The sequence below is a fragment of the Micromys minutus genome (assembly GCF_963924665.1).
Source record: "Micromys minutus genome assembly, chromosome: 8".
NCBI classification, from domain to species: Eukaryota; Metazoa; Chordata; class Mammalia; order Rodentia; family Muridae; genus Micromys; species Micromys minutus.
Genome location: NC_137977.1, coordinates 4,821,888 through 5,110,245, shown reverse-complemented (window position 1 = coordinate 5,110,245; position 288,358 = coordinate 4,821,888). Strand labels below are relative to the sequence as shown.

Here is a 288,358-nt window from a genome sequence, read left to right as displayed (position 1 = left end):
TTTTGCTAAATTTCTTGCAGTAGGGTCTCAAGATTTTGATGACTAAAAGATTCCCACCCATGAAAGCACTCAAACTCCAACTAAAAAACTCATTCCTTAATAAAGAATTTTAAACAAAGTGCTTCTGCCCTACTTCCATTCCAGAAAAGCAAGGTTGAGAGAGTTGAGATTCTGTCTCTTGGTACCAAAGCAGTCTCAATCTTTTCTTTTTTCTCCCATTCTTTTATTAGATAATCTGTATTTACATTTGAAATGTTATTAATTTCCCGCACCTAGCTCCTATCCCCCTCCCCCTTCACTTGTCTTTATGAAGGTGCATTCCCTCCTAATCACCCTCTTCACCCATTGCTTTGGCATTCCCCTACATTGGGAAAACATGCCCTCCTGGACCAAAGGCCTCTTCTCACATTAATGCCAGACACTGCTAACTTCAGCTACATATGCAACTGAAGCCAGGGATCTCTCAGTGTGTGCTCAATGGTTGGTATTTTTGTCCATGGGACTTTTGAAGGATGTGGTTGGTTGATAAGGTTGTTATTCCCCTGAGGTTGCAAGCCCTTCCAGCTCCTTCAGACTTTTCTTTAGCTCCTTCATTGGGGTCCCCCTGTTCAGTCTAAATGGTTAGCTGTATCTGTATGACTCTGACAGAGCCCCTTAGAAGGCAGAAAGTACTTCTTGGCATCAGTAATAGTCCTTGGGTTTCCAGGCTTCATATGAGGTGGAACCACAGAAGAGGCAGCCTCTGAATAATCTTTTCCTCTATCCCTGTTCCTCTATTTGACCTTGTTTCTCCTCCAAGAGTATTTTTTTTCTCCCTTCTAAGAAGGACTGAGGCATCCCCATTATGGCATTCCTTCTTTTTGAGCTTCGTAAGGTCTGTGAATTGTTTCTTGGGTATTGAGAGTTTTCTAAGGCTAGTATCCACTTATCAGTGAGTGCATACCATGTGTGTTTTTTTGTGACTGGGTTACCACACTCAGGAGGATAGTCTTTAGTTCCATCTATTTACCTAGGAATTTCATGAAGTAATTCTTTCTAATGGCAGAGTAGTACTTCATTGTGTATATGTACCACAATTTCTGTATCCATTCCTCTATTGAAGGACATCTGGGTTCTTTCCAGCTTCTGGCTATTATAAATAAGGCTGTTATAAACATGGTGGAGTATGTGTCCCTGTTATATGTTGGAGTATCTTTGGGATATGTGCCAAGAAATAGAATAGCTGGGTCTTCGGGTAGTACTATGTCCAATTTTTGTGAGGAACTACCAGACTGATTTCCAGAGTGATTGTACTAAAACAAAAGTGGTGGAGTGTTCCTCTTTCTCCACATCCTCTCCAGTATTGGCTGTCATCTGAGTTTTTGAAATTAGGCATTCTGACAGGTGTGATGTAGAACCTCAGGGTTGTTTTGATTTTCATTTCTCTGATGACTAGGGGTGTTGAGCACTGTCTTAGATGCTTCTCAGCCATTTGATATTCCTCAGCTGAGAAGTCTCAGTGTAGCTCTGCACCCCATTTTTAATAGAATTATTTAAATCTCTAGAGAACTCTATATCAGAGGACCCACGGCTACTGCACTTGTCTAAAATCCAACGAGAGCAACAGTAACAAATAATGAAATACTGACCCATCAGATAAGACCAGACACCAACATCTACAAAAACTTCTATTATCACAACTTAATATGCCTATACTGCAATACAAAAACACAAATAGGAATAGCTGGAACAATATACTTCCACTAGAACCCTCAAACCTTAATACATTAAGCCCTGAGAAATAAAATATAATTGGAATCCCTGAAGAGAATCTTAAAGTAGCAATTATGGATATGTGCAAAGACCTTGAAAACAATATGAATAAATAAATACATAAATACCATAAAAACACAAACAATTCAATGAAATAATGAAAACAATTCAAGACATGAAAGCAGAGTTTAACAAAGAAAGAAAACCCAAACTCAAATATGATGGAACATGAAAAAATGAGGATATCAAAAAAAAAAAAAAAAAAAAAAAAAAAAAAAAAAACTTCAAAGGTGTCCTAACACAGATTACAAAAGAACTGAGACTGAAAATCACTGCTGTGGAAAAAAGTAGAATGAATGGATATCTTAGTCTAGAAAATATTAAATATGAAATCTATAGGTACAAAATACCCAGGAAGTCTGGAACGTTATGCACAGACTAAACCTAAGAATAATAAAAATAAAGGAAGAAGAAAAACCTCACGTCAAAGGCACAAAGAATATTTTTTAAAAAATTGTAGAAGAAAATCTCCCTAAACCATAGAAGGAGTTACCTATAAAGGTACAAGAAGTATACAGAACACAAAATAGACAGGACCAGAAAAGAAAGTCTCTGCAACACTGAATAATCAAGACACCAAACTTACAGAAAAAACAAATCATATCAAAAGCCTAAAAAACCCCACCAAAACCAACTATTATAATAGAAGGCCCTATAGAATAACACCTACATTTACAATGGAGAATCTAAAATGCAAAAGGGCCTGAACTAATTGATGCTCTACATACTCTGAGAGGCCTCATATTTATATAGCAAAACTATCAATCACAATTGACACACCCCAAGATAAAAACCAAATGTAAGCAGTATCTATCAACCAATAAAAGGTAAGTAGTAGGAAAATTTTAACTTGAAGAAGTTAACAATATCAGAAGGGCTTTTTAGAATTAAACAAAAATGAAGGAACAATATACCCAAACTTATAGAATACAATGAAACTAGTGCTATGAGGAAAACTCATAGATCTGAGTGCCTCCTTAAAGAAACTGGAGAGAGCATACACTGACAGCTTGACAGCACAACTGAAAGCTCTAGAAGAAAAAGAAGCAGATGCAACCAAAAGATGTAAACTGCATAAAATAATCACACTCACAGCTGAAATCAACCAACTAGAAACAAAAAGAACCATACAAAGAATCAACAAAACTAGGAGCTGGTTCTTTGAGAAAATCAACAAGATTGATAAACCCTTACCCAGACTAACTAGAGGGCAAAAAGAGATAATCCAATGTGACAAATATCAGAAATGAAACAGGAGACATAACAACAGAAACTGAGGAAATCCAAGAAATCATCAGATCCTACAAAAAGCTGAAAAATCTAAAGAAATAGATAATATTTTAGACAGATACTTGGCACCAAAGTTAAATCAGGATCAGATAAATCATCTATAGAGTCCCATCATCAAAAGCCTTAAAAGTAAAGGCCTAGGACCACATGGGTTTAGTGTAGAATTCTATCAGACCTTCATAGAAGACCTAATACTAGTACTCTACAAACTATTTCTCAAAATAGAAACAGAAGAAACACTACACACATCATTCTTCAAAGCCACAATTATGTTCATACCTAAACCATACAAAGAGCCTATAGAGAAAGAGAACTTCAGACTAATTTTCCTCATGAACATTGATGCGAAAATACTCAATAAAATTCTAGCAATCTGAATCCAAGAACACATCAAGTGATCATACGCCATGATCAAGTAGGCTTCATCCCAGGGAAGCAGGGATGGTTCAATATATGGAAATCCATCAACATAATGCAATATATAAACAAACTCAAAGGACAAAAACCACATAATTATCTCATTAAATGTCAAGAAAGCATTTGACAAAACTGAACAACCTTTCACATAAAAAGTCTTGGAAAGATCAGGAATTCAAGGCCCATTCCTAAATGTAATAAAAGCAATATATAGCAAACCAGTAGCCAACATCAAAGCAAATGGTGAGAAACCTGAAGCAATCCCACTAAAATCAGGGGCTGAACAAGGCTGCATAAGAAGAAGCAGAAGCAAAAGCACTGGTTGTGGTGGTGGTGATTGTGGTGGTGGTGGTTGATTGCTTCTTGGCTGCTTGGTTCAGAAATCTTTAAAGGAAACATAATTTTCCAGAATATTTTGAATTTTTCAACATGACTTTAGTAGCCCCCCAGTACATGTTTCTAAAAATGTTGACATCACTATAAACCCCTTCTGTCCTAACAAAACAGATTTATGCTTGATTCCAGCAATAACAATAAGAGAGGGAACAATTGGCTGTTCAGTCACATTGCTCCAATTAACAACTAAGATAAAATTATGGCTCATTTTGAGGCTAGAGCAATACTTAGCTCATAAGAGTCGAGGGAAGATGGGAGCAGGGTTGGGGAAAAGGATGACATTTCATATTTAAATACAAAGAGCATCTAAAAATTAAAAAAAGAGTTTTCTGCTCTTTCAGAGAACTGAACTCAGCTTACATCACCCATATCCAGAAATCCACAACTGCTTGTAACTCCAGTTTTAAGGAGTGTGATGTGCATTTCTGACCTCCAAACTACTAGCATACATACAGAGACATAAATAAAATCTAAAATAAATCTTCTTAAATGGCACATCACTCTTCAATTAAAATATAATGTGACCACACCCAAACATTAGGCAGAGCTTTCGGCAGGATCTTCATAGAATAGGGAAGGAAAATTGTAGTAACCAGAGGGACCAAGGACACCACAAGAACATGGCCCACAAAATCACCTAAGTGGGGCTCATAGGGGCTCACAGAGACTGAAGTGACAATCAGAGAGCCAGATGGGTCTGAGCTAGACTTTCTGTGTACACATTGCAGTTGTTTGGCTTTGGGATTCTTGTGGAACTCCTAACAGTGGAAACAGGAGAATCTCTGACTTTTTTTCTGCTCATGAGACTCTGTTCCTCCTAATGAATTGCCTCACGAAATCTTGATATGAAGGTTTATGTCTGGTCTCATTATATCCTGTTGTATTGAGTTGGTATCATTGGAAGGCCTGTTCTTTTTTGAAGGGAAATAGAAAATAAATGGATCTGTGGAAGGTGGGGGCGGTAGGAGTGGAGTGTGAGAAACTGCAGTTGAGGTGCATTTTGTGAGATAATAATTAAAAATAATGAAGAAAGTATAATCTGAGAGTATGCAGTAGTCACTGGTGCAAAATTGAAGCTTCTACCTTAACAGAACAGTACAAGTAACATCTACAAACCATTCCCAGTGGTTAGTAGCTTCATAGACTTAAAGGTCCAGTATGGAACTAACCATTCTCATCACCGGGGCCTCTGTGACTGTAATTATGAGTATGTGGCTTCCTACCCATCACAATAATGCACTAGCATGACCCAGAGTTGACTCAGGGTCCAAAACTAATTAATAAGACCATTTTATAATCAGCAGTTCAAACAATTTTCCAAAAGAAGCAATGTAATAAAGAAGTCTTTATTCTGTATAAAGTATTTTGTGGTTTCCCCATATCCATCACCAAAGTGTCACAAACACATTTCTTACATATGACATGAGCATCAGAATCTTGGAACTAGCTCTGTGGCTGGTTTTCCTCAAGCACTGGTCCAAATCCTCTGCTGACCCGGGGGAGCAGAGTGAACAGGGACCAGTGAGATGTCTTCTAAACTCTGAAATGCAAAGGAGATTTGATATTTATGTAAGAACACAACACTTCTCTGTCTCCACTCAGCCCTGCTCTCCCCTCAGTGTGAAAGTTGTTGAAGTTGTTGGTTTTCACTACACCAAAAGTCTTATGTTGTTGCCTTACTGCACGTTTCCACGTGTATGCTGCAATGCATCTGTCAATACTCACACAACTGCTTGTTGTGTTTTTTAGAACACATGTCTAGGATAATGAACCAATAAAGGAAATATGTAAAATCTGTATTGGATAGAAATGTAACCAAGAGGTTATTACCTGTAAGCTGGAGACAAATGAGTGAAATAAAAAAAAAAAAAAAAAAAAAAAAAAAAAAAAAAAAAAAAAAAAAAAAACAAGGAGAGAAGGAAATACACAATGAAGAATTGGATGCTGAAGATCAATACCCAAAGTGCATGCAGCAAGTCTTCTGGAACATTTAGCCATCTGCAACTCCTGATTCTTCTCTCAAATGTCTTCCATTCAGCTTATGATGCGATGTGATACAGTGCAGAGGTCAAAGATTCCAATGAGACATATGTGGATTAAAATCCTCCCTTTTGCTTTCCTATAACAAGGCCTTAGGTATTCCTTCCAGGGGCAAGAGCTGGGGCTAACCGGTCCCTACAGAGAACAGCTCAGCTTTCCAACAATACATAGGACTGCCCACTGTAGTCATATCTTCCCTTGCCTTATAGCTTAAGGCATCTCCAAGAACTTGGTTTTTATTTGTTCTTGATGTATTAATATCCTCAGGCATTGCTGAATCTGTCTAGGAAATAGCTATGCTCCTTCTTTTCTGACCAGTCTTCTTCTTTTGAGTATAAAGATTCTACTTGCCTTCTTGAATATTTAGTCTAGAAGATCTTTGACAAATATTTATGTGCCCTTGAGAAAGGCTACTTAATCTCTCAGAGTGCCTTTATCTCACCTAAATTATATGTATAATAGAATAAAATATATTCCACCATTAAAATTATTATATTAATGTATGTCTTTTATAAAATGTAGCACCTTAGGAAAGATAAGAAAATTGTGTATGGTATATATTACAATAACTGGAAGTCTCTTACTTCCATGTGACTTCACAGAAATTATTAGAGAGATCTTATTGAAAATTATGTTAGAAATTTTATCATCTCTTCAAAGTACTTTTTTAAAATTTTCTTTCCTGCAACTGCTTGAATTCATTTTTTTAAAAAAACAGATTGATTTTTTTACACATAATTTACACATTATTGCTTCTGTATGTCCATATGGTTTATTCATGAATGTCAATCACCAGGCTAATACTGTGCTCATGTAACTGACACCAAACATTGAAATTAAGCAGGGAGTTTTACGGCTCACCAAGTGGAACACAGGGAGAGAAAAGAGGATTAATAAATACACGAAGAAATCCTTGCATCTCACCATGAGGAAACTGCTCTGTGCTTCAGAGTATTAAGCTTCCTCAATACACATGCATAAGAAAATTCTTGCTTCTTGGAGCAATTAAGGGCCCAGGAGCAAACCCCAAAGAGCTACAAAGTCATGTCAGCAGAAAAGCCATTGAAGATAATAAGCAATTAGGGCTGGCATTTTACAGAGCATAATTGAGAGATGATACCTTCTTAAAAGCCCCCACTGATTAAAACTCATTTTCTAAAGTGAACTACATGAACTGAAACAAACACTAACAATTTTCCTATAAACAGTGAAAATGACCTTCCTTAAGAAATGCAGTGCCGGCAAGATGGCTCAGCAGGTAAAAGCAATTGTAACCACCCCTAACCAACTGAGTTCAGTCCCTATCACTCTCAGGATCCTCTCAGGGCCCTCTCAGGACAAAATGGGTGGTACAAGAGAGTTCTTATATGTGGCCAACACCGTGATGGAAGAAGTTAAAAGATGGGGTATGGGATATGAGATGGGGAATAGTCACTGGGCAAACGGGAGGGATATGAAATCTGGACTATTAAAAAAAGGACTGATGAGTAAAGATGAATAAATAAATTCTATAAAAGAAGGTAAGATGCTGGAGGACACCCACCTATAGACAATAAGGTACAGAGAAGAAAAACGCTGATTGGTTTTCAAGAAACACAGACACCAATGACAAGTACTTGGCCAGATAACTATGCTCAAATGTGCCCAAGGAGATTTGAAAAGTACAAAGAGATGAAACGACCTTGAAAGTGGTAAAAGAAGAAAGAAGGAATCATTCTGCTTGTCAGTGCAAGAGAGTTTTATGTTAAGCTTATTTGCTACGAGCCACATGCAGCTGTTCATCTTTGAGAGATGATCATTGTCAGAGCATGAATTTGAAAGGGGACTTGGATAAAACTAAGCCATGAAGGACAGAAGTAAGGTTGGACTGAATGAAGTCACTGGCAGAGAAAAGGGAAGTGGACCAATTATGAAAATATTTAAGAGAAACCTGGTGATTGATTTGGTGTGAACCTAATGGATGCAAATGGGAAGTTGAGTAAAGATACAGTCAAATTTATAACCTGAGAAAAGTGCATGGTGTATAATGTTCCACAGGGTTAGCCACAAAGAAGTGTACCTAAGAAAAAGATAGGTATAAAGGTCAAAATGGATGGATTTTCAAAGTTGTACAGCTTCATATCTGTAAGCATTTATTGCCTTAAAATCTTCCATCTTTCCTATTCCTAATTACTGGTCCACATTATGTACTTCTGTATAAGCTTCTCGATCCATCACTACTTACTGCTACATATCTTCATCTCATTCTTCCTCCCTGCCTCATTTCTAATGTAACTTTTATAGGCTGATGTTCCTCTTGTCTTTAACAAGTAATTAGTCAAGCAACTCTCCCCCAAATTTACTGACCATAGTCCTCTTCTTACAGAACTGCATAACCATTTTTGGAGAAAAGACATCCTAAAAATTCACTTGTCTTTCACCTTTGTTTCTATTGCCATAATTTCATAACCATCAATCAAATTTTCCATAATACTTATTGTGCTTCTTGATGAGCCAAAGTTAGTAGGTCTTCATAATGCTCACCTTTGAGAGCTGTGAGGACCATGGGTTACTGGTTCTCTCATTCTAAGAAGCCTCAGTGGACTCTGTACCTATTCATTCTTCCAATACTGCCCCTAGCTTTCCATTGCAGTTTGGCATCTATCTTTGAGTGACTTGATATCCTTTCTTATTCTGCATGTATTTTCATGGGATGGCATCTACTCCCATTGGGTATTACTTTGTTTCGGTGAATCCTAGGTCTTGCTCTTTGACACAGAAGTCTCTAAAGGAGACCACACAGGAACAAGATGAAATTGCATCTCATTAGATAGATATTCTTTATTTTTGTAAATCTTTGTAATGCTGTGGTTTTAATTTGTTTAATAAGTATTGACTGTCAGGTCAACAGGGAGAGCATCTGTGTTCCCTGTTTGCATCTGTTTCCTGGTTTAGAAAGCCGTGCTTCCTTCTTCTATGACTATGTGCCATATCATTCTTTTAAGGACTAGTACACAACTTCTCAAACAAACAGACAAAAACCAGTTCATTAACCACTCCCTCCCCTGAACTCCAAACATGTCACTGTACAACCCTCCAGAGCACAACAGGAGTAGAAGTTTGCACTCCTAGATGCAACTGTTGGGTTGCAGGTGAAATTGTTTTATTGTTCATTGTCCAAAAAGTTCACCCTTTCCTGTATCTGGTCGCAGAAGGAGAGTGTGTTGGATCATTATCAATGTCTGCCTTATACACAGGAGGGAGAAGGAGCAACTTCTGGTCACTAATCTCTGTGCATGCAATAGCTCTAAAGTTGTGCTAATGTGAATTGTTGCTCATCTATATTTCAAATGGTCTATACCCAAAGCCAGAATTTAAATTACTGCACATCAAGAACTGGTCTCTATTCATTGTATTCTCATGATATTACACACACACACACATTTAATGAGTAGTAGAGGCATTGCCAGTGGAATACATTTTAAGAGTGGAAACAAAAGTACTGTGCAGACAGTTATTTAAGGAAGGGACTCAGAGTCTTATTATCTGTCCCCTGATGATGCATTCCTAAATTAAATCACCTTGCTTTTACAGGCCCAGATGGGAAGACAATATTTTTAGAGAACACGTTTTCTTTTTTGAATCTTATACAATCTACTTTTAAAGTTCTATCACTTTTAAAGTGTATGCCCTGGTTTAAATGACTTCTACATAACAATTAAAACCCAAGTGAGATTTTACTGTTAAATATCTTCATCCATTTCCATTGTCATTAAAATTAAAAGACAGGGTCCATTCATACTTCCGAATAGATTTTAGAAGAAATGATATGTGTGGCACGTGCTGTGCTGAAACACTACTGCAAACATGAAAAAGGCATAGGGAACAAATATCTCAAGGAGGAAGTTTTTTCACACCTCCCTGATCTCCAGTGACTGGCTCTAATGCACACATTCCTCGGGTTGTTGTACAGTTACCATGACACAGAGCATACACAGGTGAATTGTATATAGTAATGAGAATACAATGAATAGAGCCCAGTTCTTGATGTATAGTGATTTAAAATCCAGGTTTAGGTGCCAACATACTGAAAGCTGAGTCTGTAAATCAGACATGTTAATATTTTTAAGTCATTTTTGGTTTAAATCCTCTCTCTCTCTCTCTCTCTCTCTCTCTCTCTGTGTGTGTGTGTGTGTGTGTGTGTGTGTGTGTGTGTGTGTGTGTACATATGTGGAAACCACATAAATATCTTGTTATCCTTTTATATATCTCTTCTTCTTCTTCTGTAGAGGCATTATCCTTTACTGAAACCAAAGCTCACTTTGATAGGCTAGCTGAGCAGTGAGCTCTCACACTTTTCTGTTGCCACCTGTGAACTAGGGGTTATGGACATTCCAGATTTTCTACCTTGGTAGTATGGATCCAAACTTAAGTCCTTAGACTTGCAAGGCAAGCATTCTTTCTCACAAAGCGGGTTCCCTTAGCTAAACCTTAAGTTAAACACTATTGTTTTTAATGGGTTTTGTATGTGTATTTTGCCACTACTAAATGTAAATGACATCACGATTTTTCCTAAATCTTAATGTCTGTAATTACCAAGCTTAATCTCTTAAATTTCCTTCTTTAATCCCTACTATTCTATTTCTCTCATGAAGAAATATGGAAAAGAAAGACTATTGTATAGATAGTTTTATGAATAATAGGGAGAATGTAGCATTGAAAATAGCACTTTTAATGGACTGAATGCTGGAGAGAACATGGCCTTCAGAATCAAGGAGGAGAAAGTTTTCAGTCACCCCCATTATGTTGTTTGTTATTTCAAATTCTTAACATCATTATGACTTTAAACAAGAGTCTCATCTGCAAAATGACAATGCTAATATCTATTGGATAGAAGTGTCTGCCACCAGATGAAATTGTGTAATGAGCACAAAACCTATAACAAAAAAGTGGAACTTGAGAAATTGACCAGTCCAGATATTTTGTTTATACTTACAGATAACAGTTTATCATCAGGGCAGGAACTCGAAGCAGAAACCTGGATGTAGAAGCCATGAAGAAATGGTACTTACTGCCTTGCTTCCAATGACTTCCTTAGCTTGTTTTCTTATAGTACCCAGAACCAGTCCTTCAAGTGTGCCCTCTCCACAGTGAGCTGGACTTCCCACACCAATCATCAATCAAGAAAATGCACTACATACTTGACTACAGGCCAATGATATGAGAGAGTTTTCTCAGTTCAAATGTCCTGCTTGAGGATCACCCTAAGTAGTGTCACAGTGACATAAAAACTACTGTCACACAAGCTCACTCTTTCTGATACCTTGCTCTTTCCTTCCTTCCTTCCTTCCTTCCTTCCTTCCTTCCTGTATTTCTTTCTTTCCTTCCATCCTTCCTTCTTTTCTTTCTTCATTTCTTTCTTTGCTTCTTTCTTCCTTTTCTTCCTTCTTTCCTCTTTGCTTTTTTCTTTTTCTTTCTTTCTTCTTTCTTTCTTTCTTTCTTTCTTTCTTGCTTGCTTGCTTGCTTGCTTGCTTGCTTGCTTGCTTTTTTCTTTCTTCCATATTGACCTTAAGCTAATGCTCTAAAAACCTTAACATTGAATTTGGTAGCTGTTTAAGACCCAAAGCTCAGACAAGAAAAAGTCTAGGAAAATTCAGAACTCTGGGACTTAATGTTAAAATAAACAGTAGTGAGTTGGGGAGGAAGAAAAGAAAGAAGCTGGGTAGAGCTACAAGTTCCTCTTACTTAGCACTGCTTTCATTGTGATTCATACCTAAACAAAAGACCCAATAAAGAAAGAGAACTTCACACCAAATTCCCTTACACTGAGGCAAAAATAATTAATAAAATTCTCACAAACTGATTCCAAGAAAAAAAATCAAACCAATATTCACCATGATCAAATAGGCTTCATTCCAGGGATGCAGTGATGGTTCAATATAAGGAAGCCCACCAATGTAATCCATTATATAAACAAACTAAAAGGGAAAAAAACACATAATCAATTCATTTAGACCCTAAAAAGCCATTTGAAAAATCCAGCACCCCTTCAGGTTAAAAGTCTTAGAAAGATCTGGAATTCAAGGCCAGTACCCTAATATAGTAAAAACAATATACAGCAAACCTGTAGCCAACACCAAACTAAATGGAAGAAAAGGTTGAAGTAATCCCACTAAAATAAGAAACTAGATAAGGATGCCCACTCTCTTTCAACCTATTCAGTATAGTAATTTAAGTCCTAGCCAGAGCAATTAAACCAAAAAAATAATGTCAAAGGGATACAAATTGGAAAAGAAGAAGTCAAAATACAACAATTTGCAGATAATATGATACTATACTGAAGTGACCCCAAAAATTGCACCAGAGAATTCCTCAATCTGATAATAAATGTCAACAAAGTGGTTGGCTATAAAATTAACTCAATGAAATCAGTAGCCTTCCTCTACTCAAAATATAAATAGGTGGACAAAGAAGTTAGAGAAAGCACACCATTCACAAGTCACAAATTTTAAAAAAATCTTGATTTGACTCTCACCAAGCAGGTAAAAGATCTGTATAACAAGAACTTTAAGTCTCTGAAAAAGAAATTAATAAGGATCCCGGGAGATGCAAAGATCTCCCATCCTCATGGATTGGCAGGATTAATATAGTGAAAATAGCCATTTTGCTGTAAGCAATATATAGATTCAATGCAATCCCCATCAAAATTTCAACTCAATTCTGTAAGGAGTTAGAAAAAACAATTAATTTCCAAATTCATTTGGAATAAAAAAAACAGGATAGCATAAATTATTCTCAACAATAAAAAAAATTCTGGGAGAATCACCAACCCCAACCTCAAGCTGGATTACAGTGTCATAGTGATAAAAACTCTATGGTATTTGTACAGAGATAGGCAGGTAGATCAATGGAATAGAATTGAAGATACAGAAATGAACCCACACACCCAAGGTCATTTGATATTTGTCAAAGCAGCTGAAAGCATCTAGTGTAAAAAATACAGCATTTTCAACTATGGTGCTGATTCAACTGGAGGTCAGCATGTAGAAGAATGTAAATAGATTCATTCTTATCTCCTTGTACAAAGTTCGAGTGGATCAAGGACCACACATAAAACCAGACACCCTGAAACTAATAGAATAGGAAATAGGAAAGAGCCTAAAAAATTAGGCACAGGGGACAATTTCTTGAACAAAACACCAATGGCTTAGGCTCTGAGATCAAGACTCAACAAATGATACCTCATAAAATTGCAAAGCTTCTGTAAGGCAAAGGACACTGTCAACAGATTGGGAATCAATAGATTGGGAAAAGATCTCTACCAATCCTACATCTGATATTCAGTATATACAAAGAACTAAAGAAGTTAGTCTCCAGAGTACCAAATAACCCTATTAATAACATGATATGAACTCACTGATTAGTGAATATTATCCCAAAAGTTTGGCACATCCAAGATATAATTCACAGAACATATGAAGCTCAAGAAGAAGAAAGACCAAAATCTAGATGCTTCAGTCCTTCTTAGAATGGAGAACAAAACACTCATGTGAGAAAATATAGTGACAAAGAGTGGAGTAGAGACTGAAGAAAAGGCTATCCAGAGATTGCTCCACCTGGGAATCTATCCCATATGCATTCACCAAACTTAGAAACTATAGCTTATGCCAAAGTGCTTGCTGACAGGAGTCACATATGGATGTCTCCTGAGAGGCACTTCCAGAGACTCACTGATACAGATTAAGATGATTGTGCCTAATAATCATACTGAGCACAGGACCTCAATGGATGAATTACAGAAAGGAATGAATGTGCTAAAGGTCTCTGCAACCTCATAGGAAGACCAACAATTCCAACCAACCAGAACCCCAAGAGCTCCCAGGGATTAAACCACTAACCAAAGAGTACACATGGGAGACCCATGGATCTTGCCAAATATGTAGCAGATAATGGCATTGTCTGATATCAATAGGAAGAGAAGCTCTTGGTACTGTGAAGGCATATTTCCACAGTGCAGGGAAATGCCAGGGTGTTAAAGTGGGAATAGGTGGGTGGGAGAAGAGCTTCTTCATTGAAGCAGAGGGAAGGGGTATGGCAGAAGAGGAAACCATGAAAGGGGATAACATTTGCAATGTAAATACATAAACTATCCAATAAAAAAGATAATAAAGAAAAATGGGGTATAGGGTTAAACACAGAATTCTCAACTGAGGAATATTGAACAGCCAAGAAGCACCTAAAGAAATGATTTACACACTTAGTCTTAAGAGAAATGCAAATCAAAACAACCCTGAGATTTCACATCACACCAGTCAGAATAGTTATGATCAAAAACTCAGGTGATGTCAGAAAATGCTATCCTCTGCTGCGTATGCACCTGTGGCTAGGGGTTCTTTTCATCCGAACCCTTGGGTTGGTGTTTTAGTCCATAGGAGCTGTGGTGGGTTTGGTTAGTTGACCATTTTGTTCTTCCCACCAGGTTGCACACCCTTATAGCCCCTTCAGTTTTTTCTCTAGCTTCTTCATTGATGTCCTCGTGTTCAGTCTGATGGTTAGCTGCAAGCATCCTCCTCTGTACCAATATGCCTTTGGCAGAGCCTCTAAGGAGGCATCCATATCAAGTTCTTGCCAGTAAGCAGCACTACTTGGCATCAGCAATAGTGTTGGGTTTATTGGGTGCATATGGGGTGTATCTCCAGGTGAGGCAGCCTTTGGATGATTTTTTTCTTCAATCCCTGTTTCTCTATTTGTCCCTTTATTTTCTCCCATAAATATTTTGTTCTTCTTTCTATGAAAGACTGGAGCATCCACTTTCTGGCCTTCCTTCTCTTTGAGCTTCCTAAGTTCTGTGAATTGTTTCTTAGGTATTCTGAGCATTTTGGGCTAGTATCCACTTATAAGTGAGTACATTCCATGAGTGCTCTTTTGTAACTTGGTTACCTCACTCAGGATGATAACTTCAAGTTCCATCTATTTGCCTAGGAATGGGAGGAGACGTCATTGGTCCAGTGAAGACTTGTTTTTCCAGTGTAAGGGAATACCAAGGTGCTGAGATGGGAGAGGGTGGTTGGGAGAGGGAGCACCTTCATGGAGGCAATTGGAGGAGGAAGAGGAGGAGAGAATTGTGGGAAATGAATAACATGTGAAATGTAATAGTAGAGGATATCCAATAAAAAAATTTTGGAAAAAATAAACTGGAAAAACATTTTTTGTGAAACCTCCAATAAAAATAACTGTCAAATGGTTAAAAAAGAAAAAAACAGACTCGGGTGACAGCAGATGATGGCAAAGATGTGGAGAAAGAGGAACACTCCTCCATTGGTGGTGGGATTGCAAGCTGGTAAAACCATTATGGAAATCAGTCTGGTGGTTCCTCAGAAAATTGAACATAGGACACAGCTATACTGTTCCTTGGCATGTATCCAAATGATGCTCCAACATATAACAAGAACACATATTCTGCTATATTCATAGCATCCTTATTTATAATAACCAGAAGCTGGAAAGAATACAGATGTTCTTCAACAGAGGAATGGATAAAAAACAAATGTGCTACATTTACACAATGGAGTACTAAACAACTATTAGAAACAATGACTTCATGAAATTCTTAGGCAAATGGATGGAACTAGAAAATATTCTGTGTGAGGTAACTCAGTCTCAAAAGAACATACATAGCATGCACTCACTGACAAGTGGATATTACCACTAAAGCTTGGAAAACACAAGATACAATTCACAGACCATATGAGCTTAAGAACTTAGAAGACCAAAGTGTGGATGTTTTATTCCTTCTTAGAAGGGGGAACAAAAAGTGTGGAGCAGAGACTGAAGGAAAGGTCATCCAGAGACTGCCCCACTTGGTGATTCATTCCACATACAGACACCAAATCCAGACACTATTGAGGATTCTAAGCAGTGCTTGCTGACAAAAGCCTGATATACCTGTCTTTTGTGAGGCCCCAACAGAGCTTGACCAATACAGAGGAGGATCCTTGCAGTCATACACCAGACTGAGCAGGTGGTGACAGAGTTGGTTGATATTGTTCTTTCGACTGAGGTTGCAAATCCCTTGAACTCCTTCATTCCCACCCCTAACTCCTTCATTGGTGACCTAGTGCCCAATCCAGTGGCAAACCAACAGAAGAAACAGAGCACTGGAGAAGGCAGAAGAATGAGTAACAAATTTTTAATTCAGCTAGGGTGGCAAAGAAAGGTAGATGCCTGGGCCAACTTGACTAAGTCTAAATTATCTGGTAATTTCCCAGTCACTGAGAAGCCCTGTCTCCACCAGCACTAAAGAAAGATACTTAAGTTGACCTGTGTCCAACAAATGCACATTCTTCTGCACTCATGCAAACATGTGCAGATCCATTAAAAAAAAACAAGCAAACACAACAAAGAAGCCTACATATAATAACTAAATGCTAATTATGACTATTGACCATCTACTATCAAAATAATTCCATAAGCTTCATTCTTATGCTTTATAAGTGTTGCAGCTACAGAGGATTCCTGCTTCTGAAATCTGACTAATATCCTTATATATACTGCACTAACTACATCAGCCTCATTCACAGGATAGTTTGCATGATGCCCGGATCTGTAAGTAGCCTGGGTAATATGAGCCACTTTTGCACATTATCACGTATAGGTCAGAATACAAATTTGATAGCTATGTCCACCCTCAATACTCATGATGCAGCTACTAACAACATTCATAGAACAATTATCTTTGAAGGAAATGTGTGGAAACTCCTCATGAAGTCTTAAGCATAGAATAGCAAGAGAGAGTAGGTGTTGCAATAAGAAGAATCTCAAGAAAATGAAAATCACAAGGAAAGAAACAGAAAGGAAAACTTAGTACTGTACAAATTGTGTAGTTTAATGATTAACACAATTGGTAAACTACCAGAATAACATATTTGGGAAGCTTTCATATCTTTTGGAAGTCCAAAACAATAACATGGTTTTATTAATAATGTGGCAGCAAATACTTTGGTTTTTAGTCTATAACTAATCCATTATCTTAGGTCCTATTAATTATATTTCTATCTCTTTTATAGTTCTGGAGGAAAATACATTGTTTTATTTGGTCAATGGTAGATTTGGAAAACGGAGTGTTTCAATTAATAATCAGTCACCACATACCATCAAATTTGGTTATTTGCTGAACATTAATTATCAAAAAAAATCCCCACAAGTATCTTGTGAATTGTGGCTGCTGACATACCAATGACTCATCAATACTACAAGGTGGATTAATGTAGCAACACAGTGAAAACCCTCAAATAATTGGTTTTATGTAAGTATCACTACAGAAACAATCTGTTAACAACCAAAAAGACCCTCCTGAGAGTCCAAACCAGGACATCCTATATAAGAATAAGACTGGTATACTCACCGGAGCTGCAGATTTTTTCTCACATATTCCAATGACACGAAATTCCATGAAAAAAAAATTAGATTGCAATATGAAGTTGAGGACACCTGCAGTCAGATGAATTGGAAAGCTAAATTTGAAATGAACCTTGAGCTAAATGCATAAAAATTATGCATTTAACTGCCTTCTCTGGGCACCCCTTGTTAATTTTGTTTGTTTCCTCTGACTGCACATGCTGCCACAATATTTTTAATACTAAAGCTGGAGGTATGAAGAATGAGGCCTGTTAGTTTAATTGTTACATTTGCTGATTTAATTCAACATTGGAAAGATTTTGAAATACTGATGAGTCTCTTGATGGCTGAAAAATTCTTGTAAAATTGAGAAAAAAAATGATTGAAAATTAACTGATAATCTAGGTGAGTCTTCCTTCCCTGCCCCTAATGTCTTTTAGAGAAATATGGCTCTCAGACATGGTTTACCACATCTGTAATAGTCACTTGTGGATTTATTATCAATTTCAACCTTCAGTGCCATGGGGTCTTTACATCTTAAGTAACATGAAAGAAAAGAAAACAATCCTATGCCATGACTAGATACTGCAAACCTGTAATTTTTTATAGTGATATATTTTATATTATCCCCAAGAAGAGATTTAGACAAAAATAAAATTATCAGGAAACTGAATCTTAGGATAACTCAGCGTCTTACTTGAGATTAATCATAATGCTGTTTCTCTTCCCATCTGTATGGTTGACAGTTATAACATGGTCTATGTAACCATTTCCATCAGAGCCAATGATCCGTAGTGTTTATGTGGAAGCAAGAATGGAGATTGCATTGATGTTAGGTCTATGGGAAAGTTTGCAAAATGAACACCTGCTTTAATGTACATTTTTATGTCTTTATCCTCAAAAGTTTGTAAGAGGCAAATATGTTTATTTAGGAAAAAGATGAAAAAATAATCTATTTTAGTTTGAATATTATTATAGCAAAATTTTAACTGACATTATAATATTTGTGTCATTTTCAATTAGGACAAATGTGATAATTATGTCTGCACAGAATATAACATACATTCATATAACATTTTCACATGAGCTCAGTGAAGCAGGAATCAATATGGTATTCTAATAACCCTAACAAGAGAGCCCACCTTTACAGAAGGACCCACGTCTTTCTCAAATGTTTCCATAACAGAGAACAGGAAATTCTGAGTGATGCATAATTTGATAGCTCTTTTCATCATTTATATTTTTGGAGAATTTGCATGTTTAATTACTTGTACACCTTCATGTCTGAATGTGCACATAATACTCATGAGGGTTGGTGGCTATCAAGGGCAGTGTTATCAGATGCCTCAGGAGGTGGCCGTACGGGTGGTTGAGAGCCAGTGAATACATGAATTAGTGTTTCCTCACATCAATAACACTGTGCTACTTTGTTATCTGGGAGTCCTACATTTTAGCATGAAACATGAGCATAAATGCTATAAAGCTTTGAACTACAATTATATTAATTTTTTACATATTAAAAAATACAAAAGGATGCTTTTCAGATCAAAGATCACAGTACTCTGCATACAGGAAATAATCTTCATTCACAGGTTTGTGAAGATATTCAAAACGTGAACTAATATCTCTCATAACATGTTTTCTGAGGTTGAAAATATATAGTTCCTTTGTATTAGCATTGATTTGTTTATATTAATATTAATGTTTTAATAGTATTACAAAACTCGTCATACTCAGATCACATATCAACAGTAAGTGCATAGTGAGCAATCCACCATTTTCAACATGCTATCAGATAAATTACTCTAAAATATATGGTGATAAATACATCTGAATACAATTGTGTCCTCAGTTAAACTTAGTTTTGTAGACTCAATTTAGTAATTTTTTAAATAAATTCATCTGAGTGAAATATGTTCACACTGGGAGAGATACAGCAGGAAACAGAAACGATGCTCCCAAATCCCACTGAGGCATTTTCAAGGGAATTGTCTCTTGTAGTGCAACAGTGTTAAATGTTGAAAAAAAAATACTGGACTCAAATTTGCTATAGTAAAAAATGATTGCTCTTGGGACATAAAGCTCAAAACAGGTGAATTTCAAAATGTTGGGAAGAAAAAAGAGCATCTCAAGGGACAATTTGGTCTGTGAAACAGGGTTACAAATTACTGGGCAGAGAGGGAACCACAGAGTAAAATTTTTTTAATTTCTTTTTTCTACTATTGGATATTCTCTGCATTTACATTTAAGATGATATTTCCTTCCCCCAAACCTCTCTCCCTGTCCCTCCCATTGCCTCTATGAAAGTGCTCCCTCTCCCAACCTCCCTCGCCCACCTCAGTGCCTTGGCAAATTCCCCTACACTGGGAAAACAAGCCTTTCCTGGACCAAAGGCCTCTCCTCCCATTGATGCCAATGAGTGCATATTCACTTGTGGTCATGGGTCTCTCCCTGTGAACTCATTGGTTGTTGTTTTAGTCCCTGGGAGCTGTAGTAGGTTTGGTTAGTTGATACTTTTGTTATTCTCATGGGGTTGTAGACCCTTTCAGCTCCTTCAGTCCTTTCTTTAGCTCCTTCATTGGGGTTCTTGTGTTAAATCCGATGATTAGCTGCAAGCATCCTCCTCTGTATCAGTATGGTTCTGGCAGAGCCTATGACAAGGCATCCATATCATGTTTCTACCAGTAAGCACTATTTGGCATCAGCAATAGCACTTGGGTTTACTGACTGCATGTGGGGAAGATCCCCTAGTGAGGCAGTCTCTGGAGGATCTTTTCTCTAATCCCTACTCTTCTATTTGTCCCTTTGCTTCTTCCAATTAGTGTTTTGTTCTCCCTTCAAAGAATGCCATCCACCTTCTGTCATTCCTTCTCATTGAGCTTCATAAGTTGTGTAAGTTGTTTCTTGGGTATTCAAGATTTTGGGAGTAATATCTGCTTATACGTGACTACATACCAGGTGTATTCTTTTGCGACTGGGTTACCTCACTCAGGATGATAGCTTCAAGTTCCATCTAATTGTGTAGGAATTTCATGAACTCACTGTTTTTAATAGCTGAGTAGTATTCCATTGTGTACATGTACCACAATTTCTGTATCCATTCCTCTGTTGACGGACATCTGGGTTCTTTCCAGCTTCTGGCTATTATAAATATAAGGCTGCTATGAACATGGTAGAGCATGTGTTTTTGTTTAATGTTGGAGTGTCTTTTGGGTATATACCCAAGAGTGGTATAGCTGAGCCCTCAGGTAGTACTATATCCAGTATTCTGAAGAACCACCAGACTGATTTCCAGAGTGGTTGTACCAGTTTAAAATCTTACCAAGAGTGGAGGAGTGTTTTTCTTTCTCCACTTCCTTGCCAGCATCTGTTGTCACCTGAGATTTGATTTTAGCTATTCTGACTGGTATTAGGTGGAATCTTAGGGTTGTTTTGATTTGCATTTTCTGATGGCTAGGAATGTTGAGCATTTAGGTGCTCCTCAGCCATTCAGTATTCCTCAGTTGAGAATTTTGTTTTAGCTCTGTACCCATTTTTTAATAGGATTGTGTGATTTTCTAGTGTTTAACTTTTTGAGTTCTTTTTATATATTAAATACTAGTAGTCTATCAGATATATAATTGGAAAAAATATTTTCCCAATCTATTGGTTTTCAGTTTGTCCTTTTGACCACATCCTTAGTCTTTACAGAAGCTTTGCAATTTTATAAGGTAGTATTTTTTGATTCTTGATCTTAAAGCATATTCCATTGGTTTTCTGTTCAGGAAAATTTCCCCTGTGTCTATGTGTTCTAAGCTCTTCACCATTTTCTTTTCTATTAGTTTCAGTGTACCTGGTTTTATGTGGAGGTCTTTGATCCACTTAGTCTTGAGTTTTTACAAGGAAATAAGAAAGGATCAATTTGCATTCTTCTGCATGCAGACTGCCTGGTGAATCAGCAATGTTTGTTGTAGAGGCTGTCCTTTTTCCATTGAATGTTTTACCTGGTTTGTCAAAGATCAAATGACCTTAGGTGTGTGGGTTCATTTTTGAAATTTTGATTCTATTCCATTGATCTTCCTGCCAGTCTCTGTACCAATACCATGCAGTTTTTAATCACAATTTATCTTTAATACAGATTGGCATCAGGGATGTTGATCTTCCAGTAAGTTTTTTTATTGTTGAGAAGAGTTTTTGCTATCTTGCGTTTTGTGGTATTCCAAATGAATCTGCAAGTTGTTCTTTCCAACTCTATGAAGAAATGAGTTGGTATCTTAATGGGATTGCTTTTGGCAAGATGGCCATTTTTACTATGTTGATCTTTCCAATCCATGAGCATGGGAAAGCTTTTCACCTTCAGAGTTTTTCATCAATTTGCTTCTTCAGAGACTTGAAGTTCTTGTCATACAGATCTTTCACTTGTTTGGTAGGGTCTCCCCAAGGTATTTTATATTCTTTTTTACTATTGTGAATGATGTTGATTCTCTAATTTTCTTTTCATCTTGTTTATCCTTTAAGTAGAAGAAGGTTACTGGTTTGTTTAAGTTAAATTTATATCCAGCCACCTTGCTGCAGTTGTTTAGGAGTTGTAAAAGTTCTCTGGTAGAACTTTTGGAATAACTTAAGTATACTATCTTATCATTTGCAAATAGTGATATTCTGACTTCTTCCTCTCCAATATGTATCCCTTTGACCTCTTTTTGCTGTCTGAGTGATCTAACTAGTACTTCCTGTACTATGCAAATAGGTAGGCAGAGAGAATGCAGCCTTGTCTAGTCCCTGATTTTATTGGGGTTGCTTCAGTTTCTCTCCATTGAGTTTGATGTTGACTGCTAGTTTTCTGTATATTGCTTTTACTATGTTTAGGTATGGGCAATGAATTCCTAATCTTTATAAGACTTTTAACATGAAGTGGTATTAAATTTTGTCAAACACTTTCTGAGCATCTAAAGAGATGATTGTGGGTTTTTTTCCTTTGAGTTTGTTTATATAGTAGATTACATTGAAGGATTTCCATATATTGAACTATCCTTTCAATCCTGGGATGAAGCCTACGTGATCATGGTGAATAACTGTTTTGATGTGTTCTTGGATTCAGGCTGCAAGAATTTTATTGAGTATTTTTGCATCTATGTCAAGGAGGGAAATTAGTCTAAATTCTATTTTTGGAGGGTCTTTGTGTATTTTAGCAATGAGTGTATTTGTGGCTTTGAAAATTAGTTGAGCAGTACTCCCTCTGTTTCTATTTTGTGGAATAGTTTGGAGAGTATTGGTATTTGGTCTTCTATGAAGATCTAATAGAATTCTGCACTAAACCCATCTGGTCCTGGGCTTTTATTTGGTTGGGATTCTTTTGATGACTGTTGCTATTTCTTTACAGGTTATAGGGCTGTTAAGATGGTTTATCTGATCCTGATTTAACTTTGGTATCTGGTATCTGTATAGAGAATTGTCCATTTCCTCTATATTTTCTGGTTTGTTTAGTATAGGCGTTTGTAGTAGGATCTGAGAATTTCTTTAAGTTCTTCAGTTTCTGTTGTTATGTCTCCTGTTTCATTTCTGATTTTGTTAATGTGGATACTCTCTGTGTGTCCTCTAGTTAGTCTGGCTACGGGTTTATCGATCTTACTGATTTTCTCAAAGTGAGTCCCACACTAACTGTTTACCATTATTCACAAGCATGAACCCTTGTGTGAATGAAGAATTCTGTCTTTTATTTTTCTTTCTGCAACCATCTATGACACTACATACCCGAAGATACCTGACTTGAATGATATATCTGGAATTTTCCTGATCCACTCTAATTTTCTAACTCATGTGTCTCAGCGCTGCTATCGTACCTTGCCCAGGTTCCTTTCTTTGCGTGCTCTGACCAAGGCACCTCTCCTTCTCTCTTGCTTATGTCCCCTGTACCTCGTTTTCTAACTGATCTTCATGTAACACATTATTAATTCTTCAGTCAGACCACACAGTTCTTTAAATAAACAGTTCTTACTTTTAACATTCTATAACATCTCATTATTGCTAAATTCAAATCTATCCCATTCCATTAAGGATCAAGGCTATTTCCTTTATTCCTTCATAGTAACATATACTTAGTCTGTGTTTTATTTGCCGAAAATGTTATCGAGGGGTAAATGTCTGGATCAGTAAAATGCTTGCTACACAAATGTAAGGACCTAGATTTGAATTCCCTGAACCAATGTAAGAGTCCAAGGATGGTAGTAGGAATGTGTCATTGGAACACTATAGAGACAGAGACAGGAGAATACATGGAACTCTTTACTCTCAGGTTTAGTGAAAAACCCTGTTTCAAAAAATAAAGGGAGAGAACAGTGAAGAAGACATTCAAGGTGGATCTTTGGCCTTCAAAAGCATGTATGCGCGTGCTTACCTGTGCATAAGTATACATTCACATGGATATGTACATATAGCATACACACACACTCCACAAAAGTCATCTAAAATAGATTATTAAAATATTTTAGATTCATTAAATTAGTAGTTTAAATAGAGACTCTGAAAAGAATTGTGAAGTAGTTTGTGCAGTTTACATGAATACTTTCATAGTGGAATGCTGTATGGTTTTGTTTTGTTTGTTCCTGTTGTTGTTGTTTTATCTCAGTTCGTTTTAAGGTTGCTCCGAAGAAATAAAGTTAGGATTCTGAGTTCTTTCCCCTTTTATTATTTAACATTTTATCTCTTTTTATTCTTTTTACATTTTTTGTCTTTATTTTTGTTTTTAGGGGTTTTTTGTTTACTTTGTTTGGTTGTTTAGTTGGTTTTGTTGTTGGTTTTATTGGGGGGGTTGTTGTTGTTGTTTTTGTTTTTGAGAAAGGATGTTTCTGTGTAGACCTGGCTGGCCTGGAACTGGCTCGGTAGACTAGGCAGACCTTGAACTCAGAGATTCTGCCTCTGCCTTCAGAGTGCTGGGAATAAAGGCCAAAACTACCCCCTGGTTGTATCCAGATTTTCATCATAATATATGACCAGCTTTGTGCTTTCTTTGAGTCCCTCACATTGTTCCTTGTATCACTAGACACATACAGACTTTTGGTATTGAATGCAGCTTGACTATACAGACACTTTCTTATAGGTATAATGTTATGTTTAAATCATTAAAGTATTGTGTCTTTAAACTGTTTTTAAATATCTATGGTATTTATTATGAGAGGGTCATGGTCATGCCAAGATCTTCTCAGCAAAGCTCAAATTCAGATGGACAGTTTCCTGTGTCTGCTGTCCCTCTAGGAAAGACTCGTTTATTTTCTAAGGATGAGAGAAGTTGCCTAATGAAAACAGTGGCTAGAGTGAACAGTTCCACCACATGCCTCTCTCTACATCAGACTGTTATTACAAATTTCACAGGCATTTCTTCATTTTTTTCACATTTCAGTGTGTTTACATGCAAATGCAAGGTTAATTTCAGTACTGTAAAATATAAGAAAGAGAAGAGCCACACAAATGTAAGTTTAAAATGATTGGGATCCTTCCCCTTCATTCTTCTCTCTCTTGCCTCTACCACATTTAAAAAAAAACAAAAAACAAAAGAAACTAACAATACACTTAGACACTGTCGTACAGAAACTTATTCTACTTAGATTAACTTAATGTATTTCAAAACCAAGTTGAAGTTTTAATTGTTTTCTCTTTTTAGAACATCCATGGTCTTTCTTAAGGGTTTTGTATGACATATTCAAGCAATATTTTAAGGCACTGAATTAGGTCACTAATTTTATTATATTACAATTATGATGCAGGTTCAGTGATGATTATCATTTATCCCATCTACAATTTAAATATACAAATATGTAAATTCTGTCTTTACTTTTCTGGATTTGAAAAATAATTTTCACACGCAGTTTGAAGGGTCTTTATTTACATGTGTTTGTGTGTGTGTGTGGGTGTATGTGTGTGTGTAAGCTTGTGGAATACAGGGAAAACTCTATCTCTCCTCACAATCTACTAACCTTTTCACTTTTGTTTTAGCAGGAGGCACTATGGAAGACAGAGTCACAAAGTAATCGGACATGGTTGACCACTGGTTATTGGGAATCAACCAAAGTTAATGATTGTTTAACCCTAGAACACTGGGATTATAAGTGCATATCATGCACACTATTTTTTTCAATTTTTAATTGGATATATTTTATTTACATTTCAAATATTATCCCCTTCCCTAGTTTCCCCTCCATAAGCCCCTTATCCCTTCCTCCTGCTTCAATAAGGGTACTAGTTCACAAACCCACTCACCCATCCACTCCTGCCTCCCCGCCCTGAATTTCCTCTACTCTGGGCATTCAGCCTTGGCAGGACCAAGTGCTTCTCTTTCATTTGATGCCCAACAAGGCTATCCTCTGCTACATATGGAGCTGGAACCATGGGTCCATCCATGTGTACTCTTTGGATAGTGGTTTAGTCCCTGGGAGCTCTGGTTGGTTAGTATTGTTGTCCTTATGTGGTTGTAAACCCCTTTAGATCCTTTAATCCTTTCTGTAACTCCACCACTGGGGACCCAGTTCAAAGTTTAATGGTTGGCTGCAAGCGTCCTCCTCCATTTATGTCATGTACTAGGAGATCCTCTCAGGATGCAACTGTATCAGGCTCCTGTCTGCATGCACTTCTTGGCACTAGCAATATATCCTGGGTTGGGTGGCTGTATATTAAATGAATTTCCAGGTAGGGCAGTCTCTGGATAGTCATTTTTTAAGTCTCTGCTCCAAACTTTGTCTCTGACTTTCTTCCTGTGAATATTTTTTCCCCCTTCTAAGAAGGACTGAAGCAACTTTCATCTTCTTGTGTTTCATATGGTCTTTGAATTCTCTCTTGGGTAATCCAAACATTGGGGCTAATATCCACTTATCAGTGAGTGCATACAGTGCATAGTTTTGTGACCACGTTACCTCACTCAGGATGATAATTTCTAGTTCCATCCATTTACCTAAGAATTTTATGAAGTCATTGTTTTTAATAGCTGAGTAGTACTCCATTCTGTAAACTTACCACAATTTCCGTATCCATTCCTCTGTTGAAAGACATCTGGGTTCTTTTCAGCCTTTGGCTATTATAATTAAGGTTGTTATGAACATAGTGAAGGATGTGTCCTTGTTATATGTTGGAGCATCTTTTGGGTATATGCACAGGAGTAGGAAAGCTGGGTCCTCAGGAATTACTATGTTTAATTTTCTGAGGAACTGCCAGACTAATTTCCAGAGTGGTTGTAGTAGCTTGCAATCCAATCAACAATGGAGGAGTGTTCCTTTTCTCCATATCCTTGTCAGCATCTGCTGTCACCTGAGTTATTGATCTTAGTCATTCTGACTGGTGTGAGGTTAAACTCAGGGTTGTTTTGATTTGCATTTCCCCAATGGCTAAGGATGTTGAACATTTCTTTAGGTGTTTCTCGGCCATTTGATATTCTTCAGTAGAGAATTTTTTGTTTAGTTCTATATTCAATTTTTAAAAGAGTTATTTAATTCTCTGGAGTCTACCTTCTTGAATTCTTTGTTGAAATTGGATATTAGCCCTCTATTAGATGTAGGATTGATATCAGATGTAAGATCTTTTCCCAATCTCTTGGTTGCTGTTTTGTCCTAAGGACAGTGCCCTTTGCCTTACAGAAGCTTTGCCATTTTATGAGGTACTATTTGTTAATTCTTGATCTTAGAGCATAAGCCATTGGTGTTCTGTTCAGAAAAATTTTCCCACTACCCATGTGCTCAAGGCTTTTCCCCACTTTCTTTTCAATTAGTTTGAGTGTATCTGGTTTTATCCACTTAGACTTGAACTTTTTATATGGTAATAAGAATAAATTGATTTGCATTCTTCTACATGCTGACCTCCAGTTGAACCAGCATCATGGTTGAAAATGCTGTATTTTTCCCACTGTATAGTTTTAGCTTCTTTTTGAAGATCAAGTGACCTTAGGTATGTGGGTTCATTTATGGGTCTTCAATTTTATTCTTTTGATCTATCTGTCTGTCTCTGTACCAATTCCATACAGTTTTTATCACTATTGCTGTGTAATACAGCTTGAGTTCAGGAATGGTTATTCCTCCAGAATTTCTTTTGTTGTTGTAAATAGTTTTTGCTCTTCTCAGTTTTTTTGTTATTCCAAATTAATTTGCAAATTGCTCTATTTAACTCTATGAATAATCGAATTGGAATTTTAATAAGGATTTTATTAACACTGTTTGGCAAGATGGCCATTTACTATATTAATCCTGCCAATCCACGAGCGATAAAGATCTTTCCATCTTCTGAGATCTTCTTCGACTTCAGCAAAGACTTGAAGTTCTTGTCAAACAGATCTTTTACTTGATTGTTTAGAGTAACACCAAGGTATTTATATTCTTTATGGTTATTATGAAAGGTGTCATTTCCCTAAATTCTTTCTCACTCTGTTTATCCTTTGAGTAGAGGAATGTTACTGATTTATTTGAGTTAACTTTATATCCAGCCACATTGCTGAAGCTGTTTATCAGGTTAAGGAATCCTCTGGTTAAATTTTCATAAATAGACTTTCATATCATCTGCAAATAGTGATATTTTGACGTCTTCCTTTCCAGTTTGTATCCCTTTGACCTATTTTTTCACTGTCTGGTTGCTCTAGCTAGGACTTCGAATACTATATTGAATAGGTAGGGAGAGACGGGCCATCCATGTCTAGTCCCTTATTTTAGTGGTGCCTTTAGTTTCTCTCCATTTAGTTTGATATTGGATGCTGGTTTGCTGTATATTGTCTTTACTATGTTTAGGTATGGCCTTGCATTTCTTATCTTTCCAAGACTTTTAACTTAAAGAGGTGTTGCATTCTGTCAAATGCTTGCTCAAATCTAATGAGATGGTTATGTGATTATTTTTTCTTTGACGTTATTTAGATAGTGGATTATGTTGACGGATTTCCATTTATTGAACCATCCCTGTATTCCTGGGATGAAAACGACTTGATCATGCTGGATAATTGTTTTGATTTGTTCTTGCATTCTGTATGCTAGAATTTCATCGAGTAGTTTTGCATTGATATTCATAAGGGAAATTGGTTAGAAGTTTTCTTTCTTTGTTGGGTCTTGTGTGGTTTAGGTATAAGCTTAATTGTGGCTTCATGGAAAGAATTGGGAAGTGTTTCTTCTGTTTCTAATTTGTGGAATAGTTTGATGAGTATTATTATTAGGTCTTCTATGACGCTCTGATAGTATTCTGCACTAGACCCATCTGGTCTTAAGCTTTTTGTTTGTTTGTTTGTTTTGGGAGATTTTTGATGACTGCTTTTCTTTCTTCAGGGGTTTGGGGACTATTCAGATGGTTTATCTGATTCTGGTTTAACTTTAGTTCCTGGTATCTGTCTAAAAAATTGTCCATTTCCTCTAGATTTTCAAGTTTTTTGAGTATAGGCTTTTGTAGTAGGATCTGATGATTTTTTGAATTTCCTTAGTTTCTGTTGTTGTGTTTCCCCTTTCTTATATGTGTACTAGGAGTTGAACACAGGCTATCAACTTTGCAAGGTAAGGAAAGTACCCAGAGAATCATCTCTGTAGCCAAAAAATTGTTTGTTGGTTTGTTTGTTTGTTTTCATTAAAATAATTTACGGAGAAATTGGTAAAAGTGACAGTTTTAAAATTCAAAGAAATAAAATATCCAATAAAAACAGAAGAGTTTATAAAGGCAAAGTTGTAGCTAATAAAAACATAATACAAATGAGCAATCAAGATCTTATTTAACTCAATAATGAAAAAAGTAGTCAGAGATACTTTAAAACCAGTTCACAGAATTTGTAATGTGTATGCAGGAAACATCAAAATTATGAACTAATTACTCTTTCATGAAATAATTCATTGCTATTTCTATAATCAAGTATATTTTATATTACTAATTTTTCTGTACTTTATATGACCACAAATCTCATAAAAATAGCAAAAGGTAAATATAACCCAAAGAGTACAGGGCAATCTTTAATCTTTCTTTTTTGACATTTTAAGATATTTTATGGTTTTCTTATATTTTAAATATATATAACTTTCACATTTAAATCTATGACAATGTATAAGTACTTTCTTTTGTATTTGCTGTCCTTCTTGAGACTTATATACTTAACAACTTCATTGGATGAGTGTGATGTAAAAAACAAAGTTTTTAGGGGCTCAGATACTTTTCCAAAACACTCCATTCTTAGAATGTGAGACCCTAAAGTCATAGAAAATGTTGAATTCAGACTCAGAGACTTTCCAGTCATCCCAAGGCTATGAGATAACGCCTGTGCCAGACAAATGAAAACAGTGGCCCTGAGTAATTCTCAGATAAAAACCACAGAATATATTGACTGATAGCCACCTGACCTTCTAGAAAGCTCTAGATAGGGTCCTGATGCATATCATAGTTAATTCATGTCCTAATCACCCAATTCTGAGAAACAAAATAAGGACAAAACCCCTGAAAGTTTTGAAATATATAAAGAAGGTTCTGAAAATGTAAAAACATTGTTTTAGTGGACAGGTCAATCTATACTGACCAAGCTGAGTTAAGACAAAACAAAAATGACTGCTTTAGGAACAGCTCCCCTACCCCTCCCTGTACTGAATATCAAGGAGAATGCAAATTGTCAACAACCTTACTACCAAAGTTTCCCCCCCCCCTTTCCTCCTCCCTTCCTCTCCTCTTTCTGAAAAGTATACTGCTGGACAATGGTAAAATAGTAGTTCACCCACACACAAAAAAAGTATAAAAGATATGTACTTTTTGAGTTCGTGGTTGACTCTCCCTGTGAGGAAGAGTAACCCCATGTACATGGAATAAAAACCTCTTGTTATTACAGCGGTCTATTGTCTAATTGTGTTCTGAGGGTCGAGCTCTTTAGCTAAGACTCCTTGGGGTCTTACAACAGGTGCTATATATATAAACCTATTCCAGATGTTTGCATGTCTCATTTTATTGAATCTCCAGCTCAACTTGATCAAGTGTTCAGGGTCACATAAAAAAATAAGATGTGAAATTAAGCACCATACATTTTATGACTGTATAGCTTCTATTGATACTGTTCTACAAACCTGGATATAGTGCTTGAGCTACTTTCTAAGTAGTTCAGCTTGAACACTGAGGTACCTCAATAGGACCTTAATAACATTCTTATTTCCAGACTCTTCCCCTCCCTTCTTTGAGATAGACCTATTCTGAGCATGCTCACTAGGACGTCCAATGACTATCCCATTCTCCTCAGATCCTATTCAATTCATCATAAAATTTCAAACTCCAAAGCTCATGTCACCCTTCCGTGCTGCTTTTTTTCTTTACTGCCAGCCCATCTACTCGATCATCATTTCACTCCAGCAGCCATCAAACTACATCTGGAAGTGGAAAACACATGGACCAGCGTTTTACTGTTTCCAATCTTCTTAGGCTGTCTGTTTACATTGCCAAAACAGTCAAAAGAAAAAGGAATAGCGAAGTAATTCTACAACTGTATTTATATAAGTTCACATAAGGGCTTTCCCATTGATTAATATGATTGTTTTGGAAAACAGATCAAATCAACTAGTTATCTCAAGTGACGGCCCCTATACTTAGAAAATGTCTTACCCTAAGTGCCTTGTTATTACCACTGTCAAACTTCATGCAGAGCATGTAATGAGTACTCAATAAAGGGCATTGATTAAATTAAATGTCATATTAGATGTAACTCTAATCAGTCGCTTGCACTACCACATGGTACATCCAATAACTCTAACGTATAAATCAGACATGATAGCCAATGGAAAAGAAAATCTAAAGGGTAATTCGGCTTTTATAATCAGTCACAGATGTTAAAACCTAAATGGTAAGCAATCTTATATCATTAAAAATAATAACTCACTCTACAAAAAAAAAATGAAAGGCCCAATTTCTAAACCCCTAGGTGGCCTATTTAACTATAGTGTTTCTCTTAAATGATGGATGAACTTCAAGTTTAATGAGGGTTAATACACTTAAGATGGGACTTCAAAAAAATAACACTCTGATCAACAGAACAAATTTCTAGTTTCACAACTAGTTGATTATATCAGGAAAATTTAAGTGACTGTTTTGATTCTTTAACTAGTCTCACTGGCTTTTTAAGAATCATATTTTAGGGTATTTTGCTCTATTTTTAAATATCAAAAACATGAGATATTCAAAAGTTCATACTTACTAATATTATAATGTGGTGAATAATAAATTAAAGACTGCGTGATAATATTCTAGAAAATGATATCAAGATTCAAAGTTTGAGGGGGGTCATCTATAATCCAGAAACAAGTTCATGATTTTAGAGCAAAAAAAAAAAAAAATACAGAAGAACCAAAAGTAAAAGCTCACAAAACATCTAAAGGTCCTTCTTGGGATACAATGAGACAGCACTTTGGTTTTGGATTGTTCTAGAACATCAAGATAAGCACAAATAAAATTTACTCAGCAAATACTCAAATCCTCTGTACTGAAAGAGGTGTCCCCTAATATGAGGAGATTCTCATAATATAAAGAAGTGACAAATTCCAAATGAGATCTTTCACAATTCAAGAAACCTAGAAAGGTCATTCATCCTTTATCTTCTATTACTTAGACTAAAAATATATAACTTGTCAATTAGTCACTGAGATTGTGTCATTGTTTCCAGTAATAAAGATAACTAAATGTTGAAGACAAGAGAAAATTGATCTAAGGGTGCCATATAACTTTGACGGCTGAGATTAAATTTGCATAAAAGATTTCATTACTATGTAAAATGCTGTTCATTATTCTAAATGATATCAACCTGAGTTATAACAATAAATGATACTTACAAGAAATATACCTACATTTATTATAAACCAGTAGCAATATAACATATACTGCTCAATTTATTTTTCAAAGTAACCCATCACTTGAGGACTTTAGTGCTCAAAATGTTAAGTAACTTTTCCAATGTGATACAATTATTAAATGATTAGACATAAGTACTTTCAAGCTATCAGCTACACTGTGCTATATATGATACAATAATCATTCTAGCAAAAAAAGCTTCTGAAAATCAAGATATAGCAATTGGACTTTTTAGTTGCTTACACGTGATAAAAATATTAGAAAACCAATAAATAATTAAAATGGTTAGTATCCTTGATTGAATGTTCAGTCTCTTCCATGGGCACATATATTTGAACATGTGGTCTCTGATTCATAGCATTGTTTTTAAAAGTTGTGAAAATTTCAAGAGTTGGAACTTTACTAGAGTGGGTGAGTAAATTGAGGCGGGCCTGCATTTTTGTAAAAGAAATAAAATCTATCACCTCATGAACCTGCTTCAAGCCTTTCCTAGCTGTGATGAATAGAATCCCCTAAAATTATAAACTCATTACACTTCCCTCCCTTAAGTTGTTTTTTTAATCAGTGTTTTGGTTTCAGGAAAGTAGAATAGGGCAAATAAATTTACTTTTTAATGCAATAAAATCATTTTGAGCAATCACTGAAATGAAACATTTATTCTGCCTTAAATTATAAAGTACAGTTCCATGAAGAGACCATAAAACTCCCCATGTCTGTGGTGCTATCGCAATTTAATCTCTTCTCAAATAATTTTAATACTTGCAAGTTTACCCTCCAGTGCCCTTCAGTCTCCTGCCTCACCTTTTCCCTCAGATATATTTTTCATGTTTTTCTAAATATCATAATACAAATATCAGAGAGAAAGAATGGCATTTAAAATTCCTAATGTAACCATAACTAAGAATGGCAAGAGGCTAATCTTAAAAGTCCCTCAGAAACATTTTTGGCCGAATACCTTTTGTTTTAGTGATTCTAATAGGCTATATCTTCAAATCTTACACAAAGAATGTTGCTGCTACTCTTTTACACAATTTTCCATTTTGGAGAAAAAAACTTAAGTTGTGGCTATTTTGTTTGTGTTCTACCATTCTCTTTGCATTAGATATAGGAGGTCATAATATAATGATTTTTTTAAATAATACTTCCCAAGATCTAGGGCTAAAGGTGTTTGAATTCTTATTTCACAGTGTCTCATTTTAAAAGACTCTTTTCAAGCTAGAAAAAAATTCTACATATTACTAAAAGATAATTTCCAACTCAAATATAAGTATATTTTACAGAGTAGCCCTGACTATCCAAATCACATTGAAATTACTAAAATAACAAAGATCCTTTTTTGAAACCTCTTGGAATAGACAACCTGTCTATCAAATAGATCCTGGACTTGAGTTGGATTAAGTAGTTGGTTGAGACTTAAGTCCTTTCTCTTGAGGTTCAAATAAACTAATCTCTATGGGAAGAAGAGTGTGTGGCAGGCTTAATGACTGGACGTATCAATGGCTTGTTTGAAGCCCAGGGTTTCTATTACATCATCATCTTTCCCTTTTCTTTGGCTTGACATGAGATGTGACTGTCTAGCTACACATTTTGTTATCTATACTAACTTCTACCTGTTTCCCATATCACTATAAATGTTGTGTATTCACTACACTAGAACACATTAAGACAACACTGACATAATAATTTCTGGTGGCTTTGGAAACTCAATCATACCATGTGTTTTTTTTCTTCTGGGAGCTGTCTTGTGAGAGGATGACTTGCTGAGCAGTCACATGAGAGGACATGTGATATTCTGCTGGATAGGACACTTGAGAGACCACGTGATGTTTAGGAAGAGTATTAACAATCCCATAAACACTGAGAAGTCTCTCTTACATTGCTCCATGCAAAGCTTTGTTGTTCTCACTTATTCACTGGGCTTCACAAGGTTTAACTTCATAGAAAGAAATACCAAAAAAGTGATAATGGCCTCTTCCATTGATTTGTGCCAATCTTCTGAAGACTTACAGCTTTTGCTGGATCATACCACTGATACTGTTTGATCTTTGGTGTTTGTTATTGAACTCGACTTCTGGAATCCTGACATCAAAGAGTGAAGTCGCCCTAAGATTCTACTTTTAAACAAGTCCAGAACCCCCTTTTCTTACTAACCTTCCTTTTCCCTTACTTCTAGTTGCGGGGTTAGAAGGGAGGTAACAGTGTTTAAGAAACTAAAGGACAGAAAGCCCACATACCAATGGAAACTGAACAACTTTCTACTTAATGATAACTTAGCCAGGGAAGAAAGAAAGAAGTTCAAAGAATTCCTGGAATTCAACGAAAATGATGATGTAACATATCAAAAGTTATGGGACACAGTGAAAGCAGTGCTAAGAGGAAAAATCATAGCACTAAATGCCCAGGTACAGAAATTTGAGCGATCCTACCCAAGCAACTTCATAGCACATTTGAGAGCTCTAAAACAAAATGAAGCAAAGCAAGACGAGTAGAAGCCAAAACAAAGTCAAACTCAGGCCTGAAATCAACCAAATAGGAACAAAGAAAACAATACAAAGAATCAACAAAACTAAAAGCTGTTTCTCTGAGACAATCTACAAGATAGATAAACCCTTAGCCAAACTAACTAAAGGGCCCAGAGGCAGTATCCAAATTAACAAAATCAGAAATGAGAAGGAAGACATAAAAACGGAAGAGAAGGAAATTCAAAAAAAAATCATCAGATCCTACTACAAAAGCCTATACTCAAAGAATTAAAAAATCTAGATGATATGGATGATTTTCTGGACAGATCCCACATACCAAGTTAAAACAAGAGCAGCTAAACTATCTAAACAAACCATATCCTTTAAGGAAATAGAAGACATCATTAAATACCTCCCAAACAACAACAACAATAACAAAACCCAGGGTTTTAGTATAGAATTCTACCAGACCTTCAAAAAGACCCAATATTAATACTCCTCAAACTATTCCATAAAACAGAGACACAAGGAACACTACATAATTTTTTCTATGAAGATAAAAATTACACTGATACCTAAACCACACAAAGGTGCAGCAAAGAAACAGAACTTCAGACCAATTTCATGTGTGACATCAATGCAAAAAATACTCAATAAAATTCTTGCAAAATGAATACAAAGTCATCATTCACCATGATCAAGTAGGCTTCATCCCAGGGTTGCAAGGTTGGTTCACTATTAGAAAATTTATTAACAAATCCACCATATAAACAAATTCAAATAAAAAAATCACATGATTTTTTCATTAGATGCTGAAAAGGCATTTGACAAAATACAACATCGCTTCATATTAAAGGTATTGGAGAGATCAGGTATTTAAAGTTTATACCTAAATATAATAAAATTAATTTACTGCAAACCAATAGCCAATATCAAATTAAATGGAGAGGTACTTGAAGCAATCCCATTAAATCAGGAACAAGACAAGGATGTACATTTTCCCCATATCTATTTAATATAGTACTTGAAGTGCTAGCTAGAACAATAAGAAAACAAAAATATATCAAGAGGATAGAAATTGGCAAAGAAGAAGTAAAGGTATCACTATTTGCAGACAATATGACAGCATACATACGTCACCTCAAATATTTTACTACAGAACTTCTACACCTGATAAACAATTTCAACACAGTGGTTGAATATATAAGTAACTCAAATAAATCAGTAGCCTTGTTTATACAAATGATAAATGGGTTAAGAGAAAATTATGGAAACAATTCTCTTTACAATAGCCACAAACAATGTAAAATATCTTGAGGTAACTTTAACCAAACAAGCGAAAGATTTGTATGACAATAACTTCAAGTCTCTCAAGAAAGAAATTGAAGATCTCAGAAAATGGAGAGATCTCTCGTGCTCATAGATTAACAGAATTAACAGTAAAAATGGCCATTCTACCAAAGGCAATCTAGAGATTCAGCACAATTCCTATCAACATCCCAACTGACTTCTTTAAAGATATGGAAAGAATAATTCTCAAATTCATCTGGAAAAGCAGAAAGCCCATAATAATGAAAATAATTCTAAACAATATAAGAACACCTGGAGGAACCACCATCCCTGACCTCAAGCTATACAGCAGAGCAATAGTGATAAAAACTGCATAGTATCAGTACAGAGACAGACACATTTATTAATGGAATAGAATTGAAAACTCAGAAATAAAACCACACAGTTATAGACATGTGAATTTTGACAAAGAAGCCAAAATTATACAATGAAAAAAAAAAGATAACACCTTCCATAAATGGTGCTGGTCTAAGTGGCTGTCTGTATGCAGAAAATGAAAATAGATGTATATTTGTCACCTTGCACAAAGCGCAAGTCAAAGTGGATCAAGGACCTCAATAGAAAATAAGTTACACTAAATTCTACAGAAGAGAAAGTGGGAAAGAGCCTGGAAATCACTGGCACAAGGGGAAATTTCCTAAACAGAACTCCAATGGCCCAGGCTCTAAGATCAAGAATTGATAAATAGGACCTTGTGAAACTGGAAAGCTTCAAAGGCAAAGGACATAGTCAATAGGACAAATCAGCAACCTACAAATTGGGAAGCAAATCTTCCCTAACCCCAAATCCAATAGAGGAATAATATCAAAAATATATAAAGAATTCAAGATGCTAACCATCAGAAAACCAAACAAACTGATAAAAAAATGAGTTGTAGAACTAAACAAAGAATTCACAACACAAGAATCTAGAGTGGTTGAGAAGCACTTCAAGAAATGTTCAAAGTCTTTAGTAATCAGAAAACTGTAAATCAAAATGACCCTGAGATTCTACTTTATATCAATCAGAATAACTAAGATCAAATCTACAGCTGACAGCACATGTTGTCAAGGATGTGGAGAAAAAGAAACTCCTCCAATGCTTGTAGAATTGCAAACTGGTACAACCACTCTGAGAATCAATCTGAAGACCCATTTAGATAATGTTTGGCTATATACCCAAAAAAATGTCCCACTATGCCACAGGGCAACATGTTCCACTATGTTCATAGTGGTCTTATTTGTGATAGCCAGAAGCTGAAAATAACCCAAATGTCTCATGACAGAAGAATTGATACAGAAAATGTGGTTCAGGTACAAAATGGAATTCTACTCACCTATCGAGAAAGAGGACATCCTGAGTTTTGCAGGCAAATTAATGGAACTATAAAATATTATTCTGAGTGTGGTAACTCAACTCCAAAAGTACATGCATGTTATCTGCTCACTAAAATTGGATATTAGCAAAAAAAAAAATACAGAATATGCAGAATATAATCTACATAACTAAAAAAGTTTAACAAAATGAAGATCCCAAGTGAGGATGCCTCAAATTATGGGAGAGAGAAGAAAACAGTAGTCAAAGGAGAGGGGAGGGAGGTAGATGGCTGGGTGCAATATCGGACAGGGAGAGGAAGAGGTAAAAGTGATCAATTTTTGGATGTGGGGAACAGAACTGAAGCCCTTAGGGCCAGTAGAAAGAATGGAAACAGGCAACCTCAGGAGGTAGAAGACAGGGACCTTCTAACATGTACTAGAGACCTGGGAGGTGGAAGACTGTCAGGACTCAAAAGGAGGGACCCTAGATGAAATGCCCTACAGTGGGAGGGAACTTGTAGAAGTCAAGTGAGGGGTGGGGTTGGCATCCCACAGTCAAAAGCTGATCCATAATTGTTCCTGCCTGAAAGAACTACGGAGACAAAAATAGAAGACCTGAGAAAAAGGATGTCTAGGGACAGATTCGAATTGGGATCCAACTCAAGGGCAGGCCCCAAGACCTGACACTACTACTAATGCCCTCCAAAGGATGCAGAAAGCAGCTGAAATAGTCAGATGCAGATATTTACACCCAGGCAATGGACAGAAGCTTCTGACCCCTGTGGTTGAATTAAAGAAAAGCTGGAAGAAACTGAGGAAGAGGGTGACCCAGTAGGTGGACCATCAGTCTCAACTAAACTGGATCCCCGAGACCTCTCAGACACTGAGCAAGTAACCAGGCAGCATACACCAACTGATACGAGGCCCCCATCACATATACAGTGGAAGACTGCAGGGTCTAGAATAAGTGAGAGAAGATGCACCTAACCCACAAGAGTTTAGAGGCCCCAGGAAGTAGGGATGTCTAATGGGGGAACAGGAGAGTAGAAAATCTTTGTGGAAATGGTGGGGAAGTGTGTATGGGATGTAGAACAGTCAAAGGGTAGACCAGAAGAGGGATAAAATTTGGACTGTAAAAAAATATTCACTAAAATTAATAATAAAAAAGGATCCTTAAAGGAATTAAGTTTAGAGAAAAATCTAAGCCTACACTATATTTTCAGAAGATCACCAAAGGAAGTGATTCATAATAGAGGCTTTCCATAAGTATGTAACATCAAAATTTATTTATATGACTCAGACTGGAGTAAATTTGATACATATAAAAGAGAATTGTTTTACTGACAACATCTGACAAATTCTCTAGATCATTCTCTACTCAATTTTTCTGCAACCCAATCACAAATTTTTAGTAAAATTATCGTTGAAAAGTGTGAAAATTGGTAAGGTTTGTTTTAGTAATAACCACTAAACAAATGAGTACCTATTAGAAATTAACTTTAAACATCATATGGAAGTATACATCTTTATTTGCAAATTACAGTTGTATATATTAAATATGTAAATTAGATATGTGGATCAATATGTATATATTAGAGTGGGATTTTTTGAAATCTAGTAAAAAATAGTAAGAAAAGTAACATTATCTGGCAATGCTGTTGATTTCTTATTTAAAATAGTTTCTAGAAAATAAATAGTTAAATTGATTAATGAAAACAGGCCCAGCAAATATTGTCAATTGCTTTTATCTTCAGAACACAGTAAGGAAATATTATGTCGCATTTTAATTAAAATACAGCAGTAGTGGAACTAGCAGTTAGTGGAGCTATTAAGAATGCACTATATCAGTTTGGAGAAATGTTGGCATGATGGCACCTCACAGTTAAAACATACTCATGTTTCAAATAACCAGAATCCAATTCAAATAACCAGAATCCAATTCAAATAACCAGAATCCAAGGCAAGATCCAACCAAGCGCTGTAGTCTCCTTCCGGAATGAAACAATACTTTCATTTGAAAGAACTAATATGCCATTTTTATTATATGACAGTTAAGAATTAAAGATTTGGGACTAGAAAGATGGCTCGATGGTTAAGAGCACTTGCTGTTCTTTCAGAGTTTCTGGGTTCACTTCTGAGCACCTCCATGATAGCTCACATTTGTCTTTAAGTCCCGATTCAGGGCTTCTGACATCCTCATACATACATGCAGGCAAAACACTTGTGGATATGAAATAAAAATAAATATTACAAAGATTTAAAGACTCACAAAACTTCAGCTACATAGAATAAACGTTGTTGCAAAGCTATAACCTTCATGAAGAAGCAAAAGTTTCCCATTTTACATATATTTTTGGCACCTTGAACCCATATACAGTGTAGAAGGGTGTGGTGATTTTGATCTGACTAACACACTGTTTCACGATCAAAGAAAATATCTTAGTATTGCTAAAATGGTAAACTTTTACAGTCTGTGATTTGATTTAAGATCCACGTTATTAAATATCATATTATAGTTATTCGTTTAAAGTAACTCTACGTGGGCTATGAAGGACATTTCTAGAACTGATTGTGTGTTAAATAATTCAAAACCCAAGAGTAGTGATCAAACCAATCTTCAGGCATATGTAAGTACCACTGAGGTGAAAGTGACAACCAAGGCAATTAGACTGGAAATTAATGCCTGCAGGTAATCGATGGCTGAGCAGGCTGTGGATTCTCACCTCTGCATCATCTCTATTTATTGCTGTAGTTGGGTATCACAAAACCAACTCATTTCTGAAAGGCATTTATAAATTAAACTAGAACCTATACAATGTGATTCCATACTCAGATGTTAATTTTATTTTTACTAATATTGCTGGCTAGAAATGCAAATTAGTCATAAGGATATTTCACTAAACTCCATAAGCCAAAGTACAGGGTGTAGAGTCAATAGTCTCTCTACAATGGTTAACAGGGAACTGGGGGTCACCTTTTCTTCTAGTAATGTTGTTTTCCAAGACATTAACATCACAGTCTTAGGAAGAGATACTTGACATTCTGCTCACAATCCAGCTGTAGTTTACAAGTACCTAATAAATGTTCTGTGGCAAGCAAACTTGGGCATGTTCTTTTCCTTTTACAGTGCATATAATACTAGTGGATAAACTTTTAAATCTTAACAGAATGTATGTGAGCACTTGTTGTGTACCATCAGGAAAGATCTATTAACTTCTTTTGGATAGAATCCTGCTTATATGAAAAAAACAGAAATACCTAAGTTCAAACTAAGTAGAAAAACAAAAAACAAACAAAGAAAAAAAAACATTGCAAAATGCTTTTGTCCAGTTTGTAACCCTATTAAGCATAGGATTTTAGAGCTGATTTAACATCATTTTTATGATTGATGACTCAGCAACACCATGTAGTCAGTATAGATTGTTGCTAAGGTAACAAGCCACAGTGTATTGAACTCTCAATCTAAACTGACCAGATACTAGCTTATCTCATTATACTTAGCTCTAGCGTTGTATGAGAAAGAATCTCCTGGTGTGTTGATTCTACATAAGAAAAAGACATCATAAACTTCCAATAGCCATACCACATGGTAATTCAAGAACACGTCCCCAACCTTGTTGCAGGTTATGGGAGACCGCTACCAGCCCCAGTCAATTAAAAAGTACCTTGGTGATTTTACATGCTTAAAAATTGCCTTGATTCAAATCAGGAAAGAAATATGCACAAATGTAATTGGACTGTCAGTGTTGCTACAGACTTTGTGGTCAAATTGGCAAGCTTGAAAATTGCAGTCTAAAGGCTGCTCTTTTAATAAAGAGAAACTAATAACAATTACTGTCAAATTGTGCCCTCAATAGAAAACCCTAGTCCTTGTAAGCAGTGTTGTGCAAATGCATCTTATAAGAGAACTTACAAAAGGGAGCATCACAATCTTTACCCAGATCTTCTCCTTCAGACGATCAGGGAAAGGGCCAGAACTCTATATCATGACCCTTTTCCTTTGTACAAACAAAGCAATCACAGCTCAGAAAAATGGGAACCAAATATGGTGACAGTAAACTAGGACAGACCTCTAAGACAAGAACTTCAAACCTCTAAAGAAGGAAATTGAGGAGGATCTCAGAAAATGGAAAGATCTCCCATGCTCATGGATTGGAAGGATCAACATCTTAAAAATGGCCATCTTACCAAAAGCAATATACAAATTCAATGCAATCCCCATCAAAATTCCAACCCAGTTCTTCATTGAGTTGGAAAGAGCAATGTGCAATTTCATATGGAATAACAAAAGACCTGGAATAGTGAAATTCATACTCAACAACAAGAAAACATCTGTGGGAATCACTATCCCTGACCTCAAGCTATATTACAAGGCAATTGTGTTAAAAACTGCATGGTACTGGTACACAGATAGGCACATGGATTAATGGAATAGAATAGAAGATCCAGAAATGAGCCCTCACATATATGGTGACTTGATTTTTGACAAAGGAGATGTAAACATTCAATGGAAAAAGGACAGCCTCTTCAACATATGGTGTTGGTCCAACTGGCACTCAGCATGTAGAAGAATAAAAATAGATCCTTTCTTTTTTTTTTTAATTTTTTTTTAAATAGATCCTTTCTTATCTCCTTGTACAAATCTCAAGTGCAAGTGGATCAAAGATCTCCACATTAAACCAGGTACACTGAAACTATTAGAAGAGAAAGGAGGGAAAATCTTAGAACACATAGGCACAGGAGAAAATTTCCTAAACATGACACAAATGGCTCCTGCTCTAAGGTCAAATATCGACAACTTGGACTTAGAGATGGCAAAATTTCTGTAAGGCTAAACACACTGTCAAAAAAACAAAATGACAGCCAACAGATTGGAGAAAGATTTTTACCAACCCCCCATCTGATAGAGGCCTAATATTCAAGGTAAACAAATAACTCATGAAGTTAGACACCAGAGAATCAAACAACCCATATAAAAAATGGGATACAGAGCTAAACAAAAAGTTCTCAGTTGAGGAATATCGAATGTCTGAGAAGCATCTAAGGAAATGCTCGATACCCTTAGTCATCAGGGAAATGCAAATTGTAACAACGCTGAGATTCCACCCCACACTAGTCAGAATGGCTAAGATGAAAAATTCAGATGACCCCAGATGCTGTCAAGGATGTGGAGAAAGAGGAACACTTCTTCACTGTTGTTGCAGTTTTAAACTGGTACAACCACTCTGGAAATTATTCTGGCAGTTCCTCAGAAAATTGGACATAGTACAACCTTAAGACCCAGTTATTCCACTTCTGGGCATTTACCCCAGAGACTCTCCAACATACAACAAAGACACATGCACCACAATGTTCATAGCAGCTCTATTTACAATAGCCAGAATCTGGAAAAAACCCAGATGTCCTTCAGTAGATGAATGGATACAAAATTGTGGTATATTTACACAATGGAATACGACTCAGCTATCAGAAACGATGACTTTATGAAATTCTTAAGAAAATGAATGCATCTAGAGAATATCATCCTGAGTGAGGTAACTCAGTCACAAAAGAACAGACATAATATGCAGTCACTGATAATTGAATACTAACCCCATAAATCTCTAAACACCCCAGAAACAACTCACAGACTATATAAAGTTCAAGAAAACAAAGGCCAAAATAGAAGACGAGAAATCATTATGCTTAATCGTTACACACCAAGAAAATTTTGACTATTTCCAGATTACATTGTGTTTTACATGTACTTTATGCTCATTGTAACTAGTAAGGTTTTACTGCATACTACCAAACCTTTAATAAAATCAAGTACTTACAAAATTGTATTCATATACTTTTATGCAAATATGCTTTTAAAATTTGTACATTTATCTTTGTTTTTTAACATAAAGTTGTTCATTTAAAAAAAGGAAAGAAAATGATATTATAATTCATTTTGTTTTTAATTACCCAGAGACCTAGATACTAGTAAAGAGTCAAGAAAAACCTCAAACCCTTTAGCTAGAATAATTTTATTCTCAAATAATTTCTGCAGATCTCAAGAGTGAAGCTAAGAAGAATATAGATTAGTGTGTTTTTCCAGAATTTGCGAGTTTCATTGTAGACTGAAGTACTGTATTTTGTTATTCTAAGAAGCCAGTAGCTGAAAATTCATCATTAGTTTAAAAGTCATCAAGAAAAGTGAAGCTACCATCAAACTCTTGTGAATACTACCATATAATTTATTATAAGACAGTTCTGCTTCCAGATGTATTAAAACATATACACAAAGGAGTACATTGTGGTGTAGCTGATCCTCTTCCCCAGCACTGGGGTGATGCCTGAAAGTCTCACTAGGTCTCCTGTGAATACAAGATCACCAAGACCATACCCAACTAATTATTATTTGTTTTAAAAAATACAAACTTGAACACAAGAACAAATGAATATATAAGAATAAATGGACTATTATGCAATCCAATTCCCAACAAACCTTACAGATTTGTGAGACTATGATTCTATGACTAGGATTATTAAATTAAGTCCAAAACATTAAAATCAATAACAATCTTTAAATATAATATAATTAAGGTATTGAAAAAATGGCTCAATGGTAAACATACTGGCTGTGATTTTATAGGACCAGGGATCAATTCTTAGCAGCACATGGTAGCTCTCAAATCTTATAAATTTAGTCCCAGGGGATCTGATGCTCTCTTCTATCTTTTATTAACACGAAGCCGGTGTGTTTATGTGTTCTACACACATATATACAGGCAAAACACACATATACATAAAATAAAATAATCACAAATTTAAATACATTCCACTGTTGGTGGGGTTGCAAGCTAATACAACCACTCTGGAAGTCTGTCTGGCGATACCTCAGAAAATTGGATATAGTACTACCTGAAGACCCAGCTATTCCACTTCTGGGCATATACCCCAGAGACACTTCAATACACAACAAAGATATATGCACCACAATGTTCATAGCGGCTCTATTTATAATAGACAGAAGCTGGAAGGAACCCAGATGTCCTTCAGAAGATGAATGGATACAAAAATTGTGGTACATATACACAATGGAATACTACTCAGCCACCAGAAACAATGACTTAACCAAATTCTTAAGAAAATGGCTGCATCTAGAGAAGATCATCCTGAGTGAGATAACCCAGTCACAAAAGAACAGACATAATATGCAGTCACTGATAGTGGGATGCTAACCCCAGAGGCTTGCACTCCCCCAGAAACAACTTACAGACTGTATGAAGTCCAAGAAATAAAGAAAACAAAAAATATATATACATATATTTACAAAACAAGAAGACTTTGACTATTTCCATGTTCTGTTTTGTTTTACATATACTTTACGCTTATTGTAACTATTAGGTTTTCAATGCATACTGTCAAGCCCTTGAAAAAAAATCAAGTTCTGATGAAAAAAATATATTCACATGGTTTTATGTAAAAATTATTTTAATGTCTGAAAAAACATTACTGACAAAAATGTATAATTTTAAGCAAAAAATGTTTAAAATCTGTACATTTATCTTTGTTTTGTAAAATAAAGTCGTTTAAAAAATTTAAATACATAATTAGAAAAATATTTCAAACTTTCTTGGATAAAGTATAGTGTTATAATTAAACACACTTGAGTTTTAACTGTAGCCCTAAGCCATATAAATACTATGGGCAAACAACACAATGTTTTCATGTTCTATTTCTAACCTCAAAAGAAGGTAGTATCTACTACGTTACAAGAGTTCTTGGGAGGGTTACACAATATTCTGTATGAGTAATTCTGCAATGTGGCATAAGGGCCTACTCAGTACACAAGACTTCACTAGATAAAGGTGGGTCTGTTGACTGCTATGTGATCCATCGCTATAAAACACATTGAGTTTCCTATAGTCCCATCATGAAAAAAAAAACAACTATCTCTCATTTCTTCATTGATAAGAACTATATGTTTCTCCATGAAAATGAGCAAAGGTAAGAAGCACTTTTAAAAAAAAATGAAGTTAATCTGTATGTCACTTTTAAAAATATACTTCTTCTACCATAAATGTGCGCCAACTTGACAGAAGAAATGAGCCCACATTTCACAGATAATTCTTCATGTTACATTCACGGGGAAGAAGGGCTCACAAAATGCTAATATGTTGGCCTTTCTGAAGAACAAACTATTCTAAAACAGGTTGTTTCTTTGGTCTAATTTGTTCATCATGTCTCTTTTTTTTGTAAATATATGTATATTTTTTGTTTTCTTTATTTCTTGGACTTCATACAGTCTGTGAGTTGTTTCTGGGGGAGTGCAAGCCTCTGGGGTTAGCATCCCACTATCAGTGACTGCATATTATGTCTGTTCTTTTGTGACTGGGTTATCTCACTCAGGATGATCTTCTCTAGATGCAGCCATTTTCTTAAGAATTTGGTTAAGTCATTGTTTCTGGTATCATGTCTCTTTTAGTTATAATGATGTTTAGAATTATATTGTTTCCCCTTAAGGATCCAACATTTTATACAGTGGATGATTATATACTCTGTCTGCATTTAAGTTACCATGATTTCCCTTGTACTTGCTTGTAGCTTTGAAACGCTTCAGTGGGTTTAATCTATTCCTTTTTCTTTCAATAATATATGCTCTACTAAAATGATGATAAGAATAGAAGTCTAGGGCCTGGAGGGATGGCTCAGTGTGTAACCTGCTTGCTGCCAGTGTTTGGATTCTAAGGATTCATATTAAGATGATGGAAGGCCAACATTGCTGTCCACTAATTTCCACATATATGCTATGGCATTAGTGCATGTGTGCTCACACACACACACACACACACACACACACACGCACGCACACACAGATAGGTAAAGAATTTTGAAAGAAAACTTTCTATGTGTAATGTGTGTAATGACTGCGTCCCACCTCTACTTTGCTAGGTAGTATCCATGAGGCTTCGTGTGTGTTGGTGTCCTTTTCAGCAGTACAAATGTGTGGGCATGTGACTTATAGCCATATTAAATACATTTTTTCTGGGTCTATGTTCACTCCTTGATGCAAAAAGTGCTATAATATATTGATGTCTACATCAGAACAAAGCCAACCCATGACAGCTGACTCTTCTTTTTCCTTTATTCAGATAAAACAACCATATTCACCACTTAAATCATTGTATCTTAAACAAAAATACTCTATGTGAACGGAAAAGTAGATTTACCTACCTGTTTATCTCAAACTGGCTTTAGTTAGAAGGCAATTCTATTAGTTCTCCAGATAATACAAAAAAAAATCTCTCCCCACAAAGGAGAATTTTGAATTTTTTCCATGAGGAATAAGTGTTTAAAGTGATAAATATGTTTAACTCAATTTGAACATTATACAGAGAACAAATGTAGTATACCACTCTATAAATATGTTCAATTTTATGAATGAGTTAAAAATAAAAAGAAATAGTAAGAAAGCATATTCTGTATATACAGATAGTAATAGACACTTTGGGTTGTCAGACTTGTAGAATATCTTGTCACTAACTACCTGTTTGGGTTTCTCCAACCTCAGTCACTGAGGCTGAAATCAGCTATAATGACAGTGTTATGAAACAGCATGATGTTTGTTCATATCTGAGAAAATAGAGAAGAACATGTATAATTAAGATTACTGACTGGAAGAGGGCCTTCCCAGCATTCCTAACAAAACCCCTTTGACAAAATAATACCGTTAAGTGAGGAGAAGGAGTCTTAAAATATTATTGCATAGCCCAACTCCATTTCAGAACAAATGGGATGTGTGGGGTATGGAATTTCAGTCACTCCTTCCTTGTGATTCAAAAATAACTGGGTTAAACCCATTTTTCAAATAGGAAAAAAAAAAGTAAAGAGATGAATTTTAACCTGGGGAATGGAGAGAGAGAAGGATAAATAGAAGGAGAAAAGGAAATTAGAAAAAAGAGGAGGAAGGGATGGATGGAGGATGGGAGATTAGGAGGGAGGGAGGGAAGGTCTGCTAGGTGATGAATGAAGTCACTGGCACAGGCATTAGAAAACCAATGGAAACAGAAGAGTAGGGGACAGTTGAATAAGCTTGAAAGTATAGTTACTGGTTCCAAAAAGATAATGAACAATAAAAGAAACACGTGACCTGTTCACTTAGAGAGACAAATATAAGAATGCATAAATCTCCTCTTAAAGCATGCAGGTTTTACCTTACTCAACCATATATCAGAAATGTGTAAAAGAGGGGTCTTTTATATGCTGCAAGGAAATCTAACAGCATCTTAAGCTGAAGTTACTTTATGGCATCAACCTGAGAAAGAAAAGGAGTTCTAAACCCAGCTTTCAGAGGGACCTTTTCAGATTCAACTTGTTTCAAACTGAGCATCGGCTGCAGCTACAGCATGAAACATGAGATGGGGCTCAGAACAGTGACACCATGTTATGAGTCCCATTCATCTCCAAGGAGCAATCAGGAACCACATGCCTCTTAGATCCATCTTAGTTAAAAGAGGGCTTCACAAGCCTTGATACAGGGCCCTGCCATTTGGTGGTAAGCTGTGCCTGTCCTTTCTCTTCTAGAGCAGAAAAGCATCTGCTGCTGCACAGGGAAAGATATATGTTGGCTCAAGTAAGTTACACATTAAAGCTAGAGATGGGATTACACGAGGTTTTAACAGCCGAAAGCTAGCTAAAGGTAGGTAACCAATCCAATAGGGCAGAGACATTGAATCAGAGTCCTGGCACCTTCAGAAGAAATGGTGGCCAAAGAAAAGATGAAATTATTACCCAGCGATGCCTGATATAACCTCAGACTAATAAAAATCCAAGTTTACACCTGATAGAGAAGGATCATAGGTATAATCAGCTGTTGACTGTGTCTTCACCAACAACATGTTTCCAGCTGTGTCTGACTCAACAGGAGGACAGCAAAATAAGCTAAACTCTAGGGTTTTAAATTTTCAGTGTCATATGCTATTTTGATATTGAGTTGATAGCTAAGGAGGACTCCAGGATTTTACTTTAACTCTGAGAAACTAGCACAGTTCTGGAAATGACTAATCCGGATGACCAGGACAATTAAAATCAAAGGCCTATTGCACTCAAGTTTTAATATATGGGGGAAATAATTATAAAGTTATACAATAATTTTTAAAGAGTTTAAAATACATTTATGTGAAAAGAAACTTGCGAAGACCCCCTGAAACTATTAATGATACTCCATTATGCCTCCAGATAGGAGCCTAGCATAACTGCCTCCTGAGAGGCTTCATCTAGTAGTGGATAGAGGTAGATGCAGAGACCCACATCTGAACATCAAGCTGAAGCTGGGGAGTCTTGTGGGAAAGTTGTGGATAGAAGTGAGCAAGTCAGAGGATTTAAGGACACTGCTGAAGACCCACTAGGTTCAACTAACCTGGGACCACGGGAATCAGAGAGCCTTAGCTGTCAACCAGAGAACATGCAGGAGCTGGACCTAGAACCCTTACACTTAATTAGCAAATGTGTAGCTTGGTCTTCATTTGGGACACCTAGTAAGTAGAGCTGAGCCTGTCTTAGTCTCTGTTATCTGTCAATGGATCCACTTCCCCCAAGCTGGAGATTTCCTCAAACTCCCACAATGAAATGTATGTGCAGTTAAAATTAGCTGCCTCTATTTGATTTCTAGCCTGATGTTAATAACACTGGCTTGCCTGTTTGGCAACTTCTTGCATATTTTAAATAAGCAGTCTACATTATTATTCATTAGTTCAAGAAAGAGTTGGTACATATAATTTTCAAGCACTATGTTAGAATATGCCACATGATTTTAAAAACTAAAATTTTATTATTAACACACTTTTAAGGTTTCTTGTTCCTTGTTTTAGCATTCCAGTGATCCTCAAGAGGCTGGAAAGAAATGTGAAGCCATCAGAATTTGGTTCACTGTTTGAGGATATCCAAAGAACAGTGACTTCTTTTCAGTAATTACAGATCTCAGAGGTTTGGCCTTATTTTCTGTTTATATGTCAACACTTCTGTCTTTATTCATGTAGTGGCCCTTTCTGAATGGCTATGGAAGGTGATAGCTTCTGAGAGAGGAGCATCACTTCTTTTTCTGGATGTTTCTACTGATAGGAGACTCAAACCCCAGTGTATGGCCCTACACCCACGTACATATGGGCAGCACTAACTGGACGTCATGGGATAAAACTAATTTTGAAAACAAGGCATGGAATTGCATGGCAATATACTCTAAGGAGTGCCAAAGTGGTGATAGGGAAGGTAGATAGAGTTATGTTCCTTTATATACATGTAAACCGTTAAAAAAAATCAGATTTAAAAATTAATAAAATTTTAAAGCTTCGGCTTTATTACACTTAGCTTAGATGTTGTTATTATGCACAAAATTCCATTTTTTAAATCATTATCCTCAATCAAGACATAGATATTAATTGTCTGTTTTTATGGCAAAAATTACACAGGCATAAAAGCAACCTTAATGTTAATGCGAATGTTTTAGGATATAGTGGTTCTTGTGGTAGTTTGAATCAAATTGTTTTGTCAGTATCTACTGTGGATCAAAGAAAGATAAAATACATAAACACCTATAACACCATTTTGTTGTAACAAATTATGACAATATTTCAGACTGTGCTAGAAAGTAATTGGGTTTCCAGTGCCTAACAATCTTTCTGTGGTTCCTGTAACCCAGCATGACTTCCTCACTGTAACCTTCTTTAATCCAAGTGGTTGGAGATTTTGCTGGCTGTACTCCACGTTATCCTTTCCCAATGAGAAGTAGTCATGAGGCATTTGAAAGCCAGAAGGAGAAAGCAGAATTCACATAACTGCACGTATGTCCATGTGCGGGTTAAGGGTTTTGCAGTGACCTATGAATAGTTTTCTTTAAAAATTATTGGTGCTGTAAACAATTTGGCTAGTAGTGATGTTATCTGAGTATAGAAGTATTGTCTAGCTCTCTGTATGCTCTTTCTGGCTCTATGTAACTGGGCTTTAGCTTAGGTAGGGTATTTTGCATCCAGGAAAATATCAAACACTATGTATTAAATTCCATCATGTCTAAATACCTGAAATCATGGCTTTCTTCTATTAAGGATTTCTGAAACAGTAGTTAACACTGAATGTGATCCCAAGAGACAGATTCTGAAATCAAGGATTAATTTTATTTGCTTTGTTAAATTTAGAGATTAAAATTAATAATATTAATGTCAGTAAAGAATGTATCATTTGTCATCTTTACTGTGGAAAAAGTTTGCTTAAGTATTAAGTTTTCAATGTAGTGCCTGAATGAAGTGTCTACTAAGAGATCAGAAATTAAAAGAAAACAAGGATGCTATGATTAAATACTTGGTTGTAGATGATTCTCGTAGAGATACAGTGATGATTCTTTGTCTGAACACTACACACCAAAGTGTTAATATCTTAAATTTGAATATCAAGTCATGACCTCAAAAAAAAGTTTGTCACATTCTTGAAGCTAAATACAGGGACAATGTATTTGAACATTCAACTTCACTGTAATAAGGTGCATTGCAGAATTATGGAGCACATTGAAGTCACCATCTTGTTTAGTATTTTAGATAAAAGTTAAGGCCCCATCTGTGAAAAATGTGGACTTTTCAGTGGATCCCAATGGTTTTGAGACTCCAAACTGTATTTCACTTTACTGGAGACAGAGGATCAGAAAAAACTATACTTGAAGCATTTATCTTACAAGGGGTTCCTAGCTTTCCACGGGATTACTAATAATCTTATTTCTTCCAGGCTCAATACTACAGTAAGATATATAAGGATGGATATAAAGTCTCAAGTGGGAGAGATAAGTCACACAGAAGAAATTGGAAGGTTCTATTAACTTGTGTTATCAGAAATCTGGGAAAGAATTCTATAATTTGGTTAGTGGTTCAGAGTTCTGAGCCAAGGAGAAGATACTAAATGAAGCAACACTCATTCCCATCATTCCACAGTCAAGATATTTGATGGTCAAGAATTCCATCATAGACTGGGCATAGTGGCCATTCAGCTTTAATCTCAGTACTCTACAGGCACAGGCAGGCGGATCTCTGAGTTGAAGACAGGACAGCCAGGCTACACAGAAACCCAGTCACAACCCCCCCACACACAACATAATATAATCCTGACTTACCAGGTTAGTGAGTCATTAAACTCAAATCTGGACTCAATAGTGGTAAAGGGTAATTATAACAGAAGTGCACGACCATCTGTGGTACAATGTCTATGGAAATATTGAATAAATAACTTAATGTTGAAGTAATAAGTGTACCTCATCCCTAATCCCACCACCAGAAAAGACTCAGAAGTCATCCTTTCCCCAAAGTGCTAAGAGTGATTGCAGGAAGTAACTCCACTGAAATGTGCTCCTAAAATCCATTTGGGGTAAGGTGTTCCTGAAGAGAGAGAGGCCATGTGACTGAACTAAGCTTGAAGCTGTCAGAGAAAATATACATGATTCTCAAGGTCAGAGGCAGCTAAGGCAAAGCTCAAAGTGACTAAGGTATAGAGACATTGGATTGGCTAACATATCATGATGTCCATTGAACTAGCTGCATATCATATTAATGGTACAATTAAAAGAAGATAACCTATCATCAATCCCCAGACTCAGGTCCCCCAAAATGAACAGAATACAAGGCTCCCTTTGTCTTTGCCAAAGTAGTAAACCGTAAATATCCCTAGCAGTCTGTCTAAAGGTTTTATAGACAACCCCTCTACTGGAAATTTTATAAAGTGTGGCAATTTAACCTATTTTTAAAGGCATAGTGGGCAAAAGACCCTGATGATACCAGAAATGCCAATAATGATGTTTTGACCCTTGGCATATTAAGAAAAGATGACTCTTCTTTAGCCTTTGAAACTAATTTCCCTGGTCAAATAGTAAATTAAATTGGGGATGGCACAGACTCATTATACCAAGTAAGACTAAATAATAGATATATTCAAATATCGGATCCCAGTCATGTCCACATTTTACTGTGTGGCTATGGCCAAAAATAAATGGCCTTGGAGGAAGATGGGGAATTACTGCAAACATAATCAGGAAATAATTCCAATTGCAGCTGCTGCTCCAGATGTGCTTGATCTCTTTTCAAAGTATATTAACCACTGAGAACTGTTACACAGCTATTGATCAACAAAATATAGTTTCCCCTAACATGGGCAGAAGCACATGTTTTCTTCACCGAAGAACTAGGTCAACAACGTGCCCCTCTGCTGTCATTTTCACGTGGTTAACCACTAAGCCTCCGGGAGACCCATTTCGTGAGTCTCCTCCCTAAGTTGCATTTTTTCAAGATGTCACATGGTTTACTTGGGCACGGCTTATCCTCTGAGGTTTCAAAACACTTGACTCTTTCATTTGAAAAAATAAATTGCTAAGATGGAATTTTTTAAATATAAAGATCTGGGGTAATAAGATAAGACAAAATAAGCTAAATTCCTCTGCTTTTTTAAAAAATCAAATTTCCAAATTTTTTTAAGTTGAATAGAGTAAAATTCCAAGGACAGTCCTGTACTTGGGGGAAAGTTATATCCAAAACAAAAATTCTCTTTAGAAAGAGCAGTGGTTAGCTATAAGGTAGAGGACAGGGTTCTCAGCAAACAAATAATCCCTAGGACAGGAACCTCTATAGATTAAACTTTGTGATATCTGATGCAAATTGGAAGGGTGAGATTTTTATTACTTCCTGCTAACAACCTTCATCCATTGTCATCTCTGACCTGGAAAACTTCCCATAATCATACAAATCATAATAGTAAACTTAATTGTTTTTTAAATTTGGGGTCCCATACAAGAGCTAAAGCATTGCTCAGAACATACCAAAAGTAGTCAGTGGGGTGGGGGATGGAAATGAAATGGATGACAGTTATTTTGCAAATGTCTATGGAGTGTTTGGTCTGCACTTCAGATGACCTGAGAGCAGTAAGGAACGCTGAGAACACAGGGTTAACAATTTTGGATCAGGAAGCAAAAGTCTATGCTTCTGGATTAAGAAACAAAAGTGGGGACCACATCAAATCCCTAGATACATGTGGCATGAGGAAGCCATTGAGTCTGTATTGGTTATCTTCAGTGGAGACTTATTCCACAGAAGGCTGGCTTTCAGATACTGAAAGATACATAGAGGAGGGAACACAGATGACATTCATCTCAGCTAAATCTTATAAATGTATGCTCAGCTTTGTGAGAGTCATACATTATTGACATAGATCTTGTCAGTAGAGGAAAAATGCAAAAGGCCAAGATTCACAGCCTAATTTTGAAGCAAACCAGTACAATATTGAAAGGCAAACTTGACAAGATGCCTAAAAGCAAGTGTCACCAGATTTAAGGTGTGGGATTACATTTTACCTTGTGTCCTTGGAGGAGAGAATCCTGCCTACGAATGCTGCTGTGAATGTTGTGCTTGTGGAGCTCTTGTGATAGCTGGGAAGGGGGAAGAGTTTGCCCGTGTGGAGAACTCGGAACCTGGGAGCAGTGTTCTGCTACACACAGATGTTCTGCATTCTTGTGGCTCTCCGAAGGGCTGTCTACACAGGCACAGTCTTACTCTTCTGTTATTTGGGAAAAGCCAGGGAGCAAGTCACAGACCAGACTCCTAGGCTCCAGACACCTCTTACTTTCACATAGTCTTAGAGGCAAAATGTTGCCCAGTGAAGCTTCACTATAAAAATAGAAACACCCTTTCTGGCTGTTCCCTTGACAGGAATCCTAAACTTATTTTTAATCAAAGTATGGCATTTGCATTAAGCACTGAAGCCTGGGTACCTACTTTCACAGTCATGAAATTTGGTTCTACAAATTTGGTGAACCCTTCTTATTTCTCTTAATCTCTGCTTTCCAATGTTTTGTTTTGTTTTATTTCTTAGAAATCAAAGTTTTCCACACTCAGAAAATTAGGGATGCCTTAATACTTCATTGTGCAAAGTCAGTCTGTCTTTTTCAGTAACTTCTCAGATTCACAAGGTTTGTATACTCTACTTTCATTTCTCTCTAGAATGGTCTACTCTGAACAGATAGATATATAACGTTGCGATAGAAAACAAGTTACAAATACCATCTTTCTCAGTTCACTCTAGAATGAAGTCTCTAAACAACAGCAGTATCATGTAGGGGGCTTCTGGAGACTCACTCTCATGTCTCATTCTCCATCTGCTGATTTAGAAACTCTGAGGCCAGGAATCCATTTTAAGAAAGACACTGTGTGGTTGTGATTGCTTTGAAAGGGGCTGGTCTAAAGCCATCAGAAACTTTCCATTTCGGTATGTGGTAAGAACATGATCATTATTCAGTTTCCACACAATTCTCATGTAGGATTCAGATGTCTTCTGCTCACTGACCACCTTGCCACCATACTTCCTTCATTCACCATATCACTGTCAAGTTTCTCTTTTCTCTGCCTCATTCAGAACTGACAATTCTGGACAATCGTTCTCTGTCTTGAAACCACAGGTCCCATCTAAGTCATAGGAAGGATGAGAAATGTCTCCCTACAGTATTACAACCTGAGAGATACAAGTTTTCCCCTAATTTCATTACAATGAGTGATGTTTCCATCCTCTTAAATTATCAGAAATTGACAGTAGATGCTGGCAGATGGATGGTTCAGCTCTCCCTTGAATATTGCTCATTCTTCCCTTCTCTCTGTTTTATTTTTCTTCTTCTAGATGTTGTGTTGTTTCCATTTGGTGTGTTTATTTTTGTCTCTACATACAGAATATATTTAGGTGCATAGATTTTAGCATACCAATTTTAAAAGAATCCTTGTCTGTTCTCTGTGCATGTGCATGCTTATGTGTGCACACATATACTTCAATGTGTGTGTACCAGTGCACACATTCCATAGTGCTTCATTTTGGAGAGATAAGAGAAAGAAAATCCCTCAGGTGTCTCTCCTTCCCTTCCAGATGGATGACACAACATCTCTGTTGATGCATCTTCTTTGCTAGATACTTCAGCATAATTGGACAACAAACTTTGGAGTCATTCTCCTGTCTCTGTGTCCCATTTTCTTTTATGAGTGTGGGATTATAAATGCATACCACTTTATCTTATAGACCTGACTCAGACAGATATAAACACCCACAGCCAAACAGTGGATGGAGTTTGGAGTCTTTTATGGAAGAATAAGAGGAAGGATTGTGAGACCCCAAAGGGGATACGAACTCCATATGAAAACCAATAGACTAACATAGCCTGGACCCTTGGGTTCTTGGAGTCTGAACCACTAACCAAAGAACATACACGGGCTGGGCCCAGGCCTCCCCACTCATATAGAGCAGACATGTAGCTGGGTCTTCATGTGGGTCTTGAAAAACTGGAGTAGGGGATATCTCAAAAGCTGTACATGGGATATGCTTTTGCATCTGGGCTGCCTTGGCTGCCCTCAGTGGCAGAGAAAGCACATCGCATCGCCTCTAAGAGACCTGAAGTGCCAGGGTGAGAAGATTCCCAAGGGTGGACCCACCCACTCAGAGGAGAAGGGAAGAGGAGGGTGGGGTACGGACTGTGGGAAGGGGTGGCAGGAGGGGAGCAGAATGTAAAGTGAAAAGTTAAAAAGTGTAAAAAGATGTATTATATTTATTATATATATTTATTTAATGTACATTTGTATGTATGTATGTATGTATGTATGTATGTAATTGGGTGGGTGTCATGCCATTGTGTATTCATAGAAGTCATACAATGTCTTTTGGGAGTCTATAATTTTGTTCACTATGTGTGTTCCAGGCATCTGTCACCCAGCTTGGCCAATTTCCTAGACCATCTCCCTCCTCCCCCAACCCAAAGGAACCCATTCTGTATCTGTGCTCTTCTGTATCCAAATCATTGTCTTCTCTATCATCTACTCTGGTCTTTAAAGTCTTAACTTACATTAAAATTGGCACTTTACTAAGTTTCAGTATTTGTTCTTTATCTCAGAAACCTGTCACTCACTGGTTCTTGGTTTTTCCCTTAACTTGCCTCAGGACTTCAGATGGACTATAGTCATTTACTTCTTGTGAGTGTGGACCCCTTTAGGGAACAAATGACTCAATCTTAGAGAACATATATCAAATATCCTGCTCATCATATATCTACATTATGATTTATATTTGTAATCAAGTTACAATTATGAATCAGCAATGAAATAATTTTATGGTTGAGGTCACTCAGTTGAGGAACTGTATTCAAGGGTCACAGAATTAGGAAGGTCAAAAGCCACTGAGCTACAGGAAGAAGTGTAAGGATGTATGGGGAAGTAAACATATTAATTAAAACGCACTCAGAGATAAAATAAAAATAAACCTTAACAACAAGAACTCCAGGCATTCCGAGAAGCCCACTGAAGTTTAGAGGCACAGGATTAGTTTCCTAGTGGTACACGGTGCTTTCAATCTCTTCCCATTCCAAATTAGCTCTTGGAGCATAACTGTCTAGCTTGAACTTTTTCTTCAATTTTATTTTCATGTTTTTACATGAACGGATTTTTGTCCACACGAGCACTTGCAGTGCCTTCCAACAGATAGATGTGCATTTAATTGCCTGGAACTGTAGTTTGTATATGGCTGTGAAACACCATGTCAGTACTGGGAATTGAACCCTTGTCCTCTGGGATAGCAGCAATGGCTTTCAACCACCAAAGAATTTCTCCAGCCCTGAACATTACCTTTGCTTGGTTATTTAATTTTTTTTCTTTTTAACCTCATTTATAGATCATTCCTTATCATAGAATTTGCATATTAAAACCATATAATATGCTTGAAAATAAATTTAAAACATCTGTGTCTTGCTTTTGCAAAATGGATAATGACCATCCAGCTTATCATTTACTATCATTCTATTCAGCCTAACATACACTAAGAGGTTCATGTTTAAAAAGTAGAGATTCTAAAATAGAATTCCAGCTCATAAATGTTTCTCATTAGATCTCTCCTTTTGGCTCATACTGCCTCTGCTCTTGCTGTAGTTTTGCAGTACACAAGGAATATTTACTTAAGCAACATGAGACCAAACATCTAGGCGGTGAAATGAATCCTGTGGGCCATAGGTTGCTGTTAAACAGGGTTCTGCATTTTCCCCAGAATTCTATGTTCATTTGTCTGGCTTTAATCCCTTTGACGAAAAATCAATAATTACACTGAATGACACTCTTTATTGAGACTTTTATTCCCTTTGACTTAACACAATGAAAACATTTTCAATGTCATTTACAGAACCAACACTTCCTCTATTTTTGCACTGTAACTATTCTGGTATGACCCAGAGTGTCTTTCTAGTTGTCAGAATTTCACAGGGATGGAAGATTGAGCTCCTTTTTAAGAATTTATTCCAGGACCTTGGACTCAATTAAATAGTCATATCCTAATTTTGTGTAACTATTCATTTATACACTCATATAATGTTTGTCTAAAAGAATTTTCATTAAATATGATCTATGAGACTGTGATGACAGTTCCTATTTTCATTTCTAATCTTCTGGATTTCAGATTTCATTGGAACGTGAAATTCTCTAATGGGGTGGAAAAGCAAAAATAATGCTTAAAAAATTTCTTTTAGCAGACTTAGTCTGACTTCCATGGGGCCGGGTGCTGTTTTTGATGACAAAAATCATTCCCACCTGTTGCACAAGGCACTCTATTTTTCTGTAAGCGTGTTCTCGGTGCACTGTACCATCATCTCTCGGTGCACCTCTGTGGGGGAGGGGTACAGGACCGTGATGCTTCATGCCTTCTTTGTAGTTCTCTGGACTCCCACTGAAACTCTCTTTTTCTCACTCTCTCTCTCCATCCTGGCAGCCTTTCAGTTTGGAGAAAGGTCCACTTGTTCAAAATTACCCATATACCCATGCATTGAATTAGTTATAGAGAAAGGATCTCTGTTAAATGTGAAGAACTCCACGATAGGGCCTCGTGGTAAGGCAAGAGGAACACTAGCTAAGCTAACACTGTCTTATAATAGAAGTGATGAAATAAAATTCTACCATACTCATGTTGATTCTGATGATGGTGGTTTAAAAAGTCCGAATTAAGAATAGTTGGTTGTCTAAACTTTATACTGATTTTACCACTCTGATTTAATGTCACGGTGTAACCAGTTTGAAGAGTGCATGTAGTTTCTTTAGTCTATATTCAGTAAGTCTGAAAAAGAATCAAGTTATATTTAGGGTATATAAAGACATTCCCTATGGAAAAGTTAATGTGAGTCCATGTTAAATCTACAATGTTTTTTTTTCTTTTAACATGCAAATAATAGGCTGTTGAGTAACAGAGCTATTACAATTAACTCAGTCGTCAAAGACAGTAATTCATCTTAGGCATGTGTTCATATTTTGAAATATTTCTAAGTGTCTAAGATTTTTATTATCTTTATAACTCTATAGAAAAGAATAGCTACCTATACCTGAATCTTTATTTAATCCTCTATTTAGGAAACTATTGTTAATAATTTCTTTGATGTATAGTAAAGCTATAACAACATATAATTAATATTGTGACAAGAACTTTACAAGAAATTTGTTCTTTTTGTTTGCAAAACCAAAAGCATAATTACAAATCTTTTATGTCACTAGAAACCATTTCATTAGCTAAAATTGCTGTCTGCAGTGAGCATGGCCTTCTGACCCCCGAGCTTTTGTATTTATTTAGTATTTCAGCTTCAAGTATAAAAAAAATACTAATGCAGAACTTGCTTCAATTGAAAAGTAGAAACCAACATAGTCAGTAGATTCATCCGTTCCAGAAAAAATTATTTAATGATGTTAATTATAATTTCACTTTACATACAAGTTCATTTACTAAATCCTAGACTAATGGGCTAACTCTTAAATGTTTTCCTCTAATGTAAATGTATCTTTATTCCTTAAGTATAAAGTTAGTACATTTAAGTGATTCATAGGTTTTAAAAATACAGCCAATATATTAATAGCAGTAATGGAAATATAAAAGCACAGAAGTAGATTTTTTAAGAGACTATAGTTAAAACTACATAAACCTTTGAGATGTCAATAAAAGCAAACAGACTGCAGGCCCAGCATAGGCAAAGCCTTTCTTATCCTGTGACAGCTAGAACAATCTGGGGTGTTGTTCCCTTGATTTGTGTGGGAGTGCAGTTTGCACAGGATGGATTAGGAATGAAATTGAAGTAGGGGAGTGTATAAAGGGTATAGCAAAAGTTCCAGCACAGAGCTTGGATCCCTCACATCAAACTCTATATTCCTACACCACTATTCCCATTATAACACTGGCCTCTGGCCACAGCTTCTTGGAGAGTGAGATTGGCTGAGTCTTAACACAGGCATGTCCAGTGGAGGAAGAACTTACCAGGAGGAAGAAGAATGGGTAAATTGGGAGAGCAGAGGAGCAGGAGAGTCAGTCTTCTGGAGAAGGCACAGAAAAGGGTGTTAATGTGGCAGTTCCATGAGCTTTTAATTGAGAAATTAGCATGCAATTCAGGCTTCAAAAATAAATCCTTGCAGGCCCTCTAAAAGAGCAACTCTGTTACATGCATGCAAACATGTCTCATTTCACTGGAATGTTTACCATTCTGTGAAAGTCTGTTGAGCAAAGGGCTAGCATTATTTTTAAATAAATTTTTAAAAAAAAAGCAAAATATCTGAGTTCAGTATGTTCCTGAGAGAAAATGTGGCCAAAATAACTGTAACACACCAAGTTCTATCTTTCCATTTTTTAATGTTGAACACATAGAGCAGACAAATTAATGGTGGGGATAATTAGCCTGGTGATCATTTCTTTATTTCTATATCCTCAAAAGTCATGCCAAATATTTTGATCATATTAGAGTCTAAAATTTATTATTATTTTCCAGCTAAATTTGAGGACCACAGTTCTGTTTCCTCTATTAAAGACCTGCTCATCACCATGAGGCCTGCTTTACTGCAAAGAGATTTTATGAGCAAAGACTGTATATGGAGACAAATATTATTCCCTAAGGATCACCAGCAGCTTTGCTATACCAATCTCTGCTTCTTTATGAAGCATTTGTCCTCTGGGCAACATAGCTGCACAGCACAATGACCCAGACATCAGACTGAAGAATAAAATCTTTTGTGGCAAATTCTTTTCATTTACAAACTGTTTATTTCTGGAAGGTACTTGGGCTGAAATCAACTTGTACGGATTTGAGGCTTTGGCCACCAGGGACACCAAAAGCTTGCTGATCAAGTTGTATGATGAGATGGCCCCTTGCTTTCCTATAATGTCCCGGTCCATCATCCTACATGATTTCTTGGTATTAAGTTCATCCAGCATTATTCATGGGTTCCTTTTGGCTAGATACTGCCCAAGCTACTCAACAGTAGTCATGGAAGTTGAAGCACTTACACTGATCAGAGGCTAGTCAAAGACAAAGAGAACAGATAGCAGAATAATACTGGCTAAATGAGACCACAGGTAACACACCTTATGTGTGTCGCTAATCTGATAGGACTGGTAGTGGCTTTAATAAGAGGAGGTGGAGGAGACCTCTTCCTTCCCTCCCTCCCTCCCTCCCTCCCTCCCTCCCTCTCTCTCCAAATGCCCTTTCTCTCCTATTTCCCCTCCCTGAGTTCCCACGGTGCTCCCCTGCCCTCAATCCTTGGGGCTAGTGAATTAGCCCCAGTTTCACAATAAACCTGTCTTTGGTATACTCTAATCTGGCTTGAATCGACTCATTTCACCCTCAGAGCCATGATTCATCAATGGGGACGCAAAGTCCACCTGTGCCTATACAGGCAGAAAGGTCATGTACGCACACATCTCAGGTGGCGTCCAGCCTTTCTGGATTTGAGCCCTAGTTCATACCTGCAAGTGCTTCCACCTTCATGCCAGAGCTCACGATCCAGCGTTGGGAAAGGAAGCCGTGTCGCAGCGCTGTGCAGTGGCCCTGGCCTGTGATTCCAGCTGGGCAGGACTGAGCAGGAGGCGTGAGCATGGAAGACTTGACTAAGCAGTGAAGCATGACAGTCTCTCAAAAATAAAAAGTAAGCAGGGACCCGAGGTCTGTCAGCGTGCTTATCTAGCATGTGTGAAGCCTTGAACTGAAAAGTTCCCAGCACTGAACCCAAACCCAGAAAATAAATTAATCTAAAAATGAAAAAGAAATTCTGTTCGAGAAGCCAGTAAATCTATCCTACTTTACGTAGGCCATCACAACAGACACAGTGGGTCTCCTGCTTTTATGCTTGGGTTATTTAAAAACTGCATGAACTGGACTACATAGGTGTTAACCAAGAGTGAGCACCTGGTGTGAGGAAGGAATAAAGGGAACAGAGGAGAGCAGGGAACAGAACAGACCCCACTGCAATAAGTACTTAGGGTTGAGGTGAGGACAACCTTAGCCCCAGCACATCTGGGACCATGCCATAAAAGTCAGCATCAACATCGAACATTACCGCCCCTCCTCCATCTTCTGTCTCCTTTCTGCCGGGAGCAGCAGGGTCATTGGCATACTTGAGCTGAGTGCTTAGATCCCCACAAATCTGCTTCATTGCATCTGAATTTCAAGATATAAGAAAATGGACCAAGTTGGGAGTGTTCTCTGTTCTTAGCATAGCACCTGTGATAGAAATATTTCAATATCCTTCTAAAGATATGACTAAAATTTTGCTGAAAATACTAAATATAAAGATAAACTGGTCTTAAATGTATGTAGATGGTTAAAGATTGAAAAAGAGAAAGATAACAGAAGAGAGGCAGAATTAATACACATGAGCCATTACTGCTATTTTATTACTAAAGAAATGATTGTGCATGCATTTCTAAAATTGCAAGTCACCATTAACAACGTTAAAAAAGATCACACTTTCCAGAACAATAAAGTACAAAAGTAAACAAAACTCAGAAGAGCCCAAAGGGAGGGAAACAGAAAAAAATATACAAAAACCCAACAAACTAAACCAGATAAGGCTGAGGGAACGAAATACTTAAATTGAAACTCCTCTGGATCGAATAAAATATAATTTGTGATCTGTATGTGTGCAATATGTGGTGCATGTTCTTGTGGTGTTTGCATGCATGTGGGGTGTGTGCATGAATATGGGGTGTGTGTGTGTGTGTGTGTGTGTGTGTGTGTGTGTGTGTGTGCTCGAGCTGTACAAATATCTTTGCATGCATGTGAAGCCTAATGTCTTCTGGATCACTCTCTACCTAATTCACCTACACACGGACTGCCCACTGAATCCAGAGCGCACTCCGTGTCTAACCTGGCTTGCTCTGCTTGCTCTGAAGATCCCTTCTTTCCAGTTCCCCAATGATGGAACTGCAGCCACAGTGTTCAGCCAATATTTCCATGGAATCTGGGGCACTGAGCTCAGGTCTTCATGCTTGTGATGCAAATGCTTAATCTGCTGAGCTGCATTGCCAGCTCATAATCTAGTGCTTTTAAAAGAACTCTAAATAACAGTAAGAACAGATATGGAACTTACACAAATGGACTGAAAAGAGTTATTACATACTGACAAAAATCACAAGTAGTAAAAGCAGTAACGATGCCCAGTATCTAAAGCAAAATAATTTTAAAAAGTAAACAGTTATTAAATCATAAAGAATAACATTTAAGACACTTTTTATTTACAAATACACTGTGATTATCATCTACTTATTTTTAATGTACTAAAAATATCTAATAAAAATGTCAACTCTGAAAGGAAATTTCAAATGATAAACAAATATAATAATACTTTTAAGCATAAGCCAAGTAAAAACTTTTATCAAGGTGATCTGTTAAAGAAAAATTAACTAACAATTTTCAACCTAATGTGCATTTTTAACAGAAGGTAAATTTTTTTGATATAGAATTTAACATTACATAAGGAAGCAACTGATAGGTGTTATTTTAAGAATCCAGGAGGAATGGCCATTATATAATTGATTAATACACATAATTACTAAGTCAAAAAGAAAATGTAATCACTGTAAATTTTAAGAATACATTCAATAAAATTCACATTATAATTGCTGAGATCATCAACAGAGCACAGACTGTGCAGTCATTGTGATTGACAGTCAGAGGGGGGAGGGGAAAGGGGAAGAGATATAGAAGGGGGAGAGAATGCACATGTGAATGCAAGGTTAATGACTAGGGAGGAGACAGAGAGGAAATGCAGAAGGAAGATGATTAAGATATGCATAAATTCTAATAATTGACAATTTTTAAGAAAATTCCATAATCAAACATGATTATGTCTTATTCAATGTTCTCAGAACTGAGAGATGGGCTGAGGGTCAGTGATCATTTAGTTCAATTGCAAATAGCATTTAAAAAATGAAAAGTGTTACTCTATGGAAAATGTATGACAATTATTCTATGTATTACAAGTGAAAAACAATGGTCTGCCTTTGTATAGTAACCTCAAGAGTAGAAATATAATTATATAAAGAATTATTTTGGTTTTGTTGTACCAAAATTGTAATGTCCCAAGTAGCAATTTCCATATAAACATCCTTGATATACCTTGATTTATCAATGAAATTCCAAATATGTTTGTAACATAAAAAGCACTTACAGGTCAAATGATACTTTACACATCTCAATTTTTAGCAAACTAAATTATTTTAATGGTGATTCAAACAAAAACCCAGTGTGATTTCAGGTGCCTTAACAGAGTGATATTAAACATGTTTGGAAGTAAAGGAAACTGGTGAGAATTAACACAACATGTTCTAATGATAATAATCACAGTAATAGATGTGTTTGCATCTAACAAGTCCATTGCAAAGCTATAGCAAACAAAGAGTAAACACAAAACTCCCTTACAGTGTACAGGGAAAGACATCATCCAGAAATAGGCTCTAAGATATGACAACACTCCAAATGGCTAGGTAGGTGAGCATCCTTTTTATAGTCTACTACTAATTAATGATGGTGTTCCATAATTGATTTAATTTTCATTGTCCCATCTGCAACTAGTCGTGGCCTGCAAGAGTAAAGCCTCTGCTAATTTAAGCCACGTACAGGAATAGCTTTTAAAGATAACATACATTAACTTTTCAGAATCATGGGTATTCTGCAAACCAACTTTGTCAGTAAGATTTAATGTTGTCCTAGGGCATAGATTTGAAATGCAACAGGGAGCACCGGTGTCTTATGGATTTAGGATGCGATTTCCCAGGTTAACGGTAGGTGTCACTCTCTACACTACTCAGTACAGTCTTAATGCCTCATTTGTCCAGGCCCAAGACTTCAGGTTTACTGAGTTGGGTGCAAAAGACATCAAAATGAGGTGAATGTTCCCATTCTCTAGGAATGTACCCTAAGCAATCACATTTTTTTTAAAAAAAAAAATCTAGCCTCCTAATTTTCTCAGTTGTACAATTTTAAAATGTTACGCATATGTTTCTTTGAATATGGAATAAAGTTTCCTTTTAGTTGATGTCAGTCCTTGTCACTTTGAACTTGACACTAGACACAATGTTATTGAAAGGGCCATTGTGTTGGTTAACCAAGCAACATACAACACTTCATAATTGTAGAATTCATATGTAATCTGCAATCCCCAATTTCTCACATAAATAAACAACCTGAAATCCTTTATTTGTCCCTAACATGGCTTTAGGAGCCAATGGAAATCCACAGGCTAAGGTCGAAGGTCCTTTCCTTTCTTCCTTATGTATCCACATCGAGCCAAGCATCAGTGTCTAGACCGAATCTTGTTACAGCAAACAAAATGTGTTGGGAAGAGAAAAAATAATCACCAGTCTTAATGTGTGTGGCAGATAATTGTGAACCTGCCTGGTGAAAGATGGTTGTACCCTGTGGGTATATTCAAAACATAAATAGCCTGTCTATGTAACAAGCTTAGGTACAGCCCTTGGAACAGTCTCTGGAGACCCCTGCTCCACACCCATTAACATCACCATCATCTCTTTCTCTCCCTCTCCTTGGCCCTCTCCCTCTCCCTCTGCCCCCCCCCCCCCCGCTGAGAATAACCAAGAAGCTTTTCGTTCCAATACACATGTTTTTCTCTTAAGCTGGTATGTTTTTCAGAGGGTCTCTTAGTATTCAGTGATGATAGATAGCACAGAAACATTTAGGTGTTTTTGGACTAATTGGGTAGCATCAGTCCAGAGCTGTCAGCTTCCCAATTTTTATAAGTGGAAAACTCAAGTAAAATGAAATTTCTAAAATAAACCCTTATAAGACTAAAACTAGACCACAAGGAGCTAGGATGTCTTAAGGAGTTTGTTCCAAACTATGAGCGCCTCCTAATGGCTGCTCTACCCCACCCCTCAGGGGGGCTTAGAAGCAGAACTTTCAGAAAAGCCATCAGTGTGTGGAATTATCTCTGTGTTCCCTCCTCCTGTGCACTCCCTCTCATTTTTCTTGCTTGTTTTTGAGATATTGCACTATGACTCAGCATAAATAGAAATTTCGTTATTGCTTCTATCACAGAGCATGAATATTCTCTTAGCTCTTGTTAAAAGAGACAGGCAAATATGTATCAATGCAGAATGATGCTAAGTCCTGGTATTTCAAAATGAAAATAAAAGATGGAAAAATACTAGCTAGATATAACCTGTCATTTTCATGCTCAAAACTTTAAAAGCAAGATTAAGAATTTGGCAGGGCCTGGTGGTTATTGGTGTGCAGTCTCTGTGATGAAACCAGGAGTATCATAATTTCAAAACCAGCCCATTCTGCTGGAGGAGTTCTAGGACAGCCTGGGCAACTCAGTGAGACCTTGTATCAATACAAAAGGCTGAACTAGGTCTGGATGTGACCCATGGCTGTCTAGCTTGTTCAGGTCCTAGGGCTGGGTCTCTGGCACCACAGAGAGTTAGGAATTTAAAAAATGAGAAATTGATAACTGTGCTACTTATTACTTAAACATTTAGGGTAACCTTGCTATTTGATTGACGGTAAAGACTATTAATGTCTGATTTTTTAACTGTTCACCTTGAAAAGGTATGAAACAGGAATTATATTACTTGTCCTGTGTTGATAATCTGGTTCTGGTGTATTCATGAGAGCAGATGCTATCCGGAGTCTAAGCCGCAAACCTCAGGGTGCTGAGGGAGTGCCTGCAGGTTTGCAATGTGCGGGTGACTGGATTGATTGTGAAACAAACATAGCACGATCCAAGGTGATACCTTTAAGATTTTAGCCCGAGGTTTAGATTGGATTTCTTAGGTTTCTCTGATGGACCTGAAAGGTTTTTTTCCTTGCTCAGTCTGAGGATGCTTTTTCTAGGCAGAGGCCACCAGAACCCACTATTTCTTCACCACTATCAGGCACATCAAGTTTATAACTCCTACTGAAGCCATCTTATTCTGTAGGTGGTACTATGCTTCCTTCCTCATAATCCCACCAGCTGCTCCCAGGCTTGCCTGTCCTCCAGCTAAGAGTAAAAGAAACAAAGTAAGATACTGGTCTCACAGTTGGTTCTCAATCTCTGCTAAGTATTTCAGCTTGGGGATTCACTTTCAAAAAACAAAAACCCAAACCCTAAAACAGACAGACATAAAAGCCCAGAAAAATCTTTTCTTTAATACATGTATCTCAGTCAGCAGTGGTGGTGCATGCGCATGGGAGTCAGAGACAAGCAGACCAACCTGGTCTACAGAGCAAGTTCCAGGATGGCCAGAACTACAGAGAAACTCTCTTTAGAAAAACTAACCAACCAAACAGCCAACCAGCCAAAGAAACAAACAAACAAAAGAAGAAAGAAAGTAGAAAACAATTCTTATAGAGGTTAAAATTGCCTTTTCTCTCCTGTAAATTACTTGTAAGTAGCCAGATTATCAGTGTAGGCAAAATAGGATGTCCATGAAACATATCTTAAAACTGACTAGAATCCAATGTCTAGTGGAATGTTGGCTAATTCATAAGCTCAGTTCCTAGCAACCACATGGTGGCTCACAATCATTTGTAATGAAATCCAATGCCTGCTACTGGTGTGTCTGAAGACAGCGACAGTAAACTCACACACATAAAATAAATAAATAAATCTTACAGAAAAGAACAGAAACATTCCCTGTGGAGGGTGGGTCCATCTCACAGGTAACCTGGGGCTGTTTTTGAGATGCAGCTTCCCAAATCATCTGGCTCTTACAAAGCAGTTCTCACTCAAGGTCCTCCTGTAAGGAATCCCAATAAACTCCTTGGACAGAAGGATCAGTCAGTGGCCTGCTGTTGTCTCCTCTGGGGTAAACGCAAATAGGATCCCCTGAAGAAGACATACAACAGTTCCCTCCAAAAGATGATTCCTAGGGCATAGGAATAAAATATTGTATAAAATAACAAGAGAAATCTGAAGATCATCACAAGCCACACATTAGTTATTACATATTTTATTCCTTTATACTATGGATTTTGGCGTAGACTACTAGTATTTGAAGTTTCCATCTCTTACTGTCTTCCGGAAACATAAATCTCTTCATGTTATGCAGACAAGTGTTGTCTTCAGGGCTGATTTAGTTAGAAGAAACTCAAGTGGAACACATTAAGGCGAATGTAACTCCTTGGATAGCTTCAACGTAGATAATATTTCAAAAATGGTTTCCATATCTATTATGTTATGTTAAAGAAAGGGCATTTAGAATTCTGTTTCAAAAGATGAAACTTGTAGAGACTGAAACAATAATTTTGGGGAGAAGAGACTCTGTGGTGGTGACAACATTTGTTTTATTAATGAAAATGGGGTTGCCTTTCACTAGCTTGTGTGTGTGTGTGTGTGTGTGTGTGTGTGTGTGTGTACAGCTGCATTCCAATGAGACACCTGCACTATAAAACCACCATGATTTTCCTTCAGAGAAGAGCCTTTGGTACTGCTGATGTGTGTTTCATCTGTGGATAAGGGTATGTGACAATCCTGACACAGGAAAAACTGTCAGTGGTCATGTAGCCTCCCGAATTTCTCACAGGGAACCTGGATCTTTGGTCTTGGGATAATTCACCTTGACAGAGGTAAGAAAAGCCAAACCATTAACGAAGGTTAGTATAGCTTGAGCCAAAGCTGAGAACCTCTTTCTATACTTCGCAGTGCAGAGCTAACCCCGGGTACAGAAAGCCAGGAAACATGAAGTACAGACTAATGTCTTCTACATGAGAATTTGAGATGCCAAGGAAAGGTTGGGAGCAGGCAACTTGAGGAAGCTTGAGTTGTAGGCTCTGGACTCACAATTTCAAGGAACCAAGGCAGGTGTTAGCTTAGAAAACTGGAGCACTAAATGGAATTCTGCCTATTTCTCATCAATAATGTCTTTAACTTTAAAGATGTGTTTGCTTTTACTTTATGTGTATGACTATTTACTTGTGTGTGGGTCTGTTTACCATGCACATGCCTGGGAACCACATAGTTCAGAAGAGGGCATCAGATACCATGGAACGGAAGTTACAGATAGATATGAATTGCCCTATGGGTGCTAGAAATTGAGCATGGGTCCTCTGGAGAACAGTCAGTGCTCTAACTGCTGAGCCATCTCCTCAGCTCCAAGAATGCCTTGAATATAAAAAGTTCAAGTGTGAGGGAAGCATCATAGGAGGCAGCGAAACAAAGGAGAACACAGCTCTTTTCAGTACGATAAAGACTCAAGAAGCTCCTCCGTTAGCATTGCACAAGCAGTGTCTACTAAGAAATCATGAATAAGCTACCTAAGAGTCTTGGGAATAAAGAACCATTCACATATCTTCAAAAAATAAAATAAAATAAAATAAAAGCCCGGAAGACTGAGTGGAAGAAATCTCTGGGGGGGGGGGGGGGCATGTTGAAAGAGAGGGCAAGAGGTGGGGTTGAGAGATAATAAAATTGAGCATCAATAATGTAGACTTTCCAAAGAGAAGAAAAAGGAACCCAAAAGAGAAAAGAAAATATTGGGAAACTAACTTCCATCTGCTTCCATCAATGCATATACCTGTGTCCACTCCAGTAATGAAACAACCACAGGACAAACGCAATTACGAAAGGTCAGGGGTAGACTGCTGAGAGGAGGAGTGGGATCTGTAGCTTGCTGAAGTCGTCGTTCCGGATCAGAGAAGAGTGTACTGCATGTGAAGCAGCAGGCATCTGGTGAGCAACTTCCTTTCTGTTCAGGATTTGCTCTTATCAAGCCATGTGCAAATTCTGGGAAAGGACAGACCGAAATACCCAGATTACATATCAGCGGCCCTGTACTATGGCCCTTTTATCAGCTCTGAAAGGCAGCCCCACGCTGTCGTCCAAATTCCCTGTCCTATTTTCCTTTGTGACTCACTCTGTATACGGGACAAGTATTTTCTGAGCACTCACAAAGATAAGGAGTTTGCCATCATCCTGAGGTTTGCTCATGGGTGTCACGAGCCCCTCTGCTTTGGTGAGCACACTCAAGAACTTTTATTCCCTGTTGGGCAGTTGTACCCGTGTCCTTGACTTTGCCCCTCCTTTCTGTTCATTGATGAGTGACATGAATGACCTGACTCTCCAAAAGCCCCTTCTATAAGCTGACTTCTTGCCTGTTCTCAAGCTTCTCTTAGAAGATTTATATTTCATTTGCTTTTAGTAAATTCACTTTCAATGCAAATGTTTATTATTGGCTGTCAAAACAAGTTTAAAAATGAGAATATTCCCATTTCTTGCAAACATGTTTGTGGGGTAAAAAAAAAGAAATGAGAAAACTCCCAGAAAGATGTTCTTCTCTGTAATAATGACTCAACACTTGCAGCTTCTATATAAAGAATGGATCACATGCAAACATTCTACAATCTGTGATTTGGGGGTATTGTTGAGAGAGGTAGAGCCAGAGAGAGAGAGAGAGAGAGAGAGAGAGAGAGAGAGAGAGACAGACAGACAGACAGACAGACTGACTGACTGACTATACCATGTAGATGGAAAAAAGAGACTGACACTGGGTGTCTTCTTCAGTTACTTCTTCCCCCCTTTGTTTCCAAGCCAGCATACAACATGTTAAATATCACCCTGACTTTTCCCAAGTGTATTTCTGGTTTTCTTATGGTCCTTGTTTACCCCGATCCCTGTTGCATCTGTACTCCCCACACACTTTGGTCTCTTTCATGTCCCACGTGTCCTTTTCCTGTATCTCCACCAACCTTATTTCTGAGACTGTGTGCCTCAACTTAATCTGAAGCTCCCTGATTTGGACTCGGCTGCCTGGCCAGCTACTCATCCTCCTGCCAAGAACAGCCTGTTTCTTGTTCCTAGTGCTGGGATTACTGGTGTGAGTCACCATGCCTGGTGTCTACCTGGTGCTGGAGACTCAGTCTCAGGACCCCTTGCTCATACAGCAAGCACTTTCCCTAGTGAACCATTTCACCAGCTCCTTTTTTTTTCTACCACAGCTACAATAACAACAATATTAGCCCTACCCAGGTTGTTCTACAATATAAACAATAAGAAACATACTACGAGGATTTTACAGTACAATTAATGATGGATTTTCCCTACTATCTCTGAGTGCTGCTGCTTTTATAGTTGGAAAGGCATATATGTTACTTTAAAACATTTGTGGATAAGAGAATGATTTAGCAATCACTCCTCAGCTTGATGATAACCCATCATTAAAGTGTGACTTAAATTTCGATGTGAGAGAATTACTCCTCTTACAGTTAAATCCTCAACCTCAAAGAATACCACAGCCTTATCTAGCCCTTCCCTCTAAAGAACTAAATGGGGTTTCACTGACATTTTCTTACTGCTGTCAGTATTCCCTGAGGGAAGTTAGCATTGTTTCCATTGGGTAGATAAGAAAATGCATAGAAATTAAACGGACTACTTATGATTACTCTTCCAGCCATATTGTTGGAAAGACAATGCTGGTCTCTAGAGCCCATAGCAGGACTTTAACCAACTATCTTCACCAGAAGGAAGGGCACAATATGCCTGACGCTAAATATGTTTTACTACCCTGTACACAATGACAGTTGTATTTCATAACGTTGCTGAAGGCAGACCTTTGCTTTGAAAAGGACACAAGGGCAAACGTTTGGCACAACTAACCCTCACCATGAGTTCAGAATGATTTTTTTTATTTCTTCTGTTCTATCAATCATGAGAAATGGGTCTTCTGGCTGTTAAGTAATCTGAATGCTGGTATGACCCCATAAATAAAGACCCAGGCTTGAGGTACAGAGGTAGAATCTTTTGAGTATCGTAGGAATCATATTATCTTAAATGTAGAATCTATGGATTTTGTTTGCAATCTGCCCTTGAGGGTACATAGGCAAGAACTGGTTCTGGAAATAGATAAGTAAATAAATATGTGATTCAGATTAAAAACAGCCTAAGCGAACCAAGTGTTACTGCTGGTTCTGTTACCAACTCTTGTAATATTTTTAAAATTTATTAATTTCTCAAACTGTAAATCAATAAATACATAGAGAGTGAATAGGCTGTTTCAGAAGAATATTTTGATATGGCCAGACTTGTACTCCTACATGTTTATATAGTCACCAAAGTTTCAATTTTCTCTTAGTCTCTATGTTTTCAGCCTTGCTTCTTATATTACAGGTTTTGTTGTTCAATAAAGCAAGGACAAACTGTGTGGGGGTATACATGTTGTGGGGCTAGTACTATACACATCTGTAGAGGTCAGAGGTCAATTTCTTCTTTCCACTTTGTCTTTGAGACAGGGTGTTGCTAAAATTCTTTCCTTAAAGGAAAGATAAACAATGTGTACCCTTCCTCCTAAGGTGCCAATGACAAAGTTCATCCTGGAGAACCAGTGAGTTTATTAGACCTACTGACAGTGGGTAATGGGACTATGGTCAAGAGCTTTAATGCAGCCACATGGAATGTCCACACCCTAGTGTGGCTGTGTCCCCCATGGCTGCACAGGTGGCCACATAGATGGCCATGTCAATGGGGTCTGCTGTCTTGTGCTTCTCAGCTTAGACACTCCCAGTCCTCCCTGGGACCACGTGCATTTGGAATTTCTGTTGGGGGATGTAGCTAGACATCTGAGTGAGGTGCCTCAGATTCGCGCTGCTCCTGTTTCGGTGGAGGAAAGCTAGTAGTAAGTCTAGCTGCGAGGATCTTCTGCAAATGGGCACCAATGAACTCAGGAAGACAGGCAGCTTTGGCAAACAGACTTGGCCAGCCCATTCCTACTTCAGTCTCCCGTCTCTCCACAGCTGATAGGATATTGCTGCACATGCAGGTTCCTAGCAGCTGATCTGGAATCTGGGGATTTTTACCTCAGTCTCTAGGATTTTGAGGCACATGCTTTACCAACTGAGCCATCTCTCCAGGCTTAGCTTTCTTTTTTAAATCTTAAAAAGAAACACAAACTAGAAAAGCAGTGTAGAGATAACTGGGGGCAGGGAAAGAGTACCCTCTGAGATTCTCCAGTAACCCCAGGGTCTTCTTTGGCCGTCACCATACTTCATATCTGTATACTAAATGCTGCAGCCCAACTGTGATCTTCTGAAATCATATATTTCTAAAGTAATACTGGAATTCTTCTCAGGTTAGGAATACAAAATAAAAGAGCCATTGGACTCTTAGAAAACACACTCAACTTTAGGTGTACCTGAATTAAAATACTGTCTTAACGTGAGTTGTGCCTTTTACTTTCCAGAATGGATTCCTTTTTGGTCAAGCTCACTAAAGTCCAGGGGCTGCTTGCAAGTTACTGTGCTCTGCCCAGCTGCTTGTTACATTTTCACAACTCAAATGACCATGCTGACTTCAAATCACATTATATTTTCATTGTGGATAACTGAGTTTCACGTTCAGATACTGAAAACAGGTAAATGATAAACTTTCACAGGAATGCTCGATACTTTTAAAAGCCAAGTTTCTGCTCTGGTTTGGGAACAGATCACTACTCCTCTGAGATACTGCTTTGTGCTTGGCAGTCAGGTTGTATTGAAGAGATGAATCCTCAAAGTCAAGATGCACAGGGCAAGGGGATCAAGCCAGAGCGCCGAGAAGGGAGCAAGAAATGAGATACAGAGTTCTGTGCCAAAGCTTATACACATTTTGATAAAATAGAATAATTGCCTCCTATAGTGGAACTTTCCAGAGGGGCTCCCCAGAAAAACGCAGAACAGAGGTTAAAAGTCGTACTCTAATAATATGTCTGCCATTCTCAAATCCCCACTTGGACGAGGCAGTCTCCTACACTGTGGTACAAGGTTTCAGTGGCTCCATGAATGGAATACTTACCAAGAAATGCTAGCTTCACTGTAGACTGAAGTTAACTGCAGAGAAACGTATGATATGAGGATACTTGGTAAGGGAGGGGGTTAATCTAGTTTTTCTTAGAGCCTGGGAGGAGAGGAAAAGAGTCTATACAGCCTTTGGAAAGAGCTCTGTTGGGCTGCAATGACCCCTGCCCTAATGGCATGTCTCAGAGGATGTAAGGAGGACAGGAAGCTATGGACTAGACTACCACTGTTTGACATTTGTTTTCAAAATGAGAGCCTTTTACAAACACATGATGCATCTGTACATTTACAGTCTCCTGTCTGAGAAAACACAAAGCAACGTTTGTTGTGATTGTGCTTTGAAATTGGGTTAGCCAATGAATCATGCAGATATCTACATCCTCTGAAGACTGGTTATACGTGAGAGTCATCCCCGATTCAGTCTGTCAGCAGTGCTAGGCACACACATATTTTTTACATCCTCTTGTAATAAATAAGCTATAGATCATTAGTTAGAAGTTAAGGGTTGCAAGGATTTAGTGTACAAACTCAGTCTTCATTTATACAAATTTTGTAATCTTCCTCCATTTTAACAAAATTCATACTGCCTGGTTGTTTCTCTGTGCACTTGCAAGCCCCTTGTATCCTTGAAGTTCAATAAACCAAGGGAGAGAAAACCAGACTTTAGACAGGAAATATTGTAACCAGGGGATGGCTGTCTGAGAATGGGGCCGTCACTGGCATAAGAGGAACTAGACCTGTTGGACAATTGTAAGTACAGTATTATAGATACATATAACAGTTAATACTAGAATGACTTTATTAGCATTATAACATGCATGACATCCTCAGCAACATATTAGACCAGGCTATTCCTTCCTGCAATCAGAGACCAATTAAAATGGCTTACCTGATCAGGTGATCAGATTAAAGTCAGGCAAGAATCCAATGCAATTCACAACTACTAAAAAGTGACAAGCATGCAAATTAGATCTTGAAGTGCTTATTCAAGTGATAAAAAAAAATTAAATGAAACAAAACTGTTGGACCCAGAGAAAGAGACCTACATGGCAGCTTCTCAAAAGCAGATTTGGGAATCTTATAAAAGCTTAATTTATAGGGGCTGTGATGTTTAAAGCAATACTCAAATGATACTACCAAGGTAAAGTTCTTTGTACCTTTCATAAGAATGATAATAAACATTAATCACCACTACTACTAAGGAAAGGATGCAGGAAGATCCCATGGCCAGGATAAAGTTTAATCACTGGGTGTGGAGATGGGAGCTATTTCCCTAACTGACATCTCTTATGAGAGAGAGAGAGACTCCCTGAAAATAAAATGTATAAACATGCTATTGTGAAGATAACAGTACTGCTGTTAGCAATCCTATGGTAATAACATTTAGAAGAAGGGAAAAGAACAAACTGTCCTAATTATTTTTAGCCCAAGCCCTTCATCTCATCTTTGAAATTTAATTAACATAACCTTTCTTATTTTTTTTTTTTTTTGGTAAGAAAAATCCCGAAAAAATTTAGTGTCATAAAATTGATTTGCAATATTATGTTTTAATTAAAATTGAATAAGCCTTCCAATTAATATTAAAAATTTAAAAGCCCAGCTAGCAAACGTACATTATTAAAAGCTTCATCGGTTATGTCAAAGAAATTAGCATCCAATTTTTTTCAGGTTCATTGTCAAATTCTTAAATGATCAGTGTCTTGGAACTCGGATTCAAATGTTAATATTTCAGTTGCCCAAAGCTGAGTAAGAAGTCATGACAGATTAGGTTCATTTCCTGCAAATAAGTTAATTAACCTCAAATGTGTTGATATGCTTATATAAAACAGATTGTTTATTTACCGCTAAGGCAAACAAAAGAAGCCCCCCCCCCCAATACCTCTACAAAACCAACGTTGTAGGAAGAACAACAAAGGTATATGTTTATTACCTTGGGGGAAAAAAATCAAGAGCTCTCCAACCCTAACATTCCACAAAATGCGTGTCACCCAAACTTGTAAAGTTTTACACTTCTAAGTTCCTGTTTCAAAGGAAGCAAAAATCCTTAATCTGGTGTGAATCTGCAGCAGTCATTTTATCTTTCTGATCTTATTTTCACTATACTTCTGTTTATTTTATTTTTAATTGCTGCGGAGTGCGGCAGGAGAGAGTATCAAAGTCCCTGCAAATGTTTGCTTAGAACTACCGCCATGAACCGGTAAAAACACAAATCCAGAGATTTCAAATAAAATCACACACTCTCTCGAATTCCCACGAGGGGGGGGGACAAGGGGGGCGACAAAGAAAACAAAACAAGAATACAGAAACTTGAGCCATTCCAGTACATCCGCAATGACTGGGGGGCTGAAGAGGTGAGAACATCAAAGAGAAGCCCGGCCTGAGCTCCCCTGCCGGCAGGATGCTCAGACAACAATGGCTAGGATGGGCTCTGCTTGTGTTGTTACTTTGCTGTGTCTGGCAGTGCCAGGAAAAATAATCTATCTGTAAAGAATGACAAAACAGAAACGCAAGCTTTAGGCTACCAAGGAAATATCCTTCCCTTCCTCCCTCCTATTCTCAGTCGCCACCGACTCCCCACGGCGGACATAACAGAGGGCCGGGGCGGCCAACAAGCAAGTTCCTGCGCAAGTACTTTTATTTCCCGCAGCCCTCCACCTGCTGGGCGGCGCTCGGCGGAGCCCAGCCGTCCCTCCGGCGACCCCCGTGGGCTGCAGCAGAAGGAAAACCGAGCGCTGGGCAGGGCGGGGGCGGGTGGCTGCCGCGGATCCGGCCCGCTACCTCCGCAGCTCGGTGGCCTCCCATTGGCCGCGACGCGGGCGGGAGGCTAGGGAGGAGGGAGGCGGGAGCGAGGGCGGCGGCGGCGGCGGGAGGGGACCGGGAGGCCCGGGCGGCGCGTGCGGCCAGGCGGGAGAGCGGCTGCAGCTCGCCCGGGGCGCGCCAGTGGAGACCCTTCGCGGTGCGCGCGAGTGGCGAGGAGCAGGCGGCCGGGGCCGAGGCGCGCGGGTGGCGAGAAGCACGGCCACCGCAGCCCCCCCCCCCCCAGCGTCCTCCCGCTTCGTGACACCCCTCCCGCGGCCGCAGACTGAGAACAGTCTCCAAGTGGCCGGGAAACAGGGAAGGGGACGCCGCGGAGGCCTGGCCAGCGGGACCGTCGCCCTTTGTGGGTGCAACGCGCACGGCCGCGAGCGCCCTTCCCCGGAGGCGCTCTATCCCCGGAAGCTTTGTCGCACCGCTCGGCCCCAGCGAGGACGCCCAGGGAAGGGAAAAGCGGGGGCTCGAAAGCTCGCGTGGGGGGAGCAGCTGAGAGCGCCACCCGCCCAGCCGCCACCTCCGTATCCTCCATCCGCCGCATCTCCTGGGCTGCCTCCGCACTCTCGGCCGGAGCCCAGCCGCCTGCGCTGCGGCCCGCACACACGCACACGCGTGCACACACACCACACACACACACACACACACACACACTCACACACACTGCTGGGCGCGCACGCACGCCCGCCCTTCTCCCCGCCCCCTCCCCAGCTCCTTGATCTCCCGTCTCTTTTATTACTCCTGGTGCGAGTCCGGCGGACTCCGAGGCCCGCTATTTGTTACCAGCTCGCTCTCATTGGCGGGGAGCGCAGAGCAGCGGAGAAGGGGGTGGGGAGGGGAGGGGAAGGGAAGGGGTGGCCACTGCCCGGAGCCTTCTCCGCGCTGCTGTTGGTGCTGCTGCCGCCGCTGCCGCCGCCGCCTCCGGCTCCTCGCTCGGCCCCTCTCCGCCTCCATGTGCCGGATAGCGGGAGCGCCGCGGACCCTGCTGCCGCTTCTGGCGGCCTTGCTTCAGGTAAGCGGAGGTCCCGGGTGGGTCGGGCTGCGAGCGGGGTGGGGCGTGCGGCGCCGGGTCCCTTTGTTCCCCGCGCCGCTGCGGGGCCGGGCTGAGCACCCGGGAAGGGAGGTGCCACACGGTGCGGCCGAGAAACTGCACGGGCTTGAAGCTCGGGCCGGACTCCCGGGCCAGGCTCCCTGGCCAGCTGCTCTACCGCGCCTTCTCCGGCGAGCCTCGGTCACAGGGTCTCCTTGGCTTCGCCTTTGGGTCAAGGCGAGCTCGAGGGATGTCCCCAAGCAGCAGAAGGATGAGGCAGAAGAACTCCTAGGTTTTGTAGTTTTCTGTGCTTCTCGCCCCCTCATATTGTACTTTAATCCGATTTTTTTTGTTTGTTTTGTTTTTTCCTTCAGGGAGGGGTCGCGAGTTTGTACTAGGATTCTCACTCTGGTGTCTTAGTTACAGGACTTGCCTCCACCCCACCCCGCTCCAGTACCCGCGCGCCTCCTGGTGCGCAGGGGCGCCGCTGTCCTATTGTCTTCATCCCAGCTCAGAGTAGCCTTCTGGCCTTTGAATTCTCTTGCTCTGGCAATATTCTATTGTCGGTCCCACTTGGAAAGCAAGTCTGGTCCCCTGCCACAAAGAGCGTCGGCCGGCGGGCGCTTCAGCACGCTCATGGTCCCGGATCCTTGGTTAGACCTGGCGAGAAGTCCCCATTACTTGCCCATACACATATGTATATATTCCTTTCCCTGTACGGTAGCCTCTGTCCTACGTGAGTCCTGGGGACGCTGTTGCCTGGAGCCACCCTCACTTTTCCCCATCTCGGGAGAGCGCCAGCGAGCCTTTTCATTTGACTACTTTGGGGCTTGGCGACGGCTGGAAGCACCTGCTCCACGCAGGTCCCGAGTTCTCTTGCCACTCAGCGACGCGGGACCCCAGCCCAACTTTCCCGAGTCTTCCGGGCCAAGCATGTTCCTACCCCAGTCCGGGTCTTCTGCGGCTCTCATTGGCCACACCACACAGCTCTGGATGAGACCCTGGCCCTGGGCGGGGTCTAAGCGGGGTCCCAGGTCTGTCCCCACGTGCGGTGGGGTCCGGTGGAGGCTGCAGGAGAGGGGTGTGTCCGCCCTCGCTGCGTGGCAAGGAAGCCCGCCCCAGAGTCCCGTGCACACCCCCATCCAGAGAAGAGGGTGGCCTTCAGGGTGGTAGCCCCAAGTGCGGGCGAGGCTCCGAAGGGCCACCCGACAGGCAGTGGAAGCGAGAAATGGGCACAGATGGTGCTGTTCACTCCACTCCCCACTCAGGGCCTTGGCACCCGGGCCGCGGGACTGGAGAGTGTTGCGGTCACCAAGGCAGGACGGGAACAGCACGGGGTCTCTTTCTCCCGCCGCCCTCTAGAGGGGTGTGGGCCGCGCCCGCGTCTAGCCCTGTCCATGGTGCGCGGCGCTGCGTCGTGTGGCCCTGCCCTGCTTGCCTCCGTGCTCTGGGGTCGTGCTCTCCCCAACGTCCTAGGCCTCCCGGGTCCTCTGGTTCCCTTCCCCTTTCTTGGATTTCTCCTTTTGTTCTTCTCCTGCTGGTCTTTCTCTCCCCCTTCCCCCACTCACCAGTTCTCCACCCTCCCCCAAGGCTTTCCTGACTCTGGGATTTCAGAACTATTAGACTAGGCGTTTTTGGCCTCTGCAGTGTTGGAGAGTGGATGGAATTCTTTCTAACTTGGAGGAGACCTGCCAGTCACTTGCTAACAAAAGTACCTCCTGTTATAAAACCGTCCTTTATTCTCCCAGCGCACACTCATTCCTTCACCTCCTGTCATTCCATTTATTGTCTCTTCTTTTTTAAAATGGGCTTTTTGAAAGAGGTTAGACCGCAGGGGAAGAAGAAGAGTTCTGCTTCCAGTATTTGAAGTTAAGGGGAAGACAAGACAAACTTAAGAAACCCTGTGTATGTTGTATTTTCTCTCTCCTTTTTTAAACAAAAGAGATGTCATAAATCAAAAGAGCTCACTTTTCAAAGCAGGATTTTTATACATCACTGAATCCTTTTGCTTCAATGCCAGCTATAGATGATTATTTTGTTAATAACTTTGATGTAAGTGTAATTTCTAATCGAATATTGATCAGTGAAGTTGGGGGCATGTGTTGGTCATTAATGCATGGAGAATCTTTTTCCTTTCACTCTTCTGTCTTGTCTGGTGTGAATTTTGGGTGTTCTTTTTTTCTTTAGGCATCAAAATACCACTCATAAACATTGGCTATCTGCTTAATATTTCCAATGCATGTTATTTCGTATTGCCTTTGTGCTGATGCTGACACTGATAAACCACCATAAAATGGGAGGTTATAACTTTACCACGGAGTGTGCAGCAACCTTACCCTCCACTAGTGCGGTCACACTGAGGAGTTCCGAAAGGTCATTAGAGGCAGGCATTCCAGTTTTGCCTCATGGGTTTTAGGGTTAAGTGCGCCATGCAGATTGTACAACAGAGATCAGCAGTGACTTTGAGCTAAAAGTCGGCTTTGCACTCCAGAACGACACAGATCTATCTGCAAGGTGAACGTGGCTCCTCTGCAGTCATCTGCTATTAAAAGTCTCCGGTTGCTTTTTTCCCCTTTCCAGTGCAGACTAAGCAGCAAGGGTTTTAGAACAGAGAAGGGACAGGCTATTAGTGTGACTACAGAGGAACCTTATCTTTTCAGACCAGTTACATAGCAAGGACTGTGGAGAGAAGTCTACCTTTGGTTCCTCACAGAATAGCATGTTTCTCCTGCCTGGGCTTTATGTAGTTAGGCTTCTATCTAGATTTATGTAATTCTGATTAATTTTACATAACAAGATAGTCACCTTACAAGATTTCCTTTTCTCCTTCATTACAATGGAAGGTGTCAAATTTTTTTACATGAAATGAAACAAGAACATGAAACTTCAGTGGCTGAGGGGTAAAGCATTATTTCACAAAGTTATGATTGGCATTCTTTGTAAAGTACGTCAAACATTATGTAGACTGATTGTTAGGGGGCAAATCAATTTTACTGTTATTACCAACCCAGCAATTAATAGATTAGGAACCTGTTTTGTTTTTCTAGTTCACAATTTAATTGCAGGGGCTGTTGTTCTAATTTAAATGCACTTGATTGCCTTATGTAGAATCAAGGCCAGTACCTTAATGTTGTGAACAGAAATCTAGAATCTTCCTTTGATCTCATGTGGTTTCAACCCTGGATGAAGACTTTAAAAGAGCTGCATGCAATGTGAATATTTCTCACCCACCTATTAGGTGCTGATTTTGCAATGGTTAATTCATATTCAGCACTTAAAAGCTAAGCTTTGTTTCAGGAAGTGGGAAATGCAGGAATCAGTGATGACTTTATGTATAAAATGATTTCTTCTCAGTATTTGATTTTTATGTGCCCTGTTAGGCTGAGTTCTTGTGAAAGTGAGACTCGTTTTCATTGGTATTCATGTTAGACTTCGCTCATCTTAACTTTGCCTTTCTTTGCCTTTTCCTGGGGCACATCAGGTTCTAACAGGAGGAGGTGGTCTATTCCAAATGTCCTGATTGTGATTTGAAGGAAGACCTTCTCTCTCCTAAAATATTCATGGCCATAGTTTTAAAAACACACATGACACACATTTAGGCCTTAATTTCAAGCTCAGATTGCACACAGAGAGTGTGATGTTTTCCTGGAATACTTTCGGGAAAGTCTCTTCTAACCCTCCAAAAGTTCAAGAGGAAATGCATTTTCATTAGTTTATATTTTTACAAAATATTCCTGGAACACATCATATTGGTGACAGTATATTGTACTAAACTGTCCTTGATTTTTTTTTTATTAAAAATTTGCAATCCATAAATCTGTTGTGCCTCATTAAGGTTTGGGGTTATTAATCGCAGAATGTGGAGATTTAAGGCAGTGTTTAATCTCATTTTAAAATGCTGCTGCTGCCTTTTCCTAATCTTAAGTGACTCAAAACCCATCCTGTTTTCAATGGGGAGCTTCTCAAGTTAGAAGAGTGATTTTAAGAGGAAATCAGGGCTGTTATTTAAGAAGTGGGGTGTTTATGTACACACTTCACAGTCTTACCCAAGTTAACATTATTCAAATTTGTTCTTTTGGCTCAAATACAAAAAGTAATCAAGTTTAAGAACTGCTCAGATTTGGCAGAGAATTTTATCAACCATTTAAAAATATGATAGATTTGGAATTTGGATTTGTTTGAATAAGTATTTTATATCTGCCATCAGAACATCTAGAACCTAAGTATTTTCCAAGTAAAGAACTATGAGTTGAAATATAATTTGCACCAAGTTATCATCTGTAACATATATCTCTCTGCTTTTCTACTAGAACTTTATTTTTGCTTTAAGTTTTTTGAAGATAATATCTGTTAATTTGGACAAAAGCAGAGCATTATGTTAACTAAATTAATATTGTATGTTTTAACTAAGCCCAGTCTTACTGGGGAAGAGAATTGCATAAGTTAATACTCTGATAAGATTTATATTCTGTAATACAAAATTGATAGCTTTAGGCTAAGTGGAAAAGGTGAATTCAGAAACCAAATGAGATCTTTTGAAAGATACAAGTTTTAAAATGATAATTTTTATTTTAACAGAGTTTTTTAAAAAAAAAAATTAGATTAGACATAAATCCTGTTTAGTTTCATTTTTCTTTTTAAAAATCAAGGAGTTTCTTTAATCTTTTAAGGATTTTAATATCATTTATTCACTTATCAGTTATTTATTATTTATTTATTGGTGTACATTGGTGGTTTGCCTGCATGTGTGTCTGTGTGAGGGTGTCAAATCCCCTAGTCCTGGAGCTACAGACAGTTGCGAGTGCTGGGAAATGAACCCTGGTCCTCTGGAAGAACCACCAATGCTTTTAATCTCTTCAGTCCCTGCTGCTCAGTTTATTCTTTACTATTCAGGATACTTTCTCACGTGATCTTTCAAATGCACCCACGACATTCTAAGTCCTTAGTCCTTGGGTTGTGTATATGCATATACATACGTACAGAGATGCTGATATATAACATGTATGTATATGTACACACATGTATATATATATCACATATAGAGATCTCATATATAGAAGGGCATTTCCTTCTGTGTTAGGTGCAGTTTGACATCAAGTGACAGTGAGTAGTTTTATTACTTTGTATCAATACTGATTTAAACCATCATGAGGATTATTGTGTCATGTACACATAAGCTACTCATGTGTAGTGTCAAAGGCAAGAGCTTGTGTGGAGATCAGGAAGCCTGGGGATCTAATCTGCTAGATGCAGTCTATTCACTATAAGCTCTTGTGATCTTATTTACCTCAACTCTACTGTCCTGGGCCTGGTTGGGTTGATTGGTTGCTAAGGACTTTTCCACTTTTGTGACTCTCGGAATTGCTTAAAAATCACTTCAACCGTGCTCCATTTTTAATTGTTTGGAAATAAATTTAATTTTAAACCTAAAATGTAAAAATGTTTGGATACTCGGGGGCATTTTTGGGAATTTTCGGGGTTCCCTACTAACAGTGGATTATTCTACAAGGTAGTTTAGCAGGCATTCATACTTTATACTCTTGCCTTTTAAGCTTGAATATCTGATAGCGCCATGCTACTTTAAAGGTAGAAGTGAACTATTTATGAGAGGAAAATAGACTTAAGCAGAAATATGACAAATATTACAGCGATTACTTGTATGTCCTCATTTGCTTTGAGAGAACAGTTTGCTTGAAAACCATTGAACCGAGTGTTAGCCCCAGCATTAAAAACACCGCCCTTGGATTAGAAAGCTCTTGGAGACTAGAAAGCTCTTGGGTTCTTTCTCTGCAGGTTATTCCTGTATTCAAGACACAACCACAATGTGCATGATGCTTGAAGGTAAATATTGAGGCACTTTATTAAAAATGCCTGGATTGTAACTTAGTCTTTCAATATCCTTCAGTAAGAACTAGTTTAATAACTTGTGGTGTAATATAAGGACAGATTTGAGATTTCCTTCTGTGTGGAACAAAATATTTTAGCTTTGCAACTTCGGGATGGTTAAAGTAGTTCAAAGACCTAGAAGAGCTACAGAAGATGCTGTCAAAATAAGCAGCAAGGTTGCAGTTGGGGGTTTCTTGATTAATGATTGACGTTGGAGAGAGATCCCACTCTACTGTGCACAGTGCTACCCTGAGCAGGTGGTCCTGGGTTGTCCTTACAAAGACAACTGAGCGAGCCAAAAGGCAGCATTCTCCATGGCTTCTGCTTCAGTTCCTGCTTGAGGTTCCTGCCTTGAGATCCTGCCCTGACTTCCCTTGTGAAATGGCAGCATAAGCCAAATAAGCCCTTTCCTTCCCAGTCTGGCTTTGTTTCCTGCTTTATCAGATTAACAGGGAGAAAATGATACATCCACGTTGACCTCCTGGTAGGACCATATCGTGCCGAGTTACCTGTGCCTGACAGGTTACACTAGCAGGAACCATTGGGATATTTCTTACATTCTCCTAACTGCTTGAACTTTAAGCATCCCTTTGTTCTGTTGGAGGAGTGGACCCCAAAGTGAGGTGGAAGTCTGGGACTCTAACTGCTTGATTAATAAGTGATTCATCTTGTGTTTTCCAAAGTCCAGTGAGAAAAACTTGTATGTGTTTAAAATGTCTTGAGCTACTTAGAAAGCACCATTGTAACTATGGAATGCTAGAACAGAGCAACTCAGATTTGCAAAGATCTATTCTTAAGGTTTTTACTTATTTGTTTTGTTTTTGTTTTATTTTGTTTTTGTCCATTTTTAATTTTGGAAGAATGGGTTGTTTGCCTACATGTATGTTTGTGAAGACACGTATGTGTGTGCCTGGGACTTAAGGAGGCCAGACAAAGGCATCAGACTTTCTACAACTAGAAATACCGACAATTGTGAGACACCCTGTGGGTGCTGGCTATCAAACTAAGGTCTTCTGGAAGAGCAGTTCCGGAGCTACAAACCACTGAGCCCTCTATCCAGTTCCCTGTGTTCCTTCTCAACAGAATATGCCTGTGTGTGCTAGAAAAGATGAAAGGAAGGGCAGAAGGTTGGAGAAGAGATAGAAAAGAAAGAAAGAGAGACTACTTACTATTGTACTTACCTGCTATTATATACTGAAACTACTGTTTTAACCCTTCCCTGTGGGAAGCTTTAAAATGATTATAAACCTTTTAAACCATGTATCCCTCATGTCCCCCACCTCCTCATTCCCATCTCCTCTCCTCAGAAGAAGTTCTGTAGTGTTTTGATGAATTAAGAAATCATTTCTAACAGAAAGCAAGTTGAAAGATTTATACTTTGAAATATTTATGATTCCAGAGATTCTGGAACGAGAACTGTCGACCAATGAATTCTTTTCATCATTAAGCTAAATTTTGATTTTTTTCCCAGCTTCCTTCTGTTGCTTCAAGTTTTGTACTCTTACTCTTTTGGCTTGCATAGGAGCTGTTACAATTGCCATTTTCTTCTGTCCCACTCTCCAGCCTCTGGGTGTTTCCTAGTGTGCTTCAGACCGCAGAGTGGCTGATAAGCTCCTCTAATATGTCATAGAAGTGCACTGACCAGAGAAAATGGGTGACACCGGGCTTTGCAGTTAACTTGCAAAGTTTCAAAAAAAATTCACATAATACCAAATAGTGTATTTAATATTTTTCAAAGTTAGAAAATTTTATTTCAGAGGTAAGGGACAACTGTATAAAATATTTATGTAACCCTGCAGGAGAGGTGATATTATTCTCCTTTTAGAGGTAAACTCAGGCAAGCATGAGTAGTTTTTCAGAACTTGAGTAAGAACTGTCTATTGTAGAAGGCTGAACTTGACTCAGGCTGGGCCCCTTTTTTTATAACACTGGGACTGAATATCACATTGGAGTATTTCAGTCCTAATGTACGGGATTGATTCTGTTTCCACATTTAGTTTGCACATGTGTACATGGGTGAGGGCATGCGCACGTATGTGTGTGCATGTGTGTATGTGGGGGACAGGCAGGGACCACATGGACACAACCATTGATGCATGTGTGTAAAAGCATGCAGATATGTATGGAGGCCAGAGGACCATATTAGCTATTTTCTCCAGGGATTCTTTACTGTATTACTGATTATTTGAGATAGGGACTGCTGTTAATTCTAGAGCTTGCCGATTTATCTAGTCTGTCTGCCCTCCCAGGCCACCCCGACTTCCTCTACAACACTAGGGTTGTATGGGTGTGGTACATGCTCTTCGTGGGGTTCCAACATAGCTCTTTATATTTGAATGACAAGCACTTTATTGACTGAGTCATCTTCCCATATTATATTCTCTCTATTTAATCTTAGCCTTAAATATTTTGCTCTTCTTTGGCATTTGATGCCAAAATGTGAGGCTTAATTAAGATTTTCATTCTTTTTATATATCGTTTCTGTAGTAAGAAGAAATCTTAGCCAAGTGTCTCATGAGTTATAAAAAGTTTTTTGAGATTGTTGCTGTTCAACAAATAAATGTTAACAAGTACACAAAACATGTTTTTGAGCCAATCTTGGAACGTAACAATATTGCAAAGCCCAGAGATAGACATTCTGGGAAACTATCTTTCTCCTTTATTTTTTTATCATGACCTTAAATCCAAGATACACCTAAATTTTGAGAATGTTTTCATTCTAATGTCATGTGTGTTTCAAACATGCAGATACATGTGGAGGCTGGACACCTCCATTCTAATGGGTAACTTTCCATGTTTGAATACTTTTAATTACATATATATATATATATACATATATATATATATATATATATATATATATGCACACAAATCTCAATGGTGTGGCTCGGACAAGTTCCTGTAAGCATTTTAAAGGGAATATGCTGTTTTCTATTGAGAAAACCTATAAATATTTTACCTGTGAAATGGGCACTTGTGGGTAAATGGAAATACCTGACTTTTCTGTAATCTTCTCTAACCTTCTTTATTTGTTGGTGGGAAGCTATTAAAAAATACCTGAGATAAAGGATTAAAAAGCCGTTAATTTTATTAAGTACAAAAGGAAAGTTATCCAATTCTGATTAATATAAATCGTTAACTTACAATGACCACTTTAATTTTTTGCCTCATGTTGGCTTAACTGGATGACATAAAAACCTTATGTTCATTTCTTATTGTTTTCTGGGCCAGGAAATAAGGAAAAGTATACTTTGTGCAGCAAAATACTGCCCCGAGCTAATAATCCCTGTGGCTCTGTTCTAGAAGGTACTTGAAGCCAGCATTATCAGATTGCCTCTTGATAGCTTGATTCTTTATATGGTATGGAATTTGAAATCCATATTACACACACACACACACACACACACACACACACAAACACTCATATACATGTATACTCTGCTAAATCAATGGTCGTCCACCTTCCTAACGTTGTAACCCTTTAATAAAGTTTCTCATGTTGTGATGAACCCCAACCATAAAACTCTTTCTTGCCAGGTCATATCTGTAAATTTGCTACAGTTATGAATCATAATGTAAATATCTTATAGGCAGGATATGTGACCCTCTGGGGGTCTTGATGAACAGTTGAGAAACATTGTGTAAGTCTTCCTGGGTGGTATGCTGGCTAGAGAGTGCTGGAATAGTAGCAGCAACTGCACTAGTAGTTCCGCTCACAGCCACCCCAATTCTAACTGTCCCCCAGTGGCAACTGTTTGCCTGATAAGAAACAACATAGCTGCTCCTTACTTTTTCTTGTACCTTTTAGAGCACTCGGCTCTGATCTCTTTTACCTTATTATCCTGGACTCAGGATGTCCATGTCCTGGCCCGAGCCACCCCAGTATTTTTATTATTTACATTTAGGACAGCCACAGAAGTACGGAAGTCTCACAAACATAGCTGTAGCAATAGGTCAAGGATGGTAAAAATGGATCACAGACAGCTGATTGTTGCGTTGCAGCGAAAGGGCGTTTAGCGTTTGTGGTGTCAGTCCACTAACACCTTTTGTGGCTCCACTATTTGGATCTCTGTGCCTGTGGTCCTGGTAATCAGTCATGGTCATTGTAGTGGAATATTGTGACTTACGGTTTCCTCTCTGCTTTTCTGAAAAGGAATAGAGAACCAAAGAACCACCCTTCTGAGCACGTTTCCTGCAGAAGCAGATCCTAATCTTTTTAGGGATGGTTCTTAATATCTTCTCCAGGCTTACCAACGACCTACTTTAAGCAAGGCCCTCTGCTCAGTTTTTACGTTCATTTTTGATTTGAAAAAGCTTACACAGAGGGCTTTGTTGTGCCCTACAGGGTTCGTTTTCAGCTGTCCAGAGTGTATTTGGGTGGACTTTAACCTGTGGTGTTTATGTAACTGTGTTTAAAGAGTTGAGCTGACAGGGAGAAACACACCATTCCCAACACCTCCCCACCACCTGTCCTTACCTCTAGCCTAGCCACTCCCTGAGACCTCAAATTATGTCTCTTTTGTTTGGTTGGTTTTGGTCAGGAGGGAAACTCTAATTTAATTTTCTTCTTACAGGTGCAGAGTGGAATTTGAATGTGTAAGTGTAACTGGATGTGCAGCTGTGTCTGTGTGGTACCCAGAGGGTATCCTCAGCTGTCATTCCTTGGGCACTGTGTATCTTGTTTCTTAAGTCAGGGTCTCTCCTTGGCCTTCAACTGATAAAGTGTTCAGAAGCTGGCCAGAGAGTCCCAGGGACCTGCCTGTGTTTTCATCCCGGCCCCAGCATTTCATATACCCTGCTTCTGTTACTCAGTTCTGAGTATCAGATGAAGGCATTCATACTTCCTCATCAGACATTTCACTCACTGAGCTAGCTTACCAGCTCTGTCATTTATTTCATTGTGATAAAAAGATTGCATTCAGCTGGCCGGCAGTGGTAAACGCCTTTAATCCCAGGGCTTGGGAGGCAGAGGCAGGCAGATCTATCTCTGAGTTCCACAACAGCCAGGAATACACAGAGAAGTTTGTCTTTAAAAAAAAAAAAACAAAAATGAACAACTCCCCAAAACCCAGACTCCCCAAAGGGCTCTTTTAACCATAAAAGTAATTATTCACATGCAGTGTGTGCTTCTCTGTCTTCTCTGGTAGGTAAGTAAGAACGTTGCAGACAGAATAGCATAGCCATTGGATTGATTTACAATTCATTTCCATGTAGATGAAGCTGTGATTGCATTTATGAGTTATTTTGTTTAGAAGCCTTCATGATGGATCTGTATTTGAAAGGAGGACAGTGGCATATCTAAGTGTAAGTGCACTCAACAGATTGCTTATAAAATTTTAGGGTGGAAAATAAAGACTTTTTGGAAAATGGCGAGTTTGTTTTTAGTAATTTATTTGTATTGATAGTGAACATTTTCAAGAGTTTAGGTCCTTATCTTCCTAAACCTTGGCACTTCATAATTAAAATGTGTACACATATAACTGTTTCTCTTTGGCTGCTGTGTCAAGATATGTAGTGTCAATATCATAATATCATACTGCACCGGGGCTTATATTCAAGTGCAATATGAAGTAATGTGGTTGTGCTGTTTTTCCAAGATTTACATACACATACACATATTCATAAAGCATACATATGTATGATAATATATTTTTCTTCCTTTGTTGAACCCTCTGGATAGAAGTGCTTTCTTCATTAAATATAAGCTTATACTGAGTTGGTAGCCCTGAGTGGCTCTGTGGCTCAGTGGTTAAGAATGATCAGTCTACATAAGCAACTGGAGCAGGTACGGAGTATCTGTGGCTTCATCACTGAAGAGAGAGCCACCTTGTCCCACCCCTGGGACCTCTGTCCTTAGCCCATAAAGGAGAGTGGGATCCCCTGAGCCCTTTTCACTTCTTTAAATGTTGAAAAGGCAAATCTCGTGTGGGTAACCATAGTGACAGACAGCAAGTGAGCACACAGGCGCTCTCACATCCAGAAGACACTTTCTCAGCCTCCCTCCTCAGTCTGGTGCTCATATTCTTCCCTCAGCCTTGGCCCTTCTCTGTCCCCTATGCCTTGCTGAGGAGAGGGATGTGGCATAGGTGTCATCTTTAAGACCTAGCACTGCAAGTCACTTGTTTTCTGAAGTTTGACCAGTTTTGAGTCTGGCATTATCCGTGCTGAAAAGGAACTTATCTGAGGAGAGCCGAGGGCTGATCTGATCTGTGGGTAATGATAAGTATTTAGAAGAAAATTTGATATCATGTCCGTTTAGCAGACAACAGTAGTTCTGTCGGAGGGAGCTCTCCCTAGCCCTGGGTTACTGTCCGGGTTCACAGCACTAGGCGTGAGATGGCTTTTACAAATCATGCCTTAAATTCAGCCAGAAAGCTGTTGGTTCCCCCACTGCTATAGTACGTGTGGTCATCACAGCATGCCAAGATGGTCATCATTTTTAGCTGGAAGGTTTCACAGTTGGATAAGGCTAACAATGACGTTTCTTCCTCCAGCCGCCTGCACAGTGCCTTGCAGAACCAGCAAAGAGAGCTTTGGGCCATTTCTAGCTTGAATTCTCCATCTGTAACCACAGTATGCTCTGTGTCCTCAGCCATGGGGTTAAACTTAACTATCAAATTCAGGTAGACAGCAAAGGCCAGTTACAATGGATTGCATTGTTCAGGGACCTCTGGGATTTCCCTGGCCAGCAGTTCACGGGGATACATCCATGTCTGATACTGGGGTTGCTATTTAATAACCTATGTATGTCTTCTGGGGTGTGCATTCTTCCTCCCGCAGGGGATACTTGTATCCAAGTTCTTTTTAAAAATAAATTTATATAAGGGCATAGATCTTCATGTGGCTTTTCATACCCTTGGTGCCTTCTTCACTTCCTTTCTGCCCTTCTCATTCCTTTTCCTAACTATATGCCCCCCCACAGTTTTTCTCCTTTCTACCTTCAATGCCTGCATTCTATTACCCTGCCTTCCATAAATCCCTTCTTCCTTCTCCATGGCCCCTTTATAGTTTTCTGACTTCTATAGATATTCCAGGTTAAACACACAAGTGTGAAGACTTGAATTTATAACCTACATTTGAAAGAAAGCAGACTCTCTCTCTCTCTCTCTCTCTCTCTCTCTCTCACACACACACACACACACACACACACACACACGAGAGAGAGAGAGAGAGAGAGAGAGAGAGAGAGAGAGAGAGAGAGAGAGAGAGAGAGAGAGGGATGTGGGAGAACATGAAAGTAAGAGGGAGACCTTTGAAAAGAAGAAAAGTTGCAGAGTGAAAAGAAGGGTGATAGGAAGAATTGAGAGGTAAAAAGGAATAAAATGGATTATATACATGTATAAAACTGACAGAATAGTCAGCAAAGGAGCAAATAAAATATTTGCCAGTGTGGAGTTTCTGGTCAGTCTGCATGAGTGCCCTGGCTCTGACACCCTGTCTAGAGTGGTTTGTCGCTGTGTCATGTGTAAAGTGAAGATAATGAATCCTATTTATCATCAGGTTGCTATCAAGAACACGTGTGTATAAAGAAAGTGCCCTCATGTAGTGAGTACAATTTTAGATCCTTGGCTGAAAATTCTGTGACCTAGTCACAAAATTACAACATTTTATATAATTATAACAACATCGTTATGTTATGCCAACAAAATTAGTCAAGAGAAAATGTAACGATTTGAGTAAGTTTGAACATTTAGTCTGTACATGGCTTCATTGAGTGTTCAGCATTACAGCTGGTTAGTTCGTGACAGTGTATGGGTAGCCTCGCATCAGCTCTCCTAAGACCATGCTTGGAAACCAAAGTGGAAAGGTATATACCGCTTAATCATCTTTTCATTCAGCGTATAGGCTGACAGACTTCCACCATCATTATCAGTAGAGGAGGAATGAGGACAGAGTATGAGTTTCACGGGATTGACTTGGACACCACATCTGGTCAGACAGGAGCCATTCTGCACTCTTTGACAGTTTCTTCCTTCTCCCATTTACTGTTTAAATGACCTGTAATGGATACATACACATAGCTGTATATGCATGTGCAGGTTTATATTGAGACCTACTCAGCTCTTGAATACTTCTAACATGAGAACACAGTAGGGAGACAGCTGAACATCATAAAGTGGTGTTTGTTGATGTCAGCACTGTTCCTGAAAAGAGGAAGACACATTGTTCTCATTATCTGCCCATCATCCATTGGCAGTTACCTACAGAGAATCTTGCTTTGCATTTAAGTGTTATGTCATAATTATAGCTTATTATTTTCCAGTAGTTGATATGTCCCACGTAGGCAAATATTATTATAATACTAGATTGATTCATTGAATTCTCAAAGATATACACTTACTGTATATTACAACACCAGTGTATGATGGTGTCAGTGTTTCTTTTCCTATGTGAAGGGGATTGAATCTTATGCAGGCAGCCTGATGTCGCAGTTTGAATTCCTGAGTTTGATATATATGGCACTCAAGAAAAAAATTTAAAAAACATTGACACCTAATTTTTAATTCATTTGAAGATCATCTTTTCTAAAAGTCTTCTAGAAGATATGGTAAAAGGGAGAGTATATAAGCAGTACATTTATATTTTATACCTTCTTTATTTGTGTGGGGGTGTGGCTGTGCTGGCTTCTAAAACATGCATGTTAGAAGTCAGAGGACCACTTGGGAGAGTAGCTTCTCTTTCACCAGGGGAGTTCAGGTGATCTAACAGAAGAACTTAAACTTGGTAGCAAGTGTCTCTTTCTGCTGAGCTATCTTGCTAGCCTTACTTTAAAAATAAAGCATATAAATATTTTAGTACAACTACTAGCCAGGCTTAGGAAGAATAGCTTCATTATTCCTCAGAAATCTGAACCCATCCCTTCCTTTCCTCCAAATATAAAACTCGTCTGTATGTTTCTAATATTTATTTCTTGCTTTCCCTTATAACTACATCCTCTATAATTCATTCCTTAAACCTGGAGATGTAGCTTTTATATATTATGTACATTGTTTTATCTATCTATCTATCTATCTATCTATCTATCTATCTATCTATCTATCTACCTATCTATCTATCTATGTGTCTATCTATCTATCTAGGTATAGATATATGTACTATGCTATGCACATGTCTTTGCACTGTACTTTCATTTGTAATTTCATTTTCTGCTTATTATGTTAGTGAGATTCGTCCCGTTGACTTTTGTAGCTATAATTTGTTTATTTTCATCAATGCAGATCATTGCATGCTATGAATATGGTACAATTTACTTATTTGGTTTGTGGTTCATGGACCTGAGTGTAATGCTTCTAATTTTTACCCCTGTCAATACTTTTATCCATATCACCTGGGCATGAATGCCAAAGAGACCCCAGGACTGTGTTTTCCAAATGTTAGCTTACCTGAGAATCACTGGATAGCTTACTAGAAACAAACCCCATCGCAAGCTCCGGACTCAGTAAGTCCTCAGCAGATCTTGAGAATTTGTATGTCTAGGAATTTTACCAGCTAATGCAAGAATTTCCAGATGGGTTCACCAAGCAATATACACATTTCTGCCATTTTTTTAAAAGTCCAATTTTAACTTCTAAAAATATGATAGTTTGGGTATTAGCAACTATTTTTCTTATTTTCATTTTTATTTTTCAGTGTTTGATATAGTTGAGTTTGAGAGTGTTTGCAATGAGGGTTGAAGTTCAAAATCTCCCTGTCATTAGGCCTTGGCTCACCTAAGGTTCGTAAGAAAATGTACTTGGCTATCTTTTGGAAGTGGAGTCACTGATTTAATATAATATTTACCGAGTACTTACTGTGTGGGGTGAAGGCCTTTACCTGCATTGTTTCATGCAGCCCTTGTATCATCCCCGAAACCAGTATGTATTTTCTGCACCTACCTTACCAGTTTCAGACAGAGCCTGGCTTAACTGTTGCTCCCAGAGGCTCAGGGGCTTGGATGGAGTTGTGGCTCCTAGGTAACCGCTTCAGGAGTTCTCAGTACATAAGACAGCACACCCACACAAGTGGGATAGAGGTAAGTAAGACTCTTGTGGACTCTGGAGACTTACCACCTGGAGGGGGATTTGAACTTTCAAATGGGGACTTAAGGGATTTCGTTTTCAAAGCAGATTTTCGCTTTTTAAATGGAAAGACCTAAAAGACCAAGGCTGACATGGGACAGGTGACTTTTGAATTAGATATTTGCCACTAATCAAGTCATTCTTGGTGATTTCTAAAATGTTAGTTTTGGGTAAGGTGGTTGGATGATATTTTTTGCAAATTGTTGGTTTGTTGTTTTGATTTTCCTGATACACTATCTTGGGTTCAAACTGAATTCCCACAGTAGCCTGGGGAGGGGGTGAGGTGGGAATTTCTGTTCCTAGTACTTGGTTCCTCCCAAACATTACCCAGTCCTGACTGTCTGGTCTCAACTGTTCGGCCTCACACCAACATGTGACTGACCATGTGACTGACCATGTGACTGATGTGGACTGGGGAATAATGATTTTATTTGGTCTGATTCCACCCTCACCCATCTGACAGTGCTGGGACTGACCTCTCCTTTCTCTACACTGCATTACACCCTCAGCCAAAACATGGAGCTGTATATGTTTACCCTTGATCTTTGAGCATTTGGCAGGATTGCAAGTGTGTAGGTAATTCTGTTGTCCTGGGGAGGACCTAAAATAGTTTTTCTTCATCGGTCTAAAGCCAAATAAGACAAAAGAATCATCAGTTGAAGAAACAAGATACAATTTTTATTACTGATAAAAACTGGGTTGGGAAAGGTGTCTTAAATGGTTCTAATTAGTTATTCATCTGGTTCCATCTTTGACAGGGTGACCTGCTCAGTGGGTGATTTACCCTATAAGTCCAGCAGGATAATGGTATTGGCTCTGATTAGCTATAGGCTGCTCCTCACAGAAAAGAGCTGATTGGGATCTGGAATTTGTGTGTCCAGTTAATTAATCCAAACTTGCCAGAGATGTACAGAGAGCCCACAAATGTTATTGCTGGCAAAGCTCCACTCCATGCAAGTAGGAAATACAGGTTCTAAGCAAATGGTTGCAGATTATATATTGGCCATGGAGCACATGTTTGTAACCTTCCAGTGTGTGTTCCGCCTTAGAGGAAATAGGCATCAGTCAGTTGGCTCTTTCCCCCAGCTCCATTAAGTCTCCGCAGGTCTATGGTTTCACATCTTAGAGTCCCAAGTGGGGTGTGTGGGATGATTGATGTAACCACCTTAGCAGGCTATAGAAAGCAGACGAAGCCATGATCTTGGAGGACTTAGGCCAGGCAGAGCTGTTCCCTAGAGCCAGTCTTTGTATTTCAAAGGCCACAACAGTAAATTTGTGATGTCTGCGGATGCCTGAGCTTGGGCTGGGAAGAAGGTTCAGTTTTGGTTTTCCTTTATGAATGTGAGGCTCTGAACTTCTGATCCGTACTCCATATCCCTTGAACTAAAGAGTTCACAGGTGGAAATAAAGACTCTCCACCATAGAACATACTAGATAAGAAAGAAAGACCAGTCAGTATAAAGTGAGGGGCCTCTGGATAATTCAGAACCATTGGTGAAGGTACTTGAATATCAAAGGTCAATGTTCTGAAGAAGTACCTTGTATGTGTGGGTGACCCATTCGCCTCCCCGTAGTGTGGCATAGTTGCTGAACTTAACCTCCCAATGAAACCTTTCCCAATGGAGCTTAACTACATAGCCAGTACAGTCAGATGGATTCCCTTTGGGTTCCTGGATTGGGGCCCCTAGCACTGTCACCAGTCTCTGGCTCAGCCTGGGAGTGAACAGGCTACCCAGGGATCACATCTTTGCTTCCTGCCACAAAGGTCCCCTTCCCCAGCTGTGGCACTAATTGTGTTTTCTTTGGCTAAAGCAACCTACGTGCAAGGGTAGATTTCTTGTTCCTTTGTAATGGTCATCCTGATCATAGGTTGGGGCTTGGGGCAGACCCTTGGCTTTTTGCCAAGCCCTTGGAATCCAGGTTGTGCCTGCCCTCCATGACCCTGAATGCGGAGAGGAATTTGAGGCAAAGACAGCCAATTCTGTGCAGCTTTCAGTGGGCTGTCATGAATAATTTAAAGTGAGATCCTTGCTAGGACTCTTGCGGTCATTGTCAGTTAAAAATAGCAAATACTGTACTCCTTGCTAGTCTTTAGGTAGAGATATTGAAATATTGTCTCTGTCTGTCTCTGTGTCTCTGCCCCCCCCCCCATGGGAACCTCTGGAAATCCCACACTATCTCAGATCGTTACCAAGGCTGAACTGTAGCAGCATTTGCCCAAGTGTGTAGCATTGTCTAGTCACTGCATCCTGGTCCCTTTGTGAGCCCCCTGGCCTGCTGCCACAGCTGAGGCCCACTGTGTTTGCTGTAGGCCTCCATCTCTCTCAACCACTTTGATGGACCAAGTTGTGGTCACATACAAGATCAAAGGACCATGTGGTTTATGAATTAATGCTTCTTCATCTTGAAAGCCACCTGCCCAAGTATAAAACCCAGCCACTGCATAATCTAATTTACATACCACCAAGTTTAAATGTGTGCAGGATTTGAAAAATGGCCTTTTTACTGAGCCAGAAGGCCAGGTCTCTCATGAATATTTTATCCCAACAGTTGGTTCTTTTCTTTTCTTTTCTATCCTTTTCTTTTCTTTTATTCCTTTCCTTTCTTTTCTTTCTCCTTCCTTCCTTCCTTCCTTCCTTTCTTTTTCTTTCTTTCTATGGTCAGTGTCCCAGTGTAGTTCCCCAAATTTTCAGGTCTTTGAAGTTGCCCAATAAATAGGACCTCTACTCTCTGCTGGATTCTGAACCAAGTGCTGTGTAAACCTGAAGCCTGAGGAATCAGTTGGCAAGACTGGAAAACATCAGCAGGGGTTCCATAAGTGCAGGGTCAGAGGGCATGACCCTGACCCCTGGCCTTGCCTTCTGTGTTTGAACTGAATCATGAAATCCCATGTGCTCCAGTTCTTAATGCTGCAGGGAACCTGTGATCTCCCAGCATGGAAAAGGAGATCACTCCTCTTGTTTTCTGAGGGCTAGTGACTCCCAGGTGGGAGCAGAGGAAGACAGGTTGGGCACCAGCTGCTCAGATTGTTCTTGCATATGCAGCCTTCAGGCAATGCCAGTTCATCCCCCCCCCCCTTGTCCCCGGAGCATCGGTGCACACAGTGTTTAGTTTCAGCACTCTGTGTCAGTTAAAAGATCACTGTGTACTCCAGTGAGCATTTACAATGTGGGCAATATACTCCAGTGTTTACTTTTGAGAAACTAACCTGAGAAAACTGCATGGTACTTATTAATCCATTAAAATAGTCAGCTTATTGTCCATGATCCACAAGTAATAGTATGTTGGAAATGTTGCCTTTATTTTCCAAATCAGAATCTAAAAGGAAGGGATGTGGGAAGAGTAAAAGGGAGCCTCTCTGTGGTGCTCATTGCTTTAATGTCTGGCTTACGTGGGTCTGTCGTTTGCTCCTATGGGCTTCACATTGATGGTGACATGCGGCCTCTGAAATCTCACCTAGCTCTGATGAGACGTTGAGAGTGAAAATGGCAAGTGAGGCTGAGGCAAGATGAAAGTACTTTGGCTTCTGCAGATCTCTGGGAAGGACTTCAGAGAGTCCTCAATGTCTCTTCCAGGGCTTGCTTTGAAATTATCACTCAGGGCCAACTGATTGGTGGCTCCAGCAGAGCTGAGAGAGAGATTTTAGAGTTTCCATGAAAACAGCAAACCCACCCCTGTCCCTCACCCACAGTCCTCACACTGAAACTGCCCCAATGCCAGACTGACCTCCTTTCTGACACCCATGGGCGGAAGCTCATTCTTGACTATTGAGTTGAAACTGGAACTGAGAATCTATCTGGGCAGCATTTCTGCATGTGGACCCTTGCATCCACCTCTTTCTAGCAGGATAGGTTAGACTCTGGAAAGGATGCTGCTTCTGGACCAAGCAAGAGAAGGCTTTGCATTCTGCATTTACTGAAGGTCTCCTCCTTTAGCTGCTGCTTGCTTCTGGAAGCTATGCCTTCAATGTTATTTTCACTCAAGAATAATGTTGTAACTAGATTGTGTTTATCTTATCAAGAATGTAGAATTAGATAAATCACCACCGTGGCTCTCCTATTCAGATGAAATCAGAGTTGCTGGGAGTGTAAAATATCTGCAGCCACTTTAAAATGGTGCAGGTTTGGGGAACTGCACTGAGGAGCGGGGGCTCTGGAGAGCACAGAGCAGCAAGGGGTAGAGAAAGCCACCTGTCGGCTCCCTGTCATCAGCATCACCACTGGACATCATGGAAGTCATAGTAGGACTAGAGTAATTTCTGTTTACCCTTTTCTCATCACACAAATATTTGGAAAGAAATAGGGATTTGATTTTGAAAGATACATTAAAAAACTTTAGGATAGACTTTCTGTATTTTTTTTCACAGTAAATTGAAGCAAATAAGCAATTTTATCATTGTGTATCTGGTATACCCCGTGTGAGAACTGTACCTTATTTCACATGCCCTCTGTTTTCCATATCACACGGGAACATCATCCTTTATTAGAACAAGCCCTCCCTCTGTTATACCACACGTCAGAATGAGCACTGAATTTGTGGAAATGTTAATTATGGGAGTAGGCATGTTTCTCAGTCTTAGTTTATAAGGGTTTCAAGTGGTTTTTAAAGATTTACTTATTTATTTATTTTATGTGTAGGAATGCTTTATTTTATGTGAATGAATAGTGGATGTATATCCATGCATCATATGCCTGCCTGTGGTGGTCATAAGACAGCATAGGATCCTGTGAATCTAGTTATACATGTTTGTGACGTACCATGTCTGCTTTAGAAATCAAGTTTAGGTCTTTTAGAAGAGTAGTAAAAGCTCTTAACTGCTGAGCTGTTTCTAGTCCTGAGCCTGTTAGGTTGGTTGTCTTTCAGGGTTTGTCACAGAGTAGCTCCTGGATACTGTGGGGGAGGGGAATGGTGGAAAATTGTGAAAAGTGATCCCAAACCATTTGGTGTTGCTGTGATTAACATCCCTAGGCTAACGAGATGAACTTCAGAGGAAGCAACCTCTCAGCCATGCTTGAAAAAGTACCTTACTGCCAACATCTACCCTATAGCATTGTTTTGTGGTTGTAGTTAAGGGTTCAGGCTTATAAGACACATTAGCCCACTTCCTGGCCTTCATGGTAAGCACTGAGTAGATATTGGCCTTCATTGATATTCAGGGTATTTAGTTGAATGAATTCCCAAGTTGATTATAAATTCAGTCTAATGCCAAGCACTATCCTGTTTGACATTTTAAATATTATATATAAGCATGTTGCTGTCTCTGGCGAGCATAATGAGTTGATAGGGCAAAATCAATCTAAGCTGGGATTGACCATCTCTTCTGGAATTGCCTTTGGCACTTCCGAAATTCTTAATGGCAGCATAATTATATAGATAGCAGCCTGGGCCATCACCTGCTGGTTGTGTTTAACTTTTGCAGAAGCCAGCTAAATCTCTAGGTAAATTGTTGTTACCCATCCTATTAACCATGCAGTACACTTACGTTAAGCTCCAGACTAGCAACCAGTGGATAGTTTTTCCATGTGGACAGAGTCAGTCTGGGGTTGCACAGATCCACTTGAACAATGCCTGGTGGTGTTGTCTGTATCTTGTTCCAAGCTATGACAAGGTCACACCCTGGGATGATGATATTTTAATAGCATATTCTGGTACACTAGACTTGGAATTCTCTCCAAGCTAGTGTATGGTTAGGCTGACTTGTGGTTAGTAGTTCATTTTCTATAAGGTCTGCTGCTTCTTGTAACAATAAAGTTGCTATTTGGTTCTATATTATCCTTTTGTGATGAAAAAAATGTCATCAGAAGAATAAACAGTACTAGAGATTTTCGGAGACACAGTGATAGCAGTGGAGGAGGTTAGAAGATGGGAAAGGGGGCCATAGCTCTGAGCTGCTCAAGAACATGATAAAGGGAAAGAAAGAATAAAGAATGGGGTAAGATTTTCAGGACTGTAATGCAACCTGTAAGGTACTTGATGCATAAGTATGAGAAACCAAGTTTGATTCCTGGAATCCTCATAAGAGTCTCAGTGAAGTGGTACATACTTGTATTCCTAGTGCTGAGAGGTAGAGATGGGAGGATTCCCAAGCCTGCTGGCCGGCCAACCTTGTCATATATGCCAGCCTGGTACTACAGAAGAGACAGCTTCAAAAAGCAAGGTAGGCAGTGTACTGAAGAACAGCACTTGAGTTAACTTATAACCTACATGTGCATGTATACCCTTATACATGCAAGTTCATCAACATGTATGTTAACACATACACACAAGGAGCCTGTCTAAAATGCTGGATTCTTCCTTAAGAACAGTTCGGTGTCATTGCTGACACAGAAAATATAAATAGCAGCAGTCGTCCTTCCCCAAGCATGATCCTAGCATAGCTCCCAGCACCATGGATGAAAGCCCATGGAACATTAGAAATTTGGCAAATACATTTATATTATGATAAGTTCTATTAACAAATGTCAAAATTCAGTCGTCCAGAATTTGTCTTTAAACAGTTCCATTATTCTCTTCTGCATCTATCTAGCCACCTCAGTCCTGCCTTCATTAATTGCTTAGATTTGCTTACATAATTTGGGAGGTGTATGCTGAAAATATTACCGTAGTTATATTCCTCATACTTTATAACCCTCAAAGCACATACTGCAAAAGAAATGCCTCTCCGTTTCTTCTTCCTCCTTTGTGAATTCATTCCTGGTTTTAGTCCCCTTTATGTTTTTACAGTCTTTCTACTTTCTAAGTTTTATTTTCTTTTGTTGCTGGGAGGGGGGATGGAACCCACTGCATTGTGTAGAATAAACCTATGCTGTACCTACTGAACCCATCCCAAAACCTCTACTATTTGCTTTTAAAGTATGTCTCAAAGTCTCGATTGCCTATCTCTTGTAGTCAGATAAGACATTTAATTGGCAGAGCTGGGTTCCATTCAATTGAACTGTGGGCCAAGGGAGTCCCAACAAAATCCCCTGAACAATCTAGACTGTTGCAAAGACAAAGGGCTGCTCTATACAAACTGACAGTGGGCTCCGCTGTTGATGACAACACTCACACAACTCATTGAATATAGAGAAGTAAGGCAGGGGCCTACATTGAGCCTTCAGTCCTATGCTTTAGCCTCTTTCTTAGTGCAGGGAGTCTCTGCAGGCTACCACAAGGAAAAATGGACATCAACCCAGCTGCAAAACCATTGACCTACAATCTGTCTTGTCTGCAAACTATGTAAGGGCAATGGTAGTAGGAGTTTCTTCTCATAGAGTGGAACTTAAGTCAAATTTGGCACTAGTTTGTTACTGTCCCTACCCGACACATTTTGGATAACCAAGAACCAGAGACTAGAAAACCCAGAGTTGTAGGATAAAATCAAATACTACTGGTTAAAAAAAAAAAATCAAGAAGATGATTCCTAATGATATTCTGCTATATTTTGTAGACGGGTGCCTCATCTAGTCATCATGAGAGAGGTTTCCTCTGGCAGCAGATGGGAACAGATGCTGGGACCCACAGCCAGACATTATGGGGAGAGTCTAAAAGGGAGGTCTCCATCAAATCCCTTCCCCAGAACTCAGGGAATCCAAGGAAGAGCAGGCAGAAAGATTACAAGAGCCAATGGGAGGGAGAATAGGCCCTCTGAATCAACCAAGGAAGGCACACATGAGCTCATCGAGACTGAAGCAGCAAGCCCAGGGCCTTCATGGGTTATATCAGCTCCTCTGCATTTATATTCTAGCTATTAGTTTAGTATTTTTGGGACCCCTGACTGTGAGAATGAGTGACTCTCTGACTCTTGTGCCTGCTCTTGGGACTTTTCCTACAGTCGGGATGTCATGTTCAATTTTGATATGATCGATTTTGCTTTATCTTAATTATATTATATTTTATTTTGTTATGGTTAGTTGTTATTTCTTAGAAGCCCGTTCTTCTCTAATGGGACAAAAAGAGTGGTTCCAGAGGACAAGAGAGGTGGGGAGGAAATGAGAGGGGTAGAGGGAGGGTGAACTGTAATGAGGATACACTGTATGAGAAAATCTGTTTTTAATAAAATAAAAACTATGTCTCAAATAATCGACATGTTATACAATGTGGGGCAAGAGGAGCCATGTCACTGAGGAAATCTGGTAAGGGTGAGCAGATTGAGGAACCCCAGCAATTCTCATAATTGATAACAATGGGCATTTGAATCTGCTCCTTACCACATTCCTGTCCTGAAGCAAATGATCACGACACCCCACTAAGAGGACAATGTCAACTGGTCGCTCAGCATAGAGCCCAGAGTTCTCCATGCTAATGAGGTGTCTAGGTGGGCTGGCACAGAGGGTGTAGCCAGTAAGCCTCCCTTTCTAGACATCCCTCCCTGTAAAAGGATCCTGATCCACACTGCGTATATTGTATGCATCCACTTTCCACCATGGATAAACAGTTTGAACTGTGTCCTTTCTCAAGGACCACCACGGGGTGAGCCTTCTTCATACAGAGCAATGCTTAAGACTCCTCCAAAATGCCTCACAGAAAGCCTCTCTTCACCCTGAGCTAAGCCTGATTCCCCGTCCTGGGCTCATCAAAGGCATGTGACACTCCCTACCATCCAACTTGAATCATCAGTTCCTCGTGGTTCCCAGCGACCAAGCCTGTGCAATTTCTTACCTGGAGAAAAATGGGCTGGGGCCCCACCTTAGGCTGTGTTTCACTTTCCCTAATCCATGTGTCAGCACAAAACCAACATCCACAAGTAGCCTAGTGCCTCTATTTAGCCTCCCCGAGTACATCCCGACACCCAGCAGCAAGACAAAATGCAGACCCACTGTATAGAACATACATCTTAGAACAAAGAGACCAAATCTTCACAATACAAGAAACAGTAACATCATAGCTTCTGTTAACCTTAGCTTTGGAGTGAATATATGATTATCTTTAAGCTTTTTGTTGCTTCTTCCTAGTTTTATAAGGTCCAAAAGTTTTGTTACTATCATATTACTACCACCACCACCACCATCATCATCATCATCACTATTGCAAAAGAGAAAGCTGAATCATAGATGAGCCTGTATAATTAAACATTGGGAAAGCGAAAGGTAGGGGCTGGATTGAGCCTTTGTACATTTGATAAGGTCCTGCTTCTTCGTACCCTACACATGACTGCTGTTCATTCTGTAAAGAGTAGGGGAAGACATGTTTTAAGAAAGAGTCAGCACATCTGCATATGGTAATTTCCATAGTCTTCTGAATGGATTATTATCACAGCAATCTGAAGGGTAAAAAGAAAACATGAGGAGAAATCCCCTGTTGATTAAGGGCTTATGACAACACAGGCTGGTCTTGTTTTAGTTAGAAAATGCAATGAGTCTTCAAGGTGCGGGCCTCCTTTCACATGTGAAACTTTTAAGAATCATCATAAATAATTGAGAATAAGAGAGATGGGGTAGCTGGAGAATCAGTTCACCGTCTATGTACAGAATATTTAAAAGCTTAGGTTCAAGAATGGAGAAAATTGGAAAGCAGGCCCACCTGCGAGGGGAGAGTAAAAACTGATTCAAGAGCAGAAACTTAAATAGGTTCAGGTTTCAAAGCACATGGTATAGAGACAGTGGGAAATTTAACAAAGTCAAAGAGCCTAGCTAGGTACGGCGAGTTCAGAATCAAGAGAGAGAGACTAATGGTGAGAGGCCAGCTAAACTCCTCAACTCCTGTTCCATTTCTGTCCATGTAGACATGGAGGTCAATCTCCAGCCAAGAAGAGGAGAGCAGAGACTTGTAAGAGGAAATTGAGACTCAAGATAGGTTAGCTGATCGTGGGAGAGTGCCGAGCTGCTTGAGTGAGCTCAGATCATGCGGCCTGCGTGGATCTTGTCCGAATGTCTGAGGACTGGCCAACTGCTTGTCATTTTCGATCAGTGGTGCAGAAGAGAGTGATAAGAGGGCTGGGGATGGGGCGATGTCTCTATGAATAGCAAATCAACAGAACCGACGAGGTGTTGTTTTTAAACCAAATAACAGAAATGCTGGTGTTCTGCCCTAGGAATGATTATTGACTGTTTGCTGTTGTAGACAATCAAGGCTGTTTTTACCCTACGTGGTATTTTCTGTATTCTGTTCTTGGAGAATGTCAGGCCAGGGATGGTGGTCCACCCCTTTACTCCAGGCAGATTTCTGATTTTAGTATCAGCCTTGTCTACATTGTGAGTTCGAGGCCAGCTGTGGCTATTTAGTGAGACACTATCTCAAAAACAAAAGAAAAAATGCTTTTCACAATTGCATTTTAAAACTTAGAGATAAGTGTTGTGGTGGTTTAGATGAGACTGGCCCTCAGATGCTAATATATTTCAATATTTGGTCCTCAGAGAGTAGAAATGTTTGATCACAAGGAGGAGGTAGTGTGGCCTTGTTGGAGAAAGTGTGGCATAAGAGTTGGGCTTTTGTAGTTTCAGGAGTCCATGCCATGCTTTGTCTCTCTCTCTCTCTCTCTCTCTCTCTCTCTCTCTCTCTCTCTCTCTCTCTCTCTCTCTCTCTCTCTCTCTGTCATGGTGACCTTTTTGCAGTGATAGAACAGTATGGTGAATAGACTAGGTGCTGGAGGATAGTTCAGTGGATACAAATATTTGCTTTAAAAACATGAGGACCTGAGTTAAGATTCTAGATTTTCATGTGAAAAGCCTGGTATGCCTGTATTCTGGACTATAACCCCATAACTGTTGGGGCCAGAGAGGAAGGATGGATGGGGCTTGCTGGCTGCCAGCCTAGCTACAGGTTAATTGAGAGACCATGTTTCAGAAATAAGAAGAGTGATGAACAAACCATTCCCCATCTTTCTGTCACATTCAGAATCAGTCATGTAGTGTAGGCATAAGCGTGTGCATGCACACATACATACAATTTTAAAAGCAATAGAAATAAGAACATAAAAGTAATCATTTCTTTATCCTCTTTTCTTGCTGCTAACTTATTACCCTTGAAGATCAGAACCAAAAGATATACTAAGTTGAGAGATGATTGTGAAAACAGCTGCTTGTTACATACCTACTCACATTCTTTGCGATTCTGTGGTAGTGAGTCTTGGGTTACAAGAATCTGTATTTAAACAAAGGTGCCAGATGGTGTGCCAGGCTGAACCAGCTTGGGAACCACTGGGCTGTAGAGCAGATAACCCATGAGTCAGAGGCATGGTGTGTTAGCGGTGCTAATTCTACCCTAACAGCTCGTCCTCACACCTGTCCTGAGAGTGGCTGCTATCTTTAGTACTCTCTTTTCACAGGAGGAATTAGGATGTTCTTGGGGGGGGGGGTCTCACAGTGGTAGCAACTGCTGGTAAAACACAGTCAGGCATTCTGGTATATTGAAATTACATACAGTAAACATTCAGCATTCACGACTCAAATGTGGGTACCGTCCTCAAGAATGTGGCTCATAAGCCTGAGTCAGCTAGGAAGAGCTATACCTGGACATCTGGCCATGGTCTGTCTCCGGCATCTAAGAAGCATCTTTATAAAGACATGGGAGAGTCTCCTGACACTTTCTTGATGCATAAATCTGAGGTGTGCAAAAGCCAGCTGGAATAATAATTCCTTGAGATCCAATTTTGGAGGGCTAAATGTAAAAACAGACTGCTCCCGGAGGCTTAAATCAACCTCACAGGAAAACTACTAGTCGTACAGGAAGCTGTGCCTTTCAATACTGTTGTGGTGGGCTACAAGCTCAGCACACATTACTGGGGACTTTGTTCTTCAGTGATCTTTTGACTGGACTGTTCTTTTTTTTTTTTTTCTTCCTCCTGGAAAAGTTGTAATCATCTTTACAGGCAAGGCCTAAATGTCACTCGAGCTATGGATTCCTCTTTGACTTCTATGGCTCGATTAATCACCCCATTCTTTCTGCTTCTTTAGCACTTTCTTCCTGGCATTATAATTTTGAGATTATCATTTCCAGTTTGTGGCACCTATGTTCAAAGTCACTCAGCTGGGACAGAAATCACTTTACCTTTTCCCTCTGTGAGCCCTGCTCGAACTAAGGGCTGTTGATGTTAATTGACTATGTGTCTATAGAACTTGTTCATTTTTTCATTCCCAGTCTTGATTTACGTCTGTCTGCTGAAAGGTCTCTCCCGCAGTCAGCTCCCCACCCACCCCCATTTCCCATGAAGCAGTTTGGAGAATTCTCTATCGAATACACTTTGCTTGTGCGTTCCGGGCTATAGGGACAGCCCCAGGCTCCCAGCCATCTATGATTGGACCGTGTCTTACTCCCCAGCTTGGACTTTTGACTTCCTGCCTTGCTTCTTAGGTCGCACCACAGGCACCTCATTGTCATTCCCCAGGCATGTGCAGTTTCTTGCTGTCTCATTTTAGCTCAGACAGTGAACTCCTGCCATGGTTCCCTGCCAGGCCTCTCTGCTTTGCTACTACAGGCTTCTCTTTGGGATACCTCAGGACCCCTTCCTCTTAGCCTTCATCTCATTACCCTGGGGCCAAACACATCTCCACTTAGGAGCTTTGAGCTCTTGAGCCTCTTTCTGTTTCCAGTGGTAAATGAACACTCAGAACCAGCTTTTCCAAAGGGTGGCAATTTTGTTTTTTGTAATTAGAAAAGCACAACAGAGTTAGAGCTCTGCTTCTTTTGCTGTGTGGAAGTGTGGTCTTGGGGATTTCACCTCCTCTGAGAACCAGTTTGCTCATCTGTAAAATCCTGGTATTCTTCCCAGCTCAGAGTCTTAAGGATGATCAACTAAGAAACCAGTGTTGTCCAAACCTTAAGTTATCCTAAGGACCTGCAACAGATAATTTTTTTGTGTTTGCATGGTCAGAAACAGTTCCTCCATCGTTCAATGTACTCATCGAAAATCAAGGTTCATTGGGATTACAGTAGTGTTCCCCATTCATTCGTCCAGGGTCTGACTGCTTCCGAGTTTCAGCAGCAAAGCTGAGAACTTGCAACAGATCAGCAAACCTCAAATGCTTGCTGTTTGACTTATGTAGAAAAACAGCTTGCTCCCCCACGAACTATACACACATATGCAATTCACATCTCCTTCAGGTCCACAGTGAGCTTGAGGGGAAATTTCTTCCTTTGCATCTGATTGCCAGAGTTTCATCCAGGTATGGGGTGAAGAAGGTGTCACAACAAAGTTTTAATGGGCTAACTGAGACCGTGGGCTTCATTCATGGGAGTATGAAGGGTAAGTAGACACCCCTTTGTTGTGGGTTGTCATGTAACGTACAGTTCTGGCTTTTGGGGTAGTTGAGTTAAATACATCATTGTGAATCCTGTTTTGGTGTGACACTCTTTGTCAGCATACCTGGTTTCACCATCTCTAGAAGCCAGCATTGCCCCTCCAAACTGTGACAACCTAAAATATGAGACATTATTGGATGTTCGATGGGACAAAAACACTCCTGGTGCAGAAACATTCATGTAGAACAGTCCAACATTAAGTGTGGGTTATACTACGAAAACCTTACACATCCAACAGCTGTTTCTGTTAATTCAAGAGATTTTGGGAGTAGGTGTGCCTTGCCTGGGTAGGTTCTCTTGCCAATGAGTTAGTCTATGCAAACCTCAGACCTGATACCACCCCAGCCTGAATCTGGGAGAATGTAGTTAAACAGGGAATTTACTAACCTAGTACTTGAAATTAGATAAAGACAAACTCTTAATAGATTATAGTTAATTGAGTGCTGAGTGTTTGTTTAATGTATTGATTTTGTTACTTTGAAAAGAGAGTGAATGATGTGTGTCACAGATACATACATACATGCATACAATTATATATAAATATATGTTATATAGCCCAAGCTAGCCTCAAATTTGCTATGTAGTTAAGGGTGACTTTTGACTCCCAACATTCCTATGTCTACCTCCCAATCCTAAGGCCTGAGATTACAGTCATGTACTACCATGTCCATCTTGAAACAGATACAGTGATAAAAATATTTACATGGATTAATAACAGCTTGCTTTCTGCAGATCCTTTTTTGGTATTAAGACAGAAGAATTAAGTAGTTGTTGGAAGTGGAAGTAAAAGCCTTGCAGTAACACAGGGCTCCCCTGCTGTCTGTCACGCGCAGTGAGGGCAGCTGTCCTTCTCATGGGCAGATGAGGCAGGCAGGCTCCCTGGCATAGCTGAAGACTGTTTATGCAGAGACCAGAAAAGGGGCAGGAGAGTGAAATCCTTTTCTTTGATGTGTAGGGAACTAAACAATCATAAAATACCATCCAGCTTATCCCTGGTGGCCTTGAAGGAGCCTTGTGATCTTGTTCCTGTAGTTTGGACCAGGGTATGATTGGTGCCAGTTCTTCTGAATAGGTAAACACATGAATCTTCGAGCTGAAGCACAGTACTCATTTTTCCAGTCTCTAGAGTTTAGCAATCATGGAGAGCTTCTCTCTTCAACTGTGCACACACATACATTCGAGTGCAAACACACACACACACACACACACACACACACACACACACACACACACAGAGAGAGAGAGAGAGAGAGAGAGAGAGAGAGAGAGAGAGAGAGAGAGAGTATCCAGGCTGAAATGGGGCTGTTCTTGCCTTGTCTTTCACAGTTTTCTTCTTTGTGGTTACCCCTCCATCTCTGTCATGACCCACGTCCCTTGCTTGACAAGCACCTGTCACAGCTTCCTCTTGGTTTTAAGTTTGTGCTGGGGGTGAAGAGGCTAATCTCTCACGTTGCCATGGGATACAGGGTTTAGGGCACATCTCTCACTTTAATGTTTCATACTGGAGTATTCTCTTCATTTGTATTGGTGAGCTAAACTTTCCTATTACCAAGTGTCTTTCTGTCTCAGGATGCATGTACTCGGGATCTACAGGAGTATAATACTGCAACATCTTGCATGTCAAACTCACACATGGGAGGCCTCTCTTCCTATATCTCAATTGGCTCTGAATTTTGTGTCTTATTATGAAATTGATAGCATGGGGACATATTAGAACTGATGCAGGCTGTACCCACATGCCTCTTTTACATCTTATTTTACTGCTTCACCTGCTTCACAAAGGACATGAGTTACTGTGGAGAAATTTGAAGGCATCTGTACGCAGATTCTCCTGTTGCATGTTCTAGCCTTCCCTTCCTAGGGATGACTGCTATTGCTGTTTTATCTGTCTTAAAAGTCTCCTGGTTGTATGGATCTATAGCATTGACTACCTTTGTGATGGGATTTTGTATGAGTGGAATCGCCAGTCTCATTTTTATTATTTATTTATTTCTAAAAGTGACTCGTACTGCCATATGCTTAGCCTTCAGATTTAATCATGGACACCTCACAAATGTGTTTTTACTGACTTGAAATATTGCTTGTCTTGAGCTTGATATATCATTTTCTCTACCCACATTGTGTATGGCTTTAAGGTACTGATTCTTTTTGTTTGTTATGTTGTTGTTCTTTTGACAGGTGTCCTATGTGGAAAAATACTGACCAGCTCTTCTATTTTAACGTTGTTGTTTATTTCTCTTTTTGAGTGTAGGAAAATGTATTGGTCCATTTTCCTGTTGATGGATGGGTGGGTGCTCTATAAATCCTGAAAAAGCCATGATTCAGTGAACATCTCTGCATAGATATCTACTTGGGCACCCAGAGGAGAGCTTCTCTGGTAACATAGTACAGTGTAGGGGTACCATAGTCAGCCTCTACAGCCTTTGTCAAATTGTACCCCCAGGTTCTACAGGCACTCTTAGGTAAAACACTTGGGTCCTCTGTCCCTGGTTTTATGGTCTCTTTTTCCCATATATTTTACTTGAACCTTCCGTGAGTGTGATGTATCCTGTGCTGGTTCTCTGTTGCCTGTTTGACTAAAATACCTGACAGAAGCAGCCCTGTGGAGGCAATATTATCTAGGCCCTGGCTTTCCAAGACTGTGGCTTTTGGTCTCCTTACACTTGGACAGAGTGTCCTTCGGGTGTCCTCTGTGGCTGAGGCTGGTCTTCATAGCAGAAAGGAAGCAACAAGAAGAGCGGAGTGTAGTTGGCTGTCTGTTTCCTCTAGCTCAAGGTATGGTGCCACCTACACTCAGGCCACCTCTTCCCACTCAGTTGATCCTCTTTGTGAATGTCCTCACAGACTCATCCAAAAGTACCACAGTGGTCCCCTAGTTGACTCTACATTTTGTATGGATGACAATCAAAATCTACCACCAGAAAGCTAAACTGCCGTCTCTCTAGTTGCTTCCAATAATATATTGAGATTAAATACTGTGCAATATTGAGTAAAAGGCAAATTTGTGTACTTCTTTTTTATTTCCATAGACATGAAAAGATCAGATTAGGTATTAGATGAGGTGTGGTTTTTTTTTTTTTTTTTTTTTTTTTGCAACATCATTATTTCAAAACTCATATGTGTAGTTCAGGGTTTCCTTTAATTAAGAAAATAGATTGTAAAAAAATAAAATCAAAAAAAGAAAATAGATTGTATTGCTCATCCAGTCACTCACTGTTTGGAGTTCTGTCTCTTTGGGATTGGGGGTGGAGACCAGTGATCTTTTCTTTTGGATTCACTGTGTTATCAAGGACTGTTCTTAACACTCTGTCTACTGGCCAGCTGATGAACTTTGTGTATTCTTCCTCCTTATGTGTTTGAACTTTCATCCTGTAATTAGTAAGAATATGTAAGGTCTAAGGATAGCGAGATTAGACAAATGAATCCAAATGTCGTAGTGCAAATGTTAATGGCTAATTCAGCACTTCTTGGGGTGACTGAGTTTTAAACACCTATGAGTAGCTGTATATTGATAGATGAAGATTCAAAAAATACTTATAACTCCTTTAAGTATAAAAAGAATCTTAATTGAATTGATATCTGTAGTTTGAATATAACCCTACTCTTTGAATTAAAAATTATATACTTGATACTGCTTGGTTTGATTTAGCATGCAGTATTTATCCTTCAATGAGTTTTATTATAACATTTTGCATCAACAAAGCGTGTTGAAGCAAACTTTAAGAAGACCTAAATGAAAATGTATATGCTTGAATGTATACCTCCTGCCATGAGCCTTCTAGTTACTATGGGTGATGTGTGGGGTCCAGACTATTTGGCTGACTCCTAGCTCCACACCCTCTTGGCCCACTTCATTCACAATGGCCATTTTAATGGAAATGGTCAGTCCTTAGAAAAAAACTGGAATGTGTATTATGTAGAATTTATAGGAATAGACAAGTGGGATTTGTTCCTTCAGCTCCAATTATCAAAAAGATTAACCCTTTGCCCTCTACATTCTAATTATAACCCTTCAGAAACAGAGGTCACTTGTACAAGATAGTTGATAAAAAATGGGGCTGGATGCCAAGTGGACTGTTTCGTAGTGGAAGGAGGCAGCAATCATCTCTGCATTTTTTTCTCTTGTGTTGCAGGCGTCTGTGGAGGCTTCTGGTGAAATTGCATTATGCAAGACTGGATTTCCTGAAGATGTTTACAGTGCAGTCTTACCGAAGGATGTGCACGAAGGACAGCCTCTTCTCAATGGTAGTATCTTAAAAGAAACATCCGTCTTTATAGTGTGTGTGCACGCTTCAGAATCTCTCTGAATCCTCTCTGTGGCAGAGGGAGTGTGAGATACTCACAGTCTCCCTAATGAGACCCCAGAGAGTTTATCATAGGACTAAAGAGAAGCTTATGTATTTCCTATGAACATTGTCGGAAGGCTCCTGGCCTTGTGAAGGTTTTCACGTTTCTTCCTTGTCCAGTTTATACTAGGAAACTTCATACTGTTGCTTTTTCTGCTTTTTTTTTCTGCATACATTTTATGTATACTGAAAAACAGTACTTATCAGAAATCTGAGTTTAAGAGTCAAAACTGATTTCTTTTTAATTTCAGGAAAGATCTGACATATATTAACTTGGATCAAAACATGCTCAATTTTAATATTCAAGTACATTATAGTGAACAAATTCAACAAGTAGGGTCTCAGATGGGAACATGGAATCTGCGTTTTTATTACAGCATTGTTTATAGAAAGTCCTAGAAAGCTCATCTACATAGAGCATATGTGAATCTCAAATATAGACACATTTTCTATGTAAATATGATCAAGATCATGCTGGTTACTGTATGAGAACTGTTGCCAACAAGACTAGATCAAAATGAGAAATAAAACCCACCAAAAATAAACTTTAAAGCTCCTTCCTTTAGTTCCAATGGTAAACAAGTAAACGTTGGACTAGTAGCTGTTCAGTGCTGTGAACACACTTACCATTGCAAACGTGCTATTGAAATGTGAGAGTAAGAATTGATCCGCAAGTCACCTTTAAATTTTCCTTTTCTGCACATCCTGCGCATCTCTAAGGGTGTCTAAGAGAACTGCATCTAGAAAATCTGTTAACCTCAGCTAATTAATTTGCACAGAGCTCTGCCACATAGCCTTAATTGAGTGTCTCCATAGCAGTGACAAACTTGGTGCTCTAATACCTAAGAATCCTGGAGGCAGAGGACTTTGAAATGTAAATAGCCTCTTAGCTAGGGAAGTTCTTTGCTGCAACTTACATTTTATTTTAATTTCTATTTAAGTTATGATTTGCTCCCACCTATGTGGTCTTTCTGAAGTTGATTTTTAATTTTCTCCAAAGCATCCTTCTGTCCCTGCCTCATTACATTTTTTTTTTTTAATGAGGGCATGTAAGAGTGCCTCATAGCCCTGGATTGCTCCCTCATCTAGTGGGCAGTGGATTAGTTGATGGTGGCTTACTTCAAGTCACAGTGTGCCTACATTACCTCAAGGAGAATCGTGAAGTCCTGCATACTTTCCATGTTCCTTAAATTTGTAAATTGCTATGTTCTGTTCTAGAACCCGTATAGTGCAAAAATACTTCACAAGTGTGCAAACTGTATTGAATAGTTGCACGAGGCAAAAAGAAACTTTAGAGAAATAGGTTGCAGTTCATTGTGTTCCTGTGATTGCTTTTAAGGGAGTAATGCCTTTTTCAAAGAGCCTTTAGTTTGTTTATTACAAATAGGCACATAGACTGTCACAGGAAACCGTTGACTTAAAATTAATTAGTTAGGCATTTTGAATAGTTTTTAACATGAGAGCTGATTTTCTAGTTATCCATTAATGCTCAGAACACAAGAAATAGGGCTCTCCTTTTTTCTCATGTCTTTTTAATATAACCTAGATGCGTGTGATTCCTGCTGATGTTGCAATTTTGAAAGATTCAAAGTATTTTTGACTTTCAATTCCAGCCATCCATCTTGAGAGAAAAATATATAGTAGAATGTTGTCTTCCTCAGGCTGTACTATTACTGGTTTCTTTATCCTTCTTAGAAGACACTAAAGAACGCACCCCCATGTGAAAGCTCAAGGCATTCTGTTTTAAAATGTCCACTGTGAAAGTAGTAACTTCAGTAAAGGAAGAAATTCACTCAAACTTCTGAGAAGCATTAGTCTTGTCTTTCCATGATAATTATTTTCCTGTCAGAGATCTGACCTTAAATGCTTGCAAGTTGCATATGTTTTTGGAGTTGTTAGTAGGCTGATAATCCAAAGGTGTGCCATTCACAGAAACCAGATGCCATGCTATAATTAAATGCATTAGTTTGGATACTGCAGTAATTCAATTTACATTATACACAGGGCATTACTAATCCATTAAGGTGGTTGCTTCTTCTGTGTGCTAATGGTCTGTAAGACTCAAGAAAAGAATTGTCCCTGAAAGTCCTTGACCCTTTCCAAGCTGTTGGCTGATTGGGGTGTTCTACCATGTGAAGGTTAATGTGAGAGCTCCCGCCATTGAACTTCATCTTACTTTCATTTTGTTGTCTGACCTCTGTCGCAGAGCATTCCTTTCTCAACCCTGTAGCCTGCGTGTGTGTTTTCAAGTTAGAATCCGTTTCCTTGTTCTAGTCAGGCCTTTTAATTCTGTATTCTCAATATTTGACAACATCATTCTTGGTGTGTCTCTTGGTTTTCCATGAATGGCATTTTTAAAGGGGACCGTGGTTCACCTGTTGCACATTATGATGTCCCAGGATACATGTGGCCAAGAGCTGAGAGACAGTTGAGGGTTTAGTCTAGAGCTGCTGATCATTTTTCAGCAGTTGACTAGTGATGTTCATGAGGTGCTTGAAAAGTATTAAGCTCTCGTTACAGACTGGAGAAAATATTAGGGGGGTACAGAGGAGCATGTATGTGGCATGAACAGTCATTCAGGGACAATTTGTTCCCATCCTCTTTCATTCCTGAGGGAACAAATTTCAAGAACTAGTTAGAAACCCCACTTCTCTCCCAGATTTCATTGGATTGTATTTTAGTAAAACCGTGAAAGGAGTGATGATCAACTTTTGCCTCTCCTGTTATATCGTGTGAATACTTTGGCTCGTTAAAGAGAGTTTATTATTTTTTAAAATGACTCTATTACCATTTTATATAGGCTTCAGTTCTGTGTTGTTAGCAAAACCAGATTTTCCTTAGCTGTGTGTCTATTTTTGAGCATACAGGTTGTTTCCAATTTTCTTCTCTGATGTATAGTGATGCTATGAAGATTCCAGAGAAAGTTGATGTTTCTTTAGGGACAGCGTCTTCTGGAATTTGTTCGAAGTCAAATTTCCAGGTCAAAGGAGAGGGAGTTTGGGAGATGGGTATTAATGTCCTTTCTAAGTTTGTGGGCATGCAAGCGAGCTGGCCCCGTCATGCCCTGTTATAACTTCATGTGTTGGTCCTCGCCTTGCACCTCTCTTGAGGCTGTGTTTTTCCTGCTCCTGCTGTACTGTGAGTGTCCACGGCTTCTGCTTCTCCTCCACCATCTCCCTGCACTGGGATTCATGTGCTCAGTGCTGTGTTTGTTTTCTGGGGGTCCAAACTCAGGTCCTCACTGAAAACACTCTGCCCACTGAACTATGTCTTCAGCCCTGGAAAAATGTTCTTTGTAGGATATTTTTTTTAAAGATTAAAAATATGTTACTTCTTTTTAAGATCTTCACCACCATGTCGTTTTGTAATGTTTTCTAGATTTTTCTTTCCCTTTCCGGTGCAAAGCAGTTTTCAATCCTATGAGATCTATGTCTGCCTTGGTGACGTAGGATCAGATCTATCATGTTTAGGCAGTCATTTTTACTTTACAGTTTCCCATTCCAGTTTCAAAGCATTTATTACCAACGCTCTCATTTTCCAGACAAGCAAATTAGAGCCCTGGGAGATTATAGGCTTGCCCATGATTACATAGCTCCTTAGTCTGATAGCTGCAGACCTGGAATTAGAACTCAGTTTTTTTTTTCCTAACCTAGTTCTGATGATGCTGATAATTAAAAAAAAAAAAAAAAAAAAAAAAAAAGTCCACCACAGCGATGGGGGAGGTTCTAGGGAACTAGTCCACGTATCCAGGTGTCTAGTGCCAAATTTATAGGAGATCCACTTCCTCTTCAGACACAGTGATTTACATGTTGCTGGGTAGATTTGGAGACCATCACACGTACAATTACTCTCTCTCCCTTTCTGTCTTTCTCTCTCTTATTTATCTATTTAGGTATTCGCCTTTTAATATTTTTTTCAGTTGTTTATACATACCTACTTACCAGAAAAAAAATTCACCTCTGGAAGATAATTTTTAATTTAAACTTCACTAAACTAGAAAAAAAAAACTCTGTGGAAGTGCATTACTTGAAAATGAAGTAATTACTATCTTAATATTCTATCTCATGTTCACAGTATATGACACAGCAACAGCAGCCAGCCTGACATTGCAGAGGATCGCAGGGTTTTCAGTGAGCTTGGCAGGAGGGATGTCCTTGTGTGTCTTGCATGGGTTTCACCAGGTCAGCTTCTTCAGAGCTGGTTTACAGAAATAGAAGCTGGCCATTCCCATGAAGGTGTTCAGTAATCCACACTGTTGCACAGCCTCTGGGCAGCTCGTGATGATGGTTGGACTCGATAGGACTTAATTCAGATTAGTTGGTTTGCTGATTGAGCCTGTTCTGCATTAACATGGGGCTGAAGGATTGTAGCTGTAGACAACATGACCGAAATAGTTTTAACTTGTTTACTAGGAGTGTAGGATTAGAATACTGAGGGGTGTGTGTGTGTGTGTGTGTGTGTGTGTGTGTGTGTGTGTCTGCATTTTATTGTGTGTGGGGGGGCTACACATATGAGAATGCATGTGTGTATAGAGGACAAAGGTCATCCTTGGGGATTTACCTCAGTTGCTTTCTGCCTTGGTCATTGTGGCATGATGAACTGAGGCTCTTGTGGATTTAGGTAGACTGGCTAGTTAGTTCAGACTGAGGATCTGGCTCTCTCTACCTGTCATTATTGAAATTGCTTGCTCCTGTTTGCAGTTTTTAACAGTGGTTGACGATTAAAAGTTGGGTCCCCTTAGGTAGCAAGCAGTATTACTGACTAAACCACCCTCTCCAGGCAACCCTTGCTGTACTGCCTTTTTAAATAGTATTCGTGCCTTTGAATGCTATGTCTCCCCAAATTTTAACAAACTTCTTCATGACACTGTGTTAGGATTATTTTGGTAAATTCTGTTCTTATTTAATATGTAAAATATTTTAAAATATGTGAACTGTATAGGTTTAAAAAGCTCCTGTTGATAAAGCCAAGCAGGCCTCTACAGTTCACTGGCATGTGAAAGACTGGGGAATAGCACAGAACACAGGAATTTTCCTCTGTGCTGTTGATGAGCAGCTCGGTGCATCCTCGTCTGATCATTTTTCAAAGATCTTATCAGCGGTAGTACTATTTTTTAAGTTAGGATCTTTTAAAAAACATGGTTTTAAAATAGTTTCATTTATTTATCTTTTGTTTGATGTGTTTATATCCTGCCATCCATCCTCCTCCTTAGTGTGTGTGTGTGTGTGTGTGTGTGTGTGTGTGAGAGAGAGAGAGAGAGAGAGAGAGAGAGAGAGAGAGAGAGAGAGAGAGAGAGAGAGAGTGGGGTTGTGCTTACTGACAGCATGGATTATACTTGGAGCTCAGAGTCAACTTGCTGTGAAAGCAGGGCGTGCCTGGTCTCTGTTGCACAGTATTCTGAGGTTAGCCCTTGAGCCTCTGCCTGATTCTCCTGTCTGCTGGTTCTCAGGCTAGCATCCCTGGTGCTTTGGCCTGCCAAGCCAGCTTATAAGCCCCGGTAAGTTTCTTTTCTTAAAACAATACAGTTAATTATATCGTAAGTAAAAGAACTGGAGACCTTTGTCCTATGGTCTTTTATACATGACTTACCATTTGGAAGTTTCTCTAATGCTTTGGATGTATTTTAGACTCTGTTTTAGCAACACAGATGATGACAAGCCTGTCCAGGTGTACATTTCCTACGTTAGCTATTTCAGGCATTCCTAGCCTGGAGCAATCTGGAGGAGCTATACAAACGTACAGTCAGGAGAGACTAACATGCATGCTCCCAAGTATTTTACAGATCTATCCTAGTTAGGTCAAAGCTAACCTTTCTGTCTGTCTGTCCTCATACTCAACATATATCAGTATCTATATGTTTGGCAGAAATCAATGCCATGAGACAGATAGAGCAGGACCAGGCAATGGAGAATGTGTGCTTTGGCAGTGTAAGTGGCATGGTCAGGCTGTGTGAAAACTAAGTTAAAAGTGTGCTATTGTATTGTCCAGCAGCTATAGATTCCGGTGAGGAAGACCGTCCGAAACAGCAAACAGTTCTTATTAGTGACTGAGCAAGAGGGCCTGGCTGACTGGGGACAGGAAGGGGCTGAGGTGAAATGAGGCCACTGGAGTAACAGCCCCTTTGTGTGAGGCTTTGTAGACGGTTATAAGGACTTTGGCTTTGAGTAAGAAGAGGTAAAGGGTTTTGGAGGCTTTCAGCAGAGGGTGGACATGATCTGACTTCAGAACAGGATCATACTGGCTGTGACACTGAGAAAAGGCAGGAGGAGAGGGCTGATGGAGGCTAGTGTGAGAGGGTGATGGAGACACGGGCTTGGATTTACATTTGACAAGAATCGCATGTGAAGTGAAAGTCATATAAAATAAAATCCGCCATTTTAATTTGACTGGTGTGATGGTGCTTAGTCTAGTCATGGAGTGGTGTGAGCACCAGATCCTCCCACATCCAGACCTTTCTTCTACAGCAATACTAGGGCTTTCCCCAGAACCCCGAACCTCTCATTTTGTCTGACGTCCATCACACAGGTATCGTGGCTGCTTGTTTCACACAACATAAAACTCAGGGAACTCTCTGGAGCTCTGGCTGTGCCATTCAAAGCTCGTTCCTTCCTCTGGCGAGTGGCATGCATGCTATGAACGCATTCACATGAGGTGGGCTCTATGGTTATGCACGTACGCACACTCCAATGTATTCATCCATTCTGCTGTGCGTCATGTGTTGATAGACATTTGAGGCATTCTCACTGATGGCTCGCTGAGAATCTGCTGTGAGTATTGTACAGTCAAGTAGAGGAAAGAGGCTGCGTAAAGTTTAAATTTTCTGTGGGGAGAAGGGACGATTGAGTGGAAATTAGAGGGAAAAGTGGCTACACATGGGGGATCATTTTTAAATAGATACTTACATGTTTTTACGGTAAGGGAAATGCCACAGTCCAGTAGACAGGAGTCAGTGGCTTGAGAAATTAGATGCGGTGGAACTCCGGAACCTGGACTGCTCATCAGCGGAGCATGTGCCCTACACACCTGCATTTGGACCCCCTCTAAGGCCTTTGGTTATGGTCCCTCAAATGGTTACAGGGCTACAGGTCCTCCTCCTGATTGATCTCAGCAGGCATCTCCTACAAAAATGGCGAAGAATATAAAAATGAAACCTGTGTGGCATTCCATGATGCAAACAGTATTTTCATAGATAGAGGATCCTTAACTGATGGTTACTACAAGAAGACTGCCACCGTTCTCTCCTTAAATGGGGCGGAAATCATTCTGGTACAATATCTGTCTCCATCTTTGGAGCATTCTGTTAAGAAACTGACTTCTCAGAAACATGAACAGAAACCTGTTTCTGAAATATTTATCCTGTATACCCTAGATATCCCAGTTCACCAGTGTACTCGCCTCTCCTTTGAGGTCATTGCTTTTGATTCCCTATTTTTTTTATTCTGAAAAGTGTGTTGGACATTTAACACACAGTAGGCCCTTTTCAAGAATCCAGGTGTTAGTGGTTAACAGAAAAGCCTTGTAGGAGGGACTTGGATTCCATATTGTTAACTCTGGTGGGCGTGGCTGCCTGGGCTTCTTCATTCTTCCATGTCCCTTGGCTGAACATCAAACGTTTTTTCAGTGGCGGCTGAACACCTTAGGTCACTCTTCTTTAAGAGAGAGGAAACTGAGGTTTTCCCCCCAGTGGAACTTAATACCTTGTGCCCTGATGCGTGTGACCAAGGCACTCCTCCTGCCTTTGATGCATGTTTGGCTCTTCTGGGTAGGACTGGCATTATTTATGGTGACGTTTTAGCTCTGGCTAGAGTTTAAATTAACTCAAGCCCCTCTGTGACTCTAAAACAAGCTGATTTCCATCTTGACCAGTAAAATTTATTTTTTTATGCAAGTGCTAGACAAGTAAGTTGTGTCATTTTTAATAAAGAGCCTAGCTCCACGATATATAGAGACCCCAGGATATGCCGGGTACTCAGCGGCCCTAGAAAAATGTGCCTGTATTTACTTTTTAAGAGACCAGTTGAATAGAGGACCAAGCAGAGAAATAAGTTTAAGGTGACATTTATTAAATTGAAGAAATGAACCTGTTCTCTCCCCCTCTCTAAATTGTAAACTGATCGAGATGATGGGTTTCAGCTTACAGCAGCTTCACACATTTGCTAAGACTATACTCCAATCCTTGGCCCACGTTTTCCATGGAATAGAACCTCTGAATGTCAAGCAGTGGAGGAAGTGTGTGGCTGCAGCTGAAACGCAAAGGCAGAAACAAGCGTCAGCATCTCAGTTTCTAGCACCTCAGATCCCTCTCTGAAAGTTCTTTTTTCCCCATAGAGAAAATGGCCTGCTTTTAAAAATCACATGTTATCAAAATTGTGGTTTTTACACTTTATGAAGATACATAAAATTGTCTATGTGCATATGACATGGAATTAGAATAAAAACCAAACTGAGAGAGTCCAGGGGGGGCAACAGGGCTATGGGGAGATGTGAAATAAGAAGGGGGGGGGAAGAAGAATATGTTCTGCACAGTGTGTACATTACCCATGAATATTCACAGTGCAACTATTTTTAAAAAGCATATCCTTAGTGTGCATTCATACTAATGGATGATTATCCCTAAGATGACAGGATATAAAACAAAGACGCACCTCTGACTGTTTATTGATATAAACACATTTCTTGTAACCACCAGGACCCTCCTGTTTACAGGAGTCTGCACTTTCTTTTGTCTCCTCTCCTGCCCTAGGCCTTTTGGGCTTTGTCTTCTATGGGCAGCCAGTAGTTTCGCTCATTTATTTACTCTTTATTAAGCTTTTGAAGGTTTTCAGCATTTTTATCACTTGTGTATTCGTGTGTGGTTGTAGGAGCTTATGTGCTCTCTATGCATGCAGGATCCTGTGTGGCAGAAGAGGGTATCAAATATCCTGTATCTGGAGTTACAGATGTTATCTGCTCCATATGGATTCTGGGAATTGAATCCTGGACCTCTTGAAGAGCATCCAGTGCTTTTAACCCCTGAGCTATCTCTCTGGCTTCTAATATTTTTATAATCTTTGCTTTCCCAAACTCCTTCCAGGTCCTCCCCTACCAACCCAAATTTATGTGTGTCTTGTGTGTCTTCTCTCTCTTGTCCCTGTCTCTGTCTCTCTCTGTCTCTCTCTGTCTTTTCTCCAACTCCGAAGCTTTATTTTAAATTTCTGTTGTTGAGACTTTACAGGTAACTCTGGTCACACTTCCTCTCATGGAAGGGAAGTCATTCATAGCATCCTGGAATACAACCTTATTTGAGTCATAGTGTTTCTTTTGTGGATGTTTGTGGATGCTGACCTGTGTTATTTTTGTGAGGGGGTGGCTCCATTCTTCATGATGAATTGAGAATGAAGTTGAAAGGGTAGCCACTTTTTAAAGACTTGTGCTTATAGTACCCAGATAGCCCCACCCCATGTCCTCTCTAGGAGGAGTTCTGTGTGCCGATATGTATCCACATGGATGGAAGGTTTCCCTTGGGGTAAGTAAGATTCCTTCAACTAATGCACTCACCATTGTTTGGTTGTGATCTTGCCTTCCTTTGCTCTATGACTTTGCTTGTCTCATGATCATTTTCTCTAGTTCAGTTTTGCTTCTCAGGTTTGCAAGTAACCCTCCCAAAGTTCCTTTATTTTAGCTTTTGAAACTCCAGGACCATTGCTGTTCAAATTGTGAGTTACCACAGGAACATATGAAGGGCCAGTTACCCATGGTTCCGTGAAAGTATGTATCTAGTGTCTTGTCTTCTGGTGAATCATAAGGGTGTTACTGGTAAAGGTGGTGGTGCCGACAACACAGTTGGTCTTCGTATGAGTTCCAGCAACAGAAAACAAAGGTGCTATTCAGTTATTTGTGTTCCATGTTCAGATGTCAAACCACATTAGTCCACATGGGTCATTGGAAATATTGGATACTGTAGACTTATCTCTGCTCTGCCTTGTAGGTAGAATCTACTTCCTTCCTTGGATAAATGGGTTTTCCTAACATCTGGACCAAATGATATCTTGTATACACTCTTCATTAGCTTTTTTTTTAAGGATCTGAGCATCTCTATTTCAAATCAAAAGCATAGGCAGTTCTAATTTTATGTGCTAAGTAAATTAAGACTGGTTCTTTCCTCTCCTCATAAAAATTAGAATAAAAAAAGGAAACTAATGAAAACAGCTCATAAGTCTCATTTCTCAGTTAGTCTTTTTAAAAAGAATATTTTCTTTTTATGTATGTGTCTGTATCTGAATGGATATATGGTACAAGTGTGTATGTGTGCCCACTGAGGCCAGGTATCAGTGTGTGAGGATCACCTGGAGCTGGAGTTACAGGGAATTATAACTCTCCTGATGTAGGTGCTGGAAACCAACTTAGGTCCACTGGAAGGGCAAGTGCTCTTACCACTGAGCCATCTCTCCATCCCTGATCTCAGCTAATTCTTGGTGCTGAAGCTTGCTCAAACCTGGCTGCTTTGCTTACATGAAGAAGGTGTAGTCTCTGCAAAGGCACCCTGTGTGGGGAGGCAGCGCTTAGCTGACCATTCTGCCTTTGATGGGTAACTGAGAACCAGCCTGTCTTCCTGAGGTTCTCTTTTCTCCTCTCTGTTCTTGGCCTTAGTTACTACTCTGTCAGAACCTACACAACAGCACCCACTGATTGTCACATAATTTTGGATTTCAAAAGGAACCTCAAAATGAAGTCTTCTCCAATTTAGCAGGAATTGTATTTTTAAGAAAGGAATAGAGATAAGGGGAGTTTTCGGGACTTGGAAATATTCGTGTTACATAGATTCATTCAGCAAATTTCCTTGCATGAAGAAATTGCTTGGAAAATGCTATTGCCCAACTAAGAATGATGTGTTGTGAGGGTAAGGAAAATGCTAATAATTTGTGATGGCCATTTACATTAAGTGCTTCTCTATGCAATTTTAAAGGGTAAAAAATAATGGGGTACCTTAATGAAATATCAGAGAAGAGTCTCCACAGAATTGAATATTTGTCATCTTAATTCTTTTGTAAAATCAAATCCTCCAGGTTTTCAGATTATGCATCTGTGTCATTATCCCATCGGCTCAGTCACTTAGGTCTGCCCAGGCGTCCCTTGCTGACCTGTCATTCATCCAGTATAACATAAAGTCATGGAAGCAGCTTCTTGTATTTATATCGTAAGGAAATGGTCCTTCGTGAGTAAGTGTTATTCCGCCGAAAAAGGCCCAGCGTGGTGTTCTAGGCAGGTACTAATTATAGACACCAGGATTTCTTGACTTATTGTATGACCCCATTCTCTCGGTTTAGAAGTTTTACATTTAAACATCCTAAATACTTATCCTGAATAATTGTATAGCAGTATTTTCCAAGCAATCATTTAAAGAACCAACCTAAAGCGGGCTTCTTTCTTTGTTAATAGTTGGCTGGTGGCTTCTATAGTCACATGTGGCATGTCAGCAATCCTGTGTAAAAGTTTCTAAGGAACACCTGGCCTCTGACATTCAGAACAGTTAATATGTGTTTCCTTCTCAAAGCGCCTCGCACATCCTGAACAGTTTCGTGTATGATATATTAATTTCTGAACTCTATAATTCATACAGTGCAGGATGTGGGTGTTTTTATCCAGAGCTAAAGCCAGAGAGATAAAGTGACTCTCTGGAAACCGACAGGGAATAAGAGGCTGAGTGGGATCAAGAATTGTGCTCCAATTTCTCCCCTTATACACAGTCCTGTGACATCTGGGCTTCAACAGGAGATTGCTTAAGATAGGATATTTTGGGGACCTAGGCCTTACTTGTGACTCACACCCAGTATACACATGTTCAGGTTTTTAAACGTCATGCTAGGCAAGGTACAAATTCAGTTTTGCATGTCTTTCCTGGTGAGCACAGAAACTTAAGGAGCTGCGGAGGCTCCTCAAGGTTTTGTGGGGTTCTCAGTGCTGCGCTTCCGCCTTTTAGAACCACGAGGGCTTTAGTTTTATTATGTTTTTAAAGTTCTGCTTCTTAGGAGAAAGGTCACAGAAAGGGCCAAGTAGCTTGCATCTCCAGCCTGTTTTTTTTTTTTTTTTTTTTTTTTTTAATTTATGAAGCATAAATTTCTTTCTGTGGAGCATCAGAGAAGACAAACACGGCCCTGCCTTGTGAGGCAATGCTTTGCTGTGCAGTTCACTGGGGCAGCAGGCAGGTGGTCAGAGATACAGACACAAATCACTTGTTGCCACAAAATGCTGAAGTTATGGTCTGTATAAAACACCAACAAAATAAACCACATTCTTTTTCAGCCAAGCGATTTTCTAGCTTAATTAATAATAATAATATCTTTCTTATCAGTGTTCTTGCATGTCCCAAATCCCATAATTGTTATAAATCTTTAATATACCCCTGTAAAATACTGATGTAGATAATTGCATTGGAATTCAGTGAAATTTATGTATTTAAAGATACAGACTGTGTCTATGTGTCCAGATTGTGTATTTTGTATTATTATTTTTGAAAATTATATATATATATACACATACATACATACATACATACATACATACATACATACATATAATGCATCTGTATGCCATGTCTGTGAAGGTGTCTACAGAAGTCAGAAAACTGTGTCAGACGCTGAAGTTATAGGTGGTTATGAGTTGCCCTGTATCGGTGCTGGAAACTGAACTTGGGTTCTCTTCTAGAACAACAAGAAAGAGCCATCATTACATGCTCTCCCGCACAAGTTTCATCTAGTTCTTATTAAAGAAGACTTCCTAGAAATATTGACCAGGTCCTGATGAACTTAGCTGAATGACTGAATGGGGAATGAGTTGCCTTGGGTGGGCAGTGGAGTATTCTGAATTTGTGGAAAGGGCAGTTTGAGTGATGGTCTTATCTAAAGCTGTGAACAAAATGACTGCCGTTCTGGAAATGACATGTATTGTGGACATCATAGTGAGCTCCCCAGAGGGCTCTTTCTCAGCAAGTATTTGAGAAACTATGTTCTGCTAACTACCTGGTTCAACTTGGGGAGAAAATAAGTCCATCTTTGCTTCCAGAGATGAGGCACTATGGTCTATCTTTGCCTTTCTTTCTCTTGTTCGGTTGGCAAAAAAGGAAGCACTCTCAGGAGTCCCTGTCAGCTGTACACTTCCTAGTAGAGTGGAAAGAAATCTGTCCCTAAGTGAAATTACTGAACTGCTGAATTAATATGATCCAGGAGCTCTTTCTACCCCTGGGCCTCTAGTCGTGTTAGCTGATAAGCTCCATTGATTGTGTAAGGCAGCGTGAGATGAGTTCTCTGTTGCATGCATCCTAACTGATACTAGGTCCCACGGAAGGTCTTAGTGAGGTTGTGAGCACAAGCTTTGAGCCTTCTGGGGAATAGGAGGCCAGTGCATAGGATGTGGTAGGGAAAGGAAGAGAGGGAATGTATTAAGGTAGGAAGACAGACTGTTGCTGTGGGTCAGGAGACTGGAGTGCTGTGCTGTTCGGCTCAGGGTCAGCTGTCTAAGGCAGGGACTCTACCAGACTCTGTCCTGTACTTCTGCTGCCTATTGTAAGAGCAAAAGGCCTCGGCTTCTTAGTTTTACTGTATAAAAGAAATAAACAAGCATGAATATTAGTGTGTGTGAGAGATTCACTGTGAAGCAGAAAATTTTATCAAGGAGAATCAGTTCTTCCAGACTCTAGTGTTGACTGTTTTTTAACGTGAAGAACTTAGAAATTTAGAAAGAGGAAAGAGAGAAACAGGATGGTAGTTTGGAAGTGGGTACAAGGTTTTGGGGTAAAAGGAGATTTCAATGGAGCTGTTGAGATCCCTTCTCTGGTCATAAAAAGATCTTGGGAACAGTTGCCTTTCTGCCACGGCCTGTGTATTTTCACCTTCTCTAAATGGACTTTTCCCCCAAATGTTTTCTAAAATATTTTGGTGTCGTTGTAAAATATAAGATTGAGTCTAAAGAATAAACATCCAGAGCTTTTTCCAGGTCACATTTTAATGTAAACCCGAACGGCAGTGAAGGAGGTGCGTGTTGGAGAGGCTGTCGGGTCCCTGGCCCTGGGTCAGATGGAAGGGAGGCAATGTCCTCCAGTAGCAGCTGTGCACTGATGCTTCACTCTCAGATTAGGTTTTCACAAGCCACTGTAGAGCCTTTATGGTGCCTGACCGAAAACACACTACCCAAGAAAAATAGCCCTTTTCCTGGCAGAAGATAATTTCCAGTATTTTTAAGTCCCTGTATTGGGTTATGAATAACTTGATACTGTTGCAGGCTTTAATGTAGGATACTCCTTTGAGCTTTTAGATGTAGGCTATTTAGTCACAAAATTATAAGGCTTTTTTTGTGGTCTTAAATAGCATCTGCTTTCTCCGAGTATTCATTCTTTACATGTCTGGCTAGCTGAGAAAATGGTGTGAAGAACAGTTTCTAAAAATGAAGACTCAGGTGAGTGGAGGAGAGTGTGTGACCATCTATGTGTCTGATTGTACCTGTTCAATTAGTGTGCTCTTTCTAAGCTGGCTAGCGCATTGGAACATGGGATAGCTGCGGTTTGGAATCCTTACACATTTAATGCTTGTGGCTCAGCATCCTACATGTGCGTAATGCTCCTGGCTTGGATGCTTCTCGTCTGGACCATGCTATAGGAAGGAAATCTGCTCCCCTGGTCTCACTCAGCTTTTGACGTCTTGATAGAATTGTAGATTTCTACACCCCTGAGCAGGTACCATGATCTTCACCTAGATACTGTGATGTCTTGTGTGGATTGGCTCTTGTCTGCTTTAAAATCCCCCGAGAGGTGGGCACACTGTGACTGTCTGTTTTATAAAAGAAAACTAAAGGTGTGAGATGACTTTAGTTTATCACCCCCCACCCCGGGAAGTGGTCGAGCGCAGTGTCCTGTCCTTTACCAGGTCTGCTTTGTTGTTTCTCATGCCATTTTGTGCAGCTCTGGATCCTCTGTAATGAGTCAATTCTAATTACTCAGATGCATAGCAGTTAGGTTTTATAACGTTAATTTCTATTTTCCAACGTATGAACTAGAATATAACTTAAGCTAGACTCTCATTAAGTAAAACACATTTTTAATATGTTAGCTTTGTTCTGTGTACTAACTGTATAGCAGACTTTCTTAAAGCGTTATTGACAGTTATCACAATAAAGTATATTTGTGTAAGCTGTAGGTAGATTTTTATATAAATTGGTTGTCTTTTATTTATGATCTTGAAAGTCTTACAGCGGTGACTTAATGTAAAACTGTATTAAACTGCTGTAGAGAAAAGTAACTCAGTTTCAGCAGAACTTCAGTTTGGTCTTGATATTATTTTGGAATGCAAATAATAATTTTCATCTGGGAAGCTATTAACCAGAAGTGAGACAAAGGCCATTCTAGGGTCTGTTTGCATATTACAGGGACAGGAGTTACGTGATAAAAGGTGCTTGCCTCTCTTTGAGTAGACCAGAATACACACAATACTGTATATGAAGGTCCAATGTAATTAGATACTGGGGGTGGAGCCTGCTGTTGTGTGCATCTGAAATTATTTTCTAAATTGAATTTTGAATCTAAGCAAAACAGAAATTCAAATTGGCTTCTGCATTATACCACAGGCAGAGCGGAACAAGTCATGTGCTTAATGGAGTTACAGCTGAGTTCATTAGGATGTGTTGTTTCCTGTCCTTCTGTGGCTGAGTCTCGGTAGTGCCTTAACTAAGCTTTGTAATTCTTCGCATTACAGTAAAACCTTCAGTGTTGTAGCCAACCAGGAAAACTTTTTTGGAGATTAGGCATACAGTGCACACTGAGGAATAAACACTGGGTCCTTCGGTAGTATGTAACACATTCTATTGCCCACATAGTTCTTGATACATACTAATATTTTCATATAAGAGATAAGATTACAAAATTTGGTTATGAGTTTTTTAACCCTAATCACATATCCTGGTGCAATCTGTATTTGCTTACTTTTCTTTTACATTTAATTATTGGAAAATCAAATGAATAATTGTAGACCTACAACATCAAATTAGTGATTAAAAGTTTAAAGATTTCCAAAATGTCAGAAGTTTAAAATATAAAAGTCACAATGAGCTAGAAGAGCATAAATTATTTAAAGAATTAAAAAAAAATATCAGGTGAATTTAAAAATAAATCAAGTGAACTGCCATCAATGGCATATAAAAGTATCTTTAAAGTAACTTTAAGGTGTCATGGTGTACTGACACTGTATAGTGGTCACTTTGATGATTTTTCTGCGCCTCTGGCCTAAGCAAATAGGTGATATCCCAGCATGGCAGCCAGTCTGTCACTGAGTGTTCCTTTATCCTTTTATCTGTGTTACCTTGGACTTTTGCCCCTCAGCATTCTTTGGTGATTGTAAGTTGATATTTAATAGCTTAGTTTGGCAAAGTATTTGTGAAGCATTGGCTCCTAAGAGCTAATCACTTGATGACTGTGGAAATGGCCTTATGATCTAACAGTCTTGCAGTCTGTAGACAGTAGTATTCTATGACCAATGGAAAGAGAAATGTTACATACCTCCTTGATAAAGGAGCTTTCAAATTCCCGTGTTCTAAAGTAGTCTTGGAGGACTTCTGTATGGACGCATCTCTACTTCCCTGCATAGTGAATCCACTGTTTCCAGACCTAACTCATATCATTTACAGTAGGATTTTTGTGTTTTAGTCCTTTGGCATGGCTCATGTAGCCATCAGCATTTGTGTTTTGTAACTAGAGAATCATCTCTTTGTTATTTTAATACTGTTAAACAAACTCTTCTGGACAGCTCTGAGTAGGCAAGTGGATTTGACCATTGCTCACTATGAGGAAAGTTTTTTCCCTTTGCCTCAGGGCATTAAAACCATCTTGTCAATATGGCTACCATAGTTGGAGCTGGGTGTTATTAGTGGGAATCTCGTTGATTTTGAATTAGCTATTATTAAAGGAAGGCTTATAAGTCACTCAAAGTTTGGTTCCATTGGCAAAATCCACACCTCTTCTTTAGGAAGCTCAGGAGCAGGGCTCAGTAGATCTTAAGGGTTCATTTCTTTCTTTCTTTCTTTTTCTTTTCTTTATATCAGATTAGTGAGTATGTTGACACAACTTATTTTTCTTTCCCCTGAAGCAGATGATTTCATAACTGCTACAATACTTAATCTGTAACAACAGGTCTCACATGAGATCCTCAGTGATGGGTCCTGTGTGACCACATTGCTTGAGAGAACTCTCATGCGTAAGGATTGGCATCCTACTAAATCTCTTACCCTGCAGAAGTCCCAAATGTCAGTGCACCATCACTGACTGAGTTAGGCAGTATTTACAGCGTGACCAGGATGAGCAGTAATGCTCAATAGGACACTGACTGTACTAACAAATGTCTGCCTACTGTGACAGCAAAGGAGACTAGAAAGGAAAGGGAGGGAACTCCCCAGTAGAGATCCTCAAAAATCAACTTTCTTCTTAAAACAGAGATCAGGATTAAATTGAAATATATTCGGAGGAATAGAGACAAGCAAAGTCTGAAATTTCATTTTACAAGCACGGGTTCATCTGCCTTGTCTTCCATGTAAATGTGCAAGAAATCTATATAAATTTTTGGACTCGTCCCATGTCCAAAAATTATGAAAGAAAAATGTAAAGTCATCATTTAGCATTTTGTATGGGTAACTATTTTTCTGAGTGCTTTACACATTTTATTTCATGTGCCCACTCAAACATACATGTAAGATCTCTCACAAGTATTAACTAGTGGAAAAAATTAACTCTCAGCTACTATTCATGATATCACAGGTCCTGACTGAACACAGTGTGCTTTGTTAACTTTTGCTTTTAAAGAGTAGTTTTTTGACTAGAAAATAGGCTCATAGGCTGAAAGAAAAAATCAGAAGTAAAATCTTCCTTTTCTCACATTAGCTGAAAATTCCTCAGCATATAAATATGTTTATATGATAAAAAGATGTAGAAACATTAGAATAGAAATTCCAGAAAATTTTATAAATAATTCATTTGTGAATGTGCCTAAGTGTGTGCATTGTACTTGTGTATGTGTGTGTGTGTGTGTGTGTGTGTGTGTGTGTGTGTGTGTGTGTGTTTGTGTATACATGTGCGGGCAGACACTTGTATTTGTCCATGTATGCAAGTGTGTATGGTGGCTAGAGGTTTTTTTGTTCCCAGGTTGCCCTTACCTTTGTTTTGATTTTTTTCTAAGACATTTTTATAAGATATTTTATTTATTTACAATTCAAATGTTAACCCCTTTCTCGGTTTCTGCTCTGGAAACCCTTATTCCATCTTCTCTTCCCCTGCTTCTGTAAGGGTGCTTCCCCACTCCCCCACCCACTCCTGCCTCTCCACCCTTACATTCCCCTACACTAGGGCATTGAGACTTCCCAGAACCAAGGGCCTCTCCTCCCATTGATGTCTGACAAGGCCATTTTCTGCTGCATATGCGGCTGCAGCCATGGGTCTCTTCGTGTGCACTCTGGTTGGTGGTTTAGTTTCTGGGAACTTTGGGGGAGGGTCTGGTTGGTTGGTATTGTTGTTCTGCCTATGGGTTGCAAACCCCTTTAGCTCCTTCAGTTCTTTAACTCCTTCATTGGGGACCATATTCTCAGTTCAATGGTTGTCTATATTTTTCAGTCTCCAGCAGAGCCTTCCAGGAAACAGGTATATCAGTTTCCTGTCAGCAAGCACTTCTTGGCATCCACAATAGTGTCTGGGTTTGGTGTTTGTTCATGGGATGGATCCCCAGGTGGGGCAGTCTATGGGTGGCTTTTTTTTTTTTTTTTTTTTTTTTTTTTTAGTCTCTGCTCCACTCTTTATTCTTCCTTTTTTTTTGAACTTCATGTAGTCTATGAATTGCATCTTGGGTATTCCAAGCCTTTGTTGCCCTTTTCTTTGTTAAACGAGGCAGTGGTGAGGGTCTGTTGACCTCCTGATCTCTATTCAGCCAGTCTCTCTGGCCAGCTTGCTTCTCTGTCTCTTCTGGGATTATAAGAAAACCCCCATGTCCCCTATCCCTTAGCTTTTCTATGGGTATTGAAGATTCCAACTCGTTATCCACTGATTCATCTCCCAAAACCCATGGTTTTGCACAATGTGCATTTTAAATCACTCTGGTATTGTTCAAATGGACTGATCCCGTGAAGGAAGATCAAGTACTTGTCATTCTGTAACTGAAGCGGACTACTGCTTGCTGAGGATGCTCTATAGTGGCCCAGCCAGTTTGTGGATTATATTCAAATTTGAAAACAATTCCCTAGGCTTTGATTTCATCCTCTAACTTGGAAACAAATCCGTTATTTATTTATTTTTCAGGTCGAAAAGAATTAGGAAATATTTGAAAAAGTAAAGTCTTTATTTAATATGAAATAATTGCCTTCACTTTCAAGTGCCCAAATATTGTTCAGGCAGAACAGCAGTAGACCAGAGCACTTCACCCTTGAGTGTAGATGAAGACAAGGGTGTCTTCTGGGAAATGATCCCTTGGCTGATGTTTAGAGCGACACATGCCTTTCCAGTTTGTTTTAGATTAAGAACTCTATGTCTTAGCGTGTGTGTGTGTGTGTGTGTGTGTGTGTGTGTGTGTGTGTGTGTGTGTGTGTGTGAATCTATTCACAGCATCAGGTTTCCTTTGGATGGGAATTGAGTTTGACTGAAGAAAATCATGTCATTTCCAATGAAAATGAAAATGAGCAGATGTGGAAAATGAACCTTCAAGCTAATCTCCTGTTCCCCCCTCCTCCTGCATCAGGTGACAAAGAGTGGGAAGAATCTGCTGAAGGGAATGTCTTGAAATGTCTCTGCAGATATACTTTGGGGCTCAAAGGTGCAACCTCAAGGAGATAAAATTGTCATTTTGTTTTGAAATATGCACAGAAAATATTCTTCTTTTAAAAGTCACTTTATCTTGAACTTATTACTGTATCATTTATTTAAAGTGGGAGAGCTCTGAGTCTCGCACAGGCTTTCTCTCCCTCCCTGCTCTCTGACTGAATGCTGTCTACTATTTTAATCATGTTAATGTACTGCTTGCTCTATCTGTGGCTGCCTGGGAACAAGAGCTTTCTGTTCTTCCTCAGATTTGAGCTGCACACCAAGCACGGTCTTGCAAACAGTTCAAGGTTTACTCTGAGCTGATCAATACATGCAAAACCTGTTTTATTTACTGAGATCAATAAAGTATAATGAGGTCTGTGCCCCCATCCCTTTCCAAGAGTCACTGTTACAGTAGGAAGGTGTGTGGTTTTGTGTTCTACAACTAAATCAAAATTATGTCTGTGGATGTTTTGCTTTTTTTCTTTCCCTCTCATTTCTAATTCTGAGCAACACTTTTGAGTTCCTTTTAAACAAGGTCGACAGATGTCACCCCCAGGCCATCCGTAGACGAGACCTCTACAATGGAGAGTAGTAAACAGAAACATAACTCAAGAAAAAAAGTAGGAAGTAAACAAAAACTGTGGCAATAGTATCTGTGCACTAATCTCGTGAGATGATTGATGCTAAGTAAATTTAGTACACTCCCCCAGGTGTGCAGAACACTTAGGGAAAGCCTTGCGTAACTGTGGTGTTCGTGTGTTGATCTGAAAATGTAATTTTAATATTAGGTCCAGTCATATGCACAATGCATAAAACAAATTACTCTTACCCTTTGCTTCTGGTATCCTATGTTCTGATGGGGGATTTTGTTCTGAAGTGACTTTTAAACAGTTTTAATGTACTTCAAAATAATTATGTACTGGAGTAGGAAGAGAATATTTTGGGTACAAAATTTTCAACTCTTATATTCAGACAGGCTGAAAAGGGCCCAGATATTGATACTTTATATAAAAAAATATTAAAATTGAACATCATCTTGCTAGTCCCTAATGTAATAATTTTTTTTACTTTTTTTTTTTTTTACAAATTTTTATTTATTTTTTTCCTAAAAGAAGTCTCAGATTTTTTCCCTGGGAAAAACTTTGTTTTGATAATGATCCTGATTATTAAAAATTATTTGGTTTACATATAAAATTATTGAATAGTTTATTGGAAGGCCCTTGAAGAATTTTAGCTTCTCTACTTTCTGTTTCAATAAAATGTTGAGAGAAGATGCTTATATTTATATAAATTAAATGTTTATACTCTTGGGCATTAAGAATAAAAATGGTTCTCTAGCTTGCTTAATAAAATGTGTTTAGGAAACTTTGGAGAAATTGCCTTATAAGGTATTGATCTAAGAGTTTACTTTTGTTTTATAATTAAAGCTCTTAGTACCAATTTTTTCTTTAATTAATGTGTTTGATGGAACTGAAAGCTAGTGTAATTCTATATTCAGAAGGATTTTTTTTTCAGATTATGCATCTCTACTACCATGGAATACAGTAGTTAATAAAAAAATTAATAAGTTAATGTTACATGGCAGGACCACTGCTCTTATGAACACATAGCAGCTCTGGTTGTCTGCACAAGGCACGTGCAAGATTAAGCCACTCAGCATTCTAGAACAGAGTGGGGAGAGATGCACAGCCCCCGCCCCTAACTGAAGTGTATGGACAACTGGCTACATCTGGGGGAGTCAGTCTGTGTGGTTCTGGTTAGATGGACCATTCCACTGGAGCTCAGTTGGAGTAGATGGGTTATCTGAAAAAAAACAAAAAAACAAAAACAAAGCAAAAGCATAAGAAGTTGGTGGATAGTGAGACAAGGAATGTGACAAAAGAGGATATGGGAGCTGTTCAGGAAAGAGCTGGATGAATAGGCTCAACATGCAGTCAATGAAAAATCTTAAAACTTAGTCATTAAATGTTGGCTAACTTGTGCTGAGTTTGCTAATTATATAAAATGAGGTTGTTCAAACATCATCTGTAATGACAGCCAGTGGTGAGGTGAGGTAAGAAAGAGTGAAACAAGGGAAGACACCAGGACTGAGCCCTTAAGAACTTCAGCTCCATTTTTCGGAACTGTAGTAGAAGTACATCCTTGACCACCCCGTCCCTGACCACCTCATCCCTGACCACCCCGTCCTTGACCATCCGTCCCTGACCACCCCATCCCTGATCACCCCGTCCCTGACCATCCGTCCCTGACCACCCTGTCCCTGACCACCCCATCCCTGACCACCCCATCCCTGACCACCCCGTCCATGACCACCCCGTTCTTGACCACCCCTTCCCTGACCACCCCGTCCTTGACCACCCCATCCCTGACCACCCCGTCCCTGACCACCCCGTCCTTGACCACCCCATCCCTGACCACCCCGTCCCTGACCACCCCGTCCTTGACCACCCCATCCCTGACCACCCCGTCCCTGACCACCCAGTCCTTGGCCACTTCGTCCTTGACCATCCCGTCTTTTGTCTGGAGCTTCCTGGTTACACCTAGCAGTACAACCATTTCCTCACCATTTGTACTTAAAACCTTGACATTCACAGGCTCTGACTCTTGCTTGTACCCAGAAAGCAACATGAAGAAACTCCTGGTAGGTTTTATCTAATTTATAAGTGGATTTGAGGACTTTGCTCAAAAACCATTTTCTCTGAAGGTCTTCTTCCTCTCTACCACACAAATTTTAATCCCACTGAGGACCTCCTTGTATGTCAGCCTGTCCACATTTGTATCAAATAACCCCATTACTTGACAGAGTTCTTCAGTTAAGAAAACCTATTTCTATTCATATTTGTGCCCTACTGTTTACACATAGTAGCTACTGGCATATTGGGCCCTTTCAGAATAGATACTTCTTTTGTTAAAAAGCATGTTTACTATGGATTTGATTTTATTTTATGAAGCCAGGATGGCTTGATCTTCTTGGTCACCCTCTCTCTGGTACTCAGAAAATACTCAGAGTTTTGTTGAATGAATGAATGTTAATAAAGATTAGCATCTGTTGGAGAGCCAATTGGGAAGGGCCATTCAACAGCTGGAGTTTGCATGTAGAACTGGGGAAGGAATTTGGGAATGGAACACACTGAAGTCGGTTCCCTGCAAATAGACTATCGGGAATAGAGAAGGATGTTGTAGGCTGGAGTGAGGCATCCAGAGCAGGGCCGAAGGAAGCAAGTGGAGAAGTCCATAATCATAAATTGGGTACAAAAAAATTTCAAACAGCAATTGCCAAGGACTTGGGAAACGGGGAGGATGCCAAGAAAAATGAAGCATAACAAACTAGCCAGTGGTGGCTGGGAGGGTTTGAGGCCCCAGGAGGACTGTTTGAGGAGAGGGGTTACGATGAAGATCTGTGCTTCTTTAGGAAAACAATCACAGGTTTTCACATGCCATGTGTAATGATATGTTTGACATTGTGGTTTATTTAGGTGTTCTCTATTGACCCTTCACCCCGGGTAACGGGAAGGCTGAGGGTTTCTTGTGGTCACGTTAGTTGATTGAAAGCTAGTTATAGTAAAACAAATTTTAAGTGTTGGGTAATTATATGAAACTTCAGAGATAAACATTAGTGTTTCCCTGTGGTTCCCATGGACTTTCCTGGCTGTCCTTGACCTGGGATAAGCCTATGAGCCATAAGCTTTCAACAGTTTCTGGGAATAAAACGAGGTTCCATAAGGAAAATATGACACTTGCAACCCCAAGAGGCTCCATCAGCAGAAGACATAAAACTGTCACCAAGTTCACTTTACAAGTGAGAAACAAAGCTCTTGATAGTATGCAATACAGCTCAGAGAGAGAGAGAGAGAGAGAGAGAGAGAGAGAGAGAGAGAGAGAGAGAGAGAGAGAGATTTATTTCTTTAATAATATGCTTGCACTGCTGGATAAAGAGATCTATGTAGTGTTATATATTTCTTGTCTGACTTAGGCATAAATATTTTTTAAAAAATTTAAACCCATCTTTTCTATATTGTGGCCATGGTATTTCTTCTAATTACACAATGGTTGTCTACACGTGTACTATTGGGTAAAGAATCTGTTTGCACCATAGATAGGTATTCATTTTTTACTTCATGAACAATATTTAAGACCGAGCAGTCTGCCTGTCTGTCTTTCTCTGTCTATCCATCCATCTTTTCCTACAGTAGTATCAGTATAATTTGCACAGTCCAAGACGGCCAACAGGCAGACAACAACTGTCTGAGAATTAGTAACTTACATTTGTATCCCATATAAACTGGCCAAAGGTTTATACAGGAATAAATAACCTAATTTACATAGGCAGGGAAATATACTTTTCATCTTTGACTATGGATATTGCATTACAAGTTGCTGGTCTAGTTACAAGAGAGTTGGCACAAATAAAGAGCAAACATCTCATTACTCACATTATTTTTGATCAGCAATGGCCTTAATATGACTCAAAATTAAGACACTGCATTGTGCAAAGTATTCCCAAGATATCTTTATTCTTAAAATCTGCTACTCTCAAGTTTTAGAACTTACTTTCCAAGGGATCTCTGCAGCAGATGACACTTAATTACTGTTGGAGATTTTGTGTCTTAGCAGATTGTGGTTGGTCCAAGCTGAGTACAAAGATATTATCCACTCATTGACTTCAACCCTTTTGAGCTCAGCATAAAACAGATCATAAAGGAGAAACTGAGTCAAACATCAAGTTTCATAGGGCAGACCTCCCAAGAAGCATGACTCAGCCACCAGTCCTCCTTCAGATAAAGTAGTATCTGGTTCACATTACCTGAACGTTAGTGGATTTGATCCTCCTGGCTGTTGAAAGTATTTTGGAAATTCAGGTTGTGTGTGTGTATGTATGTGTCTGTGTGTGTGTATGTGTGTGTGTGTCTGTGTGGGTGGCTGTTCTCTGCATTTTTTTCTGGTTCTTAATTTTCTAGTGGAAAAGAAAATAACTTCCTTTATGTCCTTTTCATGATTTCCAAGGACTTTTAGTATAATAAATAAAATAGTTGGCTATAATATATATTTCCTTCTTTCTTAAGCAGTTCAAAGTGGCTCTCCCATTGAATCAGGCTACAACATCTGGTCTTTGTAGAATAGGCCATGTTAAGAACTAAAAGGCTTTTATAGATATATAAAACTAATAGAGTGCATCTATAATATTAAGGTACACTGGCTCAGCCTTCCTTGGGTGCATTGTTGTGTTTTTTCTTCTTTACGTCCAAAACACAATAAAGTCTGGTATGACTATGAGAGGGCTCCTTATGCACATGCATGCTTGTGGGGTCACTGCATCCCCATGTGCTCTCAGCCCTCTCTGCTAAAAACAAACAACACCCCACAAACTAATGAACCCTTAAGAATAAATAGGTACATTGTGCAAGCACACTAGCCAGGAACTCTTGCCTCTCTCAGCTTGGCTTTAAAGTGTGTTGTTCTCTTACGAATATTGGAATTAAATGGTACTTTTTTCCTGAACAATTGATTTTTTTTTAATCTTTCTGTTGTATTAGAACAATGAGGATCAATAAGTTTTATCCCCATTTTGGTTAGCACTATGTAGGGTATGTTTTCGGAAATTCAGCATTTGTTATTCATTCAGCATTTCCTATTGCCTAACTGTCGCTTCATTTCTTACTCTCAATCTTTGGATTGAAAAGTATTTTCTACCCTTGAATGAATGCGTGAATTAATTACCATATAGACTTCTTCTGAAATATGCTGTCTTATAGCGTAGATAGACTGAGGTCATGAGGAGACAGTGGTACGCTGGGAGGAGGGTGGGCAGTATTTAAAAACAGTGAGCTGTCCTACCACTTGCCACTGTTTCCTTGTAAAGAAATACAGTTATATGGGCTTCTGTGTGCTGATAAAAAGAACCTCTGCTTTGTTCCTCTCCTGACTGTGAATATTATATTTAGATACCTAATGTACTAAGAAGTAACAGTCTAGAGTTCAGAAGCTTCTGCTTCATTTGTTAGTTGTTTTGGTTTATGCTGTTGAGACACAGTCCAAGCCTTTAAACTATCTGTCACCAATTATGACCTTAGACTTCTGAGTCTCCTATATCCTTAGGGTCTTGGGAGCCCAGGTATGCACCACCACTACAGGTTTCTATGCCCTGGGGAACAAATCCAGCTTTGAGTGTCTTATGCAAACACTCCAGAGACTTAGCTAAGGCTTCAGCCCCATCCTTGAGTTTTAGGCTCAGCTTCTAAGTTCAGTGCAACTTTGGCATGGTGTGTGGCATCTCTGGATGCCCTTCTCCTCCACTGTAAGTGCAGACGTTGCACTATGTGGCTGCCAAGATTCCTTTCAGGTCTGCTGTGGTCATTTTCTGGCCACTTTCATCTTAAAAGCAGCATAAGATCAAACAAAAAAAGATCAGCAGTTCTTAAACCCATGTTCTCCACTTTCTCCAGGGGAGGATTTGTATACACATCTGTGTAATTCATGTTACCTGAAGGCTGCTTACTTTCCTGGGTAGTGAAAACTCTGGAAATCAATTGTGTAACCTAGTCGTGTGTTGGCTTGGGACCCTAATTACAGCTTGGAGCCTTTTTCCCTTGGATGCTACGGACACGTAAATAAAATCTCTGAAACAGCTCTCAAACAGAGCTTTGGGTGAGTAGCTCTCCTGATTGAAGAGTGCCTTTGAGGGGTGCAGGACCAGGTGGCTAACCTCCAAGGGATACCAGTGTCCTGCTGTGTGTGCAGGGACATTTGTCTCAGCCCTGTGATTTGTATTTCCCCTTCGATCTCAGGACAATCTTATGGATTACTAGATTCAGTGTGAGGCTGGTGACTCCAGTCTCAATGAATATCCTTTAGAAGATTGTGGTGTTTGGAAGCAGGCAAATGGATCTTGCCCCACATGCCATTCGATGATGCTTTCTTGGTCGTTCCAATCAATTTTCCCTTGAACGGCATATTAAGTATTAGCATTAAAGTTGAGTATGATAAACCCGCCAGTTCTTAACCTTCAAAAGTTCAAAGAGTTATTTCAAATGCATTGCGATTTGGGAGGGAGGGAGCCGACAAAACAAGACTGCAGGCACATCTGTGGGAAGAGAGGCTCTATCATGACCCCTCCCTGCCTACCAAGACTGGGTACTCTAGGCTTTGAAAAGAAGGAAGAGTAATTACTGTTCATCTCCAGAAAAGCACTTACTACAGCAAACAAGTAACTCTAGCCTTAAAATAGTGGGTTAACTCATTCAGGCATTGCGTTAGCAAGTAGCCTGGGTGACATTCACTTAGTTCATGTTTAGGGGTACTAGGGCACTCAGTGTTCAAACATGGATCCAGAGAGAGAGAGAGAGAGAGAGAGAGAGAGAGAGAGAGAGAGAGAGAGAGAGAGAGAGAGGAGGATCAAAGACAAACCAGGAAATGGCAGGTATTGATTGGTTCATGTAAAAAACTTGAATGTCAATGACCTTTGGTGTTGTCTGGTTTACTCTTGCCATTTGGGATTTGTTTCAAAAAATAGACACATAGCTAGTTATCTGGTCTGCATTTAAAAATCTCACAGTGAGAAACAACAGACTATTGAGTTGTTTTATTGAGAAACTTTTCTTTGTGTGAGCTAAATTGCATATAGTGTAACCCAACATGGCTTGTCAAAAGTCCTTCAAATTAGCACAGACTGAGAAGATGAACTAATTTATTTATTTTTTTTACTATTATAGCTGCTTAGCATTTAGTTATCTTTTCCAAAACTTTTTAATGATGGAACTTAATATCTGTGATTGCTCTCCCCTAATAAACTATTCTTTTAGCCTCACAATAAATTCCTAGCACCTTCCCCAACAGGTAAAATTTCTCTCTCTCTCTCTCTCTCTCTCTCTCTCTCTCTCTCTCTCTCTCTCTCTCTCTCTCTCACTCACTCACACACACACACACACACACACACACACACACACACACACATATTAGCAAGCGTGTGCGAGCCTGATAAAAAAATCATTTGCCATGCGTTTCATTTCTCAGCTTTGGAACAATTAACATTTTAACCAGGTATTTACCTACTCCATGGAGCTGTACCTTATATGGTAGGATATTTAAAAACTTCTCTTCAAATGGTATAGTTTCGAGAGCCACAGATAATCCCAGAGCCTACCCACTGTTGGCTAGGGTGAAGAGTCATCCCTGAGGGAGAGCCCTGCAGTTTATACAGAAACTTTCTGATCACTTTGTAAAACCAGTGTGATGGGTGGTATAGGGATGCAAACTTAGACTGACCTAATAAAATGCACTGTTAACATTTTATGAGATTTATTGATTCTACTGTGATTCCTGTTGACAGATCCACAGCAGATAATAAAGGTAAAGTACAATTCAGAAGTCTCACTTGCTCTGGCCCTGTAAAAACTTATAAAATCTTTCATTTACATAAGTATGTCTCCATAAGTGGGGGTAGTCATTTTGAGAGCAGTTCATGGGCATCAGAATGTTCTGGATTCATCTGAAAACAGGCCTATGATTAATTTTCCGTGGTGGTTCTCCTGTGGGTCCCACACAGGCTGCAGGAATGTTTGGTTAGCCTCTGTTCTGGGCTGGTATCAGGAATTTCTCTGACAAAGATGCCAGGGATCAGTGAAGGTTCACTCACCAGCCAGAGAAAACAGCTGCCTTGCTGGTATCTGAAAACCATTCCCGGTTGACAGGATGGATCTAAGGTGCTGGTGGGTGTTGAAACAAAAAGCCCCTAAACAGTGTGTTACTCTGTCATTCCTAGATCTCTTGTTTGGTGGGTCTCAGGATTAAAAGGATATGACTCAGGTCTCCACAACATGGCATTTCTTTTTGCAAGCTCTTGCTAAGCCATGCTGTGGGAAAGGGAGTCTTTATGAGTAATCTGCTTCATAACATTCCTTAGTTATCACAAGGTCCACTCCAGGAGACAGGGTCTTACTTAGTAAGGCTTGGTCTTCACAGAATGGCACTTTGGTTCTCTGGACTCAAATGAGCAAATGAAGCACCCTCATTAGTGCTCAATCTCTCTCTCTCTCTCTGTCTCTCTCTCTCTCTCTCTCTGTCTCACACACACACACACACACACACACACACACACTCTCTTACTTGTTATGGAACCAAGAATCTTATTTGTCCACAATATAGAATTGGTTATTGAGCTGCATGGTTAACATTCCAGACCTTCTACAAGGTTCTTTATGAATTGTAGTACACCGAGCTGTGCCCTTATCCCCCATAGAGGACAATAAATCTTGTATTTTTGTCCTTACAATTCTTAGGGATTTGTTTTTCTCTCTTGGTACATTTGCTAGGGAAAGGATTGATGAACATTCCTCCATGCCCACCCAGTTTTGAAAGATGGAATTAAGCTATACTACAATTTCTGGTGATTTCCTCATACAGGTTTTCCCATTCAGTGGGCAACCTACCATTTAGATGACGAGTAATACTTTTTGTTTTATTTTACTTTCGTAATTGTGAGATGACACACCTTCTTCCTTTTTAGTTCGTTGCACAGGGCTGTATTACTTTCATTCATGTCTATGTATCATCACACTGAATGCCTGGTCCCATAGAGACCACAAGGGCATCGGATCCCTGAGGACTGTGGGTACAGATACTGGATGAGAATTGAGTCTTCCTGAGGAGCAGCTTGTGTGCTGCCATCTATGCAGACCTTATTTTGTTACAATTATTTCTGAGATGATGAGATATTTTTGGTTGAACCAAGGGTTCCAATATGTGTGTTTGCTGGGTCAGCTCCAGAGGTTCTTCTTGGTCCTCTCTTGAGGTGAGCAGAGAGGCATGAGTGTTAGTAGGCGCAAGATTTGGTCTTGTGAGATATTCAGGGTTGCTTTTTCTATTATAAAACATTTGCCTGTCTTAAGTCTAAGTTACTTTGCAGTGGTAGCTGACCTGCCTGAGACCTTCTGAGGCCAGAAACTGCAAGTCTCTAGGCATTTAGCACCTCAAAGTTAAAACAGCAGGGGAGTAAGTAAAAGAATTTATTGCTGGTGCTCCTTTCTCTGGTGAATCAAGAGAAGCCTCTCTGGCTTAGCTCTTTAACTCTTTGTGAACTAGAGAGGAAGGAGAGAAAAAGAATTAAGTTGCTTTATACTGGCAAATAGGCAGAGACACAGACAGACACATTCAAATATTCACACACCCACACTCTACTCAGGCCCAACTGTCTGTTACAATCAAGTCCGCAAGTATTCATGCATGCTTACACGTATATACATATACCTACACACAAATATACACAATCAGACATACACTATGGATGGATAGATGGATGGATGGATGGATGGATGGATGGATGGATGGATGGATGGATGGGTAGATGGATAGATGGATGGATGAATGGATGGATGTTGCAGCACTTTCCAAGCCAAACCATTCAACCAGGAACTATTTTTTCCTTTGGTCATTTTGTATATTCTTAGACAAAAGGTTCTTTAGGAAATTACCTCAGAGATAAAATGTTACATAGAATGAGAATTATAGAAGGATGTTGATAATTCATTATAATATAGTCATTATACGTTCAAAGCAAGCGTTTTTACATGCCCTTGCCTTATCATAGTTCACTTCTCCTTGGTGGCTCTTCAAGGTCTGTAGTCATGATAACTGAAATCTCTCATGACATGGTAACCTTAGTATCTTAGGGACAGCAGATCTACATGATAGCAGCTTGGAGCTATCTCGAAATGCAAGGCATTATTAAAACAGAACAAAACAAAAACAAAAACCCTTTGTCATTGGCAGCCTCCTGGCATATGCTTTAAAGGATAAGTCCATAATTTTATTGTTCATCAAATCAGCCAGTGACTTAGGGATAGATTCAAACTACAGTTTAAGTATCCACATGTGGAATATATTTAATTAGCATTTTAAATACTTTGTATTTGTTTCTTTCCCAGTGGTATAAAGACAGATTGACAACTAACTTGTACTGTGCATCTGAAATAGAACAGAACAAGTCAGGATGCTATTTTCCTGCTTCAGTACAGTTCACTTGTAAGATGCTAATATTATGATACTGGTTTCTTTCCATATTAGTCTTTCTGTTGGATTATTATTTTCCTTTCATAATTCCCGACTGAATTTTCGGTGTAAATTATCTTCATTATGATCATGTAAAACATCTCCTAGCTTTCTTTGTAGGCTGTATTGTGTACATTGGCGGTTGCCTTTAAAACTTTATGAGAACATCTAACAGTTATTTTGCATTTTCTGTATCCCTGTTTTGAAGGGTGATTCTGCGTAATTTTGTAAGATCATTTGTATAAAGTATTCTTGAGGATTCTGTATGTGTGGAAATATTTTGGTCTTGTTCGTTATAATATTCTCCCTAAATTTCTTCGTCATGCCCAATGGATCTCGCCTAACTTTTTCAACCAATAGAGAATACTCAAGTAAAATCTTTCAGGTTTCTGTTTGTTTGTTTTTGTTTTTTGCTATCATCGTTATTATTCTGTTCAGTTCACAAACTCGATGTTTTTGATTTCCTGCTTGGCTCTGGTTGATTTTTCTGCTGTCAGAGAATAAGGGAATGCTCTTCCAAAGGTCCAGGACCTCCTATGTTCACCAGCCTGGGGAGTCAGGGCCTTGGAGTTTGTGCTTAGATTTATGGACACTCGGAAACCAATCTTTGTGAGCCTGTATGCTCGTGTTTGTTTTCTTTTAAAATAAGATTTGCCAATTCTGCGTTATCTATAAAAGTATATATTTTATGGGAGTAGAGATTGTTAGTATGAGATATGAGTAGTCATATCAAGGTGATTTTAAGATATTCCTTTTCTTTATTCTTTTTCTTTCTTTAGTTTGAACTCTTAGGTGAAATTTATCTTAGGTTTCACAGCCTTCTGCTGAATTCATCACCTCATAGCCTCCTTCAAAGGAATTCGAGTCTGGCCTCCTGACCAGCCATTTGGTCTCCTCTCTGCTGGAACTGCCTGGAACCCCTTTCTGCTTATTAAGATTACTGTGTGGAATTCCTCAGGCTGAGACATCAGCAAACCATTCCCGGATAGTGAATGTCAAGAGGTTTTACATTGGTTCAATGAAATTGTCTGTGACCATAAAGCTGAAACGTGAAACAAGCCAGAGCCGGAGTCAGAGAGCCCTCACATTTATACTGGGAGTGATTAGATAAGTGTCCTGCTGGTGACAGGGCCGTGATTCATTCTCTATCTTCGGATGCCTAAACTTTCCAAATACTTCAGTGTACTGATAGTGACACATATCCAGCCTTTCACAGCTAATTGTCTGTTGGGCTCATTGTCTGCCGCCCTTAAAGCCTAAGGTCAGATTGCCCTTCTGCTGGTGAAGGTATGAAAAGTATGGTTGGAAGCGAGGAAGGAGCCTGTTGGAACACAAGCGCCAGCTCCCGAAGGCAGGGAAACCTAAGTGCTCTTCTGCTCGTGTACTTTGTTCTGTTCAGTTTGGAATGGACTCATCGAATTTTGATTCTGAGACATGAGAAGAGAATAATCACTTAGAAAGGATCACAAATCCTACCTGCGCGCATTTTTCTGATTTTGTTCCTTAAAGACACTAGTTTCCTGGTGCCATGGGTTGACTCTAACTTAGCTTAATGCTGTTTCTGTCAGCATTTGACTCCCCATTCCAAACGCCTCAAGATTCCTGAAAATTCTGTTTTTAATTTTAGAAAAGCAAATATCGCCTGCCTCTCTGGCCCTTTATTTCACTTATGACGCAAGTCTTCATTGAAATATCAGATAGTTTTCTGCTCACACAAACTGCAGCACACATAGCATGTGACGTGTTCCATTTTTATTTTAAATGTGGACTGTATTATTATTTAAAATACACGTTTTCAATTGTTTTTAACAACCTATTTTTAGATTATGTTCTGTTCTGCCCTGAGTTAGGGCCTTGGGGTAAGCACACTCTCCCGTGTGTCACTAACCACCAGTTCTGCACTGTACCCGTGGATGCCAGCAGAGGGGCCCCAGGAGAGACGCGAGGCTGGCTCCCAGTTGCCAAGGTTCAGGATTTGATAATGAAAGTCCTGCTCTGTCCTTGTCCTGTCTGTAAGTAGGCCAGGGAGCCTCTGCAGGCAGCCTTGGGAGTTGGTAAGAGTCCTTGTCCCTTGGTGGCACAGGCAGAGAGGGCCACATTCTGGGAGTCTACATGCTCCAGTTTCTGCACGGGTCTGTGCTTTCTTTTCCATCTGTGTTCATTTCTCCTGTTTATGCACCTCGTTGTGTTTGACTTACCTATGCTGGGTCTGTGAAGTACACCACAGAGGGAATGTGACTTGAGACCAACCTATGACCTAGAGACCCTGGGCAACCCTGAGCTACCCTGTGTTCTAGAGCCAGCTTCCCGGTGGCCAGGCTGGTACTGTTGGACAAGACTTGCTTCCTTGTCTGGCCTCAACTATAGCACGGAGGCATGAGACCCGCTGCTCTTGCTGTTATGTTTGTGGTGTAAAATGAAGCCACGTCAGCACTTAGGTTACACCTCAGTTTTGTGCTCACTAACCTGCCTTCTCTGCACCCCAGAATTATGCCCACATTCACAATCCATGTCGCAACTGTTGGGAAGGTGAACAGCCCCACTAACTTCCAGTACAAATCGGTCATTTCGGGCTCCAGTGACAAAGGGCAAGGTTTTTGGAATGTAAACGTACCCTGAGACCTTCTTGGCTGTGAGCCCTTTGGCTGAGGTCAGCTGCCTCCTCTTCTTGTTTCTGTTCCTCATTACTCCTCCTCCTCCTCTGTTCTCTAGGTTTGATTCTCATTGGCCTCCCTGAGGTGGCTGCATAGGCCTTTAGCTCTCTGGGACCTCAGTCTGAATCTCCCACTGGGTGCAGGTTCATTCTCAAGAAGTAATTTGCAGTGAGAGAAGTGGCTGATGGATCTCACACAGGGAAACAGTGCTTTGTCTCTGGCAAATGAACAGAGTAGAGTTAAGGATAGGACAATGCCCCGCAGCAGAGATGACAGCAAAGCCCCTCCTGTGTAATTAGAATACTAAAAGCATGTTTCCATTTCCTGTGTTAACATGGATAACACCAAGTCCTTAATTCAGAAAGGGAATACATTTTTGAATGTGTCAGGCTATTGACTGCATTTTCATAAAAGGGCACCATATGGCACTGTGTTTGTTTGCTCTTGCCATGACAATTTCTCTTGTCATGAGTGATTTTTCCCACAAGTAGGCTATGTAAATTCTTGATCATTCATTTTGAAAATGAAGGGGCTAGCATTTATTGACCAGTATGCTTTTTAAAAAACACAATTTGGTCATAGGAAACAGGAAGTAACAACCCCTGTGTGTGTTGATGTGCCTTTCATTTTGATAAGGATACATAGTTTTAAAAGATTTCTTCTTGATCTTAAGATTATCTGGACATGAAAGCTATGTATTTTCAGCTTTTCATATTCTTACGTACAAGGGAGAAACATCAAAGAGATTTTTGACACCCATTATTTGTGAAATCACCTTGAAGCTTTCTTGGTTGATACTGACACTTACAATCAGAATAATTTTCCACTTCCTGATAATAACAGTCCCAGCTGTCTCCTGTGGATTGCTTTTCCATATCTGGTTCCTCATATTGTCTGCTTAGACTTATTGTTTTCACAGGTAAAAGGAAACGCAGGACAAGAAGATAGCTCAGCAGGTACCAGGCCCGAGGACCCATGCAATAAAACTGACTCCTACAAATCGTCCTGTGATAACCATAAGTGCATGTATGCACATGGGTCTACACTCATAAGCACTCATGCACACACACAAATGCACACACTCCTATACACATGTGAGGCAGTTGAGGAAGGGTGAAATACAGAAACAATGTGTGGCCAAAGAATTTTTGTTTTTGAGTTTTTTTTTTTTGTTTGTTTTTTTTTTTTTGGTTCAAAATGAAACCATTATTCAGTGGCTCACCAACCTAAAATTGGATGGCATTATTTTTTGTCAGTCAGGTTTTCGTCTAAATTTATAACTAGTAAAATACTTTCTGCTATCACGGTGCTAAGTTTATTACACAGTGGTATTTAGGAACATAGGCCGGATTACCAAGAAACTGTACTTCTTTGGAAGGGCAGCACTAAGTATTTTGTTAGAAATTTGTATCAGGTATCTAAAGATTGAGTTTCCTATTTTGTTCCTTATCAGCAGCTGGCAGAGACCTAAACAGTAGTTACATCATTAGCAGTCTGAATGATGTCCCATGGCTTGGTGGCAGTGGCTCATATGCTGCCTTCATGAAAACAACCCTACTTCGTTCAGTGCTGCAGAAAGTACTGTTATCAAAGAGTCTTCAACATAAGCCACGCCTGCTGAGGTACAATTAGAGATTGTCTTATTCTTTGGCCATTGATGGTTGGCCAGGTAAATACAGTTCTAAAGCATAGAAAGGAAGAAAAGAAAACAGTGTTGTTTAGACATTACTTCTTTTTGTTGTAGGTCAGGTTACGAAGATTTAGGAAGTATAAATTGTGTTCTAATATAAGAACCTCTCTTTTAAAATAAATGTGCCCCCCCCTTCTTTTATAAAGCAGGTTTCACACAAATAGAAACTCTCTAGTTAAAATCCTCTAAGGCATCTTTCTGTTGCAGCTACTCATAGAATGAGCTAGAATTTGTACATCTGTCATTCATATGAGTATATATGGGGCATGCACACATATGTGTTGAAGACTTAGGATATTCTGTGCTGTCTTAAGTTCTTCATTGAGTGGGTATTTTATTTGACCCTTCACAAGGATGGCTGTCCTGTTTGATGCCCCATTGGATAGGTGCCTGTTAGACCATCACAGAGACAATGTTGAGCCCCAGTTTGCTAGCATGAGCTCCACTTGGCCTATTTGCTATCTTAAGAGGTGGATCTGTTTCTCTGAGGGTTTGTAGTAGAACCTATAGCAACAATAAAAATCTGGCAATGACTGTAGAATCCACTGAAAGAGGTAAAGACGCTTTTCTGTAGAATTTTATGTCTCTTGTCATAGGTTTTAAATTTATGGGTCAAATAAGTAACCCAGTGTTTTCTGCACTTTTTCAGAGCTTTGGAAGTTGTCTCCAAAGCCCTATCCTAAGAAAATGAGGCCATTCATCTTTCTAGGGGTCTTCCTGCCCTTTCAGCATCTATGTGTTAATGGGATAAATTAGAGTGTTTTTCACTTCTTGAAACCTGCAGGCTATCAAATGGGAGGTGGGACAGAAAGGCAACTGCTTCCTCTTGTCTACCAGGTTTTTATTATGGAAGCTGTTTGGCCAGATAATTGGGTTTAATTTGTAACAGAGGGAAAGGTTTACATTGTAAACAAGAAAGTCCTTTGAAGAGAATTCTTGTCAATAGCTGTTGGAAAGATGGCAGAGGAACACTTAAACTATTGTCTATTTATTTCTAATGCCCTGGAGTTGGTGGGTGTTTGTGTTTCTTTCTTACCTTTTTAATTATTTCATCTTTTTGTTTGCTCTAATGTAAATTATTAATGGGGGCTAGAAGGTGATAATTAGTCCTCTTCACTAGCTTCTCCTGATTCTTTTCTCCCTTGCCGACTAATTAAGATGCATTACAAACCTGCTTTTTTTTTTCTTCCTTAAAAGGAAATGGGCTTTTTTTTTTTTTTTTTGACATCTGACTTTCTAGAACCTTACATTTCTTCAGACAGCTTTTTAAAAAAGTATTAACAGGTTTTTTTATATAGCTGAGAAATATAGTCATATTTGTGACTCTTCAAAAATTTCAGAAACAGGTTTTAGTTGCAAAGGTAAGACTCCCAGGAAGATTGAACACTCTCGTAACATGCACATGTAACACCTAACACCTAGGGAGTCCAGCTCCTGTGCTTCCTTAGCTGTCTTTCTGTTTTAGACTGTGTCATCGTTAGGTTACCTCCTTCAGGTAAGGGTGCTTCTTGGGTCTTGTATAACAGTGTGTCTCAGGTTGGGCAGTTTCCATCTTAATAAGCAGACCCTCTCTTGCCCCATATTGTAGTATTGTGGCAAGAGTCCACTCAGTCTATGATGTGCTGGCCCAGACACAGTTGGTCAGCATTGGGTAGGAATTACTACCAATCCAAACGTGTCTTAATTCATGACTTATATAAAGGGACGCTAACACCTTTGGCCCAGGGGAAAAATGTGCTTTGATTTGTTTTCTTAAGTAAGTGCTCCGTCTTTTGAAACATTACTCTACAATGTACTGTAATCACCCAATGAGCCCGTTGTCATAGGGTTTCAGGCTTACTTTCCCAGTCATTTATCGTCTCATGACCTATACAGAATAGGTTGGTGATAAGTGCCTGGCTGTACTCCCGATGTCTAGCCAATGCCAGATCCAGTTGAGACGCTTACATAATTTCCATTTTGGTTTTTATCCCAAGTAATTAAAATTTATTTTGTTTTATACATATGAGTATAAAATATATGGACATATAAATACATATAGTGTACCATATATTCACCTGATATCTGAGGAGACCAGAAGACATTGGATCTCCTAGAACTGAAGTTAAAGGGTAGATATGAGCTGCTATACAGGTTCAGGAATCCAACCCAGGTCCTCTGGAAGAGCAGTCAGTGTTCATAACCACTGAGCCATCTCCTCAGTCCCACAGCCTAGGTAATGATAACGGAACATTTGTATAACCGAATCAACTGTAAATATATTGTATTAATTATCATCATATACATATGAAAATTAAAGTTAGTAAGCCAAGCTTATACATTATCTTAAAGGCAAATTTTAAGCTTTCAAAATGTTGGCATGTCTCTGTCATTATGCAGTAAGAGATCTCACCATAGGTTTTAAGCAGGAAACAAAGGTCTATTAAAGACAGATGATCGTAAACTCAGAAGCGAAAACATCAACTTATCTTGTGGGTTCCCTCGTGTTATGCAGTTACATGCTGTGGGAGATATTTAACTCGCATCTAGGATTTCAGAGCTGCCATTGGTAGTCTGGTAATGGTTTTTATTCTCTGATGAAAAAGTAGGCGCAAACCATTCATCAGGGAGGAGAGAAAAACACCTGGCGTGGTGATGCCCATGGATGTAACACTTTCCGGTCCTACATTTGCTAATGGGGACTGACTGCTGGCAGGAAATTAAAAATTTCCAAGAATCTCACATTCACAGTCTGCAGAGGGGCTGTGAATCATCTGCGTGGAGGGTATTACCGAAAGGAAGGCGTTCTGCTCACTTCCTATCAATTACTTCCCAGGGACTCCTCCGTTATCCAGTCCTCAAGGAGCTGTGGTTCCTGTCTGAGTCACGTTAGGGTTAACCAGAGGCATGTTTTAGCTCCGGCTTTATTTTCAAGTGTATTGTACCACACACTGAAATGGCACTTGCATTTCGGCACTCAGTGAATGGAATTGGTTTTTAATTAAGAGCCATTCATGGAAATTGGTGAATATTTTTCAGATTTTAAAACTTTATTTTGCAGTTTTCTGACATAGGACATGACCTAGAAGTTAGAAGAGAGGGAACAGTTTACTGAGTGATGGAAAAGATCTGTTATGTCACCGTGTTGAACTTGTCTTTAAAGACTGGAGCAGGAAAAAAAATTAAATTTATGTAATGGTAGTAGATTCTGTTCAATTGAAATTTTATTTCCCACTGTAATATTATTTTGAAATGACAACAGGAACTTGGAAATGTTCCCAAACTTGCTAGCATTCATTTTTAGTAATTTGCTTCATTCAGATTTATTTTGATTGGCATGCCATCCCTGTGTTGTGTTCTGAAATCTCTGAAATCACAACATCTTGATAGAGTCTGCTCTATTTTTGAATTGTTTTAAATAGTAACTTTAAAATTTGCATTAATTGAAAGGTATCTTGTCATAACATTTGCTTTGTGTCATGAAAGGTTATCTATATTTGGAAGTAACATTTTGGTAAAAGGGGGATTATGGAATATTTATGAACTTTCTCTCAGACTCATAGGTTATTAGAACACGATGGAACTTTAGAGCTTTGCAACCCCAAACTTCTCAGTTTGCAGTTGAAGGAAATGAGTTCCAGAAAGATCAAATGACACATCCAAAGACACAATTTAAATGCAGGAAGAACTGCCACCAGGCAGGTAAAACTGCCACAGGTGGCTTTGTCCCGGGCAGTGCACTCCAGTGGACACAGTACTTTTAGGAACTCCTATTGTGAAGGCTAGAAGGAAGTGCTTATGCATATAGGTTTTAATGATGATATCTGTGTGTGCACATATACACTCATATATGCTTCATACCTCTTCATACCTGTGTCTCAGTAATCAAGTGCTTTTATCTTCTTGCCCATGTTAGAGTGTTTGATTCTGTTTGTGAATTAATAAAAGGGCTAAGATACTATAGTTTGGGTAGGAATGACTATTTTTTGTTTTCATGATCCATCTATATGAATTTTGCTTTGTTAGACAATGAACAGGAATCAGAAACCTGTATAAGATTATAAATTTACATTATACAGAGATCTAATTGCTGAATGTATTGACTTCTGTGTATGCAGTATGTGTGTGTGTGTGTGTGTGTGTGTGTGTGTGTGTGTGTGTTTGTGTGTATACAAATATATCATAAACCACAGCACACATGTGGAAGCTGGAGCACAGCTCTCAGAAGTTGGTTCTCTGCTTCTAACATGTGATTTGAGGGACTGAATGCAAGTTATTGAGATTGGAGCTCAATTAGCCCTTTTATGAAACGCTTGAAAAAAATGTGAAATGAAATATTGTATGTTTATATCCCTTTGTTTCAGAAGTGCAGAATATATCTCAATTTTCATGTAATTATATTTTCTAATAGAGGCCAAACACCTGTGCATTTTAATTCCAATCCTAAGTAACTTATTTTGATTTAATTTTTTTTCAGCAAAGGCATCAGTAACCTTTTCATGAATAGCGATGGTCATTTTTCCCATGATTATCACACTTAGGAGAAACAACAGTTTCTTTAGAGGTATGTTGATTGTAGTATTTTAGGAACCAAAAATCAGTAATGTTACCAACTGGACTGAATACTGACTATTGTCCTGGAGAGTCACACAGGAGACAGACAAGGCCAGTGAGCATGAAGGAAGGATGTAAGGGCTGGTGACACTCGCCACAGCATTGGAGTTTTACAGAAGTGCATCCAACTTCTTCTGGGTCATTAGTAATCTCAGTGTGAACCTGTTTCCACATGATCAGACCTCAGATTTCTAAGCAGCATTTTAATACCCTGTTGACTTTGTTTTGCTCATAGAAATGTAGGATAAATAAGAATTGATTGTTGGAGCTTAAGAGTCTTACTTCATTTTATTTCTCCCCTGGCTTTCATCTGGGTACCTGCCTACTATGAGTAACTTCTATTAAGTAACTAATGCAAGCAAGAAGCTTTCATCAGGAGATCGTATGCTTTGATGAGAGTATAATCAGCTCTGATGTATATGTGCATGTAAAAAGCATTTTATCTGATTTTCAAAAGTATACTCTAAATTTATTAGAATATGAAAGCCTGTTGCAATTGCAATGGTAAGGATTCCTAGGAATGAAGCATTGTTCACTCTATAATATTGCCTGTTTATACTTTTACAGGCTGTATTATTGCATGTGCGTGGAGATGTATGTGGGTAGGCTGCATGCACATATAGAGGTCAGTGGACCATTATGGTGTTCAATACCTTCTTGAAGGTTTTGAGTTTTAAACTCAGCTTATCTGGCTCAAGCTGCAAATGCTTTTTGCCATCTCCCTGCGCATAGCCTACCTTTTATATACGTTTTTAAATTTCCATTTTCTTTTGTTCTGCTGAGTAATTTTAGTCTACCTCCCCACATGCTTTGATGTTTGCTCACAAATAAGACAGGCAAATAAGATCTGTTGATGACACTAGCTCTCTAAACTGCAAGAAGATTTTTAGGGGTTTCTATATTTAATTTTCAATAAATGACAAAACACTTGATTTCAAAAGGCAAGTGAATATTTGCATATTCATTGCAAAGTCAATAGCCTTCCTTACAGTCATAAGGTGTTGACTGCTGTCACTCAATTGGAAACTCATTGTAGAGTCTGGGTCTCAGCTCCTACATGCCCTGTTCACATAGTCTTATCTGCAAGGCTGTGTCTATACAACTAGTTTTTCAGTTAAAAGGAAAACACAGTAAGAAAGGATTCTGCCAAGATGGGTCAATATACCCCAACTCTGTTTAAATTTTCATTTTTTGATCCTTTAAACATTTGTCCATCAGTCACTTCTGAACATTTGGTGCTTCATTTCTTCTTTGAAGACCAATTATGAAGGTTTCTTTTTCCTATGGACATTAACCTCTGATTTCATGGTTCACGGGACACCGAAGACCACACCAATGACCACACCAGAAAGATGGCCATGTGACTCTGCTCTGACAGTTGGAAGACATAGCGAATACAGAGGCTTCACAGTGTGCCCGTTTACCACGCCACAGTAAAAAATAATGAGAGCAAAGACGAAGGTGGCCATTTCTTTATAGAGACAGACTGGATGCTTAGTTTCCTCATGAGCAATATGAGATGGAAGACAAAGGAGGGGAAGGAGGGGCAGAAGAAACAGGAGCAGGTACATGGGAGCAGACAGAGTTCCTTTTCCTTTTCTAGTGGTTAAATTTGTAAGGAATCATCTAAATGAGAACCCCTTCCTCAGCCACGACACACGTGTGTGACCATTGTGCTCCGAGCTATATATATGCTTTAGTTACTGGATTATATGGCAAAGTTTATTTTTGTATTTCATTTAGGTTGTCCATTATATATATATAAAAAAATCTCAGAATCCCTAAAATATGTTATTTCAGGCAAACAGCACTTTGCTCAGAATAAATTGCAAATGGGTATTAAATAAGCTTGGGAAGATTAAATTCCCAAGTGTGTTAGGGTGTATTTGTTTATAAATCACAGGTGTGGTTAGAGTCAAGTCCCCAGGTGGCTTTTAGAGAAAATAGGGTGCTGTTAAAGACATGCATACAGGTGCAGGTGGCTCTGAAAGACAGGGAAATTTACCACTAACTTCATTATGGCTCATGAAAATTGAGCTGTGTGCAGTCAAGAGAATCACATAAATAGCTACAAGGGTGTTTGGCACTGAAAGGAAGATAGACCTCTTTGTGTAGTTCAAAATTATGGATTCTGCTGTGAGTGTTCATCCCTGTCATCTGGAGGATCAGAAGTTCAAGGCCAGCCTTTACTATATGAGCCTAAGGCCTTGCACACCCCTCCTAGAAAGTGTAACATGGAAGTATTTAAATATCCTTGAATAATAGGTTGGATATATAAAATATTAAATAGGAAGAAAATAGCTTGAAGCATTTTAAATGCAAAGCATCCACATAGTAATGTAAACCTTTAATGTAGTTTTGGTGATTCACAGTAGCTGTGTTAAGAGGTTGAATTTTATGCCCAAATTTCATGTTTCTATCCTTAATGATCCATTCTCTACTGGAAGGTTCTAGAAAGTATGAGAGCAACAATGAATTTTCCCAATGATGTGATACTGATGTTTGTTTCTCAAAACTTGATGATGAAGAAGGATGCTTGAGTGGATTCCTGTTAATCCTGTTCGCGTGCTTTGTCTTGCCTGTAGTTAGGTCTTCCTACTCAATGGGAATGAAAAGCTTTAGGGTTCAGTCACCAGTTAAAAGTGTTTGTATATAGCTTCAGTACATCCCAACCCCCAAGGATGCATGTGCCAGAGACTTGGTCCTTGGGGTGGCAACCTGAGAGGTGATAGGCTATTTCAGAGGTAAAGCCTGGGCTAGGAGCTAAGGTAATTGTTTACAATGACTCTGAAGGGATTAATGCTGCTCTCACAGAATGGCTTGGCTCTCTCAAGAGCAGATTTCTATGAAATGATGCCACCTGAGTGCTTGGCCTCTTGCTCTTTGTCTATTATGTAACCCTGCAGAAGCTGGCGAGGTGCAGCTGCCCAACCTTGAGCTTTCAGCTTTTAAAGTTATCAAATAAATAACCCCTTTTAAAAAATACATCTCACATCCTCATGAGTTTTGTTAGAGCAACAGAAAATGACAACTGCACATGTGGACTGTATGTGTTGCAGTCCCTAGTGCTGTGTTCTATGTCTCCAGCTCCACAACAGGATCTGTGAGGATTCTGGAAACATAATTTAATGTGTATTTATTACTGTGTGTGTTTGATGTGTGGGTATGAGTGAGTGTGTAAGAGGACAAATTTGGGAAGGCATTCTCTTCTTCCACATGGCTTCTGGGTATTGAATTAGGTTGTTAGGTTTGAGTGTCATTACACACTGAACCATGTCACTAGCCTCCCCGAATACTACTACTACTACTTATGATAATAATAATGATGATGATGATGATGATGATGATGATGATGATGATGATGATGATGATGATGATGATAATTAATATCTGAAGTTTCCCAAAAGTTTTGGAGCGATGAATTAATGTGTCATCTCTTGTTTGGAAAGCTCAGGGGGCTGAGTTCAAGATTGGAGGTGTGGTTGCACATATCAGGTGTAAAACATTCAGGAACCTCTGACGTCATTTACACTAAACATCTAGCACGGCAATAAGTTCAGTATCTCTAGAGAAACAAAATTATCTATTTGTCAGGGTTTTTGAATGTCAGTGTGTATGCCTACAAATGAAGAGATATTTTGAGAAGTGGCTCATGGAACCTGACAGGTTTTAATACTCATGGAATTGGTCAGCAAGCTGGACATGATGAAGCTGATGTATGCAGTTCTGGGATCAGGAACTGCAGGTTCAAACCCCAAGAAGGTAAGTCTGAAGGCATGAAAAAGCAGGATAAACTTTCTCTTACTCGGGGGAAGACCAGCCTGTGTATTGTTAAAGAATGCTTTAGCTGAATACAGGGCCTTCACCCACATCAGAGCAGTCACTCAATGCCCCCCCCCCCCCCAGCTTAGAGTCACATTCAGTGTTTGTACGATTCTGGGCTCTCCTCAGAACTAATATAGACAAGGCATAGCCTGGGTAAGATGACACACTACATACTACATGTGGTATCTGTCTGCTACACAGAGCAATGCTTTACAAACTTCAGTGTGGATTAAATATTCAGATAGGATGGGGATGAGCATAAGGGAGGAAGGGTGGCTGGATATACAGGGACGTATGGAGGAAAGGAGAGAGGGATTAACCGATGAAGGGATGGGTGTATGGATTGGCAGATTAACAGGCGAATACATGAATATATGTTTACCACAGACGATCGGGAATCAGGAGTTTCTATGTTGTATATCTAGAAATAATTCTGTCTTAGCTATTTAAAAACCGTCAGTTTCACAGATGTCGGTCTAACATACGGTGTCATTTGATGCTTTCATACATGTGGACAATGCTAAAGCTTGTATCTAATTTTGAATGTACTCAAAGATATTAAGAGAGATATAAACATTTTTCTGAAATTATACAGCTTTACATTTTATTTCTTTCAATTGGCACCATGCGAATCATTCTCTTAAACTTCCATGCCATTTTTTATATTGAGATTTATTTATGTATTAAACTTTATTTTATTTTACATTTTGTATTTGTCTTTTCACTAGTAATTCTGATTTTGTTGATTTTTTTTACCTTTCTTAAAATTCCTTTGCATTAGTTTCTTACCCACTATCCTTATTTTAACTGTGGAGAGAATAGCTTTCTAGACTTTCATAGGCATGAAAGTCAATGACACTCGATAATTGGCAAAAGTTTATTAAAGAAGATGACTATATTTTAAAACTGAAGCACAACCTATATGTTTTGAAAATGAATTATGGATTATATAATGTGAGCATATTTTTCTCTCTCTGTTTTCATCATAAATTCTTGACCTGTGTCCATCTCTTCTCTTAAAAACATAGATACTATCAACATTTAGTGGACAAGGTTAATTCCATTAGCATAAAAAACATTGTAAGATTATTTTAAAGACATGGGTATTCTATACACTACTATTTACAATAAATTTACTATAAATCATGATAATATAATGATTTATTATTCTTGTTACTATTACCATTATTGCCTTTTATATAGGTTTTGATGATGAAAAATGAGGTCAGTTTCTCATAGCAAGCGCTTTGCTTGCTGCTCACCTCACTGTCCATTTTAAAAGGTTTTATAGGAAGCAATCTTCTTTCTCAGTTACAAAGTTACTGGACACTCTCTGTGGAAAAGTACAATAATTGTATATGTTTTTAAAAGGAAGCTTGATGGCTTTACTTCCAAACAGAAGATGAGGAAGAGATGAGCGGATCGTGTTTGTACCCGGATAATATTATCACCAGAGTTCCTGGGTGGACTGTGTCCATGCAGTTTCTCCATGGCTTATAAATATCCATTATGAACACTTCCTATCTGTGGAGACGGCTTTGGGAAGGCATTCGCTCCGTAGGATTTGTAACCCTAGAGGAACACATGACATTTTGCGTCAGATTCTGGTCAACTATGGGCACAGTTGATGTGTTTGTGACACTCTCCTATCTAGCTTTATTTCTTGGTTTGTGGACAGTTATCCTTATTGCGATGCGTGTAATAGCACACTTAGCCCTTTTGTTGGAGGGTTTGTTGTTGTTGTTGGTTGTTTTAACTGCTGTTTGAAATATCCCTTGGATGTACTACTCAGTAGTATAGTTAAGTGCAGGAAGACAGTAATACACTTTATACAGAAAAGGTATATTGTAGGTAAATTCTGTTTCTCCAGAAATTGTGGTGCTGTTTTGGCATGGGTTCAATGTTATGAGTCAGTAATAAACATTAAACTCTGTGTTTTAAAAAGAAATGCATGGGAAACACTCATTAAAAATTGACAACAAATACAGTGACCAGAGGTTCACAGGACCTTTGCTCTCTGGTGTTTATAAATCCTTGCAACTTTTAAATCATAGCAAGCCAGAGTATCAAAAGACACTTCAGTTTTGATTTTTTTCCAGAGCTAAGTTCCACTGTGCAGTTTTTACATTCTTTCCTTAATGGCACATTTTGAATATTTTCCTGTGTTGTTAAATCTTTAATCTCATTTTAATGTGTAATGTAGCAATACAGCCTACAGATGTGCTATTAGTTTATCTAATAAAAGTCTTTTTATAGATCATTTACTAATCCTTCTTCCCAGCTCTTCACTATCATAGGCAGTTCTGGAATAAACATCCTGTGGCTTAATCTTTATCACATTCATGATTATTTCCTTGGGACATAAATCTTGCCAATGAAAGTTCTTTGGAGCATCATGTTTTCAAGACCAAACTTCAGCCTCAATATTTCTGAGTTTTCTCCTAAGGATACAGTATTAAGTAACTATTTTATCAACTTTTGAAAACTTCATTGGAACATGAACTACTAGAAAAGTTCTTTTTAGCTCCTGTCTCACTGGTGCCTCCATGATGAATTTGTTCTACTGTATTTGAGTCTGGGAAATGTGGAGCGAATTGGAGATGAGGTGTGTGACCTCTTGCAGACTTTGCTGCCGATGTTTGTCCAGCTCCCTTGTTTTGAAAATAAGTTATTGGACTGATTTGACTGTTTAGTAGCATGATCGGGTGACCACTGTCACCTTAGATAAGTAGAAAGTTCATGTCCTGCCTTAGCTGCATCATACTCTACCCAACTCCTCACAGAGGAGACAAACCCGTGAAGCCCTAATCTCTCTAGAGAACATCAGCCATCAAGTTATCGGAGTCAGACTGCTCACGGTCACTCCGTCCACTCACCGTTATCTTTCTAAAAGTTCTGTTTAAAATGACTGATCCCAAGAAATAAAAACAAGCATGAATCTCTATGGGCAGAGCAGCAGAAGTGAAGAACTTGTTATATATTTCTTCCCACTCAGTGGTCACACCAGGCATGCCTGTACCCACTGATGTGGGGTCTCCTTCCCAATGCCTCAGGGGCACTCTAAGTAGAGTGCACTAGGGGTGCAGCGGTTGGGGAAGATAGCACTCAGCACTGAGAATGAGGTGGCCGAGCAGTGTGTGCTCTGAAAAACAACTTGAAAATTATCACTGGGAAAGTTATCTAGTCCTCGTACATTTGCGTACTTCTACATTGGCAGGTTTGTAATTTATCATGAGCCTTTTTCTCAAGGAGGGAGCATGCCTAGCATGTTATTATTTTAAGCCTGCTGCTAAAAGTAAATGTTGATCTTTGCTGTGTAATTCTTATTTTATGAAGTGTGTGTGATAGTTCACAGCTTTTACATATTCTCATAACAGTGTTTTGGTTTGCTTTGCAGTGACTTTATGGTCATCAAGCATGGAATATATAATGTTTGATTGTGCTGATACATTCTGATTAGTCATGTTTCCGTAATGTGCTCATTTTGCCTTTGTTCTAAATTTGTTGGTTGGGTGTGGGGTGTATTTGTGTGTGGGAGTGTCTGTGTGTAGTATTGGGTGTCTTCCATTGCTCTCCATCTTTCTTACTGAGACAGAGGCTCCCATTGTGTGGAGATGACTAATTGTTCTAGGTGGCCAGCCATGAGCTCTGAGGTTCTCCTGTGTCTGCTACTGTCCCCCACCCCCACCCGGCCACCTCACTGGGCTACAGAAAGGACCCTCACACTCAGTTTTCACATTCATACTGGAGAACTGAACTCCGGGTCCGAGCTTGTGCCGTCTACCAAGGAGCCACCTGCCCAGCTGATCTGCGCTTAATTATTAACACTGAATGAATAATTTATTGCTCTTATCATTTTTTTTTTCTTATGGGATGTTTTATTGTTGTTGTTTCATTTGGGGAGAACATTCCTCAAGAGCACAATCCCACAAAAGTACTTCATAGCTTTTGTTGAGTATTTGAACATTCCTTTCCAAGAAGGTTTTGCTAATTATACTTATTATAAATATAGAATTGTTTGTTATATATTATTAAAGTCCTACCTTCTGAGCAGGCATAGAATTTCACTTTAATAACTTTAAACCTTTGTTGGCCAATAAGAATCATTTTTTACTAATATTTATTACTTATTATGGAAATTTTTATAAAATTTTCCTGTACATTTTTGCCAAAATTCTTGCCCTCAGGCATTTTCCCCCAACTTTAGGTCATTCTTCTCTTTATGGAATCACTCCAATTTAAATATTTTTATGTCAGTAAAACTTAAAGTCTGTGATATGTGCCTTTATATGTCCAGTGCTGTGGAGGGAATTCAGTTCATGTTACTCGTTTCTCACTTGGCACCACACATTTCATGGAAGAAAAGCACGTAGGAAACCACCCTCACAATGATCTAACAAAAAAGTGGGCTAGAAAAGAATATATAATTCCCATATAGTTCATTTTGTGATTGTGGAATGCAGCCAGCGTCTCTCCCAGTAATGGCCCCATTCCTATGTGATTCCTTCATGCTTCTTGGTGTTGGAAGTGCACACTCCCCCACAGACGGTCCATTGTGGACCTCTGTCCTGGTTCCTCCTCTTGTATGCAGATTTTCCTCTTCTAAACTCCTCCTGATGAGCAGGCACTTAGAGTCAGAGCCTTTGTCTCTTCATTCATCATACTTAATGCGCAGAGATACACTGTGGCCTTCCTGGTCCACTCCTTTAGTAAAGAGAACATTTAACAGATGTCTGACTTCCGCATAGCCTCATTGGCAGAGAGTATTTTAAGGATGAAAAGGTCCTGGTTTCTAAGGTCTGGCCAGGGAGGAAAAACTTGAGTCAGTACATAGCAGACAGAGTGTGAAATCTTATTTCAGAGTGTAGAACAGACTTTAAGCCCGGGAGATTATGAGGAGAGACTCTGTACTAAGGCAGACATGATAAGAAGTTACTGGAAAGTACATTCTAACATGTTATAAAACTCTCTAAGGTTTATTTTCCCAAACTTTATAGATTTGTAACTAAACCAACCTGGGCAGCTCCCATCTCTCCCACCCCCAACCCGACTTCAGACATTAAGTCATAGAAATGTATTATCCAGAGTGGGCAGATCAACTTGCTCAAACCTCCTCCTAAAGTATTTATTTACTTTTTAATTTACATGTATATGTATCTACCAGCTTTTATGAGAACATGTGTGCTGGTGCCCAGAGATGGCAGAAGAGGGCATCAATTACCCATAGAACAAGTTACAGTTGGTTTTGAGATGCCCAAAGTGGGTGCTGGTAACTGAGCCTGAGTCCCACAGAAGAAAAGCAAGGGTTTTCCCTTTTACAGTTAAGGAATGAACTCTAAAAGAGTTACAGCATCCCTTAGAGGATTGTTTAGAACTTGAGAATCACAGAATCACTGCCATATAAGCATAGAGAATGTTCTGTGTGTTACATCATCCTTCAGTCAATGCGTTTTTAATCAGGTCCAGGAGCCATATGTAGGCTACCTCCAGTTGCCTCTGTTGCTAACTTCATCTCACTTCTTCTTTCTGTAAAACTTCTAAAATGCCCCCAAGGATCTCGGTGATGTAAGACTCTTTAGATTTCTATATTCTGCTTTTTCAGAAAGTGAAATTAAAGTCGACTTTGGGATTTGTTGTGGTTCTGTTTGTGAAAGCAACACACACACATTTGTATTAATTTGTATTGTTTTGCATTTTAGTCTATCAGTATGAATGTAGTAAAGAAGATCGTGAGGTGCAGGGAACTGAGAGAGCCCAAAGCGAGCCTGGCACGCAGCAACACACATTTTCAAAGTTGCATCTGAATCTCATACTCAAGTTATTTTTATTATTGTACTTGGAAGCAATTCAAGTGTTTAGGTTTCTTTTTACTTTGCTTATACTTGAGAAGATAAAGACATATCTGTCTCAGTCACCTCAGACAAATCTGGCACTGTAGCCACTATACAGAATTAGAATGGTAGAAAGGACAGAAAGGAACTTTTGAAAGTCTCTATCCCACACTCATTAAGTCTGAAAATCATCAGTCAGGACTTTGACCCAACTTTTTATGAGATGAGACACTTTTTGTTAAGATAGTCTGGGAAGCCAAAGAGCACTTAGCATCTTCTGACTGACTTAAAAGGAAAAAAAATGAGTCAGTTTTAATTTTTTCAGTACCTTGTAGGATCTTTTTCCCAAATCCCTGAAATGCCAACATTCTGGATGTTGATGCCTATGCACACACACTTGCACACTCATGTACAGAGAAGTAGGGCGTCAGTACTTGTGTTTCCAAACAGAGTCGGACAAAACCACAAGAGGAAGTATTGCTTAGACTTTGTCAGTGACCTTGTGAAGTTTCAGTTAATTTTTGTCAGCCAAAAAGTAGGACTGTAAACAACATATATAACATGCAGTGGGGTTAGAATATATTAGGGGGCCGTAACCTGAAGAAAGATAACTCTTTTGGGTCATGATCTCTTTTAACAGGTCTTAAAGAGCGACAGAAATAATAGTACAGTGTTACCCTTACCTCTGATTTATTAAGGAGCAAGAAAAGTTCATTGGTTGTCTTTCAGGAATTATTTTTATCATCAGTGGCTCATGTTTGAACATTGGCTCATTCAATCTGACCTGTAAAAACATAATTCCTCCCATGCCACCCATAAGGCCAAGTGAAGTTTGAAGGCAAAGATTTCTGTTATTCCGTTTTTGCTTTATTCCATAGACAATAACTAAAATATAGAGGGGTCCAGATGCAAGCAGCATCACCCCTTAATTGTATATTTCTTTTTTATCTATGATTTCTTTTGAGATTTTGTGTGTTATGGAATAATCCTGTGGTTTTAGATTATTTTTTACCTTCTAGACTTTTTGTGATTCTTTCAGATGTTGAATACTTTTCATGCATTTATGTTGTTTCTCTGTTTCTTTTCTCATAGATATTTCTACTTTCTGATTTGTGGGGAAAAGTTTGCTAAGGGATTTTAACCATTAGATTAAATACAGTTTAATATTTTCTCTGGGGTGACAACTTTAGTTTATGGTGTATTCTGTTTGTCTGACTTCTTCCGTTTTAGAAAAACGAACTTTAGAGTTATTGGTGAAAGCAATCACTCTTTCAGTGAAAATACCTCAGGTTAGACCAGTGCTGTCAGAGGCTTGTTAGTCTGGTATCCAAACCAGTGTTTGCTCTGATCTAATGCAATCTTTCTTCCTTGGCCACAAGGATGATAAAACAAGGCTACTGTTCAGTGTTAGTGTCCGGAAATTGGGCCCACAGCCATTCAGCAGTGAGCGGTAAGGGTTTTTGAGATGCAAACCTGCAGAAGCACAGAAGTGGACTGGATTTGGAGACAGGGTCTTCACTGGGCTTAAGAGGCAGCATCAGGTTGGGCCTTAAGCCAGTGACTGAAACCTTCATAGGAAAACAGGTGAGAAGCAGAATCCCTTAGGCAAAGCCACATGAAAAGACAGTTAGAGGATGACTGTCTTCAAGCCAAGAAGAGCAGTATCAAAAAAGACCACCAACCCTCTTGTTTAATATGCCCACCTCAGACTTCAGGCCTTCAGGAATGTCAGAGAATTTATTTCTGTTGGTAAGATCCCCAACCCCATGGAAAAATACAGGAAATACATATGTGGACATGTTGAAATATGTCTGTAGGTGATCTTTAGTCCCAATCATGTCATCTTTTCAAGGTTGTCTTTATCATACATAAATGAAAGAGAAAGGCATGCATGCTGTTGGTTTTGCCATTGTATAAAAAAATCATATGAAAAGAATTGAGAAATGTTTTCCAGACAGAACAAAAGACCAAGTCTGATAGGGGGGAAGGAGAATGAAGGGAGAAGAAAACTGAGGGAGGGGGGAATGAGGGAGACAGGGAGTGAGGGAGACAGAAGGAGGGAGAGGAGAAGTGAGCTGGTAAAAAGTACTTATGTTCCCAGAAAGGGGAGCTAGTGGGAAGGGAATGGGAAATGAGGGAGGCAGAGTGATGGGGAAGGGGAGTAAGGGGAGAGGGGGAATGACAGGGAGGAAAAATGAGGGGGGAGGAGGAGTGAAGGGGAGGGGTAATGAGGGCAGTAGGAGGGCTAGTGAGGAGGTGGAGAAGTGAGGGGGAGGAGGGGGAGTGAGGGGGAGTGAGGGGGAGAGGGAGTGAGGGGGGAGTGAGGGGGAGGGGAAATGAGAGCAGAGGGGGAGGGAGAGTGAGGAGGAGGAGAAGTGAGGGGGAGGGGGAATGAGGGGGAGGGGGAGCAAGGGGGTCGGAGTTGAGGAGGAGGGGGGAGTGAGAGCAGAGGAGAAGGGCTAGTGAGGGGGTAGGAGGAGTGAGGGTAGACAGGGAGAGAGACAGAGGGGGAGGGAGGGAGTGTTGCTTTCATTTTTCCCTCAAAGTAACTTGAGGATGGGTTGGGGCAAGGGGAGGTAACTTGGAGAAGTAGGGGAAACCACTGCTCTTAGTTTGCTTTCCTCTTCCCAGTGTTGATATCAACTAGAAAAACAAAACAGAAAACTAAAGCAATTTCCAGTCATCTAGGGATGGGAACACCGAGCTCTGCAACATACTGCTATGAGTCTTGTATCAGAGACTCTAGACATTGGTGCCCATCTCTACATCCTAGAAACTGCGTCACCTGTACCCTATGCAATTAAAGGTAAACCCAACACAAACTGCCGAGAGGACTATTGGATATTGGGTTTTAATTATCTTTTCAGCCCTTTTGTGATACACTAAACATTGGACAAAGTAATTAAAGGGTTAATCTCTATCACTAGACTGAGATGGAACAAAAACTGTTCTATTCCACTCCCAAACCAGAAAGGTGCATGTTATATTTTTGATAGATTATGGAGGCTTATAATCAGTGCTGTATTGTACAATAATAGAAAATTTGTCTCTTGTTCTGAAGTTGTGCTATAGTTTCCACTGAATTATTATTTATTGTGAGGTTGGCAGGGGATATGCAGTCTGGAATGCAGCATAAGGCATCCTGGGAGAACATGGATATTGTTTGTGATTTTGAAGCTGAGGAGTCATGTCCTGTGGGACAAAAGTTGTAGGAGGCACCAGTGCAGATGTATGTGGGCAGCAGCTCAGGGGAAGCTCTGGTCCTTTGTGCTCCCCCCAGACCAGTGCTTCTCAATCTGTGGGTCACAACCTACTTGGAGGATCAACCAACACTTTTACATGGGTCCCCTAAAACCATCGAAAGACTCAGAAATTTACATAACAATAGCAAAAATAAAGTTTATGGCTGGAGGTCACCAGAACAGGAGGGAATGTTAGAGGGTCACAGCATTAGGAAGGTTGAGAAGCACTGACTTAGAATACTCCTTGGCCATATTCAACCTTTGGAAATCTGTCGCAGATCACATGGTGTAGGTGGATGGAAGTTTTTGTTCTTTAGCAGGTCTCAGAATCACCTCTGAGTGCACAGATCTGCCTGCTTATCACTACCCCCATGTGTCTTGCTGTTCTTGTAATTAATGCAGCCGTTATTGAAGCTGATGTAATGGACATACTTCCAAAGGCATTCTAAATTCAAAGCAGTTATTTCTGTTTGTACTGTCTTAGCCCACATATCTCAATAAGATCAATAAGTACATAATAAACATTAACAAACTACGGGGGACTTTGATACTTCTGTGCATTTTCATCTTGTGTATAAAGTGAAAAAGATGCTTGTGTTGAGTGGAAGGTCCAGCCTGACTGGTTAATTTATGGAGCCTGACAACCTAGGTATTCAAGAGTGTGCTGAGCTGCCCTCACTATGCTGTGATTTCTCACATTTTACTTCAAAGTTTGGTTGAGAGGACAGAAACAAAGCCTTCATCCAGGTGCAGTTTGTGACAAATGCTGAAGGTTATCTGGCAGCTGACTTGGCTCTGAAATGTAGAGTTTTGATACTTCACCAGGAATCTGGTCCTGTCTTACCCTGTCCTGACTGCTTCTGAACTGACCCCTGTGATTGTGAAAGGTACTGATTACCTACTGTACATGCTCAGTGTATGCCCTGGAAGAAGCCGTGGGAAGGTTATTAGCCATGAGTTTGGCTAATGTTATTTTTGTTGAGAAGCTCCAAGAAAACTAGGCTAGTAAAAGTTTGACATTAACTCCATGTTATTGTGGGGACAGGCCACTGAGAACACAGCATCCTTAGAAGGCTGTGTTGGGTTTTTTTTTTTTTTTTTTTGCCCTAGTCCCTTCTTTTTTCTACAGAGCTCTACTTCCTCTCTGAAAGATACACTGACTGGCCAAGCCCCATCCACCATGATGGAAACCATGCATTTAAATTCTCTTGTGTTCAAGGCATGTGCCTACAGCTCTTGCGGGCTGTGTGTCTTCTGTGAGCTCTAAGTTCTCGAGAGTCCTCTATAAGTGACCACTGCCTTCATCGTGGAGGGTTCTGGATTGGCTCTCCGTCTGTGACACACCCTCCCTTACATGGGCTCCCAGGATGCCTACATCCCTTGAAATCTATGTGGAAGAAAACACTGAGTCTCCGCAGCCCTTGAGTTCTGCATATCTGTAGAAACAGCAGCTTGGGCACAATGCCAGTGATTGACAGCTTCTGCTTCTGAATAGGTCAAGCTGCACTTGGGTTGATGCCAGTCTAGGGCTCTGAGGGGCAGTACCCAGAATTCGGGAGGAGACACACAGCAGAGGCTCTCTGGGCTGACTCTTCCCTATCCTCCAGCTCCTAACAGTCCTTCTGCTCTGTCCTGAGCTATGTTTTCTGAACCTTGGAGGATGCACATCACACATTTATACATCTATGCACCCACTTATCCTTTTTAAAGTGGTGACAATATCACTGTGTTCCCCATAGTTAGTAACTGGAAGGACCTTCTTTGTATCTCTGCCTCCTTTATGTAGGCGTCCTAAAATATTTTTCTCTAATGACATCAGCTGATGGTGTCCTAACCTGCCTTCTGCACAGAGCAGCTTCAGGTGAGCCTTATGATCCATCTCCCTCTTGAAGCATGGGTGGTTTGAGGTGCCAGGAAAAGGGGGCTGTTTCACTTCTCCTGTGATCTCTGCTTTTCTCTTTTCTTATTTGTGGGAGTTGGGTAGATTTGCGACAGGGCCCTTTTCTGTAGGCCTGACTGATCTGGCACTCAATATGCAACCCTGGATATTCTAGGACTTGGGACGACCTTCATGCTTTAGCACTTTGAGTATTGGGATCACCCATCTGTATTTCTATTCCAGGCTCTCTTCTGTTCTTAATATTCAGTTCTGAGATGAATAAAACTAGTGGTCCCAAGTATGTTGTGATTTATTTTTGTAGCAATTTTACTGGGGTTATTTTGTGATTATCCTTGAGTATGAACCTAGATGTTAATCTTTTCCGACCTCTGACTCTATTTGAATGTGATGCAGTTTCTGCTTGACAGGTTCTGTTTCCCCTCACTCTACACTTGTGCCATTTCCTCCCATGGCTATCTTCTGCTGTGTGCAGACTGGCCCCAGTTAGAAACACTTGACATGCTCTGAATGTAGCTGCCACAGAAAGTGTCCCACCCCTGTAGGAGCCTTTTCACACCCTGGAGGAGCTGCAGAAGCTAAACAGCCACATTCCCTATCTAATTCTCTGTGAGATAGGGTTGTCTTATACCCAGGTCACCTCCCTGCACGATGCTGAGAATCAGCTTCAGGTGCATGAGCCTGAAAGGATGAGCTCTGAGGACCAGGAGCTAAGCATCCTCTGTGCTCCAGAGTTGAAAAGCTATCAGGAGTATCCTAGGCAAGTCCACAGGACTTCCAGCTCAGCCTGAGTGTAAAGAATTGCATTTGAATAAAATGAATTTACCTGCTCAGGGATTTTTTTTTTTTTTTTGTCTATTTTCTTTTTTATGTTAGAATCTTTTTTAGTCTCTAAGAGCAAAAAACAGTTGCTTTCAAAGTGCTCATAATAGCTTTGGTTAATGTACTCAGGAGACAGTTGGTTGATTATGCATATTAATATATTCTTCATCCCCATCCCCCCAACCAAAAAGGAAGTTACACTTCACTCTGACATGCAACATGCAGTAATCACCTGTTACTTTAACCTATTTTTGACAATTTAATGTAATAAATGAGGTGCTTCTCATCCATTTAGTCTAATTAATCAAGGTAATATTTAATTTTGCCTGGCTTACTGTCTGGTTTAATATGTCTATCAAGCAGCTTACTTAGTGACCAGCCATCTTTCCATCTGAAAAATATAGTGTATCTGCCGAGGAAGCTGTGCTCTTGAGTTTTTATGTTCTTGAAAGAGGATGTCCGAAACCCAGACCAGGAGACAAATTCAAACCCTGAGTGCGCCTGCCCATCTCGTCTCTGCTCACACTGCAGAGCATAGCAGTTTTCTGTCCCAGGCCTTTGCTAGTAAAAGTTTGGTCAGCATTGGATTTCGGTGTTTTTCCTATTGTTATTTGTTTGTTTTTGTTTTTAGTGACTGAGTCTATAAAAATTAGGGTGACTGTATCATTTAGTAAAACATGATGTTAACTGCATGGTTAGTACTACACGTTTTTTTTTGTATGATAATGATGATTATTATTAACAGAAGGGCTTTATCAAAAGAACACATTTGGTTTTAAAAAGGCTAATTTGACATGTAAAGAGGATATTTGCTTTTTCTTTCTAACCCAGTGTGATGAAAAGCTTGGATGAAAACCATCCCAAGAGGAAACCTCATGTGGCTAGCTAGCATTTGCAGGAGGGTACAATGCCAGGGAGCCTGACCTGGTGGCCTGTTTGTGCCGGCATGTGACATGTATAGAGGTCATTTTAAAACAGTGTGGCATGTGAGAGAGCCAGAGATTCCTTTAGTCTGCCAGCAGCTGTAAACGTGCCTTTGCTTTTGTTCTGCCAGCCTGCTGAAGTGAAGTTCTGTCTCCATGATCCCCTGATGGCGAAGGCTCTGCTATCACCTTTACCTTTTTATTTTATACAGATGCACAGCCCTCTCTATGCATCAAACACTTCGTCCTTTTCTGTCTTTTATTAAAAAAAAATGATCTCAGAAAAAAAAATGTGATCCAAATGATCAACACTTCAAGTCTGTGGTAGCAGCATGAAAAAGATGCACTGACTGTTAAGGACCTGTTCTTAGCTGAAAATAGTAAACTGTCTGCTTGCTGTTAAATCACTCCTTGGCATAACTGGCTGAAGAATTTCACAATGTGGATAACCTCCAGCCCTCTGACTGTATGCAAAGCAGGGGGCCTGAATGACAGCATTGTGTTCTGAAACCTTCGGCTGGAGCAAGACTCAAAAGCCCAATCTCTCTGGTTATTTTGGACATTCAAATGCTGTCTAAGAGAGGAGAACTCATTATGACTCAGTTCCGTTAATTAGAAGTAAATTACCATCTTTTGTCCAATACAAAAGAAGGTGCAGGGAACTCTGTGAGACCAGAGGATCCAGAAATTCTAATGAGATGAGAACATAGGCTGGGAAAGGGGGCGAACACAGAAGCCATTCAAGGAGGGTGGCCTCCCTGGTCTGGCCTGGCCATGAGCAAAAGGCAAAACCATATATCTGGGGTTGTCTAGCTTTGTCTGTTAGTAAAAGCCACGGTCAATGTCTTCCAGATATCAGAAGGACCCAATTTTGACAGGGTGTGAGGCTATCCTGGACAAACATATCATTTGTTGTTGATTGTTTTGTTGCGTATACAGTCTTCCTCAGTGGCATCAGCAAGGCCTCTGACTTAACTGCAGGTTGAGCAGGTGAACTGTTTCACATGTTTACACTGAAAGGAAACCAGGCAAGTTTAAAACGCACAGACCTAAACAGATAGAGCAGAACTGCTTCCGTGTGAGGCTCACATGGGCTCCCAACACTGGTGGCAGGAGGGCATACAGTGTCACTGGAACTGAGACGCCCAAGGACAAGAGAATGTTAACCCTCTTAATATCTCCTCTGAAATTATAGAAACACGTCTTCCTAATGGTGTCAACTTCTCAGTCACAAACTAAGTTCTTCCAGAACTAAATGGGCAACACCCTTTGTGCCTGCTAAAACTGACCTTCTTTGTATGAGGCAGATGTTAATGTGGTCTCACAGCTGCTATATTCTGGTCATGAAATGCCATTGGTTTATAAAACACGCTTTTGATTCATTGGTCAGTGTGAGTACTAACAGGTGATATTTTCATTTTTTTTAAGAAGCTCGGAGTGTGTTAAGTGCTAACATAGTAAACATTACACCATGTCTCTGTAGGATCTATGGGTTCATTTAATGAGATGTTACGTTTATTGTGTAACAGGTAACAAATCAGCACACTCATCATGTGAGGTACTCTTAGACATAGGAATTCAAAGGTCCTATGACTTCTGTGGTAGGAATAGGATTGATGTTGGTTTGGATGCAAGGTCTTATGTATCTCAGGTTAGCCTCAATCACACTAGGTAACCAAAAAAGACCTTGCACTTCTGGTCATCCTGTACCTACTTCCCACGAATACTAAGATTTCTGAAGCGTGCCCCCATGTTCACCATATATGGTGCTAGTAATTGCATCTAAAGACTCATGCATGTTCCGTGTGTTCTCTACCAACTGTGTGTAGATTAGATGGCCTAATAAGAGTGGACAAGATTTAAAAGAAAGTTGAAGGTTTCCAACAGAAGTTTAGCTGTGAGATGTCCACAGGTCTGAGAACATCAGTCAGCCACCTGACTTGTTCATGGATCAGTAGATATATAAACCTAATTTTCTAGGCTAGAAGGCTCTGTCTAGGAATCAACAAAAAACTCAGCATACTGTTTAGTTCTGAGTGAAATCATACAAAATAAGTAACAAGAACCCTCATGTAGGAATAATATCCAAGAGTTAAGATTTGAGGAACAGCAGATAAGGTGTCCTCAGCACTCATTGAGGAGACTTCCACTGACACAGAGAATCACAAGCACACGCAGTTTGTCAAAAAGCAGAGTTACGTAGCCCAGTTGTAATGGATAGATACATCTACAAAACGCTTCCCCACCTAAGGCTTCGGATACACTCCTGAAGAGGGAACAGAAAGACTGTAAGAGCCAGAGGACTGGAGAGTTTTGTGTGAGATTGTGTCTCCCAGTGATGTCAGAAGAAACACATCTAAAGTCTCGCCATCAATTCTGCCTAAGCGTGAGCTGAACAAGGGTCACAATAGACATGGGAAGTGGACAGAGGAAAGCCCATAAGGACTCAGCCGTACACAAAGACCTACAAGTAACTAAGGAATGCTGAGGCAGAGTCTCCCCAGGGATGTGCACAACAATTGGTTATCGAGCCAAATGGTTAGCGCTGAAAACAGACACACTAGCAACATTATAAAAACTAAGCAGGTTGTATGCATGCATGTAGGAGTACATGTGTATACATATATCTATGAAACAATTAACTATGAGTTTATAAAAGAGATAAAGGAGGAATATGTGGGAAGCTTTGGACAGAGAAGAGGGAACGGAAAAACGTGTTCTTGTAATAGTTCAAAGACATAAAAAAAAATCATTTAAAAAAATGAGAAGCAGGTGGGCAATTAGCCGTGCCAGGTTTACGAAAACAAGGGGAGAAAGGACGTCAGTCTCTACTGAAAAGAGAGGAAAGTAGAGATAGAGACACAGAGAAGAGAGGCTGGCTGCAAAATAGAACAGAAGAGTTAACTGTAAGAATATCCAGCCCAAGGAATGCTGCAAAAACCATGCCTCCCAACAGACATCACAGGGGAGATTTATTGTGGGAGGGGTCTGAAAGGCTGCCTGTGGTGGGGGCAGGAGCAGGCTATGCTGGTACAGGCCTTATAGGGGAGTGTGGAGCACATGGTGAAGGGAGAAACATGTCACACTGGCCTTTAGTGATGAACATGACTGGCGACAAGCTGGGGGTCTCTTGGTTGATTAACACAGTACTATAGCGGGGAGTTATGGAAAATAAGGGGGTGAAGAAGAAACAGGGTAAACTTTGTTTCTAAATGCAGCTGGAGCAAAGAGAGCACCCTGGGGAGACTGTTTCCCTGTGACAGTAAGAAAGGGTTTCTCCAGCACAGTGCTAAATTCGGAGGTTACTGGATATGGATACCCCTACCAGAAATTGAACAGGATTGAATTTTAACCTTGGCTGCTAGTCTTTGTCCTCCCAGGAGAAAAAAAAAATGAAATCCACTTGTGTATTAGGCCAGAGTCAGAGGAGCTTCATTGAGGAGACTGGTGTAAGTGACAAGGACTAACAATTTCTTGGGTTCTGCTTGCTCAGCTAGAACTGAAGGCTCTCAGGAGGAAGTGCAGAGTGCCAAGATTTCCCAGAAGCTTCAGCTTCCTGCCTCTCTGTGACAGGCGGATCTTTGCTATGCTGATCTTAGCATGGGAATTCATCTGAGCGAACAGGGTTAAAAGAGCAGGTCAGAATGGAAACTGTGCTTTAGCTGGTCATTGTGGAGTGGTAAAGAGATAAATAGGAAGGGTTGTTCACCCTCCAGGGTGGTATGTGTGTGTGTGTGTGTGTGCATGTGAGTGTGTGTCTGTGTAGTTTTCAGGGCCATCCTGTTTCCTTCTCCCCCACTCTATGAAACAGTCTTAGTACTGGACTTTTCTCCAATAGGGCCTAAAGAACGTGTCAAGAGATGTTCCATGTCTGCATCTCAGATGGTTGGCCATAGATGCTGACAAAGCGTGTGGCCCTTGAAATGTTGACAGTGTTCACACCTGTATCATCTTCCAATCTAGTCTTCCCATAGAAACCAAACAGCAAAAGAGCTGAACACATTGCTTCCCACCCCTCCTGCCCTGCCGCCTCATTGTGTTAAACCTTGATGACTTCTGTAGGCTCAGCCATCCTTTTTGCCGTCTCCTGTGTTGCCTGCTCATTCTTACACAAGGTAAATTTGGTAGGTACTACCTTTGAGTGATGTCTGCACAAGTTCCAAAGCTAATAGACATACAGAGAATTAATTACATAGAATTTGTGGGCGCCAGCTACTAATCCCGAGTCCTGTTTTATTGGTGTTTCGTTATTCAGATTTATCAGACAAAAGTCATCATGGCTGATTTAATCACTGGTGACCGGGGCAGGCGTCAGAGTGTGAGGGAAGCTGAGTATGGCTTTCTGTCCTCAGCAAAGCTGCTCACTGCTGAACTCAGCAAGGCAGAGGCAGAAATGGATGCCATCAGTCCCTGGGGAACCCTGTGAGTGTGAGGGGCTGCTCAGAGTACAGGAGAGAAAATGGTTTTCCAGTACTGGTCCTAAGGCTGCTGCTAACCCAGTGAAGGACACTGCCTGTTTCTAAACTTCTCATCAAGAGTGGTTTAGTTAATTTGATAACAGTTGTGTTTATATTTGCAAACAGCGTTAATTGTTATCCCTTTTTCTGCAGCGGCACACCGTATTGAAATCAAATCGGCTAAGGATGGGGACTTGGGATTACCTTCCAATGAAGAATATCTGAGTGCTTGTCTGTGTTCGGCATTTTTGACTTTGGGCAAGTGTCCTTTAAGTTTTGAGTTTCCCCAAGCTGTAAAATGATCTTGACACCCCTTTCCGGCACTTTGTAAGCTGTGTGTTTTCAGGTTGCCTTTGGAGTAACCCCAGTCTTCCTTGCTGTATTCCGTCTAGCTGAGCTGTACCCATCTTTTCTCCTGTCATCAGCTGTAGATCAGCATGCTCCTTTACATCCAAGGGCTTCTTTTCTTTCTGGTCTTTTATTTACCCAGTGAATTTGTTTGTCTTTTCATTAGTACCTCTAGCATGGGGTAGGCTGGGACAATAAAACCTGAAGTTCAGGCATGAAACTGTGGTCACCTAGGCCCTGATGCTAGAAATGAGTTTCTTGGGGGGTGTTATCTTTAGTTACTTAATTATACTATTCAAGTCTCCAGTAGCTAATTAAAGCGCCAGCTCTGCAAACAGATCAACAGCAACACACGTGTTTCACCGGGTCTTCTCCCTTAGGAAGTCCACAGGCAGAGAATTTAATATCAGCATTCTTTTCTGCTATATCGGCACGAATTCCTTTTTTTGCTTCTAGACTGCACACAGCTATTTTTAGATGCCATTAGATTAGTTTACTGTGAGGCTCAACTAATCCTAACCCTGTGGTCATAAACTGGAGAGGGGGAAAAAAAACCCTTTTAGTTGGTGCAGTGCAGACTTAGACTGTTTCTAAAGCACTCCCCCTAAGAGGTGAGATGAACTCATAGCGCTGGGTATTAATCATAATTTACTGCCTCTCTTTTTGTAGCTTAAATAATCCTTTGTTTAGTACTGGGGATTGGGCCCAGGGCTTTGCCTAAGCTAAGCACTTACTCTACACTGAGCTACAGACACTTAGATTCCCTAAATAAAATTTTTTTTTTAAAAGATAAAAAGGTGCTTTCCAGTATATGCAAGAAAGTAAAGTTTTGAGTTCAGTTACAACAACGACCACTTACAGAACAGCTGTGTGGTCATAAAGCAACATGCAGGGCGCACCACTTTTCCAGCTGTTGTGAAAGAGGATTGATGAGATGTTGAGAATGGGTCTGGGCATCTCTGAGTAATCTGCGCCCAAAAATCTAAGTTCATTCCCCGTGGAGGTGCTTATTAAATCTCTGTTGTGACGAAGACACTTAAGAACTTGACATGCTCTTTCAGGATACACCATAACAATGTCTCAAGTGAAGAAATAGCAGAGTCTCTGATATAGACATTATCATTCCATCAGGTCCCAGAAACCCCTCCTTGGATCTGATCCTCTCGCTAAGTAGAGAATGCTTGGATTGGCCTGGTACGAGCTGCAGAAAGTGATTATAAACCTCATTGCTTGATGAGCTGGGTCTGAAAAATGATAGTATTAGAGAGAAGACAGGGAAGGACAGACTCGTTTCCTTATCTGCTAGTGCTGTGTGGAGGGCTGTGGGGGAGTATGTGATGTCTGTGTGGGGGGCGGTATGTGATGTATATTGGGATGGTGTGGTGTGTGTGGTGTGTACATGGGGGCGTGGTTTGTGTGTTTGGTGTGTATGTGGTGTGTGCATGATCGATGTATGGTATATACAGATGTGTGAGTGTATACCCATGTCATGTGGAGGACAGGACAGGCGGTCATGTGTCTGTCCTCTGCTGCTCAACATGTCATTGCTTTGTACCTTGTTCCTTGCCTGACCAACTAGGTTCACTGGCCAGCAGCCTTGTCGGATTCTGTCCCCTCCCTCCATGCAGACACTCCATGTGCAGTCAGCCATGCCCAGATTCTGTCTTCATGTATTTTTCACACGGGGCTTGGTGATTTTAATTCAGATCTTCATACTTTCAATCCAACTGGTTTTTTATGCAACTGAATCATCGCCCCAGCCCTTGTGGTATGTATTTTAATCCAAGAACCCTTTGGAAAATATTTCACCTATGTCAAGAATTGTTTAGTCTTATTTTATAATGTAATTTTATTATATATAACTTCGTGCTAAGTTATATATACAATTTGGAAGCCACAGGGCTCTTATCAACCAATGATAATCTTTATAGCACAGCAAAAGATAATTGTTATGACCTGCTGTAATCCTTGCTCAGCAGTCTTAAGAGTTCTGTGGGGCCAAGAATTTTTCTCCATAAAACATTCATATACATCATAGGAAATATGATGCTATTAATATGGTGCTTTGTTTATGTAATGGATGGAATCTATTTCTATAGGATGATTTACAAACTCACAGACTTATAATAGCTAAACATTAGCTTAACTGTGAAAAAAGTCCAAATGACCTGTTTGTACAGGAATTCTTTTATTCCAAAAGACCTTTTTGAGAGCTGTTCTTTATACCCAGATCATTTCAGAGCTCTTGGGCTTGGTGAGATGGCTCAGCAGGTTAAGCATTTGCCCTATAAGTATGAGAATCTGAGTTTGGGCCTCCATTCTTCAAGTGAAACCAAGGCAAGTGTGGTGCCACCTGTAAACCTAGCAAGCAGAAGGCAGCAACTGGGATCCCTGAAGCAAGCTGCCTACCAGGACTGACAGAATTATCAAGCTCCTGGTTCATCATGAGAATATTTTTCAAATAATCAATTAAGTTCCTGTGGCCCCATGATTTGGTTGTTTTTTGTTTTGTTTTGTTTGTTTTATAGTTTAAAAAGAAATCAATATCATAAAAAGCTACCCATTATATATGAGTTTGCTTAGTCTCCTCTCCAGATGGTAGTAGTATTTTGGAAGTTGGTAGACTCTTTAGGGAGTAGGCGCCAGTGGAGAAGGTAGGTCACTAGGCATGTGTCTCTCAGTATACCTTGCCCCTTATCCTCATTGTTCTCTTCTCTGTTCCTCCCAGTAGTACTGAGGTGGACAGATGTCCTTCACTGAGCCCTGTCCATCATGATGTTCTTCCTCCTCCCAGACATGCAGCAGTGAAGCAGCCAACTGTGGACTGAAACCCGAAACCCAGGAGCCACACTGAGACATTCTTCACATTAACTTGGCCTCTCCAGTGTTGGTCATGGCAAGGAGAGCCTGGCTGACTAATACAAAATACTACACTAAAATACTTTTCTCACTATTCGACACTCTAGGTCAGGGCCAGTGAAGTTCTATGGTGTCAGAACAACTTTGCGTGGCATGCCTGCTGCTTCTCCAGGATGTGCCTTCTTGCTTCCAATTTGATGATAGCTGTTAGGTTTCAAGACCCAGAACAGCAGCACAGCGATTGGGGATTCTCACCATCTTTGACTCTTGACCATATAATGCCCTTCTTCCCTTTTTTTTTCTTTGTTTTGTTTGAAAAGAAAATTTATTTCATACTGGTAAAATTGTTCAACAGGATTAGGGGATTTAGCTATAATCTCTTTAAAAACTGAATAAATTTTTATTCATCAAGGAAAATATACAATTACAGAAAAAGTAATTGGAGACATATACAATCTTATATGCATTGTCACTGAAGACAGACAAGATTCAAGGTGAAATGTAAGTTGTCATCTCCAGGGTTTGTCATGTGCTTATTTTGTTCATGACCCTTTTTTCCAGGGGTGCCATTAAAATAAAAAAGGATTAGTGAAGAGATTAAAGTAAAGGAGTAGAAGAAATGACCAGATGGAAGAGGGTTGGGTAACCTGGAGAAAGGTGAGAATTTCTGGTCATGCAGCCTATTGATGGAGATGGATAGCTTCATTTTGAAAAGCTAAGATAATCATAAGAAGGAGGGGCTGGAGAGATGGCTCAGTGGTTAAGAGTACTGACTGCTCTTCCAGAGGTTCTGAGTTCAGTTACCAGCAGCAATGGTCGCTCACAACCATCTGTAATGGGATTCTGTGTCCTCTTCTGGTGTGTTTAAAGACAGCTACAGTGTACTCATATACATAAAATAAATAAACCTTTAAAAGATAGGCATAAGAAGGAATTGTAGACAATTTAGAGAGGTATTATACTGTTTTACTGTTTTATTTGGGAAATATTTGTTAAGCATTTACTAGTTTGCTAGCTGGAGAGATAATTTACAACAGTTCCTGAAGGTTTGCAATGTAACGAGGTAATCTCATTACAGTTCATGCTAGGATGTCCTGATTAAGAATGGTGCCATTAACACCCAGAGAAAAGGCCCTTTCTTGGTGATCAGGAATGCAATGGTTAACTCTTTATGAAAGAAACCACTCACAGTGGAGAGTGAGGGGCGTGACTTGGATGCAGAAAAGCCTGAGATCGAACCACTTGGGGGAAGGGGTACAGAAAGTTTCCCATCTGTGCACATATTTTTCTAGGGTCTTGACAGCTAAAGTAAGTCATTCTCATCCAGAGCACACAATAGTCTTAAACAAGTACACTGCTTTATTTTAACTTTTAACTCTCTTTTGTTTTTTGAAGAGGCAAAAAGAATATTGTTGCAAGAGAGGATTTGCATGGAGTCAGAACTTAACACTAATGGATATTGGTCTCCTGGCCCTTCAGAGATTGTATATCAGATAGTTACATTATGATTCATAACTAGCAAAATTACAGATATGAGGTAGCAATGAATTAATTTATGGCTTAGGGTCAGCACAGCATGGGGAACTGTATTAAAGGGTCGCAGCATTAGGAAGGTTGAGAACCACTAAGCTGGAGACTGTGCTGTTCTCTGGATCACCCCAGCAGAGGGTAATCGGTCTTGAACTTGATTGAACACCACCTTTCTTGCAGTAGCTATAGATTTGTTTTGGTGTCTAGAATTTTGCAATGTTTTCACTTTTTAGGCAGAAAATAAATGGTTTTGGTACACACCATTCTCTTTCATTTGGATCTGTATAAATTTTTCTGTTGAGATTTGGAATGTGTCTAGAGTTTAAAGGTAATGATTTTTCCAGACCTTTTGTCCAGCATCAGTTCATCTGATGCAAGCAAGGATGCAGCAGTGTTCCACCAGTGCGGGTTTCCACTGTTAAAGGGTTTAAGTATTCTTTTATTTTCTCTTTCGGCAACATCTTCCCATGTTGATGTTTAGCATCTTCCTTTCGGAGTGTCTGTAACTGTCCAATGGAATGCACTTGTTCACTACTCCAAAGACTATAACTAGTGTGTTCTTTTGCTCACTGCTTGGTTCCCAAGAGTTTCTTCGGTTTAAATAGCAGCCGGTATAGAGAACAAAGCAAAGCGGTGAAGTACACATTATTACTACTGTTGTATTTGCAGTTAAGGCACCCGTGCATCTTGTTCTTCCCTTGTGTCAATGGAGGTGACTGAGCGGAAGGCTGACGGTGAGGGGACTTAGGGTACACGCTTTGTTTCAAACTGTCTCCTAAGCCAGAGACTGGGGCAGTTAGTTGGATGTAGTTTCGTGAAAAAGTTCTGATCAGTTCGTCAGCACATTTTCTGAAAGATGTGTTTCTTAAAGTTGAAGCATGAAAGACCCGTTTTCAGTCAGGCTATGAATGATAGCATATTAACATGCAAATATATAATTGTATGCAAAATAAAAGCTAGTAAAACCTTTAATATTTGCCTTATGTAATTGTAAAAACAAATATGAACCATACATATAAAAACAAAGAGGAAAGTATATCCAAATAGAGTTATTGCAGTGTTGTGAATGGTTTGCTGAGACTCACACTGAATACTATACTAGTGTGAGAACATTCCCATGTGTGTCTACTTTGTGAACATGTGCCCATTAAACATTCTTATTGAGCTGAAAAATCATCATGTGAATAAATCCCAAAAAGTAATTTTACAGATTCCAGTAGAGAATGTTGAAGTCTCCCAGAATCCCTGGCACATTCCTTCATGCTTCCTGTGCGCAGCGCTACATGCTAATGAAGTTGAGCCAGTGGAAACCAGCTGATAATGAGCGACTAGCCGTGGTGCTAGGCTCGCTTCGCATGAACCCATTGAATCTGGCAGCCACTCCAGGAGCTGAGCAGCCCTGTTTGTTAGCTTTCTATTGCAGATAAGGGCACTGAGCCTTGTACACATTAAATAAATGGCTCCTCAGGACACCTGGCTGGTAACAAGCCAAGCTGATTTTGGTCCTCTCTTTTCTTTCTCCGGAGATTGTGATAGCCCCTGATTCCCTAGTACTTCTCATTCCCTTGTACAATATGCCCTCCCATGAACCACAGGCATCAGACACTGTGCTTCTTGCATCTACTGATTTTTACCACAATCTCAGCAAAAGAGATTAAACAAGTGACAAAGATCAAGGTCACCCTTACTGTCACAGTCTCTTCCATATGTTAAGTGGAAAAAAGGGTAAAAAAAAATTATTGTAAAGAACAGTTGTGAAAGTGGAAGTTAAAATAGAATCTACATTTTTCCCTACAGCTTGATTTTTAATTTTCAAAGAAAAGCATACTACTAAGAGATCTTGTATTTACCTTGATGTCTTTTATAAATAGGAACTTTAAAGCATGTCATTAGAAAAGGGGGCCTCTTAAAGGCCTTCATGTTCTGTGAACCTTGACAAAGACTCTGGAGTAAATGCCCGAGAAATGAGGAGTTCTACATTAAAGATATTTTTAGTCAGCAAATTCTGTGGCAATTTTATTGATGTAGTAAATATTTCATTTACTAATAGGGCTATTTGGAGGGAAGACTTGTTTACACTAGAGAGCTGAAGGAAATGTAATCCAAATTAGAGGCATAATGAAGCTCGTTGATATTCTCACAGTGCCCTTGACTCATGTGCCGCTCAAAAATGATGAGGTTATTTTTTTTTTTTTGAAATTGAAAAAAAATTACTCTATGTCACCATCTAAATAATTTATGTGACATTATTGACAGTTTATTCAGAGAACCAGAACATCAGCAAGGGAGGGCTACGTTCTGGCAAGAACCAATCAGTGAGGAGTTCATCTATGTGTAGTTGTGTGTACTGCAGGTGGGCATCCTGTATGCAAAGTGCATGGGAACAGAGATAGTTCAAAGTCTGGAGTTTTCCAGTGATTACATGTACCTGACCTGTTGAGCCACCCTCTACATACGTACAAGGTCATGAGTGTCTTCTGTGATACCAACTAGGGCTCTTGTGCTTTTGGATAGACATTGATAGGTATTGTTGTGTATGCTTGATAGTACCATTCAGCTTTAAATAATCCATGACAGGAATCAGAAATCATTTCCTTGTATGTAGCCAACTATCTAGGACGATTTTAGTAATCGTTTTTCTTGAAACTATAGATTTTACTTGTAAATAGATCACGGAGCTTGGGCAATTCCTGTTTCACTGCTGTGACAGTTTCATGCAATATTGGCATTGTTTTGTTTTTAGTATCTGTAATTTAGGGGCAATGCGTTAGACTCTTGTTATTTGGATTCATTACTGTTTTCTCCATAAGTTCTAGTGTAAAACAGGAATAAACAAAAGAGGGCAGAGTCTCTGACTTGATGGAACTCTAAGAGAGTGAGCCACTAACGGAAAGAAACCAAGGAGAGTTTGGACAGGAGACATGCCAGGTGTAATTTCATGATTAATGAACCCTCTTGTAGCAGAGATGGGTTTGAAAAGAGGACGAATCCATACATGCAGCCAGTGGAAAGCAGAGGTCACCAGATTCCCGAACTCCGGAAGACCTGTGGTATAGCTCTTATATGAGGCTGAAGCGAGGGCAGGTGCCTGGTTTCCCAGGATGGGAAATAGCACTTTGTGTAAAATGGACAAGACTCAACAATTTAGCCTTGGAACACACCTCTTCCCCAGAATGTGTTGAGATGCTGCAGTGACGGGAGTTGTAAAGCAGATGTCCTCACCACCTCCAGCATTAACGGCAGAACCTCCCGTGTATAAAGAACCCACATTAGACTAGAAGGAAGAGCAGAGATGCATAGCCTGTTGCTCAAGAAATCTCAAGGAAGTGGAAGGTGGACACGGGCTAGTCTACAGAATTAAAGTGGTAGGGTTTGTCTTCAGTGTCTTGAAAGACAAAATTACCTAGGCTGCCAGTTAGGAACACATAGCACCTTGTCAGAATGCCAGTGGTTTGGTGATTGTTCACAATAAAATCGGTGTCGCCCCTTCCTTGCTTTCTGGATAATGGGAAAACAAGACATGGTTAGGGGAGGCCAGAGTCATGCAGCCCCAGGAAGGAGGATGTCTGCTGCCTGTCCTCAGCTGTTAGGATGGTGACGGTGATAGACAGATTGTCCCTCCCACCTGCCTCTCTTTCTCCTCTTCTCCCTCACAGGTTTCCTTCTTGACTTCCTGCTATGTCTCCAAGAAATAGGGAGTTACCTTCAGATGTGAGCACACCTGCAATTTTGCTTAGCAGGACGTTTTTTTTTTTTTTTTTTTTTTTTTTGCCTGTCTCTTTAGGAAGGAGCACATGTATGCTTTCATTCCTTCTACCTACTCAGAGGGAAGGAGTGGGTGAGGGGAGGCAGAAACCCTGGGAGAGAATGCGTTCCACAGATTTCTTCAGTTCCAGATTCCTGTCCTCCCGCTTCCTGAATCTGTCAGAAAAGCTGTAGCCCTGCCCCCTAAGATGCATGGAATCCCCAAGGCCACTGTGGGAAAATAGGGGAGCTACATGCCATTTTCTCTGCCAATTGTCAGAGGGAAGATTCATGCAGGCAGAACCGAAACACAAATCATTATCTCCAAATTATTGGCGGGAAATCAAATTAATGCTTGGGGCTTTAAGAATGAGTGGGCTAATGTGAAGGCATAGAAACATAATTGAAAAACAGAATGTCTCCTGAATAATGATAAATCAAGAAAGTAGCATCATAATTTGATCTGAATCTGTTCACTACCAGGGTAGCTCATGGTGGATGGGGAGGCGACAGGGAGCTTCCTTCCCTTCTTTGGTAGTTCTCCCCCTTACCTTCCTAACCACATGTGTTTCTTTCAGTGATTTGAGATAAAGTCTCACACAGCACAGAGTAGCCTCTGACTTACTGTGTGTGGCGGGATCTTGAACTTCAGATCCTCTGGTGTCCAGCTCCCAAGTGCTGGGATTACAGGTGTGTGTCACCAGATTCCTTTATCAGAGGATCAAACCCAGGGCTTCACAAATGCTAGGCAAGCATTTTAAGTGAGCAACAACCCAGCCCTTCCTTGCGATTTGCTGTTTTAAGCAAGACTGTGAACTCTGGGACGGCTTGAACTAAGCTACTTGACTTCACAGTGACTGACTTTTCCAGGGGATTCCACCTGCAATTGGATGATCAAATAGATTGCCTGCAGAGTTGTGTGAACAGACAGGGATGCCAGTTACAGGAAGGTGAGCAGGCTTGCAGTGCTTTTCTCTCAGGTGGTCTAGCTGGATTCACTCTCCCCCTCCCCAACTCCTGTCTGTGCTTGCTGATTTTAGGCTTGCAGTCAGCGATAGTGTGCAAATCCTGCCTTGACCCCTTAGTAAGCTCCTAGCAGTTAAAATAGAGATTATTGAACAAACCTACTTCATATAGGTATAAAATGGCTCAGATGGGATCGCTGCAAAGAACCATGTTATAAATTGCAACAGTAGTAGTTGGGCTGGTGAGGAGACAGAATGATGTCGGAAGACACTTCTATTCTTAGCAAGGGTGTTTGTGTTGAGAGCGTGAGATATCAGTTACTTTAGTTTAAGTTGTCTTTGTCTGAAGAGCTTCAACAGTCTCCAGGTACATTAACAAACTATATCTCAATTGTGATTCTATGAAGTTTGCTCGTTTACCTTCTGCTTTGGCTTTGCTGCCTGGTTTCTTATTTTTGTGATGCTTCTCTTATTGCTAAGCACCCGGTGGACACCGACATGTTAGATACCTTAAGGCAGACTTCTGCACTTTTAGAGAACATCTTTAGTCATATTGTGTCTAGAATTCTCAGAGGGATAGTGCCCTTGACAGTAGTTCAACGTAACAGGGGAGTTAGGCAACCGGTTTGTAAGATAAATGCAGACAGGCTGAAGTGCCTGCATTAGTAAATGCAGTCCACAGCCATTTATTGTGGCTTCATCTGCCACATGTAATATATCTTAAGTCTTCCTTACATCCCGGTGGGCCAGCTAATGATTGTTGTGCATGCCAGACATACAAGTTTGTAACCTTGAGAGAACTGGAGGCCATTTTTAGGAAATCTATGAATGTTGTATGAAATGTTGTCTTTAGTTTTTTAGGATTCCAGAGCAAAGGTGTCAATGGTGAGATATCCCAGGAAACAGAGTAGAGCTGGTTTTCCCAAAGTCTGGTACTTCAGAATACTTGAACTTAAAATGTTAAAAAAAAAAAAATGAGGGGGAGGTAGTGTGGTACAGATGTGACTCAGCAGTTAGGAGCACTGTCCAGTCTTTCAGAAGTCCTAAGTTCAATTCCCAGCAACCACATGGTGGCTCACAGCCATCTGTAATAAGATTCTATGACCATTTCTGATGTGACTGAAGAGAGCAACTGTGTCTTCACATACATTAAATAAATAAACAAATACATTTTTAAAGAATGTTTAAACATATAGTTAGTGTCTTAAAGTGAGAAGACCAGTTGCTTGGGAAAAAATGAAATCTGGGTTCTTTGAGTAGTGATGATAGAGGACTTAAAAATACATACTTTTTCTACTTGAATAAAGCTGGGAAGCTCAGAGATATTATGAAGACACATACAGAATGCACCGGAAAAAGCACCCTGGTCCAGTCAAATTTCCAAAACTGAAGACACTGTTATTTGAAAGAATGTACAAATCTCTGTACAGAAGTTTGAAAATAATGAATCTCCCCAAATTAAAAAAAAAAAAAAAACTGCATCAGGAGCACTATACTTAAATAGTTGACATGAATTAATTCTGGCAATGGTTCTACTTTAAGTGCTAAGTAGAAGTGTGCTTAATATAGGGTCAGGATGCTGAATTAAGGTAGAATTCTAGGTTATGCCTTCCCATCCTCTACAAACAACAACAAAGAAAAGAATGGAGATGTTTGATTATATGATTGGAAATGGTTCATCCTTTTGTACTTAATATAAGGCTCCCATAGTTCCTATGACACACCTTAGCCTTTCCCAGCAGGTACCCATCAAGTTGGGCCAAAACTGTCAGGAGTTAATGAAATAGCTCTGGACCTTGTTAGATGAGTTAGTCGCTGGGTCTGCAGCTCTTTCCTAGAGGGCATTTCTCATAAGCCTTTTGAAGAACAAGCATCCTCTCAAATCTGCTGGTACTCATGGATAAAAGCAGCTTTTATCATCTTCCTGAATGAACCACGGTGTCAAGATCATACCACAAGGCTCAATTGATCTATTTGCTCATCTGTCTATAAGTTTGCCCACATCCCTACTGTGTGAGGGACTGTATTTTATTTTAACCTATTGTTAAGTTGTCGACTAGTTAAGGACATTTAGCTGTGTGTTTCCTCTCACTGCTCAAAGTTGGTTTGACTGTATATTGTGAGTGAGTGTGTGTGTGTGTGTGTGTGTGTGTGTGTGTGTGTGTGTGTGTGTGTATGTGTGTGTGTGTGTGCATACAAGTATATGTGTGCACATTTATCTGTATGTCTGTGTTTGCTGATTTAGTCTGAATTGAATTTCAGAAATGCATACTGCCTAATGTTCAGGCTGCCTGGAACATTCTTTGTATTTATAATTAACCATGAACATTGAGATGTGTATCAGGAAGCTCTGATGGCTTCTGTGTTCCCTTTGACCCTTGACTTTCCAAATTTGAAACATTGTTTGGTAGACTTGAGGGTTACAGATTTTCCCCAGAAGGATAATCAGTAGAGAATCATCTCTTGCATCCTCTGTCCTCTACTTATATATGGAATTTTTTGGGCAGAGTTCCAAGTAGGCACAGAGAAATGAGGTCCCTCTGCAATGTCTGTTTTCTTGTGGGATAACTTTGATGCTACAATGCTACATCTGTGGCTTTACTAAGCCTATTTAGATAATTATTTTCTCTTAATTTTAAACATTAGTTTCTACATTGTTAAAACTATAAACTCATGTCATCTTATATCTCATCTTAAATAGCCAATCTGTCATTTTGTAAGGAAAAAACTGAGTACCAGGTAAGATGACAGATGTTCCTCATGTTCCAGGGATGTTCTGAACTTTGACCACAATCATGCAGCAGAAAATAAATTATGTTACCTTTGAGGTAGAGTTTTTATAGAGTTTGATAGAGTTCTAAATGACTTTGAATATCAAAGAATGTTAAAATACATAAGAACTCATGCTTTTTAAGAAATGATCAATTGACAATAATCTGGTTATGTGAAGTGTGGTATATCCATTAAACTAAATATTATATGTCTATAAAATGAAGTTCATCGCTGCTGGTCAATAACATAATAAACTTGCCAATAACATAAAACAAATAAACAAAAACTCCTTTAAGTCTCAATTCCCCCATCTAACATCTAAACTCTAAAAAATTGTAATCCTAAAAGACTGGATTCACAGATGTTACAAGTTCAGTGTTGAAAGTAGGAAATCTTAAGGGGATATGGAAGGTGGGAAAGGACCGTGTAGGTTTATGTTAAAGTGATACATGATTGGACAGTGGAGAGGTAGGCAGGGAAAGAGGCTCGAGGAGCAGAAGAGGAGGCAGGAGGCAAAGATTCCGGAGGCAAGATGGAAGCCAATGTGTGTTTCTCTCAGCGCATCTCTAGCTTGATAAGTTGTTATGATTATTTCTAAGTGTTTCTATGGGTCTAATTTATCTTTCATAGATGGGCAGTTTGTGTCCTGTTCTCTGGTTGTAAACTCATTGTGTAGAGGGTTTGTTGACTGAGAATTTAACATATAAAGTTATTTGATAAGTTGATGGTTGTGAGTATTGTTTTTATCGGGCTATGTAGAGTGTGAGATAAGTTCTTGGCTGGTAGAGGAGCAGGCAGGCAGGGTGAGCAGTTTCAGTGTGCTTGCCTGCAGCTCCTTGAGGGAACCAGTAGCCAAAATTCCAGACTAAAAGAGAGACAGCTGAGAGAGGGCAGTGTGGGGACCCCATGATAGAGAAAGAGCCTGGGCACAGGGCTCCACACTGAGAGAAACTGAGCAGGTCTGGGACCAGCAGTTTCGGTTTTGTTTTTAATGTTTGCCACAACAAGACCATGTATACAGGATAGAGACATTGAAGAACAAATGAAATCTGAACATAGGTTCATGTCACTTATCTACTTGGTAATTCCTTCTCTTCCTAGTGGAAGTGCCAGAGCCTTAAGAAGTTAGTCTCATCTGCCTTGAAAAGTGAGTGGAGTGTGTGCAAGAGAAGAGGAAGATGCCCAGCAGTGCTGTGCCTTAGTCAGCACTGTTCCATCTACGCTTATGCATTAGAAGTCGGTGTGTCACAGTGGTTTACCATATGCAATACCACACAGGCTCTTAGCACAGAAGACAGGGGATCTAATATGGGGGTTTCAGGTGGATATAAATCAAGACAGAGGATTCCAAAAGCAATATAAACAATAAGTGTAAACACAACCAACTATTCGTCTCAATATAAGTCTTAATATATAATTCGGTATTCTGAAAATTTGGCCCCTCTACGTAATAACTTATGCACAGTTGCCCACAATCTATCCAGTAACAAACTCATCATCATGAAATTTTCCTTTTGGTCTCTTGTTTATTTTAAAATAAATATCTAAAATATTACCTTTTATTACAATTTATAAATTGGAAATTGTATAACAACTGCTAGATTCCTCATTTACTTTGTGTATTTTTTACAGATACTACTTTTTGTTTCCAAATGTGCACTTTCACAACATTGTGTAAGCACCATACATATATGCAAAATAATCTTTGTTAATAAATAATTGTTCCTTTTATGTGGGATAACAATTCCTGTGGTTTATCATATGTAATGGTGTCCACCTTAGGCTCTGATTATTTTTATTAAAAGTCTGGACTGGTGCATCAAGGCATTTGAAATGATGACAGTTATAAGTCTGAATGAAATAATTGCCACCCACCGTGGTACACATTGATACATTTAGCTTTGTCACATTTCTTTATGAATATATTTCCTTTTTTGAGCTCTACTCCTAAGTGTCATTAGCATGCTCAGTTTCTGCTTGTCCCAAGGCCTGACATTCATTCATTTGTGCCCATCTTGCGTTGTGAAGTGAACCAGAAACTGTTGTACTAGACTTTTATGCTTCTCAAATAAGGCCACTTTAAGATTTTTATAAATTTCTTTTAAATAAACTAGACATTTTCCTGAGATTATATTTTGGTAAGATTTTTGACCAACATGTCAGGATTTTTAGACTTTGGTCATTTATGTGGCATGTGTAGAATATGTAATAGGCAAACCTGTAGAAACATGTCCAGTGTGGACCAGGGACTAGATGGCATGGGGCAGGGGAGTTTGGATGGACAGCCGTAGGGAGCAGAAGCAACACAGTTGTGAACTTCTTGTTGGGTAAAGGATTGACTCTAAAATTGTGTTTGGCAGTAGTGAACTTGGTAATGAACATGATAAGAATCACTGGGTTGTACAATGTAAATGAATGGATTTTATGATATGTGGATTGTGTCTCAATAAAACTCTTAAAATTCTGCAGTGTTACTAGAAAGCTAACAAAACCCTGGAACCTCAGCAGTACATATTCCGTACTGATCAAGGATGTGCAAACCTTTGCTTTGAGTTTGTGAGGATGTTTTTATGACTTATTGATTATCAAAACTGTCTGGGAGTAGAGAAAGTCCAGCTGTCTTAGTGCATTTCCACTGTTTGTTTCCCTCCACTCTACAAAGTTTGAATTTCGTAGGCTCAGTGTTTATGGGAGGAATGATCCAAGAAGAAAACTAAATTTTACAATGTGCTTATCTTTAGGCTTTTGACTTTTACTTAAAATTGAGCTGGATTTGTATATTATCAGAAATTTCCCTGCTTTCTCCATGTGCATTGGAGGAAGAGGTCTGAACTTAGATGCTACAGAGTCAAGCTAAATGTGCTCACATTGTAGATCTGGAATTCTGACAATAAGACATTTTTCATAGTTTTTGCCCAATTTGCTGGTGAAACTTAGCCTTCTGTAATTTGGATTCAGCTTGACTAGAATAGAAATCATTATTCCAACAGTGAAGTACTCCGTGGCATCTAAACCCAGAAGAGAACTAGGAAAATGGCTTTAATTACATGCTTGTCTGTTTGACAGGCAGTGAGGAAAGGGGAGTTCAGCCTTTGAAAAGTGAAAGGGGCTCTGTTTGGAGGAGGGGGCTGTCAATACAATTCCATGCATCCCTATCGAGAGTTATTCGCAAATTCCTGATGCATGAAACAGGAAAGCCTTTGTTAGATACAACTGCCACGCTGATGGTTGTCAACCTAAAAAAACCGGAGGTTACTCTGATTAGAGACTGATTTGTAGTACTTTAGTGAGATTAAGTCAGTTTTCTCTTCATGGAATGGCTGCATGTTAATGCTTATCTTTATTAATACCGTTTTATACTAAGTACCGGACTCTGCTTGTTTTTCCTTTGTCCTTTGTGTACAGGGATTGCGCACAGACCAGTTCAGGCATAGTCGTTCAGGAAAATAAATATTAAAAATTTAAAGAACAGTTCTTTGCATGTGGAACTATATATAATCATATTGTGCCAATTAAGTCTGTGTAATAGTGAGAAGCACGACTTTTCTGTGCATGTGTACACACATGTACATGCACACACATGTACACTCCAGTAATCGTGGAGAGCTAGTGACAGGACAGTAGAAGGAAGACTGTCTAGCGGAAGGGGCTGATGGGAGTGGAGGGGGGAGAGAGCAGGGCAGATGAGAAATGTGGAAAACATGTAGATTATTTTAAATCCATACATTAAAGGACCTTATGTAATTCTGTATATTTTTAAAAGGTGAACAATTTTTTAAACTCAGTGCTTTTCAGATGGTGGCTATGGAAGATCAAGTCATGTAAATCTACATATAGGCCTGAAAACAAACATGCTCTAGATGTCGCCTGAACAGATAGAAGGCGGTCATAATCAGAAAGTTGCGGCTTGTTTTCTTCCCCAAAAATGATGCTTATAATGGGGATTATAACAATCTCCTCTGAACACCCCCAGTGCTTAAGCCTAATTTGCTTTTAAATAATGAAGCCTGACTTCTTGTGCCTCTTGGTCACCCAGTACTCACCTAGCAACTGGGAGTGACTGTGGTCTCTAAACTTCTAAGCCATCTTTCGTTATGGCCTTCTGTAGAATTTTCTTTGGGAGTTGGGCAGTGAGGAGAAGGCATTGTGGTCTTTCTGCTGCTGTCTGTACAAGGGAACAGACAACAAGCCCATTCTATAGCTGGTGACCCTGGATGTCCTTAGAGGTTGGTAATGACTGGCACATTCGTATGGCCTGAATTCTTGGTCTCTGAGATAGTGTCTAGAAAATGTAGAAAGTCAATTCCTATTCCATATTAGGAGATATGTTGGGATATACATTCATATATAGTTCAAAAGAGCGGTTCTTCAAAAAGTTAATTTATTACATCCTCCTACAATATTTTAACATGAGGTGGTTCAGGTCCTTTGTTGTTGTTGTTGTTGTTTAATTAAAATTCCGTTTGAACATACTTCTGTACTCTGCCTACCCTGAGCCTTGAAAGTTGGCTGCTATCAGTTGTGAAGCCTGATAGAATTGGGACCCTGCCTTAGATCTTGTCAGCTTGCAGAACAATGAAGTGTCAACAGGAGATAAGGCATCTTGGTGATTGAGGCTCTGGCACAGCTGCTAAGAGTTGTTCTTTATAACTAGGACACTGGAGTGCTAAAGTGAGCAGCAAGCTGGGTCGACTGCATTGGGGATTTACAATTTTCTGAGCTTGACACCTGAATCTGAGGCATCCTTAGGTGTGGGAAATCTTACCACTCACATGGGTCCTGGAAGGTAGCTGGGAACTCAGCTCTTGCGGAGAACAGCATACAATGAGATAGGAATGGGGATGTGTCTCATGAAGCTGAGGATCCAAGTTGAGTGTCCCTCACTTTCGGGCAAGAATAATAAATTTGAGGTAGTGGTTTTAGTAAGTTCTTGGAGGGGGAGAAACCAGTTGATACCTAAAACAAAGAGACTTAAATATATCAAGTCACTAGTAGCTTTGATGTCTGCTAAATTTAAGAGAATGCTTAGTTTATTTTATATTGTGCACCATCTGAAATGTTCTTTATGTTTTTGAATACTTTATTTTTCCCTCAACCTTTTCTTAAACCATTCCAATATATACTCTCTCTCTCTCTCTCTCACTCTCTCCCTGTATCTCTCCCCTTCCTCTTCCTCACTCCCTTCCTCCCTCCCTCTCTCCCTCCCTCTTTCTCTCTCTCCGCCTCCCTCCCCTAATTCTGTGTGTTGTGCACACACCTAAGGTCAAACCCAAGACCCAGAGCTTTGCACATTCTCATCCAGGTCAGTGCCCTGCTGCTGGATGAATCCTTCACCTTCTTCGTACATTTCTGTCTGTTTCACTGTTTACTGTTGAACTTACTCTGTAGTCCATGAAGGCCTTGAGCATGTAATGCTCCTGCCTCAGCCTCTTGAGGAGCTGAGATTGCAAGCCTGTGCATCAGAACTACTTTCTGCCTTATCTCTGTCTATTTTCTTCTTTCTCCTATTTCCCTTCCACCCTTCTGCCTTCCTTATCTTTCCATCCCATTTCCTTTCTCGTCACAGCTTCTACAACTCTACACACTGTCAGGCTCGTATAGAAAAATATAACCTGCAGATTCTAGAAAAGCAAAAGGGACAAGAAGACTGGCCTAATTAGCAGAAATTATTTCTATCCAAAAGCTGCTCTCAGAGATGGGATTCCTTCAAGAAGTCTTAGAAGGAAAAAAAAAAAAAAAAACCTATAAGCCCTGACATAGTCTCCTTTAAAGAATTCATAGTTTCAAGAAATTTCCAGATGTTTCTTATCGGACGTGTCTGGGAAAATAAATGAGAGAGAACATATATCTTAACATGTTCTGGTTGTTAACACTTTTAAGCAAGTCATTAATGCTATATTACTTTTTCCTGTGCCGGAGCCCATCTCATTGGCAGAGTAAACTGGGCGTGGTTATGTGCCGTGCTCTGCACTGCTGAGTTTTGAGAGCTGTAGACTGAAGATGGCTAAGGAATACTGACTCCACCTAAATTCAGGGAGAGGCTGTAGAAAAACTCAGTTGCCACTTACTGAAGCATGACCGAAGGTGCTTTTGTGTGCACCTCAGGGCTGTTATAGCTTCAGCATGTTAGGACACACATGGAGTTTGACATGCTCAGTTGTGCCTTCAAGATGTGTCCCAGTGAAGGGGTTTTCTCTCTGTTGCTCCTCATTCTTCGATCAGAACCTATGACTTCCTAAGTTGTAGGAGTCCTGCTGATACTTAGTTTTGAGCATAGGCTAGAAAGAAGTCCCAGTAAAACGTTTTATTAGGAACTGTCAATACGCCCTTTGGTGTGCTGCGTAACGGGTGGGAGAGAGATGATGAAGTGTGGAATCATGGGAGCGTAAATAACACCATTACCAGAGTCTGCTCTTCACTCCAGAGAGGAAAGCTGGACACACTGATGCAGAGAAGTCCTGAAGGAGGCTTCTCCAACTGCTCTCCTCCTGCCTCCAGCCAGCACAGCCCTGGGTTGTTGTTGATGAACTCCCTCCTCACTGTTACCTTTAAAACAACAGCTACTGAATGAAAGTATTTTAGTTCTACGAATATACTTCATACAGTGATTGATGGTCAAGATGTTCCCCACAGTACTACAGACATTGCTGGTCCCATATAATAACTTTATGTAAGTTAATTTGCCTCTCAGAAGTTATAAATGAAACTAATGGAATTTTACAAGACTATATATGCATTGTTCAGAAAAGCAAATCAGCATAGGAGTGACTTGAGCACCCTTTGCTTTGAAAGTTGTGATAGTTTTTTATGAGTTTATAATATACTTTTAAAAAGAATTAGGGACCTGTTAAGCTTTTATAAAATGTGGTTTTTGCTTTTTTGTGGTTTTTGTTATTGCTTTGTTTTGTTTTTTTCTTTTAATGTTGTGTCATTAAGAATTGGCAAACTTTCACACCTGTGGCTCCTGTTTCAGGAGTGATGTGGTTAGTGTGGTTAATGAATGCGGTTGATTTCCCTATCATAAGTACAGGCTCACAATAATGATTGCATGACTTATAGCTTTATGGGCTACTATTAAAAAAATAAGGCATGGGAGTAAGATTTCTTCTGTAGTGTTCTATGAAAATAATGGAGATAAGAAAAAGTGATCTTCTATTTGTTGACTCAATATTAAATGTATTAGATCATACATAATGTTTAATTAGCTAAATAAGTCACCTTTTCCAGTGGAAAAGCTTTCTCATTTAGCGGTCAAAGAGCTGAATGTTATTGAATTATCTCTTTTCCTATGAAATAGTTTTAGCCACTCTTAATTTTTCATAAGAAGATATGAATAGATGAAAATGTGTTAGATAGGTAACAAAATTGTTCCCCAAGCACAAGGCTCTTCCTTGTGGTTGTTGGTAAAATGCGGTGTCTAAGACAAACCACGGGCTTGCACAGGGCCTGTGGTGAGTCATCTAAGGAGATATTATGCAGCTGTCAAAAAGGATGGGAGGCGACTGTGCATGGCTGTGTGGAGGTAAAACACTAAATGAAAACTGGCCCAGCAGAGGAATAAATGTTTAACAAACTGCTACAGCTTTCTGCGGGTGAGGTGTCTGTTAGTGTGTGTTGCTGTGATAGAATACCGTGTTCAAGAGAAAGCCATAGTTTGCCTTACAATTCCAGAGGGTGGCATCCTGTAGTGGCAAGGACACTGGCGGCTAGTATAGGCAACTGAGTGATCACACCCTTAACTGTGAATAGGAAGCAGAGAGCAAACTGGACGTGGTATGAGGCTGTGCACTCTCAAAGTGCAGGCACACAGGTACATTCTGTTGTACAAATTCTGTGAATGGCTTCAGCGGTAAGGTGAAGTGTCAGATCTTTGTGCTGAAGCAAACTTATTGACGTTTGTAATTTGAATGCAAAATGTCCAGATGAATTTACTTTCAAAGTGCTGATTATATAGGTGTATTTATCTTTAGAAAAGTGGCTGAGAACAGTGATCACATATATTGTAGGAGTACCCCCACAGTCTGTTCTGAGCTTCCCAGAATGTGCGGGGACTCCAAGAAATGGCTGACATTGTGAACAAGGTCAGAATTATATGAGGTCATCTTGTCCTGATAGGAAAAGTGACTGTCAGCAATTTCCAGCCTACTCAGGCGTTGGGAAGCCAGGCCTGAGTGCCCAGGGTCAGCAACTTGGCATGGTTGGTAACCTCAGGGAAGAATAAAAGGTCAATAGTTTAAGAATTACTTAAAAAGGAAAAGAATTAGGTGCTTGCTTTTTTTTTTAAATAGTGACAATATTTCTGGGTAATGGATAGTTGAAGATACTCAAGTTCTTTTTAATACATATGGTGGATGAGTGGAGGAGTTACAGAAATTTATACCTCTGGTTGTGGTGTAGTGGATCTAGGCTGTGAGACACATGAATGAAAAGAGGAAGTCATTTTACTAAACCCTCATGATGACACTAAACAATGTGACTGTGAACTCGCCTGTCCCCTTGTAGGAGAACCTGGAGCTGGAGAGGAGGCCAGCAGTTAGGAGCACATGCACCTGTTTCCAAGGACCCCTGTTCAGTTCCTAGCACCATCGGGGAGTTCCTAACCCCTGTGAGTTCAGCTCCAGGGCATCCATCACTGTCGTTTCCTTCCATGGGCACCTGCACTCACACAGGCATAACCACACACACACACACACACACACACACACACACACACACACACTAAATAAGATAAACCTTTCAAAAACGAAAAGAATATGAGCAAGCTTTTAGGTTTTCTGCTGCATACGAAATATGTAAATCAAACTGTAGGAGTCACAGAATCACAGTCAGCAAAACCCAGATGTGAGCAAATGCTGCAGCACAACTGGCCCAGGTTCTCCAGCACGATCATGAGAAGGAATGGGAAGGTGGCAGGCTAGAGAAAGTGCTCAGTGGTTCTCCAGCAGTGTGACAGAGGTCTGGGATGATGTCACGCCAAGGGGAGCATCGTAGCTCACAGGTTCAGATCCCCATGTTCTCTCATGGACATTGGCCATGTCTGGGACAACCTGTCCTCCTGTGAACAGCCTGCAGAGAGGAACTGTTCATGGTCAGAAGGCAAACTAGAAGAAGAGGGAAGGGACTCTAGAATCCCTTCACAGGGTTACCTTTCCACACCAAGATCCTCCCAGGAGACACCAGCACTGACGTTTCCGTGCCTGTGACTGGGCCTGATGCCATTGATCCTGAGTCACGGCAGTGGAGTGGCAGAGGGCACAGGATATCAGCGATTCCAGGGCTAGCCTTGTCTAGACCAACCAGGGCTACAGAGTGAGGCCCCGATCTCTAATAAAAACAATGCTCCACTGCCTCCCAAAGGTTTCCCCAGGGCACAAAGCATTTAACACCAATGCTTTTTGGGAACACTTTTAAGATCAAAATGGAAATTGTGACATAGACAGGTCAGCTAACCAATCTGCGTTCTGATCAAGTATTTCCATATAGTTTAAGACTTTGAGCATGTATACACAGAGAGAAAATCTTTATATGAACATACACATATCTATGCTCACATGCATAAACATACATATATACACTCACACATATATGTGTGCATGAGTATGTGTATGTGAAAGATTCAGAAATTACCTGCTGGATATTTTTAATAGATTATAAATTATGTTTTAGAGGGATAGTCATCACTAAAATATTTGATAATTAAAAGTATTCTGGCTGTGCTAACTTGTCTGGTTATAAGTAAAGTCCGTAATTAATTATTCGAGTTTGAGAAATTTCAGCATCTCATTTTCAACAGTGGGATTGGTTTGTCTTGCTTACGTCTGGCTGGGTACTTGCATGACAGAAGTTTATCACAATTCTAAGGGTGAGAAGTCAGATCCAAGCTCAGCTAGGTTGGACACCAGCTGTGGTCTCCTTCCAGCTGTAGCATCATGTGGCCTTCCTTCTCTGGCCATACATCCTGTGCCACATTTCTTGCCACATTAAGGGCATCAGTGCCTTGGTTCACTTCTCCCATGACATTAATAACCTCTCTAAAGCCATTGGCTCCGCATAACAGTTGCAATCTGAAGTACTGTGTGTTAGAACTTCTATGTGCATATTTTAAGGGATCACCCTTCATTCCATAATATATATGGAATATAATTTGTGAGTCAAAAGAATACAGATGTCTTTACCTTTTAATCACTGACTAGAAATTAATGAGTGTCCAGAAAGTCCCTTGCTACTGCTGTGCGATTAGCCCAGAATCCATTAGCACCAGGACCCACTGGGGGCTGTCCAGAATCCATCCAGAATCCATCTTTATCAAGACCTGCATTCTTATTTTCTGTCTTTCAGCAGTTTCTGATCTTCCATCCCCACAGGATGCTTTCTTTACATCACTTTCCCCAAATATTGATAGTTTTGATAGTTTTGATGAGTGTGCTGAACTAAGCTGGAGTCTTCCATTGACCTTGAAATATTTCTATGGTTTTTGAAACCTCTACCTTTCCACAGAAGAGGAAGACCCTGGAAAGAGGCAGCTGTACCCGCACTTTTGGTCTAACAGGATGGGGGAGTTGGCATCTGCGCAAGTCTGCAGACTTTAAATGACTAAGCAGATGGAAAACTTCAAATTTAGTTCTCATTTGCTCTTTCTGGAGTTTATAAACTAAAATTCAACTAACGATTGTTCTTCCTTCATCAACTTAATTATAAATTTGATATAGCACTGCTCCCAAGCCTTCTTTCAGCAACACCTCCCTTACACAAATGACTTCTCATGGGCAATAAAATGAAAATTATAACTCTTCTAATTATTTTTCACTCCTTTATTTTTCCTTTTGGGGAAATATTGCAGGGCTGGGAGATACGAAGACTTTCCTTTGTTTAGTGTATCATGATGAAAGAAGCTCACTTTCCTTTCGCAGGCCAGTTATCCCATAGCACCACATCATCCGCAGCATCTGCCTTTGGTCTCTAACAGCAGAGATGATCAGGGAGTGTTCACATGGCTGGCAGTGCATACCAACGGGAGAGGGCATTAGCCTTAAACAACTTAAGAAGCATTCTGAAGGGCCATGGCTCAGCATGAAAGGCACTTGTCTCTTAGCCGATATACCTGAATTCAGCTCCCAGAACTGACCTGGCGAAAGGAGAAGAGAGAGAACTCTGAAAATTGGTATTTGGCCTCTGCATACACATGGTGACACATGAACAGACTCGAGTATATATACACAGAACAAATAAATAGCATGTAATGTTAAAGAAATACTTAAGCAACTAAAGCAAAGGATGTAAGTTTAAAAAAAGTCACCATTCTAGCAATTGTCCAGTGAATGACTCACATTAGGGGCCTCTTAGTCACCGTTAGCATTAGTGCAGAGGCAAAGTTATTAGTATAGGAATATTTATAAGATACAGTGGGATATGATTTATTTCCTGACTTCAGGAGAGTGTTTCCTGTATAGTCTAGTTTTCAATTGAGATATTTCCAGCCATTGTCCAACCACCCTCATTAAGAGAGTCACTGAGAAACTCACTCATCAAGTTTTATATTCAGGCCAGGGCAAATTATACTTGGCAAGAGGCTATTTATCTATTTATCTTAGAACCGTCTGTTTGGGAATGATTCAGTTGTATTTTTATTTAAGTTGTGAAATGAGTTAGTGACATGGAGCCATCATGTTTCCAGCACATCTCTTACTCTGTATACTGAATTTCTCATGGTGAGTAGGCATTTTGTTCTTGGTGGTGCATGTTTCACAGTCCTGACAGCAATGATAATTCCATCTTATTAATTATGCAGCCGTTCTTCATGAGTGCCTTTGTTATTTTCCCAAGGTCATTGTTCCTCCTAATCATTATGTCTAGTTTGTGATCTTGCCATATCTCAAAGTCTTGATTTTTGCCTAGTGTAATTTAAGCTACGTTTTATATTCCAGTTTTTTTTTAAAAAGAGAACTCTGCTTCCTTAGTTCCTCTAAAATATTGAGAAGTGCCTCTGATAGCAGCTTGTGTGAGCTACAGAAGTATTGATGATTGTTTGATGCAGTGTTTGTAGGGTACGTCTGCATCACTGTCTTCCGTAAGCTCCGTGACCTCAGATGCTAAGTACTCCGAGTTCAGTTACTATTTCAATAATGTGTGTATGGGTTAGAACTGGCACTTTAGACAGTCAAGTCTGTCGGTTTTGGTCTGGAGACACTGGGGATACAAGGAAACTTCCCCCATGATGTCCTTATCGGGACTGAATCAGCATGGGGATCACACGTGGAAAGCTACAAACTTTCAAGCAGCACCAAGAAAAAAAAATCTCTGAGCTAAACTTATGGCTGTCCTAGGAATCGTCTGGATGGCACTGCTCCTCTGCGAAGAGAGAGTGCGTTCAGGCTTCCCCAGAGGCCTCTCTTTGTCAAGTGGACCATCTGGGGCTGGGAATGGGAGAGCTATTTTAGTGTTGGATGAGTCCCTGCAGATCAACAAAAGTGAAGCAGACATGATATCGCCTCTGTGGAAACTGCTTGTTCCCTCTTTAAACATTTTTAAATAGAAAAAAAAGTCCTGAAATACAGTAAGCATCTAGGAAGCCCCTTCCTGAAATTGGAGGCTGCTCCCTTCCTTACCCCTGGGATCTCAGGTGAGCAGCTGACTCTCCAGTTCCAACTTGAACTGGAGCTGGGGGCTCATAGTAATAGTAAGAGGACTGTTTTAAGAGTCAAGTGAGTAGAGATTGCTTTCATGCTCGAGACAATATTTAATAAAGAGCAGCACCAGACTATATTACGGTAGAAATATCCGATGGTATAAAATCTAGAAGGTATAAAAGGTATAAAATGTATGTGATCAGTGCCTAAAGTGTTTATTTCGGTTTTATGCTGCATGGTTTATTTGATACATAGGCAGAGATGTGACAATAAAGAAATTGCATCGTTATTACTGCTGTTAGTTATTATCTCATCTGTTACCATGGTGACATTGCCTCCATACTGGAAGCCCTAGTCACTGCCCCTTGGTCCTGCTGGAGCCCTGTGCAGTGAGTGGGGAAGGCTGTCTAGGCCAGCTCTGCACCTCTTCCTTCATCAGTGAATCTGAAAATCATGTGCCTTTCCTGGTGTCCCAAGAAGACAAGGTTCATGGCGAAACAAATGGCAGCATTTACTCAGTCAGATACCCCCTCACTCTCTGTGGGCTCCCACAAAAGCTCCCAATCACATGGGGTGATTCTCTGGAGTTATTAATGATGCAGTCAGCTGTAGTGTTTTCTCTCTGTCTTATCAATATACTTCAGGAGATCTCAGTTTCTCCTCGGTACGGCCAGTGCGTATCTGCGCTGCTGGTTCGTCTCTGTGAGAGCTTCGCATCCACAGAAGGTAGAGATCTGCAGACATGTGCTTGGCACCCCCAAAAGGTGAACTCAAAGTAGTTGAGTACCACCTTGTGATGGCAGCCTGGGTGGGCACACTCTACCAAGACAGTCCAGTTTTACACCAATATTCCTTGCTGGCCGCATTTGTTAAGGGTTTTATATTTTCTTCCTTTTTTTTTTTCTTTCAAAATTTCCTTTACTCCACAGGAACCCAAACAAATCAGTTAGAAATCTTCAGACTGAAAAGTTTTTCCAGCATGATGTCACACTGCAGAATCATTTTCTAAAAGCTCATGTGTACTTCCCTGAATATACAGTTGCTAGGAGCGTCAGGTAGGTTCCAGGAGTGAGAGAGCCCACACAGGCATCCGGGGTGCTGTGGATTTCATGCTGAAGGACAGCAAGAAGACCAGTGAGCTCCGTAGGTCCTCCTACTTGCTTGCATACGGCATTGTGTGCTTCATGTTACATTTTCCCCCACAGTAAGTGGGAGGCAAGAGCTGTTTCAGCTGCCATTGATGAAAATCAAACTCCCAATGTCTGATGTCAGGCTGCTATTTCACACTCTGCCGTTCTTGTTTCAACAGAAATTTAGTTGCTTGTTTTTGCTGGCAGAGTTTGCCTCCTGCACAGTCGAGAGAGGCGGCTGTAGTTAAGGGCTCAGCAGTCTTCTCTCCCATCCACGTTCATCTCACAGTTTGGTTGCTTCCGATTCTGGAAACGGAAACACCTTCACCTTGGCTGGGAAGCAACATCACGAGTAACACTGGGGTCCTGAACAAAGGCCAACAAGCTTGAAGGCTGCTGTCCATCTACCTGTGTTCTGTGCTTTGGTAGCATTTGATCCATATTACACACCACAAGCAGCAATTCCATATAAAAGTCACATTGTTTTTATCCCTTGCATGAGGTGTAGTTGTAGAGGATTCTTTTAAGGTTGTGTGTGTGTGCCTATGTGTTTACAGGGGGCCGATGACAACCCTCCTTCAGGTGACATGAACAGTGCTTTTGGGACAGCATCTCTTGCTGGCTTAGGACTTACAAGTAGGCTGGTTGGCTGACCAGTTAGCCCCGTGCACCCATTTTCTCCACTTCCCCAGGATTGTTAGTGCACAAATGCAGGCCCTTATGCTGGAGTAGCATTTTATCAACTGAGATCAATCCCCAGCTACTAGCAAAGCTCTTAATGCAATAAAATCTGCTATATTTTCCAGTGAAAAGCAGGTGGTTGACAAACAAAACTGTCCTGGAAAATTTGCCTTGATCTCTTTCCCATTTAGTTATTATTTTAATTATGTCTACTATACAACACCAAATAGTTTTTTTTAATATATCACAAACTTTGAAAATCCCAATTATTCACGGGAAAGTGATCTATGTTCAACGGTCTTATTTCCTATAAGATTTAAAGAAGGGACAGGAAGATGTCTTTCTAGGTAAGGTGCTGGAGAAGGCCAGCTAGTCTGGCGTATGGAGACATAGAAAGTAGGAACTCAGGAGGCCTTCTCAACAAGTTGGAAGGTGAAGTCAAGCAGCCGATGTTTCTCTCTGTTCTTTCCATGTATTCTATGGCATGCAAACCTGCACTATGTAAAGAGAATCATAATTCAGCAATTAAAAACAAACAAACAAACCCAGAATGCTGGAGCAATGATGGCTCCCAATTTTCGGTAACTCCAGGGCATCTGACACCCTCACATAGTCATACATGCAGGCAAAATAACTAGTGCACATAAAAAAATAAAAGAGAATCATCAAAGAAATTTTAAATATTTTTAAAAATTAATAATCAGCTAGAAATAGTGTTTTCTGATATCGGGTGAATTAAACCCTAGGACAGCTTTAGAAGACAAACAGTTTCCATTATTTTAAGGCAGTAAAATTTAAACACAGCCATATTTTAGCTAAGAAGATTTGAAAGCTTTGTAGGCCAATATTACCCTCTGGTCTTAAAACATCTTAAGATAGAAAATGAAGAGGTTTTTGATAAGTTGTCTTGCGCAGACATGAGTGTAGAGGGCCAGGGCTTCTATGATAGATATCTGAATTTTATCACGATCTCATTTCTTCTTGGCTTCCAGCAAACTTGAAGGTATTTAAATCTCTTTGCCCTCTTTGGTAATGTAGTAGCGTCTCCTACAGCTAAGAATTCACTTCCTGTGGAAGTGATGGTAATTTGTTTATGAACTGCCTGGAGCCTGGTAGAGCACAAGGCCAGAGATGATGTGAGGTATAAAAGTAGCCCCCTGGGACCCTCAGAAAATGCAATCATTTGGCTTCTAGCACCTTCCGGAAATGCTTGATTCTTTAAATTCATAGTGTGCTCTCCACTGGACTCTACCGAGGTAATGTGTGCATGTGTAATCATTCAAGTCTCCTGTCACTGCTGGCCAATCCTCCAGGTCAACAGTGCGGAGATTGCAAATGCAAAGTTACAGATTTAACAGAGTGGAGTTAGCTGGGATGTCTGCCAACTCTTTAGAGAGAGAGAGATCATAACTTACACGACACATCAGTAAATATCAGAATGTCTACTCCTGTCCTTTGCGTATCTCTCACTAATTGGATGCACTGAACCCCCATAAAGCTGCACCTGCTTTCCTCGGGCCAGTGACAGAATTTCATAGGCTTATCACAGGACATGCGTCCTGCAAATGTGCAGGACACTTCATTAGCTCAGTCTCCTTTTATACCATCCCTCTGATTGTCATTGAAGAGACAATAGCTACTTTATAAAAAGGAAGGCTTGCCTCAGCCCCCTTGGGAGCACCGTAGCACTGCCATCAAAATAGCTGGAAATCATAATGATGGAGTTGTTATATTTGGTATTATTGTAGGCTCTGTGATAAAGAAGACTCTGTAAAACACATGTTCATCTTTGCTTCTAACTATGGAATTCTCTTGATTATCTAGCTCCATGTAGTTCTTCGTTGTGAGGAGACAGAGGTACACACAGTCACACTCAGCAGCCTGAGGAGTTCCCTAAGAGTTTTAGGGACCTTGGCTGAGGCAAACCTAGGATTAGTAAATTCGATGTAGAGAAGCAATTCAAGCCTCCCCACGATGAAACAGTCGGTGTTTTATTAACAGTAGAAAAGCACTCAAGACAAGCGAGGCACCCTGGAAAAAGCACATACTTTTCAAAGATGTGTTGCAGTTTATTGGAAGACATTTTAACATAGATTCTAACCACAGGAAACAGTAAGGCATCCCTGGGTATAGATATGGGATTTCTTAGGGGAAAATCAAAATTAACCATCTTACCTTACTATGCAACATTTTGATGGCTCTTAAGTTACCTCTCAAAAGGTTACCTAGAACAAACTCTTTCCACTTTCTTGATAAGTGAGGCGGTCGGGTAGCTGTGGAGGTGCATAGGGGGGAATAACGATCTGATAAGGAAAAGCTTGTGCAGGTTGTGATTCCTAGAGAATTGCCTGTCTTCCGCCAGCATGGAGAAAGACCTTGAAGAGTTAGTTGGGCTGGAATTCTGGCTTCTCCTTGGGAAGAGAGTTCCAGTAGACTCCAGCGTGAGATGCTCCTGTGCCTTCCCGTCCACTATTCCTGCCTTCCTGTCTGGCCTCTGACTCAGCATATATTAAGGGAAACTTGGTGCTGTCCTTGTGCAAAGTCCCAGATCCTGTACAGCAACACAGCACAGCACTGTCCTTTGACTGGAGAGATGTGATAAGCAAGCATGTAAACCCCAGGTTTCAGTGCTGTGATGGGAATATTGCAGACATGCATTGGGAGAAGAAATACTGGAGAGAATCTGTCCTGGCTTCGTGAAGGAAGCAGTCTTTGAATGATGAGTAACCACTTGTCGGTGTGTTTAGGTTCAGGCATTTGACTCATGGTTCGGCATAGAGCACAGACGCCTGAGGCAGTCTGCTGTTACAGCAGTAGTGGATGCTCAGGACGGAGCTTACTAACAAGGCTGGAGGAGAGGCCTCACCTAGGCCAAGGTCATGGTGCTGAGGGCATGTATAACCAACTGTCAACAAAACAGATTTCACTCTCTGATCAATAGAGCGCTAGTCCTAGAAACAAAGCTTTGGAGCACTGGCAAAGGCTTATACCTCAGTTGTTGAGATGGTGAAATCAGAAACTCTCCCAGGGTTAAGCTGTGTCAGAAGCCTGGCGAGATCAGAGGGTGAATGTGTGAGGGAGAAGTGGCAGAGAGATGGGAACACGGCCATCAATACCTGAAGAAGAACAGAAGGACTCTAATTTAGCATAATTGGAGTGAGTGACTGGGGCATAGAGTAGTGTTACACTGCAAGGTAAAGGAGAGAACACTGTGTCGGTTGCCTTGTTTCCGTTTGGAATCTGAGGTCTGTCTCCATGAAGAAGCCATGGAAGTGCTTAGAGAAATGTATTCAGCCCTGTAGAGTTCTGTAGACGCTCCTTTAGCAACATCATCCATCCCCTGTAACAGGATTTAGTGTTTTATATTATATTATATTATATCATATTATATGTATGTGTATATATTGTGTTTTTTTTATATCTGTAAACATATAGGGAGACCACAGGTATTTTATATTTCATACTTACCAATAATGGAGTATCCCTGTCATGAGACCCAAGTCTAAACACAAATTTCACTTTCATGTATGCATAGTCTGGATGCTACTTTTTGCTGACTTTATAATCTGTTTTCTGCATCTACATTTTGACCACAACCTCCCACATGCAGCCACATGTATGGTTTTCTTCTTTGTGTTATCACATTATTGCTCAAAATGTGTCATGTTTTTCAGTTCTAAATACCCAGTCTATACCCTAAGATACATGTAAAATCTTTTTTATATTAAGCATTTTCCATAGATTATGCATATAATCTTTATTAAAGAGATGTACATCAATGATATGCATATTTTCATTGTGTATGTGCGTGAGTGTAATGCCTATGGCCTGAAGACAGATATGGTGCCACATACACGGAGCTGAAGTTACTGGTGGTTGTGAGTCACTTATGTAGATAGGAAAACTAAATCTGCTATGCAATAACAGCTGCGTTATTAACGGCTCAGCCCTCTCTAGCCCTATGCAAAATGTCTTTCAGGAATCTTAGCCATGGTGTTAAGAGCAAAATATTGTTAGACTTCCTTTATTTGTTTTAAGTCAGCATTTTGTATCTCTTCATTAGTGTGTACAGGTGACCGTGTGGTGTGCATGCCACAGCCAAATGGAGGTCAGAGTCTGACCTGTGGGTGTCAGCTCTCTTCCTCTGCCATAGCAGTCCTGTGGCGCGCAGTCAGGTCACCAAGCCCGGCTATGCTTTAAAACTAAGACTCCTTGCTAGTGACTAAGGGTCGGGAACCTCAAACACCTATGCAAGCTTCCATGTCAAATAGTATTTATATCTGACATTTGAATCCATGGAGTTATTGAAGTTAAGTGTTCTCATCTTTCCCATTACTAACTAGTTTTAATATTATCTTTCTTTCTTCTTTTTTTCCTTCCTTCTTTTCTTTCTTTCTTCCTTCCTTCCTTTTTTCCTTCCTTCTTTCCTTTCTTCCTTCCTTCTTTTCTTTCTTCCTTCCTTTCTTCCTTTCTCTTTCTTTCTGTCTTCCTTCCTTCCTTCCTTCCTTCCTTCCTTCCTTCCTTCCTTCCTTCCTTCTTTCTTTTCTTTTCTTTCTTGGCAGGTTTCACTCAATAGGCCTAGTTGTGAAATACCTATGATGACTATGTAGAATAGACTGACCTTGAACTGATAAATATCCTCCTGCCTGAGTGTAATGTCTTTCTAAAGGTGCAGAATAAAACTGTGTATACATTTTGCAATGAATAAGTAGTCAAGACTAGGTTTGAAAGTTAGAGAAACATAATCTGTGTCACTATATTGGTAAATTTAGATTTATCTTATTGGAAGCAAATGTTTTAGGAAGATAATTAGACACAGAGATATGAATTTGGATGCGACAAATACAATATGATTGGGGAAGAGACGGAATATTAGTATATATTGGTTGTAAGGAACCCAACCCAACTAAGCAAAACATGTTTATTAGTTAATATTTAAAAAAGTATATGTGGAATTTCACCTCCAAATAAGAGTGGAGTACAGCTTTCCATCTGTCTGTATCTATTTAGAAGTCCAAGAGGTTGAGAAACAAGGCAGGGATAGCCCCGGCCCCTTACTGCTCTCAGCTCGGACATTGTGCTTTAGCAGAAACAGTAGCATCTGGGTTTTCCCTAAGCCTCTGGCCTCCTTTTCAGTCTGTTGGCCACCCTAACTGTATTAGACAAGGATTCAATTTCATGGGATGAGCCTTAAATCAAAGCAGAGATTGGTTGGTTACTCCTACAACAGTTCTTGCCATTATCACACCAGTGTATCATGCAGATAGGTCACTGTCATAGTTTAATAGCTGCATTGATGATTACTGTTCTCCTGTGGTAGCATACAGAGTTACTTCTAGTACCATGGACTCTCGTCAGTGGGAATGAAGCCTCTAGTTAGACACCGGTTGACCTCTGTGTTTGATGAGATATTTAAGTTTGTTTGCAGCAATAGGCCCTTGTGTCACTGTGTAGATAGCAACCACTCACCTTCAAGCCAAGTTACTTATCAAGCAGAGAGTTCCAGGATTTATTTGATGACATGGTCAAAAGCCTTCATGTCCTAGACTTCAAAGGGAAGAAAGCTGACACTGCCTTTAAGTCCTTGATCCTCCATAACTTCCTCTGTCGTGGCCAAATACTGCCCCAGATTTTCTTCAGCAGTCAGTGTGTTTGTTTGTAGGTTGTTGGTGTGCAGTGCTGTATGCCTTGTGGTCCATAACGCTAGGAAAATGATTGATCTACAGTGAGTAATTGTGGAGTGAATGGCTGGTCCTTATTTTGAATGTGAAAAAAAAATGATACAAGATTTATCAACATTTAAGATCTGCAACTTCTCAGAGCAGGACATCAAACCACCCATAGAGATGGAACGTTTCCAATAGCATCTCCCCAAAGTGGGTGTGAGCATCAGAGAATGTCTTAAATGTTGTCGGGGGCAGGTTAGTCATAGATTCACCAGGGAACCTCCAACCTAGAATGCTTTTAAAATAAAATAATGCAGCTTTGTTCCAGCAATACCTACACCATGGTATCTGGCACCACAACCTCAGAAAAGCTTATCTATGAGTAAACAGTAAACACTAAATTGCTCTAAACAGACTACCATATGGCTTGCTTTCTCTATTCATATTTGCAAAAGAACTTTAAAAATGAAATGTAATAAAATTATATATATATATATATATATATATATATATATATATATATAAAATGAAAAAATAAGATACATACACCTAATGAAAAGTGCATATTAGCAGTTCGGTATTTCAAATATTCCAATTACAGCTGTGCTATTTGCTGTTTTTACAGTGGCAACTGCGCTCCTAGACTTTGTCAGTTACTCAGTTTTAACTACAGATGACATAATAGCAATTAGACAGCTATTTAGAGAGAAAATTGTTCCCTGGTGTTAATTTATTTCTTGTATAAGGAGACTATATTTAAGTGATATCAAAGTAAAATTCTTCAGGTAATTGGAAACATGCCCCTGGACTAGCACATTCTGTATGTTCATTTTAAAAAATAGATGTGTATCTATTCAGGAATCCTGGGATGGTTCTGTCTTCAGTCCATGATTTGTCTGGAGGAAGAAAAGAGGAGCAATAGATTGATGGCTGGACTCATTCTTTCCCTGATCTCTTTGAGCCTGCTAAGAGTGGTGCTCACGCTGTTGTGGCATTTTCTGCTGTTGTCATGGACACTCCTCCATTGAAAGCACACAGACGCTTCCTGATGATCCATCCTTGCAGGCTGCCTGGTGGGACTTAAGTCTGATCCCACTCTGTGAATAAACTACAAAGTATCCAGGAGAAATCCATTCTCCTTATCTCCTTTAGAACTTGATGAGTGGTTCCAGTAAGGAACCAAATAACTTGTAATTTTCTTTTTCTTTCTTTTTTTTTTTTTTTAGAAAAGCCAAATATGTTTAGCTTTAGTGCTTTTGGATTCTTTATTTTAAATCAAATAGGTTTTTACTTTGGAAAATCACTCTTATAAGCTTGTTAAGAGATCATATCAATTAAAATTGCATTATAAATTAGTAATCTAGTGATAGTGTAAGGAAATATTTAATGTATAGAGTATATTCTTGTGTAGAATGATACACACACACACATATATATATACACATGTATGTATGTGTGTACGAGTGTGTACGAATGTATGTATGTTTGTGTGGGAGTTTATGTGTACCCATGCTGTGGCGACCAAAACTGTAAGTTAAGAGTCTTTCTTAATGACTCTCAACCTTATTTGAGACTGGGTCTTTTACTGATCTCAGAGTTCAGCAGTTAGCTAGACTGTCTAGCTAGCCAGCTCAAGGAATCCACCTGTCTCTGCCTTCCCTTTCCACATTATCTAGGTTTCCTGATGTGCCTGAGTCTGCCCTGCTTTTACATGGGTGCCAAGGGTCTGAACTCAGTTTCTCCTGCTTAGATGGCAGGCACGTTACGAGCTTAGCCATCTTGCAAGCACCAGGAAATACTTTTATTACTAGTTAACAGCTCATTTTATGAGTAACTAAAAGGCAACATAGTTTTTGGAAATCATTCATCAATATGTAAATATCAGTTCTACTGGTGTGTGACCTTAGGACAAACAGTCATCTCCCTGTGACTTAAGTACATCTCATAGGTTGGCATCTACCTCTGTTGTCCTGGGCAGATTATCTCACATAAGCACTGAGCCAGCGACCAGCGATCTTTCCTGTGAGAATAATGAACTCAAATCCTCGAAGGTACATCGAGACTCTCTAGAGGGCTAAGCCGGGAGCTCCCATCTTCATCTCCGATGTTTATTGTGTATTACAGGCACCAAACAGATTCTTACTAGGGGACAGCACTTTGTAGCACTGAACATCAAATTTTGGCTGGACTCTCGGTTTAACGTTCTCTTTATGTTTTTTCTCCACTCTGCATCCAGTACTTCTCGGGCACTTGTACCGGTGAAGATTGCTTTCTCAAGCCTTTTGTTAGCAGGAGGTAGGGCTAAGGGATTTCGTATTGAATACATATCATAAGGACATGGTTTTTGTCAGGACACTGACCTGAGAAAATTAATACTGTCTGTTCATAGGAGAACATTCTCTGAGTTAATTATTTTTCTGGTATGGCGGACCTGGCTCCAGTGAGTTCCAGTTTTTGGCCTATTGCCATGGCAAGACTCCAATCCTAATTCCCCCTCTGCTTAGCTGAAGACACTTTTTAACTGTTAAAGCGCTATGTTGCTAAAAATATGGCTACTATTCCTCTCTTGACTAGAAAGGACCTCTGGGACAGAGTAGAATGTAAAGACAAGGAAGAAGGAAGGATCAGAGCCTGAGTCCCAGTTGTTGGATGCTCAAATCATGGCCTTTTGAACAATTCTTCTGTCTGTTTTCACCATATACGTTAGGATTTAGATAAAACACGATTGATTTTCACTAGCATCATAGATAACGCCATCATACCAACTGCTTCTGGTTGTATTATATCCCGTAAGCCAGGAAGACGTTGGCCTTCAGTTTGGCTGGTCAGTCACTGCCCGTGTTACCAGCTTTGGCCTTCAGTCAGTCTGAGGGTTAGAACACACGGACCGTGCAGTTTCCAGCGTTCTCCTTGTTAGCACCTCATTTGTGTTTACACTGCTTCGTGGAAAGACAAGGATTTGGCACACAAGGTGGTCCTGTGGTCCTTGGGTTGTCCCTCACCCCACCTGCTGATTATTCTTTGAATCACTGTCACAAAACACCTGACAGAATCAACCTGAAGGAGGAAAGGTTCTCCTCTGTTGACGGCTTCAGAGAGTTCAGTCCTGGTCACTAGGCTCCGTGTTTCTGGGTCTGACATGACACATACTATCGGGACCCTGAACCACGTGGCAGAAGGTGTCCACATCACGCAGTGAACAGAAGGCAAGGACCGTGGCAGGCTTTCTCCCTGAGTGAAGTGTTCCCACCAAGTAGATCCTCCCAAAGTTACAGTCTCTAAAATAATGCCACTAACTGACAACCAACCTTGTGCTGGAAGAGACTTTGAGACAGGGGCACAATTTGTGTCCAAACCATGATGCCTTACAACAGATAAAACTGAAAAACAACTTTCCTTACAATCTAATGATGAGGGACACTTGACAGTAAAACACGGGCTGCGGACCTTGAGATCCTGATTTTTGGGGAAAGGGCAGCGAATGCATAATTAAAACAAGCCAATCACTACTTGTGAGAAAAACAAAAAACAATCATAAGTTCATTTCATTCCTCGTGGTGAGGCTGTAATCTGTTTGGCTCTTGTGGGACCCAGTGAAAATTACTCTATCTCCCCAAGCCATAATTAATTCCTTTATAAAGTAGAAATAAGAGTCACTGCCTTTTCTGGCTGGAATTACAAGAGTCAGAAATGATCATGTAAAACCACTGCTCTATCCCTCCAGCTTCCCACAGACTGCCGCCAAGGATACAGCTAAGTAAAGAATGCATGTGCCACAGCACTCTGACCCCAGACAGCCAACATCCTATGCATCATACACGCTAGCTCCATGTCGTGCACATTCCCACAAGATGCAAAGGAGCATAAGATATGGGCTTACTGGGAAATGACTCTGAATGGCTGTGGGAAAGGAAGGAGCCTGTGCTGGTCTGTATGTGACAGCCTGTCTGTGAGAGGAAAGAGCAAGGGACCAGAATCTAAATCACTACAAAGATGCTTCCATCCTGTGTTCAACCCCAGACATGGTGTGGATTGCACTAGTATTGTTAACTACTTCCGGACGGTTTAATCTCTTGCAAGAAATTGCCAGGTCTCTGCAGGAGTTATGAAGGGTGAAATGTACTTTGCATTCAGCTGGTGCTCAATTGTTGGCTGCAGTTTTACAAACAGCAATGCTTGCAAAAGGAAAGGGGCATATTCTGTTGGGATAAATAGGAGACAAACTCACTACTCAGGAGGGGAAAAAAGTCAGCAAAGGTAGAAATAAATATGAAGGCTAACATCAGTTACATTTTTAATATATTTTGAAGAGAAATGTACACACAAGGTGGCTATTGGTCGTTTTCTGGCCATAAGATGAATAACCAGACAATCTCTGCAGGAAAATGTTCGACTAAACATGACTTCCTCCCTAGGAGATTTTGCCTCATTTCTTGGACTTCAAGTTCACAAATAATTTCTGTCTATTCCTCCATTTGGGTTGCCAGAAGCTGCTGCAGGGCAAAGCCTGTTGGGTAATTTATGAGCCCCCTGTACCTAGCCTGATATCAAGCTCAGAGAATGGACATTTCATATGTATTTTAATTAAATCAACTCTTCCAAAAAGCAATTCCTCATGAAACTGACCCCATCCTTCAAATTCTACCGAATTGCAATCTTTCCTCCACTGGCTGGAATCCGTTTAGACCCTTCGCTTGCCCATCTCCCCAGTTATCCAATTACTTATTAATTCCCTCGGATTCTCCCTGCACCAGGCCTTTGTATAGATTTCTTCTTTAGGGATTTCTGTTTCCATCCTTTTGGCTCAGATCCTTCATTCATTTTCAAACAGTAACCTTTTTAAGCGCTCAGCAAGTCTTGGGTTTTCATTCATAAGTCCAGCCTGCACGTTTACAGTTGTTTGTCCCAGACCACTGCTTCCATTGGCTGTGAGTACACCTCCCACATTTCTCAAGCTTCCCATTTGTGGGTGTATCATGTGCTGCTTGGCTGTGTTGAGTTCTGGACATTAAGCAGTGGCTGTTTTGTGTTTCCTCGGATGCACCATTGCACCGTTACTTAGGCTCTGTGATTTCTGACAGCGAAAGGAACTACCTGCAGAATCTCACATCACAAGGTTCAGCACTTCCCCAACATGCTTCTTTAAGATGTCACCCTGCTGCCCACAGTATTCTCACAATATATGAAACAATTTGGTAGATGGTATGAACTAGGAAGCAGACTGTTTGGGAGAAGGGAATGATTAAAAACAAGAAATCCAATAAAATGTTCTACCTTTAGGCGGGCAACTAAATAAAGCCTCACAGAGTTTCACTTTGTTTAACATCTGTAATTGCTTAGAAGAAGGACAAAAAACAAAAACAAAAACAAAAAAAAAACCCACTTTATATGAGTTTTGTGGCTAAGAGCACTTGTGGTTCTTCCAGAGGGCTTGGATTTGGTTCTCAGCATACAGAGGAGGCACCTCCACCACTGTCTGTTATTTTAATCTTCCAGTGATCCATCATCCACTTCAGGCACCTGCAAGCATGTGTACGCATGTACACACAGGTGCACATGTACACACACATGCACACACTTAGACATACAGATGCACACACTTGTGTACACACATGCACACACACTAAATCTTCGTTGAAAAGAACTTTACATCTACATTAGCACAGTCATTTCTCATGCATGGCTTACATCCTTTTAATGCTTGGTGCACATCATTAGATATGAACTTGTGTTTTAGTATGCAAACTCATATTCATTCTTTTGATGTTACTCTTGAATTCATACATGATTTAGGGAATAAAAGAAAGGGCTACACTAATTACAATTATTTCATGAGTACTCCCAAAACTGATTGATACACAGAACACAACTGCGTTTATTTTCTATTGACTTTCACTGCAGACACGTTTGCTGAGATTGCTAAGTGACTGTTCCTTGTGGGAAAAAAGAAGTATAAGGAATATGTACCTAAAACAAGCATAAAGGAGAATTTTTTCCTGATGCTAATGTTCCTTCTCCCACTACCAGTTTATTCTTTAGTTGAGTTTTGTTTTTCAAATAGACAAAAGGACCAGCTGGGCTCAGTAAGGTTTTGTATTGTGCCCAAGGTTGGGGGCAAGACTTTGAAAGGGATCAGTGAGTCAGATGTAATACGGGCTGTTTGAGCCACCAAATCTCTGATTTGCTGATGGTCAGTATTCCAATTAGAAAGAGCTGCACAGGCATTTCCGTCAGCTCCAAAGAACTTTATCCCTGTTTTCATTGTGGCATACCTATTGTGACTTTGTTCCCCGAGCAGGAGAAAGTATTAAGAAATAGAAATTCGATGGCATGTTTTCATTAAAGAGAGGGAACAGATCCTCACAGACATTAAAGAACCAAGCAGAGCTGTGTTTTCCTTTCAAGTCTTTTCTTTTTTTAAATGTCTTGCTCATTCCCTTTAATGGAATGATTTAAGTAACTTAGAAAACAAAGTCGCATAAAATGAGAAGGCTTATGTACAAAGTATGGTTTATATTTTAAACATGAAATCCAGTAGGCCAAGCAATTTCTGCTACTCCAAAACCAACCTGAAGTATAACCACACACACAGGAAAACCTCTCTGGAAATGTATTCTCTGAAGGCAGTGGCTGGGGGTAAGAGGGGATTAGGGAAGGAATGTTCAGACTGCATTTCCCTTTAGCTTTCTGCAAAGCTGCAGGTTTAGGCTAAGTCGCCCATTTGTATTTCAAATCAAGGTACAACCTCCTTTTCAACCCAGCTGGTAATACACTGTGACAAGCTAATTATGTTTGCTTCTTTTCCTGTGAGAGATATTTTCCTGCAAACTGCTGTCCCATTAACATTTCAGAAACTTAACGTTTTTGTAAAAAAAATTCATATGTTGGGGGCAATACTTTTGTGTTGCAAAATGTCAATTTTAGCTTTTGCATCTCTAGGACTAATTGTAGTGATATGTAGAGTAACTCCTTTAAGCCTCTAATTGCCATGAAGTAGATCACTCTGATCCGTGCAGTTTACTGAAGAAATGCATGTGGGAAGACCAAGATGGCTAACTGTGAGTCCTTTTCCTATTACTGTGTCGGACATGAAAACAAGAATGCCTGGTGCATGGGTATAGGAAAAAATTCATAAAACGAAGAGGCAGTATCAGAGGTCTTTCCTTTTATAATCTCATTTATTCTGAGCTGAATTAACCTATATTTACCTGTCCTGTCAGTGTGTTTAAGTGTTAGAGCCTTCTTTTTTTCTTCTTTAAATATCTACTTTGAGCTTGGTGGTAGTTCTTTTTTTTTTTTTTAATCAATATAAAAAGAGGGTCTGGCAGGGCCTCTCAGGAGACATTCATATCAAACTCCTGTCAGCAGGCACTTGTTGACATCAGCAGTAGTTGATGGGTGGGTGGCTGCATATGGGATGGGCCCAAGTGATCTAAGGCTCTGTGTTCAGGTCCCAGTCTCCCCTAAAGGTGTAGACTTGATCTCACTCCTGACAACTGTTACCTTGGGTGGTAGTTTTAAAGTCAAACCAAAAAGCCCTTGAGTATGAGTGAATGATCTTTAAATGACCTGGAAAAATAGGAAGAAACCTTGAAAATCTGAAAATGAAGGAGAACCTCATTCATTTGGTGAAAATGTACAAAATATAGAAAGGTTTGAAACCGTCTGGAAAAACAGTAAGCTACTCAGCCAATTTGCTTGCTATGGTGTCTAAACTGTAATCCAGGAAAGAATTGTCAAAGAGTGGTTTGTGCGTGTGTGCGTGCGTGCTTGCGTGTGTGTGTGTGTGTGTGTGTGTGTGTGTGTGTGTGTGTGTAAACTGGTTGAAGCAAATGACTTTGAACCTGAGAAAAATTATACTACTTATTCAAATTATAATTTGTAGTAGAGTGTATATAGATATGTGAATTGGTAGGTAAGTGGGTAGATAGGTGATATGCAGATAGATAGTCTGTCAGTCTGTCAGTCATTATGGTAAGAAAACAGAAAGAACAGTTCCAGTATAATACGTTCATACACTGCATTCATATACGAGTAGAATTTCACTTTGTAAAATTTCTTCCTCCCTTCCTTCTGTTTTCTTCCTCTATTTATTTAGTTTGCTGAGGTAAGCCTCCGCCTATGTAACCCAGGCTATCTTCAAACTCAAAGCAATCCTTCTCTTTAGGCGCTGAGCATAAGCCAGGTCATGGAGCTAATTAGAACTTCTGTGTAACAATGACATTGCAGCCTTAGTCACTTGTGGCTCAGACCTGACAGACTGTCTTCTGATTGGTGCTTTCTCCTACCCTCTCCAAATCTTTGACGACTCCCTGTGTCTATAACTTACCGTTCCATCATGTGACCTTCCCAGACACTATGAGTTGCTTCTGGAACTATCTCCAGGCACAGCTGCATTTCCCGCTTGCTTTGTGTTTCTTCCTAAGTAGATCTGAGGCTTCCTTTTAGAGAAACTTACCCTAAAAGGTTTAACATTTCCCTTTCGCCCTAACATCCCTTGCTTGTAAACGATGTCAGAGAGAATTCGGGTTGGGAAGCAGGTGTGGCATCATTTCATCTTCCAGGATGTAAACTCTTTGTGAATCTCGCATCTTGAAAAGACAGAAATGTATTTCACGCACAAAAGGCGACTAGTCTCATCTATTCTAGGGGACTTGAGTTTGAAGCAGATCTATAATTCCTATTGCATATGTCATGACATACGAAATAGAGCGAAGGAAAGCACCCACTTTGTGAATCACAACACAGTGCCATGTGCAGATTTTAAAGACAATGGCATGTAAGAGCAACAGTTGGATGACTGCCATCTTTGTTTCTGCAGTTATTGATGCCTTTTGGTTTATAAGTTCCAGGAATGTTCTATTTGGATTGAACTTTGGGGATTTGTCTTTTAAGAAAAACCAAGAAATACCTATTTAAAATAATTCTACTTCTATGAGTTTTCTTAAATGCTTCTCAGAGAATGTTTATGTGTGCTATGGTGTGTGTGTGTGTGTGTGTGTGTGTGTGTGTGTGTTTGTGTGTGTGTGTGTGTGTCTGTGTGTGTGTTGGGTGCAGTTGTGCACATACTATACTTTGGGCATTTGTGTGGAAGCAAGAGTTCAATCTCAAGTTTTATGCCCCAGAAGCTATCTCGGGTTTTGAGACAGCCTCTCTCATTGGAACATGGGGCCAACCAAATACTATCCAGGAGTTCCTGGATATCCTCCTGTCTCTATATCCCACATGCAGTGGCATTATGGTGGTCATGAAACACACTCCCCAGCTTTCCAGATGAGCATAAGTGACCAAGGTGTGTATAGTGAGCACTCTGCTCACTGACCTCTCTCTTCAGACTCATTCCTTTTGTCCCAGGGAAGCCACTCTGTTCTTTATAGGACCCGAACACCTGCAGTAAATCAATCAAAACCTGAGCTCAGTATTCAGTGGCACTCTTGCCTTAGGAACATGTTAAATCATAGATGTCCAGTCAATGAGTATGTATATCTATATGTGTTTAGTGTTGTGTAAGGTGTCAGCAAAATTGTGACCAACTGAGATGCTCTCTGATTACATGTAAAGCAACAGATATTCAAAGGTATGACTTACTTTCTACTTATCATTTCCCCCTTCCCCTCTGTTTGTGTGTCTGTTAAGGTTCTAGAATGATGGTAAGTACCCTACCTGCTGAAGATCTTGTAGCCTAGACTTACTTTCTTAAAGAATACTACTTGAAAAATAATTCCCCAACAGGTATAAAATAGCAAAAATCTCATCACTGATGCAAGGTTTCCTTTGATTGATGCTGTGGTATCAGGGCTTGAAGCCAGGGACCCTTGGATATAAGAGAGTACTGCCAAGTTATGACCCCAACTCTCTGTTTCTTTTCACTTTGGAGACACTGCCTCAGTAAGTTGCCCAGGCCAGCCTTGAACTTACCTGTAGCCCAGGGGGACCCTGAGCTTGTAATCCTTTTGTCTCAGTCTTTCAAACAACTGAGTTGCAGACCTATGCCATCAGCCTTGATACAACTTCCAACTTACAAAAAGTATCTTTCTTGAGGGTGTGGTTTAATTGAGAATAAAATGATAATGGCTTACTGAAGATTACTTGTAAAATACATGAGATTAGAGTTGGCCTTTATTCAAGCACAGCTTTTTAAAAGTATCTTTTAGCATTGATTAATAATTCATCTCATTAGATAGTGAAGTTACTTTTGTATTGTAATCCAAATTAAAGTGCATATTTAGTGTCCCTGTTGGCTGGACTATAATTTATACAAGGAGTGATTGTTATATAATGAATCTTATTTTTCTCTGTGACTTGTGAAATCAATCTCATGTCTTCATAATTACATCTTGCATATTATATTGTGTATTCTTGAATAATTCCTGGGTTAAAACTTATCACAAATTGTGTTCCTTGTATTAATATTTCAAATACACAGGACATGGAGAGGAACAATGCTAAGCTCTCAATGACAATTGCATTTGAACATTATCTCTCTATCCTCCTGTCAGATGAGTATGTTGTACACACACACACACACACACACACACACACACACACACACACACACACACTCACACACCCGAAAGTGCACACACACAAAACCAATCAGAACCAATTCACCTCTGTTGACATTTTTCCTTTTAGTCGAATGGATTTCAGCCTACCTGAAGTTTGCTTTTCTGTGTAAGAGACTTTAGTCCACAAAACTTCGTTCCTGTGAAGATAATGTATCTTTAAACAAATTTTCCCAAGGGGGGGCGACATACATTCCCAGTCCCCATCCTCACAAGCCCAGAGTGAAGAACTCAGGAGGGTCCAGCACAGCCTTTGTGTCAGGGCGTCATGAGCAAACCGACCCTACCTTGTCATTTTCATGTTGCTGAAGTGGACCCTCAACGTGTCCCCTGCTGTGCATCGAATACCATCCAATATGTCTTCCCATCTTCAGTGATCTCTTTCTTTACATACTTTCATACATGTGTCGTTAATCTTCCCTTATTTATTAAGTATCTTCCAACCCTAAAGTAAAACTCCTGATAACTGGCAACCTTGGCAGCTAAATTCTTTCTTTGTCTGTTGGTCCCTGAGGGGGAAGTTGCTCAAGCTTGCTTTTGTAGCTAGATGCAGTCGGTGCTTCCTGGGGGCAAGTGCCATTTTCAATATGAATGTGTAGTGCATTAACCTTTGTGAAAAGGTAGGAAAATTGTGTGAATACGCAAGTACACATACACATGAAAGAATGGGAACGTTATAACTTACGTCCTAATGAGATGCCACATCACAAACTCCTGGCTCAGAAGCAGGGCTGATGAGAATGGTCTTTGATGATGTCACTGGTTAAAATGCTTCACCTTGCGGACATAGAACAGTGAAGAGACACATACAAATCTGGGACAGTAAGGGCGGCATCTACTTATGCCATCTGTTTGCTTATATTGAGCCTTACACACATTCCATAGAGACAGGGTGACAAATGAAAGATGAGCCGCTGGGCTCATCTACGCTTATCTAAAGCCACTTGGTACTTGCATCGTTGAGCACCAACACAACACCAACCCATCGTTGTTAGCTTTGTGAGGTACCAGGAGGGGCTGCAGCAGTGCAGGGCGTTCAGAAACCAGTCAACACCGGAGTCAGCTGCAGCATCATGGGTAAATGGGGCAGTCATCACTCCTTTCTGCTTAACCTAGCTCAGAAGTATTTTTGTTTATCCTCTGGTTGGACTAGAGACTCACCTTAAATTACATGTTAGATAGCCAAGTCACTAAAGGGAAGGAAGGGGATGGAGTCTGGGAAACATTGACCTTCACTGTGTAGCCATGGGAGATGAGAATGAGCCAAGGAGCCTATTACACAGATTATCTCAGCCCCAGCTTAGTTTTCCCAGAGTCTTCCGCTCAGTTCTCTTCTCCCAGTGGGCAGTTGGGTATGTAGAAGGACAGATCTTACTGTAATGGCCAAAGTCTGGCCATACACGTTCAGGGTTCATCTTGTTACTTGAAAGGGTGGCTTTTCAAACCTGAGAACTGGTTAAAATTGTCGTGGCTGAGGGTGTGTCGAAGGGAAGTCTTCAGATAAATTCCTAGGTCCGGAAGGAGGCAGACGGCGAGTGTTCAGGAGTCGGGCTCACCTGGGAGAGTTGAGACACTGTGCTCTGTCTTTCAGGCTCCGGGTGCTCTGTGGTGGAGAATTGTGGGTGCTTTGTGCTGAGAGGTTTGTTCTCATTATTCTCTCTGGCTTTGTACCAACCCACGATTAGCCTCTGCCCCATTCTTTGAATTCTGATTTCATGATCGGTTCTCTGCCCTGCCTCCTGTAACCTCACTTGTTCCTCCTCCAAGCCTGTGGAGGCTGAACTTTCAGTTGCCCCTGCTGGCTTTCTGTCTAGCTGAAAAGTCATGTGCTCCATTATTTCTGGTGGATAGATACTCTTTTTTTTTTTTTTTTTTTTTTCCAGTTTGAGTAGGCACTGCAGCTGCCTCCTCATCCTCATCCTTTTCCACTTCTATTTAAAAAAAAAAAAAAAAAAAAAAAAAAAAAAAAAAAAAAACTCCCTGTGCTTTTTAGTTTCTTTGTTTTGTTTTTGGCCTCATTTATTCACATTCCATCACTCCATCTATTACATGCTTCTAGAATTTAATTATCGGCTGTTGGTTCAGAAACAGATTTAGAGCCAAAGAGGTGGCTTAGCAGGCAAAACTTCTTGGTGTTCAGATCAATCTGAGTAAGGCCTCCTACACCCCACCCCAGAGTGTCAAGAATGTCACCTTGACCCTTGGAACACATATACATGCATACACACACAAATGCACACACTGCAATCTACTTAAAGATATTAGTATGTTTTTCTAGAATAACATTACAGAGGCATGAAGGCAAGAGAATATAATTCAAATGAGTTGGCTCATTGCATCCAGTCCTAGGGACTGGATAAGGACATCATTCTAGCTAACGTGATTGGCTGTAGCTGATATATACTGATTGGGAAATGTTATATCGGAGGCAGGTGACCTGTGTGTGGGATGCTTGCCTTGACATCACCTTATTTAATGCAATGAAGAACACACACATATATGTTTAAGTATGATATATTAAATATGGACTATCCTTATCACTGTAAAACTTAATGATGCTTGAGTTATTGATTCATAAACCTGAAAGCCGCATTCTCTGTCACGACAGCATGCAGTGTAGATTGGGACTACTCTAGTAACAGAGAACCTCTAAGACACCCAGATTCAACAGGTTTAGAGATGGCTGTAATGCCATTGGGCAGTAGTTCTCAACCTGGATGTCACAGCCCCTCTTGGGGGGAGCTCATGTCAGATATTCTGTATATCAGATATTTACATATGACTCATAACAGTACCAAAATTACAGTTATAAAATAACAATGAAATAATTTTATGGTTGTGGTCAACACCACGTGAGGAACTATATTAAAGGGTCACAGCATTAGGGAAATTGAAAACCATCACTATAGCTTATGATTCATAATCCCATTCACAGTAATGTAACGAAGGAGAATGGTACAGTGCTGTTTCCAAGAGAACGTGTCACCCCAGCATTGAGGAGAGGACATGCAATCCCAGTTGAAGCACCAGACTTTTGATGTAGCAGCTTTTGAAATTGCAAATGAAGACATGTTGATTCTTTTTGTTCTCTTTCTCTCTCTCTCTCTCTCTCTCTCTCTCTCTCTCTCTCTCTCTCTCTCTCTTCCTCTGCACCTCCACTAAGCAATGACATAAATGTTTTTACAGGATACTGTATTTAAAATTTAAAAACCATCTTATAATTTCTAAATAAATTATTATAACTGGCATGAAAGAGAACATGACTCAACTTAAACATTTGTATATGTATATTAAATCATATCAACTGAAATGAGCTTTTATGATGGTAGTAATATAGTAAACATTTGATTCCAGTTCTTACTGTGTACTATAGATGACAAGCCAGTAGTTTCCTTGTGTCTGAGTTACACTTGAATAACCTCAGCTGTCTGTGCACAGTATTGGGTATTGGAACAAAGCATTCTAGTATCACGGACACTTCTTAGGACTTATGCAATAATTCTTTAGAACTTAGAAGGAGGGAAACACAGATGATCATAAAAATACTTGACGATGTCCTTTTCTCAGTTAGTTGACATTTCTTAGCTAATCATTAATGCATTAATAAATGCGTATTCAGATTTTGATCTTTTATTTAAGCGTGTACATTTTTTTACTACTTAAATTCAGTTAACAGTTTAGAAGTTTTATATAATTGCTTTGAATAACCTTACTTCTTTGAAGAAGTGAAGAGTAATATTTCTGAACTTGTTGTGGAATTATTTAATATATAACACTTTGATAATGTTCAAAAAGCAGTGTAACAGTCCTGCAGTTACATATGTTAAATGTTTATAATTGGCTCTCTATAAAAAATCCAACTTACCAAAGTCCTTCTAGCCCTTGTATCATTTTGGTAGATTAGTAATATAAATTGGGAATTTGGCTTCTAAAATGAGTTTTATAGCATGACAAATTTTCAAGAGCTCTATTGTAGAATTGGTAGTTCTTTATATATAATCATTTTTTTTCTCTTATGAGCAAGTAAAGAAATAAAGAACTGGGATGCAGTTCTGGCTGATACGATGTTCTTCTACAGAGTTTCCTAATAAACAGCTTGTTCTTTGTTTCTTGTTCTTTTATCCACACTCCATGAAATACATAATGATTTCTTGTTTCTTGTTGTGCCTGTGAGTGCTGCACTCTGGACACACATTTACTCTTAACTGTGTCCTTGTTGTATGTTGAGGCCACACTCTTGAAACTGATTGGGAATTAGGGTTTGTTTGGTTTGGTTTCCTTTGTGTTTTTTCTTCTTGCAGTGCATTTTAAGACAGCAATGTTTATGCTGGCCATTCTGCTTTAGTTTCTTTAAAATTTGATAAAAACATATTACCCAAGTAGCCTGAAATATGCTTCAAGTTTCAGAGGCTGGGAATCATAGTCTTCCGAGTGCGGCTTAATTAGAGGAAGTAATATTTTAATGTAACTTCTTAACATACACAGAGAGGAGGGGAGAGGAAAGCAGGAAAGAGGCAGAAAAGAGACTGGAGACACCTTGCTGAGCACTGAGAGGTTTACATATGTGTAATGTGACTCTGTCACAAAAGGAGCTTCATCTGATTTTATGGCCTGAGGAACCCTGGAGACAGGGCATCCGTGAAGCCAAGAGTTGTGCAGAGCATCTTGTGAGTCACTAATGTGCATAGAAAGGAGAGAGCAGTACTGTTGATGCATTTCCAGTGTTTCGCACATCAAAGTGTATGCATAGCATCATTAGACTATCAGAGACCTGTATTTCTTATTTCAGCATCATAATTATTTCTGTACTGTCTGTGCTTCTGTTTTGGTATTTTCCAGTTTCCTTCTCAAGAACACAATGGCTGTCCACTCTCTTCTTGCCCACCTTTTGACTTGTATATAGATGGAATTTAATATTATATGACTTGCCTCGGCTGAGAAATAAAAAAGTAAAGCTTCTTCTAACAGATTTTGCTATTTTTATGACATCACAATGAAACTTTCTTCTGGTAGAGAAGTATCGGATATTTAGAAAGTGTTAAATACTTTGTGTTCTACTTACCATAGGCGTGGTTCTGATTCATTTCATTCTTATGAGGTGGTGGGCTAGCATGGATAACAGCAATAATCCTTAAGTTTCCTGAGCTTCGTCACAGATTTCTTATCCTTGCTCAGTTAAGTGTGTGTGCTGTGACTCTGGCCACAGGACGGATGCTGTATCCTTCATTCCTGCTTTGACTCTGTCGTACCGCTATCTGACATGTTCTTTCATAACTATACCAGCAGGGAAATAGGGCAGCAACTTGTAAATGATCCTGCTGGACGGAGATATGTGTCATGCCAACTGAAGACGACAGGCATGTGTTATCATTCCGGATGTCCACAATGGCAGGATGCCGTAGAAATCATTGAGCATTGTTGCAGCAGTGTAGAGGAACATGTCACCTGCCCTACCTGGAATTCCATTGGCGGGCCCCAGAATCTGCTTTGATTGTTCCAAGGTTAATTGTGTTCACCTGTGTGGCTGTGTGTATATGAATTTGATGGCTGCAGAGGCAGAAGGGGCATTTTGTCTCCTGAGAAGTCCTGAGCACCCCAAGGTGGGGGCTTCATGCTCTCTCCACTTGAGCTGTACCTCCAGGTCCTTATCTTATACTTTTAGCATGTCTGTTATTGGAGGCAGGCATCAGAAATGGCTTCCAATATATCTCTACTGAACAGCACTGGCTCTCTACACTGATATCAGCAGGGAGAGCAGCTCTCAAGTACCTGGAGTGGGATTATTTTTTTAAACTTTTTATTTTACTTTTTATGGTAATTATTGTGTGCACATATATGTCTGTACACGAACATGCATATTATGTGTATGTGAAACAGGTATGTGGAGGGCAGAGGTTGGTTTTCTCCTTCTGATATAGGCTCTTGGACTTAAACTCAAAGGCCAGGCCTGGTAGCAAGAGCCCGAATCATGTACACGCCCTGGGTGGTCTCTAGGTGGTAGGGAAAGACTGTATCCCAAGCTGTGGATGTCCTAAGGAGAACAATGTATACTTGCACTATTTACTCGGCCATCTCTGTGTGGATCTTACAAAGCACACTTATATTTTCTGAAGCTGTTACTACAGTTTCTTGGTTGGTTCAGATCAAGTCACCTCTACCCTCTAATGGTCTAGAGAAAGGCAAATGACCAGTAAAAGGCAAAGATATACTTCACTAGCCCTGCTTTCTGAGCCCACTAGAGCCCTGGATTTTTTTCTTGGCATCCTGTGGGAGGTTGACAGATTAGAGCGTGCACTGGCACTGTGGCATGTGCAGCCTGACTCAAACACAGCATGCGTGAACCCTAGGGTGGGTGACCAGCATATCACCACCTCTCTGCAATTTCCAGCTTCACTCACACCAGCGTCCTAGCTTTTTGATAAAGCTGTTTATTGTGCAGCAGTATTATTGATAAGTGAACTTTAATGACTTTACTCATTACAGTCCCATCCCCAGAGGATCAGACACTGGCGAGGCAATAGAGTAATGATCTCAAATTGGTTTTCAGATGCCCTTAGACAGTCTAGAAACATTAACTATTTTATTATACGAGAGCTGAATTTATATTTTAATGCTCCTTTATGGCCGTCTCCTAAACCTTCTTGCAATTAAGATGTTTTATTTCCTACCTTGTGTGTCCGTGCACATTGGGTGCCTATGTACATATTTGTAGATGTGCATGTGGAGAACAGCGTTCATGCCAAGCATTTTTCTCCCTACAATTCACTCTTTAATTCTAAAGCGAGATGTGTATGAGTTTAATCATCTGATCATTTCAGCTTTTAGAGTAATTAATTTGACTCATTTTGATTTCATCTCCCTTGCATTTTCCCTCTCTTCATGTGGCTTTATTCCTTCCTTCCTATTGTATTTTATGATCAACAATTAGTCACATTAAGATCCCTTGCACATAAAAGTTTGCTCTTTAATTTTAATTCCACATAGATGTATAAAAAAATAGGAAAAGAATGGGTTATACTTTGTGTAAAGATAGGGGCTTGAGATTCTCTGTAACTGATACACATCAGAGTGCCCAAATTACCCTGGAAGATTCCCCATCCTGATAGTGTGTTTGGATCATAGTCACTGGCGATTTATGAAGGAGAGTTTTTCACTTGAGAAATATAGCTAAGGTTCCTGGCATTTGGAGCACCTGAATGAACTTAATTGAAAACTGCTAAGGCCTGTAATAAACATTGCACAGAGAGAGCACACAGTTTTGAAGCAAAAAATCCAGCTTTCAGAAAGGGATCGAGTTGACTTGTGATGCTTAGGTGGTGTTATATTTTAAATCCCTCAGAGAAATTATTAAGCCCAGTAGAAGGATAACCACGTGCTTGAGGTATGCTTTTCTCGGTGTTCTGAAATCCTCGGGGAAAAGCCTTTGAAAACCATAAGGAACACTCGTATTACATCTGCCAGAGTAAGAAAAAACAAGGATCACGAAATTGAATAAACTCATTTCTTGTGGCCTATGACAGGACAGGGCTTCCTGGTATTTAAAGAAAAAAAATAAACACTTCATTGTCCTTTGTCAACACCACCTTTGGTTGGTGATGTGATCCTTGCTGTCAATGAATAACTTGATGTTTCCATGATAACAGGTGTCGGAGAAAGTGTATCTCATGAGCACAGGCTCCAAGTACCATTTGAGAGGTTTTTTTTTTTAAACATATTTCTTTTGGAAGATTTATGTGTACTAAATTAATAATATGTGTATTAAATATTATTTAATGTATTGCAAAAGTTCTATGTTTAGTTTTGGGTTTTTTGCATAGTTTTACGTTTAAAGAAAATAGAATGCAATTTTCCAGGAAAACATCCAGGCTCTTTCCTAAAGCGTCTCCTAATGCTATTGTGCACGAATCTATGCAGACAATTGATAGATTCTGTACCATAAGAAAAAAAATGTCTCTCAAGTTAACCTTTTGGGGCGTCTGAGGGTGGGAAGATCAAGCTGAGGTGCACTTCATACTTATGAGGAGACCTGTAACTTGGAAAACATTCTGCTTTGCTTTGCAAGCTATGCATCCAAGCACTCCGAGATGGAGAGGTGCCTGTTTCACCTCCTTTCCCTCCTCACATCTCCATTCACAGATACACAGTTCATTAATGCACAGTGCTGTCCAACTGTGCAGGGAAGTTCAGTACATCCCTGGGTGTGTCTGACCATTTCTGGGAAATTAAGACTTCAAGATAATATGTGAAGGAGCTGTCAGGAAATGTTTTCAAGTCAAATCATTTGACTCTTCCTAAAATAATAGAATTTCAAGTTTTATCATTTGTCTGATGAAATATTATAGCCTTCACTGAAAATCAGTGTCATGTTTTCTTAATAGACCTTCAAAATGGCCATTGAAGTTGAAAAAAGTGAAAATATTAAAAAACATTTAATGTTGAAAATATTTAGGAATATTTTTTATAATTGCTTCTAAATAGAGTGTGATTCTTTTTCTTGAATGAAAACTGTAAACCATATGTGAATATTAGCACATCTGTATTTGTATTTATGTAGCATGCGTAACTGCTAATACATTTCATAGGTATAATATGTGTTTTCTTGCTAATGTTTTATGTGACTATTACAGCTTTATGGGTAACAGTAACATGACGTACTGCTTGAAGGGACAAAGACATGCTTTAAAATAATGATTAACCCAGTGTTTACTTTTATATGAATCGGGTTAGCAGAATTCGATGTAGTCTCGCTACATTTTCTTACTTGGCGTTGTGATGTGTGTAGCAGCACACTTCTAACTGTGTGCAGATTCCTTGTAAGTTTGATTAATCCTGGGAGCCAAACCTGTACTTTCATTGATTCACTTTTCCTCTCATATTCAACCCAATTTCTAGTGTTGTCTGAGCAGTAAAGTGAAATTTATATTTGAGAAGTTTTCAAATCAAATCCTTTGATTATAAAATAATATAATTTTAATTTTGTCCTATTTGTCTGACAAATTGTTATGACTTTCATCAGCAAGAGTAACTTGTTATTATGTAAATAGTTGGTCAGCTATATCATCCAGTTCTTAAAGATGCCAAATTTGACACACTTCACTGGAATGCTAGGAGGGTTTGGGGACTTCACAACTATCCTTGTCTGGCATGTTTCTTATACAGAAAAAGTTAGGCCATTGTCTATAAGAAAGCTTTGTTAAACATAAATTAATAGAGAGGCTGGCAAGATGCCTCAGATGTGAGGAGAGCTTTCTGCTATTGCCAAAGTCTTTATTCAATTCCCAGCACAAATTCTGGATGGCTAAGAAACAACTGTAAGATGACCTCTGGGGGATCTAATATTTCTGACCTCGGGTGCATCTACTCCCTGTAAAGTCTCATACTAGTAACAACCTACATCCGTGTTACACCTTTATCATCAGTAAATGAACGATGGCATGATAGTATTAGCTGGAGTGCATAGATTACAATAAGGCTCATTATTAGTTCTAAACTTCTGTGAGTTTTGACAAAAACACGATTTTGTTATACACCCCAAATATGTGAGAATGTTCAACTCCTAAAATTTAGGATAAACTTTGCATCACATTTTCTGAACGCTGAGTAATGAAATGTGCTAAAATTCCTTCATGTTTTGAAAACATAAATAAAAATTCTCATTCATTATTTTATATACCTAGAAGTCATAATAAAAAAGTTTTACAAGAGCAAGGTAGATGGATGGATTGATAGATGACTAGATATTAATTTATCATATATATTATTTTTATGCCCCCAGTTTTTGAGAAGCGTGACTATAGTTAAACATAGTTTATTATTTATAATTATGAAGGTAAATATCATAGTGGGCAAAATGTCTCTATGCAGCTCTGATTTTCTGAGAACTTATTATGGCCAGGCTGGCCTCTAACTCAAAGAACTCAGCAATCTGCTGCCTCTGCCTTCTGAGTGCTGAAATTAAAGGCATGTACCACCAAGCCGGGCACTTTTCTACTAATAATGATACGGTTTCTGTACAAATACAGTCATGTTGTTTAAATTTCCAGTCTTGGTCCTAGCACATTGTCAAGGGGGAGAAAAATCTTTGTAGCTGCATCTATCCCCTAGGCAAAGATGACAGCAGGCAGTGAGCATTGACTAGGTGGCAACAAATGAAATTCACACATTTCTCCTGGAAATGAGGCGGCATTTTAATTTGTATGACTTAAAATAACTCAAGGTGGCTAAAACTGATGAACAGGGTGAGTCGGAGGTTGAACTGGTAATCTACAGGAGAGGACTTTTTCAATTGAAATTGTGTTCATTATTTTTTATTAAAGTGTTAATGTTTGTACTGATCAAATGCACAAAATTATATGGCACAATGCATGTTTCAAACAAATTGCATAAAATATCTATATGGCCTCTTCCTCTCCTCTCCCCTGCCCTCTGTCTGTCTGCCTGTCTGCCTGTCCCTCCTCCACGTTTACTCTTTTAGGCAGGGTCTCTTCGTTGATCTGAATGTTGATAGTGGGCTAGACTAGTTGGCTAGCTGATGAATCAGGCGACTACCTGTCTCCATCCTTTAAGCACAAGGATACCAAGCACCAGTTGAACATCATGCTCAAGTCCTCATATGTACATGACTTGCACCAAATCATCTGCTCATCCCCATATAGATATATTTCATTGCTTCTGAATGAGGCTGGGGCTACCGATCCATGGTGCAGCATGTGATTAACAGTGCCTGAGATCCTGGGTTCAGTCCCCAGCACAAAGAAATAGATCAACAACATGAATGATAGGCAGAAGTTGTCTTTACTTACTAATAGACTAAATGAGAATTAGCACGTTTCTAATAATATCATCTATTAAGCTGATTCACACAAGCTACACATTAGACGCAGGGACTAGAACAACTGGCTGGCCTTGAAGTACTGACCTTGCTCACCCAACCCGTGTCAAATCATTTATTCCAGGATTAGTTCTCAGAGAACAACCTCTTCAATCTCAGAGGATAAACACAGTTTTCTTCCTTACAAATACATTCTATTTCAAAGGTGTTCTTTCCAATTGAAGACATGTTGGCATCAGAATTCTAGTAATCTAGTGATAGAACACTAGATTACCCTAGTGGGCTCTCATAGTCAAGACTGTAAGTTCCCCAAGCTTGCCTGCTCACACCCTTTCCCCTCCAGCTCCAATCTCTTTAGGACCTCGGGGCAATGTCCGGAGTTATTTATGTCTTAATATTTGAGTTCCTGTGAGCCCTGCTTACTTGGTTCTGTGGGCCAAGTTTGCTTGGTGTCTTTTAACCCCTTTGGTTCCTACAATCTTTCCTCTGGATCTGTGGAGACACAGAGGAGGGGAAGAAGGAAGAGTAAGGTATTATACTGTATGAGAGAAGAATAAAGAAAATTGAGTTACTTTTGAAAATCGTGTTTGCCAAGGGAGTTCTAAATTTGCCATTGTTGTCTTTGCCATTTTTCCTGGGCTTCTAGGCGTCTAATTGTATTGTTTATTAAAGCTTTAGGCTCTGTGGCTTAACTCCTCAGATACTGTTAGGCCTTTTTTAGGGAATGACTGAAGTAATGAATGACAAAGGTAGAGCTCTCTCTCACATCTGTACAGCAGGAATAATGAGTCTCATGCGATAAGTTCACTGTTCAGGTTAGAGGATGTGTGATGTATATGTATCTTCATGTGGCTTGGCTCTCATACTCAGTCCTGCAGAGGCCAGAGGTTGGGGTCAGATCTCTCCTTCAGTCGCCTCCCACTTCATTCTTCTGAGGGAGGGTCTCCACTGAGGCTGGAGCTCACAGTTGCCATGGGATTGGATGCTGACCAGTGAGTTCCAGGAATTCTCATTTCTCCACCTCGGTGGTTCGAGGACAGCAGACACGGACCTCAGCAGCCTTTGTATTCGTACCCAAAATCCAAACTCGGGCCCTTTGTTTGCATAACAAGTTCTTGAGCTATCTCTCCGTCCCCCTTTAACTTAAATTCAACTCTACTTCACAGTTTTTCACCGCCAACATATTAGCTCAAATCACTGCTGCCTGCAACTTACATATGAACACTTACTACAGGCTATTGAAGGCCTTGGGTTTGTGCCTTGCTCATTGGCTTTTGTTGTGGGGTTTTGATATAGCAAGCTTTGCATAGAGACTCTCTATGGTGCCAGCCCATTTTCTTCCTTTCTTTTCTAATTCTTTTTTGTAATGTGGTAACGTATTTGTAGATACTTATGAACACGTATATTATCCTCATCATGGTTAGTTGTCATAGAAAATAAAAAAATAATAAGAGCTCCTATCTAAAGACTAAAATTTTACTGTCCTTAAAGAGAGAAGGCATAGTCACAGGACACCAGGAAACAAAGTATTTATTAGAATGGTCGTTATAATGGGCACAGTATTGATAAATCTTTTGTATAAAATTTGCATTAAAAATTCAAGGTGAACACACTAGACACATATATACAATTTTAAAGCAAATCCAGATATTTTTAAACGTTAGGAGAGCATTGTAAACTGTCATGATGCATGTATAGCTTGCATCACAGGTGCCATATGAAAGAAAAGAGTCATACAGACCTGGTGCTGGGTAACCTACAACTGGGGAAGACCCAGCAGGGCACATGTGCAGCAGTCCAGATGTTGCTTGGAAGGAGGATACATGATGCTGTGCTGAAATGTAGTAGGAAATGCAGAGGAGACTAGATATTTCTGGGATAACGAAAATGTCATGAATTTCTTTTTGTGATATCAGAAAAGTTCTTTCTATTAATAAAAAGATGGCATAATTCTATCATCTTGACTTCTCAGCAAGGTTCCAAAAAAGCAATTTTAGTTTTTCATTTGTTATCACTAACAAAAAAGGAGAAGAAGAAAATGCCATCATTCTGCAGAAAATACTTTAGTCAAATGTAAGATTGTGGTACCTAAGTTGATTTGGGAATATTTATTTGGTCCAAAGATCAATATTGTATTTTAACATGGTTTAGGTGCAGATAAAACTATTGTTTTTACTTTTAATGACTGAAGTTTGAAGGCTGATATGTATGGCAGTATGTGAAAGATTATATATTCCGTGGTTATCTTATTACACATAGGAAGGGAAATGAGGGGTGTAGACCTTGGCTGCAGTCCTAACTTGTCATGGAGAATTGATGTGACTAGAACTGGAAGGAGCATTTTCAGCCATTGTCTGAGACAGAGGACTCCTTAAACTGGGTTCCAGCGCTCTATTTGTAGGGTCAGAAAGCCAAGAGCTCAGGGTCATTATTAGCTACACAATTCAGTTGCAGGTAGCCTGAGCTATAGGAGACCCTGTCTCTAAAACCCAAATCTGAATAAGGAAGAGAGTTTCTCCTCGTGTCCTTGGGAAACACGAGAGTTACCTGTGATTGCTCTTTGTACTATGGTCATATCTATCACTGGCCGGTTGTGTCACATGTAGTCATGGCCAGACTGCGGCATTACGTCTCTGCGAAATAAAAACCATGTTATGTGTGATGACTTCCTTTACCACTCCCATGCAGTGTTTCTTCAGAAAGATGGAAAGTGGGCTTCAAAAGAAATGATTTTCCTCAGAGGCTGTCCTGAGCATGCCCAGTTCTCATAAATGTGGAATCTAATTTTAAGTATCAAAGAGGCAGGCTAATTTGCATTGCATTATGCAATGCTGACTTTCTCCCCCCCCCCATTTTCAAATCAAACCAATTATTAGTGGTATGAATAACCCACTAAAATCATTACAATTCTTCTTCAGCATTAATTTATTTTTTTCATTGAAATCTTTTAAGATGTTTACTTCATTTGGTGAGAATTTACATTAAGGACAAAAAGTTCATAAGCACCCCGAGAAACAGGAATGATCAGGGTGTTTGTTTGGTTAGTTGGTTGGTTTGGTTTTTCACTTTGAGTGAGTTTCCAGGATTCTAAAACACATCATGGGTGTTGATGAAGATGCCCAGAATTTCCAACCTTCAAGTGTTTATCTAAGATCTTACAGCAGAAAGGGTGACAGACAACTGAGAAACCCAGGCTGGAATGGGGAGCCATTTGACTGCAAGGCTCAGCCGTTAAACCATTGGTAGCACTCCGGTTGGTGTGTGAGGAAGACCAGCAACAGTGCACAATGAGGGAAGATAGACACTTAGAAGAGGACAGGAAGCAATAGAAGTGCAAGGGGGAAACACTGAAACCAGGAGCACCTGGTGACCCACTGTCTAAGAGATGGTGACAGAGGACAATGCTTAAAGAAGGAGATGTTGGGCAGTAACTTAACCTTGGTTCAGTCATGCCTTCTTTGAGAGGAATTTGGTCCAGGACACTCAAGTCCAAGGATGCTAAAGAACTCTTTTCTTCCTCCACGATGCTGTTGATTGAGGTTGAGGTTGGCATATTATTCTTCACATGCATAACCTGAAGTTAGAGAGAACTCATATTAGACTATAGTATGAAGATTAATGTCCTAGTGTCTTAGAGATGGCTTAGCTAGTGAATAGCTTCCTATGAAAGCAGAAGGACCCTTGTGAGATCTCCCATGTAGGAATCCCAGGAATTATGTGTGCTTCTCATATTATACCCAAGGAGGTAGAGCCTGGAAGATCCCTAGGCTGACTCCTGACGAATGGCACGTGAGCTTGAATTCGGGTCTTCACACCTATGGGCACATGGACCAGTCACACATGAGCACAGAACCTTATGCACACACATAGAGTGAAAATAGTTGCTATGATTTCATGCTGCTGTGTTTTATAATTTAACCAAGTTCAGTACATGTTACAACGTGAACTGTGCTTCCCATGGTGAAGTAACCAGGGACTTGTATTCTTTTCCAGTGAAATTCAGCAACTGCAATAGGAAAAGGAAAGTTCAGTATGAAAGCAGCGAGCCAGCAGATTTCAAGGTGGACGAGGATGGCACTGTGTATGCTGTGAGGAGCTTCCCTCTCTCTGCAGAGCAGGCAAAGTTCCTGATATACGCCCAAGACAAAGAAACCCAGGAAAAGTGGCAGGTAGCTGTAAACCTGAGCCTGGAGCCAACCCTGACTGAGGAGCCTCTGAAGGTATGGTACCCAGACCAGCTTTGGAGCTTAGGTTTAACAACTAAACTTATGATTCTAATGGAATATGGGTCTAATTATTACCGTAAAAGCGGAGGACCAATGCTCCCATTGTTATCAACTTCAGTTTCTTTAGCAGTGCTTGGTTGTCTCTCTAACATAATAGGCTAAGACTATTTCGAGCAACCAGAATTGCCTTGGAGAGCTTTGTTTATATTTTGTGACTTATAATTTAATTCCAATTATAAGTAGTTTCTGTTACATTTCTGAGATGCTTTACAAGCTGCTAAGTGTAACCGCAAAGTAAACACATCTTGGGAAGATGTCATCAGTCAAATTTATGAGGTAGGAGGTGCAGATCCACAGTGGGGACAGGAAAGTGTTTCTGGCAACAAGGGTTGAATTTGTCCTCTTTTTTTAAGAGCAAATTGAGTAACATGAAATATTCATTCTGCCACTGATATTGAGGAGTGATGTGCGCCCTCTCATGAAAGTGTTGTGAGCCAGGGTAAAATAAATGAAGGGTGTTTCTAACAAAGACCTACTCTACTCAGCAAATGTTTATTGAGCACTTATTTTGTGAAAATACCTACATAATGAATTTAAGTGAAATAGAGCCATGACTTCGAAAATCCTGTGTTGTTGATAAATACCATAGTCTTTTGAGTTTATTCAGACTAAGATTCAGGGACACACCCGTATACACTTTGGAAGCTGTGACTTTGAACTGTTACCATTATGTTTTCAATACTACAGTCAGAAATAACACAGGCCATCATAATATTTAACTGTAACTGTGATGTGGATATCCATATTCAGATATGGTTGAATATACTGAAAAATGCATTATTTTTCTCTTACACTGGTGTTGAGGTTTCACAGCATGTAAAATACATGTAAAAACACAGCTAAGCCATTAACTGTTGAAAGGTCTCAAGCCACTTGAGTTATATACAAATCGAGAGGCTGGTACCTAATGGGGTGAAAAGACGCATCTGTTGTTGTCGGTTCTCCGTGTTCCAGCAAACCATCCAGGATGTTTGCACAGGGTCAGCATGGCCTAATGGCTAAAATGTCCACAGACGTCGAGAAAAACAGAAGAAAATGTTGACACATAGCAGAGATTAATGCGCACTGTGCAAAGTGGGTCATTTACTGCATCCATCACAGCTGACATAGGTTTAGAATAATTACAGCATTAATTCTGTGGGATTTAATAGGGTCATAAATATTTGAGACATTCTTTAGCGGTATGTATTAAACTTCTCTTGGAATTCAAATTATATCTCAGCACATCAAGATCTGAATTTAATGTACAGTAGGCACATTACCTGAACTGTGGTCTAAACTAATGAGAAATATATAAAAGGGTGCTATTAAACTTGGTTTAATATTAACTACTCTCTAGGATGGTTTATAGAAACTGCAAGTAGTTTACTCAACTGGACTATATAATAAATTGTTTCTAATTCAATTTCCAGTGAATAGTGCAACCCAAATACTTCATGGCACTTTTCTGTTATTGGACTAGGGGACAGGGAAAGGGCCTCCTGCGTTATTCTTTTTGTTCATAATATACTGTGGTTCCTACACACATAGGTAGCCATTAATATTGATGTGATCTTAGAAAGTGCTCTTTCTAGAGTTCTCAGGAATGTCTTCTTGTATTTTAATGCAAAGGAACCACATGAAATTGAAGAAATAGTATTCCCCAGACAACTCGCCAAGCACAGTGGAGCTCTACAAAGGCAGAAGAGAGACTGGGTCATCCCGCCCATCAACTTGCCAGAAAACTCCAGAGGACCCTTTCCTCAAGAGCTTGTCAGAGTAAGAGGCCGTCACTGTGATTGTTTTCATGGCAAGGAAACATTAGAAATCATTTTGCCTATTTTTCTGTTTGTTTTTAAATAGAGTTTATGGCATGCACACATGCAGTTGAATTTGTGTGCGTGGAATTTCTTCTGTGTCGTAAGAAGCCTTTCCTTTATCACTGCTTGGATTATTTATACGCATAAATAATATAATATACGCACTCAATGATAGGCCCTTTGTGAATTCATGAGCCATAACACCATCCCATCCCTCCCCTTCTGCCTCTCACTATTCAAATGGTCGTGATAACCAGGACTTTCCATGTTGATCTTTGCTCTCTGAAGATAGTTTGGGACAGAAGAAAAAGAATAAAGGGCAATCATTGCTAAACCTGCCAGCACCAAGTGCACTTGAGAGTCTTTTCTATAAGAGGAAAAATTTCCTCTGATACAATTAACAGAGTCCCTGGGGCAGAGCAAAACTGGAGCCTTTCAAATCTGAGAAGAGAGGATTTTGCAGTTACTTACAGTGCATACCATCCAACCATCGGATATGGGAAGAAATAAGCCAAATCCACAGGGTGGTATTTCTTTAAAAGCACAGTTTTATGAAATCATCATATTCTCATTATTAAGATGTGAATGTTTCTATGATCATTTTAAATCACAGACACTTGTTTGTGCTGTATATTCCTAATGTGCATTGTAATTCAGTCTAACACTGCACCTTACACCAGATAAAGGTGACTATAGCCACCTTCCTGAGATACGCCTGAAATGCCTGAAAAACAGAATTCTGCCCTGTGTTAAGAAATATCTCTAGATCAAATGAATGGATCAGTGTCATGACATAGTGCATAAAGATCTGTATTTATTACTGTCCAACCTGCCCTTTCTGTGCCTCTGCCGTTCTTCCGTTTTCTGTCTCTGTAATCTCCACTCCAACATGCTTTCTTTTGTTTGGAATATAAAAACACCCAAGAAACCTCTCTTTGATGCTTTATTAGAAAAGAACTATGGACTTCATTACCACCTAGAAACAATGTACGAAACTTTGGTTGCACTTGGCCAATACAGTGAAAGCAAAGAAATCTAATGTACAGGCCTGTCCCCAACCACAGAGTCCCACATAAAGTTATTTCAACCTATGGCTAGATAATTATTATTTCTTAATTATTAAGACACCATGTTTTGTATTAATTTAACACTTGTTACAGTATTGTAAGTATTTTACTGTGGCAGTTTTGTCTAAGTAGACAATGCTAAATTTTGACATTTTGCATGATGCACAGCTGGTATTCCTTTGGCTGCAAAGGTTATCCCAAGGCTTTCTGGGGATAGGTAAAGTTTCTTAAGTCTATCACCAAAAGTCAGAGAGCGCTTTCCACACACTATGCGAACCTGATTTCAGATTCCCATTAGAGACTGGGGACTCAAAAACAAGAAACCCAGGGGCATGTTAGTTAGTCCTGCTACGTGAATCAGGGAACTCTAGCTGTGCTGAGAAACCCTGTCTCAAAAAACAAGGTGAAGAGCAATTGCAGAAGACACCCACATACACGCATGCACAGACATGACACACATGCAACATAAACACACACACACACACTCGCACCACAGAAGAGGATGAAAAGAAGAAAGAAGAGGAAGGGGTGCTCTGGAAAACAAGACACCAGGGATGTTCTGGGAGGGATAAAGTGAGATTTGGAAGTGTGGTATGTCCCCAAACAAATCTGCCCATGTTTTCTGCTTATGTACTTGTTTTCTTCATCCTCAGATCAGGTCTGATAGAGATAAAAACCTGTCCCTGAGATACAGTGTCACTGGACCAGGAGCTGACCAGCCTCCAACGGGCATCTTCATTATCAACCCCATCTCAGGACAGCTGTCAGTCACAAAGCCTCTGGACCGTGAGCTGATAGCCCGATTTCACGTAAGCTTCCGTCTGCGGATTCTGTGTTCATGCTCCTTGACGTGTGTGTGTGTGTGTGTGTGTGTGTGTGTGTGTGTGTGTGTGTGTGTGTGTGTGTAGTCTGCTACCACCTCGCATCACTCTGATGGCTCTATCGCTGAGGTTTCACACCAGAGATGTATCTGTAGGCGTTTTGCTTCCTTTAATAAGCAGGTGTTTATAGAATTGGTGCATGCTATAAAACAAGCAAGGCCAAAATAACGAGAAAGACATCAGCACTTGTGGGATGCCAGTCCTTGCTGTCAGACGCATGGGAACTGGTCAGGATGGACAGGATAAGGGTAGCAATGTGTAAATGTCCACACCACAGCCATTTGCAGAGGGCGTAGAGTTATAATCACAAGCTCCTTTGTATTTTACTCCTTTTAGATTACCTCTTTCTTTTTCTGTTTTGAAGACTTGTTTCAATATGGGTGTCTCAGCCTAGCCTTTCCGTATTTCCTCCCTTTAGTCGTTTCATTGTTTGTTCAGGGACGTCAATTACTTCCTTTGTGCATTGTATGGGTCCTTTAAGAATATGTATGTTGAAAATTACAGCTTTCCGGGGTCTCCCAAACCTAAGAACCAGTGATCTCAGGTTCTATCTTGTCTGCCTTTCCTGTGTAAATGCTTAACCTCAATGGAGAGATTTAAATAACAGGAGGGAGGATCTAGACCCAACCTGTGAACCCCAAAGGGCACTGACTCCTCCTGTAGAGCATCATCACTGCCATTAAACCTTCCTTAGGCATGATGTCTCTAGACTCTTACTTTGCTCGGCAACCACTTTTAAAGTTCTGCACCTGCACAACCTTTTAGAAATCCTGGTTTCTTACAGCCACAGTAGATCTCCTAGAACTGAACAGAGAAGTATAGGAAATGATGAATATGTTTTTGGTTATATAACTCACAACTCACTTGTTACCTTGATTAATTTCCAAGCCTATCATTTTGAAATTCATGAAGAAAACTGGATTGAGGTAGCACATAACACTCTAGTTAGAGCAGTTTCTCTTGATCATAAACACACCAGTGTGTTTTTCTTGACTCCTCTTCATCTAAGATCCTGTGGTTGAAATAAACATATTCATCTGAGACTAGAGCGAATTGTTCTTTAAGTGCTTGCTGTGTATGCATTCAAAGCAACACCAGGAAAATGGAATTAATTACAGAATTGCAAGTATTTAGAGTCATTAAGATTCATTATTTTACATAGCTGTAATTAAATTTCAGTATTAAGAATTTGTTAATGGAATATATTGTGTTAAATAAATGAAGAGGAAAATATCTCTAAAAGGGATTGAAAGGCAGTAATAAATTTGCATTGTGTTACGTGTTTAGTAACCTAAAAATTCAAAAGGATCTGTTGATGAGATTCTAACTGGCTAAGAACATGCTGCTAAGTAACCCACAGCATCAGAGGCTACAAGGAAACTGTAGAGTGCTGTGGAAAGTCTTCCGGTTAAAAAGAAACAGTGCAGCCTTCTGAAGGGATGCAGCAGATGTTTGCCGGGAGGAAACATTAGAAAGACAGTCAGGCCCGAGTAGATTAGTGACTTTATGTGTATGAGGAGAAAAAAAACACACAAGTTCTCAAAGATGACTGCGGGTACTGTCCCCTCGAACTGTGGTGAGGCGTGTCTTAGATATGCACGTTCTTCATGTCTCTGAGAAGCCTTAAATGTTAAAAATGTGTGTGTAAATTCTGTGTTTACCTGTGATTTTCCAGATCATTTCTTGTTCTCTTCATACTCATCTACTGACACTACTATATTTAAGGAAAATGGATTTTAGATCTGGACACAGTTGGCTCTGTCTACAAAGAGCAATGTGGCTGTCATAAAGCTAGGCCTCTCAGGTGTCTGGTGCTACGTATTTGTTCTATATATGTTCTGTATGTGCTCTGTATGTAGATCAAATCAGTTCAACCTGTGTACTGAGCACCTGGCCTGACCTCCATCTTCCTTCTGCTACATCTTCCCCTCAGAGCAGGGCTACCACCATCTTGGGAGGGGAACCGTAGCAGCCTTTGCATGGCTGTCATCTGAACGCTCTTGCTACCGTGGAAGCACGGTGACCACATGTGACAGATCATTAAGTGCCTCTGCCCTCTGGTTGCTTTTGCAGTTGAGGGCACATGCAGTGGACATCAATGGCAATCAAGTGGAGAACCCCATTGATATTGTCATCAATGTTATTGACATGAATGATAACAGACCTGAGTTTCTGCACCAGGTTTGGAATGGGTCTGTTCCAGAGGGATCGAAGCCTGGTGAGTTAGAATGATCCTGTGGTCGTGACTTGTAGAGATGTTATATGAGCACTGTTGAAGTAGCCTGGTTGGTAGAAGGTGTGCCTAGCAAACACACAGCCCTGGGTTTGATCTGTGACATTCCTAAGAAGTGGGACTGGGTATGGTCATCCACATAGACGGTCCGTGTAGTCAGGACGGAGAATCAGTAGGCTAAGAAATTCAGGGTTATCCTCAGCTACATATTGAGTTCAAGGCCCACCTGTGCTATCAAATATACTTACTCAAAAAGAAACAAATGTTCTTAGCTGACATAGGAGTAAGAAAAGGAAAATCCTGTGTGGCATAGTCATAAGAAAGAATCCAGAACAAGTTTTAATTAATCTGGCAGTCACCATGCCTGTGGGGCATAAGGAAGCAACTTAGGAAAAAGCTGATTGAAGACTGAAAGCAACAAAATCTCTTTACATCCACATGATTTTCACCTTGTTTGAAAATCAAGAGGCTCTAGAATCTACAGTACCCTCCCCTTGCTTTGGAGCTGACACAGAGCTGCTTGGGAGAGGTTTTCAGTGTACAGAGTACAAACTCCCTTACAGGAGACCGAGAAACAGCAGAATCCAACATGAAGCCTTAAAGCTGCTTGTTCCTGTTACCAGGCAGTGATGCCCTAAGCATGACAGGGCTGGTGACAGCTGTGACATAGTGGGCATTTACGTCCAGAGTGCCCCTGCCACATGTCCTCCACAGTCCTCTTTCAGCTCGAATAAGGAACGTGGCCTGGCCTTGAGGCAGGACTTGCAGAAAGCCTCATGCCTTTGTGAAGTGGTGTTTGACTGGCGTCTCAGATTCTCGTACAAAAAACATTCCATGCACAGAATAGCCAGACCAGGGAGACCTATTTAATCTGAAGACCTAGCAGGCCAGGCAATCAGTCAGTAAGGGGATGAAAAGCACATGTTTGGCCAGCTGGTCCGATTTAATGTTTTGAGATATTCAGTTATTCTGTTTTATAAAACATCAATATTTAAAACTGCACTTCACAGGATTTTGAGCCTCTCCAACAATATCTCTGGCTCTCTATTGTATCAGCTAATCTGTGGGAAGAAGCAACTGTGCCTTAAACTCTAGCCCCTGTCTATCTTCATAGAAAAAGAGAGGCACGAGGAGGCTCTATCCCCTGTGGTTCCTTCAGACACATTGTCAGACAGCATGACCTTTTACACATTTTAAAATACAGTAAAACAAAATAGATCCTTACTAAGATGGATCCTGTATGGGCTCAGGAGATAGCTCGGGAGTTTTAGGCACTTGCTACCAAGCCTGAAGGTCCTGGATTAGAGCCTTGGAAATTGTTTGGCAGAAAGAGAAAGCTGACTCCTACAAGTGTCCTCTGATCTTCACATGCATACTATGACACACACACACACACACACACACACACACAAATAAATAATAGAATGCATCCCGTGCAAATATTCTACAATGTGAAGAAACTTTGGGAATTTTGACCACAGACGTTTTGCTATTAAGTATCAGTTTCCTATGTATTTGATTGTTTCCAACTTTACATAATACACTGCTTCATGGGCCTTGTTTAATGAGCTATTCAGGCCGAATTTGCCGTGTATCCGACCATGAGTTTCCAGTTAGGCATCTCATGAGTGTCCACTGTGAGGAAAGCTACCTCCAGGCTGGGCTCTCTGTGCTTGGGAAGCTCTGGTGGGCAGGGCTTGAATATGACATGCCTCTTGACATAAACTCTGCCAGAGGCAGTTTGACTCCAGGTTCTGAAACCAGATGTTGTTTTTGAACAATGAGTTCACATTGCAATGTCAGCTTAGCAAAAGCTGTATGGTCCACTCTACCCTGGCACTGGGCAGAGTAGTGACAGGAGATTTCCTGCCCTGTGGGAGCATCAGATCTAATAGGGGAGAGAGAGAAAGGGAAGGCCAGTGAGAGATCATCTGTGATAGAAAGTTTCCAAAATGAGTAATGGCAGAGATGCTGCTTGATCAGCTGAACTATCCTGTTGAAAGGGACAAGTTCTGCAAAGACATTTGAATAGTACAACATGGCCAGTTCTAGGGTGCAGGGTAAGTGGGGTCTTCCTCCATTTGTGACGTAAATCCAGGCTCTGGGATTTTTAGAAGATAGAGACAACATTTTTTGATTCAGTTCTAACTAGATCCTACAAAACAAACTGGTCTGGACAGAGACGGTGCTTCTGAGCATCTCCTTGGTTGACTGCTGTCCAGACTCTGTTTCTGGGACACTCGGTGGGTTGGAGTCTCCAGGCCAGGAACAGGGTCCTTTTCATCTTTTTGGCAGTGGTGGTGCACAGTATCAACTCTGCCCACTGTAGCAGAGCAGTTCTTCTGACCCAGGCAGTGTAATGCTCCCTGCCCTTTACACAGCTCCCCTTCAGAAACCGACTTGGCATTGGGGAAAACCACCCTTAGAAAGTCCAGGAAATGCTACCATGGAACCAGAAAAGGCCTGGGTAGTCATAAAAGTAAAGTTGGCCATTGTTCCCTTCAGGGATCATGGAGTAGATTTGTTTTCAACGTGTGGGAAGAGTTGAGTCTTAAATATGTGTACTTTATCATTTCTTTTTACATTTTGATTATGTTTATGTTATGTATGGACTTGGGGATGGGCTTGTGCACTCAAAGGCCAGTGTGTATCCCTCTTTAAGTCAGCCCACAGTATTTTTTTGGTCAGCGTCTTTCATTGGTACCAGTTAGGTAGGCTGGCTTGACTGGGCATTGAGCCCCAGAGATCTCCTGTGTCCATCTCCAGAGCCCTGGAATTACAGCATGCACCTTTTAAAACCGAATTTTTATTCCTTTAATGATTTTGGGCATTCACTCTGACCCTCAAGGCTTGCATGGCAACCATGTCACTGGCTGACCTCTATCTACCCTGCCACGGTTGAACATTTTTCTTCTTTGTGTGAAGGACTTACAATGTTTTTGCTATGACAAAGTGAAAATGAGACATGGTAACATACTAAGGGTGCCTGAGTTTAGAGTCCCTGATTAATGATCTGCCTTCTCTCTTCATCCTCTAGGGACATATGTGATGACGGTCACTGCCATTGATGCGGACGACCCAAATGCCCTGAATGGGATGCTGAGGTACAGGATCCTGTCTCAGGCACCCAGCACCCCTTCACCCAACATGTTTACAATCAACAATGAGACTGGGGACATCATCACTGTGGCAGCTGGTCTGGATCGAGAGGTGAGCAGCCCCCAAACTGTCCCGAAGGAGCGAGTGTTCTTACAGACAAGCAGGAATGGATTTAAACTCTCAGACATGCTAATTCCCTTCTGATCAGCAGTGGGGGTTTCAGAAAACTTACTGTTATAAATGGTAGGTGTGTGTGTGTGTGTGGTACTAATTAATGTTAGCCTCGGTGATATTTGATTAAGTTAAGCCAATAGTCTCTTGTTTGAAATTTGTAAAGGTTTTAAGAGTGCTCTTATGTTTCTTCGTAGTTAATGGTTTGTGTGGGGGAGCTAAGTATTAGACATCATAGTCCAGTATCCAAATGCATTTTTAAGAGACCAAAAATACAGTATATGTGATTGGGTCTTTGAGGCGTCTATGAATTGCCTGACGGGTATTGTGCAAGGAAATTATCATCTTTATTAGAAGTTGCTCCTGAACTCTAAGAGAATTTACTTTCCAATTCTGAAGACTCGTACTGTGTTCATTCTACTGTTGGGCATTTAAAGCTGGTGATATTGATTATCACCAATATCTGGAATACTCTTGTTGAAACTGTAACACCAATGGTGTAAGAGAATGTGCATGTGGGTGTGTAGAACTGTTGCTGTTTGCCATTTGCGCCTGTTTTTATACACAGTGAACCTTCCCGTTCTCCAGCCTCCCTGTGTCTTCTCCCGGCATCTGTCAGAACACTGACATCCTTTTTCTCTTCTGTGTCCTCACAGTTGTCTTTCATCTTCTCGCAGCCATTGACCATCGATAATCATTGTTTGTGTGAATTCTTTAAAAGTGTCGACACCTAGAGATTGTGGCTCGCAACTTTCAAGCCGAGCCAGCTTTTGCTATAACAGAACCTCAGATTGGGCCAAGTCGAAACATTATTGCTCCATGATGTATATTATTGACAGGGGATTGAGAAGTTGGTTTTTATGTTCTCTCTACTGCTGTAAGGTGCATGTGAATTGAATTAAAGACAGCATTTCTATTGTAATTAGTTGTATACACAAAATTTTTCTAGAACAATCGTAACCAAGTAACAAACAGTCAGGAAAAAATGTTCAGAAATCCAAAGATGAATTTAGTTTTTGCAATACATTCCAAGTTTAGGGGATGGAGAAACAGATCAGTGGGTAAATGTGTTCACTGTGGTAGCACAAGGACTTGATTTGGAATCCCCAAATCTACATAAAAAGCCAGGCATTGCAAGGTATCTATAAACTCAGCACTCTGGGGGGGCAGACCCTGGAGAGTCACTAGGACTGGCTGGAGGTCAGCTTAGCTCCAAGTTCTGTGAAAGAAACCCTGTTTCAATAAGTTAAGATAGAAAGTGATAGAGTAGGACACTCCGCATCCTCAGATCTAGACATGGATACACATCTGCATGTATACATCACACATATCTGACAATGAAAAAAATAGAAAAAGTTCAGCATAGTCTGAGTCTTTCTGCCTCTTCTGCCATAATACAAAATACTATTCTGACACACCCATAAACTCAATATGAATGCCATATTTGGTTGAGATTATGGAGTATTGTGAATAGTCTCTCTCCAGGATAAGACTGAGTATATATATATAAAAAAATAGGGCAGGTTGCAGCTGTAATATCTCTTTTTCCACACAAGAGTTCCTGTGAGATATGGAATTCAGGGCTTCACAAAGTTTCTCCCTGAGATTTCTGTGTTTAGCCTGGCTGTTTCATGGCAAGAAAGAGGCATAAAGAATTAATGACAGTTTTCCTTATGCAGACCAACCATGTTTAAAAAACCAGAGAGGCTATATTTAGCCTGCAGGATAAAAGCCTGAAGCAGGGTATAATTGTAGTTAACTATATCCTGCAGTTCACGGGGAAACCATCCGCCACCCTTAATAACACTAATGCAGAGATAGATGGGAAACTCTGGGTGCATGGGTTACATATGATATGAGGAATCGCTTCTTGGCAGTGGAATTATTAAAAATCAACAATGACTTACCAGAGGAAATTGTGGAAAGCCTTCCATTTTCTGAAGGAAAAAAAAAAAACTAAATCTATCTTGGATGGTTTGTGGTAATTCTGCCTGAGGCCAGGCTTAAATTACTTTGACTTTTTATGTAGGCTTGAATTTCTTTATTTCTATTAAAATTCACAGTTTCCTTTTTGTAGAAAATAATTTTCACTATCATTCTTTCAAGCTGTATGACACTTTCCAGTGATGGAGTCTCTCACAGTTGAAATGCTTACCAGAGTCACCTTTTAATCTTTCTTTAATCTGCACTTCTAAAAAGTCTATTATTTAAGGTTTTGAAATCTAAAAACATGAAGCTCTCCCCACCCCCATCGGTTTTTTGGCTTTAATAAAATACACCCCTGACTCTTTGCTGTATTACTTGTTGGTGGCTGTTCCTGGTTTTAACCTTCAATGGCTTTTTTCTCATCATGTTTAATCTCTGCTCTCTCAGGATTACCAGTAGCCGTTAGTTTTCTCAATTCTATGGCAAAATACCTGAAGGAATCAGTTTAAGGAAGAGAGGGTTCATTTTGGTTCATAGTTCAAGGGACGTTCCCACCTATCATAGGGAAGAAAATGTGCTGTCAGGAGCAGGAGGCCTTCCACATCCAGGAAGCAGAGAGGAAGAGGGAAGTGAATCCAGGCTAGAAAGCCAGGAGTCCAGTGGCCTATTCACTCTACATCTTAAGTGCTGGGGACCAGTTGTTCAAAAACATGAGCCTGTAGGAGGCACTTCACATTAAAACTGCACCACCTCCCACAGCTTCTCTGCCTTGTTTGAATCTGGGATTCTGTTTGGTGTGAGCTGTTGGACCTTCTTTAACCTATAACCCTCAAGTCCCTGCATCTGTAACATGGATCTCATGAGAGGATTGGCGGGATACTGTGATGGTTTGTGAAAGAGAAAGAGGCAATGTGCGTGGAGCAGTCAGTAAGCCTGCTGGTCAATCAGTCCTCGCAGCCACTTCTCCCCTGGCATAATCGGCAGCCCCTCTGTCTGATCAGGGTTCATCTGTTATTTTCTTCTATAACATAGTTTTCCTGGTGGGGAAAGACCAGTGTTTGCTGTGTCTTAGGCCAAATGCTTCTCATACTTGTGCCCTGGGCTCCTGTTAGCCCTGGCATGTGATCTCCTACTTGCTATGGAGTTGAGTTCTCACTTCTCTGCAGCCCCCCCCCCCATACTCTGCAAACATACTGAGTCTCCTCAATGGTAAAATGGCTCACCTGACCTGGAATGAAGGCAGGGGTCTTTATTTTGGCATCTCAGACCCTTTATGGTGTTGACATCAGTCTCTCCTTCATCCCTTCATCTAAACCCCCCAGAATTCCTTGCTTCCCAATTTGGAATAATGTTGACTTCACCCATACAACCACTTGCAAGTCCTTGTGAAACTAGCTTTATGTGCTCTTCCTGTGCGTGCACATGAATGAGGGATGAATGCAAGCACAACATGAAGTAGAAATAGACATAAAAGTTAGACAAGGTGATAGGAATGTGTTTTAGGGCACAGTCCTGAAGCCCTGAAACAGTTCTACCTCGAGGGATTTCAGAAGCCCTTGAACAGTTGACTTTCACTGGTCTGACCCAAAACAAAAGAAAGGCTATTGTTCAAGGCCAGGATTTCTCAGCCAGGCACCACAGACACTTTGGACTAGTTCTTGATGCAGCATCTGTCCTGTGCATGTTCCAAAGAACCCCCAGCCTGAGCCCATTATATGCCAGCAGTGCTTCTCAAGTCGCTATAGAGAAAGATATTCTCATTGGGCACAGTCATCCTGGTGGGGAATTTCCACTCTAGACAGAGGAGTTGACATGGAAGTGAACGAGGCCATGGTGATACTGAATGAATACAGAAAGTGTGGGACGGGGATGATCATGGGTAATGTGGCTGAAATGCACAAGTCAGCGAGAGGTGTGGAAATGAGCACAGTTCAAAAGAGCTGTTACATCCGGAGCAGGAAGTGAGGGAAGGGCTTGGAGTACACTGGATCCCGGATCCTGTGTAGCGCTTCGAGTACTCCCAGAGATTTGAACTGTCACACATCAGTGCCAGGCAAGCCTGAGTAGCCCTCCCAACAGTTCAGTTGCTAAAATCATAAGCTAGCACATCTGCCTTACCAAAAGCAAGAGCATTTCCCAGCACAGCCTTTGGACATGCACTATGTTATTTATCAGGCGGGTCTTTTACAAACATTGTATTTAAGAAATAACAGTGTCCCTTTAAAAAAATGTTTTGACTTTTTGTAGTTGAGACAAGGTCTTACTCTGCAGCCCAAGCTGGCCTGGAACTCATCTTACAATCCAGATTTGTCTAGAACTAATAACAATCCTCCTGTCCCAAGCTTCCAAGGCCAGAGATGGCAGGAACATACCACTACACCCAACAAAATGTTCTTGTGAAGCTTAACGATTTTTAATGCTAGCTTGAAGCAACAGGAAATTTCAAAAATTTTATCAATGGATGACAACATCTCAGTTCAATCCAAAATTGTATCTACTGTGCTTGTATAATTTTAAGTATTTTTTAAATTGAATAGACACTAGAAAACAATGCATGTCCATATGTTTTATAATATTTTTAAAAATAAAACTTGGATTTTTGTTGTAAATAGAACTCTAATGGCCATACAAATGATATTTCATAAGTCATTGGACATATTTAATACCACTTAATATTCTGTGCATGAGTATTTTGCCCGCATGTATGTCTGCACACCACATGCATGCCTGGTACCTTCAACGACCACAAAAAGGGAGTCAGGATACTAAGGGACTAGAGTTACAGTTATGAGTCACCATGTGGGTGCGGAGATTTGAACCCAGGTCCTCTGGAAGAGCAGCCGATGCTGCTTGCCTGCTGAACTGCTTGTCAGTCCCTGTCATAGTACATGTTTATTTTTGTAGTTTTCAGTTGGGAAACTGATCAAGTTGTCCCCCTGAGTTTTCTCAGTAACCATGAAAGGATGAAAATGAATGAGCAACTATCAGATTTATCTTTTAATTAAAATGTGTGTCATTTCTTCCTTCTTTTTCCTCCCTCTAAGCCCTTGGTTCTTCCTACCTCACTACTCAAATTTATGGTCTCTTCCTTTAATTGTTATCGCCCCCCACACACACACACATGTGCACTGGCACGAACACACACCACACTAAGTCTATTCCTGTTACTTATGTGTATATGATTTCAGGGTTGATCACTTTGAATTGGATCACCAATTAAAGAGCTCAACCCAGGGAGTAGCTAATCCTCTCTTGCAGCCATCTGCTGTCTGTGAAAGGGGTCAGACCCTGAGATTTTCTCCAAAGCAATAGGCCTGAGAAGGAAATCCATTGAGGAAACATACAGCTTACTCTGGGCTGTAGAAAAATGGTGTAGAATACAAAATTCTTAAAATGGTTTATCCTGTACTATATGTTTGCAGAGACTTTTCTAATTAAAAAGTACGATATATTTTCTTTTAGGAAGAAATAAGGGAACTAAAGTAAATATCAGCTAGAGATTGGCATTCAATCCACCGACAGTGTTTAAACTCCCATGTGTGAGGTTGGCTTTCCATCCCATTTCTTTCTGGTCCTTGCCCTTCCCTCTAATGACTACATCAAAAGCCACAATTTGTGCCTCTTCTCTCCAAGCTGCAGGACTTCTGTAAGAATAGTCGTTTATAATGTCGGCTATATTTAGAACCAGGGGAGCTGCACTCTGCAGTGACAGTTGTTTTGTTTAGTGTGAAGAAAAGAGTTTTGTTGTTCAGAATGGTTTAGCATTTAAGAATATGATCCTTTTTATTCTGTGCCAATTTTCAGGGAGGTTCCGAATGCCTTTAGGTAGTGCTTTTGGTTAGGTTTCCCACAAATAAAATGCTGTCAGCTGGCACTATAGATTTTTAAGATAATCTCAACTTTCATTAAACATTCATTATAGCTTCATTTGGTTCCTTGTTAAGATTGCCAATCTGTATTTTTCAAATAATGCGTGCTTGCCTGATAAAAATCACCTGATGTCAATGTTTCCCGTCTACATCTGCGATCAGGTATTGCTCAAATCAGGAGAGACTTTGTAATATCCCACTGCTGATCCATTCGTTGTGTTCCTATTCAAGTAAACGCCTAATACTTTACATGTACACCTGTCAATAAAACTTCTATTTAAGATATGTTTTATTTACTTATTTTATGTGTATGAATCTTTTGTCTATATGATATTATGTGCACTGATTACATACCAGAAACCCACAAAAGTCAGAAGACGACATCCAGATGTCTTGAACTGGAGTTAGAGATGTTTGTTGGCCAATCTGTGGGCTCTACACACCAGTTCTCTGAGAGGGCCACAAGTATTTTAACCACGAAGCCATCTCACCAGCCCCAAATTTTGCTATTTTTAAAAACTATATATAGTTCTTATATAACTTTTGAACAGTTGGTACTAATGAGAAATGAGGGGAAATATTATCACCTAATTATAAAAAACAGTATATGTAATAATATAGTACATATACTTGCTTATGTATGAAATATTAAGGGAAGGCAGACATACTTTGTCAATTTGTGAAATGCATATACTTTCTCTCTTCTTGGCTTCCTCATTACCTTTACTGTTCTAACCTGCCTGGAAGTTAATGTATGAAATGCCAGAACACTTGAATACTTATTGGCAATCTTCTGGCAAAAGGGAAAGTTGAAACCAGATGGAGGCTTCAGCTGAGCCATGAATTTCACACATCTGCAATGTATTCAGTGCATTCCTTCTCAGGAGTCAGAGTGAATATACACAGTTAAATCTCCCCAGACAAGGACCAGACCTGTGCTTCCTGACTTAAAGTAAACTCCATGTGGGAAACTGCAAGTCTTGTTAATCAGAATGAAAGATGCTGTGCTCTCTGTGGGTAATAAAGAGCCCTTTGCAGAACAACTGTTATGTCTTCTTGAGGAATTAACATCCTTTAACTTGTTATCTTTATGTCTTTTTAGAAAGTGCAACAGTATACGTTAATAATTCAAGCCACCGACATGGAAGGCAATCCCACTTACGGACTTTCAAACACAGCCACAGCCGTCATCACCGTGACAGATGTCAATGACAATCCTCCAGAGTTTACTGCCATGACCGTGAGTACAACCTGTCACTCAAAGAGCTTCAGTGTTGTGGTCTGTTTAGAAGAAGTTTTGTTATGAATAATAAATTCATTAGATAGAAATGAAACTTGCTTGGTCTGATAGAATGGCCACTGGCTCAGATGTTTCTATAGCATGGGCCTTAAAATGGGCATCTGAGTATTGTAGAGCCTCATCATCCCAGTTATTGTTACAGAAGTTAAAACGTTCTGCCTGTAAATACCTTGGTGCAGTGGTAACAGAATTCTTCCAATGTTGCAGATGCCTGAAATCTGTGCCTGATTTGTGCTACTTTTCCAGCAAATAATTACCTAGATCCCAAGTCATTTCCTATGTATGAGTCTTTTCTCTGGACCTCACATTAATCACACTGATATTCACAAATGGATGCTAATTTTAATACTAATGAAACTGCAGCATTAATGTAAAAGGAAAAAAAGATACTGGGTGGCCATAAAATGTTCCGGCATCTTTTCTTTTTTTTAGTCATACATAAACTGGGTAATTACCAGTATTACCTATCTCCTTGTTTAGTGTAGATCATAAAACTTTAATGGCACAGTAAAATCAGGCCGGTGTGGTCATTGGGCAGCTTGTCCTTCAGTGGGTCACATCTCAGACTGAGGTTTGTCTTTCTTGCAGTTCTACGGAGAAGTCCCTGAGAACAGGGTGGATGTCATTGTAGCCAACTTAACCGTCACTGACAAAGATCAGCCCCACACACCAGCCTGGAATGCGGCATACAGAATCAGTGGTGGAGACCCCACAGGAAGGTTTGCCATCATGACAGACCCCAACAGCAATGATGGGCTAGTCACAGTGGTAAAAGTAAGTGTCCTTTGGACCTCAAAGCTCAGGCTGCTACCAAGCAGGCACCAGACTGTGCCTTCTCCAATTACTTTGCTGTAGAATATTGGGACCTTTTATCTTTTAAATAACTCCAAGTCTGGAATTCCTGACTACTTAGTGGATTATGTGTTAATGTTTAATTTGTGTTGAGACTGAGAACAACATAAATTCTGTCCCATTATCACCACAATTAAAATCAACTTGAACAGATTTACCATTCTGAAGACATGAAGCAAAGTTAAGTGACTGTAGCTAATACATTAGTGGCCTTTCACATCCTGAAGAGTTGGCCATCTGCTAATAGTTGGAGCTTGTCTAATATATACCAGGTTCTCAGTTCAGTCCCCGGCAGGGCAGTGGGAGGAGTCAGAAGGGAAAGGAAGGATGCAATGCTTATTCTAGTGGAGTTTGGACAGAGAGTAAGTAAATGAAAAGACAAGAAAAATCACAAAAGTAAAATGGAACGAGTGGGTGGGGTGCCTACATTTTATAAATATTTTGCATTCACATGACAATTTTTAAATGATACTTTTATGACTGTCAGAAGCTAGTTTTCTTTTAGTCTAGCCAGGCATGGTGGCTTATACCTTTAGTCCCAGTACTCAGGAAAATTCAGAAGCAGGTAAATTTCTGAAAGTTTTAGGCAGGCCAGCCTGGTCTACAGAGTGAGTTGTAGGACAGCCAGGGCTACACAGAGAATCCTCACTCAAAAAAACAGAAATGAAAAACAAGTCTAGCTTTCTGATAATTAATTGTAAAAAAAAATGAAATAGAACAACATGGTAGCAGGCCCAAAAAGAAATCTCTTCAGTCTCATAGATAATAACAAATATATAGTTGTAAAATCCATTCAGGTGAACATCCCTTCCATTGAAACACTTTATGAGGTGAACCCTGCTGGCTGCCCTAGAGAGCAAGTGTCACAGAAATTCTCCTTTTCATGAATTGTGAGCTGTGTCCATGTGAGGGGGAAGAGGTGGAGGCTGGAAATCTCCTGGACACATGACCACTGGGAACCCATAGGGCCCGCCCACAACTGAGCTGTGTGGTCATCTCACCTACACCCTGGTGGAAGGAGGCCCAAGTGAAGCCTCCAAGTGTTTGTGCTTTTGTTAAGGACAGATGAGGTGAATACACAAGATACATGTCTCGAACTTCACGGACATCTATAACATACATAAATGTACATCAGAGGCATTCTACACAGCCTAACAAGCTTCGTTCCTGTCTTGTTTGAAGTATTTGAGGTTGACGTGTAGAATTCAAAGTCCTAGGATAAGAAAACTAAAGTAGACTTGATGGTCTGGAGATACCTTGGGTAGGATGCTGCGGTGTTAATTACATGGGTTTCTTGTGAGCTTGAGCTCTTGGTCATTCTTCTACAGCAAAAAGAGGACATGCCCTGACCTTCCCTGTTACTACCAAACACAGTGTATTTCCATTACCAACTGACCAAGAGAAATGCAGGGTGAAATTGCTCCAGAGTCCTAGTGACAGGATTCAGTGTGACTCTAGCGCTTAATGTGCACACGAAGGGTTATTTGTGCATTGTGTTAATCATTTAGAGTATTCTTACATGGGAGGATTAAAAACCTGCAAAATATTCAGAATTATTATGGAATACAGCCAGATTTTTAGTTTGCTAAGTAAAGGGGGGAGGGGAAGCACTTGTTTTAAGGGGAGCGTGTGTAAAAGCGCTTCGCTCTGCAATGTCTGTTTTAATTTATGAAAGATACTTTTTATTTACATTGAATGATTCATTGGTTGTTTTGGAGGTGGGGAGATGTGAATGCCAAGACACATGTGTGGGATGTTAGCGGACAACTTGTGAGCATCAGCTGTTCCCATCGTGGCTTTGTGGTATTTAATTCAGGCCAGTCAGGCTTGGTGACAAGCCTGCCTGCTGAGCCATCTCACCAGCCCCGGAAGAAACTTAAACTCTCCAGCCTAATTTTTAAAAACTGTACAGCATTTTTCAATTAGATAGTGTTTTTAACTATATAGTACTTTTTTTTCAATTCATTGCTGACTAGTGAAAGTTTTCCCATCTGAAAGGTAGTCTTTCGCCAGTGTTTGGGGTCATGAAGCCTCTTGTTCTCACTTGTCTTCAGATCATTTACTAGTTTTGGTTTTCAGTGCTGACTAAAAAAAAAAAAAAAAAAAAAGAAGTTTCTAAAGACATCTCAATAAATGGCTCCACGCAAGAATCACATGCAGTTTTGGAGGAACATAAATCTCTCTGTCAGGCTGTGTTTCAATGAGACAGTCCTGCACACTTTCCCGAAATTACGGACAAACTTCTTGCTAACTGAAGGGTAAAAGTTAATGTTTTGGAAACGGGACTCAGAGACAGATGAACAGCAGAACAAAATATTCTTACTTCTACAAAAATGTGGTTTCCCTTTTTCTTTTTCAGCCAATTGACTTTGAAACGAATCGGATGTTTGTCCTTACTGTTGCTGCAGAAAACCAAGTGCCATTAGCTAAGGGGATCCAGCACCCACCTCAGTCGACAGCAACTGTGTCTGTGACAGTTATTGATGTCAATGAAAATCCGTACTTTGCCCCAAATCCTAAAATCATTCGCCAAGAGGAAGGCCTGCACGCAGGTACCATGCTGACCACGCTCACTGCTCAGGACCCCGATCGATATATGCAACAGAGTATCAGGTATGAGACACTGCCGTGCTGTCATAATTAGATTCTGTGCCCCGTGTGGAAAGTGTTAAATGTACCCTGTAAGGAACATCCATTGCAACCAAAAGGAATTAGAAGATAAGATGATTTTATTTCTTACTTCTTACTTTTGAGTGTGATGTTTATTTGCTCTGGGAATTTCATGCATACATTCACATGCACCCCTAGTCCCTCTCCCTTCATCTCCTCCCAGTTTCTCCCACTGCATTTTCCTCCCATTTTCATGGACTCTCATATAATCACTGGGTCCTGTGTGCTCCGTCTGTATGTGCATGGCTTATGTGCATGGCTTATGTGCATGGCTGTAGAGTTATCCACTGCAGCCTGAGTAACCTACCTGGAGCTGCACTCCTAAAGAAAACTCATGATAAAAATAGTTCTTATTTTTGAGATTACAAAAGAAATTATTTTATGAAAATAGGCTTCTTTAGTCCTCAGCACCCATAGAAAGATGAAATGGAGACACATGTTTCCTGAAATAATTTTAAATTCTCTGGTGTATTTCCTTTGAACGACATCCATGACTTCATTGGGTTAAGAATACAAGATTGCATCTATTCGTATGTTAGTAGAAGGAAAATCTTCCTATCTCTCTGTCTTGTTCATTAAAAAATATCAATTATTTAGCCTCTACTTTTGTATCAAACACATAAAAAGCAACATAGTGAATTAACAGGGAAGCTCCAGGAAATTACAGGCCCCATCTTCTCCACATGTCCAGCAAAATGAGAACATGTAACAGACCAAAACGGGCCTAAAAATGATGTTCACCATGTACCTGTACAACACACATTTACGATGTGTATGGGTAGACTTCCAGCCTCAGCAAAACCTAGTTTCTCCTGAGATGAAACTGGGTAACTGACAGCTACTCCATCCAAATGTTCTCTGTAGTAGCTGAAGATAATTTAAAAATCGACTCATAATTTGGTTTAAGTGCTTTCAGACTGGCTGCTAACAGATGACCACTCGGAGTCCCCAGTTCTCCATGTGTAAAAATCAGGATAGTCAAATGACTAATTAATAAGCACATTAAAATCCTGTAGACTTCACCTCTAAAACTATGCCATAGCATGTGCAGGCTTTACTTGTGAAATTTCTTATCAAAAATATTTGAGTCACTGGACTTTCATTTTGCAGATACACAAAATTATCTGATCCTGCCAACTGGCTGAAAATAGATCCTGTGAATGGGCAGATCACCACTATTGCTGTTTTGGATAGAGAATCGCCAAATGTAAAAAACAATATCTATAATGCTACGTTCCTTGCTTCTGACAATGGTATGTACATACATTTGCTGGATTGTCCTTGTGGGTTAGACAGAGCTGTGCCTTTTGTACTGATGTAGGAATTAAGATTTTCTGCAGTGTTAAATTATACAGAAAGCAGACCTTTCCCCTTTTGAGGCTCTAAAGTTTGTTTCGTCTTGAAGTCTACATTTTTCTTCCCATTTCCCACTTGCTTTATGTACAGTACTTTTCTGCCTTCTCCATGAAGCACTCTTTGTATGTGTGGCTTCTATAGTGGGCTGGTATTGACAACACGTTCTCCTGCCCTGACAGGCAGACATACTGATGACACCATGTGAGCCACAGGTGAGGTCTAGCTTCAGTGTTCCCAGCATGTGGCTTTTTATATACTCTGCCTGTGTTTCTTTCTCTGAGCTTTTTCTCAGATGAATTCCTGTAATGTGCTAGAATATTTGCTTTTGTTCATATTCAGAAAGTGAGTATAAGAGCTTTGTGGAAGCGTTGGGTTTGAAGCGTGTATTTTGACATTCTTTCTTTTTCAGTGTGAAGCTCTGCTGGGTCAGAGTTGGTTGAAATACATAAGCATCTTCTCTTAAATATCTAAAATAAGGAGAGCTTACATAAGTGCAAAAGGAGAGCTTTGCTAGCTCTCACATGTGTCCAGCCTCTGGCTCTTCTATAGACCAGGCTGGTCTCAAACTCAAAACACCCATCCACCTGCCCCTGCCTCCCAAGTGTCAGGATAGAAGGCATGCATCACTGACAGGCAGTCCAGGTCCTCTTTCAACTCCATTAACTTGGTTGATTTTGTGAAATAATTATATAATGGTATTAATAGCTAATTTTCACCACCTTGGGTTAGATAGAATTGTCCAAATAAAGCTTTTATAGCAGTACTTGGCACAAGCTAATATTCACAGAAATATTTCTGTCATTGTGAATCGTTTCAAAATGGAATTACAACCATATTTTTAAATATTTTTAGTGTTAGAGTATGAGTATATTTACTTGTTGAAAACTACAAGCTTCAAATTTGTGGTCAAGATGTGCAGTTTTAAAACATTGCAGTGATGAGACCAACTTGCATGAAAAACTATGGGAAAAATGTGATTGGCCCCAGATGAGTTGCAGTATTTTGTGTCCTTTCTAATACAGGACCTCTGTTCAGCCTCTTAGTGTTAGACATCTGCAGGATCAGCCTCTGCCATGGGGGTAGTAAAGCATCTGGCCATGCTTGCTGGAGAATCTGTGGCTTTATGCAAACTGCCCTTTTCTCACTCTGCTGGAACTTTAAGTTCCATTGTATAGAGACTCAAAGAGTCATGGCGTTACATGCCTGCCTGTTGGTTTTGAGGTACAACCTGGCTCTTCACTTAGCAAGGTGGATTGCTTCTAACTGAAGAAATATTTGAGATGATTCAATTGAGTCCTTTAGAGCAGCAAAGCTACATGGATGGACTGAACTAGTTTCCATGTTGAAGAGGGAATTTCTTAGGAAGGGCAAGCTCTTAGTCTCTGTGCCCTAGTTTCCTTGTTGATAAGTGGCTTCACTGTTGCCTGCTTTGTAAAGTTATTCTGAGTTAATTGAATAATCTTAAAGTGATAGTAGATGTAAACGTTCCTCAAGCTACCAAGCACCATAGTGTTGATTTGGAGGGAAAAAGAGGAAGGGAGGATCTCAAGGAGAGGAGAGGGAGAACTGGGAGGAGCAAAGCAAAGGAAAACTGCTGCTGGGAGCTAATGATTGTGGGAAGAATATAAACAGAGAAAGAGGGGGTACACCTGCCTAGTTTTGTGGCCTCCAGCTATGGCACTTAACTATCTGGCATTCCGTGTATATATAACTGTTTATAAAATGCATATAAATACAAATGATATGTATATAAATGCACATGCATACAACTTCTTAGGTGTGTGTAGATTTTATAACACAGCCAGACTAAAGGGTCAGATGAGCTGGGAGAGATAACATGTTCGGGCTGATGAGAGCAAGATAAAGGTTACACAGAACAGTTATGTACATCTTTGTATATTTTACAGTATGCGGAAAAAGCCCATGACCATGAACAGTTTGCAGATGGGGCCCCTCATCTATTTACACCTCCTTTACAGAGTAGTGTGAATGAGTATTCACAGAGTCTTCGAGTCCTTTCTTATATATGTAGTTAGCCTAACAATGAGACATGATTTTCCCCTCCAGGGTGTGTGTTCCCAAGACGCCCATGTTCTTCTGCTTCTTGCCTGTTAATAGTTGCAGTGGTTACGGCTGGATGTGAACGTCCAGAGCTCTCCTCCACACCTTCACATGTCCACCCAGAGGCTAGAGGAGTAGGCTGTGCGTGAGCACGGAGTGATGGGCGCTAGAGCAGAGGAGGGATGGGATCTGTGCTCAACTCCACAGAATGGCACCATCCACTCAGCTACTGCGACACTGAGCAACTCCCATGCGATAACAGTGACAGGGACGAGAAAAGAGGCTTTGAAGAATATCACCCACGCGAGGATCAGCCAAGAAACTGTTGCCCTCAACTCTGCCTTTTCTCTCCTTTTAGGAATCCCTCCCATGAGTGGAACGGGAACACTGCAAATCTATTTACTTGATATCAATGACAACGCCCCTCAGGTGTTACCTCAAGAGGCCGAGACTTGTGAAACTCCAGAACCCAATTCAATTAACATCACAGCACTTGATTATGACATAGACCCAAACGCAGGGCCCTTTGCATTTGATCTTCCCTTGTCTCCAGTGACTATTAAAAGAAACTGGACCATCACCCGGCTTAATGGTATGAGTGGGTTAATTATTTGAATGCATGTAGAGTGCAGTACTTTTGAACCCTGGTATGGGAAATTAATTTTACATGCTTTATAATTTTCTCATGAAACATATTTTGAATGTTATGTAAAGTGTAAGAGATATTAAAATCACTTGAAACTTAAAACACCTTTTCATAATACAGAGTAATGTGATTTGTTTAATGGGGTCCAGTAAGGAAATACATTCTGGAAAATAGTACAGTGGGTTTTTGTTTTGTTTTTTTCTTTTCTTTTCTTTTTTTTTTTTTTTTTTTGCTTAAGTCTTACTAGGTGTTGAATGTCAGACATTTTCTCCTTTTCTCCCTTTTCTGTGTAGGTGATTTTGCTCAGCTGAATTTAAAGATAAAATTTCTGGAAGCTGGTATCTATGAAGTTCCCATCATTATCACAGATTCAGGGAATCCTCCCAAGTCCAACATTTCCATCCTGCGTGTGAAAGTTTGCCAGTGTGACTCCAATGGAGACTGCACGGATGTGGACAGGATTGTGGGCGTGGGCCTTGGCACGGGCGCCATCATTGCTATTCTCCTGTGTATCATCATCCTGCTGAGTGAGTGTTGGTCTCCGGGAGTGTCTTCCTTCTACTTCTGGGATGCTCAGCAAGGATCCCCCTCAAAGAACTAAGCAAGTCTTTTGGATGCCTGAGCACGTCCTGTCACTTGAGCGGGTCCCTTTAGCATAAGGTCAACAGTGAACATTAGCAAGTGCGCTGGAACGTTTGCAGCAAGCCCCCCAGTTGTGTCCCCTTAAATTCTTAACCGTTTCCTTGCTGACTGCACGGGGTCCCACGAAGCCTATTCCACAGAATGGTGTTAAACAGTCCTGTGTCTGGGCACGCACCTTCTGACTTGACTATGAATTTCTGGCACATAGGTGATGGTTTAGGAAAATAAGTGTGTTACTTTCCTTCGCTTCCTTGCATATCAAGTGCGGTTAGCAACCTTCTCCAGTCATGCAGGGATCAAGGTGTTTGTTTCTGAGGGAATGCACAAAATAGTGAGAGACGGTACCCCACACAGAGCACATTTGATGATGGAAATGGTTATACAGCTCAATAAATTGTCTGTCTTTAGCATAAGTGCAGATTAAGGAATTTCTTCTTTTCAAGATACTTTGCAATCTTTGGTTCAGTGGAATGTAGAGAATTAACCAGCAGAAAGTACTTTAGGAACCACTTCTAAGCATTGCAGGTTAAAAGACTGAATTGCCCGGGCCGAGTGTTTTATTGTGAAATAGCAGCAGGGCCCGTTTATTGTGTGATCACGCTATGCACCAATCACTTCCTTGAAAATGTTGGCCATTTCTTTTATGTTTTCTCCATTTACAAGTGTTCTGGTAATTTAGAATTCTGTCCCTTTATTCCAAGCAATTACTATAGATGCCTGAGCATTTTTTCCTTCCTGTGTGGAGACTGCTTTGACTATAATTTGAAACCTGCGTGCTATACTAATAATCCACTTGCTAGATTTAGCTCTGAACAGTAGCATATGAGATCATGTATCTGGCTTTTAAAGGAAGATATTTACTTTTATGGCCAATAATAAAAATGTGCTCAAATCGGAGTCATTAAATCTTTTTGTTTCAGGATGTAAACTGATACCCTCAGATTTTAGACAATTTATTCCTAGATGTGTGCTCAGGCGTGTAGTTCACTTTCGGCCAGAATGTGCCATACCCACCAGCCTGTCAAGACTGACTTAGGGATGATAGATTCAACCATGACAAAGTGACACAGGCATTGTGAAAGAAAATGAATTGGCACTGATTTTAACATCAACTTGGGAGAATTTATGGCTGCAGACCAGGCACTCGGTGTGAAGGATGAAAGCCTAATATTATTTCAGTGCACAAACTAATCCCCATACCTCCATAGCTGCATTGAAGTCGGCAAGAAAATGCAGAGTAGCATGACAGAGAAACACCAGCCGCTGGGAGTCAAAAAGCAACCAGGAATCCAATTACACACCCAGCTCTCATATCCTGCCCCAGCCATCTAAGCAAACACTTGTTCCCCTCTGAGAATTTGGGAGTATAACAGTGACTGACCGGTGCCACAGTTCAACTCTGTGCTGTTTTGTGTCTTTGGAGTTTATGAAGCATTCCGTCAGGATATCGATCCTCTAACAAGCCATGATGAAGATAGAAGCCATATAGTCAGTTCTGTAGACCATACCTCATGGGACAAAGGGGTTTATTCAGCGTGTCAGTGGGACACTGGAGACTAGAGGTCTTCACTGTCAGAGGACTGCTAAGACCCACAGTCAGAACGAGAGTGAGTCATGTGATCCTACTGTGTGTTTAAATCGGGAATGCAGAAGTTTGAGGTTTTGTAAGTCTAGCTTTCAGAATGAACAGCCGTGTGCATTTGTCCTCTTCCCCTATCCAGTCCTTGTTCTCATGTTTGTGGTATGGATGAAACGCCGGGATAAAGAGCGGCAAGCCAAGCAGCTTTTAATTGACCCAGAAGATGACGTAAGAGATAATATACTGAAATATGATGAGGAAGGTGGAGGAGAGGAAGACCAGGTGAGTGGTGTTTTAAATCTGTATGATTATGTATTATGAAAACCATCACATTTTCTGCCCTTTATCGTATCATATTATCAGCCTGCTGCTGTATTCCTCCCATAAAGTCACCCATTTCTTGACTGTTCCCCAAATTTCGTTATAGTTGTATTTATTTTATAGGAATATCATTGACTCAGAAAGCATACAACTTGAATCTGTTTCACGTAAATTCGTATTGTTTGCTTTCTCCTTTTTGGTTCCACTGGGTAATTACAAGATAAGTGCAATTATATTTTTATACTGGGCTCTAGATATACAACGTTGATATAAGAAGCACTAAGTCTGCTTATTTTGAAAATACTGCCAGGAAAATTTAATATCCCAGGCATGATTTAATCTCTGGTGACATAAAGCGGGGTAAATCCAGCAAATATTTGCCTCTACGTGTTTTAACATCATCGAGAAAAACTCAAATTTAAAGGTGACATCTACTCCATTTATATCTCTGTGGTGTCTGTCTTGGTGCCCAGCTTACAGTAGTTGCTGAATTGGTGACAGAATTTCCTTCTTGCTATTAAATAGTTTGTTTTTGTGTGTGATGTACACACGAAGCTGTATGTATGCAAGTGACCATAAGCAATATGTGAAAACTACAGGCCGCTTTGCTCAGAACCAACCTCCCTGGTTTCCTAAGAACAATATAAAGAGGTCCATATTGCATGCCAGGCATTGGTCACATACATCAGATATCTTTCTAGAATCTTGGAAGGCATGGATTCCTCTGAGAGCATCCCACTTTTGATGACTGCACAATGAGCTCCCCTTAGACTCTACCTAGGTCACAGATGCAGGATTTGAGTCTGGGTCTGTCCGGTGTCACAGCCTACATTCAGCCATCCATACATATAAATCATCTTGAAATAGTATGTATGTAAGTAAGTATTGCCAAGAAGTCACAACAGGTTTATTATCAATACATGGGGTGCTATAGTTACACCATTTCTGCTTCGGAAACAAATGTCAGAAAGAATAATCTGAAAAGAACCTGGCATTCTCGGGGTTTGGATCATCAGTAAATTGTTTTCTGAGTGCATTTGGCAATTGGCTAATCAGTATAAACACCCCCTACACACACACACACACACACACACACACACACACACACACACACTTCCTAGCACCTGTTAGGAACTGCTGTAATTCTTTTGTTGAGCAGAGCACTTTCATACCTGATCTCCATGTGTAACATTTCTTGCTCACATTTGCGAAGTCTTGTGCATTGTTGTGAGCCCATGACAGCAGGTTCTGTTCTTGATTTGCAAAGCCTGATCTCTCATTTAGGAGAGAAGCATGTTTAAAATGTCTTGAAAACTTGACTCAAGTGTGTAAAGCTGTTTTGAATACTGGCTAATTAAAGAGTCTCTGTAAACACACCCTAGGGCTTCTCACTTGTATAGATGTATTTAGGTTTTAAAATTCACATGTGACTTAATTCTTAATTAATCTACCTTTCCACTTACCCAGCACATCTGGATTTCATTGTTGTGCATGGCTCATCATTCTGTCTGTCTGTCTCTGTGTGTGCATGTGTGTGAGAGAGAGAGAGACAGAGACAGAGAGAGACAGAGACAGAGAGACAGAGAGAGAGAGAGAGAGAGCGAGAGAGAGAGAGAGAGTGTTAGGGGGTGTTTGTCTGTATATGATGTATGTGTGTTTGTGCCATATCTCCAGACCCTTTGGAAGTATCAACCTAAAACCATCTCACAAAGCTTCAGCAGAAAAATAATAATACCTGATAGTTGATTGATAAAATTGGAGGTGCTTGGGCAGGATACATTATTCTCAGCCTTGTAGCATATAAACCAAGAGCTCAGAGTCAGATGTCTGAATCCACCCACCCACCTTGACTTAAATTCCTTCAAGAAGTTGTTTCAGGTTCTCTCCTAGTTCATTTAGGAAAGATCTCTTTATCTGTTTAGGGTTTTGTTTTAGATCCAATAGTAAAACCTACCTTCTGGTGAGAAGGGAATGAAGAAGACACAGCAGAAATGCTCTAGCCTCCATGAATCTAAAACACTAAGACCCAATTCCAATCAAGCAAGATTCAAATTCCTGCTGGAGTCATGGAGGCAAGCAGTTGTCCCCAAGGAGAAGTGTCATTCTCCAAGGACTCAGATGTAGAATGATGGCTGACAAATGTAAATAAACCTAAATAAGACACGTTTAACTTGATGCTCATATATGCCTTTGGGGTTCCTAAAGCATTCTGTAAAACCTTGAAAATATCACCATACATTTTTGGTTTCGTCCTTTTGTGAATTCTGGAGTTCGCTGGCTCTCACAGACTTGTGGCTGTGAATGCCTTCTTTTCTATCCACTTCACCACTGTCCTGAGAACTTTTCTGAATTTTCTCTGCTTTGTGCTCTGTGAGTGATTCCCTTATCTCATACACCCCCTAACTTTGTGTCTCAGAAGATTCTCAGTTCTTTGGTGACATTTTAGTCTCTGTCAACAGCCTTTAGAGTTTCTGGTTCTTCTCAGGCCAGTTTCCCGTATAATCTACTCAATAATGTTTTAACTTAATAACAAAACACTATACCTGATGTAGGAATGGACAAAGGGCACTAGCTCTAATTTTTTTTAAATCCCCGAGGTCCTCTGCATCCCCAGAGTTGCTGTGTTTGCCTTGCAAGAGCTTCCTAACAAGCATCTTGTCGCTGGTTTAACATGTTCACTCATGGTTCAGCAGTTGTTAAATCTAAATTGCAGTTCATTTGTACTGCAGACATTGTTTGATGAACCCTTTGTATTCTAAGTTGAGGCCCATAGGACGGCCTTCCTGGTAGACACCAGCCCCATCAGCCTATAAATCTTCTCATGACCACCGATGTCTCTCTCTAAGTTCAGATTTGTCCTGATGCCTTTATTTTATGGTGATTTCTTTTTATCAGCCTCACTCTTGGGGAGTGGGAGATAACGGTGCCTATGGTGGCCTGTCTTGGAGGCCTGCCTGTTCCTGCTCTCATAGAGCCTGCCTTCACTTGGTCCTTAGCGCATCGCTTCTAAAGCTCTGAGCTGTTCATGTAGCCGACTTATTCTTGATGTTAGAGTGTGAATAATAGTCTCAAACTTTTGAGTAAAGAGGAGGCTCCCTACAGACATCAGAGTGTATCTAGCCCCCATATCGATGCCTACAGCACCCTAGAAACTCCCTTTCTACGTCGATCAAGCAAAATGACAGATTACAGGCAGTATCTAACGGTGCTCTTTGTTTACATTAAAGGTAAAATAAGTATTGTTAATTTATTATAATTTATAAAACTCTGATGGATTTTTTTTTTGTGGCCGTCATTTCTGTAATCTGTTTCACACTGTTAGACCTGGAAGTCCCACCCATGTAGTGTAAAAGTGGTTCATTTTACCACTGATGAATAGTGTTGAATGCTAAGAAACATCTGCATACTATTTATCCATTCTGTTTCACTGGGAATTGACAATGTTTCTCCTTTCTGTAATGTTTTCTTCTCCTTGTTGAGCTGACAGAACCATTCCATGTGATAGACACGAGCTTTCTGTCAGATGAGTAAATTGAAGGGCTCATCTCATAGTCTGCTCTCTAGATTCTCCTAATGATGAATGTTCTTACGATGAGCAGACATTTAACAGTAGCCAGTCTGTCATTACTCCTGTTGTGGTTAAGCTTTTATGTTCCATTCAGAAGACCTTGTCTGTCATGATAATGAACCCTAACCCTTTCTCATTGAATATGTCATTTGTGAGCCGTACAGAAGGTTTTGTCAGTCACACTATGACCGACCTATGCTTGGTTTTTCTGTGGGATTTAAGATGTGGATTTGGAGGTCCTGTCTTCATCCTCTGTTAACTTAAATGAAAAGGAATCATGGTTGGTAGTAGATGGTTATGTATGTGTAGTCCTGTGGTTTGGTGCTCTACTATTTTCTATTGCTTATTGTTTGTTATTGTTACATGACCACGTGGCCTCCATTAATGTTGCTATATGATAAAATCTAAACACGTGTTTGCATGGATTTATTAGAGGAAAGGGAGTCATGCACATGCGATTGCTTACGTGTCACAAGAAGGTCTTAGGACAACAAGCAGGAGTCATCTTTCTTCCACAAGGGACTCTGGGATCAAATTCAGGGCATCAAGGTTTGTTGACAAGCACCTTCCCCCACTGAGCCATCTTGCTAGCCCTCTTTGAAAATATTTTTGATGGATTCTTTTACAATTTGTCTCTGTCCTTACTGAAAACAGGAATAGTTTATGAGCATGCTCTTCAGTTCCCGAGAAGCCTGGCTTTGTTGAAATACAGCATTTCCTCTTTTCTACAAATCTACCATGGTCCTTGTTAGGAATTCTATTGTTTAGAGTGTAGACTGGGCAATGTAATAGGAGTCTGCAGCTAGGGCCTCAATACATCTGGACAGTGTTAATTGTTTTTGTCTTTTAACACAATAAGTAGCATTTTAAGGAGCATGTATGTTACTGGTGGTCTGAGTGGGGACTGTTCCTCTGTGAGTGGGCTTGTGATACGTAGGTACAGGTCTGCCATGCTTGACGTCACACACAGGTAGTCTCAAAGACTCCTTTGCTGTCCTGTTATCAGCAAGAAATGGCCACACTTGTCCTCCTTTAGTGATCTGAGAGACCCATAAGCTAGTGTCTGGAAGGAAGACTACAGCTGTCTGCATCAGAGTATGTATATCTCAAATTTAGCCTGTAGCTGGATTACCCAGGTTCTAGCTCTTCCAGACAAAACAAAGCAGCCTTCTTCCTGGCAGCTAGCTGATTTGGAAGAAATCAAAGCAAAGTTGCCCTTAACAAGGGCAGGTCTTATCTCCCCAGATTAGCATCTCTATCTGTTGAATTTCTCTGCCTGGGTTGTTGATTTCTTTAACAAATAGGAGCGGCCGAGGAGGGGGGTGGACAGTGGAATCCTGTGTCTTTTATCCTTATCTGTTGGGAGCTTGTAGATACTCTGCCCCTTTGTGATTGGTTAATGGTCAAGGCCAGAGTGGACCATATTTGAAACTGCATTTGTAAGAGGCCTGTCAACTCTGATTAGCTCTATTGGCTGGTGGGAAGACCCTGTTTGTATACTGTCTGGTCTTTTTTCTTAGGGTGAGGCTCCATCTTTATCTGGCTCACTGCAGTCACCAGCCAGGCCCTGCTGGTTGTCAAGGCATGTTTAATTACCCTCATTAGTAAATGTCCTTCTGGACCCTTTCGGCCAACAAAACTGGTTGCACATCCTGTATCAGTTTCAATAATCTCTGGGTCTAGTTCTTCTATATCAACATCCCTAATAAAATCAGGGGAAAATGTACAATACAGGGCGTTTCTTACTTTCCCTGGGACCTTCTTCTTTGAACCCCTGGATAGGAAACAGAAACTTGCATTTCTTTAAGGCTTAGACTGTTATGATAATTCTTCCATTAAAGCCAGCATTTATTAACTCTTTGCCTTTGTAAAAGCTCTTACGTGTGGATCCATGTAGTGTATAAGCTCCTATGATGGGTGTGAGACATGAACTGGGTGGTTTGCTACTGTGATCTCGTAGACTCCCAGAACCTTCAGGCAGAGTAGACATTCAGTGTTGGAAAGTGGAGAAGCAGGATTGAATGTCCATTGAGGACAAAAAGACGGTGTTTAGATATATTATAGCATCCTCCACAAAGCTCTTATTCATTCAGGGCACTGATGCATTGCCCTGCCCTGCCTTGTGCAGGGGCATTCATCTCTGGGCTCCCCTACCCCTGCTTTGCAATACAGAAATCGACAGTGTCCTCTGCTCTCAATTTTAAGAAGTTGACGTTCACACTCGTGGCCACAGCTGTGGCAGGTGTTCTTAGTCTTCTAGAAGACTTGATGACGGTGATGGTGGAGATCGCTGGATGACTGCTCATCAGAACTAGCATAAGGCCCTGAGGGGTCAGCCCAGTGAGCAGGGCAGAGGTAACTGACACAGGTCAGGGCAGGAGGTCTGCAAAGAAGTAAAGATTTAACAGTGGTCTGATAATGAGTGGGTTCCTGGCTCTCCCTGCCCTCTGTATTCCAGGTCTGCCATATATTCGCACCTATTGCTCTGTCCTCCTGTGTCTCACATGGTAAGCATTAGGACTAGTTGAGATTGGCAGAGGATTGAGCCTTCACTTTCCGTGATTGAGGATGGAATGTGAGTTCCTAGATTTTAGAGGCAACTGGGAGCTAGCTAGGTTTTACTTGCTAGGTAGGTTTTGTTTGCTAGCTAGATTTTGCATGCTAGCTAGATTTTGTTTGCTAGCTAGATTTTGTTTGCAAGCTAGGTTTTGTTTGCTAGCTAGATTTTGCTTGCTAGCTAAGTTTTGTTTGCTAGCTAGGTTTTGTTTGTTGGCATCAGTTAGATGAACCTTCTTTGTTTATTTTAATGTGATAATTATTTGCCTTTGGAATTTCCTTTTCTTTTATTTTGATCATGTTTTCTCCCAGTTTCCCAACTCCTCCCAGATCTACCCCTCTTCCTTCTTAAACCCTTCCACTTTTAAGCCCCTCAAAATATTTTTGTTAGTATATTTGTTTGCTTTAAGCACCACCAACAAGTTCTAATTTTTTTCTGCCTACATACATTTGACTCTAAGACCACCCACAGGAGATGGTTGCCCTATTAGGATCCACATCCTTGAGAACAAAATGGTTCATCCCTCCCTAAGACCCCTTAAGTGTTCATAACTCCTTAACTATGGGTGGAGGATTCTTTCCAGTTCGATTTCACGTTGACGGAGTTGATCTTGACCAAAGGTGCTGTTGTCCATGAGTGCCATGGTTCTGTCAGATCCAGAAGACTCAGTTCTGCTCCTGTTCTTTCTCCCCTCTGTCTCCTACCAATCAGTCCACCTCCTCTACAGTGTTTCCTAGGTGTGTGTGTGTGTGTGTGTGTGTGTGTGTGTGTGTGTGTGTGTGTGTGTGTGTAGATATAGATGTCCCATTTGTGACTAAGCACAGTGAAATTGTTCTAAGAAAACATCTAATACCAACCAACTCCAATGGTTTGAGGGACCCGTGTGATAGCTGGATTCTTTACGAAGGAAAGCATCTGTTTATTCCCTGAGCTCATGGCTGTGTTTTACAGACTTTGAAATTTCAGAAACGTGTGAGGAGGGAAGCACATGATATTCTTGCCTCCTGATATTTTGTGAAAATGGGACAATTTAGAAATGTCCCCTTCTACCAGTAGCAATCATGGGAAACTAGAAACTTTTCTCTAAGCAAGATGAATATGTTCTAGTAACTTTTCCTTGTTATCTTTTGTACCAAGCTAGCTTCATTAGCTCATTACCAGCCTGTATTTTGTGGATAATTATTTCTGAAGATGCTGATTACATTATGTGCTAATTACTAAGCTTTGGATGAACAAAAAACAGATTTCTATGAGAAGGCTCTATTATGTTCCAAGTGCAAAGGACGGCTTTCAATAGTGCTGATTTTAGAAGACTGAAAGCCCATTAATACATGTCACCAGATTTATTACTGAAAATTAGTTAGAGACATGATCACCACCTCAACCCTAGTTAAAATGTATTCTTTGCTTCCGTAACAGTACTTTAGTGTTGGGTTCTGAGTGTATTTGAGAAGGATTAGCCAGTTAGTTTCATTCCTCATGGACCCAGTGTGTTCACATAACCACCATTTTCTACATGTGCCTTTCAATGTCAGCCTAACCACACATACCTGCAGTCACTGATGCCACATGCACCGAAGGAGGATTTATATGGGACTTAAGTGGAAACGCATCACATATCTTCCCAAATCTCTGGGAAGATCCTGTGGGCCACATGCTTGGGATGAATAAATGGATTTAGTGAAACCACCTAGCCTTTCCCCAAATCATGTCAAGTATTGTGTGTGGAAACCCATTCAGGTGTTTTGTATGGACAGTTTTGACACCACAGTCTGCACATATCCGGTCTGTCATACATGGTGTGGAGATGTGCATCTTTGGACATAGGAGGCAAAGAAGGTGTAGCAGCAGCTCATGGAGATGAGAAGGGCATTAACTGCAGGGAGCACCATGAACCTAGAGGCCAATTTTCCTTATAGTCGCCAGAATTCTCTGAACATAATCCGAAGGAGTCGTGCGTCATGAGCTTCCTTTAGTAGTTCATGTCTCAGGAACCAAAATGATTGGGAACCTAGTTTGAAATTGTACCAGGAGAACATGCTACACACAGCTAATCATTTTTCTTTCATCATGGGGAATTCTGATGTCTGGTTTTATGAATGACAGTCGCTGCTGCATACCTGGTGTCAGTCACTTACTCTGCATTGTTTGCCCACCTATGAAGTGGACATACAGCGTCAGTTTCAGGACCATGACACATTGCAAGGTCTTCTTCACTGTACTGGATATCAGACACAGTGACATTTTTTTTAGTGTTTCTGTGTATGATCATCAAGGCTAGCGACTTAGCTGTAACATACTTTATAACCACTGGAAGTTACTCTCTGGAGAAGGCCAAGGGTAAGATCCAATTAAATGCTTAAGTGTGTCTTGCAAAATTGAGTACATACACAAAGTTGGAAACCAGGGACTCAATCTATCTAGCCAAATTACTAAAAACACAAAGTCTAAATATACAATTTGGACAAGAATTAAAGTCTGGAATCCAAGCATGTTGCGTAGTCAGAAGAATGGGGCACAGATACAAGAAAACCCTTGAAACCCATCCAGACTCTATCTGCTTGTGCCAGGGGGTCTCTGTAGGCAATCAGGCCAGACCATCTGACGGAACTAGAGTATTATTTAACCATTCTGTATCTGATCCCTTGAAACCATTCTTTTACAAAATCTTTCTGCTTCATAAGCAGACTACCAGATGGTGGAATCTGGACACGACTGTGAAGACCACTTTCTGCATCTTTATTACTGGCAAGGTTCACTCTCTCAATGAGGCCCCAAGTCATCCATCCATGCATGCCCACCTGCCAATGCTAGCACATGTTAGTTATTTTAAGAGCAAAACTGAATTCACAGGAGAGACTTGTCAGAGGTGGGATCAACACATCGCTAGTCTCTTTTTTCACGCTGTTCTCAACACACCGATGGCCAGGTACACATTGCTGAGCTGGGGAAAGTGTGACATACAGAATGGTGCCCATCCATCTACTCCTGCTCACTGATTGTCTCTAATGTGTGTGTAATTTGCATGTGTTTGTTCTATTTCTGTTCTTGTCATTTCATGTGTACAAACCAAAATTTGATGGAATTAGTTTTAATATTCTTTTGCTTCCTGGCTAATCATAAGTGTACCATTTTAGGTTTAATTGAAAGGAAATATATTGCTATCTCAGTAATAGAAAATATTAAGAATTTGAATTCGAGATATGCGTCAGCACTATTCTAAAAAGAAAGAAGTGAAGGAGGAGAGAGGAAAAGGATGGATGGATACTATATGATGTGAAAATGTTAAAATGGCCAGCTCCACCCTATGGTTGTTCTGATGCATAAAGAATTTTTGGAGCACAGCCAAAAGCCAATTCCTTTCTCCTCACCCTATTTACGTTTTGTACGCACTACAATAGCAAGAGGGTAAAAGTGTTGAAGGAAAATGTGTGCCCGTGGCCTTGTTCTTCATGGCTATTTTAGTGACTAGTAAAACTTACTAAAGATTTGTGGTCAGTTTTTTTCTGTCTTTTTGTCTTTCTTTTTTTCTCTATTTCTATTCTTTCTCTTTTTACGAAGTTTGAATTCAGACTATTAAGTTCGATCCAGCAATTATATGTTTATAATCAACTCAAGTCACATATTTACACTATAATGGTGTCAATGTCTGAACAAAAGCCCATGACATCAGAATCCAGTGTTATAAAGTCAAATACTAAGTTCCTTGTGGAAATGTCTTCATGAGTAAATTTATCTTGAAACTAGAATAGTCTTCCTTGAGATATTCCAAGATAATATAAAGGAGGGAGGGTTTCCATTCTATCTCATCATCTCCTCACTAGATGTTGCTCTTTCTTCAACTGTTTGTATTTTTCTCCACAGTCCAACAGTAGGTTACTTTGATCTTAAGCTGAGTGGTGACATTTTTTAAATTATTTTTGGAAGAAGTTGAAGGCTGAGGTGAAAATATGGAAGAGAAGACAGTTTTAGTGGCAATAACCTCTCAAAACAAGACTTACAGGGGAAGAAGGGAATTCTGTCTGTAGGATTATGAGCAAATTGCAGAGGGAGGGTGAGGAATTCCATGTGTCTTAGTTTGGGTTTCCATTGCTATGAAGAGACACCATGACCAAGACACTCTTATAAAAGGAAACATTTGAGACTGCTTATAATTTCAGAGCTTTAGGCTATTAGTCAGGATGGAAACATCCTGGTAGACATGGCGATGGAGAAGGAGATGAGAGCTGTACGTCTTGATTTACAGGGAGTCAGAAAGAGGCTGACTCTTCTACACTGGGTAAAGCTTAAATATTGGACCTCAAAGCCCACCCCCTTCAGTGACACATTTCTTCTATCAAGACCACACCCACTCCAATAAGGCCACACTTCCTAATAGTATCACCTCCCATGAGCCAAGCATATTCAAACCAGCACACTGTACATTTGCAGAAAAATTCATTTTTCAGAGTTCAGAAATATCTTTACAAAACGTTTTAGATTAGAAGACAGATAAGGAACAGAGAGCCAGTCCATCATGTTAGTACTTCAGACGTAAGAAAGATAATAACTTCAAGGCCAGTGTCATAAACAAATTCAGACCAGTGTGGAACCATCCTGAAGCCACTTTGTCTTTGCTCAATAAAAAGACATTTTCTACTGGTAACAGGCCTGGCCCATAGTAGGGCAAAATTTGTCACTGATCAAATGGCCTTATCATTTCATGGACTTAGAGCAGTGGTCCTCAACCTTCCTAATGGCACAACCGTTTAACACAGCTCTCCATATTGTGCGGACCCCAATCATGGTGTCTTGTTCCTTCATAGCTGAGCGTTTCCCTTGTGTCAGAGCGTTGTTCTTACAGTTGGAGACGTTGGCTTGCTGCCATAGTCAAGCATGACCCTTGCCGAGCTTCAGACATCAGTGGAATGCAATCAGTATCACGACTTGGAAGTTTCTGTTTGGCTATATGAGCTGACCTATGGGAATATACCTAATGTGATTTTTTTCACAGATCATGGTATGAAAAGTAGCTTCCTTCTTTCATCTCCTTAGATCTGAAAACAGCATTTGGCAGGGAGTAGGTACTCCCTGAGTCTCTAGAATATGCCAGATGAATGTTCCCTTCACTCCCACATGGGATTTACTTCCCTTAAATATTTGCCTAGAGCCTAGGATTTTATGTATTCTGATGTTTTGCTTCATTTTATTTTATTTTATTATTTTATTACCACAACTAAATGCCTTAAGGTAGATCTGTGCTATTATCATATGAATCAACGATAAATCATTGCAAGTTGGTGGAATTTTAACAACAAAAGCCAGAACAAGAGCTTAAGCTGCTATTAACCTCCCACTAGCTCTCCCAAAATTAAATCATCCTTAAAGCATTTTAAATCTTAAGGAAAAAAATATTTATATCATTAGTGCAAGTACTAATATTGCAAAAATAGTATAAAAGCCCTGAACTATCCCTACTTTTAATGATTCTTGCCAACAAGAATGAACCCAAAAGATGACCTGATAGATGACTTTGCTTGACTTTCATCTGAAAATCATTTCTGTGGAGAAGTTCATATTGTAAAAGTTGACAGTCATAAGACAAGTGTCAGAGACATTCAGCCTCAAGAGTTCCAGGTCTAAATAAAGATCCCTTGTTGTTTAGAGTCTTTATGTGTAAGGCCACAAACCCAAAAGACCTGCAGAGAATTTTGGGTCTCTGTAATTCTCATTTTCATTCTTAACCTACATGTTGTAATTTTTTAGTTTAAGTAAAGCATGGTGGGACTGTAAAGATATAATTTTGGGTATTCATATAAAGTGAGGTTTTATCAAAATGTCTAAAGTTGAACCCTCGGGCCAGAACTTTTCCCATATAACAAGCAATGACATCAATAACAAAGCCTGTGCCTTGACCCCAAGACCCTGACAGGTGTTCCCTGCCACCGGCTGCGTATAGTGTGTGCTGGCCATAGTGAGGGAGCCTCACATAGACACTCGTAAGTCATCCCTTTAACCTAGCTTCTAGCTGGCTGAAAATCAATGGCTTTCTGATTCTTTTTTTATCCCATTATAACTGAGGAACTTCCCAGGTTCTTGTCATCACAGGGAGAAAAATCACTCTGTCAGTGTTCTCAGTGATGGGACTAGGGTCCTTTCTCTGCTTCCTCATTGTGAATTACTGACAAGAACTGTAACGTGATCCAAGTCACGTCTTCTGAATCAGCTGTTCTTTTGATAGCTGGCATGAGCATCATCCCTTCAATTCTAGTCAATACTTATTCCCAATAAACACTTTCTGTATGCCTAGCCAAAGGGGTGGGGGAGAGTGTCTGTGTGTGTGTGTGTGTGTGTGTGTGTGTGTGTGTGTGTGTGTGTGTGTGTTTGTATGTGTGTTATACGTGTGAGCATCATTCAGAATATGCACTTGTATGTATATGTGTTAATACGGTGCTGAGACAAATAGATGACATTGGATGCCCTGCTCTGTCACTGTTTGGTCCCTTTGAGATATTTTCTCACTGCACTTAAAGCTGTACAGGAAGCCAGAACGTCTCAGAAACCCTCCTGTCTCTGTCTGCACCTACAGCAGCACTTAGGTGACAGCTTCAAGCAGCCGCCTTAGAATGTGGTGGAATGTGAGGGCTGGGAATCTGAACACTTGCAGGCACACAAATGCTCTCACCCACTGAGCCTTCTCCTCAGCCCTACTCGCTGGTTCTTAAGTAGGTCAGAGCTTTGAAAAGAAAACACCTGGAGATTAATAAGCTCCTGTATGACAATCTTCCTTGCTTTGATCAGTGTTACTGGACAGGAGGCAGTGCTGTTGATGGAGCAGCTGCTGTCACCTGTAATATGTCACCTTGTAAGGATGGGAGTCACCTTGTAAGGATGGGAGTGTTCCCTCTCTTTTGTAGAGCTTTTCGTTTTCTCATCAGAAATGCATCTAAATGTTAGCAGGTTATCTGGAAAGTATATATTATGTATTGTTTATTATTTGTTGAGACAGGGTTTCTCTGTGTAACCCTCGCTGTCCTGGAACTTACTCTGTAGACCAGGCTGGCCTCAAGCTCACAGAGATCCACATGCCACTGTCGCCCCGGTTCTCACATTAAAGGTGTGTGCCACCACTTCCTGGCTAACAAGAATATTTTTAAAATGGTGCTAGCTGGTTGAAATGTGCTTGTATTGTCAACCTAAAGATCCAGTGGGTGGTTTGGAGCGTCTTCATGGAAGCAAGGGGAGGAGGGACAGAGATGGGAGAGGAAGGAAAGGGGATAACATTTGAAATGTAAATACATAAAATATCCAAGAGTGGAAAGAGGGGGAAATCCAGTGGACATTGCCAAGAAGTTGGGGTAGAGAGGCCTGTCCAACGGTTGGATATTATGAGGCAAACCATCAGGCATATTTCATTCGATGTAGAAAGCAAATGCCTCTGTTTTATTCAGTGTGCTTTTGCTGTGAAGAAACACTGTGACCACTGCAACTCTTACAAAACAAAGCATCTGACTGGGGCTAGTTTACAGATTTAGAGATAAAGTCCATTTATCGGCATGGTGGGACACATGGCAATGCAGCCCAACATGGTGCTGGAGGAGGCAAGAGTTCTACATCCAGATCTATACAAGGCAGAAAGAACAAGAGAGACTGGGCCTGGCCTGAGCATTTGAAATCCCCAAACCCACTGCCAGTAACACACTTCCTCCAACAAGTCCACAGCTGCTAGTAAGTGCCAGATAGCATCCCTCAGTAGTAGCAACCTGTCATTCACAATCTTGAAGCCTATTGGGAGACATCCTCATTCAAATTAGCACACCCTCTGTATTCTCCGTACCCTCACAATAAAATATCACAAGATACATCCAAGAGTATCAAGGACTATGTCATCTGATAAGAAACGGTCTTTAAACATTAGATTAGCCTGTTTTTCTGTATGTAAGACTTCCTAATAAAGCAGTTTCACACAGAGAATAGAAGTATTTGTTAAATCTCAATATACTTTCTCACTCACTTTGCATTTTCTAGGATAAGCTTTGTTAAGAGAAAAACTTACCCCAGCTTCACTGATTTCTCCCATATTCACAGGGTGTACAATTAAACATGGCTTAGAAAACCACATTTTTTCCCCATGAAAGTACAACATTTTCTAAATAAAACTCTCTTTATACCATTTTAAAGACTTTGTCAAGATACATCACTGTAGGCTTCTAAGACAACACTATAGCTCATACATTCTCTGATTTTGCAACTGGAACACATTAGTACTAGATTAAATAACTCTCTGCCTGCTTATGGATGACTTGAAACAGTCCTTCTTCTGCCTCTATTAAGGATGTTGCTCCTCCCTTCACAGTGATATCTTTTTAAGCTACATGAGGTTCAAGGCCCAAACGTAAAGCCAGTTGTCTTAAGTCTTTCACACATTGTTGATACTCAAAGTTTGTACCCCTTCATCCTGATTGAGGTGCCTTTTCCATCCACCCACCCGAGGGCCTGTACTCACACAGCTGTATCAAACTGTAGGAGAGAGTAATGTTTGGATAAGAACTTCTCTACCAACCTAGTGTTACACTTAAAATCAGACAAATCAGAGACAGGTGCCCATAGTGTTCACTCCCATTCTGAACTACTGTGAATGAGCAAGTCCCTCAGGCTCTGTCACCTGTGATCCAGAAAGACAATGACACTGGTTAGGAATTAGTGAGAGGAGAAATTCCTCAGGAAGAAACTGGCAGTGTGGCTGGCACATAGTGGGTGAGTGAGCTGTTTATCCAGACCATCTATGCAGCTCTTCTCTCTTTAAATCCATTCTTGTAGCTCGGAGTTGACTCACTGCTGTAGGCTGTGAAAGGAGCCAGGCTGGAGAGTCTGACACATAAAAAGTCCAAGTCTGTTTTGTGTCTTAATGGCTCCAGGACCATGGGTGGGTGACTTGGGTTAATTGTAACTCTGTATCTTCGTATCTTAAACGGGGATGATAAAATGTGTTAAAACGATGAAATGAGCAGACATATGTACAACACCTAGCACGCTGCCAGACGTAGTAACTGAGTTCTGAATAAATCAGACTCACTGTGAAGATGCTTAGAATGGATTTAAGCTGAGTTTAGACAGAGAATTTCAGGCTGAAACAAGATGAATGCTCGAAAGTTGGTGTTTTCTGTGACTGTCACTGTTGAATGGTTAAGCATTTCGGTTAAATTCAGCACCAGAATGTAGAGCAGTGGTTCTCTACCTTCCTAATTCTGCAAACCTGAATACAGTTCCTCCTGTTGTGGGGACTCCTAACCATAAAATGATTTCATTGCTAGTTCATGAGTGTAATTTTGCTCTTATGAACTATAATGTAAATATCTAATATGCAGGATATCTGACTTCTGACTTAAGACCCACAAGTTGAGAACCATTTAAGTAGAAGTCTGAAAACTACAAAGTGTTCGTGCAGACTGCAGTTAGATTTCTTCTCAGTATAAAGTTGGTTTTCTCTGTGCACTCCTGTCTGGGTAGCTGGCACATTAACTGAAAGTTCTGAGAGAGTCTAGCCTATGCTTATAGTACCATTTCCACAGCTTCACTGCTTGTCTGCAAATGCACAGGCTGTTCTTCCAGATCATTCTACAGGGTAACATTGTTAGGAATCCAGACCATCCTGGCCCCGCATGCTTAGATCCAACTTTTTCCACAGGGAAATCGGGAAAGTGTTTTGGTTCTGTGGGCCACAGAGAGTCCCTGGGGCTTATTCTTGTTTGATATTTTTAAGTAACTCTTTGAAAATATGAAGGTCATTCTTAAGAAACACTAGGGCACAAGTCAGACTGTCCCACAAACCAAAATTCGTGGATAAGAAATTCAAGACCCGAGAAGGAAGGGGGGATGGAAGGTTGGGTTTCAACCTTGATGCACCAATGCCTTCTTTAGAGATCAGGAAAAAACACCCCATTACTTCTTTTTGATGCTGGAGACATTAAATTGGTTGTTTTGCTTTGGTGGTACAGGGCATGCTATAGTTGGATTCTTAAGTCATCTTGCAGTGAGACCTCTCGTCACACTGCCTTTTCCCATTGGGAGCTGATGAGGAATGCTTTAAAACAGATGGAGCACAGACTGCAGGGATGGAAAACACAGAAGAAAGAGCTGTGTGAAAGAAATATTTAATCATAACATGAAAAGCTCCGAGTGGCAACTTTTCCATTATGTTAAATCGCGCTCATTTCTATGCACTCAAGGCTGTGTTTAAAAACAAAGGTTGTAATCTTCCTTCCTCTGCTCATCCCTCATGGATGTCTGACTCCTTCCCTGCAGGACTACGACTTGAGCCAGCTCCAGCAACCAGACACTGTGGAGCCCGATGCCATCAAACCTGTCGGGATCAGACGGCTAGACGAGAGGCCCATCCACGCTGAGCCACAGTATCCCGTCCGATCCGCAGCCCCACACCCTGGGGATATTGGGGACTTCATTAATGAGGTGCAGACTCACTTTTGTTTTAAAGTTTGTGTTTCATCCGCACGTGCTAACTAGACACAATGAATGTGTTTTCTTTATTCACCCCTGTTACATCTCTTGCCCATCCCACTTCTGCTGATTCCCTACTCTTCTCATGGGGTCCCCTTTCTGCTTCTGTGTCTTTCTTTGTGGTGACCGAAAGTGTTTAGTTAGGGTTAGTTACGTGAGCGTGGGTGGGGGGCTATTTACAGGAGCATTGGCATCTAACAGGGGGGTCCGCCATTGGGGAAAATTACTCACTTTCATGTAGAGCATTTTCTTGGATACTTAAGGTTAGGTTTCTATGAGCTACACATTTGCACACAGCTATTGAATACAGTTCATTAAATTATCATTATTTTTGAGTTATCTTTATATGAGAACAGGTATGGCTTCAGTGACAGAGAACAAAATGCTACCCTTTCAAAGAAGCTTAAAGTATGTGCAGTGGACATGTATGTGCAGGCGCATGTGTGAACCTGCACTCATGTGTTTGGACACTAGAGGACAAGGTGGATTGATGTTCCTTAGGCACTGTCTAACTTGACTTTTTTTTTTGATTCAGTATTTCTCACTGAGCCTGGAACTCACCATGTAGACTAGCCTGGCTGGCCATGAGGCTTCAAGGACCATCCACCTGTGTCTACCTCCCCAGGGTGGGATTACAACCTATGCCACCCTGACTGTATTTATGCCCATGGATGCTGAGGCTAGATCTGAGGTCCTCAGGCAGGCAGAGGAGGCACGTCATGGACGGAAGGAAGCCCCTGAGTTGTTCTGATTAACATGAGTGAGAGCTGTCGGTACACATTAGCAGCTCCTGCCATTCTCTCTGCAAAGGGTTTGTTTCTCTAGACTGCAACAACAAACAGACAAGGACTGCCACGTGCTCTACCTTCATTTGTTAGTCTTACCAAGCTTCCTCTGCCTCCTTTCCACACTGGACCCTTCGAACCTCCAGCTGCTGAGAATACACTGCATACCTATCAGCTCTATCAAAGGAGGGTGTCTGGAAGCGCTGCTAAGTTAAATATCATGTGACTTGAAGGATGGCCTTGTTGAAGAGGTTGAAAAGCCTCTGTGTGAGGAAGGTAATTGTCTGTGGGATGCAGCCAGCACAATCTCACTGTCAAAATTCTCTGTAATTCTTTTATGTCATTGATAATGAGAATCTAGTTACAGTTGATGTTAAAGTTTTGACAGAGAATAATTTGTGCTTTCTCTGCGTAAATTCTGGCCAGGCCTTTCCTTAAAATTCTCTCTCAGGATTTTTATTGTTCATATAAGACAGAAGTATGTGTTGATACTGACTGATATATAGCAAGAATTGTGTTCTTTACACAAATGCTGGACACTCCAAGATCAATACACTGGTTTCTATGCATTCCAGTGTTTGAGATGGCCATTGCATGTGATTCTGGTCATGTGTTGAGTAGCCCCTGTTTTTGAAGGCTTTATCGACACAGTTAAACAATATATAAATGTCACCAATTTGCTATAAAGTTTCATATGCAGTAAGCTTTGAAATAGGGGCTGGTGAGTTAGCTCAGTGGGTAAAGGCATTTGCCACTTTGTCTGATAATCTAAGTTTGATTTCTGGAATCCATGTGATAGAAGGAGAGAACTGACCCTCACAAGATGCCCTCTCACCTCCATATGCACACAGGCATGTACGTACACACACACACACACACACACACACACACACTAAAGACAGTGTAACGATAATAATTTATTTAACAAAGTTTCCCAGCAGGGTTTTCTCGGTATCTGTGACTTCCCAGTGCTATCTGTTCCTAACTAAAAAGAGGTTGCTTTCCTGACATGTTTACTTCTGTCAAGTAGGTAGCAGGTTAATTTGGAGTAGATGTAGATTAAAACCTTATGGGGGTTTAAAATCTCAGCATCTCCCTTATCTATAACCTATGGGCTGAGTTGCCCTGTTCTTTTTACACACAGACCTGCTTAGAGACATTTCAGGAACTTAGGCATAACTTAGATCTTCTTTCTGTAAGAGGACCTAACGGGCTTGTATCTGATTTGCTGTGTATTGTTCTAAGAACGTGTTGTTGCGTTATCCCCTTGATTATTCGGTGTTAAGATACAATGAGTTTTGGACTGTAGATGTAAGAACTAGAGTTTCTTTTAATCAACAGTTTTGATGAGTAGAATTCAAAATGTTAGGTGTCCTGTGGTGTCAGTCCTGTGGTGTCAGTTCACCATGGAAGTCAACCCCAGCCCTGTATTCTTCTCTTGAAGCATCATTATAAAGCTAATCACAACCTTTCCTACTTGCCTCGTTCCCCATGTTCTTCTCTTAAACCACTGCCCTTAGATGTTTGAAATCTCCCCAAAGTATGATACTTTTGAACAAGGAGGTCTTCCACATCCATGCCTATCTGCAAGGCTTCCCTAGCCATAAGGGTCCAGTACAAACATCCTGTGTATGCAGCTGTCCTTGATATGTCTGGAGGGACTGAATCAATGATGCTTCTTCTGACACAATGTCCCCAGCTGCCTACAGTGGGTAAATAGTCTGTCTGCCATCAGAAAGTGTGACTGTCTATATTCTCTCTTCCATTCAAGGGTCCAACTGTCAATATTTTGTCTCTTTCCTGAGTATATAAGTTCTCTAGAGCAAGGGCTGTTCCTTGTTCTTTGTGGCTGAGCTGTGACACTGAGTGCTTTACATGCATTAAGTGTGTTTTCATTTAAAATCTTGTCAGTGTGATGATGGGGACATCAGATTATCCATATTCAGTCAAGGAGCCTCTGTCCACTATTTAAGTTATGCTTGGCGTACACAGAAGGTCTCTCATGCCAGGGTAGTACTTGGTTTTGCAGCTTCCTCTGTACTTGCTCGCCTGCCTGCAATTTCAGAGCATTGGAAGTGCTTTTAACTGTACTTTTTACCCTTGCCTTGTAATTGGATTCTTTTCTTCTAGCCTGGAACTCTCTTTTCCTTTCTAAAACCATGCCAAGCCAGAAAGGGTCAGGGACACAGAATGGAAAGAGATGCTGTCCAGTGTCACTCAACCCTACATGGGGTTTTCCCTCCCTTCATAAAACAGACCCATGGTTCTATTCAGCCTCCCTCTGTGACCCAGGAAATGGGTTGTTATTTCCGGGGTGAGTGGTTGATGTAGTGCGAGATATGTTAGTTAATGAATGAATCAGTGGATGACAGGGCCCCACTGTGAGTCATTTTCAAAATAGCAAGTACGTGAAACTGAGGATTATCTCAAGATATAGAAATATGACAAACAGGAACCACAAATGTGCCTAGAAATGCCCCTTAGGGAAGCAACTCTAGCTTATGTAAAGCCCTTGGTTAGAACCCCAGCATCACATAAACTGTCTGTGGTGGCACACACCTATGAGTCCTAGCTTACAATAGCAGGAGACAAATCAGCTTGAGGTCAGCCTTGGCTACAGGATACCTTGTCTCAAAAAGCCAAAATAATAACAGCAAAATGTCCCTACAGTTAAAGGCAGGAGGCAACTCCAAGCAGGTGAAAGTGTCTTAACAACAACAACAAGAGAGTAGCAGAGATGTGATGGTTTGTTTTGAGGACAGTGGAAGGGAGATTAGGACTGCCTAGAAGTTACAGAATTCTCAGAAGAACCATGCAGTTTTTTCCATCCTAGGTAACCATTAAGGCTTGCTCAATATCTTCCATTAACTTGGCAAACAAAAATAAATGGATTTTTGAAACATTTGAAGGCACCTGGAAAGAACTCCAGCACCCTTTGTAAAAACATTGCAAATATAAACAAATTTATTTATCTCCAGGTCTTATTTGATTTAACAGAGGACCAAATGTTCCAAAGGAAGAATAATACAGCAGTGATTATAATTGGAGTGCTTTTATAGATATACGGAATAGGGAAGCTCATGAGAACATTTTCTAGCTTGTTTATTTACGTAATGAATGAACGCTGCCTTGACTCTCTCATAAGCAAACTTATTTCTAGTCAGGCAGGTAGAGTAGAGCAAGGCACTGTTTTGGGATCTTATTGAGAATTTAATTCTGTTTGCATTTTCAAATGTGACCTTCAGAGGGTGAGAAAATTGAAATAAATTTATTTCAATTTTATGCATATTCGCATACCTCCAGTAACTGAAGTAATCTCACGTGCCCCTATCTTAGAGGAATCAAAACCACATGTGCCCTTCTGTGAAGAGACTGACTTCTGACTTATGCTGCTTAAAGCATCTGGAAGGGTCTTGTAGAATAATTTTTTGTAAGTACTAAAGCTTAAATTTCCCCCTTTCTCTTATAATTATCCTTTGATTGTCTACTTTGCGACGTCTCATTTTGCTCCTAGAGGACCAAGGGGCTTGCTTGAGTTCAAATCCAGCTCACCTCACAGCACTGAGACTTTGCACAAGGTCAAGATCCTTAAACGTACTCTCTTGGTTTCCAGTTAGCTTATTTGTAAGAGGAGGTCAAATAGGAGCTTCAGTTAAGATTGTGGTGAGAACATAATAGAATGGCATGTATAGCCTATGCAGGTGATGCATGTCTCTCTTCCTACCGCTCGGGAGGCAGAGGCAGGTGGATCGCTGACTTCAAGGCCAGTGAGGTCTAAAGAGTGAGTTCCAGGACACTTAGGGCTACACAGCGAAACTCTGTCTTAAGAACCAAAACAGCAGCAACAAACAGACAGTGTATGTAAAATACTTGGCTCAGGACATGGCATACAGTAGTCTCTTAATTGTTAGAAATGCACTCATGATTATTGGAGACATTATTTTTTTTTAGGAATAAAAAATTTTTCAATGATCCTTTAAAATAAAATAATTCAATTCTCTCTTTATAAAAATCATCACATCTTAAACAACTTAAATTCCCCATAAAAAGGTTAGTAACGATAGCTTAGATACAGAATGTAGACTAGTATAATAGAAGAAGGAATCAGAGAGAGAATTAGATGGTCCGATTATGTCCACTTCTATTTTTCATGTCATATTTTTTTATTTCCTTTGTTCGATTTTTGAGGCTGGGTCTCTCTATATAGTCCTGCCTGACTGGAGCTGTGCTGTAGACCAGGCTGTCCTTGAACTCACAGAGATCTGCCTGCCTTGCCCTCCTGACTACTGAGATTAAAGGCATTCACCACCCCACATGGTCCCAACTATATTTTAACTTTAGATCCTAAATTTAGATCCTCTAAACACAGTCTATAGCATGACAGCTGGAATAAAACAAACAAAACAACAACTAAAAACCCCAAGTCAGACAAGCCAGAATTCAGATACTGTGAATGCAGAATGTGAGTTTGAAAAAGCCTCAGCAGGAAGGAGCCTCACAGTCTGAGATGATCCAAGCAACGTGATGAGGAGCAAGCACAGCATTGTCAGCAGGCTAACGTATGAGTAAGTACATCCTGGATGGGTGGGTCAGTGAACGAATCAGTGGATGGATGAGTAGGTAAATGATTGGCTAAACAGATAAATAAGATATATTAATCATATAAAATGTGCAGAGGTGCATTACAATCACATTCCAGTTAGAGGGAAATGGATGTGCACAGAGAAGCTGTGCACAGAGCACATCTGAGTTTGAAACACTGATACTTGCGTAGCTGTTCAGGTTGAGGGCAGTGGAAACAGGTGTGGGAAACAGTCCAGGGTCATTGGACTAAACAGTTTTGATTTTTGTCTTATAGATTACCTAGAACATCAGTCAGACCTTGAAAAAAAATACCATCTAATTCTTCTCTCTCTGCTTCTCTCTTCTATTATTAAACTCTTAATCAATTTTAGCTCTCTTAAATAGAGACAATTGCTTTCATTTTCAGTAGGTGGCTATGCAACTCTTGAAAGCCATCTTTCATACCCTGGTGAACCTCCCTTCTGTGCAGGCCTTAAAAAGCACAGTGAAGGTTTTGCCTGCAGGAACTGATACATCAGTGAGAGACCAACAGTCATCCAAGGAAAGGAGCTGGAGTTCTGAGATGAGACAGACAGCGAGGCGTCCCTTTTGCTCTGCTGCAGGCAGGATATGAGGAGCTGAGGCAAAGCTGTGGCACAAAGGCTACAGAACACGGGTGACAGGAGATCAGTGGCACTCTTTTTCCTTCCATCCCTCTTCTGTTCCTCTCTGCAGAGTGTCTTTATAGCTCCCATCAAAGGAAGGCTTCACCCCACAAGCATAGGGTCCGAAGTCTATAAATACAAGCTCAGCTAAAGGTAGCCACAGCTTGCATTCTGCGGAGGACCTGAGACTGCAGAAAATTGCTATAGGCACCCAGATAAATTTATCTAGGGTTCAAAATCTTCTGCTCTGTGAAAGGTGAACCAAGGAACCTTTCTTGGTTCAATTTCTAAATCGAGTCAAACCTAGACAAGCACATGGTTAGTTTGTAGACTTAATAACACTGCTTTATATATCAGTGGACAGAGTATCCATAGCCAAGAATAAAGGAGTCTGTAGAGGATCCAAAAGATTCTGCTGCCCCAAGTTTATTCTGCAGTCGCTCAGAACTTGTCTGTGTCCTTTTTACTAAACACCTCATTCAGAACAATCTCATTCTGTTCTGAAGAGTCCCATTCTGTTCTGAAGTACAAACTAATATCAGACATGTGGCTTAAAGTTCTTGATCTCTGCCTGGGAAGACAGCTTACCAAGAATTCTTTTAGGTCAGTGGTTTCACCTTTTCATAATTACAAACCCAGAGACAACACACCATGCCCTGCACTGCACAGTTATCTTTCACTAATGGTGTTATGGCTTGACGTCCTTCTGAAAGGCAATGAATACAGATCCAAAACTACCGTGGTGGTCAGAAACTAACCCAGGAGCTGAAATGTATATATATTTCTCAAGAAGAAAAGAATATTTTTAAGATTCTCAGCACTGGATGTGAGGGTAGATTGCTTTCAGCATTACAATGATCTTAAGGATTGCTGAATTAAATCCTGTAGACGTTTGCTGAAGTCGTGGAGTCTTCTGACATGACAGTGAGGATTTGCAGAATGCATCGCTTCAGCACAGAAACATATGTCATCACTTTTCAGTCCCACAATCCAGATGCACTTGAAGCCCTGCCATCCTGCCATTGATTCTTTTAAGATAGGGTATTAGATATCACAGATTGGCCTTGAGCTGGCAATACAACTATTCCAAGAAAAACCTTCATTATCCCCTCCTACTGCCTCTGCCTAGGGGGTGCTATGGTTACAGGAGGGACAACCAAAGTAGTTAATGCCAGGCAGGGGAATCAAACACAGGGCTTCTTACATCCTGGCTAAACGTGTTACCATCTGCATAACATCTGCAACCCATACGCACCCACAACTCAATATTGTTTTCAAGAAGCCCCTCATACTGGGAATTTATATGAAGCTTTTTAAATTTTTCTTCTGGAATCTATCTCATAGATAGACCAAAGCTAGACGTTTCTGAACTGAAAGAATCGTTTAGTAACTATATTTGTAATCTCTAGATTTTGTAGGGGGGGGGGGGGGCGTTGTACTACTGGCTATAAACCCCAAAAGGGCAGCCAGTGAATCTAGTTTGTTCACACCCAGCTCTCCAATTCAGTAGCATCCCAGAGACACAAGCAATGTGCCTTGCATTGAATAAGCAAAAAAAATGAGGGAGAATTCTTCAGCTTGTCAGCCAATGGAGCTATAATAACTAATACCTATTGCTGGCTTACATCATCAATGGTTGAAATTCTTGCTTAAGTTCCAAAGCCATCAGTGACTCTTTTTTTTTTTTTTTTTTTTTTTTTTTTTTTTTTTTTTTTTTTTTTTTTCATCTGCGTGTAGTTTTTCTTGTTAGGTCCACATAAATGGAAAACCAACATATGCCACAAACCATCCTCCTGGCTGATCAGGAAAAGGATTGTCAGCATCACTGCAGAACCCTTATAGTGTCTGAGCTTCCTGCTCCTCACACTGCATTAGCCACAACCAAGCCTGAAAGTGAGCAGGGTGGAGCAAGTAAACTGGATCTCTAGAGAGGGCCTTGTGGCATCGTGGGTGTGTGCTCCCCAGGGAATTACTAAGGACAGCAACCAGATCTGCCACAGAAAGGAGACAGGGATCCGGAGAATGAGCTGGTTGTGGTTCTCAGTCTTAGCAGAATGACTTATTTAGCTTATTCTAAAAATAAGATAAGAAAAGTCTCATCCAAAATTATTTTTGTTTTACATATTGAAGTGGTTTACTGAAGTCTTTCAAAATTTTTATTTAACAGACCTTTCTGGGGTGGAAATAGTATAACATGATATGAAGGAAAGTTGTGCTTAATTATACATGGTTAGGACTGTTGGTAAGAAATTCTTGGCGGTGGGAGGGTTGGGAGGATTTGGCTCTGTTTTTTTGATGGGAGTCTAGCAGCTGGTGTTTTATTTCTTAAAATAACATGTCTTAACTTTTATTTCAAATGTCAATGAAAAAATTTTTCTCTTTAAAAATAACTATTAAAATATTAATTGGTGCTCATTGAGTTTTTCTGTGGCCAACACCATTGAACACTTGTGTCCAGTATCTCTTTTGGTCTTCAGATAACCTTGTTACAGTCTCACATAAGTAAATACTGAGGAGTGGGGGGAACTCAAGACAAATACTGTGAATGTTGAGATATTGATTCAGATCCAATCTCAGAAACACTACAGCATACTAATTCGGATCTTAACTTTCATGAATCTTTCTCATTCCTCATGTATAAACTAGAGAACATACTCATTAAAATTTTTTATCTGAGTTTATTTTTCTTTTCTGGTTGCTGTGGCAAAATACCCTGAGAAGCAGTTCAAGAAAAAAGGGGGCTTATTCAGGCTGAAAGTTTGCAGGTGTGACTTACTAAGGTGGGAATGGCAAGGGAGCACAGGCTTCAAGTAGCTGGTCTACTACATTTACAGACCGCTAAGAGAAGAACAAGTTCATGGTACTCTATACAATCCTGGGTGTCTGTTAGGGAATGGTGCCACCCATGGTAGGCATGCCTTCCAGCATCAGTTAATGTAATCTATATAATTTCCATACGACATGCCTAGTATATCATCTTCCAGTTGATTCTAGGTTATGTCAAGTTGACAATGACACAAGTTCACCACATTGTGATATAACCATCACACATGTATACTAGGTTAATATGTACTCAAAAATAAACATATGGATTGAAAAGATTGTATCTCAAGGAAGACAGTCTAAGACACATTTCCACATCTTAGATAAAAGGAGACAAAGATATAAGAAGACAGTAATTGCTTGAGAACTGTTTGCCCTGTTGTGGAGTGGAGCTCTTGAATGGAATTGAGAAAATTTCCAAAAGATCTAAGACTCTTCTTGGGATGCTTTGTTGTACATAATTAGCAATTAACTGTAGATATTGTCACCTGTTTCTAAGAATTAAGGATGTAGATAATACTTGCCTACTTATCTTTGTGTTCTTTATTCTTCTTAAGACACATATACATATAATTTCATTTTAGATGAACAAAATTTGTCCCACTCCCCAGTACTTATATCTCACACAAGTGGCAGTTCATGGCTTTTCTTTGGCCTTTGAAAGCTAAAAGTTACTTTTTACTAACAAAATATTAAAAATCCTTCATTATATACAATTGTTATACAAGGTAATGTTTTATATACATATACATATATATATTAGTCATGGGGCATATTACATCCATGCTCCCCTTACCCAGAACTCTTTCAGTCTCTCCTTTCCCATTGGTCCTCTCTGCTCTTCTGCATGTGTTCACTTCTACCTTCATGCCATTAATATGTGTGTCTATGTGTGTTGTAAACATGTAGTTTGTATTTATCTTCTTAATTGTCAAAATTCCTATCAGTGCCCCAGCCTCACATGGGCCTTTGTGTTTGTGTTACATATACTCTGATTAAATTCATTAAATTGTCCTTTCAAAACTGCTCTTATCCCACTGACTATACATGTTCTACCAAGGAATGTATTGTTTATGTTCACAGATTAAATGATTTTGCTATTTTTATAGGAATTACCATGTCAGAATTTAACTTGAATGTCCATGAATATTTTCTCTTATTCTAGACATTGGGGTTCTTATAAATAACATGTCATTTACGATGCTCTCTTATCAGCTGCAAATGACCCTTTCTTCCAAAGATTTGCCATACATATTCTCCAACTAGTCGCCAACCTCATCTTGTGCCACGGCCACCCTTAGGATTGTTTTCGTAGAAATGATAATTATCCAACTTTGATGCCCCACTCACCACCCCGTTTTTTTCTCTGTGCTGACGTTGCTGTGATCTTGCCAATGATAGCCTATGAGCAAGATGTGGTCTCTCAAGGTCTCTGGGTCCCTCGAGTAACTCATTCCTGTCTCTCCTAACCCAGGGCCTTAAAGCTGCTGACAACGACCCCACCGCTCCGCCATATGACTCCCTTTTAGTCTTCGACTACGAGGGCAGTGGCTCCACGGCTGGCTCCTTGAGCTCTCTCAACTCTTCCAGTAGCGGCGGGGACCAGGACTATGACTACCTGAATGACTGGGGACCCCGCTTCAAGAAGCTGGCTGACATGTACGGCGGTGGGGATGACTGAACGGCAGGACAGACTTGGCTTTTGGACAAGTATGAACAGTTTCACCTGATATTCCCAAAAAGCATACAGAAGCTAGGCTTTAACTCTGTAGTCCACTAGCACCGTGCTTGCTGGAGGCTTTGGTGTAGGCTGCGAACCAGTTTGGGCTCCCAGGGAATATCAGTGATCCGATACTGTCTGGAAAACACCGAGCTCAGCTACACTTGAATTTTACAGTACAGAAGCACTGGGATTTTATGTGCCTTTTTGTACCTTTTTCAGATTGGAATTAGTTTTCTGTTTAAGGCTTTAATGGTACTGATTTCTGAAACGATAAGGAAAAGACAAAATATTTTGTGGCGGGAGCAGAAAGTTAAATGTGATAGGCTTCAACCCACTTTTGTTACAATGCATTTGCTTTTGTTAAGATACAGAACGAAACAACCAGATTAAAAAAAAATTAACTCATGGAGTGATTTTGTTACCTTGGGGTGGTGGGGGGGGGGGTGAGACCACAAGATAGGAAGATGTACATTACTTCTAGTTTTAGACTTTAGTTTTTTTTTTTTTTCACTAAAATCTTAAAACTTACGCAGCTGGTTGCAGATAAAGGGAGTTTTCATATCACCAATTTGTAGCAAAATTGAATTTTTTCATAAACTAGAATGTTAGACACATTTTGGTCTTAATCCATGTACACTTTTTTATTTTCTGTATTTTTTCCACCTCACTGTAAAAAAATGGTGTGTGTACATAACGTTTTATCAGCATAGACTATGGAGAAGTGCAGAGAACTCGGAACATGTGTATGTATTATTTGGACTTTGGATTCAGGTTTTTTGCATGTTAATATCTTTTGTTATGGGTAAAGTATTTACAAAACAAAGTGACATTTGATTCAACTGTTGAGCTGTAGTTAGAATACTCAATTTTTAATTTTTTAATTTTTTTAAATTTTTTTTTTAATTTTCTTTTTGTTTGTTTTGTTTTGGGAAGGGATAAAAGTTCTTAGCACAAATGTTTTACATAATTTGTACCAAAAAATTACACACAAAAAAAAAAAAGGAAAGAAAAGGAAAGGGGTGGCCTGGTACTGGCAGCATTAGGGAGTGTGTGTTTTTAAAAAACAATACAAACAAACAAAAAAATAAATAAAAAGAAAAAAAGAAAAAAAAAGCTTTTAAACTGGAGAGACTTCTGAAACAGCTTTGCGTCTGTGTTGTGTACCAGAATACAAACAATTCACCTCCGACCCCAGCGTTCTGAATAAAAAGCTAATTTTGGATCTGGTGACTGGTTTGAACTTTTTCATTTCTCCTCTGGAGCTGTTGGGAGTGTTGCAGAGACCCCCAGAGCTAGGCAGTCAGTGGGGACAGCAGCTAAAGTTAGCTTTGTCTTCAGCCCCTTCGTAGAGAAATGCCTAGCTAGCAAGGCAGCCATGTATCCCAAACCACTGTCACTTGAGAAATTACCATTGGCTGAGAAGAAAGACCCCAGTGTCTGCAAAGGAACCTCATGGCAGCGGTATACATGTGATGTCATAAACCTCACTGAACAGCACGCAATCATTAACTCTCCTTTTGTTGCCACCCAAGCTGATGGTTATGCTGAGGTGGGTGGTGGGCATGGCTTTGGGAACAGCTTTGGACACCTGCTTGTTCTCTGTGCTTCAGGGAACACTTCATATGACTATAGTAAAGGATGCTCAGGCTTAGCTTCTAACTCCAATTCAGCTTCTGTTTTAGTGATGTGTGTAGTGTGTGCTACAATAAAGAATGGAGAAGGAATCAAGATATGTTTCATAAAGCTGTTTTTGTCTCATACTGAGATTCATAATTGAATTTTATGGGAATTTCAAGGACACTCACTAGTTTTTTAATCTGCATTCATAGTCACTACACCATATATTCTTACACTCTAGATGTTAGAAAACACACAACCTACCTCTCAATAATTTTCTTACTTTCTTCTCAGTATAAAGGTTATTGTATAAGTACAGTGAAATGTGCTTTTCTACTGACTTACTCAGTGGGCAGTTCCTTCTTGTTACTGTTCTGATCCATAGATGGTAAGACTCTAAATCTCTATAACAAAAACATACTAACTTGGAACAGCTTTGCTTAAATGGATTGATAGATCATGCCCCCATGCTGTTTGTACAGTTAAAATGAAAACTGAACTGACTTTCAAACTCAGATGGGAAATGTCCATCAAGTACATATTTTTAAATGATCTGGATATATTGAAACACATCTACAACTCCAGTGTTTGGAGCAAAGACAAGAGGGTTACCACAAGTTAGAGGCCACCCTCCTCTAAATAGCAAGTCCCAGGCCAGACAGGGCCACATCACAAGAGCTCGCCTCACAAATATATATACATATATTTTCAAATTTTTATTTATACAGATACTATCCACTGCTGTTGTTCTTTTTATAAAAGCATTTCTAAAATAGATTTTTAGAATACCAGTAAAGAGTAGATGGTATCTTTTGGCTACAAATGGATTTTCTTCTCAACTCATCCTAATTCATGGTTCTTTTGATCCAAACTATTTTATACACATTTGCATATAGATTTTATATCAATCTATGTTCATGAAAATAGGGTTGCATATTATATATTTTCTGTGACTTTTCTGTTTCACTGACACTATCTATGGACATTTTTTTCCATATTACTATATATGTATTTCTACTTCATCCTTTTTAACTGCTACATAGAATTCCATAATATGGACTTAATAGGTTTTTTTTTTATTGAATCATTTCTTAATTTGTTTCTTTTTTCATGATTAAAAATGATTCTACAGTAAACACTCTTGTGCAAGCCTCTGCATGTGGGAGTAGTTTTCCAAATTAGTAGCTTGGAGATGGAATTACATGATTCAAGAAACCAGAGTGAAATTAAACATGGCTAAAATTATAAATGTTTGGTGTTACTTCAATGAGCCTTTTAGCTAAAAGAAGCAGCTTTCTAAAACCAGCAGTTCAGTACAAGGTGGTCTCAGCAAGACCTTTTCTCTTTTCTCTGCAGATTATCTAGAGTGAAGTCCTGTAGTTTCAGGAGTTCTGCAAAATGGCTTACATGTGTAACACAATAAAGCCGTGAAATTTTTGTTTATGAATGTTGTATTCAGACCCTATGTAGAAATACAACTTACCCTCACTAGCCTTGGGAACTTGGATCTACATATGAGTACTTAGCATATGCATGGGAGGGAGTCCCCACTTGTAAAGGCCACTGAGACAAAAGCATACACGACATACCGGCTTTGTATTTCAGCAATACCCCCAGTTTAAACCATCACAATGGGCCACAAGAATTTACTCCCCCTTACTCACAGCAGTCTGGATGTTACGCACATTAACAGGTTTGCCATGAGAGGACCAGTGAGGTGCTTCAACAAGAAATGCCCTTTGCTTCCAAGGTACCTTGTGTCAAATCTGCAGAACCCTTCTGTGGAAGGAGAACAGTCACCCAACAAAGTCATCCTATGACCTCTACATACACAGTATGCATGAACACAATACTTCTACTACTACTACTAAATAATAATAATAATAATCATTAATAGTTTTGCCATTCAGATGAGTACCACAAGTTCCCTGCTGAAGACTGGCAAAGGGGCCCATCTAATCTTCCTCTGTATGTATAAGCTGTCTGTGTTCCTTCAAGTCTTTTCATTACCCTATGGACTTTCTTGACATTTTCTCCCAATTAATAAGAAAGAATACTTTACATGCTTGTTTTCCCAGTTGTTTGATAATCTTTTGAATTCGTGACAGTGTTTTTGTAGCACCGAAATTTTTCATAATTTTTAAGGGCTCGCTATATTTCAAAGGTAGATTTCTGAGTTGTTTTCTCCAATGACATTTAGCACTTTCCTTCATCTTGAGCCATGATGTTGAAAGTCAGCTTCTGAAAAGAATCTCGAAATGTAAGGTCTGATCTCCAGACATCATTTGTTAAATATTCCAACCTTGACCCAGTCATGTGACACAAAACCTTTATTGGTTTTTTTATTCTGTTTCACTGGGTCACTGGTATTTCTGCTTGGTGTTAGATGATGCTATCCTGTCCTTAGAATAAGCCATTTTCCATGCTGGGCTTGTCAATAAAGCTTTTCTATTATTTTTTCCTTCATTTTCCGTGTGCATAAGTTTCAGAAATATAATGTCTCTTCCCATCTAGTTCTCCATATTTTCATATTGTAGGAGTTACTAGACATCTAAGTTTTGTGTTCTGTTTGGTACTTTTGTTATTCTTAGGAAAGACTTTCCTTCACACTGCAGTCTCTCTAATGCTTCTCTTACGGGTCTCTCTCAAGTTGATTGAATTTGATCTCTCTGATTTCTGCCTTATTTTGCCTTTCTACACGTTTCTTAACATTTTCTGATAACTCTTCACTATTCCTAACAGAGATTAATGACAAATTTTGTTTTCTTTTCCAAGACTAATAATCCGACCTTCCCCTGTACTGTTTTAGTACTAATAATTTTTATTGTTCTTGTCTGTAGTTGGAATACTATATTTCACATTATATTTAACATTTACTACACACATGAGATTCTACATGTACATGATAAATTTTATAAACTATTTCTATTGTTACATAGATGACAATTAATGCATTAATTTGGTGAATTATGTCGTTACTCTTGGACGCTCCAGTCTTGACTCTAACTTTTTCTGGCATGAGCTCGGTGTGCCATAAGGTCTTCCTGTCAATGGGCTGATGTGTTTCCCATCATTTTCCTTGAGAGCCTCCATGAACACTATTCTATGCCTCTCTGATTCTCATGGTTCTTGCTAAGTTTTAGTCACACTTCTTTTTCCTGAACATACCTATTTTGCCTCACTTAGAAAAGGAAAAAAAATAGAAAATTGAGGCTTGTATTATCTTATGACAGTCTGCCTCTCTCCTTAAGATCTGCTGTATGTTTTGTGTTCTCATTTCTCAGACTCCTTTGCTTCTGTCTTCATTTGATTGGTTCAAGGTTTATTTTACTTGACCAGTGGTTGCTCCCGCCAATAATCCCAGCACTTGAGAGGCTACAACAGGAGGATGGTCATAAGTTTGTCCGTAGCCTGGTTTTAGAGTATGATCCTGGCCAGCTCGGAATATAGAAATCTCTGAAACATCATGTGGAATTTGCTGCTGTCTCTCTGCATTGGGACCAAAGTGTCATTTTCACCTTTAAAGGAAATGTTGGAAAGAAAACTGGAAGCCCTAAGATGCTGTGTCCTGTGCTGTTACTTTTTGACTATCAGGAGATGGGTGTGATAAAATGAAAATATAGAATACTGAATATAGAAAAGATCTACTACAGTCTCAAC

At 39.9% G+C, this 288,358-nt stretch overlaps 1 protein-coding gene across 1 annotated transcript; it reads left to right on the top strand.

Annotated features, from left to right (window-relative positions):
* Positions 1–77,061: 77,061 nt before the first annotated feature.
* CDH2 (cadherin 2) lies at positions 77,062–283,039 on the top strand (the record flags this gene model as incomplete). Its single annotated transcript, XM_080919693.1, has 16 exons — positions 77,062–77,121; positions 110,435–110,546; positions 229,136–229,362; positions 231,040–231,186; positions 232,948–233,103; positions 235,249–235,393; positions 238,446–238,618; positions 245,576–245,713; positions 246,362–246,547; positions 248,985–249,238; positions 250,406–250,548; positions 253,071–253,304; positions 253,652–253,885; positions 255,722–255,861; positions 272,310–272,474; positions 282,833–283,039. The coding sequence occupies 16 exons, from the start codon at positions 77,062–77,064 to the stop codon at positions 283,037–283,039; spliced, it is 2,721 nt and encodes a 906-aa protein (XP_080775819.1).
* Between the last annotated feature and the right edge of the window lie 5,319 nt (positions 283,040–288,358).